The sequence below is a fragment of the Chionomys nivalis genome, chromosome X (assembly GCF_950005125.1).
Source record: "Chionomys nivalis chromosome X, mChiNiv1.1, whole genome shotgun sequence".
NCBI classification, from domain to species: Eukaryota; Metazoa; Chordata; class Mammalia; order Rodentia; family Cricetidae; genus Chionomys; species Chionomys nivalis.
The window spans coordinates 22506253-22794610 of NC_080112.1; the positions used below are offsets into that span (position 1 = coordinate 22506253).

At 40.5% G+C, this 288358-nt stretch overlaps 2 protein-coding genes and 2 pseudogenes across 3 annotated transcripts; 2 read left to right on the forward strand and 2 right to left on the reverse strand.

Moving 5' to 3' along the window:
* Positions 1 to 33279: 33279 nt before the first annotated feature.
* Positions 33280 to 34174, reverse strand: LOC130867660 (40S ribosomal protein S2-like; annotated as a pseudogene).
* A 21017-nt stretch (positions 34175 to 55191) lies between these two features.
* Klf8 (KLF transcription factor 8) lies at positions 55192 to 209130 on the forward strand. 2 transcript variants are annotated; one of them, XM_057760150.1, is made up of 6 exons: positions 55192 to 55433; positions 187465 to 187538; positions 198164 to 198725; positions 200692 to 200803; positions 202075 to 202214; positions 208594 to 209130. In XM_057760150.1, the coding sequence occupies exons 2-6, from the start codon at positions 187467 to 187469 to the stop codon at positions 208773 to 208775; spliced, it is 1068 nt and encodes a 355-aa protein (XP_057616133.1). In that variant the 5' UTR covers positions 55192 to 55433; positions 187465 to 187466; the 3' UTR covers positions 208776 to 209130. The 2 variants fall into 2 exon arrangements, with proteins under 2 accessions (XP_057616133.1, XP_057616134.1); XM_057760151.1 differs by lacking the exon at positions 55192 to 55433 and adding an exon at positions 179007 to 179031.
* Positions 116251 to 116815, reverse strand: LOC130867933 (transmembrane protein 126A-like; annotated as a pseudogene).
* Positions 209131 to 242935: 33805 nt separating the features above from the next.
* On the forward strand, positions 242936 to 243433 carry LOC130867944 (60S ribosomal protein L27a). Its single transcript, XM_057760167.1, has one exon. The coding sequence runs from the start codon at positions 242954 to 242956 to the stop codon at positions 243398 to 243400; it is 447 nt and encodes a 148-aa protein (XP_057616150.1). The 5' UTR covers positions 242936 to 242953; the 3' UTR covers positions 243401 to 243433.
* Positions 243434 to 288358: the final 44925 nt, after the last annotated feature.

Consider the following 288358-nt stretch of genomic DNA (forward strand, 5'->3'; position numbering starts at 1 on the left):
GTTCGGGACTGGAGAGATGGTTCAGTGGTTGAGAGCACTGACTGCTGTCTAGGGGATTGGGGTTCAATTCCCAGCAGCTCACCACTGTCTGTAATCTAGCTGCAAGTGATGGATTTGACACCCTCACACAGACATAGCCCAATGCAGATGAAATAAATAAACATTAAAAAACAACTCATCGGCTCCAAAGCCACAGAGAAACCCTGTCTCGAAAAACCAAAAAAAAAAAAAAAAAAAAAAAAAAACCAAAAAAAAAAACAACTACTCGATTCACCAAGATGGGCTTTGGTAGTACCTGTGCTTTATTCTGTCATGAGTTCCCTGTCCTGTCTGGAATGAGTAGGTGTAGGTGTTGCTTCTCCCCAGGAAAACCTTAGTTACACAACAGAAGCAGTGATGAATTACCCTTCAGATGGGTTTTGTTAGGAAAAATGATGGCATCAAGCAGCCATGTCTGCAGGGGAGGAGAGTGAGCGGGCTGTCAGGTCCAAAGATGAGTTTTATCAGGAGAGATAGCCACCAGGGATAGTGGATAGCGTGGTGACTTCCTAAATGAAAAGACCCTTTGGTTCCCAGGGGAGCTAACACATTACACGGTGCAGTGCTGTGTAATGTGATTTTAGTGGGGCCTTAGGCTGACCTCTCATTCCCAAAGAACAAAGGGCGTGTCCTGCTCTCATAGATTTTCTGTAGGGGGAGTTCCATACCACAATTCTAGTCTGTACCCTAGAAATCCAGAAGGTGCTGATAAAAGGAAAGTTAGAATTCAAGGTTCTTTGGAGTCTGAGAGAGAGGGAGACTAGCCTTGTGTGCAGCTGCAAAGGGGAGGGAGGGCACTCAGCTCCAGGAGAGCTGCAAGGTCACAGCAGACAGCTGGGGCCAAGGCCTGATTTCTGGGAGGGAGAGCGAATGGCTAGGTCTGTGGTTCTCAATCTTCCTAATGCTGTGACTCCTTAGTACAATCCCCCCTGTTATAATGACCCCAACTATAAAATTATGTTTGTTGCTACTTCATAACGGTAATTTTGCCACTATTAGGAATGTATTGGAAATATCTGTGTTTTCTGATTGTTTTAGGTGACTCTGAGAAAACAGAGGGTCGTGACAGGCAGGTAGAGAAGCACTGGGCTAGAGAGACTGTAATGTACCAATATTGTCTAGTGAAGATCGGGTAACTATGACAACTTTGAGCTGAAATCACATGGGTTGGCTCAAAACTGTGCATTTCCATTTACTGCTTCAGCTGGTTAGCTCGGAAAACATGTTAAAGGTCTCAGGGAGATAGTACTTGGAGCTGTCAGAACGCCGTAGCCTAATGTTTTCCTCAAATAGGCTTTGCTTTAGCAGAACACATTCTTCAGATGAAATCGTTTTGTGTACCAGGCTCTCACAAAATTCTTATCCATGTTTCCTCGGAGATATTCTTGTTCTAATGTGTGCAGCATGGGTCTCTGCATCTGCCCTAAGCTGCTATCTGGGTGTGGCTTTAGTGCTTGCTTTTTTCTCGCAGTCTTCTTGAAAAGTGTTGCCCTGTTGCACTGAGAAGAGGGTGTTGGCCTAGTTTGTCTTTTTTGTTGCTGACCAAAAGCACCTTGGGGAGGAAAGGGTTTAGGGATCTTAGAACTCGCAGTCCATCCTGGAGAGAGGTCAGGGCAAGAACCTGAGCAGAAACTGAAGCAGAGACCACAGAGGAACACCGCTCTGTTGGCTGGCTCCTCTGGCCTTTATCACATTTCTTTCTTATGCAACCCAGGGCCACCTTCCCAAGGAGGTCTCTGCCCACAGTGGGCTGGGCCTTCCCATACCAATCTTTAGTTAAGAAAATGCCTGGACAGGCGTGCCCATTGGCCAATATAATGGATGCGATTTCTCAGTTGAAGTTTTCTCTTCTCAGGTGACTCTAGTAGACAAAGGCTAAATAGCGCAGGTCTCAAACTTATCAGTACAGTGTCTAGGACCACTCCTTAGAAACAGTTGCCATCTCAACTCCCATCAGAGAGAAGCTCTGACACTAAAGCATAAGTCCCTCATCAGCAGATTACTAGGCCTCATTAGAAAGGGACTTTCTCTTTGAGTCCTTGAATTTTCCCGATTCCTTTAGCACACTGTCAATAATTTGAATTTTTCATCCCAGTAATGAATGGTATCATCACTGAAGTGGAAACATCATCAGGGGTTGCTGAACCTATGCCAGTAGTCTGAGGCTTTCCACTTCATTTCCTGTGGGCTCTGTGGTTATGTCATCTATTGTTCCCATGTGAAAGTGTCTGTGTCCTCTGAACTCCAGCAGCCTCATTGACTACATACAGTCCTTGAGTATAGCACCCAGGGCTCTCACACCTGCTCCTGCCTCATCCAGCCCCTTTAATGAAATGCTCTTGCTTTCCTGAACCCTAAACCAAATGTAATACGTACTGAATGCATGTGGCAGTAACTGTGTTCAGGATTGTACCAATTTTATTCCACTATTTAATATTTGGCGGTCTTCTGATCAAACGAGTCGTGTTTCATTGTTGTTTTCATTTGGCCTTCTCTGATCACCATGAAAGGAAGACTAGCTGTTCCTTTGTTTTGATTTTTTTTAATTGCCCATGTGTTAAGAACCCTTCACTCACTGACCCCTGGGGAATTTTAACGATAGTCTTTGTAAAAAAAGTAAACCTCAAAAGACTAACTTCGATGACCTTTTTACACAAACTCTGTTAAAATTTTATCTTTGAATTATAATTTTAAATATTTTAAATCCTTATATAACTAACATCTTTTCTTAACACATTTGTAAAAGGAATGACTTCTGCCTGTCTGGTGATACATGCATCTTGCCTGGATCATTCCATGCTTCTGTATTGTTCGTTGCTACTGATGTGTTTAGTATCGTCATTGTTTCTAGAGATGTGGCACAAATTCATAACTAAATAGATACTTTGAAGTTTGCAAAAGGTTATTTTCCCAGTCATTATCTTAAGTTTCTACTTGCCTCCTTAGTTTATTTCTAAGTATTATGGTATTGATACTATTGTAAACAAAATCATTATCTTAAATTATCTGAATTTTTTCATTGCCATGTAGAAATATAATTAGCTTCGCATTAATCTGTGTGCTGCAATTTACTAAAATTTTATTGAATCTTTAGGGTTTTCTACATGTGCAGTCATTTCCTTTCCCTGTTTGATGTCCCCTTTCTTGCCTAATTGCTCCAGCTAGAGCTCCTTGTCACAAGGCGTTGGACAGAAATGGTGAGGTAGGGCACCTCGTCACGCAGCATTGGTCTTCACTGCTGGAATCTTGGCCAGCCCTTGTTGTGTTTGGTATTTCCTCCCATTTCTGGTTTTCCTCAGGAATGTACATTAATGTTTTTCAATTGTTTTATCCTCTGTCATTTGAAAAAAAACACAGTCTTATGTTTCCCCCCTTTAGTCTATTAATATAACATGTCTCATAGATTGCTGTATGATGAGGAATTTATGTATACTGGGAATAACTCTCACTTGGTGTTTAATATTTCTGTCATACTGTTGAATTCCATTGGTTAGCACTGAATATTTCTATGTGTATGAGTGTTTTGCCTGTATGTATTTATATGTACCATGTGTGTACATGGTACCTGGAGGCCAGAGAGGGGTGTCAGATGGTTGTGAGCCACTGTGTGGGTGCTTGGAGCTGAACCCAGGTCGTCTGTAAGAATGAGCAGTGCTCTTAACCAATGAGCCGTCTCTCTAGGGCCAGCATTAATTTTTAAATATATTTTTATTGATTTTTATTGAGCTCTACATTTTTCTCTGCTCCCCTCTCTGCCTCTCCCCTCCCCTTCAACCCTCTCCCAAGATCCCCATGCTCCCAATTTACACAGGAGAGCCTGTCTTTTTCTATTTCCCATATAGATTATATCTATGTAAGTCTCTCTTAGTGTCCTCATTGTTTAGGTTCTCTAGGATTGTGATTTGTAAGTTGTTTTTTCTTCCTTCCTTTCTCCCTCCCTCCCTTCCTTCCTTTTTCCTTCCTTCCTTCCTTCCTTCCTTCCTTCCCTCCCTCCCTCCCTCCCTCCCTCCCTCCCTCCCTCCTTCCTTCCTTTCTTTCTTTCTTTTTTTGGGGTGGGGGTTCAAGACAGGGTTTCCCTGTGTAACAGTCCTAGCTGTCCAGGAACTAACTCTTGTAGACCAGGCTGGCCTCAAATTCACAAGGATTCACCTAGCTCTGCCTCCCGAGTGTTGGGAATAAAGGTGTGCGCCACCACCACCCAGCCAGTAGTCTGGGTTTCTTTGCTTTATGTTTAAAAACCACTTATGAGTGAGTCCATATGATAACTGTCTTTCTGGGTCTGGGTTACCTCACTCAAAATGATGTTTTCTAGCTCCATCCATTTGCCTGCAAATTTCAAGATGTCATTATTTTTTCTACTGTGTAGTACTCCATTGTGTAAATGTACCACATTTTCCTTACCCATTCTTTAGTCGAGGGGCATTTAGGTTGTTTCCAGATTCTGGTTATGACAAACAATGCTGCTATGAACATAGTTGAGCACATGTCCTTGTGGCATGATTAAGCATCCTTTGGATATATAACCAAAAGTGGTATTACTGGGTCTTGAGAAAGGTTGTTTACTAATTTTCTGAGAAATCACCACACTGATATCCAAAGGGCCCAACATTAATTTTTAAATGCTTGGTAGAATTCAGCAGTGGGGTCATCTAATTCTGGATTTTCCTTGGTGCAGATGTAACCTTTCATTATTTCATTATCATATGCTTATAAAACCTTTCATTGTTTTTCATTTAAAGATTTGATTGTTTGTTTGTTTATTTATTTATTTATTTATTTATTTATTTATTATTTTTGGCTTTTTGAGACAGGGTTTGTCTATGTAACAGCCCTGGCTGTCCTGGAACTTGCTCAGTAGACCAGGCTGGTCTTGCCTGCCTCTGCCTTCCAAGTGCTTTGATTACAGGCATGCACCACCACCACCCTTAAAATTTTATTTTTATTTTTAATTATGTGTGTACATGTATCTCTTTGGGAGTATGGGTGTGTGAGTGCAGTTGTGTGTGGAGACTAGAAGAGGCCATTGGTTCCCTGGAACTGGAATGCAGGCAGTTCTAAGCCACCCAACTAGGTAGGTCTCTGAAACAAGAGTACATGCTCTTAACTCCTGAAATATCTCTCCATTCTTACTAATTGAACCTTCTCTCTAATTCTAAGAGCATTCCATTTTTTTCCTTATTTTTATTTTGGCTCCCACAATCCTTCCTCCCTCTCTTCTACAGGATTCCCCGAGCTCTGCCTACTGTTTCGCTACAGTTCTTTGCATGTTTCCATCAATTGCTGGAGGAAGTCTCTCTGATGACAGTTGGGCTATGTCATGAGCCACCATTTTGTGGTGACGTTTGCTGCATTTCTAGCCATGGTAGGCAGGTTCATACTTTTCGGGGTAGGGGTGTGAGGATTAGAAATGGTAAATAGGAAGAACAGAGATAAGAAAGAAACAGACATGTAGAATAGTGTCGAGAGGGCCACTCAGCGAATCCTGAATGCTGGATTTCTGACTTCTGAGTTTGCCTGTGTTTATTTTCCATATGCTTTTATATCCCCATACAAAAGGGGGAAGAAGACAAAAGGCTGCTTTAACATGACACAGAGGACAACCAGAACAGTTACTTGTTTCGATGCTTGAGACATCAAGCCATTAATTCCTGAATAAAGCCATTTGATGTTTGGGCAGTGAAGACCCTCTATAACAAGTATCCTATAGGCAGCCACTCCCTAAATCAAACCTCCTATTTCAAAAGAAGGAGAAGAAGTATGCTTGTATTCTCTGACTTTTGGTCAGGGTGGAGTGAACTTACCTCTATGAGCCAAGTAACCACACCCTAGGCCAGGATATCTTGTTTTGTTGACACACCTGTTGTCAACAACTTTGGAAAAGCCAAAAATAAGCTCAAACTCTCTGACCTTCAGACAAGGTAGAAAAAGGCTAGCATAGGGATGCATCAGTCTATGAGTATAGCAAGATATCTTAGAAATCATTTCATTAGGCCAGGCGGTGGTGGCGCACGCCTTTAATCCCAGCACTTGGGAGGCAGAGGCAGGCGGATCTCTGTGAGTTCGAGACCAGCCTGGTCTACAGAGCTAGTTCCAGGACAGGCTCCAAAACCACAGAGAAACCCTGTCTCGAAAAACCAAAAAAAAAAAAAAAAAAAAAAAAGAAATCATTTCATTGACTTTGGCCTGCCTTCCTTCCTCCTTCCTTCCTTCCTTCCTTCCTTCCTTCCTTCCTTCCTTCCTTCCTTCCTTCCTTCCTCCTTCTCTTCTCCTTTTTCTGTCATTCGTGTTTGGTTCTACCCTAAGTCTCTGAGCCATCCAACTTTTGGTGCCTGGCATGGGCTCGCTGTCTGGGCTTGGGCCTCAGGTTGGACCAGTCATTGGTTGGTCATGTCCAAAAGCTCTGAGCCACCATTGTACTTACTAGCACATCTTGAAGGCAGGACAGGTGTGTGTTGAAGGTTTTGTGACTGAGTTGGTGTCGCAGTCCCACCACTGGAAGTCTTGCCTGATTACAGAGGATGGCCAGGGCAGACTCTGTATCCCCCATTGCTAGGAGGCCTCACTGAGGTCACTCTCACAGATTACAGGAATTTTCCACTTCAATAGGTTTCCAGTCACTGCCTTCCAAATGCCCGCCCCAAGTCTGCCCTCAAAATCTGTTCTATTTCCCCTTCCCAGGGAGATCCATGTGCCACCTCTAGAGCCCTCCTTGTTACTTAGCCTCTCTGGATCTGTGGATCAGACTGTGATTATTCTTTACTTATCAGTTAATATTCACTTACCAGTTCTACGTTATCACGTTTGTCTTTCTGGATCTGAGTTGCCTGAGGAAGACAACCCAGATCACTCTGATTTTTAATACAAGCATTTATGGGTCTAAACTACCATAGGACTGGATTTAGAGCTTGGAGAAGTGGCTTAGCAGCTTCATTTTCTAGCATACATATAGTATGTCACAACCATCTCTTATTCCAATTCCAGGGGATCTAACTTTCTCATCTGGTCTCTGTGGGTACCAGACACACACTAATACACGCAAAATACAAAAATAAATAAATCTTTAAGACATTGCTTTTAGAACTACATTTATCCCACAAATACTGGTATGTCATATTTTCATTTTAAAATTTCTCCATGATTTCCTTGAAGATTCATCATCACTTTACAGACTGTTGTTTGATCTGCATGTTTTTGTATATTCTCTATAGTTTTTCCTGTCACCAATTTCTAGTTTTCTTATATTGTAATCAGATACAATAAAAAGAATTTTACATTTTTATATTTGCTAAGACTTGCTTTGTATCCTAAAATATAGTTTATTCCTCATACTACTGAGATGATATTTTGCAGTATTGGGGTGAAATTTTCTGCAGATGTGTTAAGACTGTTTGATTTATAAGGTCATTTAACTTTGGTGTTTCTTTGTATTTTCAAATTAGCTGTGTTGCTCTGGATGTGACTTGATCTGCAGTAAAATTCAAGTTTTCTTTTTTATTGGTGGGAGAGTTACACATACACTTACATTCTAATCTCAAGATTGTATGATTCATTGGTTCAAAATTAAGATATTTTTTAAAAGATCATGTAACTCATAGAAAAAAAGCAAAGAACTATAAATATCTAGGTCTTATTCATTATTGTTTTCAAACAGAATTTTAATTTTGTTGTGTGACAGATTTTTCCTGGGGAGACACAACACATACCTATCTAATCACCCCAGATAGAGAGCCCATGACACCAAAGTATGGATATCATCAAAGTCCAACTTGGTGAACCAATGAGTTTCACTGAGGTTAGTTACAGGAATATGGGTAAGGGGTTACTTACAGGAGCTCAAATAATTCAAAGACAGCTGTATCCGCAAGGCCCACTCCAGCATGGTGACAGCTCCCAAAGTTGGGGGCCCCAGAGAACACTGCACAATCTACAGGCAGCTCCACAGGTTGGAAGGTGCCCTTTCCAGGTGTCCCAATGGGTTAAATCTTTCCAGGCAGCTGGGTTGGTTTCTGCTTCTCTCAGGCAGCTGGGCTTGCTGGAGAGTCTTCTGTGCAGCTTAGGTCCTCTCAGGGTCTTCTTTGCAGCTTGCCTTGTCTGAGAAGGACTCTCGGAAATCTTCATTGCTTACTCTGGGATGGAGGGGCCCAGTGGATTTGGTCAGTTTCAGGGACTTCCAGAAACTGTTTTGAGTTGCTTATATTCTGCTTTAAGGAGCTTCCTACAGGATGAAATGATCCAACCTTGGAGGAAACTGTTATACAACTCCTGTATAATCAAACTTCAGTAATGTTGAAAATTCACAAGAAAAGAGGGGAACCAAAGAAAAATGAAAAAAAAAAAAAACAGGTCTATGGAAAGAGCAGAAAAACAAAATAAGATGAGGTGACATTTATGAGGTCCTTTTTAATTTTTCTAGACACGGTTTCTCTGTGTAGCCCTTGTTGTCCTGGAACTCACTCTGTAGACCAGGGTGGTCCCAAACTCTCAGAGGTCTGCCTGCCTCTGCCTCCCAAGTTCTGAGATTAAAGGTGTGTGCCACCCCAGTCCATCTCTAATCTGTGAGGTCTTATGTGCATAAGCAACCAAGCACCAATTGGGCTCTGGTAAATTGGAAAATTTAGGGAGTCCTGGTGGAATCACTACTTGTTACTAGGAAAATCAGGGTGCCTTCTTGGGGTTCTTAGTGTTATTAATTAAAAAAAGTTTAAGGGTAGACTCAGTAGGGACAATTTCATTAGAGTTTAAAAGAAAAATCTCAGGGCAAGAAAGATGAAAATCTCAACAGATTCTTGGAGGAAGACAACGGTATGGACATTGGTATGGACATTGGTCATGGCAGATACGCAGCTACATGGTGGAGCTTTCTAGAAAAGAGTGGAGTCCAACATGTTAGAGGAAAGCATGCTCAGAATAAAAGAAAGGAGGGAAGAAATGGAAAAGTTACTGTCTTCTCAGGAATTTAGAGAGATGGGCTGACTGACACAAACTCTAAGACTGAAGCCCTGTAAGCTATTGTGCTGGGGGCTGCAACTCTGAATAGGAACAGTGCATTACTTCATGAAGGGCTAATTGATCCTCTTTTCTCCTTAGCATGACTTAAGTTGAATCTACTGTCTGGAGGGTTGGTCCCTTTGTCTGGTGACTGGCCAGTCCAACTGGATTAACATTCTCTGTCTCTGTCTATCTCTGTCTCTGTCTCTCTCTCTCTCTTTCAAGACAGGGTTTCTCTTGTAGCCCTGGCTGTCCTGGAATTCACTCTGTATCCCAGGCTGGCCTCGAATTCACAGAGATTCACCTGCTTCTCCCTCCTGAGCTCTAGGATTAAAAGCATATGCCACTCAAGGGAGGAGACAGTGATATGTCTCCACCCAGGTACATTCCAATTCTTCAGCTAGGAGGTGATACCTTTCTCTGAAGGGGCCTTCACTGCCGCAGTTATCCTTGGTAGCTGGTGAGGAGCTGCTGTCTTCTCCTGGACATAGGTGCCGGAAGATTGGTGGGGGGAGGTTGACCTGCTGCTGGGATCTGCTAGGGCTGGAAAATGGTGGAGACCGCCTGGGTGGCACTGGATGTGCAGAGTCTGGTAGAATTGTGACAGAAGAACCTGAAGCTACGATCTTTCAGGAACACCCAGAGTGAACAGCTCAAAAAGGCACCGGGCCTTGCTAACGTCTTGTCAAACAGTAATGGAAAAGTGAGTTGAACTTAGCCCAGGGAACAAAGCAATCAGAATCTTCCTAGGAAGAGAACACCCAATCACAAGACGCACAAGGATAGGTGGTTCTTCTAGAAGGCCCACAAGAATGTTCCCAAGTCCCCCTAATTATAAAATAAATTACTTGTACCTGGAGGGGAAAAATAAAGCATTAGATTATATTAAGTATAAAGAGTAATTTTGCGGTGGTGGCGCACGCCTTTAATCCCAGCACTCGGGAGGCAGAGACAGGCGGATCTTTGTGAGTTCGAGGCCAGCCTGGTATACAAGAGCTAGTTCCAGGACAGGCTCCGTAGCTACAGAGAAACCCTGTCTCGAAAAAGAACAAAAAAAAAAAAAATTCATCCAACCAGAATGGCTACCATCAAGAAAAAAAGCAGCGAATGCTACTTTTTGTGTGTATGAAAGTAAGTCAGTCCAGGCACTCTGAAAATCCATGTAAAAGTATCTCACAAAGCTACAAGTTCAACTACCATATAATACATCTATACTACTCCTGGGAATATAGACAAAGATACTACATAGACAACTGCATATTTGTGTTTACTGCTGGACTAGCCACAAGAGCTAAGACTCGGAACTAGCATATATAACGTGTGTGTGTGTGTGTGTGTGTGTGTGTGTGTGTGTGTGTGTGTGTGAATATTTGCCAGCACCGAGAAGGGGAAGGGAACACAAAGTCTCACATTAGTCAAAAAGTTATTTGCAATGGACACCTCTGTAGTGAAATTTCATTTGTATTTTAATAAATAAAGCTTGCCTGAAGATCAGAGAATTAAACAACCACCCTGGTCAGCCTTACAAACCACACAGTGGTTTGCTAGTTTGCCATAACAACCAGGCGTTAGTGGTATATGCCTTTCATCCCAGCCCTAGAGAGGAATCTATATGATGGGAGAAGAAGGCTCTCAGACACAGTCTCATTCTGAGGTTCCTGGAGGCTGGATCGCCATTTCAGAGTGAGGTAGAGGTAAGAGCCAGTAGCTGGTTGTTTTTCTTTTCTTACCTTCAGGTTGAACCCCAATATCTGTTTCTGTTTATTATTATTATTATTATTATTAATTGTGCTACACACCTCCTAGGAAAGAGTAATTCAGTGTTTCCCAAGGCAATGTCATTGGATATATCAACCACAGCCCAGGGCAGGCCCTGGGCCCAGGAGTAGTTGATCAACACAAAATGGATTACATGTTTTGTTATGTGTATTTGTGCATGCATGCACACATACAGAAGTACACCCTTTTTGCTTTGTTCTGCTTTGGTATTTTTTGTCTTAGTGATTTTTCTTCTTTCTTTCAGTTTGACTGTTTTGATGTTGGTTTTCTGTTATTTTTCCTGATGCTTTTTCTTGGGGAAGGCTGGGGGCAGAGGTACAGAAGGAGAGGTAAAGAAAGAGGGGAAAGAGTGAGAATGGAGTTGGGTTGGTAGGGAGGTCTTCAACGAGATCTCCAAGTGATAGTCTTCATTTATTATTACCAGCAGAGATTGGGAGCGGGGAGTAGATCAAAACAGTGTGGCAGTAAATTGTCTGGACACAAGTGTCACTCGATTAGGTACTGGTGTCATCGCTTTGCCTCTTTGACTTTTGTCTCCACATGCACTGCTCTTGTATGAGTGCTAACATCCATCTTCCAGCTAGAATATGATGTAGGGAATCATTCCCTCATCCGGATGCTCCTAATGAAGGTCCTCTATCATCATAATGAAAATTGTCTCCAAGTCCTTTTCCCTCTCCGTCTCGAAAGTCTCCATGTCTGGTTGTTACTGCTGTAAGTGCTACTTCCCTTGCTTTTCTGTGTGTTCCAGACTTCACTTCCTTGTTCAGCCTGACGTCTTTTATCCTCAGACTTCCAGATAAATGTTTAGAAGGCAATACAAATATCAAAAGGGACATACAGTATTTATTTTGCATAATACTGAAATGACAGCATTTCATTTTAGAGGTGTTTTTAAATTTCATAATGAAGTAATGGGTGAAATCAAAATTCAGCGCGTTTACAATTAAATTGCTTGTATTAAAGATGAAATACAATTATTTTAAGATCAATATTAATCATGCATTACTATTTACACAATTACTATAAAATTGAAAATGCAAAATATTATTTCAACATAATGAGCTTATGAAAAATTAATCAATGTTCAATAGTGGTGACAAGTCAAAAATGGAATAAACTTGGTATTTTATTTTATTTTTTTTTGGGGGGGGGTTTGAGACAGGGTTTCTCTGTGGTTTTGGAGCCTGTCCTGGAACTAGCTCCTATAGACCACGCTGGTCTCGAACTCACAGAGATCCGCCTACCTCTGCCTCCCAAGTGCTGGGATTAAAGGCGTGCGCCACCATTGCCCGGCTACACTTGGTATTTTAAATGGGTGAATGTTTTGATAAGTTTTATTTTAATGAAGTTATTTTTAATAAAGAAGATCTGAATGTGGAAAAATATATCATATTCATGACTGAGACAAGATAATATAACAACAATATTAATTATCTCGCAAATTATTTGTACATTTAATGAAATTTCCATTAAAATTCCTTGTAAATAATGGAAGGATGAAAAAGCAATAAATCAACCAAAACTCAGGAGAGTCAATAGAGGATATTTATAAGCAATTTGCCAAATTGTAGGCCCAGCTGGTTATGTTATGAAGAAATTTTCAGCTTTGCTCTACTCACAAATACACATAATTCAAGCTACATGGAGGGATGATGCGGTGTGACGGCAGAATAGGAAGTCCCTGCTTATATTCCCCCAGGGCAACAATCAATTCACAGATATGCGTGGCCTTTTCGAGAGTTTTGGAATTGAGGTAGGTATTTGTGATGTCTTTGTGGTACTATGGCATAGCAGAGGTCTTTTGCGAGGAGAGACCTAGCCCAGATGACAGGCTCATTAACCGTGGACTTAGCTCTCCCCATTGGGCCTGAGTTCTTTTATGAGAACTATCTGCCAAGCCACCTGGTAGAAGCTATGCTTATTTATGCCTTAGGTGACAGGCACATAAATCTCAGTCCTAGCTATAGGCCTTGAAATCACCTTGAATATTGACTCCAGTTCCTGTGATCTGAGATCTCCGAGTGTTGCTGCCAACACGATAGCCCAAGTGTTTCTCTGCAGATCCTAAAATGGCCTTGTATACTGGGTCCAAACCTATGGCCAGAGAAACATATATGAGAGAGAGGCTTGGGAATCCACAAGGAAAATAAAAGGATGCCCAAAAGGGGGAGGAACAAATGGGCAGTATAGCTCCCTGGTAGAGTGGAGGGAGACAACTGCTTCCAGCAGTTATGCCTGGTTGGCCAGCCCTCAAGGTACGCTCGCTCCCAGCTGACCACACTCAAACTCAGTCGGGGTCTTTGATAAGACAGTGACTCCTCTGCTGGGTGGGTCATCAGTAGAGAGAAAACCCATTTTGTTGTGTTATTTGACTCAGAGGCAACAGCCAGGTGTCATCTTGAGCTTAAATATCTATAAATATTATGTATTAGTATAGATAATATTATAAATATTATTATAGAATAAAACATTTGGTCAAATGTGGATATTAAAATGATGAGTAGCACTAAAATAACCTCTGGATCTGATGTCTAAAACAATCTGTACCAACTACCTAAAACATTGATGAAGAAGAACTAATTCTAACACACTCTACTAGGTCAGCATTATTCTGATATAAATATTCTGATATATTCTGATATAAAAGCTGTAAAAGGTACTGTCTTCCCACCCTGTGTGTATATGTGTGTGTGTGTGTGTGTGTGTGAGAGAGAGAGAGAGAGAGAGAGAGAGAGAGAGAGAGAGAGAGAGAGAGAGATGTTGAAGGCATTCTTTCCTCTACAATTTGGGCAAAAACAAAACAAAAAATCAGAGATGCCTGAACAGGAGACAAAAACTTTGCATTGGGTGACTGTGGGTACATTCATATTTCCATTTCTTGATACCCAGACATATGAAATCTAGTTTTGGTAGAAACAGCATCATATATCGACTCTATATGGGACCCTTGTAGTAACAAATCCACAAGCATAGAAACATTGTCACATGTGTTTATTTTTACAAAATGAGTCATTGATCAGATATATTATTATATGAATTCCATAATGGCATATAAGAATCTTTTAAATGACCCTTTTCGTCAAGATGGCGCCGAAAGCGAAGAAGGAAGCTCCTGCCCCTCCCAAAGCCGAAGCTAAAGCGAAGGCCTTGAAAGCCAAGAAGGCAGTGCTGAAAGGCGTCCACAGCCACAAAAAGAAGAAGATCCGCACATCGCCCACCTTTCGGCGGCCCAAGACCCTGCGGCTACGAAGGCAGCCTAAATACCCCCGGAAGAGCGCGCCCAGGAGGAACAAGCTTGACCACTATGCCATCATCAAATTCCCCCTGACCACCGAGTCAGCCATGAAGAAGATAGAAGACAACAACACGCTTGTGTTCATTGTGGATGTCAAGGCTAACAAGCACCAGATCAAACAGGCTGTGAAGAAACTCTATGACATCGATGTGGCCAAAGTCAACACCCTCATAAGGCCCGACGGAGAGAAGAAGGCATATGTTCGGTTGGCTCCTGATTATGATGCTCTGGATGTTGCCAACAAAATTGGAATCATCTAAACTGAGCCCAGCCGGCTAATTCTAAATATACACTTTTTCACCATAAAAAATGCTGCTTGGTCTTTTTTTTTTCACTTTCTGGTTGGGCTGCTGACATTGCTGTACTGTGGTATAAACTAAGGTATATGCTTATATGGGATGGGTGCCGGGAAGTGTTTTCCCAGCTCTGAGCAAAAAAATAAATCTATTTACTCCATTGGAAAAAAAAAAAGAATCTTTTAAATACATAAATGAGAATTCTGACATAAGTATTGTATTCTAGAAAGACAGCTGATTTGGGGAAAATATTTTATTTTTATCTATGAGTATGCATGTGATGTGTGCCTCTCTGTGTTTATGTTGATGTGAGTATAGGGGCCTGCACAGGCCAGAAGCATCAGATCCCCTGAACCTAGAATTACAGTTGGTTGTGAGCTGCTTGATGTGGGTGGTGAGAACTGAACTCAGGTCTTCTGGAAAAGCCCAAAGTGCCTTAAACTACTGAGTCATCTCTCCAACCCCAGAAAGACAAATTTCTTGAGTTATTTACAGCTTTAAAGACTGAGGGTTCTATTGTCTATAATGTTCCCTATTGTGCTCAGTAAAGATCTGCTAAGAGAGATTTCTGATAATATGATTGAATCTGAAATGCAAACATATTGTATTGTTTTCAGGACTCCGAGCATTCGGTTCCTTGTGTACAGTATATCTCACTTCATTTTCCTCAGAGCAGATGGATAGACTTAGCAGTTCTGAGAGACCAAGCTTATCTGTATTCGAGGCTCATTTCACATTGTCAAATGGGCCTTGCTGTTGCTACTGTCTGTGAATAAAGAAACAAAATTCCCCAAGCTTCAGCCCCTTGAAAAACTTTACTAAACAGGCCAGCATGGAAATTTGGAAGTCATGTCCTGATGTCTGAGAAAGAGAGAGAGAGATGGTCAAAAGTACAGAATTAATAGGCCTTATCAATTAAATGCATGCTCCTCTAACATGGAAGATGTCTGATTATTTTGGTCATTGATGTTGAATGCTAAGAAAAAACTTCCCACATGTTGTGGGAAGTCCTTCCTCAAGTCCTTTCTCTAGTGGCGTCTAAAGGTAAAGGAGCTGAACTACAGTAGATGGACTGGTATTTTCAGATTTAACATGTTTCAGAGTTCTATTCCAATCCCCATCGTATGTTATTCCAAACTCCCTTGACACAAACTGGCATCTATGACTAGTCTACCATAATAAGTATTAAATATGCAAGAGCCTGGAAAGCGGGGCCCCTGCTGCTGGGGCTGCAGTCTCTGCTGTGATCTCCTGGACCTGCTCTGCCTGCGCCCTACTTCCCTTTGTCCCTGGCTCATTGGGGCATCCAGGAGTTCCTGTGTAGGTGCCGAGAAGTTTCATCGGGACGGGTGAGTGTGTGCTATCCTGGGGCGCACTGTCCCGGTAGAGAGCACAAACGCCCCTCCCCCAGCTCCTGCTGCAAAGCTTTCTCTCCTACACACCCGCCCCCACCCCCACCCCCAAGCCTGCCTTGTCTGCAAGGTCCTTAGCTGTGGAACAGTTTCCTGCCCTTTCACTAAGGCTACCAGCCCAGACCAGTGAGTGCCTGACTAGAGGGCAGGCCTCAAGGTCCCCGCCAGGGGAAGCAGGCCCCTGCTGCTGGGGTTGCAGTCTCTGCTTGTGATCTCCTGGACCTGCTCTCCCTGCCCCCTATTTCCCTTGGTCCCTGGCTCATTGGGGCCACCAGGAATCCCTGCATAGGTGCTGAGAAGTCCCATCTGGATGGGTGAGTGTGTGCTATCCTGGGGCGCACTGTCCCGGTAGAGAGCACAAACGCCCCCCCCCCCCAGCTCCTGCTGCAAGGCTTTCTTTCCTACACACCCGCCCCCCACCCCCACCCCCAAGCCTGCCTTGTCTGCAAGGTCCTTTACTGTGGAACAGTTTCCTGCCCTTTCACTGAGGCTACCAACCCAGAGTAGTGAGGGCCTGACTAGAGGGCAGGCCTCAAGGTCCCCGCCAGGGAAAGCGGGCCCCCGCTGCTGGGGCTGCAGTCTCTGCTGTGATCTCCTGGACCTGCTCTGCCTGCGCCCTACTTCCCTTTGTCCCTGGCTCATTGGGGCATCCAGGAGTTCCTGTGTAGGTGCCGAGAAGTTTCATCGGGACGGGTGAGTGTGTGCTATCCTGGGGCAGACGGTCCCGGTAGAGAGCACAAACGCCCCTCCCCCAGCTCCTGCTGCAAGGCTTTCTCTCCTACACACCCGCCCCCACCCCCACCCCCAAGCCTGCCTTGTCTGCAAGGTCCTTAGCTGTGGAACAGTTTCCTGCCCTTTCACTAAGGCTACCAGCCCAGACCAGTGAGTGCCTGACTAGAGGGCAGGCCTCAAGGTCCCCGCCAGGGAAAGCGGGCCCCTGCTGCTGGGGCTGCAGTCTCTGCTGTGATCTCCTGGACCTGCTCTGCCTGCGCCCTACTTCCCTTAGTCCCTGGCTCATTGGGGCATCCAGGAGTTCCTGTGTAGGTGCCAGAAGTTTCATCGGGACGGGTGAGTGTGTACTATCCTGGGGCGGACGGTCCCGGTAGAGAGCACAAACGCCCCTACACTAAGGATACCCAACCAGAGCAGTGAGTGCCTGCCTAGCGGGCAGGCCTCAGCAACCCCCGAAAGGGAGCGCAGGCACCTCCAGCTTGTACTGCAGTGTCGCCTGTGTTCTACTTGACCCCGCCCGACCCCTTGCATTCGGCCTTCTTTACGCGGGTCATTGGAATACCACGCATCCATGTTTTGGTGTTGAGGAGTTCACCTGGAAGGGAACGGTTCCTGCCCCTACACTGAGGAGATACACCTAGAGAGTTAGTCACAGCAAAGACTGGTCCAAGACATCAGGCCTCTCCTGGCTCCATTTGAAGGAAAAGATGGGCAGGCGCCAATGCAAGAATTCCCCCAACAACTTGAAAGGCAACGTGACATCACCAGGATCCAGGAATCCCGAAATGAGAAGTCTAAACCCTAATACAGAAGAATTAGAAGAATTCGACTCAAAAGTGAATTTTATGAAAATAATAGAGGACCTTAAACAGGAGGTGAAAAACTGCCACAACCAATTAGAGATTACAAACAAAAAGGTAGAGGAAATGAATAAATCTCTCAAAGATACCCAAGAAAACCAAGAGAAACAAGAAAAAGTAATCAAACAGGTAAGGGAAACGGTTCAAGACTTGAAGAATGAAGTGGAAGTAATAAAGAAAACACAAACCGAGGGAAGGATGGAGATGGAAAATTTGAATAAACGAACAGGAACTACAGAGACAAGTACCACCAACAGATTACAAGAGATAGAAGAAAGAATCTCAGACACTGAAGATACCATAGAGAAAATAAACACTCTCATCAAAGAAAACAGCATAACCAACAAATTCTCATCACAAAACATTCAGGAAATCTGGGACACAATAAAAAGACCAAACCTAAGAATAATAGGGATAGAAGAAGGAGAAGATCTACAGCTCAATGGTCCAGAAAATATATTTAATAAAATTATAGAAGAAAACTTTCCCAACCTTAAGAAAGATATTCCTTTGAAGGTCCAAGAAGCATACAGAACACCAAATCGACTGGATCAAAAAAAAACATCTCCTCGTCATATAATAATCAAAACACAAAACATACAGAATAAAGAAAGAATATTAAGAGCTGCAAAGGAAAAAGGTCAAGTTACCTATAAAGGTAAACCTATCAGACTTACACCTGATTTCTCTATGGAAACCATGAAAGCCAGAAGGTCCTGGATAGATATACTGCAGAAACTACGAGACCATGGATGCAAGCCCAGACTTCTATACCCAGCCAAGCTTTCGTTCACTATAAATGGAGAAAACAAAATTTTCCAGGATAAAAACAAATTTAAACAATACGTAGCCACAAATCCAGCCCTTCAGAAAGTAATTGAAGGAAAATCACAAACCAAGGAGTCCAACAATGCCCACAATAACTCAGACATCTAATGACCCTTCACCAGCACAACTTGAAGAAGGGAAACACACAAACTCTACTACCAAAGGAAAGAAGGAAAGAAAGGAAAAATGACTGGAGTTAACAACCACTGGTCATTAATATCACTTAATATCAATGGACTCAACTCACCTATAAAGAGGCACAGGCTAAGAGATTGGATACGAAAACAGGATCCAACATTCTGCTGCTTACAAGAAACACACCTCAACCACAAAGACAGACATCTACTCAGAGTAAAGGGCTGGGAAAAGGTTTATCAAGCAAACGGACCTAAGAAACAAGCAGGTGTGGCCATACTAATTTCTAAGAAAGTTGACTTCAAACTAAAATCAATCAAAAGAGATGGAGATGGACATTTTTTACTCATAACAGGAACAATTCACCAGGATGAAGTCTCAATCCTGAATATCTATGCCCCTAATATAAAAGCACCCACTTATGTAAAAGAAACGTTACTAAAACTCAAGGCAGTCATCAAACCACACACACTAATAGTAGGAGATTTCAACACTCCTCTCTCACCAATGGACAGGTCAATCAGACAGAAACCTAACAGAGAAATAAGAGGATTAAGGGAGGTAATGAATCAAATGGACTTAACAGACATCTATAGAACATTCCACTCAAATAAGAAAGAATATACCTTCTTCTCTGCAGCTCATGGAACCTTCTCGAAAATAGACCACATACTCGGTAACAAAGCAAACTTACACAGTTACAAAAAAATATCGGTAACCACCTGTGTCTTATCAGATCACCATGGATTAAAGTTAGAATTCAACAACAATGCTATCCCCAGAAAGCCTATGAACTCATGGAAATTGGACAGTCAACTACTGAACCACACCTGGATCAAGGAAGAAATAAAGAAAGAAATTAAAGTCTTTCTTGAATTCAATGAAAACGAAGACTCATCATACTCAAACCTATGGGACACTATGAAAGCAGTGCTAAGAGGAAAGTTCATAGCATTAAGTGCCCACATAAAGAAAACGGAGAAAGCACACATTGGAGACCTAATAGCCCACCTTAAAGCTTTAGAAAGAAAAGAAGCAGACTCACCTAGGAGAAGTAGAAGACTGGAAATAATCAAATTGAGGGCTGAAATCAACAAAATAGAAACACAGAAAACAATCCAAAGAATCAATGAAACAAAAAGCTGGTTCTTGGAGAAAATCAATAAGATTGATAAACCCCTATCCAAACTAATCAAACGGCGGAGAGAGAATACGCAAATTAACAAAATCAGAAACGAAAAGGGAGACATAACCACAGACACAGACGAAATTCAGAGAATCATTAGATCTTACTACAAAAACCTGTATGCCACAAAATTGGAAAATGTAAAAGAAATGGACACTTTTTTAGATAAGTACCATATACCAAAGTTAAACCAGGACCAGGTGAACAATCTAAATAGACCCGTTAGTCGCGAAGAATTAGAAGTTGTTATAAAAAACCTTCCCACCAAAAAAAGCCCAGGTCCAGACGGCTTTAATGCAGAATTCTACCAGAACTTCCAAGAAGACCTAATACCTATACTCCTTAATGTATTTCACAATATTGAAACAGAGAAGTCATTGCCAAATTCCTTTTATGAAGCTGAAGTTACTCTGATACCAAAACCACACAAAGACACAACCAAGAAAGAGAACTACAGGCCAATCTCACTCATGAACATCGACGCAAAAATACTCAATAAAATACTGGCAAACCGAATCCAAGAACACATTAGAAAAATTATCCATTATGATCAAGTAGGCTTCATCCCAGAGATGCAGGGCTGGTTCAACATACGAAAATCTATCAATGTAATCCATCATATAAATAATCTGAAAGAAAAAAACCATATGATCATTTCATTAGATGCGGAAAAAGCATTTGACAAAATTCAACATCCCTTTATGATAAAGGTCTTAGAGAGATTAGGAATACAAGGGTCGTTCCTAAATATAATAAAAGCTATTTATAGCAAGCCGTCAGCTAACATCAAATTAAATGGAGAGAAACTCAAAGCTATTCCACTAAAATCAGGAACACGACAAGGTTGTCCACTCTCTCCATACCTCTTTAATATAGTGCTTGAAATTCTAGCAATAGCAATAAGACAACATAAGGGGATCAAAGGGATTCAAATCGGAAAGGAAGAAGTTAAACTTTCATTATTTGCAGACGATATGATAGTGTACATAAGCGACCCCAAAAACTCCAGCAAAGAACTCCTTCAGCTGATAAACACCTTTAGTAGCGTTGCAGGATACAAGATCAATTCCAAAAAATCAGTTGCCCTCCTATACACAAAGGATAAGGAAGCAGAGATGGAAATCAGAGAAGCATCACCCTTCACGATAGCCACAAATAGCATAAAATATCTTGGGGTAACCCTAACCAAGGAAGTAAAGGATCTATTTGACAAGAACTTTAAGTCAATGAAGAAAGAAATTGAGGAGGATACCAGAAAATGGAAGGATCTCCCTTGCTCTTGGATAGGGAGGATCAACATAGTAAAAATGGCAATTCTACCAAGGGCAATTTATAGATTCAATGCAATCCCCATTAAAATCCCATCAAAATTCTTCACAGATCTTGAGAGGACAATAATCAACTTTATATGGAGAAACAAAAAACCCAGGATAGCCAAAACAATCTTATATAATAAAGGATCGTCTGGAGGCATTACCATCCCTGACCTCAAACTCTATTACAGAGCCTCAGTATTGAAAACAGCTTGGTATTGGCATAAAAACAGAGAAGTCGATCAATGGAACCGAGTAGAAGACCCTGATTTTAACCCACAAACTTATGAACACCTAATTTTTGATAAAGGAGCTAAAAGTATTCAATGGAAAAAAGAGAGCATCTTCAACAAATGGTGCTGGCAGAACTGGTTGTCAACGTGTAGAAGAATGAAAATAGATCCATATCTATCACCATGCACAAAACTCAAGTCCAAATGGATTAAAGACCTCAATATTAGTCTGAACACACTGAACCTGATAGAAGAAAAAGTTGGAAGTACTCTACAACATATGGGTACAGGAGATCACTTCCTACGTTTATCCCCAGCAGCACAGACATTAAGGGCAACATTGAATAAATGGGACCTCCTGAAACTGAGTAGCTTCTGTAAAGCAAAGGACACTGTCACTAAGACAAAAAGGCAACCCACTGACTGGGAGAAGATCTTCACCAACCCTGCAACAGACAAAGGTCTGATCACCAAAATATATAAAGAACTCAAGAAACTAAACTTTAAAATGCTAATGAACCCAATAAAAAAATGGGGCACTGATCTGAACAGAGAATTCTCAACAGAAGAAATTCAAATGGCCAAAAGACACCTAAGGTCATGCTCAACCTCCTTAGCGATAAGGGAAATGCAAATTAAAACAACTTTGAGATACCATCTTACACCTGTCAGAATGGCTAAAATCAAAAACACCAATGATAGCCTTTGCTGGAGAGGTTGTGGAGAAAGAGGCACACTCATTCATTGCTGGTGGGAATGCAAACTTGTGCAACCACTTTGGAAATCAGTGTGGCGATTTCTCAGGAAATTTGGGATCAACCTACCCCAAGATCCAGTAATACCACTATTGGGAATATACCCAAGAGATGCCACATCAAATGACAAAAGTATCTGTTCAACTATGTTCATAGCAGCATTGTTTGTAATAGCCAAAACCTGGAAACAACCTAGATGCCCTTCAATGGAGGAATGGATGAAGAAAGTGTGGAATATATACATATTAGAGTACTACTCAGCAGTAAAAAACAATGACTTCTCGAAGTTTGCGTGCAAATGGATGGAAATAGAAAACACTATCCTGAGTGAGGTATCCCAGACCCAAAAAGAGGAACATGGGATGTACTCACTCATAATCGGTTTCTAGCCATAAGTAAAAGACATTAAGCATATAATGTGTGATCCTATAGAAGTTAAATAAGAAAGTGAACCCAAAGAAAATCATATAGTCATCCGCATGGAGAGGGGGAAGTAGACAAGATTGCAGGGCAAAAACTGGGAACTTGCGGGTGAGGTGGCATGGGGCAAAGGGGAAATGGGATGAGAAATATGAGAAGGGGAGGATGGGAGGAGCTCGGGGGATTGGGATGGTTGGGATATAGGAAGGATGGATACGGGAGCAGCGAAGTATATATCCTATCTAAGGGAGCCATCTTAGGGTTGGCAAGAGACTTGACTCTAGAGGGGTTCGCAGGTGTCCAGGAATATGTCCCCAGCTGGTACCTTGGGCAACTAAGGAGAGGGAACCTGAAATGACCCTATCCTATACTGATGAATATCTTGCATATCACCTTAGAACCTTCATCTGGCGATGGATCAAGGTAGAGACAGAGTCTCAATTTGGAGCAACGGTCTGAGCTCTTAAGGTCCAAATGAGGAGCAGAAGGAGGGAGAACAAGAGCAAAAAATCAGGACCACGAGGGATGCACCCACCCACTGTGACAGTGGAACTGATTTATTAGGAGCCCACCAAGGCCAGCTGGTCTGGGACTGAATAAGCATGGGTTGATTCCGGACTCTCTGAGCATGGCGGTCAACGAAGACTGATGAGAAGCCAAGGACAATGGCACTAGGTTTCAATCCTAATACATGAACTGGCTTTGTGGGAGCTTAGCCTGTTTAGAAGCTCACCTTCCTGGACGTAGATAGAAGACCTTCGTCTTCCCGCAGGGCAGAGAATTTGGACTGCTCTTCAGTATCGAGAGGGAGGGGGAATGGTGTGGGGGGAGGAGAAGAGGAGTGGGGATAGGGGGAGGGGAGTGGGGGGAGGGGGCAATATTTGGGAGGAGGGGAGGGAAATGGGAAACGGGGAGCAGGTGGAAATTTTAATTAAAAAAGAATAAAAAATTAAAAAAAAAAAAAAAAAAAAAAAAAAAAAAAAAAAAAATATGCAAGAGCCTGGGTGACTGAACATTTCCACAATGTGTCGTCCAGGCTGGCCTCGAACTCACAAAGAGCTGCCTGCCTCTGCCTCCCGAGTGCTGGGATTACAGGAGTGTACCACTACTTGACTCCTTTTTTTACGTTCTATTAACTATCATATTTCATCCTTTCACCAGGTTTCCCATAAAATAGGAATTATATACATTAATAAATAATAAAATTTGGGTTATATACAAGTTTATTTGAGAAAATATCAAAATGTATCTTTCCTGAATGTGTACTCAATCATATAATAATGATGATGATGTAATATTTTGTGGTCTGTGATGTCCATATATATACATATACACACACACACACACACATATATATATATGTGATATATATATGATATTTGGTGGTCTTTGATGTCCATATATATATTTGTGGGAAGCAGAGGAATCTCTGAGAAATTGTGTAAGGGGTGACTGAAATCCTGAGCAAATGTGTATCATTGCCGTGAACACAGTCTTATCCAGGACCCAAAGCCTTAGAGCCATGGAGATGATAAAGCCCTCCCCGGGTCATGCTCAGAGAAATGGCAGTCTTTTTCTTTAGAGTAGGAATATTGACAGTGTGTACAGAAATCATCAATGGCAGCATGCTTCTCCAAGATGTTTGCAACCTGAGGCTGTTCCCCTACAAAGACCTCCTCGCAGAGAAGCTAACCCCTCCTCCTTCTGCTACACACAATAAATACCTTGTGCTTCTCAGTTGTGTAATAGTGCCCTCCATCAGAGTGACCAATCTCAGATTTTCTGTATGTGTATCTGACATTTATGAGTTGTATGTTGTATCTTCTTCCCCAAGTTGCCCCAGTCAGTCCTCGAATCATGCTTACTGGATACAAATAATAATGAATAATTGCCCAGAAATAAAACTGCCCTTATATGGTACAGCTTTTCTTGGGCTTCTTGACACCAGGGATGATGCATCTGTAATTGCAGGATTACACTGGATCTCAGCATGGGCATTTCAGCCAGCTGCTACTGACTTACAGGGAGTGGGAAGGCATGGTTACCATTACTAAGTTTTGCCATGATTTGCTGAGATGCCAAAGGTCATTAAGGTGTCTTGAGGCCATATGCCCTGCTCAATATGCCTGTGAATTTATGGGCTGATACATCTTGAGCCAAAATGTGGGTTCCTTTGTTTAACCCAAACCATACTGTCCTTCATCAGATGCTACACCATGGATTTAACCCTTTGTGGGGGTTGGGTAAATTCAGGGAGGTACAACCACTCTCATAAATACTCCAAGTAGGCTGGGCGATGGTGGTGCACGCCTTTAATCCCAGCACTCGGGAGGCAGAGGCAGGCAGATCTCTGTGAGTTCGAGACCAGCCTGGTCTACAGAGCTAGTTCCAGGACAGGCTCCAAAACCACAGAGAAACCCTGTCTCGAAAAACCAAAATAAATAAATACTCCAAGTATAAAAGGCTGGAATTAGTGTATTCCATGGCTGACAGTTTTAGGGAACATCCCTGGTCAATGTTACAAGACACACTCCCCATGGAAATTTCCCTCCCAGACTGGCATGGTGACCATTGCTGCTTGACGAAGTTCTACCATTTTGACATTGCAGACCATACTTCTCTGATGAAGGAAGGTCATTTGTCAATAAACAAACTGCCTTGGCCCATTTGATAGTCCATCTCTTAGGTGGGTGGAGTAGACAGAATAGAATGCTGGGAGAAAGAGGAAGTGAGTTCAGACGCGATGCCGCTCTTCCCCAGGGCAGACGTGATGAAGCTCTGACCCAGGATGGATGTAGGCTAGAATCTTCCTGGTAAGCGCACCTCAAGGTGCTACACATATTAATAGAAATGGGCCAGGCAGTGTTTAAAAGAATACAGTTTGTGTATTGTTATTTCAGGGCATAAGCTAGCCAGGCGGCCGGGAGCTGGGTGGCAGGAATGCAGCCCGCAGCTCCTTCAACACTTCTCCAGCATATTTTAACTTTCATTTTTAATGATTCTCAATATTAATGTCTTTCCTCTTGGAAAATTTTGTGTGGACTTCGGTAAAAGATAAAAATATGTACAATGCACTCGGGAGGCAGAGGCAGGCGGATCTCTGTGAGTTCAAGACCAGCCTGGTCTATAGAACTAGTTCCAGGACAGGCTCCAAAAAAAAAAAAAAAAAAAAAAAAACACAGAGAAACCCTGTCTCGAAAAACCAAAAAAAAAATATATATATATATGTACAATGATAGCCTCTCTAAGCAAAATAATTCTTTGGGAGAAAATCCCCGCCACCATGGAACTGGGAATTCCATTATGCCCTCCTAATTACACCAAACCCAGGAAAGTTAGATAGAGATTTATTAGACCCACCAAGGATGATTCCCAAGGATGAAATGCCTACAATTCATATCCAGAGCCTGAGGCCATCAAGAGCAATTGTTCAGTTAATAAATGTAGAGAAATCAGAATGGTGCAATGTGATGATATTTTGTTCATAATCTAACAAATAAAGCTTGCCTGGAGATCAGAGTGCAGAGCTAAACTACTAGTTAGTCATAGAGACCAGGCAGTGGTGGCACACACCTTTAATCCAGCACTTGGGAGACAGAGGCAGGCAGATCTCTGTGAGTTAGGGGCTGCTTTAGGCCTTGAGATTGAAGCGTCTAAAAGAAACAGCTCACACAAAGGTGACCCCAGCATTTAGGATCCCATGCCTTTAATCCCAGCACTAGGGAGGTGGAGACAGGAGTGATATGGCTGGTCAGAGAGAGGAATATAAGGTGGGAGACAAGCACTCAGATGCAATCTGAGGTTTTGTAGGCCAGCATTCAGTCTGAGGATTCGAAGAGACAGGATCACCCCTTTGATCTGAGCATTGGTAGAGGCAAGAACTCTCCAGTGATTGGCTGCTCTGCTTCTCTGATCTTTCAGCATTAACCCCTATATCTGACTCTGGGTTTTAAATATTAAGACCAATTAGAATTCATGTTACAGTACAGTAAAATGAAAAAAGAGACCTTCCCTTTTGAAAGCATGTACTAAGGAGAACAAGCCCATATAGTAAGACTAATAAACTGTAGTATTGTGTCTGCTTTCCAGAAATCCTCAGGCATTTGGATAAGGATTTCCATTCCCTTGGGATCTTGAGGAAAGTTCATGCTTGAGAAGAGAAAGCAGTCCTTCTTATCTCTAGCAAAAGGAACTTGTGGCCCTTCCAGTAACCACTGCCTGTTGTCAAGGTCAATACTAGAGTCCTCAACAGCTGGTCTCATGCCACACCTCAGCTCATTTGCCCCTTGTCTCCCGTTTAATCCTATGTACAACTATAGAATATAAAAGGCATAGTCTTTTTTTTTAAATTAAAGGCTGCTGGCATCCATCCAGATTCACCCTCGGATCGTGTCTGTCTCCTCCTTCTCCTCTCCCTCACTGACTCCACACATCCTCTTTGGGACCTGAAATCATACACACACGCACACGCGCGCACATGCACACACACACACTGAAGCAGGTCTCTAGCCCCAGATCATTTGGCTATTAGAGAAATTGGTCAGGGTGGATTGAAGGAAAAACTTAACTGCTACCACTGCTTTGGTGGAGATATAATTACAAGCCGGACACATAGAACAGTCCAGTTATCCTTAGAACTTCCCAACCTTCATCATAGAAAAGAAACTGAGTAAATGTAGGCTGCTACCGGATTTAAGAGGTACAAATAAAGTCACACAGGCAATGGGGCCCCTGCAGCCAGGACTGTTGTCACTTACTGTTAGTCCATCTTGTTTTCATGTAAATTATAGTTGACTTAAAGAGTAGCTTTCCACCATTCCACCACATCCTGGGATTGTAAAAATGTTCCTTTTACCTGTCTCTTGCCTAGCATTTCCAATGGAATATTTTTTCTTAAGGTCTGAAAAGCAACCCTACTATGCATCAGGAATTTGTTGCTGCAGCTATCAAGCCCATATACAGTACAATCCCTAAGGCTTATAGTATCTGTTATATGGATGATATTCTACTAAGCCACCCTGACTGAAAGTCATCCATTTTTGTCTCTCTCCAGTGCTCTTTGGTTGCTTTGGCAGGTAGATGTTCTTCATGTCTCCTCATCTGGGAAAGTCAAATCTGTGAATGTTTCTGTAGATATGTAGTCTCCTTTTGTTTATGCCTCTGTTCACACAAAGGAGGCTGCAAAACATATGACCGCTCACTGCCCTGCTGCATTTGTCTTCAGTGCCTCAAGCCTATAGCCCTTCCACCTTTGAAAACCTTTGTGACCAACAGAAAATGGCTCCCAATATGCGCATTCCTTACAACCCACAAGGAGAGGCTAATGTAGAAAGATCCTCTTATGGCTCAAACAATCATTAGAAAAAATAAAGGAGGGGGTAGAATTCTCTACCGTCCTAATTTTCAAAACTAAGTTTTATGTACACTAAAATTTTAAATCATTCAGAAGATGATCTGGCAGCCAAGGAGTCCCACTGGTCCCCAAGAAACGGAAATAAAACCTATGTGCAATGGCAAGATGCTGTTGTGAGGAAATGGTTTGGCCTGTCACCTGAGCTAATGCAGGAGTGGGCCTCGGCTGGTGCCACGAGTTTGAGGGTACTCCTCTGAGCGCTTGGCCTCCATTCAATTCATCAGGGTAGGCTGCAGCCTTGCAATGTGGACAGGATTTAATATATCACAAGGATCATTACCAACACATATGTATGACAACAGCTCCTTCTAATTGAGAGCAGATATATTTGGGAATCAGCTGGGTGTTTGAATTCACAATAATGATAGCGTGGATGTGGCCCAATTATGTCAGCACATCCTAGCAATATAAAAGGCCTATGATCAAACTGTTCCTCTTGCTATTATTGTAAAAATGATCCTTGATGAGCTTCAAGGCTTCATTCCCTTTAACTTGTTAAAGCATTCCTTTTGTTTTTGCTGTGCACAACAGCTGTTCTAGCCTTTCTTAGCATCTTTACAGTGTGGTGTTGAACATTGTAGTGAACTGCCCTGGACTAATCATGAAGATTGATCCTAAATATCTAAAAAGTAAGAACCAGGGAGATGTGGTGAATTCAGAAATCCCTTAGTATTGAATATGTGTTTTTAATGTGAACACTAGCATATCAAGGACCTAGTACCTCGCTTGGACCCACGGAAATAACAAAGCCCTCCCAGGTTACCATCAGGGAAATGGCAAAGCCTTTCCGTGTCCATGTGCAAGTACCAGTGTTGACTGTGTGCAGAAAGCATCAAACAGCAGCTTCCTCCTTCCAGTTGTTTACAGCCTGGGCCTGCTCTCCTACGGAGACCTCCCACTGAGAGTTGTAACCCCTCCTCATTCTGCTGTGCGTAATGACTTACCAGCTTGTTTGGTAGGGGCTGTTTTATCAGAGCCAGCAGAATCCAGCTGATTCCAGCTTCTCTCTCTCTCTCTCTCTCTCTCTCTCTCTCTCTCTCTCTCTCTCTCTCTCTCTCTCTGTATCTGTTGTTTCTTCTTCATTGTCTGCCATTTCTTCCTTCCCTCGTAGCCCCAGGCAGGTTTCTAGGACCCAGTTGCACAGGATCCAGCATATATTCATGTGTTTATTTCTTGCAGCCACTCTCTGAAATAGGCATCATTATTGCATATTCGTGTGTGTGTCTGTGTGTGTTTGTGTGCGCACGCGCACACACATAGATATTTTTCACTGAGAGATGGTACTCAGAAAAAAAAAGGTTTTGTTCACTGTCATCACCACGTCCCACGGACAGGAAGGAACACTTGTTAGGGTCATGAGAAGAAAGAACACGTGCTTGGAACAAAGAAAATAAAACAGAGGCATGAAATAAATGTCTCTTCTATGACTCTTTTAGAAAAACAGAGATTTCTTGTGCTTGAAATATAAAACAAATGGGAGCCCTAGGAAGATAGGGTTGAAGTCTTGGTGCCCCTCATCCTTTATGAAAGGATCAAGTATCTAGGGGTAAAAAGAAGAGCCAGATTTCAAAACTATTGGAAGGGAGTTCAGGAAAACTCAGATCAAACACTGGCTTGAAATCCTTGCAACCTGAGTTGGATATTTCTTTTTTCATTTTGTTTTGGTGACAAGGTTTCTTTGGTGCCTGTTCTGGGACTAGCTCTTGTAGACCAGGCTGTCCTCAAACTCACAGAGATCTACCTGCTTCTGCCTCCCGAGTGCTGGAATTAAAGTTGTGTGCCACCACCATGTGGCTGAGTTGAATATCCTAAAGTCACATAAAAGTAGGAAAGAACCAATTACACCATGGAATACACACACACAGACAGACAGATACACACACACCAATTACACCACAGCATACACACACACACACACACACACACCAATACATTACAGAATAACATACACATTATTATTGTTAATTACTGGAGGTGAAGTCAAATGACTTACTTTCTCACTAATCATATGTGAGTACACAGCTTTAGGCAACTGAGTAAACAGAAGGCCCACATAGATTTGAAGCCCAGAAGAAAGCCTGAAGTCAAGGAAATAAAGGTATGACAATAAGCACACAGACCAATGGCTAAGTGAACCCGTGGCTTGAGTGAGATCTCCACAGGCAAAAGTGTTAAAGAAACATCATGCTAAAAGACAGATGGAGAGGTTATCAGCCAAGTCTGCCACACAGGACGTTTTTATGTGTGTTGTTTGGAGCAAGTTTTTAACCTTTCTGAGTCCGTTTCCATATGTTTAAAGTAGACACAACAGGATTGCCCCCTTTATTCAAAAGATGAAGGCTAATGCTAACGCATGACTGAAGCCTAACTTCCTTGTGAGAATTCCTGTTAAACAGTTTTTTTGCTTCAGTGCTACTGCCTCTCTTCGCAGTCTTGGCTCCGAGGAGTTTCAGAGCATAGATTATGCTGCTGCTGTATACACTTCTTCACAGCTTTTATTTGCTAATCTTTTCTGTAGTAATTATAATACCAAAAAGTACCATGAAGATTGTTCCCAGAAGTCAGAAGTCACAAGGTGCACACGTCACAGGACACTGACAGAGTACAAAGGAATCCATGTTTATCAGCCTAACTGGACTCACTACGTGCAATAGTTTGCTTTTCCTTTAAACCCTGATTTTGAGATTAAGTTTGTGGGATTTTTAATTTTCTTTTAACTCTTTTCTTTTTGTTTTTTTGTTTGTTTGTTTTTGTTTTTGTTTTTTTGAGACAAGGTTTCTCTGTGCAACAGCCCTGGCTGTACTGCAATTCACTCTGTAGACCAGCCTGACCTCAAACTCTGCCTGCCTCTGCCTCCCAAGTGCTGGGATTAAAGGTGCACCACCATTACCCAGTTGGTGATGGAGTTTTTAGCTTTCAATCGCGGCAGAATTTACTACTTACAATTTCATGCCTAACAATTTCTATCTGAATTTATCGCAAAATTTGCATATAGTAAGCTTTGCTATTGTATTGTGGCAACTTCATCACAAGAAATTGTCAATGAAGATTTTGGAGAGGAATCTAAGAAGTATTGCCTGAGTTAACATTGACCACATGGTAAACGTTCACAAATGGTATTTCACTTCCTCCTCGCGTCTCAAGCATTGCAGACACTGTAGATGTTTGAACAGAAGGACAGTTTGCAAAGTTATAATGTGTAAAAATATCTAACAATGTCTATAAATTCTCATTTGAATTACATAAATTTCTACCCCACTTTTTCTTTAATTAAGAACAGTATCTCTACATTCTTCAATCTATATTCCCATCTAGTGGCCCACAGAGGCAACTGCCTGCAATTGAATTTCCTTTTGATTTTATCTTTTTCTAAAACCTGGAAAAAAACAAGAAAGATATTATGCCCTAGTTAAAATCACAGATAGCCTCACTGACCCAGAGGTGTCTATTACGAAACCTTGGACAAGTTTCTACTCATTTTCCATAGACTTTTTACGTCAGAGAACTGAACTCAGCAAATATAGACTGTTTTAACTGAGTTTTGCTTTAGTATTATATTTGAAGTCATTCTTCATGTCATTAGCCACTTTGCACACATAATATTAAAGACTATACAATATTCCAACATTTGTTAGATTGACTGTTCTTAAAACTTCAGCAAAACATTGCATCATTGTGCTTTGTATCTCTTTGTCCATATTTTTCCTATTCCTTAAATTTGAATTCTAGTCTAAAAATAACTATCAAAATGTGTTTGCTTAAAAAAAGAACAGGCCGGTTGTGCTTGTGGTGCACACTGAAAAGCTTTCTTGGGGGTGGAGTCTGGACTGAGGCAACTCCCAAGGGAGGGGACTTGGTGTGGAACTTCCACCCAAACACAAACCTTTAATCCCAGCACTCGGGAGGCAGAGGCAGGCAGATCTCTGAGTTTGAGGCCAGCCTGGTCTACAGAGTGAGTTCTAGGACAGGGCTCCAAAGTGAACCTCTGTCTCAAAAAACCAAGAAATAAATAAAAGAAAAGAATCTTGTCAGCCGGGTGGTGGTGGCACACGCCTTTAATCCCAGCACTCGGGAGGCAGAGGCAGGCGGATCTCTGTGAGTTCGAGGCCAGCCTGGTCTACAAGAGCTACTTCCAGGACAGGAACCAGAAGCTATGGAGAAACCCTGTCTCGAAAAATCCACAAAAAAAAAAAAAGAAAGAATCTTGTCTCTATGTCGATGATCTCAAGAGTGAATTGGGAATAAAGGATAAAAAGGAAGGACTATGTATGGTGGTGATCCCCATAAGAAGATCACAGTCTGTCTAACGAAAGACGGAAAGAAAGCGTGATCGTTCAGTAGGTAAGGGCACTGGCTGCCAAGCCTGACCACCGGAGTTCAATCCTTGGAGCCCACATGGTAGGAGAGATCTGATTCCTGCAAATTGTGCTCTAACTTCCAAACAAGCACTATAGCATGTGCATGAACACACACACATGCACACAGCCACACAAGAGAAACAAAAATAATTACAAATTTCAAGTTAATTAATGAGTTAACTAACTCACAATGGGTAGGAACTGCTGATTCCTGGATATAAAAAAAAAGAGCTATCATGTCAAAGAAAAGATGGTAGTAAGAGCCCCACAGCCCCAGCTCAACTCTGGTCTGGGGAAACCACGTGTGTCTTCTGGATCCTGGGAGGGTCCTTATTACAGAGGGAGAACATTTTCTTGACCCTAGGTGCTTTTGGAGTCCCCTGAATTAAAATTCTGAACTCAGGACTTGGTGGGAATTTCTGTGTTATATCTTGAGTCAGTCCTGCTTCTTTTAGCCAACCATTTTCTCTGTTGAAACATGAGTGTCTTTCTACACATTACCTTCATGTTTTAGAACGGAAAAGCCCGCTATCCTCAGCTCTCTCATCCAATACTGAGCTGCTCCTAGGATGCCACTGTCAGCCACTAACAAGCTTACATCTCCAGGATGAAAATAACAATCAAGATTGGTCTTACGTTGCAATCTCAGTAATCATAAATAACTGAAGATGCAAACAGAAGTTGATGGTTAATGTAAAATAGGTACTTGGGTGTGTATTTGCAAATCCTTTCTCTTTTAGAAGGCTAAATAATACAAAGACTACGTGACTTCTGTACCCAGTCATGACAAGCTAGCTCAAACGAGGCCTGAGTCTCAGTAGTTGACCCGAAGGCAATATCTGGTTCCGAGAAAGACACAAACTGAGACCACCCAGGTACCACCCTGGAACAGACCATCCAAAGGAAATTCCTAACGTTCCAACCATTGTAGATAGGATTACCTGCCAGCACACACCCATTGTTTTTCCACCAGGACACCCCTAGACAAATGTCAGCCAGCCACAGGTCCTGAACCTTAGAAATCCCTTACCCCAACCTCTGTTATTATGAAAACCCCACCCTAACTGAGCTGGACTCTCCTGATCACTCCAATAGTTGGACACACAGAGAGTCTGAGTTTGAACTTGAATAAGAATAAAGGCTCTTTGCTTTTACACCACTTGGTCTCCTAGTTGGTTGTTATTTTTTTTTTTTTAACAAACAATTCACTTTTATTTTCCTTGTATAAAAACCCTTATGTGGTGGCCACAGCTGGAGCCTGGGTCCTCTGAACAGAGACTCTGGTGTGGGTTTTCCCAAGATGGTCAGTGAATTCCTGATGAGGAGACTTGGTGAACACAGTCTCTTTCCAGAGGTCGGGGGTCAGGTAGCTGTAGGTCTTAGAGATGGCATCAAAGGTGGCCTTGGCAAAGTTGCCCAGGGTGGCAGTGCAGCCCCTGGCTGATGTGTAGCAGTCATCAATGCCAGCCATCAGCAGCAGCTTCTTGGGCACAGGAGCGGAGGCTATGCCAGTGCCTCTGGGGGCAGGGATGAGACGCACCAGCACAGAACCACAGCTGCCTGTCACTTTGCAAGGAACAGTGTGGGGCTTGCCAATCTTGTTCCCCCAGTAGCCTCTCCGCACAGGGACAATGGAAAGCTTGACCAAGATGATGGCCCCTCGGATGGCAGTGGCTACCTCCTTGGAGCACTTGACACCGAGATGTATGACACCGAGACCTAGGTGACCATTGTAGTCCCCAAAAGCGACGAAAGCCTTGAACCTGGTCCGCTGGCCTGCCCTAGTCTGCTTCTGCACAGGCATGATCTTCAGAACCTCATCCTTTAGGGAAGCTCCCAGGAAAAAGTCAATAATCTCAGACTCCTTAATGGGCAGGGAGAACAGGTAGATCTCCTCTAGGGACTTGATTTTCATGTCCTTAACCAGGCGGCCCAGCTTGGTAACGGGAATCCTCTCCTTGTCTTCAGCTTTACCTCCGCGAGCCCCGAGGCCTCATCCTTGGCCACTGCCTCCACCAAGGCTGCGGCCCCTCAGACCGCTGCCGAATCCTCCCTGGAAGCCACCACGACCTCCTAATCCTGGGCCCCGGTCCTCCGGGCCCTCTCGCTGCACCGGCTTCATCCGCCATTTGGTGTTTTCCAGAAGAAAAAGAAGCTCCTAGTTGGTTTTTTAGGGGACTCTGTGGTCTTGACATAATAGCTTCCAGGTTTTTAAAAAATATTTTTTTAGAATTGGTGAGATGGATTGGTGGGTATTTGCCACCAAACCTTAAACCCCGAATTTGATCCCTGTGACCCACGTAGCAGAAGGAGAGAACCGACTCCAGAAAGTTGTCCAGTCGTTTCTTAAAAATATTTTTTAAAGGCCTTCAAATTTGGGTCCTTATGATAGTGCAGTACTAGAGTGCACTTTGTTTCCACTTAAAGTAAGAGAGATGATAAAATGTTATAGACATCGAAATCTTCACTGAACAAGAACAAAGATCCAGATTGGCAGTTCAGCCTTGAATATGATATGCTTTTAAGTGCTGGTTTCTGTTTTCAGACAGAGTCTGTGTATAGCACCCTATCCTCAAACTCGTGATCCTCCTACCTTAGCCTCCCTACATGTAGGAGTCTAGGTGTGTACCATCATATCCAGTCTGCATTTCCTGAGTTCAGATCCCCAAAACCCCTGGACATGTTGGGTGAATGTGACAGGCAGCAGGTTTTTTGGGGGCACAAAAGACAAAGCAGAGCCCTGGAGCAATCTGGCCATTCCAAGTGGCCGGTGTGAGCAAGCTCTTGATTCAAATGAGATAAGGAGGGAGAGCCTGGATGGTGACCTTGGGCCTCTGCATGCGCATGCGCACAAGTATGAGAAAAAAAGGCACAAAGAAGATACGATGACTCCACCGTCCATCTCCAACTCTGGGTGAAAAACAATGGAGACGCTTTCCATCAAGTTTTTTCTCCTAAGAAAAAGAAAAGAGTAAAATCTTTCCTTAGGACTATGTGATCAGAACCACTGGAAACGCGTTAGATGAAATCAAGAAGGTGTAGCATTAGAGCATGTCTTCGTTTTCCAAAATAACTGCCCAGGACCATGGGTACTCTAATCCCTGGGAAATAGGACAAATTGCCCACAATTTGAAAGTGATAGTCATGACATCAAACAGAAAATTTTGAAGGTTCTAATGTTTACTTAGATTGGTCAGCCAATTTGAACTGTAATAGAGAGATCCGTAGTGAATACTAATCATAACTGAAAACACAATTAAGAAGCCGTGCTGAAGTTACAGATTTCTCTGACCATCTGCTGATACCACGGACCAAAAATATGTTTGGAAACGCAGCTATAATAATTTGAATCCATTAAAAAAATTTCAGAATGGTGCAACTTGAGCTGTGATTTTCAAACAGATCATTTGTGGGAAGAATTAGGTATGGAAAACTGAATGAAAAATTGTCATGCCTAGGCATGAAATGACTTGGAAGAAGTGTTGTTTAGAGGTTTCTCAGCAATAGGTGGGAGTACACAGCTGAGGCGATGGCTTTGTCTAAGATTTAGAATGGGAAAAGGAGAAGGGCCTTATAGTCATATGAAGATACGTTGGACTGATTCACCAAAAACTGCAGAAATTGTAACCCAGAGACACGAGGTGCTAGAGCATACATACAAGCAGTAGAAGCAAGGTATTAAAGATATTAATTGAAGCCCATGTATAGATTGCTGCTATGGAATATTGGTTTAAGGTGTGTTCCATTTGTTTATGCTGTGGAACATTTGTTTAATGATGCAAAGATGTGCTGCGTCTTTTATGATGCATTTGTTTAACTCTGTGAAGCTGTGTTACTTTGCCTGTCTAAAACACCTGATGCTCTAATACAGCGCTGAAAGGTCAATAGTGAGACAGAAGAAAGGATAGGTGAGACTGGCAGGCTGAGAGAATAAATAGGAGGAGCAAGAGAACAAGGGAGGGGGACACTAGGGGCCAGCCACCCCTCCCCCCAGCTACCCAGCCACACAAACACACAGCCACCGAGTAAAAGTAAGATAATTGGGTGGTGGTGGCGCACGCCTCTGACTTGGGAGGCAGAGGCAGGCAGATCTCTGTGAGTTCGAGACCAGCCTGGTCTACAAGAGCTAGTTCCAGGACAAGCTCTAAAACTACAGAGAAACCCTGTCTCGAAAAAAAAAAAAAAAAGAGTAAGATATACAGAAGAAAAGGAAAAAGTCCAAAGGCAAAAGGTAGATGGAATTATTTAAGTTAAGAAAAGCTGGCTAGAAATAAGCCAAGTTAAGGCCACGCATTCATAAGAAAGAATAAGCAGCCAGGCGGTGGTGGCGCACGCCTTTAATCCCAGCACTCGGGAGGCAGAGGAGGCGGATCTCTGGGAGTTCGAGGCCAGCCTGGTCTACAAGAGCTAGTTCCAGGACAGGAACCAAAAACTACAGAGAAACCCTGTCTCGAAAAACCAAAAAAAAAAAAAAAAAAAAAAAAGCTTCCATGTGTGGTTTATTTGGGAGCTGGGTGGTGGGTCCCCAAAACAAAACCAAAAAACCACCACCAACAACTATAGATTGCCTCTGAGAAAATTATTATTTTTAATTTAGTTTAATTTAATGTGTGTGGGTGTTTTGCCTGTATATGTATGTGCACCATATACATGCAGCGTTGAAAAAGGACATCAGATCCCCTGGAACTTGAGTCCTAGATGGTTGTGGCTACCATATGGGTTCTGGGAATCGAACCCAGGTCCTCTGGAATTGCAGCTAGTACTCTTAACCAGGGAGTAATTTCTCTAGAACTGTCAACCAATTACTATATTTTCTTTTTGAGACAAAGTTTCTCTATGTAGTCCTGGCATTCGGTTTTTAGACCAGGCTGTCCTCAAACTCAGAGATCCACCTACTTTTCCTCCCAACTGCTGGGATTAAAGGCATGTGCCACCATGTCCTCTCTTTGACCAATTATTTTAATTGGTATTTCTGTTAAAGTTGGCCAGGTACCGTAGAGACTCGGCTTAGTGACTCTAAATTTCCTAGATTCTTACTCTTGGCACCCAACTCTTTTTTTTTTTTTTTTTTTTTATTTTTCAAGACAGGGTTTCTCCGTAGTTTTTGATTCCTGTCCTGGAACTAGCTCTTGTAGACCAGGCTGGTCTCGAACTCACAGAGATCCGCCTGCCTCTGCCTCCCGAGTGCTGGGATTAAAGGCGTGCGCCACCACCGCCCGGCCGGCACCCAACTCTTACACGCTCATGAGCTCGCCCAGAAAATGCAGGAGCTTTATCCACACACTTTCACAAGTCTCATTCTAGCAAGGATCTTGTCATTGTAGTTCTGATTTGAAAACATATCTACATCCTAGCTATATTAAAATCCCAAGTATATTCTAAAACAAGAGGGAGACAGGATTTATCAAATATCTTAAGCTCTTTGGCTGGTTTTGGAAGCACCGAAACAGAACACTTAGAGATCTGAAAGGTCTCCTGAAGGAGGTAGCTGTTTAATGAAGCTTTGCCATTAACAGCTAAACTAAGTTTAGCTAACTCTGTTCTCTTTAGGTATTTGCAGGGATAGCTTTTTAATTCATTCACATTCGATGTGTGTGTGTGTGTGTGTGTGTGTGTGTGTGTCCTTACTGACAGCTATAATTTGGAAATCACATGCCTCACACAGGGAAATGTACTGGAACTGGGTCTACAACCAGTGTCACTCTTTTTGGAGGTTCAGAAACTTCTGACAAAGGAGCCTGGCTAGAGTAGTTGCTCACTAAGGTCATTCTTGTATCACTATCTTCTAAATGGTTATCGCTCTTCCTCTCCTTCTCTGTCTTCCCCATTCTTCCTCAGATTCTCCTCTCCCTTCCTCATCTTCCTCCTCCTCCTCCCCTCCTTCCATCTGCCAAGCCCTCCTTTTTCTTTTTGCTCTCCCTCTCTCTTTCCCTTCCTCCTCCTGCCATACACTCACTCCCTTCTCTTCACCCTTCTCCTCCCACCCCCCACCATTACTCTCTCTCTCTCTCTCTCTCTCTTCCTCCCTCCCTCCCTCCCTCCCTCTCTCTCTCTCTCTCTCTCTCTCTCTCTCTGTGTGTGTGTGTGTGTGTGTGTGTGTGTGTGTGGCCCAGCAATCATGGGCTTAGCAGGCTCCTCTACTACTTATGTCTACCTCTAGTATATTCTAGTATAGTCTGCCTCACCACAGGCTCAAAGGCAATAAATCCAGCCAATCTTTTTCTTTCCTGAGGCAGCTTTCTCTGTGTAACCCTGGATATCCTGAAACTCACTCTGTAGACTATTCTGGCTATGGACTCACAGAGATCCACCTGCCACTGCCTCCTGAGTGCTGAGATTAAAGGTGTGTGCCACCATCACTTGGCAAATCCAGCCAATCTGAAGTGAAATAAACCCTCCCTCATTTCAGGTGTTTCTTGGGCATTTGTCACAGGCATTGGTCATGTCTTTTTTTTTTTTTTTTTGGTTTTTCGAGACAGGGTTTCTCTGTGGCTTTGGAGCCTGTCCTGGAACTAGCTCCTGTAGACCAGGCTGGTCTCGAACTCCCAGAGATCCGCCTGCCTCTGCCTCCTGAGTGCTGGGATTAAAGGCGTGTGCCACCATCGCCCGGCCATTGGTCATGTCTTAATAGTATTTGTTAACCTATCATCCAACCCCAAAGCTAGGACATTGCTAATAATCTACTTCTGCTTAGCTTTTCCCATCTCTCCCAGAAATGGCCTGATGTTTTATGCATTTGCTGTTTTGTTCTGTGTGTGTGAAAACACTGTCTTGTTTCATTCTGTTGGTTTTTACTCTGTTCACAACTGCTCAGCCATGTCTTCTGGGACTTCCTTTGTGTCTTGGTTACTTTTCCTGTTACTCTGATAAATCTGACAAAGGCAACCTAAGGGAGAAAGGGTTTATCTCAGCTCCCAGTTTGAGGGTACAGCTCACTGTGGCAGGGAGGTCAAGGCAGCAGGAACTTAAGGCAGCTGCTCACATGGCATCCATGATCAGGAACAGAATGTGATGAATGCATGTATTAAGTTCACCTTCTCCTTTTCATACAGTCAAGCATACAGCCCCCAAATGGTGCCTTTCATACTGGGTGGCTCTTTCCACTTCAGTTAACCTGATCAAGACAATCCCTCACAGGTGGGCCGGGAGGCTTATCTCCCTGGTGACGGTGGAGCTCCTCAAGCTGACAGTTAAGATTCACTTCCACACTGTATTTACTTGGCATGAGGTTATTAGCAACTGTGCACTGTGCTGCATGAAGAAGTCGTTCATCTTCTTTTGAATAGTTAATAGAAACCAACCAAGGAAAGAGTGACTATGTGAGTATTTCAAGTGAGGAAGAGAGTAACCTAAGTGGTCACTAGTGTTGGGTAGACAAGGGTAGAAAGATGTTAGATATTGTTTACCAATAGCCATTTTGGTGCCCCTGTAGCACATTAGGGAAAATACAATCCAGAAAAAAATGTATGGTACATTATCATTAGAAATGATCATTAGAAAAGAGGATCTTGGGATTGGAAAAAATGGCTCAGTGGTTTACAGCCCTTGTTGTTCTTGCAGAGGACTGGGGTTCAAGTCCAAGCACCCATATGATAGCACCCAACCATCTGTAACTCCAGTTCCAAATCCCTCTTCTGACTTCCAGTGCAAGCTTTGGATGTACATACAGACAGACAGACATAATACTCAAATAAATAAAGGAAAATAAATTAGTCTAAAAAGTTTTTTTTTTTTAAGAAAAGAGGGTCTGTTGTGGAATGTCATTTTAACTATGTGAAGGTGTGTAGCATTTGTTTCCTCCGCCTTTGTTACCAGTGCAAAGATGTGTTGCATTGTTTTCTGCCGCGTTTATTTAGTTATGCAAAGATGTGTCGTGTTTGTTTCACCTTGCTTGCCTAAGGTACTTGACTGGTCTAGTAAAAAGCTGAATGGCCACTAGCTAGGCAGGAGAGGGATAGGTGGGGATGGTGGACAGAGAATAAATAGGAGGAGAAAGTCAGTCAGGAGACAACGAGAAAAAGAAGAGAATGAGGGAGAAAGAAAGGGACACCCAGGGCAAGAAGTCAGGCAGCCATCAGGTAGCCAGACACGAGAAGCAGTAAAAGTAAGATATACAGAAGGAAAAGAAGGAAAAAGCCTCAGGGCAAAAGATAAAGAGAAACAGGTTAATTTAAAAGAGCTAGCCAGAAACAAGCCTGAGCTAGGCCGAGCATTCATAACTAATGTCTCTGTATCATGATTTGGGAGCTGGTTGGTAGTTCAAAAGTCTGGTACAAGATTCCCAAAGTTTCCCACCACATAGAAATAGTAAGTGTTTGAAGAGGTAGGAATTCTGCGTTGTCTTGATCTGATGTTATACACGTGTATTGAGTTATTCCACTGTAGCCCATAAATTTCTGCAAATAATCATGGGTCAATTAAGAGAAGAAAGAAGTAGAGCATGTGTGATCTATAGCAAGGGAGGCCAGTGACCCTGAGGCCTGAGGGAAAAGCAATAGAGGATGACTTTAGACCATCCCCTAAAGGCCAAATCACCCAGGGTCATGGAGGCCATGGTAAAGATCCAGGCTTCTGTCCTAAGTGTGATGAGAGAAATTAGGCAGGATAATGACACAATCTGGTCTTTAATTTAAAAAGTCAATTTGACTACATATGGCAAATACATTGAGAAGAAAAGGTGCTAAGAATTCATTCCTGAAGTCATTTCTATTCTCATCCCCACTAGAAAAGACAAGGAAACTAAGACTCAGTGATTTTTGGGTGACTTGCCTAGGAATGCATACAGAACAGAAAGGATTTATGTTAAAATATTATACTTCATGTACTAGTTACAATTCTCTAAAGGAACAGTACCGATAGAAATTGATTTACTAAACTGGCTGACAGGATGTGGTCTAGGTAGTTCAACAAAGGCTGTCTTACAGAGGAAATGCCCTCAGCAGTTGTTCAGTCCGAGGCTGGAGGTCTCAGCTGTTCTTTTTTTTTTTTTTTTTTACTTATTTATTTATTTTTATTCTTTTTTAATTAAAATTTCCACCTGCTCCCCATTTCCCATTTCCCTCCCCTCCTCCCAAATATTGCCCTCCCCCCACTTCCCTCCCTCTATCCCCACTCCTCTTCTCCTCCCCCCACTCCATTCCCCCTCCCTCTCGATACTGAAGAGCAGTCCAAATTCCCTGCCCTGCGGGAAGACCAAGGTCCTTCTATCTACGTCCAGAAAGGTGAGCGTCCAAACAGGCTAAGCTCCCACAAAGCCAGTTCATGTATTAGGATCGAAACCTAGTGCCATTGTCCTTGGCTTCTCATCAGTCTTCATTGACCGCCATGCTCAGAGAGTCCGGAATCAACCCATGCTTATTCAGTCCCAGACCAGCTGGCCTTGGTGGGCTCCCAATAAATCAGTTCCACTGTCACAGTGGGTGGGTGCATCCCTCGTGGTCCTGATTTTTTGCTCATGTTCTCCCTCCTTCTGCTCCTCATTTGGACCTTAAGAGCTCAGACCGTTGCTCCAAATTGAGACTCTGTCTCTACCTCGATCCATCGCCAGATGAAGGTTCTAAGGTGATATGCAAGATATTCATCAGTATAGGATAGGGTCATTTCAGGTTCCCTCTCCTTAGTTGCCCAAGGTACCAGCTGGGGACATATTCCTGGACACCTGTGAACCCCTCAAGAGTCAAGTCTCTTGGCAACCCTAAGATGGCTCCCTTAGATAGGATATATACTTCGCTGCTCCCGTATCCATCCTTCCTATATCCCAACCATCCCAATCCTCCGAGCTCCTCCCATCCTCCCCTTCTCATATTTCTCATCCCATTTCCCCTTTGCCCCATGCCACCTCACCCGCAAGCTCCCAGTTTTTGCCCTGGAATCTTGTCTACTTCCCCCTCTCCATGCGGATGACTATATGATTTTCTTTGGGTTCACTTTCTTATTTAGCTTCTATAGGATCACACATTATATGCTTAATGTCTTTTATTTTATGGCTAGAAACCGATTATGAGTGAGTACATCCCATGTTCCTCTTTTTGAGTCTGGGATACCTCACTCAGGATAGTGTTTTCTATTTCCATCCATTTGCACGCAAAATTCGAGAAGTCATTGTTTTTTACTGCTGAGTAGTACTCTAATATGTATATATTCCACACTTTCTTCATCCATTCCTCCATTGAAGGGCATCTAGGTTGTTTCCAGGTTTTGGCTATTACAAACAATGCTGCTATGAACATAGTTGAACAGATACTTTTGTCATTTGATGTGGCATCTCTTGGGTATATTCCCAATAGTGGTATTACTGGATCTTGGGGTAGGTTGATCCCAAATTTCCTGAGAAATCGCCACACTGATTTCCAAAGTGGTTGCACAAGTTTGCATTCCCACCAGCAATGAATGAGTGTGCCTCTTTCTCCACAACCTCTCCAGCAAAGGCTATCATTGGTGTTCTTGATTTTAGCCATTCTGACAGGTGTAAGATGGTATCTCAAAGTTGTTTTAATTTGCATTTCCCTTATCGCTAAGGAGGTTGAGCATGACCTTAGGTGTCTTTTGGCCATTTGAATTTCTTCTGTTGAGAATTCTCTGTTCAGATCAGTGCCCCATTTTTTTATTGGGTTCATTAGCATTTTAAAGTTTAGTTTCTTGAGTTCTTTATATATTTTGGTGATCAGACCTTTGTCTGTTGCAGGGTTGGTGAAGATCTTCTCCCAGTCAGTGGGTTGCCTTTTTGTCTTAGTGACAGTGTCCTTTGCTTTACAGAAGCTACTCAGTTTCAGGAGGTCCCATTTATTCAATGTTGCCCTTAATGTCTGTGCTGCTGGGGATAAATGTAGGAAGTGATCTCCTGTACCCATATGTTGTAGAGTACTTCCAACTTTTTCTTCTATCAGGTTCAGTGTGTTCAGACTAATATTGAGGTCTTTAATCCATTTGGACTTGAGTTTTGTGCATGGTGATAGATATGGATCTATTTTCATTCTTCTACACGTGGACAACCAGTTCTGCCAGCACCATTTGTTGAAGATGCTCTCTTTTTTCCATTGAATACTTTTAGCTCCTTTATCAAAAATTAGGTGTTCATAAGTTTGTGGGTTAAAATCAGGGTCTTCTACTCGGTTCCATTGGTCGACTTCTCTGTTTTTATGCCAATACCAAACTGTTTTCAATACTGAGGCTCTGTAATAGAGTTTGAGGTCAGGGATGGTAATGCCTCCAGACGATCCTTTATTATATAAGATTGTTTTAGCTATCCTGGGTTTTTTGTTTCTCCATATAAAGTTGATTATTGTCCTCTCAAGATCTGTGAAGAATTTTGATGGGATTTTAATGGGGATTGCATTGAATCTATAAATTGCCCTTGGTAGAATTGCCATTTTTACTATGTTGATCCTCCCTATCCAAGAGCAAGGGAGATCCTTCCATTTTCTGGTATCCTCCTCAATTTCTTTCTTCATTGACTTAAAGTTCTTGTCAAATAGATCCTTTACTTCCTTGGTTAGGGTTACCCCAAGATATTTTATGCTATTTGTGGCTATCGTGAAGGGTGATGCTTCTCTGATTTCCATCTCTGCTTCCTTATCCTTTGTGTATAGGAGGGCAACTGATTTTTTGGAATTGATCTTGTATCCTGCAACGCTACTAAAGGTGATTATCAGCTGAAGGAGTTCTTTGCTGGAGTTTTTGGGGTCGCTTATGTACACTATCATATCGTCTGCAAATAATGAAAGTTTAACTTCTTCCTTTCCGATTTGAATCCCTTTGATCCCCTTATGTTGTCTTATTGCTATTGCTAGAATTTCAAGCACTATATTAAAGAGGTATGGAGAGAGTGGACAACCTTGTCGTGTTCCTGATTTTAGTGGAATAGCTTTGAGTTTCTCTCCATTTAATTTGATGTTAGCTGACGGCTTGCTATAAATAGCTTTTATTATAGTTAGGAACGACCCTTGTATTCCTAATCTCTCTAAGACCTTTATCATAAAGGGATGTTGAATTTTGTCAAATGCTTTTTCAGCATCTAATGAAATGATCATATGGTTTTTTTCTTTCAGTTTATTTATATGATGGATTACATTGATAGATTTTCGTATGTTGAACCAGCCCTGCATCTCTGGGATGAAGCCTACTTGATCATAATGAATAATTTTTCTGATGTGTTCTTGGATTCGGTTTGCCGGTATTTTATTGAGTATTTTTGCGTCGATGTTCATGAGTGAGATTGGCCTGTAGTTCTCTTTCTTGGTTGTGTCTTTGTGTGGTTTTGGTATCAGAGTAACTTCAGCTTCATAAAAGGAATTTGGCAATGACTTCTCTGTTTCAATATTGTGAAATACATTAAGGAGTATAGGTATTAGGTCTTCTTGGAAGTTCTGGTAGAATTCTGCATTGAAGCCATCTGGACCTGGGCTTTTTTTGGTGGGGAGGTTTTTTATAACAACTTCTAATTCTTCGCGACTAACAGGTCTATTTAGATTGTTCACCTGGTCCTGGTTTAACTTTGATATATGGTACTTATCTAAAAAAGTGTCCATTTCTATAACATTTTCCAATTTTGTGGCATACAGATTTTTGTAGTAAGATCTAATGATTCTCTGAATTTCCTCTGAGTCTGTGGTTATGTCTCCCTTTTCGTTTCTGATTTTGTTAATTTGTGTATTCTCTCTCCGCCGTTTGATTAGTTTGGATAGGGGTTTATCAATCTTATTGATTTTCTCCATGAACCAGCTTTTTGTTTCATTGATTCTTTGGATTGTTTTCTGTGTTTCTATTTTGTTGATTTCAGCCCTCAATTTGATTATTTCCAGTCTTCTACTTCTCCTAGGTGAGTCTGCTTCTTTTTTTTTCTAAAGCTTTCAGGTGGGCTATTAAGTCTCCAATGTGTGCTTTCTCCGTTTTCTTTAAGTGGGCACTTAATGCTATGAATTTTCCTCTTAGCACTGCTTTCATAGTGTCCCATAGGTTTGAGTATGTTGAGTCTTCGTTTTCATTGAATTCAAGAAAGACTTTAATTTCTTTCTTTATTTCTTCCTTGATCCAGGTGAGGTTCAGTAGTTGACTGTCCAGTTTCCATGAGTTCATAGGCTTTCTGGGGATAGCATTGTTGTTGAATTCTAACTTTAATCCATGGTGATCTGATAAGACACAGGTGGTTACTGATATTTTTTTGTAACTGTGTAAGTTTGCTTTGTTACCGAGTATGTGGTCTATTTTCGAGAAGGTTCCATGAGCTGCAGAGAAGAAGGTATATTCTTTCCTATTTGGGTGGAGTGTTCTATAGATGTCTGTTAAGTCCATTTGATTCATTACCTCCCTTAATCCTCTTATTTCTCTGTTAGGTTTCTGTTTGATTGACCTGTCCATTGGTGAGAGAGGAGTGTTGAAATCTCCTACTATTAGTGTGTGTGGTTTGATGACTGCCTTGAGTTTTAGTAACGTTTCTTTTACATAAGTGGGTGCTTTTATATTAGGGGCATATATATTCAGGATTGAGATTTCATCCTGGTGAATTGTTCCTGTTATGAGTAAAAAATGTCCATCTCCATCTCTTTTGATTGATTTTAGTTTGAAGTCAACTTTCTTAGAAATTAGTATGGCCACACCTGCTTGTTTCTTAGGTCCGTTTGCTTGATAAACCTTTTCCCAGCCCTTTACTCTGAGTAGATGTCTGTCTTTGTGGTTGAGGTGTGTTTCTTGTAAGCAGCAGAATGTTGGATCCTGTTTTCGTATCCAATCTCTTAGCCTGTGCCTCTTTATAGGTGAGTTGAGTCCATTGATATTAAGTGATATTAATGACCAGTGGTTGTTAACTCCGGTCATTTTTCCTTTCTTTCTTTCTTTCCTTTGGTAGTAGAGTTTGTGTGTTTCCCTTCTTCAAGTTGTGCTGGTGAAGGGTCTTTAGATGTCTGAGTTATTGTGGGCATTGTTGGACTCCTTGGTTTGTGATTTTCCTTCAATTACTTTCTGAAGGGCTGGATTTGTGGCTACGTATTGTTTAAATTTGTTTTTATCCTGGAAAACTTTGTTTTCTCCATTTATAGTGAACGAAAGCTTGGCTGGGTATAGTAGTCTGGGCTTGCATCCATGGTCTCGTAGTTTCTGCAGTATATCTATCCAGGACCTTCTGGCTTTCATGGTTTCCATAGAGAAATCAGGTGTAAGTCTGATAGGTTTACCTTTATAGGTAACTTGACCTTTTTCCTTTGCAGCTCTTAATATTCTTTCTTTATTCTGTATGTTTTGTGTTTTGATTATTATATGACGAGGAGATGTTTTTTTTTGATCCAGTCGATTTGGTGTTCTGTATGCTTCTTGGACCTTCAAAGGAATATCTTTCTTAAGGTTGGGAAAGTTTTCTTCTATAATTTTATTAAATATATTTTCTGGACCATTGAGCTGTACTTCTTCTCCTTCTTCTATCCCTATTATTCTTAGGTTTGGTCTTTTTATTGTGTCCCAGATTTCCTGAATGTTTTGTGATGAGAATTTGTTGGTTATGCTGTTTTCTTTGATGAGAGTGTTTATTTTCTCTATGGTATCTTCAGTGTCTGAGATTCTTTCTTCTATCTCTTGTAATCTGTTGGTGGTACTTGTCTCTGTAGTTCCTGTTCGTTTATTCAAATTTTCCATCTCCATCCTTCCCTCGGTTTGTGTTTTCTTTATTACTTCCACTTCGTTCTTCAAGTCTTGAACCGTTTCCCTTACCTGTTTGATTACTTTTTCTTGTTTCTCTTGGTTTTCTTGGGTATCTTTGAGATATTTATTCATTTCCTCTACCTTTTTGTTTGTAATCTCTAATTGGTTGTGGCAGTTTTTCACCTCCTGTTTAAGGTCCTCTATTATTTTCATAAAATTCACTTTTGAGTCGAATTCTTCTAATTCTTCTGTATTAGGGTTTAGACTTCTCATTTCGGGATTCCTGGATCCTGGTGATGTCACGTTGCCTTTCAAGTTGTTGGGGGAATTCTTGCATTGGCGCCTGCCCATCTTTTCCTTCAAATGGAGCCAGGAGAGGCCTGATGTCTTGGACCAGTCCTTGCTGTGACTAACTCTCTAGGTGTATCTCCTCAGTGTAGGGGCAGGAACCGTTCCCTTCCAGGTGAACTCCCGTCCCGATGAAACTTCTCGGCACCTACACAGGAACTCCTGGATGCCCCAATGAGCCAGGGACTAAGGGAAGTAGGGCGCAGGCAGAGCAGGTCCAGCAGATCACAGCAGAGACTGCAGCCCCAGCAGCAGGGGCCCGCTTTCCCTGGCGGGGACCTTGAGGCCTGCCCTCTGGTCAGGGATTCACTGCTCTGGGTTGGTAGCCTTAGTGAAATGGCAGGAAACTGTTCCACAGCTAAGGACCTTGCAGACAAGGCAGGTTTGGGGGTGGGGGTGGGGGCGGGTGTCGGTCTCAGCTGTTCTAATCTGGCCCTGAAGGTCTGGAGGATTCTTTGAGAGCTGCTAGTCCACAGTTTATGTTGAAATACTGAGGAAGTCGGTTTGAAAATCAGTGAAGGAATGTCACAGCAACAAGATAGATGGGTTTGCCAGCAAGATTGAGAACAAGCAGGCAAAAACCAGTTTCCTTCTTCAGTGCCCTTTATATCTGGGCTGTCACCACTTCTGTTGTGTACCAGATTTAAGGTCTGTCTTCCTACTTCAAATAATCTAGTTCAGAAAACTGCACACAGAAGTGCCTCGAATATTTGGTTTTACTTCATGCTAGATTCATTAAAATTGGCAACCAAGATTAGCCATCACAAGTTCATCCGTTGTCAATTTGACACATGACTTTCATCTATTCATATCATGTTTAATTTCTAAATGAGAACAATAACCATGCCATAATTCCATCAAACATGATATAATTATCCCACCTAAAACTATAGATACATTATATAATTTAGAATAGATGCCGTAGTCCCTTGAGGAATGCTTGATATTTTATTGTCTCGTAACTTAAATACAATAATACAGGTTTATACCAATTAAACACTGGTATTATCTTAATCAATGATACATTGTATGATAAAGATATAAAGGAAAGAGAACTCAAATATAGGCTTTCATATATAAATGTGTAAAACTTGTTCTGAACACACTAGAACAGAAATTGGTACCAAGATTATGTAGTATTGCTCTGAAACCTGACCATGTTGTTTTGGGGAGGATTATGTTGAAATTTGGGACTTTGTGTGTAAAAAGTCATTGAGTGATCAGAGTTTAGTAGACTGTTCCGTGGAAGCTTGAAAGATTAAAATGATGAGAGCAATATAGACAACCGGAGGTCTGCATTTAAAGCTTTAAGAAAGCAAATCGATGTGACATTTTGAATTACAAATCTTTGGTTCTGATCAGTTGGGGCTTAAGAATAACTGTGATTAACAAAAAAAAAAAAAACCCAAAAACCATTTTGCTTTACTGTGACAATTGATGCTAGTTAGCTGGGGCCAAAACCAACCAACCAACCAAACAAGCAAGCAAACAACCCCACCTATAATTAACACGAGATCAGCATTATTGAGGTGAAATCTTCTGGAAAGTGTTTCCTCAAGGTTAATATACAAAGTATTTTCCAGCCAGGCGATGATGGCACACACCTTTAATCCCAGCACTCAGGAGGCAGAGGCAGGCGGATCTCTGTGAGTTCGAGACCAGCCTGGTCTACAGAGCTAGTTCCAGGACAGGCTCCAAAACCACAGAGAAACCCTGTCTCAAAAAACCAAAAAAAAAAAAAAAAAAACCAAAAAACAATGGGTCAGCCTTTATAAAAATTTTTTATTTTATGTGCATTGTTGTTTTGCCATGCGTATCAGGTCCCTGGAACTGGAGTTACAGACAGTTATAAACTGCCATGTAGGTGCTGGGAACTGAACCTAGGTCCTCTAGAAGAGCAGTTGGTGCTCTTAACACCTGAGCTATCTCTTCAGCCCAGAAATCTAATTTTTATACAGAGATTAACTTTTACATAGAATTTTCCAATGCTGGTAATCTTTTCGATTTGACACATACACATGTACATTTGTGAACATTGTTGCACATATATACTGTAGGCTAAATAAAATATATCTGTTGACATTTAACCTGTGAATTGTGGGTTTGTGAGCTCCATTTTGGAGCACTTTTAACTCTTGCTACCAGACTGCCAGAAGTCTCTCCACCATCCTTACTAACATGCCTGCTTTGATTTTCCCAAAGAATACAATGTTGGAGCCAGGCAGTAATGGTACACACCTTTAATCCCAGCACTTGGGAGCAGAGGCAGGTGAATCTCTGAGCCTGGTCTACAGAGAGAGTTCCAGGACAGCCAGTGCTACACAGAGAGACCCTGTCTTGAAAAATGAAAGCTAGAAACCCCTCTCCCCCCCAAAAAAAAAACCAAAGCAAGCAAGCAAAAACAATGCTGGCTGTTTTTATTTATTTTTTGATATCAAGAACTATCAGAGGTTCCTATTTTTCTATAAGAGCTACTTCTTAGCTAAGGTGTCTATCTTCTTAGCCACTTTAGGGTATATGTAGAGAAGCTTGATAACATTATTTCCTCCATACTTCAGTGTTACATAGGTAGCCAATGATATTACAGGGTATGGAGATTTTCTTTCTTTCTTTCTTTTTTTATTTTTTATTCTATTTTTTTAAAATTTATTTATTTATTTATTAAAGATTTCTGCCTCCTCCCCGTCCACCACCTCCCATTTCCCTCCCCCTCCCCCAATCAAGTCCCCCTCCATCGTCAGCCCGAGGAGCAATCAGGGTTCCCTGCCCTGTGGGAGGTCCAAGGACCCCCCACCTCCATCCAGGTCTATTAAGGTAAGCATCCAAACTGCCTAGGCTCCCACCAAGCCAGTACGTGCAGTAGGATCAAAAACCCATTGCCATTGTTCTTGAGTTCTCAGTAGTCCTCATTGTCCGCTATGTTCAGCGAGTCCGGTTTTATCCCATGCTTTTTCAGACCCAGGCCAGCTGGCCTTGGTGAGATCCCGATAGAACATCCCCATTGTCTCAGTGTGTGGGTGCACCCCTCGCGGTCCTGAGTTTCTTGCTCGTGCTCTCTCTCCTTCTGCTCCTGATTTGGACCTTGAGATTTCAGTCCGGTGCTCCAATGTGGGTCTCTGTCTCTGTCTCCTTTCATCGCCTGATGAAGGTTAATATTCAGGAGGATGCCTATATGTTTTTTTTGGGGTTCACCTTCTTATTTAGCTTCTCGAGGATCACGAATTATATGCTCAATGTCCTTTATTTATGGCTAGAAACCAAATATGAGTGAGTACATCCCATGTTCCTCTTTTTGGGTCTGGCTTACCTCACTCAAATCAAAACAACTTTAAGATACCATCTTACACCTGTCAGAATGGCTAAAATAAAAAAACACCAATGATAGCCTTTGCTGGAGAGGTTGTGGAGAAAGGGGTACACTCATCCATTGCTGGTGGGAATGCAAACTTGTGCAACCACTTTGGAAAGCAGTGTGGCGGTTTCTCAGGAAATTCGGGATCAACCTGCCTCTGGACCCAGCAATACCACTCTTGGGAATATACCCAAGAGATGCCTTATCATACAACAAAAGTATATGCTCAACTATGTTCATAGCAGCATTGTTTGTAATAGCCAGAACCTGGAAGCAACCTAGATGCCCTTCAATGGAAGAATGGATGAAGAAAGTATGGAATATATACATATTAGAGTACTGCTCAGCAGTAACAAACAATGACTTCTTGAATCTTTCTTTCTTTCTTTCTTTCTTTCTTTCTTTCTTTCTTTCTTTCTTTCTTTCTTTTCTTTCTCTCTCTCTTTCTTTCTCTCTCCCTTCCTTCCATCCATTTATTCATTCATTCACATTGTTTTTTTCCAGACAGGGTCTCTCTGTGTAACAGTCCTGGCTCTCCTAGAACTAACTCTTGTAGACCAGGCTGGTCTTGAACTCACAGAGATTCACCTGCCTCTGCCTCTTGAGTTGTGGAATTAAAAACGTGCGCCACCACTGCCAGACTGAGGATTTTCTTACAAGTCCACTCTTTTCTGAATGAAAGGATGAAATAAATGAGGACAATTACTCCTAAAGTAGGAAGAAGATTTTTAGTGTAGATATAAGGGAGAAAGCAGAGAGAGGAAAGGGTATACAGGCTGAATGTGCCTGCCAGACTAAAGTCTCGTCAGCTTGAGACGAGAGAGGGAGAAGGAGAGCAAAGGAGGAGCAACCTACCCAAAAGCTAGTAATCAGGCTAGGGAAAGGGAAGACCAGCTCCTGGGAATGGGAGGTTTAGGATAGAGGGTGGGGTGAGAAGTTCTGGGAGGAGCCATAGGTACTGAGGGGATTCTGGGAGAGCTGGGAGGAGCCACAGGTATTGAGACTGCTGTGAGAGCTGGGAGGAGCCACAGCTGACAGACCTGGTCCCAGTTGACTTTGTTATGTTAATAGATGTCTCTTTTAGCCATTTGTCCTGGGTTTCTGAGATGTAAAGCTTTCCACTGTAGCACAGCTGTCTTCTGCATCAATCAAGGCATATTTTGGTTTGTTTGCTGCACGACTAAATGAGATACTACATATATTCCGTTCAACACGCCAAAGCTCTGTACTGCAGAATGTTTGAATATAAACAAGACACAGACCAAACTCATAAGGAAGCTTGTGCGGTCTAGTAAAACAGCATCTAAATATCTGTAGTCTAAAACAAATTGGAAAGTATTGGAAGATCAGAAAAATCAGGACCTGGTTTAGTTTGGGGCTAGGAAATTGGCAAGAGAGAGAACTTCATTTTTTCATTCATTCATTCACTCATACCTCTATGATGAATTTATTAAGCGCCCTTATTTTGGACAGTTATATCACAAGTTTCTAAGAGCAAACTACAAGCTAATTCAGAGCATCCATTACCAGAAGTCTGGAAACTGAGCCTGGTAACACCTGTAAACAAAACAATACTGAGTTTAGAACCTATGATGGGTAAGCAACTGAGAATGTCTTGATAATGGCTCAAGACAGCTCTTTAAAAAAGAATTCTTATTCTCTTAAGACTTTTTGTCTTGAGACTAAATAGCTTTCTGTCCTTCTACTGATGAAGGAAGGTGGGGGTCTTTGATGACCTGCATCAAGGTCAGAGGTTATAAAATTACTCACACGGTCCTTGCATTTACATACCTAATGCCCTTCATTTGCCTTGCCTACATCTCTGACCAGTTAACTCCAGCAAATCAGCTTGCCTGTTTTTCTAATATCGTGGTACATTACAGGTTTCCTTAAGAACTATATGGGAAATTATTTGTCTTCAGAGCCCTCTGACTGACATTTAAATTCCAGCTTTACCATTTCTTTGGGTTGGAGTTTTGGACAAATAATTCTACCTCCCAATGCTTCTGTTTTCTCATCTGAAAATGAGGATAATAATAACAATAATAGCCAACTCACTGTGATGTTATATAATTAAATAAGGTAATATACACTAGTGGGCGTGAACGAATATAATCTCACTATAAAGCAGAGAAGATTCTATTAATTTAGATGGTCTTAAGTCTCCAAAAAACTATGCTCCCTGGAACTATTAAGAAATCAGCTACCAACTGCAAATCCTAAAGACAACCCAAAATCACACTGCTAGTAGACCACAGCTTCTACCAGTTAACCTCAATGTTAGCCCTATGGTAAAGTATCTAGGCAGATTTATTTATTTATTTATTTATTTATTTATTTATTTATTTATTTATTTTGGTTTTTCGAGACAGGGTTTCTCTGTCGTTTTGGAGCCTGTCCTGGAACTAGCTCTTGTAGACAAGGCTGGTCTCGAACTCACAGAGATCCTCCTGCCTCTGCCTCCCAAGTGCTGGGATTAAAGGCGTGCGCCACCACCGCCCGGCCTAGGCAGATATTTTAAGAGATAATAAAGGCAAGTTGTTTATAAAAGGCATCTATGTCTTTGATACCGTCTTTTTGGCATGTTTAAAAATAGATACTAGTCTGGGCAGTGGTGGCACATGACTTCAATCCCAGTTCTCGGGAGGCAGAGGCAGGTGGATCTCTGAGTTCGAGGCTAGCCTGGTCTACAGAGTGAGCTTCAGGGCAGGAGGGAGGGCTACACCGAGACCCTGTCTTGAAAAACAATAACAGTAAAACAAAACCAAAACCAAATAATAATAAAATAAAAATAGACATTACTCAATATAGACAAAAATAAATAATTGAATAAAATAAAAATAGATATTACCCAATATATCTCTGAAAATACTGCTCATAATATTTTTTAAATTTGTTTTTCCTATTTTATGTTCATTGGTGTTTTGCTTCCATGTACATCTGTGTGAGGGTGTCAGAAGCCCTGGAACTGGAGTCACAGACAATTGTGAGCTGCCATGTGGGTACTAGGAATTGAACCTGGGACCTCTGGAAGGGCAGACAGTGCTCTCAACTGCTGAGCCATCTCTCCAGCCCCAATATTTTCAAACATATATTTATTGGTTTCCCACTATACGGCAGCCAATTCATACACACACACACACACACACACACACACACATATATATAAAATAGATATATATTTTAGATATATAATTTTATAAAATACAAGTATATATATTTGGTTTTTCTTTTTTCAGACTTTTCTTTTTTGAGACAGGGTTTCTCCGTGGCTGTTCTGGAAATCATTTTGTAGAACAGGCTGGCCTTGAACTCACAGAGATCCACCTGCTTCTGTTTCTAGAGTGCTGGGATTAAAGGTGTGTACCATTGCTGCGACCTGGCACTCTTTATTTGTTTGTTTGTTTGTTTGTTTGTTTGAGACAGGATTTTCCTGTGTAGCTTTGGCACCTGTCCTTGAACTCCTCTGTAGAGCAGGCTGGTCTGGAACTCACAGAGATCATCCTGCCTCTGCCTCCCAAGTGCTGGGATTAAAGGTGTGCGCTAGCACTGCCAGGTTCCTGGCCATATTTAACAAATGGAGACAAAAGGATGTTCTGAAGAATTGAAAGTGACCCAGGAGGGGAAAATGGTCAAAGTTGGCTCTAAGATTTTCTTTTTTTTTTCGGTCTTGAAACCAGGTGTTAGCATGAACTAAAAAGGACACTAGCAACAAACATTTTTTTTTTTTAGTTTTTCAAGACAGAGTCCTGGCACTAGCTCTGTAGACCAGGTCGGCCTCAAACTCACAAAGATCACCCCCCCCTCCCCGTCTCTGCCTCCTGCGTGCTGGAATTGGCGTCTGTCACCACTGCCTCTCAACAAATATAATTTCTGATGGGTCGCTGTAGAGCTCCAATTTCCGCCCATGGGATAGGTCCTGTGCAATGCTCTCCTGACTTTTGAGTCCTGTTTGTGGAGTGGGGTGGTGGTACTGGTTTTTTTTTTTTTTAAAGTTTTTCGAGACAGGGTTTCTCTGTGGCTTTGGAGCCTGTCCTGGAACTAGCTCTGTAGACCAGGCTGGTCTCAAACTCACAGAGATCCACCTGCCTCTGCCTCCCAAGTGCTGGGATTAAAGGCGTGCGCCACCACCGCCCGGCCTGGAGTGGTGGTACTGGAAGGCCTTTTATGGCTTGGTAAAGGTATCACACAGATTTCTGGGTATCACTACAGCTTCTTTTTCCATTCTAGTCAGAAATTTGGAGTCACATGGATGGAAGGTGATGACAGTATCCCCCACCCCCTCCACCGCCGCCCCTGCACCAGGCATAACTTGGAGAAGCCCCAAAGGCCAGGAGAGCTATTAAGCCCCTTCATTTAGAAAGTGCACAAGAGTGGGCGGTGCCAAGGAGGGCGTAACAGGAACTTTCTGGAGTTCTGGCTGGCTAAGGAAGAGCTTTTACCAGAAGCAAAGTTAAGTGACCCGGCCTGGTGTGGTGGGGCTGAGCCTGGCTTGGCCGGAAGGAGTTTGGGTGGGGTAGAGTGGGCCAGCTTCTGGACAGAGGTGAGGAGGGGAGGCTTCCACTAGGAGCTAACCCCAGCTTCATAAACCCAACAAAAAGGTCTGGGGCATTGTTAAAAAGGCCCCAGGATTCTGTCCGCCCATCTAAGAGGGAGGAAAACCCCAGTTGTGTGATGCAGCTTTAAAGGGGCTGGTGATTGACAGAATGTGTAGCAGTGGATGGGGTGGAGCCGCTGGGTGGGGTCTGGGACAGGCAGCTGGGAGAAACCAAAAGGGAGAAACAAGCAAACCATTGCCCCAGATATCGCTAAGGCTGGGCAAGGGACGCTCCTGCGAATGAGGGGAAAGGAGGGTTTTCCATCTTACCACCACTCACACCACTGGCTAACTCCCTCACACCCTTCTGTCTTGTCTTAAGATCAGTACTACGGAGTGTGCCGGCATCTCCCTAAGTCTCCCTGGGCTTGGCTCGCGGGGCGAGGCGGCGAGGACCCGCGCGCGCTCTGGCCCTGGAAGGGGCTGGCAAGAGAGGATGCCTTCGGAGGCGCAGAACCCCAAAGTAAGTCCCTTTCATTTTGCGCGGCCAGCACCTCGCCTTCGGCTGCCCTCGCACGGTTTCGGCGGGGCGGGGACGTGGCTGCATTTCTTCGGGTGGCTCACTCCCGGAGGAAAGAAGGGTGGGGCAGGGTGGAGTAGGGTGGAGGAGACGGGTGGAGGGTGGTGCTCTCGCGCCCAGAGAGGCCACGCGGCCAGCCCGTGCGCACTGAAGCGTGTTGTGTGTTTACAGCCTGGGTTTCCACTCCTGGTGTTACAGCTTCCCTGCCACCCTTCTAGCATTCTTTCTTTTTGCCACACTCCAGCATCCCTATCAGGTTGCTTGAAACCTCAAGCTGCGAGCTGGGAGGGCTCCATCTTGCCTGGCTTCTTAAAGGGGCAGTGCACAATTTTACCTAAGGGACGTCTCTACTTGGACTGGAAATTCAGTTTCAAGAAGAATATCTGTGTCTTACCTTGTTTTAACACTACCTGTTTATTGGAAGGAATTTATGTGCAGAGAGCGGCACCTCCCTCCCCCAGCTTCCCCTTCAAACTTGGTTGTAATATCCAGTGGAATTTTAGGAGGTGCAGTGTGGGCATTGATGCCAATATGCACATTAGTTAACCACAGAGTCAACTGGCTCTGCAGTTTTAGCTGAAGGGAAACATTTCCATTTCTTAAGAGATAACACTGCAGTTTAGATGACTTGAACAAATTAATTCATTCTACAAATATATATTTAATGCCAACTTTATTGCCTGTGGCTGATTATGCTGCTGGACAATGTGTATAAAATCTCAAGGCCCTGCAAATGCTGTCAGTGACTCCTTTATTAGCTGATTGCTGGCCAAGACCTCGTCCCAGGATATGGAGAGGAATGTTGAATTTGATTCCAACATTTGCCAAGCATCTCTAACATACACATTCCTAGTTCATATGTATTTTCTTCCTATCGATGCTGGGACTCCATATACTCAAACCAAAGGAACTGGGAGCACAGGCTGGGTAACAGGATAGCTAGTCAAAATGGCTTGCAAAGTGGGTGTGTTGGTACATGCCAGTCGTGTCCACACACGGGAGGCAGAGGCAGGTGGATCTCTAGGAGGTCAGGGTCAGTCTGGCCTACATAGTAAGATCCAGGCCCCCAGAGCTACAGAATGAGACACTGTCTTAACAAAAACAAAAAACAAAACAAGCTTTGGAAGAGAACAGGGCAGATCTTGTATTTTCACGTTGGTGTCTTATCCACTACCTTATGTTGGGAAGGAGAGCCTCACTACCTCCCTCCCATTAGCTAAAAAGAGTTGGTATAACAAAAATTCAGTAGAAATGGCTTTTATGGACCAGGGACATCTTTTACATGTGTTTCTCTTTTGTTTCTGCTTAGCAAGGGTGGCAGGATTGAGGATGGAACTTAATGATGTCTCCACACACAGTCCACCAGTTAGCTGTCTCTAGTTTAAATGCACAGAGTCGCTTTCTTCTGTAATACGCTGGGTTTCATTGTGTCTCTACGACCAGTTCTCATCAAGGGAAGGTGTCTGTTCTAGGTTCCCCAGCAGCATTTTAAAGCGAATAACAATCCTCTATCCTGTGTCTCCTCGCCTCTATCCTGTGTCTCGTCTGTAGATCTTCTAAATTTCAAACAGTCATATTCCAAACAGCCCATATTATTGAGTTGGCTGGATTCAGATTAAAAAAAAAAAGACAAAAAAAAAAAAAAAACAGAAAACCCACGACTCAACGTTTTTCCTGTGGCCTCCTGAAAACAAAGGAAAACACCTTCAAAAGAACCACTCCTGGTTGGTTTTGACAGCGGGAGTGTAGTCTTGTCATTGAGTCAAAAGCCACTTGTGCATACCATACCTCCCCTTGAATGGAGGGAGGGGAAGGAACTGTGTGTTGATTCTGCAGCCACTATTCCGCCTTTGGTATTTATGTCATTTATTAGGGGCTGTTGTATTTCTGTTTTAACATTTGCTTGTCCCTTGTTTCACATTTGTTGGATTTTCTTTGTGGGGAATTTCTAATTGTATATTTGGGAACTAGGAAACACTTAGCTGTCATATTGTTGCTGAAATATGCTTAATGCCTTTCTAGGACAATGGAAACTTTATGAACCTACTAAGAAGTACTCAAGGAAAGCAGTAGAAATTTTCTCCAAGGGTTTTAAGTGGCTTTTGTATTATTTGGCGTCGTTCTGCTTCCTTGAATTTTCATCTATGACAAGGAAAAGGGGCTTCATGAGAGATAACTGTAAAAAACCAAATAAAAACAAAAACAAAAGAGAGTATCTCTCTCTTTGTCTCTGTCCACCTTCTGTCTCTTTCTCCCCCTTCCCCTCCCTCTGCCTCTGCTTCACCTCCCTCTGCTTTTGTAATTCCGTAGCACTAGTTCCAACCCTCAAATTGCCTTTTGGAATGCCTAGACTTTCCTATACTAGAAAAGTTTGGACAGCTTTGCTTAAATCCTGTTTTGGTTCTTATTCAGCCCACAAAAGTAAAAGCTGCAAAAGAAAAAAATTTCAACACAAAATTGTATTGTATCATGATAGTCATTTATTCATTTAGTTATTTCATGTATTATTTCAATTTTTAATGAATTCATTCATTAATTCATTTATCCTTGTGGAGATGCTCTTGGAAGACAGCAAAGATTTGTGTTGGGTAAAGATCTAAATTAGAAGGAATAAAGTATGGCATGCTGGGGAGAGCTACTTAATCCAGAATAGTCACGGGAAGCCTCTTTGATACAATACAGAACAGTATATATCCTGTAATCAGGGAGGTAGCTATGAGGATATTTGAGAAGGGTGTTTTATGTGGTGTGTTCCAGGACTAGCAGGAAACCCATTATTGCTAGCCATGATAGCAAATACCTGGTATCCCAACTTTTGAAGCTGAAGGACAGCCTTTGCTAGCTTGAGGTACAAGCAAGGCTGTCTGAGAAAGAAAGGAAGGGAGGAAGAGAGAGGGGGCTAGCATCATTGGAGATAGGACATGAGGTCAGTGAGACAGAGGAAGGCAGATGCTGCAGAATAGGACGTAAAGACTTTGGCTTTTTTCTGAAGGAGTTAGGATGCATTTTCTCTGTTCTTTAATATTGTAATTATCTTTTTTGTTTTAAGTTGAAACAGAATTGTATCACTTCCCTCCTTTTCCTCCCTCTAACCATTCCCACAAATTGATAGCACAGGGTGGTGCTGGTGCAAGCCTTTTATCCCAGGCAGAGACAGGTTGATCTCTGTGAGTTTGAGGCCAGCCTGGTTCCAAAGCTATAGAGAAATCCTGTCTCGAAAAACCAACGAGAGAGAGAGAGAGAGAGAGAGAGAGAGAGAGAGAGAGAGAGAGAGAGAGAGCGCTGAGCTGTTTGGCTGCAATGCTCATTGTAAAAATTCTTAGTAGAAGCCAGGTGGTGGTGGTGGTGGTGGTGGTGGCAAACGCCCTTAATCCCAGCACTCGGGAGGCAGAGGTAGGCGGATCTCTGTGAGTTTGAGGCCAGCCTGGTCTACAGAGTTAGTTCCAGCACAGGCTCCAGAGCTACAGAGAAACCCTGTCTCGAAAAACCAAAAAAAAAAAAAAAACAAAAAAAACAAAAAAAAAAACTTAGTAGAAATTTTTTGCTGAATTGTTCTTACAAACTAGTACTTAATTTTCACGGTGGCCTTTATTAGCATAATTATCTGAGGATGGTTTCAACGTGAAAATAAAAATGGCTCCAGTGCATTTTAACAAAAATATCACCATACATTTATTAGCACTAGGGAAATTCTTAACTTTAATTACAAAAGTGTCACAGATTTTATAATGCTATTTATCATGGAAATGTGAAATATTTGCTTGGAAATCTTTTTAAACGTTCAGTACTGCAAACATTATTTCTTCTTTTTCTTTCTTTCTTTCTTTTTTTGGCTTTTCTAGACAGGATTTCTTTGGGTACCTGTCCTGGAACTTGCTCTGTAGACCAGGCTGGCCTCGAACTCAGAGATCCTCCTGCCTCTGCCTCCCAAGTGCTGGCATCAAAGGCGTGTGCCACCACCACTGGGCCACATTAGTTCTTTTCAGTTAGTTGTTCAATGTGCTTTTCCTCAAGTCCTCTAAGAAGACATTCCATGTTTATTTTTTTTATTTTTTATTTTTTGGTTTTTCGAGACAGGGTTTCTCTGTGGTTTTGGAGCCTGTCCTGGAACTAGCTTTTTGTAGACCAGGCTGGTCTCGAACTCACAGAGATCCGCCTGCCTCTGCCTCCCCAGTGCTGGGATTAAAGGCGTGCACTACCACCGCCCGGCTACGTTCCATGTTTAGATGTCTCACTAGCCTGGGGAACTCGGAAAGACAGAATGAGAAGGGAGTTAAAGGAGAGAGAAAAAGGACCAGAGTTCATAGTGGAAACTCCAACAAGACAGTTTTCAGTGTCTCCATTTTACAGTTTGAAAATTCCATAGTTTTTAGGCCTTGAAAATCCCCCTTCTTATTACAGTTCCTCCTTAGGAGTGAAGCAGGTATGTATGTTGGATGTATACATGGAGAACTACTTGCCCCCCCCCATAATTCTCAGTTTGGCCACATAGTAGACTCAACTTCATGAAAATTTGGATATCTTTGCTTATCTGTATAGATTTGGATTAGGTACCTGGGGAGTAACCTGAAAGAAGGTAGTTTAAAAATCAGTCTTCAGGTGATTTACACACACACACACACACACACACACACACACACACACACACACACACTCCCCAATCACCCAGAGATCAGAGATGTGCCAACCACTCTGAACAAAACCTTCCCATAAGCAGTGGGCATGGACAACTGTTATTTAAGCTGGACATGGTATAGTCCATGTCTTTAATAGCTGCGGTTGAGGTAGAAGCAGGTGGAAGAGACAGGTGGATCTCAGAGGTGGAGGTCAGCCTGTTTTACAGAGAGAGTTCCAGGACAGCCAGGGCTGTGTAGAGAGAGACCATGTCTCAGAAAACAAAACAAAACAAAACAAATAAACAAACCATGTCAAATTTCAGGACTTGACTTAGATGATCTGGTTCAGAAACTCTTATGGGTGGGACCCAGTAATATGGATTTTAACAAGCCTCCAGGTGGCTCATTGCTTTAGAATTTAGAGGATCTCAAACATTTGTTACAGGTCCAACACACCTGAGGATATAATCGACTTCATTCAGTAACTGAAGATTTCTATGCTTGTAGGTGATAGGCAAGAAAGATGTGCTTGCTCCCACCCTGAGTCAGGGCTGCATTCCCACGCCATCACCCCACTGATTGTATTGCATGCATCATGTGCCCACCTCTTTTTTTATTTTTAACTGAAACCTTTGTTTATTGTGCATTGCTTTATTTAATCTTCACAGTAACTTTGTAAGACAGATACTGTTATCATCTCTATTTCACAGATGAAGAAACTGGGGCTCAGGAGAGTCGTTACTAAAGATCATATAGACTAGTTAGTGAAGGATAGATTGGAGTGATATTTTGTTTGTTTTAACAAATTAAGCTTGGCTGAAGATCAGAGGACACAGCTAAGCCACTAGAAGCCAGGCAGTGGTGGCTCACACCTTTCATCCCACGCCTTTAGTCCCAGCACTAGGGAGGTGGAGACAGGAAGGGTTCTGCCTGGGCGTAGATGACTGTAAGGCAGGGGGAGACTAGAGCTCAGTGTAGTGGGAGGATTCAGTCTGACGGCTCAGTCTGGGGATAGGATCGCCCCTTCAGTCTGAGCATTGGTAGAGGTAAAAGGTCTCCCTAGCGGCTATTGCTTCTCCTATCTCTCTCAGCTTTCACCCGCTAATATCTGACTCCGGGATTCTGTCAAGAACGATTGAAATTCTAGCTACCTAGGATCTAGTTGTATCCTAGGAGATTTTGTTCTGTCAGCTGATGTCCTCCTGTCCTGACTTCCTCACTTTTTCTTCTTTTGTCCTTCCGCCTATCCTGCCATGCCTATACAGTATACTACCTTACTCCAGACTCTCTCTTAAGCGCTTCCTTTAGATGCGTCAGTTCATACCCTGGTCAAAACAGTCTCTTGAAGTAGGTGCTGTTGTTTTCCTACCTTATAATTGGAGCACAGGAAAACCAAGCAATTTGCCCAAGCTTCCGGAGCTTGTAAGTGGCAGAAAGACATCTGGTGTGCAGTGTGCAAAGTGTGCACGCTGACCATTCGTCATACTGCCTTATCGGCAGTAGTTTGAGTGAAAAATGTGGCCAGTGGGCTTTGGTCTTTAGACACTTGGTCCCCAGTTGGTAGCACTCTTTGGGGAGATTGTGGAACCTTTGGAAGATGGAACCTTGTTAGAGGAAGTAAATCACTGGGAACAGGCGTTGAGTGTTTCTAGTCTCACCCTTACTTCCTGTTCGCCCTCTCTGCTTAGTGCTGTGGTTCAAGATGTGTGCTTTGAACTTGCTACTCCAGCCACCATGGCTGCCACTTGCTGCCATGGTTCCTCACCATGATGGCCTCTTAGCCTTCTGGAGCCATAATCCTAAACAAACCCATTCTTCCAAAAGTTGCTTTGGTCATGTTGTTTTGTCCCAAGCAACAGGAAAGCTATGAATACACCTTTCTAGCCACACTTTCTTTCTGGGTCTCAAGCAATCTTTCCTCGATAGCATGCAAATTAACACCCACTTTGTCTTCACTTTTTATTTAAATCCTTTCTGAAGCTGTGGTCATCAAAGTTACCACAGGCTCTCTCCTCCCTAGTGGTAAGTCTTTAAGCCTTCAAACTATGGCCTTCAGGGTTGCAGGCTGTCCTTTCTTCAGAGCCTCCCCTTGCTTGTCTGTTGTGTCAGTGTTATTTCTTAGATTTCCACTTGCCTCTTACTGCTCTCTGCACTCTCTTCTCTCGCTACTCTGGAATCCTTCAGTATTTCTGCCGCTGCTTGTATGATGACGTCTGTCTGCATGCCAAGTCTCCATTTTCAAACGGAATGTTTCTCCCGAGCCTAGACTACGCATCTGTTAACTGGACGGGCATTCCAGCATCTCACATGTGGTGTGTCTAACACCCTTTATGTATTGTCAAACCTTCCATTTCTTTTTTTGTCCTTTGGGTAGCAGTGACCTAACAGACTCAGTTACCTTTCTTTTCCTCCCTTTGCAATTATGCCATTCATGCTTTTTCATTGTCTCTAACCTGGCGTATTAAAACAGCTCTTTTGCTGTTGTTTTCCTTGCCTGTAATATCTGTGTTCCCTGTTGAGTTGTATGCTCCAAAATGTGTTGGGGCACTAATTTTTTCAGTGCCTTAGAATGTGAGTGTATTTGAAGATTGTTGTTTTGTGTTTGGTTTCTGAGAGAGGGTTTCTCTGCGTAACTGCTCTGGCTGTCCTGAAACTTGTTTTGTAGACTAGGCTGGCCTTGAATTCACAGAGATCCACCTGCCCCTGTCTCCCAGATTCTGCAATTAAAGGTGTGTACCACTGTCATCACCACCTGGTGAGACATTTTTTTTAAAATGGTTTTTGAGACAGGGTCTTTCTGTGTAACATCTCTGGCTGCCCTGGAATTTGCACTGTAGACCAGGCTGGCATCTGCCCACTTGGATGGGAGATTTTTTTTTAAGAGAGGCAATAAAGTAAGAATGAGGTCAATGGTACTGATTTAATTACTGGAAACATAAGATGAGAAATTTAGACACAAAACTCACACATTGGTGCTAAGTGAAAAGCTAGACAGCGAAGACAGCTATCTGCAAGACAAGTGGGAGGTCTATACCTAATCCCTCCCTCGGAGCCCTCAGAAGAAACCTCCCCCTGCTGCTTTAACTTCAGATTGCTTGTCCGGAGAACTGCAGGACAGTGTGTTTCTACTGTTAAATTAGTGTGTGATGCTTTCTTATGGTAGTCTTGATAAACTAATATCGAGTCCAGTCTGTTGTATAACTTAGACCTTTTCTGAGACTTTAACCCTTTCTTGTCCAATGTTGAGAATCTTTCAGAGATGCCCTGTCATAGGATTAAATTCATGCCTCTTCATAAGACACTTCTGTCTACAACCTGCTATGCAGCTAGCAGATTTTCCCCCACCATAGGACTCCTGTTAAACTTATTAATATTTCTTGGATATGCCATGTTTTTTCCCCCCACAAATTCTGTCTTTAGTCTGTGCTATTCCCTTTCTCTCCAGTGTCTTTCATGGGCTAGGAGTGTACCTCTGTGGTGGAGTGCTAACCCAGCATGTTCCCGTTCCAGCACTGCAAACATTCCATTAATGTTTTCTACTTCAGCCCACCCTTGCATCTCAGTTTTCTCTTTCCGGCAAACTCCTAGGTGTATCATGCTCTCCAATTCAAGTTCTATGAAGTCTAGCTGTTGTTAAAAGTATGTGTAGGACTTGGGTAGTCAGGGTGATGGGAAAGGGATATTCCAATCAGGAACAACACAACCATGGAAACAAAGGCAGAAATATAATAAATATAATGTGGGTTGAAGGAGATTGAAGCAAAGGCAGCCGCTGGAGAAGACAGAATGCTCAGGCTATATAGCATTCACTCTTTCAGATCCTACATATGAGTGCACTCGTGTAGTAGTACTTGGTATGCTGGGCTTAGTTCACTTAGTGTAATGTCCTTTAGCTTTTGCATGTTGTGGTGTATGGCAGCATTTCATTCTTTATAATGACTAGATAATTCCATTTTGGTGTGCTTATTTTTTCTTTTTCTTTTGGTTTTTGGAGACAGGGTTTCTGTCTATAGCCCTGGCTATCCTGGAGCTCGCTCTGTAGACTAGGCTGGTCTTGAACTCACAGAGATCCGCCTGCCTCTGCCTCCTGAGTGCTGGGATTAAAGGTGTGCACCACCACCACCTGACAATGCAGTCTCATTCTTGTCTTTTTCTTTCTCTTCTCATGCTTCTGGGTACCTGTTCAAAATTACTTGCTTGTTCCAATGTCTGGAAGTGTTTTTTTCCTAATAGGTTCAGTTTTAGGTCTTACATTTAACTATGTAATCAGTTTGGAGTTGATTTCTGTAACTGGTGATTGGGACTGCATCTTAATTCCTCTGCATGTAGATAATCAATTTTCCTAGCACCGTTTATAGAAAGACAGTCATTTCTTCAGGTCATTCTCTTAGAATGTCTGCTAGAAATCAATTGTCTGCAACTGGATGGACTTACTTGTTCGCTCTCTATTTTGTTCCATTGGTATCTATCTGTTTCTATACCATTTCTAACAGCTGGTCTTATTCATGCCTTTATGCAGACAATATAGCTTTATAGTATATTTTGAAGACAGGCAGATGGTGCCTATGTTGTTCTTATTCTATAAGGTAGCTTTGAGTATTTAGGGCTTTTTGTTTATATATATTATGATTTTTTCTAGCTACGAGAAGGATGTTATTGACATCATAACAGGGTGTGCATTGAATGTGTGCCTTGCTTTAGGTAGTGTGCATATTTTAATGTTGTTTCTTCATTTTTTGTTTTTTCAAGAGTTTCCCTGTGTGTAGTAGCCCTGGCTATACTGCATCTTGGCTCTGTAGACCAGGATGGTCTCAGATCAAACTCAGAGATCTGCCTGACTCTTTGTCCTGAGTGCTGGGATTAAAAAGGTGTATTCTACCTCCGCCTGGCAATTTTTGTTGTTGTTTTTCAGACAGATGAAAGATTTGAAAAGTGAGAAAATAGATAGAAAACTTCTTGATAGGTCACAGTTCAAAGATCTGCACACCGATATCAGGGTGCACATGTCCATGTTTTTGAAGAATGTGTTCTCAAAATTAGAATTCATTGTCAGTACATAAGAGAGTTCACATAGCCGGGCGGTGGTGGCGCACGCCTTTAATCCCAGCACTCGGGAGGCAGAGGCAGGCGGATCTCTGTGAGTTCGAGACCAGCCTGGTCTACAAGAGCTAGTTCCAGGACAGGCTCCAAAGCCACAGAGAAACCCTGTCTCGAAAAACCAAAAAAAAAAAAAAAGAGAGAGAGAGAGTTCACATAAACCTAATTTTGAAAGTCACCAGAACCCTGAGCAGATGCTTCAACCTTAAATATTTAATTTATTAATTAAAGTTAATATCTTTGACTATAATTAAAGTTAAGATTTGTTGTTGTTTAAGACAGGGTCTCATTAGGTACCTCTGGCTGTCCTTGATCTACTATGTAGATCAAGCTGGCCTCAAACTCACCAAGATCCTTATGCCCCTGTCTCCTAAGTACTGATGACTAGGTCTTAAGAATGGACTGAGTTTAAGAAATGAGAAGTTGTGGAGTGGTGGGATCCCCGTCTCTGCCTCTTGGCCCATCATGGTATAAATTGCTCCGTTTTACCTTACCAGTCCTACCATGATGGACAGACACCCAAAACCATGACCAAGATAAATCTGTCCCTCTAATACTGGGCATGGGGGTAGGCACTGTCATTTAAACTAACTCAAGTAAACTAATATTTATTTAATCCCATTTAGGAAAAAGTGAGATTGTATGGAAAGAAATGGGAGATTGGTGGGACTCCAATGTCTGTTCTCTCTGTGTGTATCTGTTGTTATCCCCACTTTTAGAAAGCAATAACCCCTAGTGGGCAAGAGATAACTTCTTTGTGTGCTGAGTTCATGTTACAGTTGTTATGGTTCAGTTACTTGAAAAGACTTTGGATGTCATCATTCTGTTTCCAAACTCACAGGACTCTGATATGCCTAGCTTTGATCAGTTCTGGGTTGCTAGATGGGTTCTTAGGACCATGTAACATGACCAGGGCTAACAGTGAGGTGTTTCCAGGGGATAATTTGCCTAGTCTCTGCTATTCTATTATAGCAATAGAAAGCAGATGAATATAAGTACCTAGCATAGAACATTCAGTCAATAAATGTTACACACATGGATTTTCTACCGTTTCTCCTGCTCTTTCCTATTAAAACCTACTTGGATTGGGCCTCCTATAAGTACATGCTTTCTCACTCAAGCTCACCCCAAATTCTGAGACATTTTTATATCTGTCACACCCTGTTCAGCCTACTTACAAGTTTGACACCCTAGTTTGCTGATGAACCATATGTATTCCTTCATCTATCCTTTACTTCCCTGAGACATGCTCAAACCTTAGTGCACATAAATTCCTTGCAGTTCTGTTTGTAATGCAAATTGAGCCTGGAGATTGGGACTGGAGCCTAGGAAGCTCTCTCCTTTCTAACTGCTTGACTGGCCTGAATGGATTGCACAGTGTATAGTAAAGAGAAAAGTTAAAATTTCATCAAATCTGTTTTCTTTACAGTAGAAGTGATTGCTATTTAAATATGTTAAATGACTTTCTCAAGGTCACAGAGCTAGTCAGTGACAGAGTCCAGACTTCAGTCCTAGTAACTGCTGTTTATTATGCTGTGTTTTCTAGTCTTTGCTTAAAATCAATTCTCCAAGCAATGCCTTGATTTTGAATTTCTTTTTCTATCTCATCTTAGCCTGTGAAAGTACAGTAGAGGAGTTTTATTGTGTCTTCATTGAATACAATTTTGTTTTGTTGAATTATTACTTTATTTACTGTTGTGTTCTTGTAAATAGATTAAGTCAATTTCATTGAACACGTGTGATGATTACTTTATGAAACCTTTAAGTAACTTAGAAGGCTGCTTATTACACTAGTCATACAGTTTTATTGGTCAAAAAGGAGAAGTGAGGCTGATTCGAATATCTGAAGATAAGATTCATAGTTGCTGATGAGGGAGAGGTAAAAATCTTTAAAATGTGCTTTTACTTCTGGTCTGAAAGCATGCCTACCCTATTCGAATGAGTCTGAGGTCCTCATGTCTCAGTGCATGGAGGGTCAATGGACAACTTACTTATTAGATGAAGTGGAAAACCCCCAGATTTCCGCAGCTATCTTTCAAACTATTGCTTGCCAGATCCCTCCGCCCAGAATACCTACAAGTTGATGAACTTAGGATAATTTGATAGCCCAGGGATCTCACATTTGAGAACCTGCAAAACCCTCTTGGGTATCATTGGAATCTGCCACTTGAGTTATTCGTCTTCAGCTGTGTTGCAATGTGTGTGACCATGTTTATAATGCCTGGTGGTACCTTTAACAAACTGCAAGCTTTTTCTTGTTTGTAAAAATGCATTTGGTGCAGTTGTGTTAAATTTGTCCTTTTTGACTCACTCAGGGGATTTAAAATATAATATTCATAATTGGGTAGGTTTATGCTTGGGAAGCTAATTTTGTATTTCAGCCTCCTGCTAGTGAGAAATAGTACATTCATAGGGAGGAAAATATTCAAGCAAAGCAGCCTCTTGGTGAGTACTCAAGGGTCAGGGCGGCACAAGCTTCTGAATGCCCAGCATTGTTTCATTTTCCCCCTCTGTGTAAATGTTATTTTGTTGAATCAACGTAATACAAACCTGTGAAACGCCATTTTCCCGTGTTATGAATAAGTAAATATAGAATCAGTGAAGTTAAATATCTTCCTCTAGGTCACATAAATTGTACTTTAAGTGATAGATCATGTCACTTTTACTCATCAAAGTTAGTAAAATGACAGATTCAAAGTCACAGGCTTTTTTTTTCTTTTTTCTTTTTTCTTTTTTCTTTTTTCTTTTTTTTCGAGACAGGGTTTCTCTGTGGCTTTGGAGCCTGCCCCGGAACTAGCTCTTGCAGACCAGGCTGGTCTCGAACTCACAGAGATCCACCTGCCTCTGCCTCCCGAGTGCTGGGATTAAAGGCGTGCGCCACCATCGCCTGGCAGTCACAGGCTTTTTAAAAAGTATTTGCTGGTTTCCCATGATTTACCCATTTCCTTCTCACTGCCTTACAGAGAGTGAAAAATTAGATCATAGACCTATCAGGGGCCTCTGGACTCCTATAGTAATAGACTCAGTTATGTAGAAATATCTTAGTCATGTCTGACCTCAATGCCTACAATGTAAGAGGATTCCAGAAAATACATATTTATGTATGTTGTAGGCACAGATAAACATACTCATTCAGAAATTGCTATCCTGATATACACAGACTTATAACGATACATTGCAGGGGCTGGAGAGATGACTCAGAGGTTAAGAGCATTGCCTGCTCTTCCAAAGGTCCTGAGTTCAATTCCCAGCAACCACATGGTGGCTCACAACCATCTGTAATGAGGTCTGGTGCCCTCTTCTGGCCTACAGGCATATACACAGATAGAATATTGTATACATAACAAATAAATAAATAAATATTTTAAAAAAGATACATTGCATAGGGGATGGAGAGATGACTCAGTGGTTAAAAAGCACTGACCGTTCTTCCAGAGGACCCAGGTTCAATTCCCAGCACCCACATGGCAGCTCACAACTGTCTGAAGATCCAGTTGCAGGGGATCTGACACCTTCACACCAATGCACATAAAATAAAGTTCAATAAACCATAAAAATATTTTAAAAAGATACATTGCATAAATCAATATACTTGGTTTTCTGATGCTGTAGAAAATCATACCATAAATAGTGTCTTATTTTTATTTTTCAAGACATGGTTTCTCTGTAGCTTTGGAGCCTGTCCTGGTACTCTCTCTCTCTGTAGACCAGACTGGCCTCAAACTCACAGAGATCCACTACCTCCCTAGTGCTGGGATTAAAGGTATGAGGCAGTATTGTCTAGTTTTTTTTTAATGTGTATTGGTGTTCTGCCATGGGTGGTAGGTCCCCTAGAACTGGAATTGCAGATAGTTGTGAGCTGCTGTATGGGTGCTGGGAATTGAACTAGGGTCCTCTGGAATGACAGTCAGCGCTCTTAACCACAGAGAAATCCCTCCAGCCCCCACAAATAGTATCTTATACCGAATTCATACTGCTTCTAAACTTGGCCTCCTAACTTTCTGATGTGATTCATTCTTTCAGTCTCCTGTACTTCAGCTGTTAGTACAGTTCAAATTTTCTGTGCATAAATGACCTGTTTCTCTGATTACAGTACAGTTAGAACCAGAAGAATATTTCTATGACCACAGAGTGGGTGACTTAAAACACAGAAATTCATTCTCATAGTTCCATAGGATAAGAGCCTGGCATCAACATGCTGGCAAGGCTAGGGTCCCACACAGACCTCTACACTAAGATCCTTTCTTGGCTTTTCCAGCTTCTTCTAGCCCCATGGATTCCCTGGCTTTTGACAGCACAACTGATTTCTCTGTCCTTTATTTGTGTGTATGTTTCTCTCTCATCTCATGATGGCTTCTTGTAAGAGCATACTAAACCAAGGTCTCCCTTAATCACCTCATCTTGATTTTATTCACAAAGACTTAAATTATTTTCAAGTAACGTCTCATTGGCAAGAACTGACCACAACATAGCAAAAACTTATTTTGAGGGGTACAATTCAACCTGTAAGAACATATCCTCTGACTTGCCAGGACTCATGCCCTTCGTATGGGAAAAGACTTTCAACCGATCCCAGTATTCTCTAAGGTCCTAACCCAGTCGAGCACCAGTCTAAGTCAAAAACGTCAACTAGACAAAATCAATACAAAAGTCCCAAGTTTCATCTGTCATTTATTTAAATAAGATACGGTTGATAGGTTGATTGAGAGGTCCCTCCAGGGGCAGAATTCTTTTCCATCTGCTGACTTGTAGAACCTGGAAAAAAAATTAAGAAGTCAGGACAGGGACAAAACAGGCATTGTCATTCCAAAATCCTTCAAACTAAAAGAATGAAAGGAATCATGGGGTCGAAGCAGGTCAAGGAACATTGTAGAAAAGGTCAAGCCTGAGAATGATCCTGTGGTGTGATTCTCTGTCCCCTTGGCCTGGAAGCTTTGCCCTCCCAGCCAAAGGGGCAGTGACCCTGCCGTCCCTGCTGACGGAAGTGATAGGTTTGGCCCAGGCCTCTGCAGCCACACCCTGGCCCTTCAACTCCCTCTTTCATTCCTGCTCTTCTCTGTTCCTTTAAATCAAGACAAATAATGCTTCTGCTGGCATGGGGTTCTCACAAACCTGTTGAATATCTAATCCACAGGGTTAGAGTTTCAAGATGTCTTTTGGGAGAACACAATTCAATGCAAAACAATTAGATCTATATAATGATATATAATATCCATGTACAGTGTAGAGATGAGTTGGGGTCAGTGAATACTTCTAGTCTAACTAGTTGTTTCTTGTTCACACTAAAACATTTCTACCTTGAGATTTTTCTATTTCTCTGCCTAACACATCTACCGTCACTCCTGATACCCTTAGTCTCTTTTGCCTGTTTTGTTTTTACCCATCTGAAGACTGTCTTATTAGTATGTATTTGTGATATATATATATATGTGTGTGTGTGTGTGTGTGTGTGTGTATTATATATTCATAGTTATTTACACTGAAGAGTATCCAGCTGTTATATAGTTATTTTGTTTATTGTTTGCTTCTCACCACTGACTACCACTTCATGAGGGCTATACCTTTTGTTTGTTAGTGTTCAATGTTGTTTTCTCCAGAACTTGAAATGACACATAGTCCATTGTTAGAATTCAATATCTATTCATGCAAAGAATGCACAGAGGAAGATGGTTTTTATGGCGCATTGATTTGATGGTGGGTATTTTCACCCCACTTCTTTTTATTTATTTATTTATTTATTTATTTATTTATTTATTTATTTATTTTTATTTTGTGTCTGTTTGCTTGCATGTATGTATGCATATCTAGTGCATGCCTGGAAACTAGAAAAGGGTGCTAGAGCCCTTGGCACTAGAGTTACAAATGGTGCTGAGCTATCATGTGGGTGCTGAGAACTGAAGCCTGGTCCTCTGCTAGAGCCGGAGGGGTTCTTTTTAAAAAATTATTTATTTTTATTTCACGTGCATTCATGTTTTTGCCTGCATGTATGTCTGTATGAGGGTGTTGGATCCGCTGGAACCAAAGTTACAGACAATTGTGAGCTGCCATGTGGGTGCTGGGAATTGAACCCGGGTTCTCTAGAAGAGCAACTGGTGTGGTTAACCACTGAGCCATCTCCCCAGCCCCTGGAAGCAAGGGCTCTTAGTCACAGAACTGTGCTTGAGAGATTTTATAACTGCCAAATAAACAAGGGAGGATCAAGTGAAAGCATGTGTAAAAATCAGGTCCGTCCCTTTGTCTCTTAGGACAAAGTGACAGCAACTTCTATTATGTCAGTGACTGGTGGTTCCATCTGATTAAAGGTTGTAATGTAGAGTTTCACATTAAGAAACTATGGGCCTTTTCCTCAAGGAGCAAAGAATTTGGTGCAGAAAGAAGGAAGCATTTTGCTTGTTTTTTAAAGGGGCGTGGATAGTGGCCTGAAAACAGCGAGGGGATAGTAAATATAAGGGTGTGAGTGTAAAGCAAGAAAAGTAATGGCATACTGTATCACCACTATAAATACCCCACAATGGACTATACTGTCTTAATCAACAGCAATAGCAGCAGCTCTTGGACCATCTGTTGCATTTACTACATGCCAGGCACTGTGCCAGGCCCTAGGGGTAAGGATGAATATGGCTTAATATGTCCCCTGAAGATATTTATGGTCCACTTGAGTTGGGGAGGCCCACAAGGAAGTAGTTACAACCAGGAAATTCAGAATGCCCAACTTGAAGGGAACAGACAGGTTTAAGGGAAATGACCAGGGTAATGGCGGTCAGAAAAAAATGTTTCAACGACATGGAAAGGCTTGAGTTAAAACTTTGAAGATGAAATTTGTCAAGGAAGCAAGCAGGAGGACGATTTTGTGAGAACGAGGAGTGATCTGAACTCAACCTGCCTGGCTCTGAGTTCTGTGGGGGCGAAACATGCCTATCTGTTTTTACCACATTCTTGGTGCCTAATGCATGTTTGGCCACATAAGAGAGTGCTGCTAGTATTTGTGGCCACACGGTGACACCTCTGCATTTCTATTTGGATGGAGCACACAGTCTCTGTAAGTGAGCAGTGAGAAATGAGGGGGCGGTTGTAGGAAATCTTTTGTTTAAAGTTCCCTTACTGGTGATTCCCCATTAAGGGTGCTCCTTTCACAAGAGAAAGGGAGAGGGCACCCAGAAGCCCAGTGAAGACTGTCTTTGTAAAGGCAGTAGCGTCTGTGCTCTGCCTGTGCCTCCCACCCTTCTCTTTACCCAGACACCCAGTTTCTCTCTTACCATTTGCTCTCTCATGTGTTCAGTTACACATTTTCTAGAAATTGATCATTCCCTTTGTATGTGGAGGTTAAAAGTTGGAATCAGAGTCAGGGTTTTATATCCTATATTCCACCTTTTAAAGGTACCCCCTTCCACACACGCCTTTGATCTCAGCACTCAAGAGGCAGAGGCAGGTGGATTTCTGTTGAGTTTGGGGCCAGCCTGATCTACAGAAAAAGTTCTAGGATAACCAGGGCTACATTGAGAGACCCTTGCCTTGAAAAAATAAACAAACAAACAAAAACCAAAAACCCCACAAAACAAAAGAAATTAATAAAGAAAAATAAGGTAAACTTTTCTACTATTAGTGTAGCTAAGATGTTTACCCAAAATTGGACTTGAATAAAAAGAGCATTTTCCCAAGTTGCAGGTATCTCTTTTTTCATTTTATTGTACTATTATTGATATAGAAGTTGTATTGCTATACCATAGAAGAAAGTATTGTTTGAAAAAAGAACATTTTAATAACTTTAGGAACATACTATACTTTAGGATTAAGAGGCCATTTGATCTTTTATTATTTGATAGCCAAAGAGGCTAGATCTTACCCAAATTGGAGTTGTGGCTCACTTACAGCTCCCCAAGCTGGTTCAAATCCTCAGATGTACAAATGAACAAGCATTAAAAAGAATATGAATTCTAGGGAGAATGAAAGCTGATGTACCGAGAGGAGTTAGAGTTTTAAGAAGTTCTCCTGTGGATAGGAATTATAAACTGATGTACTGAGCATACACCACAACAGACTGGATGAACATGAAGATTATGAAGATTATAGGCTTTGGGCTTTAGCCAATTCCCCATGAACTCTGTAGTGATAACAATACTATTATCTAAAGTACAGTGTCATTTGAATTTTCCCAAGTTGTTACCTAATGGCCTGCTTTCTGTCCAATCCAGAAATACACACTGCATTCAGTTTTCATTTTGTCACTTAATTTGTGATTGTCTGATGTTATCTCCTGGTCACATTGAGATTTGGATTGTGGGGGCAGAATAAAACAGAGCTGTTAGACCTTATCTTTGTGTCATTTCAGAGAGCACGTGATTGATATACATGTGATGTCACTGGTGCTCTTAACCTGGATCACTTGGTGGTGTGCCAGGTGTCTACACTGTAAAAACACCATTTTTCTCTTTTTCTTCAGAATAAATCCAGCTTACTACTCTTGGTTTTTCATGGCAGGATTTCCCTGTGTAGCCCTGATTGTCCTGGGACTCTCTGTGTAGACCAGGCTGACCTCAGACTCAGAGATCCGCCTGCCTCTGCCTCCTGAGTGCTGGGATTAAAGGCATGCGCCGCCACCACCTGGCTAGCTCACCACTCTTAAATCTGGTCCACAGAATAGCTGCAACATCATCTGGGATCTTGCTAGAAATATATACTCGCAGGCTCACCACAGACCTACAAAATCAGAATCTGAAAGTTGACAAGATCCCAAGTGTTCTTTATATACATTAATATTTGAGCCTTATCTAGAGGAATAATCAAACATGTGTACAAAGAGACCTGATAAAAATGTATTTCCAGAGAAACCCTGTCTCGAAAAACCAAAAAAAAAAATGTATTTCCAGCTTCAGTTTAACAGGGAAAGAAAATAGAAACCATCTAAATAACAGGAGAAAATCTAATTCTGATATTTTCTGATATTTTGATAGCATGTAAGGCATACTAAACAATGAACTAGAGTCACATGGATAAATTAATTCATACATAGGCATACACACACCCACACCCACGTGCATGTATGCAAGTATGAAAAATTACTCCGGGGAGTAAAGGAAATGAGATGGTTATGTGATTGGCTGACTTTAACGACATATATAGTGCTTTATTTTTCCAAAAGAGGAGCTGAAGTAAACATTATCTGTGGGTTATAATTTGCCGAAGTTTTAAGGCACTAACATGGATTTTTATTACTTTAATTTTTGTACATTTTCAAGTGGCTTACATATTATTGAATGCAAAACAGGTAAGTATACAGAGGCAACCAGACAAAAGTGCCCTTGTTTTCATAGAACTTTTTGGTAAGAGGCATACATGGATCCATCTCTCTTTTGTCTTACAATTCAAATTATAAATGTTCTTGCATTGTCCTCTTTTCTTGAAAGTGGCAGTGGCTGTGTGTATCTGCCACAGTGATCAACAGTCCTTTAGACATGTTAGGTGCTCAGTACTTGCTGAGCTGAATTAGCTCAAACAGTTTAAGTTTACAGTATAAAGTATACTTATCAAAGTATAGTGACAGTTGGTATCATGTGGCAACAGTGCCAGTGACCTTTTATCTCACTGCTTGTAATTTTTTAATTGATTGATTGATTTAGTGTGTGTGTGTCACAGTATAACTTGTGGGAGTTGATTTCCTCCTCCCATCATATAGGAGTTTCTGGGCGTTGGTTGCAGGTTGTCAGGCTTGGCAGCAAGCGCCTTTACCCACGGAGCCATCTCACTGGTCCTCTCTTCCTTATTTTCGGAGGTTCATCATATAGTCTATGGTGATAGTTCACGATTATGTCATAGATATGAATTAGGAATTCCCAAAGTTCCTAGGAAGTGGAACAAAATGACAATAACCATTGCCAAGTCAATTAAAGCAATATCTTTTGGCTTATGTGTAAAAGACTATGGCAGGTTTATGGGGACATGTAAATCTCTGAAGGAAAGTAAAAGGTAAATTATAACGACAACCTTTTTGTTTTTTTATTTTCTGGCTTAAAAAGGAAACTTCGAGAAGTTCCAGGTCTAGGTCTCTAATGAAAGTGGCGTGTGATGTTCTTTAGAAACACCTGGAGAGTGGTTTAAAGTGGTGAGGGCTGTATCCCAACTGTCGCTGTTCTCATGTGATTGGTCTAGGCTGCTATGTGGGAACTGTGGTCGTTTTAAGCCACTCTAGTGATTTAGCTCTGTAGCTGAGGTTGAAAGTCATGGCTACAGAGTCATGTTTCCTTGAGGAGCTCAAGTAGATTATTAAGTTATAGTCAGTCCTTCTGATGTAGTAAAATAATAGTCATTCTGTTCATTTCTGTCAAGGACATGCAAGCCTTTTTACTAGAGTGTAAAGCACTCTTAAATAACAAAATTACTGCCATAACTCAAAGAAATTCACTTGTGTATGAAATATTGACAGTGATTATATTAATTTTATATTGTTGCTTTAACAAGTTACCACAAAACTAGTGATTTAGACCAGCACAAATTTATTTTATTACTGTTCTCAAAGTCAGAAGGCTTAAAATGAAGGTGTTCACAGGACTACCCTTTCTGGAAACTCCAGGGCAAACGTTGCTTGCATTTTCTAGCTTCTCAAGGCTATTCGTGTTCTTCAGCTCAACGGCTGCAGTCATCTTCCATCCCCCCCTCGGATTCCTGCCTTCCTCATAAGTAGTATCCTTTGATTACATTGGGCCCAGTGCACTAATCTTATATACTACCCCAATTTCAGATTCCTACCACATCTATAAAGTTCCTTTGGCTGTGTATAATAATATATATGTTCCAGGCATTAGATGTGGGATCATTTAAGAATTCTCATATGGGGCTGGAGAGATGGCTCAGAGGTTAAGAGCACTGGCTGCTCTTCCAAAGGTCCTGAGTTCAATTCCCGGCAACCACATGGTGGCTCACAACCATCTGTAATGGGTGTGGTGCCCTCTTCTGACCTGCAGGCATACACGCAGACAGAATATTGTATACATAATAAATAAATAAATATTTTTAAAAAAAGAATTCTCATTTGGCCTCTTACAAGGACTAACAATGGTAGTACTTCTACTATTATAGCTACTGTTTCTTCATGTCTTCTAAACCACAGCACAAACACTTAATGTCTTTAGAGAGAAGTTGCAGGACCGGCCTGTGATGACTGTTAACATGAACTCTGTTTAAACTTAGAAGACAGCTGCAGTTATTATCTATACAGTGACTTGTTCAAAATCACATATCAACTGAGTGGTGAAGCTAGATCTCAAGCCCAGATGGATTTGAGTTTAGTGTTCTGACCACAGTGTGTCACTGCTTTCCCTGGTGCCCGACTTCAAGAGCTTAGCCTTTCATACAGTAAGTATGACAGTTGTTTGAGCGCACCAAGTGTCAGATACAGTGAATAAGACAAGGTAGTTGGTCTCAGTTGGTCCATATTCTTAAGGAGGATACCCGCGTGTAATTACAAAACACAGTGCTAAGTGACTCAAGGCAAACCAAAGCGACTGAGAGTATACAAAATGACAGGTGTGGGTGCACCATTGAGCTGTTTATTATATACAGAGTGGTCAGAGAATGGCGTATATTATTTGCCAGAAGACCAGTCATGAGTGCCATATTCCTGAAGGCTGAACTCCTGATATTTTTTCATGTCTAGAATCTTGAAAATCACCGTCATGAAAGATTAAAATCCTGAAAGTTGAAATGTTGAAACCAGAAACCCCTCAAAATGATAATGCACATGAAAAACAAAAAGCTGTGAGAAGGCATAGAGACAAATTCTGGGGCACTAGCCATGCACTATGATAATAAAAACGGGGTTATTTGGGTGTTTTGGCATTCACTGTAGCTTCTTTTCTTCATAGAGCTCTGATCCTTGGGGGAGGGCCATGCTGTTGGGACAGATGGACTGTGAAACATTCTCTGAGACCTTAATTTGAGGCCAATATGCCCTCAATTATTTTGCAAAATAGAAACTGAAAGAACATCTTCTAATTCTTTTTATGAAGCCACTATTACCCCAATACCAAAACCACACAATGATTCAACAGCAACTGCAATGAAAATTATGAGTGTAAATGCACAAATTATCAATAAAATAGTTCCACACCAAACTCAAGAACACATTAAAAAGATCATCCATCATGATGATCACTTGGCTTCTTCATCCCAGAGATGCAGGGATGTTCAGTGTATGTAAATCAATAAACATGATCCACCCATAAAGAGAGGCCCTGGCTCCCCTAGAACTGGAGTTATAGGTGGTTGGGAACTTCCTCCCATGTGTGCTGCGAAGCAAACTTGGGTCCTCTGCAATCGCTATGAGTGCTCTTAAGCACTGAGCATCTCTCCAATTCCTCAACATTTATTTTTATTGATGAATTCTTGTGTTAGGTACTTGACTTCTTGTTGTGACAAATACCCCCACAGAAGCACCTCAAAGAGGGAAGGGGTTCTTTGGCTCAAGGTTCCAGAGTACAGTCCATCATGGTGGACAAGTCATAGGAGCAGGGGGGTGAGGGACAGAGAGATGAATGCTATGCCCAGTTTGCTTTTCCCCCTTTTCTGGGATGTCGAACCCCAGCCTGTGGAATGGTGTCACTCACATTTAGTGTAGCCCCCAGCTCAGCTAATCAATCTAGAAAATCCCTCACAGATTTGCTCAAAGGTTTGTTTCCATGTTGATTACAAATCACATCATGTTGACAACTAAAATGAACCGTACCAATAATTGTATGTATTTATGAGATACATAGAACGTTTGGTCTTGATATACATGCATATTATAGAAAGCTTCAAGTGGGATAGCAGAACCATTACTTCAGTAATTTGCTGTTTTTGTGGTGAGATGCTGAAAACTTATTTTTGCAATTTTCAGTATCGAATGCCTTCCTTTTCCCGATCCTTCCATGTGTCCCCTAGTGTCTGCTGAGCATTTTCCTACTCCCCTTCTTTCTTTTTTGAAAAAGCGTTGCTTTTAATTATGTATGTGAGTATATGCTCATGAGTGCAGAAGAAGGTGTCAGATTCTCTGAAGCGGAACAGGCAGTTGAGAGCTGCCTAATGCGGTCCTGGGGATTAAACTGTGGTTGTCTAGTTGAGTAATAGGTGTTCTTAATCATTAACCCTACTACTCTATTTCTATGAGTTCTACTTTTTTCTTTTTTTAAATTTATTTTTTAAAAAATTATCTTTTCTTATTTTACATGCCAAATCCAGTTCCCACTCCTTCTCCTCCTCTCCCTCCCTCCACCTTTTCCTCCCATCCTACCCCCACCCAATCCACTCCTCAGAGAGGGTAAGGCTTTCCATTGGGAGTAAACAAAGTCTAGCAGATTACTTTGAGGCAGGACCAAGGCCCTGCCCACTATATCTAGTCTGAGCAAGGTATCCATCCAGAGAGAATAGTTTCAGAAAGCCAGTACAAGCAGTAGGGATAAATCCTGGTCTCACTCTCAGTGACCCCATGAGTTCTACTTTTTTTGAGACTCTGAATAAAAGTAAGGTCATTTGACATTTATTTTTCTGTACTTGGCTTAAATCACTTAATGTAATTTCCTCTAATTCTTATACATGTTGTGCAAATGAAAGATGTTCCTTATTTCTAAAAGCTACATAGTATTCTATCATATATATATATATATAGTTATTTATTCATCCATTGGTAGATACCAATGCATATAAAATATATCAATTATTGCCAATGATGTTAAAATGATCATTGGAATATACCTCTATCTATCTACCTATCTATCTATCTGATATAATAGCTTAAACTCCTTTATGTATATACCACCAAGAAGTAGGATTGCTGGATCATATTGCAATTATAAGGAACTTATAATGATTATTATAAGGGACGTGTCTACATTTTACAAAATGTAAGTGTAAGATTCTATTTTTACAACATCCTAACCAACACTTATCTTTCTACATGTCTTCAGCTATGTGGATAGGTCTATGTGTGTGTGTTGTCCAAATGTCAACTTTGTGTGTCAATTCTAGTGTTATCTACATTTTTAGTGAAACAGGATCTCTCACTTGGTCTGGAACTCACCAGGTAGGCCACCAAGCCCCAAGAGTCCATTTGTCTCCACCTTCCTTGTGCTAGGATTAAAAGCACCATGTCTAGCTTTTCAAATTTTATAATAACAGTTATTCCAATAGTTATGATAGGTTAACTTGTTGTGATTCTATTTTGCATTTCTCTGCTATTTAGAGATGGTAACATTATTTTTTTCATATAAAAGTTGGTCATTGCTGTCTTTCTTTAAGCAACGTCTGTTCAGATCTTTTGCCAATTTGAAAATCATGTTATTCAATGTGCAACAATCAAGAAACTACAGAATGCTTAGCCACAAGTGGAACACCTGTATCAACTCCCTTACCGAGGCCAAGGGACCATCATGGAAAAGGGGACAGAAAGGTTGTTAAGAGCCATAGGTGAGGGAGGAACAGAGTGAAACAGTATCACCACACTCTTGAACTCTTGACCGCTGTGGCTACCTGGACAAGACCTGCACAGAATCCATCAAGTCACTGGTCCAGCATGGGGTGGAGGAGCTTCATGAGTTCTTCCTCCAGCTGAGGAGCTTTGGACGGTCTGTGCCTTCTGGGATTGGGAGAGTAGTTTCCTTTAAGGCTGTGTCTCTTGGTAGGTGGGCCATGCTCCAGTGGATGGCCATATACCCAGAAGTTTCTGGACAGCACAAATTGGAATTGATGGGTTAGTAAGTTAAAAAAAGAGAGAGAGAGAACATGAAGTTTTTAAGGGTAAGGAAGTATGGAGAGATCTGGAGAAGTTAAGGGAATGAGTTGGCGGTGTATATGATAAAACATGTTTATGAAATTCTCAAAGATATTTATTTATATAAGATAGATATTTATTAAAAATAAAAATTATGTTACTCGTTCACTTGTTCTTGAGAAGTTTGAGTATTTTGTATATTAGCCCTTTATTAAATGTTTGATCTCTTCATTCAGTTAATTATTTCCTTTGCTGTGGGTAAACATTTTAACTTGATATAATCTCATTTTTTCTGTTTTTGGTTTTGCTTGTATTTTTGGAGTCATATCTAAGAGATCATTAGTCAAAAAATAGTTATGGAATTTTTCTCTAAGTTTTCTTCTAGCAGCCTTATTATTTCCATTTTTAGATATAAATTTAGTCATTCATTGTCATAGTTAGGGTTTCTATTGCTGCAACAAAACACCATAAACAAAAAAGTAAGCTGGGGAGGAAAGGGTCAGGTCTATTTGGTTTACACTTCAACATTGCCGTTCATCAGTGAAGGAAGGGCAGGACAGGAACTCAAACAGGGCAAGAATCTGGAGGCAGGAACTGATGATGCAGAGGCCATGGAGGGGAGCTGTTTACTGGCTTGCTTCCCCTGTCTTGCTCAGCCAGCTTTCTTATAGAACCCAAGATTACCAGTCCAGGGATGGCAGCACCCACCATAGTCTGGGCCCTCCTCCATTGGTCACTAATTGAGAAAATGCCTTCCAGCTGGATCTCATGAAGGCATTTCCTCAACTGAGGCTCCTTCCTCTGATGACTCTATCTTGCGTCAACTTGTCACACAGAACCAGTCAGTACATTCATTTCAGTTTATATTTCATATGTTGTGTAAAAAGGTCCAGTTTTATTCTTCTGTATGAAGATATCCAGTTTTTTCAGCACGATTTACTGATTGAAATTATTATTTCTTCACACTGTATTCATAGTGTCTGTCAAAAATCGAGTTGATTTTAAAATTTGCTTATTAAAATTTGTTTTGTTTTTATATTTTTCATTGATTAATGTGTCTATACTTAGGGGAACATCATGGTGATGTTAGGATCAAAATAATTAACCTATACATTTAAAATCTAGTTTTATAACTATATTGAGTCATACAACACATTATTGTAGATTATCATTAATTCATCCTAAGTTTAAGGTTAACAATGCGTCTGTCGACCAGTCTCTACTTTTTGTTCTCCTTGGTGTCTAATCATATTCTGCTTTTGATTTCTATTATATTACTGTTTTTCATTTTCATGTAAAAATGAAATTGCATAATAATATCTTCCCTATTTATCCATGTTGTGACAAATCGCCAGATTTCATGCTGAACAGTATTTTACAAACACACGCGCACACACACACACACACACACACACACACTCACATTCTCTCCATCCATTCATCTGTTGATTGATAGACTGATATTTTGATTAATTCATTCCATGTCCTCATTACTGTGACTAATGCCACAGTTAACATAGGCATGCATGGGTCTTACTGCAATATTGGTGTTACTTCCTTTCTGTGTTTATCCAGTAGTGACATTCCTATATGGTACAGTATATCTTTCCTTTAGTCTTAAAACTTTCAATTCTAATAATGGCACACAATGAGCATTTACTACATGTCAGTAATTATGTTTGGCATAAACTCATTTAATTTCTAAAAGTCCTCCAATGCATAGCCTCTTACTCTTCTAACTTAACATAATAGAACATTAAGGTTTTCAAACAACCAACCTCAATATATCCAGTTACCTTACAGGAATTGCCAAATTCTAGAGGCCACTGTAAGAGCTGAATGAACTCCTGTGCCAATGTTAGATTTATGGAGATTCAAGGAAGCAATAGTTGCATATGGCAAGCGTTCGTGGTCAGTTTATAATAGAATTATCTTTAAAGACTGGATGCCTGGTTCACAATTACAATAGATCACCTGGTTCTGAGAAGAGGCTAAGACTATTGAACAATGGAGTAAAGTTAGAGGTATGGAAAGAAAGAAGAAAATGAAGGCATGGAGATGTGATGTACTTTTTCAGCATCATACGGGCAAGAAGATATACACACATAGGATTAGGAACACAGCATTATTTTTGCATTAGTTAAGAAATGATGTAGTTGATGGAAATTAGACTCTTAGCCTTTCTACTTTTAAAGGAAAAATATCACCCACTTTTCCCCTTAATGATGCTAGGTACTGAACCTATATATGCTGTCCCAGTGAGCCATACCCCTAGCATCTTATACTTCACTTCTGATGTAATTATGAGAGGGAAAGGCCAGGCAGGATCTTCTTTTATTTCTCATGAATAGAAATGGAGCATGGGTAGAGAGATTTCAGTATCTGCTATGGAATAGGCTTCGTCAAGGCATATTTTATGCACAGTGTTACATTAACGTGGGAGTACAGAGTCATAATAGCCAAGAAATGGGAGAAACCTAAATGAACATTATAGCTGTTGAATGGATTAAGATATTTACACCATTGAATGCTAGTCAGCCCTAAAAGGAATGAAACTGCCATTTGTGCCAACTTGGATAGTAATTATGCAAAGTGAAATTTTACACACACACACACACACACACACACACACAGATTGTATGATCTTAAATATGTAGAATTTTAAAAAAAGGTTGTTATCAGAGAATCCAAAGGCAGAACGTGGGTTCCCAGGGGCCCACAAGAGTGCAGGGGTGAGGATAGCTGATCAATGAATACTAAGTTACAGACACAGGAACAAGGTTTCTGTGCTCTTGTGTAGTAGGATTACTGTTGATAACAGAAATGAGCTGTATATTTCAAAAGGCTAGAAGAGAATATTTTGAAGATTTTTACTATAAAGAAATGTTTGAGGAGATAGCTAAGTTTAACTTGATTTTAGTATTATACAGTGTATTACAATATTCCATATTATCTTCAGTGATATACATAGCTTTATGTATCCTCAAACACTTTTTAGGAGTTGGGAGAGATGTCTTAGGGGTTAAGAGCACTTAACTGGTCTTTTTGTTTTGTTTTGTTCTTTAGAAAGCCCACATTTTGTTCCCAGTTCGCATATCATAGCTTACAACCACCTGCATCTCTAGTTCCAGGGGTTTCAATGTCTTCTTTGGGCCTCTTGAGTGTTCCTGCACACACATGGTACATAAATTCATACAGGCACACACACATAGACATCAGAATAAATAAATCTCAAAAAGCCCAAGACATTCTAGAATCGAAAAGGCATGTTAGTTTACAGGCGGTGATGTAATTGTGCTTGGCCTCCTGCCTTTGTCCCTTACAAGAAGCTAAGTGACAGACGTTGAGGTGGCTTAGTGGAAGAGTGAGCCCTTGTTGCTGCGTCCAACAAGAAGCCTCATATTTAGGAGCAGTAGTATCTGTGGGAAGAAAACCCTCAGGTCGTTCTAATGTCCGTTTGGCATCAGAAAGGAATGGGTTAGGGGTGTTTCTGTGCAAAATTGTTCCTTTAGCCCAAATTTAATATTTTCCATATCCTGGTTAAGTATGTTTCCCACATGCCTGGAGATATTCTTCAATTAATTGAAATACTTCGATGGACTAGAAAAAAAACACATAATCTGACTAAAATGACTCTGAATATGTCTAGAAATATTGTGCAACAGCAGAAAAGTCACTTATTACTGTACTAGAGAGGACTTATGCATTGAATTGAGTGTAGCGTAGATAAGAGTCCTGTCGTCTGTACAATCTATGATTAAGTGCAATGAGAAAAAAGCCAGATGGTTTCAGGTTTCCGTAGCTGAAAACCATTTGTGTATTGGTCATTTCTTCTGATGAATAGTGACGATATCTTCATTTGTAAGTGATTTCATACATGAACATAAAATCTGAATAAATACTTTCCAAAGGGTATTCTTCTGAGTAATACCCTCACCACACACACAGGCACACACACACCTGCACGTGTGTGCACACACATACACCCCCACATACCCCCACACACCATGTGTGTCAGCTGATGAAATAACTGCTGAGAGACTGCAGTGATCAAGTCACGCTTGGTCTCTGCATCAGTGGCTCTTACCGTCTAGTAGAGGGAGACAGACAATAAAGACGGTAAATATACAACTATTGCATGAACAGCTTAACGTAAAATGTGAAGTGTGTTCCAAAGGAAATTAGCCGGGTGTAGTGAAATGGGCTGAGGAAAGGTAGGCTGTGTTAAAGTAGAGTCGCATCTTCAGTGAAATAACATTTGAGTTGAAATCTGAATGATAAAAGCAACCCTGCAAAAGTGCAAGTTGAGAGGGGAGGTAACAGGCAAGGCAGAGAGGCAAGAATGAGTTACATGGGAGAGGATGAGAAAGGGGCAGAGACGATGAGAAAGACAGGAATGTAGGGCTATAGAATTTGTATTGAGATATTTAATTTCTAATATATGTCTCAGATCTTAAGTATTTCTTTTGTTTTATTCTCATCTTAACCTTTCAGAGTTTTTTTCCATATGTAAATATCACACATAATTTTGAATATGCCTATGATCTTTTATTATGTTAGGACAAATGCAATTTGCATTTGAATGTGACTGTATAGTATAATTTAATAAAACTATATATGACACATTTAAATTTCATTAACCTTTTGTCACAAATCATTTTTTATTGAGCTGGAGTTCACATACAAAACTTTGTTTTGTAGTATACAACATTTAGTTTGATATACTTATATATTTTAGGAAATGATTACCAAAATCAAGTTACTTAAAATATTTGTCATTTGAGGTTTAGAGAGATGGCTCACTGGTTAAGACCACATATAGCTTTTGTAGAGGATCCAAATTCAGTTCCTAGTTCTCATGTTGGATAGCTCACAATTTTCTCCAACTTCTTCTCCAAGGGATCCCACACCATTTTCTAGCCACTTCAGGTACCACATGCACATGTGTACAGCCACACTCAGACACACATACGTACATATAATTAAAAATAAATCCTAGTAAAGACTGAAAAATATCCACCATCATAATACAGCTACCATATTTTTGTGGCGAGTTTAGGTAAGCTTATTATTTGCATATTTAAATTAAATTATACATTATGGTATAATCAACGGAATGTATTATAGTATAATTAACAAAGTAGCACCGGGCGATGGTGGCGCACGCCTTTAATCCCAGCACTCGGGAGGCAGAGGCAGGCGGATCTCTGTGAGTTCGAGACCAGGCTGGTCTACAGAGCTAGTTCCAGGACAGGCTCCAAAGCCACAGAGAAACCCTGTCTCGAAAAACCAAAAAAAAAAAAAAAAAGTAGCAATACTGTATGTTGGATCTTCAGAATTTTTAGTTCTTCATAACTGAAACTGCTCTCTGGGCAGCATCTTGTTTTTCCAAGCCTCCAGCATCTTGCATCCACCATTCTAGTCTTCATTGTCCACACAAAAACATAGCTGTTACCTCAGTCAGAGTGGCCCCAGATGCCATGACCAGCAAGCGCATTAACAGTTGAGTGAAGTTTTTATAATAACAACAAAGAAAGTCACAAATCAAGGTTTCTCTTATTTTAATTAAAGATAGATGGGAACATCCAGTAGACAGGTTCTGGTGGAGCGAGCCTCTGCTCTAGGCCTCAGATTTTATCTGATTGCTTTATTAACCTTGGGCTTGATGAAAGCTAAGTGTCCGTTTTTACATTTCAAAAAGGATTTGACTAATAGTCAGAGAGTATTGGGTCAAACACAGAAGTAGACAATAAATGGCTATTAAGGGGCTAAAGATAGCGCAAGATAATTTGGCTCCAGACCTGAAACATTAACCTCTCCATAGTCACAGAAGTTCTAATCAACTGGTCTTGTAAAATTTTTCACTTGGGACTGGCTTTTCCCCCTGGGAACTTCAGTTCATACTGCTTTTGTGTGTTGAACTTTATAGATGCTACAAGTGAGATCATGCAGTATCTGTACCTTGTCTTTTCACTTAGTATAATGTCTGCTAGGTTCATCCATGTGGCAAATTCCAGGATTGTCTTCCTTTTTAAAAGTAGATAACATTCCATGTTGTTTGAAGCTGTGTTTGTCCACCTACCATATCTTCTTTTTGATTGTTGATTGATACTTGGATCCATTCCATGTCCCAGCTACCAAGAGACACAGGAGTGTAGGTAGTGCCTCGGCATCCTCAGCTCGGTTGCTGGGGTTGTCCGACCAGAAGTGGAATGGATTGCTCTATGATAGTTCCATTTTTAGGGGTTTTGATATTCTTTTTGTTTTTGAGAAAGGGTTTCTCTGTGTAGCCCTGGCTGTCCTGGCACTCACTCTGTAGCCCAGGCTGGCATTGAACTCAGAGATCCACCTGGGTCTCACTCCTGAGTGCTAGGACTAAAGGCCTATGTTACCCCTACCCAGCCATTTTTAAATTTTTGAGAAAGCTCCAACCTGTGTCTTATAAGGGCTATGCCAATTAAAATTTATATCAGCACTGAATACTTTTCTTTCCTCCCCTGCATCCTTGCAAAAACAAACCTTCCATTTTTAAGTTACTAGCCATTCTAAAAAGGGCGAGGTTCTGGGTATGTTGACTTATGCTTGCAATTCTAGCACTCAGAAATCAGAGGCAGGAGGAATGCTGCAAGTTCAAAGCCGGCAAATTAGTTCTCTTAGGAAGGCTAGCCAGGTCTACAGAACAAGACCTTACCTCATAAACCTAAATAAACTAATAAAGAATAGTGTGAGGTTATATCTCATTGTAGTTTTGAATTATATTGACTAGTGATTACTGATGTTGAATGTATTTTTCTTGTACCCGTAAGTCATTTATATGTTTTCTTCTGAAAAATGTTCAAGTCATTTGGCCCATTTTTAACTTGGTTATTTTTTTCTTCTTTGTTTGTATTCCTTTGGATAGTTACTCCTCAGCAGAAATATGACTTATAATTTCTTCCACCTTGTAAGTATTTATTCACAATCATGATTGTTTCCTTGTTTTTACAAGAGGATTTTTTGAAACATTGACATTTTTCCATGTTTGCTTATGTTACATGTGCTTTGGTGGTCAGGTCCAAAACACAATTGTCCTTAGTTCTTTTCTGTGCTTTCTTTCCAGTGATTTCCATTGCACACTGTATGCCAAAGTCTTAATTAGATTGTGAGTAAATTTTTACATATAATGTGAGGTAAGGGTATTGTTTTATTCTTGCTCATGATATCAGTTTTTCCAATGTAATTTATTAAAGAAGCTTTTCTTTTCCTATTGGGTGTCCTTGGCACCTTTATTGGTGATAAATTGATCATAAATGTGTAGATTAATTTCTTGGTTCTCTTTTCATTCATTTATTTCATTGGTCTGCATATTTTTGTATCAGTGCCATTCTTTTATATTTATTATTGTTATCATTATTGTTTTGTAGTAGAACTTAAATCCAATAGTGTAATGTACTCAGCATTGTGCTTTTATCCAAAGATTATTTTTGCTATAGGACTAGCACATAGGTCTGTGCAAATAAAGAAGGGAGTTTGGGCATGAGAGAGATTTTGAAGTTTATAGAACAGGATTTGATAATTAATTAATAGACATGGGAAATGAGAGAAAGAGGCGAGCTAAAAGGATTCCCATTGTTTTTTTTTTTAAATTTATTTATTTATTAAAGATTTCTGGGGGCTGGAGAGATGGCTCAGTGGTTAAGAGCATTGCCTGCTCTTCCAAAGGTCCTGAGTTCAATTCCCAGCAGCCACATGGTGGCTCACAACCATCTGTAATGAGGTCTGGTGCCCTCTTCTGGCCTGAAGGCATACACAAAGACAGAATATTGTGTACATAATAAATAAATAAATAAATAAATAAATAAATAAATAAATAAATAAAACTTTTTTATAAAAAGATTTCTGCCTCCTCCCTGCCACCGCCTCCCAATTCCCTCCCCCTCCCTTGTCAGCCCTAAGAGCAGTCAGGGTTCCCTGCCCTGTGGGAAGTCCAAGGACCTCCCACCTCCTTCCAGGTCTAGTAAGTTGAGCATCCAAACTGCCTAGGCTCCCACAAAGCCAGTACGTGCAGTAGGATCAAAACCCAGTGCCATTGTTCTTGACTTCTCAGCAGTCCTCTTGTCCGCTATGTTCAGTGAGTCCAGTTTTATCCCATGCTTATTCAGACCCAGTCCAGCTGGCCTTGGTGAGTTCCCGATAGATCATCCCCATTGTCTCAGTATGTGGGTGCAAGGATTCCCATTGTTTTGACCATCCTTATAGGTTGCAATTCACTAAACTGGGGACACAAAGAAAAAGAGCAAGATGCATAGCACTTCATTGAAAATACGATCAGTCTAGGAAAAGTAGATGCCACTAGAAAGGATTACTCAGTGCTTAGGGAAACCCAAAGCAGAAAAGCTCTAGTGGATAAATTATTGTGTCATCGAATTACATAACTGCAGGCCAGGAGGGAAGCAAGTGAGGTTTTAGAATGATTGGTTTGCCTATAAAGCAGGGATGTATAGAGTAAATATGCAAAGGAGGTCCGTAGAGGAGGTCATATGGATGGCTTAGTAGACGGAATCATTTTCAAGAATAGGAAGGATCTAGCGTGAATTGAGTGTCTGTTACTAGCTAGGTGCCCCATGTGTTGCCTCATTGATCGTTGGGAAAGATAGCAACTTCTCAGAGCTTCAGGTAACCTCTCAGGTAAAATTGACATAATCACATATCCAGAGTACAGGAAGGGGGCATTTGAAAAGGATAGGGAAAATGCTAAGTTCAGATCGAGTTAAATTAAATTTGAGGATCGTGCTTACACACACACACACACACACACACAAACACATGCAGTAAGATCCGCTCTGATTGGTCACTGTCTCTTACTCTCTCCCGTCACTGTTGAGTCATCACAGTGGTGGTTGTTGTGGAAAAGGACAAAGCATTATGGGATACTGCATTTTGGTTCAGGCTTAATGATAACGGGGTTGAGAGTTTTGGTTGAATCAGTTTTTCATAAAGAGCTATGTCTAATTCCTAATTTTGAGGCTTTTCAAAGAAAATTTGATGGTTTTGGTCTCTTGGTTAGCTTTCGGATGGCTGTAGTGATGATTAGTCATGTTGAGGTAGGCCTTCAATTTTGTTCCATTAGTCTACATGTCTGTTTTTGTGCTAGCACTGTACTGTTTTTATTACTATGACTCTTTAATTTATCTTTAAATCTAGGATGGTAATCCCATTATCATTGCAGTAATTACCATTATTCTTTTTGCTCAGGGTTGTTTTGGCTATTCAGGGTCTTTTTTGGTTCCGTATGAATTTTTTTGGACTTTTCTCCCTATTTCTGTTGAAAAACATTGTCAGTATTTTGATTGGGATTGCACTGAATTCGTACATTGCTTTTAGCAGAATGGTAATTTTCTCAATGCTAGTTCTACCAATTCATGACCATGGTTTATGTGTGTGTGTGGTGGGGGGTGAGTCTTCCCATTTTCTAATCTCTTTCTTGAGAAATTTGAAGGGTTTTTTTTGTTTGGTTTTTTGAGACAGGGTTTCTCTGTAGCTTTGAAGCCTGTCCTGGAACTAGCTCTTGTAGACCAGGCTGGCCTCAAACTCACAAAGATTCACCTGCCTTCTGAGTGCTGGGATTAAAGGTGTGTGCCACCACCGCCTGGCTAGTAGTGCTCTTCCATGGTTTCTACCTTGTCTTCTGCCTTGACTTCCTTTGATAATGGACTGTGATGTGGAAGTTGGAAGTGTAAGATGAAATAAATCTTCCTAAGTTTCTTTTGGTCATTGTGTTTCATCATAGCGATAGAAACCCCAGACTAAGCCAGGGGTCCACATTCTGCTTTGAGTGCACAGTTCATAATAACCTAATGACCTTTTCCTGTTTATTATCTCTGGATATTTTTGACACTCCCAAGTAGTCTTGAATTAGGAACAAATCTTTTAACACATAAACCTTTGGGGGCACCTCAGTTCAAATTATTATAGAACGCAATGTCACATTTGATTTTAACTTAGCGCCATACTTTAATGGCCCTGTAGCTTCTTTGCCTGTAATTAGTGACTATGGGCAGAATGTATTATGTTGCACAGCCATAGAACTACTGACTTTCTGGGACATGCAGATGCAGAGACACTGTTGTGACTCAGAATTGGGTAGGATATACAGAAGGTATTGTAAGCCTTCTGTGTGACCATTCCCGCTGTAGGAATGGTAACACTCTTCCACCAATGGTCATTTCCTTAGTCACATGGCTAGAATAAGCCCTGATGTTTTCCAGTTCCTCTGGCTCTTGTAAGTGCTGTAGCTGTGGTAAGACTAAAACATCTGCCCTCAGACCAACTGGTAGCATAGTCGCACACAGTAATTGGGACTGCGGTGTTAGAATCCCAGCTCTTGACATCAAGGCCTTTGCATTTTTACATATGTGTGCCCACTTACCAGCCTTCCTTTCTTTTTTTAATGTTGTAAGTGTGAAAATTCAATGTTTAAAAAAATTGACACACACACACACACACACACACACACACACACACACACACACACACACATATATATATATATATATATATATATATATATATATATATATATATATATATGTGGTGTTCTGCCTGCATGCCAAGAAGGGGACACCAGATCTCATTGTAGATGGTTGTGAGCCACTATGTGGTTGCTGGGAATTGATCTCAGGACCTGTGGAAAAGCAGCCAGTGCTCTTAACCTCTGAGCCATCTCTCCAGCCCCTCAAGTTTTACTTGTCTTTTTGAGTAAATATAATCACATTGTTCAGTTAATAAAGAGCACAGAATAGCCAAGCCCTTTTAAAAACCCATCTAATCGCTCTGTTATCTTCTTGCACATAGGCAATCAGTTGTTTTCTACATACTTTAGAGGCATCTGGATTGTACATATTATACAAGTGGTAATCTAATATACACATGCTCCTGTATACTGCCTTGTCTTAACAACATAACTTTGAAATGCACAGAAACAGCATCCCCCCCATCGATCTCTCTATCCCTTTGTCCCCTCCCCCCAGTCTGTTGGCCTTCAACTCCCCCCTTTATTGAATATGGATTCTTTTCTGACATAATAGATCCTGATTATGGTTTCCCCTCCCTCTTTTCCTCCCAGTTCCTCCCTACTTTCCCTTTCCTCCAGATCCATTCCCTTTAAGTCTCTGGAAAAGAACAGGCTTTTAAGAGATAACAACCAAATATGACAAAATAAATGTACCAAGGTGACACAAAATCAAAGTTGTCATGGCAACCCAGCAGGAGAAGAATTGTCCCAAGTGCAGGCAGAAAAGTCAGAGATCCACTCATTTACACATTTGAGAATCCTGTTTGACTAAACTGGAAACCATGATATATTCGCGGAGGACCTGTCCATGCTGCTGCAGTCTCTGTGAGTTCATATGAGCTTTGATCATGCTGATTTAGAGGGTCTTCTTCCCTTGGTGTCCTCCTTCCCCTCTGCTTCTTTTCCTCTTTCCCACTTCCTCTTCCAAGGGGTTCCCTGAGCTCTGAGGGAAGGGATTGATGGAGATAGCCCATTTAGGGCTGAGGGTTCTATGTTAAGGTCTCTCATGCTCTGCACAATGTCTGGCTGTGGGTCTCTATATTTGTTCCCATCTGCTGCAGGAGGAAGCTGCTCTGATGAGGGCTGAACAAGGCACTGATCTATTAGTATAGCAGAACATCATTAGGAGTCATTTTGTCACTACTTTTTTTATTTTTTAAGACCACTAGTCTTTGGGTTCACTCTGGGTCTCTGGGATATCTAGTCTCAGGTTCTTGGTCACCTAGTCCGTGTTGGGTATGGGGTCCATCACAAGGAGTAGGTCTTTAGTCACATCAGTTATTGCTTGGTTACTCCCAGTGCTTTGTGCCACCACTACCCTAGCATATCTTGCAGGCAGGACACCATTGTAGATAGAGGGTTTGTGACTGGCTTGGTGTTTATGGTTGTCCTCCGGAAGCAGGCAGAATACCTTCCTGGAACGAAGACACCTAAAAGTAGGGGTGAAGGCTCTGTATAGGCATTGATTAGTCATCTCCATGTTCACTGAGTTGCGTAGGTATTATCTTTAGCAGTAGGGCCTGACTGTATGTTTGTGGGAAGCAGCCTATAGTTTTGGCAACAGTTTGGGTTGTTTGGGGATTCCCAAGGGACCCTTTTGGCTAACAACTCAATTAAATGTAACTTAATTCAGAAACTGAAAGCTTCCTTTGGTGAAAAGAGCTGGCCAGTTGGGACTTTGTCTTCCCCGTTATTTGGTAATGTCAATCTGTATCATGAATGTATATATTTTAAGAAATTTCTACTGTATTAGGTTTCCATACTACTCCTCAAATGTCCCTTAAGTTTAGCTGCTTCTCCCCGTATTCCTTTCCTCAATTCCCTCCTTCCCCACTTGATCCTGCCATTCCAGCCCCCTCTATGCATTCACAACCCTCTATTTGCCCTTCCTAAGAAGTCTGTTCCCTCCAATTCCTTATAACTATGCTCTGTGGTTGTCCGGACTAAAACTTGGTTATCATTGGCTTCACACCTAATATTCTCATAAAAGCAAATACATGCCATATTTGTCTTCCTGGATACCTAACTCAGGATGATTTTTTTAGTTCCATCCATTTGCCTGTTAATTTCATGTTGTCATTTTTAACAGCTCATTAATACTCCATTGTGTAAATGAACCACATTTTCTTCATTTTTCTGTTGAGAAACATCTAGGTTGCTTCCAATTTCTGACTTCAGTTGTCTTATTGCTCTAGCTAAGACTTCAAGTACTATTGAATATATATATAGAGAATGAACAACCTTGCCTTGTTCCTGATTTTTGGCAGATTGCTTTGAGTTTCTCTATATTGCCTAGAGGCTTACTGTAAACTGCCTTTATTATGTTTAGTTATGCTCCCTGGTATCCCTTATCTTCGGAGACTTTTATCATGAAAGGGTGTTGGATTTTGTGAAAGGCCTTTTCAGCTTCTAATGAGATAATCGTGCCTTTTTTCTTTCAGTTTGTTTATATGTTGAATTTCATTTACATATGTTGAACCATCCCTACACGTCTGGGTGAAGCCTACTTGATCATTATGGATGATCTTTTGATGTGTTCTTGGATTGGGTTTGCAAGTATTTTACTGAATATTTTCACATCTGTGTTCTTAAGGGAAGTTGGTCTATAGTTCTCTTTCTTGCTTGGGTCTTTATGTTGTTTGGGTATCAGGGTGACTGTGGTCTCATAAAATGAACAGTTTTCCCAGTGTTCCTATTCTGTGGAACATTTTGAGGAGTATTGACATTAACAGTTTTTTATGGTAGAACTCTGTGCTAAAACTGTCTAGCCCTGGGCTTGTTGGCTTTGTTGTTGTTGTTGTTTTTTGGGTTTTGTTTTGTTTTGTTTTTGAGTTGGGAAACTCTTAATGACTTGACTGCTTCTATTTCACTGGGGGTTACCAGTCTGTTTAAATTGCTTATCTGATCTGAAGTTAGCCTACTTGTTTCCCTGGTCTGAGTGGCCTGTGAATTCCCAGGGGGTGCCTGCTAGAGTTGGGGGCTGGGACAAAGCAATGGGTGTGGGGAAGGAAATTTGGAGGAGATGATCTGTGCGATACACTGGAGGTGGGGGCAGGGAGAAGGGAGGCTGCAGCAGAGCTGGGGAGGAGACGGGGAGATTAGATCTGGAGGAGCTCAGGGAGAGGTGAAGATCTGCAGTCCTCCTTCCTGCTTCCCTGGCTTGGGTGGCCTGTGTGTTTGGAGTTGTGTGTTCTCGAGATGGTGCCTGGGATAAAGGAATGAGTTGGGGAAGGGAGGTAAGAAGGGGAAGATGGGTGGAATCCACTGGAGATGGGGGATGGGAGGCCTCAGCAGAGCTTGGGGTGAGACAGGGGGATGGGTCTGGAGGAGCCAAGGGAGAGGTGAAGATCTGCAGCCAGGCTTCCTGTTTCCCTCAGAGTGGCCTGTTGGAGTTAGGGGGCTGGAACTGGGAGAAAACAAGAGTCGGGGAGGGCAGTCAGGAGTGGAGGACCTGTAGGGTCCGCTGGAGATGGGGAAAGGGGTGAGAGGAAGGCGCCGTAGGTCTCCTGCCGAGCTAGGGATGAGACTGGAGATTGGACTTGAGCAGAGGGAGAGGTGACAATCTGCAGCCAGCCCTGTTTCCCTGACCGGAGTGCCTATGGGTTCCCAGGGAGTCAGCTGTCTTCTTTAAATCTTAATAAATTGGTGCAATTATGATAGTGTCAAATTTGTATATCATGTAACTTGTGCATATACTTCCTATTACCCTCTTAATTCTTAATCATCTTTCTATTTTTGAGTCAAATGTCACTTCTTAATGAAACTGCTTCATATACCCAGAGTTTTCTCTGTGGTCAAGATGCATTGCTTTTTGTACTTCATATTTCTAGTACAGATAATATTGAAAACAATCAATTTGTGTTGTTTTAATAACTAACATCTTTGCTAGACTATGCTCCACAAGAACAAGGATCGCTTATAATTCCAGAAAATAAAAAATTATTATTTAAAGAATAAGTTTTTTTTTTTGTTGTTTTGTTTTTTGTTTTTCGAGACAGGGTTTCTCTGTGGTTTTGGAGCCTGTCCTGGAACTAGCTCTTGTAGACCAGGCTGGCCTCGAACTCACAGAGATCCGCCTGCCTCTGCCTCCCGAGTGCTGGGATTAAAGGCGTGCGCCACCACCGCCCGGCAAGAATAAGTTTTTATACATAGCTTTTACTCCAGTAATATTGGTTGGTTAATTGAGTAGGACTCCTGAAGCATCTGAGTTTTTTTTCCATTTTAATATGTGTGTACATGCATGTGTGTGCATACATTCATGTGTTCATCCATTGTCATTTTCTAGACTCACCTTCACTTGATCTTCCACCGTATTCACCGAGGCAGGCTCTCTTAATCAAACCGAGTTCTTGTTGATGTCTCTAGTCTTCATTGCTTGTTTAGGGGGATCCCCTCTCTCCACTTTCCAAGGCTGGAATTATAGGAAGACCACCATGCCCGCCTGGCTACTACATTGGTTCTGGGACTCCATACTCCAGGCTCTAAGCTTTGGTGGGCAAGCTCTTAACCTCTTGGCCATTTCCACAGCTCCGCACCTGAGTTTTGGTAAGAAATAGGAGCTTCGATCCTTGCCTAGTGGGGCCAAGGAGAAGGCACTAAGAGGTAGAATGCTTGCTACACCATCATGAGTACCTAGGTTTGGATCCCCTGCACCCACATACATATTCTATAATCCCCAAACTGGAGAGACAGAGACAGAAACAGAAGGATATCTGGAGCTTTCTGGCCAGCCAGGCTAGTCAAATCACTGAGCTCAGGTTCACTGAGATCCTGTCAGAAATAAACTTGGGAAATAATTTGGTATACACACATATGCACGTACCCACCCCCCCCCCCGCAACACACACAGGTGTACACATATGCACAAAGAAGCAAGAAACGCTTAATGAATGGATGTCAATACGTAATGGATATGTTAATGCTCTAAAGTGCTCTTTTATTCCTATAAACTACATCTTAGACCCCAATAACCTCAATTATATTTTTCACTATAGCTTTGAAGAATCCATAAGATGATTGGTCTAATTAATGAAATTTTCTTTTTTGATACCTAATTGTTATTCCTATATAATTACTCTGTGATTGGATTCGTGTATTTGTCTCTTTGTCTTAGGACAAAGGGAGTGATAACTAAAGCCCTTGATATGAAAGGAAATGGAGATTCTCTGTGTTTCACAAGTGGATTAGTACCCTGGAATAAAGCAGCTAAAGTGGAGTGTGATTCAAAATGAGACTGAAAGGGTCAAATTAATGGAGACAGAAACCCTTCTTTGTTGTTAGCCTTCCCAAACCAGTCAATAAGTGTTCCCCTCCTTTCTCTCTTCCCTGACACACTGAGAAGCAGAACCATTGAAAACGGAGTAGGTGGCATTCCAGGAACACTGGAAGCTTTTTAGAAAGTGGCATGTGCTTCAACATAAAAGCAAGGATCTTCTGTTTTGCGAGAGAACAAGAACATACATGAACAGCAGTCTATGACTGTATGACATGCACAGACACGCACATGTGGTATGTGGTATTGTTCCCATTACAAAGCATGAGACAGAGTGATAAAGGACCTTATTTCTTGATTAGATATTGATGCTTTGCATTTTTAGCTAGTTTAAAGGTGTACTCCTTTTTATTCCTCTTCCCAGTGACTATCTTTAAAACTCTGTTAAAACAGCCAATTTATACAATTTCTTTCTGTCATTGCCTTATCATAAGCGTCATCCCCCTTATAATCTGTCTTTCCTTTTATTTCTCCTTATCCCTTCTAGGCTTAAAATAATTCTCTGTGACAGAAGGACAAAAAAATTCCTAGAGTGGAAGGTGGGGAACAACCTTTCCCAGGTTGTTAAGTAGTTTATGCAGTTGGCTTTGTGTAGTTTTTCTACTCATGCTTTGTTCATCTTGTTCTGAATGTCACCAACACGTGTCCTTTCTCTTACTCTTATTAGTTTTGGATTTCTTGGTGGACTGCTTGCTTATCCATTTCACTCCTTTGCACCATGGACAGAGAGGTAGTACATTTCTTTTAATAGTGACAAGGAAAGGAAAACATCTGGATTAAAAATAAAGGAGAAATGAGGTAATTTATAGAAAAAATATGTTTCCTTCTGAGAATCATCATTAAAGTGACTCATTATGTCTGCACATCAAATCGATGCACAGTAAATGCTCAATAAATGCTGTATATTATTACATGGATAGTGATTCTGATTATACAAATGACAGTCCTATTAAAAAATGTAGGTCCAACTCATACTGAGTAATTTGCGGAGAGTTTAATATTGTAACTACTTATAAAGTTCCAAGTAGGGGATAGGGAAATCATCACATGGACATTGTCCTGGCTGGTTTTGTGTCAACTTGACACAAGCTAGAGAGAAAGGAGCCTCAGTCGAGGAAATGCCTCCATAAGATCCAGCTTAAGACATTTTCTCAATTAGTGACCAATGGGGGAGGGCCCAGTCCATGGTGGGTGGTGCCATCCCTGGGCTGGTGGTCCTGGGTTCTATAAGAAAGCAGGCTGAGCAAGCCAGGGGAATTAAGCCAGTAAGCAGCTCCCCTCCATGGCCTCTGCATCAGCTCCTGCCTCCAGGATCCTGATCTGTTACACTTTCTGTTCTCACTTCCTTCAGTGACGAACAGCAGTGTGGAATGTGAGCCAAATGAACTCTGTCCTCACCAACTTGCTTTTTGGTCATGGTGATTCGTCACAGCAATATAAACCCTAACTAAGGCAGATATTATCATTTCCTAAGCATAATTAATACCAAGTGATCTTATTATTCTTGTAGTACATGCATATAGAATGATGCCTAGAAAGCTGAGAATTAATACCTAGATCTATTAGTGTCCACCGGATAGAGTTATGATCTTTGAACAAATGTAACAGTCACCCTACAGTAATCTTTCAGGTTTTTCTGTTTGTTTTTGTTTTTCGAGATAAGGCTTCTCTATGTAACATAGAGAAGTCCTAGCTGTCATAGAACCAATTCTGTAGACCAGGCTGGCCTTGAACTCACAAAGATCGACCTACTTCTGCCCCCCAAGTGCTGGGATTACAGGCGTGCGCCGCCACCACCACCCAGTAATCTTTTAGGTTTTGTACTTGGAGAATAAATACTTCACCCCTCCTCCTTCAGGACTCCTGATGGTATTTCTGATTGGCTAAACACCAACAAAGGCTACAGAAGGGGAGTCTATTCATGATACATATGCTAGCCTCCAGGATCACAACCCAGAGTGGAGAGAGTTCATATGGTCAGGAGGACAAAATGGAAGATGTTGACAGTCAAGACTATGTATTGAAAACAATTTGTGGAGTATTTGCAGTTTGAACAAATCACCTGTGGCTTCCCCTAAAGATTTCTTTGGGATCTCTACAAATAAATCCATTCACTACATTGATGACATTTGTATCACTGTGACATACCTAACACAAAAAGCATAAGAGAAGAAAAGTTGAATTTGGTTCATGGTTTCAGAGGGTACAGATCATGGGAACGGACGCTTGGTGGCAAGAACAGTTCAGTTCATGGTCACTGGAGTGTGATAGCAAACAGGCCAGGATCAGAAATATCATTGGGCTCTAACTCTTCAAAGCAACTACTGGTGCCCTACTTTGAGCAGCAAGGCCCTTCCTAGAGTTTCTGCAGAGTCGTCCTACATCACCTGCAGGCAGGGAACAAGTGTTCAGACATAATCCTTAAGGGAACGTTTCAGATCCAAACTTTAGCATCTACTTTGTTTCAGGGTTAATTTAATGCTTTACAGAAGCTGCTCTGATGAAGACGTCCCTCTGTTTTTATCCCGCATAGACTTGTCTTTCTTTCTGCAATTCCGAGGTACTCATGGTTAGCTCCATTATAAAGAAAGTACTTTAACTCACTGCTGTGAAGGTTCAAGGGCATCGCTGGCATATGTGTGTCTGTGATGAAAACTCCACAGAAAATGGAGTCACAATGACAGTAATGTATGCACGTGGAGCGAGAAGCATCACACGGTAAGACAGGAAGCCAGAGTGAGGAGGAGGAACCAGGCCTTTTTTCCTCTTTAAATCACTGTTGAGAACTATTTCAGGTCCATAAGAGCTACTTTAATTTTAAGAGTGGTGTCTCCACTGACCTAATCAACTTTCACTAGGCCCTACATAATAAAGGTCCTACCACCTCTTAACATTGCTGTGCTGGGAATCAAGCTTTAAAGACACCTTTATGCCATATGTAAACCACAGAAATTCTAAAGAACAGACTATTGTCCGTTTCTGTTCACTTGTTTGTTTTCTCAGACAAGATCTTATTCTAGCTTCCAGGGTGGCCCAGAATTCACTGTGTAGCCCACATTGGCCTAAACTTGGGACAAACTTTCTTCCCCAGCTTTCTAAGTCCTGGAATGACAGGCACGAGTGACCAGAAAGTAGTTCTGGACATACTAACAGTTGGATAATAGAAAGCATTTTAAGGAGAAAAGTACAGGCAAAGAAATAGATGGTGAGCCGGGAGGTGGTGGCGCACGCCTTTAATCCCAGCACTTGGGAGGCAGAGGCAGGCGGATCTCTGGGAGTTCGAGGCCAGCCTGGTCTACAAGAGCTAGTTCCGGGACGGGCACCAAAGCTACAGAGAAACCCTGTCTCGAAAAACCAAAAAAAAAAAAAAAAAAAAAAGAAAGAAATAGATGGTGAATGCGTAATTATTTAGGAAACATTGATTTGCCAGATAAGGCTTTTTCCAGACTGACGTCTCTGCTGCACAAGGTGAAGCCGTCAGATGGTGTATGTGTTAGTTACTTTTGTCCTTTCTGTGGCCAAACTCTTGACAAGAAGTGGTCCAAGGAGAGAAGCATGTACAGCATCATGGCAGGGATGGCATGGCTACAGGAGGCAGGCTGATAACACTGCATAAGCAACCAGGAAGCAAATATTGAAGAGTAGAGCCTGACTGTTACACCCCAACCCTCACCCCTACCGTGCCATGGTGACTCACTTCCTTCAGCAAGGTATCACCTCCAAAAGGCTCTCCAGCCTTCCTAAATAGTACCGCTGCAAGCGCATGGAGGGCGTTTCCCAGTCAGCCTGTATCCGTGGTCCATTTTATACCTTTCCATGCCTATGTATGGATTCTTCAGCTATAGATCATATAGTTGAGGATGCATAATGTTAAGGTATAAAAATATGTTGCAGTGCTAATAATCTTCATGTTGTTCCTACACACATTGTGGCTTCTGGACTGTAGCCATATTAATATATAAACATCTCAGTCATTCCTCTGTATACAGCAGTTCAGCTATCCTATATTTTATTTATTTTCCTGTCATAGATTTTAGTTTCCAAATTTACTGTTGCAGATAAGCCACTTAAGATTTCAAAATGTGCACTAATCAATTTGAAAAATACGAATTCAAACAAAAGTGAGATATCATCTCACACCTATTAAAATAGCTTTTAGGAACATTAAAATAGATACCAAATGTTGGAAAAGATTAACATTTGCTTTAAACTTGAGAATGAGCTTTCTATTCTGGAAAATACAACAGTGCCTAGTCTAGAAATCCATTCACTCCTCCAGTCTCAGTCGGAGACTTGACTGAAAGAAATAACAGCAGGACGCATAAGAATACATTTTCATTTTTTGTTATTACTTTCCTACAACACAGAAGCAGATGGAGCTAGTCGTGAGACCCACCAAGCTCACAGACATTCAGGCTGTGTCATTTAGGGCTAGTCGTGAGAGCCACCAAGCTCACAGACATTCAGGCTGTGTCATTTAGGGCTAGTCGTGAGACCCACCAAACTTACAGGCTGTGACGTTGGTGTTACTTGCTGTGAAGATGGTATAATGAAGGTAAAATTAGATTTTGAAGTATAATGGCAGTAAGTTCAGAATACAGCCTCCTTCCTTGCCCTGTTTGGAGCTACCGGCCAGCAATGAAAACATTCATTTTGCTTTGGAGAAAGGAAAGGACACAGTAAACATTTTGGACAAAAAGAAGGATGTGTGTGTGTCTGGTATAAGGGAGGAGAATAGGGACACGTAGTGTAGGGTGCATCAATGGGTCTGGGAGTGACATGAGCCAGAGTGTTGGGCTGTAGTCATGATTGCTCTCAAATGAAAAATGAGCAAGTTGCTTCCCAGTGGATTATGGGTAATGTTGAGAATGAAAATGCTGGTGGTGTACATTTGCTAGTGAAGGGTTGAATTCTTATAGGCATTAGTGAATATATTAGTGTCATAATTGTTGGGGTTTCTGTAGATACTGGATCTTTATAGCCTCACCATATAAGGCATGCTGACCTCAAAATTGTCAGCCTCTTGCCTCAGAGGCATACTGAGATGACAGGTGGGCACCACTGTAATCAGCATTGCTGGCTGTGACAACCTTAAGTGGAATGACGGTTCACCCTAAAGTTAGATATTGATCCTTTCTTTAGTTCTCTCGTCAGCTCACAGTAAAAGAAAGAGGATTAATTGTGTGTGTGTGTGTGTGTGTGTGTGTGTGTGTGTATGACTGTGGGTGCTGGGAATCAAACACGATCCTTCGGGAGAATAGCCAGTGCTCTTAACCTCTGAGCCATCTCTGAGGCCACAGAAAGATTCTTTTTCTTTTAACAACTAACAAAAGTAACTGAAAATAGTGTTCATTTTGAGTGAAAGGATAGAATTCTATTTGCGTTTTTGCTTTACCTCTTTCCTTACTATTAGCAGTCTCTCCTAAATTTTTGAACTCTTTATTTGTTTTTCTTAATTTTAATTTCCGTGTTCTTAACTGCAAGTAGAAATATGCTGCTTAAAGAGAGAAAAGCAACCCGTCTTTGACATAGCTCTTGGTTGCTATGATGCGAAAGGCTTTGAGTTCACTCTTGGGAATATGAGTGTGTGTGTGTTGGATGAAAAGCTGTATTAGAGTTCTGTAGCAGTAGAATAGTTATATATGTGTGTATATATGTATATAATGCATAGTGTACATTATGTGTAGTATATATTATATATTAAACAGCGCTAACTGTACGTCTTAGAAGCTCCGTGGAAGGCTGTCAGAGATAGTACACAGTGGATGGCTGTGCTCCTGCAGCAGCAGAAGATGCGTTCATGAAGAGGAACTGTCAGAAAGGCAGCAAGTTTCCCCTCAACCTTGGCATTGAGATGTGATTTCAACTTCAGGATGGCTCTTCTCCACACAGGAAGCCTTCCCTGATGTCTTCACAGTTTCTTAGGTTAATCCTAAATCCTCTTAAATTGACAGTAAAGACCAACAATCACAAATGGAAAATACAACAAATAATTACAGGTGAATTTGGATAGTCACTCCAAATTTAATGGTTTGATATTCAGAGAACTTGTATTGTCTAAATCTCTAGGAAGAAAAATATATTTGGGGTATCAAGTGCTTCATTTCATTGAATATATATTTTTTGTGCCTTAGGTCTGTTGTTCTTCCATCGCCAGGATGAGTAAATCTGATCTTTTAATGGTGTTCTTCCGAGTTCCTATGTTCTGTTCACATTTGTTTTGTCTTTGTCAGTGTCTGAATGTCCTAATTCATATATTTTTCCTACATTTCTGATAACTTCTCTTGCTTGATCCATTGTATTGGTAAGACTCCCTACTGAGTTTTTAAAATTAGACTTACTGAGTTTTGCATTTTTAAATTTTAAATTATATTGTTTTAGTATTTTATTGGTATGGAATCCTGCTTTATAACCCGTATTGATTTTCTAGAGTCAGTTTTTACTTTGTATTTGCTTTGAGTTTTTAGTTTATTTGTATCCCTTTGATTTAGCAAACATTCCCAATCATTCTTGGCAATTCTTTGAGACGTCATTGGTTTCACTGTTTTTGGAAGTTGTTAATGTCGAATTGGTATTTTCAGGAGTGTGTGTCACACAACCTCAATTTTTTTTATTTATTATGCTAGTTCATAGGGATTTACACATATGTGGGTTTTCTTTGCTTGGAGTTTTAGATTAGTTTTAATTTTCATTTGAATTATTTACAGTATTTGAGTGGTGTGGGGTTATGGTAGAGTTGAAGTGTTCAGTAGTTTGTCATTCAATCCATATTCAAGGTATATTACTTGTATATTACTCCCAGAGTAGAATTAATTTAAGAAAAGCACTACTACTGACTAGGCTCACTGCAAATACAGTGCTTCTTTTAACTTCTCTAGCTGTGAGAGTGGGAATAATTAAGGATAGAATTTTTTTTTAAAGATTTATTTATTTATTGTGTATACAACATTCCTTCCATGTATGCTTACATGCCAGAAGAGGGCACCAGATCTCATTATAGATGGCTGTGAGCCACCACGTGGTTGCTGGGAATTGAACTCAGGACCTCTGGAAGAGCAGTCAGTGCTCTTAACCTCTGAGCCATCTCTCCAGCCCCTTAAGGATAGAATATTATACTAGAATAGAAATGACTGAAAGAAAGAGTGAAGGGCCAGCAGGATGGTCCAGTGCATGAAGTGCTTGATGACCTGAGCTTAATCCCCGTAACACACATAAAGGTGGAAGGCGAGAACTGACACAGAAAGATGTCCTCTGACCTCCACGTGTGTACTATGGCATGCGCATCCTCCCGGTGTATCACCTGCACACACATAATAGTAGCATCATCAACAACAATAACAACAACAATTATATAGTAAATAATAATAGTTATTATTACTTAAAGTGCTCAGAGGCTAAGAGAAGTAGACATGGTAAGGATAAGAGTTAATATTTTAACAGCTATGAAAAAAAACTAAGGTAAGAAAAGTATCAGGTGGGAGGGGAAAATTGGGGTACTGTTAAGGCTCATAGGTTTTAGGGATTATTGAAGCTATGGAATATTATAGTTAAGAAGTAAAGAGAAGAGGAGGGTAGGTGTGGAGGTGTGAATGCAAATGAGCCCAATAGGCTCATAGGGAGTGGCACTAATAGGCATGGCTTTGTTAAAGGAAGTCTGTCACTTGGAGTGGGTTTTGGGATTTCGGAAGCCCCAGCCAGGTCCAGTGGCACTCTTTTCTTGCGCTTACAGAGATGTAGATGTAGCCAGATGTAGAACTGTTGGCTCCTTCTCCAGCACCGTGTTTGCCTGCATGCCACCATGACTATAATGGACTAAACCTCTGAATTTGTATGCCAGCCCCTAAGAGATGTTTTCCTTTATAAGAGTGGCTGTGGCCATGGTGTCTCTTCACAGCAATAGAAACACTAAAGCAGGCCGGGCGGTGGTGGCGCACGCCTTTAATCCCAGCACTCGGGAGGCAGAGGCAGGCGGATCTCTTTGAGTTCGAGACCAGCCTGGTCTACAGAGCTAGTTCCAGGACAGGCTTCAAAGCCACAGAGAAACCCTGTCTCGAAAAACCAAAAAAAAAAAAAAAAAAAAAAAAAAAAGAAACACTAAAGCAGTAGGGAAGAGAGGAGGAGGAAAAGAAGGAGGAACGAGAGGGAAAGAAAGTGAGCAGAGTAGCATGGTAGACACTGCACAGTAGGCTGGCTTGAGAAATACAGAGCACATGCAGCCCAGTGATGGGCAGACTAAAGCAAGCCCACTATAAGATATTTATGGAAGAATGAAAGTAAAACATTAAACTGTTTTAAGAGATAAAATATTAACAGAAAAGCTAAGACAAAGTATAATAAAATACATTTAAAGTACAATGATCGCATTAGTAGATATGGTTTGGTGGAATATGTTCAAATTTTCTCCTTCCCTGTGGTGTTTCTTTCATGCAGCAAATTGCACTGATGAAGAAGGTACAGTTTGTAATTGCAGTTCAAACCTGTAAGGTCAGATTCGGGTTATTTATTGCCCCAGTGGAGTTAAGATGGTTAGCGTTTGGATTGTGTTTTTGGCACAGCTGTACTAGGTTGAGCAGTGTAGTTCTCAGGTCCCTTGTTGATGCTCTGTCCGGACCTGTGTTGTGTTAGGGAGGGGAGCATGAAGACCCTCGCTAACCTCAGTGGCATTAGCAACAAGTCTGCATAGGTCTTGCAGTATCTCACTTTGACCACAGCTTCTACAGCCAGGATGGATTTCTGTGCTTTCTTCCCATGGAAGTGTATAGGGTCCTTGGTTTCACATATAGTTTGGATCTGTAGCAACTCTGGCTTCCCTTGGTCTTCTATGGTGCCTTTGTGTGTGATGGGGCTTGTGACCTTTAGCCACTGATCTCAGGCAAGCCCCTTGCTGTGCTTCAAAATTATCAGCTCCCAGGCTTTACTGTTAGTTATGTGTTCATTCTTTGCTCATTCAACTAACTGTTCTTGAAGGACCAGTGTGTTTAAGGAGCAGCACTTCCCTGGGTCTTCTCTGACCTCAGTGGAGCCATGTGATGTGGATTCGCAGCTGCCCATGCCCACTTTCCTATGGATTTAGAGAAAAATTGATCATGTAGCATATGCCTGCTCCACTACAGTTTCACTGTCATTTACATCTTACATTGATTGCTGTGTAGTATTTGTTGCAAGTACTGAACCAACCAATACAGTGATAGCAGTATTGATGTAGCATTATTAACTCTACCACTTTCATGAACCTGTAAGTATTGATAGACACATAGGAGTATTAACCATTCTAGCACCTTCCAGAATAGATCCATACCCTAAAAACGTTTGTTGTCCCTGTTTATTTTCTCTCATTCTTCAACCCATGCTAACATTAATCATTTTACTGTCTTTTATGAAATTGAACCATTTTTATAGGGCAAGTTGTGTTGCCTATCAGAAAGTCCATGTAATATTTAGGATGTGTGTGAATGTCTGTGTTGTATATACATTCCAAGATGAATACAAGGTAGAGATATGAGGAAAATAGAGAAAGGAGTGTATGTCGTGTATGTACATATCAAATTTACAACTTTTAGGAATCTGTCGATCTGAATTTAGGAAGAATTCTTTTTCAGCCATGCATATACTAAGAATTGTAGGCATGACTGTTTGCCTGGACTGACTTAGAAAAGTAGCATAACATTTGCCCTCGATACATTTTTTTCACTTTTCCGCTTTCGTTATTCTTAGGATGGCCTGGAGTTTTGAGGCAGCAGGGAAAGAGGTCAGTGGTAGACTGAGGGAGTAGGGCGTAGAAATGGCCCAAGGATAATGGATGTAGGTTCTAGGTTATCTGTATAATTGCTTGGTATTCACAAGCAGGCAAAACAGGCTGAGTTTTGCCAATAAGATAGTAGCTTAGGGGTCTTCATGGAATAGAAGCCTAGGAGGCCTACAGCTGCTCCTGGTATGTACGGGGTTTCAAGATATGCAGAAGGAGCCTTCTAAGACTGGGGGGCTGCCACAGCCTGCAGTTTCCTCTTACCTCAAATCATCTTCTACCTTTACCACTCCAGTCATAGCCTTTGACCCTGGATGGTTTCTCAACTGAGACAATGATCTCTTCTGGAACCAAGGATGTTTTTAGCAGCCCTGGGCAATCCTGAGCTTCCAATGCATTTTCCCTTTCCTCCTTTTTTAATGTCAAATCAAAATGGAATTTCCTGTCTGGCGCCAGCTGGTCCCTTGCGCCCCCAGGTGCTAAGGGAGGTTCTGATGAATAGTGTCATAGGGCTAGTCCTACAGGTCTCTTTCAATATGTCCAAGACACCTGGGCATCCGGGTGGGAGAGCTCTTCCCACATCTGCCAGGGCAGGTGTGCGATGTATGTGTGAAAGCCACCTGAGACTTCTCCATGAAGATAATGTGCTTGCTGCCCATGGGCCTGGTCAGTTTCTAATCTCTCTGCTGGAGGAATTTTGCCATAGTGTGGTCAGTTCCCTGGTGTTACCAGCTCCAGTGGCTGGGGGGAGGTCACTGAGTTCTGTAGAGTATACCACAGTCTGGGGGGATCGGGATATGGGCTATGCGGTTATTCAGCAAGAGAAGCCCTAAACTGGTTATTTTCTTAGTATCCATCATGGTCTTTATGTCACTCAGGAAAGTCATGTGCTTTAATATGTCCATGGCCAGTACCATATCAGTGGATGTCCACCTTGTGTAGGCTCTGCTGCTCTCAAAGCCTCTGCTTCTGGTTCTTGCTGAGGTTATGGATGACAATCACAGTTCTCTTTTTGCAGCAAGTTGAAGCCCATGGTCAGCAGGTGATTCTGCAGCACTGATTTGTCATAGGTAGGATCTTGCTCTTTATATTTTTCATCTTTATTTTAATCATATGTGTGGGTATTTTGCTACATGTGTGTCTGTGCCACTGCTGAGCCATCTCTCCAGTCTCTTAGTGTTTTAAAGAAATAACTTCTCATTGAACTTCAGTGATTTGAACAGGGACTCTAACCACCTTTGTTCTAACAGGCTTTGTTTGCTATGTGTTTTGGTCATTTCTGGAAACTGATCTTGCTTTGATTCTGTCTGTATCTTACAGAATAAAAAGAAATAACTTGTCAGCATCATAAGCATTAATAATATACAGTTGTGCATGGCAGTTAATCTTGTAACTGCAATGGAAAACTTAGTGCCAAATGTTGTAAATGTAACTATGGCTTACCAGCTGAAGTTCCCTGTGTCTGTCTCAGGCAGTGGATCCATGGCTTCTCCTCACTCCACCTTCCTCCTCCCATGCTATAGGCCAAGCCAGTTTTCTTTATTCATTAAACAATAAAATCAACACATAGACAGAAGGACTTCCCACACCATACAGCATGCTAAGGATTTTGGTCTTTTTGAAGCATTTGCTATATCATTGTGGGGCATGGGTAGAATAGGAGAAAGACAGAGACAGAGAGAAAACAGTAATAGTAATGGGGTATTCATGGTTGATTTCCAAAGTGAAAAGTAGGGCCTAAACTATGGTAGTCGACACCAATGGAAGATACAAATGAGGCAAGTTGGTATCAACAAGGTTGAGTAGTTGGTCAGCTTGGGGCAAGGAGGAAGTGAAAGTGACTCCTAAGTTTTTGCCTTGGACAATGGAATAGAATGGTACAAGTTACCAAATGAAGAACAATTCTAGCATATGGTTATAGTACCTGACTGCAACATTTTGTTCCAAAGTATATATGATATAGTGTACTGGAATGTTAACCTATGTTAATGTTATGGCCTATGTTAATAAATATATGAATTAGTATTTCACTTTCTTAAATACATTTATTTTATTCCAGAAATAAAAAAAAAAAAACTTTCGCCGGGCGGTGGTGGCGCACGCCTTTAATCCCAGCACTCGGGAGGCAGAGGCAGGCGGATCTCTGTGAGTTCAAGACCAGCCTGGTCTACAGAGCTAGTTCCAGGACAGGAACCAAAACCACAGAGAAACCCTGTCTCGAAAAACCAAAAAAAAAAAACAAAACAAAACAAAAAAACTTTCTCTGCCTCATATCTCTTACCTGTAGACATAACTGTACCCCCATCAACATTGTTTCCTTTGTCCCAAATCCTTCCTTTCTGGAGTCAGAATATGTAGGTTAGTCTGATTTGCCAATATTTCATTTTAGTAAAGAGAAAGTGTGAATACAGAAACATGTACAGCTGTAGTGAGTCTCCTAAACTGAACATGCGCCTATAAACCACATCAGACAAAGCAGAAAATGACTGGCCTGCCAAAAGTTTCCACTACCCGTGGTTAGCTTTTGTATCCCACAGAAAACCACTACGCGGATTTCTTGCATCATTTATTAGCACTGTCAATATATATATATATATATATATATATATATATATATATATAATCTAAATGAAACCATGTGCTATATACTTATTTATGTTTAGCTTATTTCTCTCAAGGTTTTGTGATTCATTGATGCTGTTGCATGTACCAGTGGTTTGCTTCTTTTACATTGGTATATAATATTGCATTGTATTTATTTTTATATTAGCATAAATTTCCATTGTATATCTATACCATAATTTAGTTATTATTACACATTTGTGCAGTCTTGAGTTTTGCTGTATGAGTTTATATTTTAATAGGTAGTTTTCTGTTGCATGCATACTTATTTCTCATGGGTATATATAAAAGAATTGAGTTATGCTACAGGTTACGCACATATATAGTCAATACTCCCACATACATCTCTCGTGTGACTTTACTGATATGGGAAAACTATTTCTCTATTTTCCCTGTGTGAAAAACTATTTCTCCATTTACATTTTTTGTTAGTTAAATGACAGAGATTGCAGAATTGAGTTACATCTTCATAAATACAGAGTTTTGAGACATTGTTTAATAACTGAGTAGGTACGGTAGTTATCTTCCAATGAAAGTGTGGAATCCAGCATCATATGTGCACCTGAACTTATGATCTCCCCACCTTGGCACAGAGTTTGACCAAGTGAATACCTTGTATATATTCAGGATAATCCTCAAAATATACTTTTGTGGCCTTATTCAGGACAATAAAAATTGGGGTATTGAGGTCCCAAAGATCTTTGCAGAGAAACATGGACTCAAACAATGGATCCTAGTAAAACTTCAAAGCAGTAGTAGTCATTAGAATAAATGTAAAGAGCAAAACCTCACATGTGATTATATAAATATTAAATATAAAATTTAAGAATGTTGGAACTTGATTGTTATCAATGAAAATGTTGGAACAAGGATCTGTATAAAATGTCACTCATATATAAAAAATTAAGAATACAGGACAAAAATCATAATAGATGTTTTTAGTATACTAGGAATTAGCCTGAGGCTTGCAAAAATCCATGAAGCATTTTTTAAAATTAAACTAATTAATGGATTTTACATCTCTAGTATATTTCTCCCTCCTTGCTCTTCTTGTATTCCCCCACCCCTGCCTCACCTCTGCCTCCCAATCCATTCCTCCTCTGTTTCTGTTCAGAAAAGGGCAGGCCTCCCATGGAGATCAACAAAACATGGCATATCAAGTTGCAGTAAGACTAAGCACCTCGCCTTGTATTAAGACTGGACAAGGCAAACCAGTATAAGGAATAGGTTCCCAAAAGCCAGCCTTTCCTCCCACTGCTAAGAGTCCCACAAGTAGACCAAGCAATACAACTGTCTCACAAATGTAGAGGGCCAAGGTCGGTCTCATGCGGACTTGTGGAGCATTTATTTAAGAAAAAAAAAAACTTTTGGTAAGAGCTGTGAGTTTATAATTATAATTCATCTCATTCCCATTTCTCTTCTCCAGCTGCATTCAGTGAAAGCAGAAATTTGGCACCCACTAGCAAGGGAAGAATAGGGCTGTCAGTTCTCTAAAGTTCCATTCCCAGAAAACTGTCATTATTTAACTTTTGTGGCAGCCTTTTGGAATGCCTCATGTGCAAATGTGTCTTCTATTGGTTCTGACTGAGATCTTCTCCGTGTCCAATACTCTACACCCAGGGAAATTTGTCTGAAGAGTCAGTGTACAGCCAAAGTGATATATTCAGTATTCAATTAAAGAATAGGTTAACAAAAGTACTTAAGATAATTTGGGGAAAGTGATGTCTACAGGAATATTGGTGAACATGCAATACATGCAGTATACTTATACAACAAAAGATGAGGGAGGGAATTGGAATTTATAGGAGCAAAATTTCTGTAAATTACCAAATATATTTAAAAATCAGTAGAAGAAACAAAGGAATTAAGATGATATGTTGCAAGGTATTTAAGAGACATGAAGTCAAAACAGAACAAAAAGACATACAGTATTAGAAATGCGTGATCCCCTCTGAAAAGGATTTTTATAAAAATCAACATCCCCTTATGATGAAAGTCACAAAGAGACTAAGAATAGAAAGAATATAATTGAACACAACAAAGCCTATGTATTATTGACTTTCCTATATAGTAATAACAGACACACGAAGAAAGAAATCAGAAAAATCAGCTTACTTATAATTGCCTAAAGTGTATATATAAAGCAAAAAATAATAGCCCTTGATCAGAAGTGAAAGACCTCTATAATGGAACATATAAAACATTAAAGAAAGAAATTGAAGCTGGGTGGTTGGTGGCGCACGCCTTTAATCCCAGCACTCGGGAGGCAGAGGAAGGCGGATCTCTGTGAGTTCGAGACCAGCCTGGTCTACAAGAGCTAGTTCCAGGACAGGCTCCAAAACCACAGAGAAACCCTGTCTCGAAAAACCAAAAAAAAAAAAAAAAAAAAAAAAAAGAAAGAAAAAAGAAAGAAAGAAAGAAATTGAAGAAGACACTAGAACAGTCATTCTCAACCTTCCTAATTCTGTGACTTTTTAATACAGTTCTTTATGTTGTGGTGACTCCTAGACATAAAATTAATTACTACATCATAACTATAAGTTTGCTACTGTTGTTAATATAAATATCAAATATGTAAGATATCCAGTATGCCATTCCAAAGGGATCATGACCTTCTAGTGTAAGTTGAGAAACACTGCATTGGAAGATGAAAAAATATATGAGCAGTAATAATACTGTGAAAATGGCTATCCTACCAATGGTACCAACAGGTTCAGAGCAATCCCCTTCGAAATTTCAATGCTAGTTTTCATATAAATAAACAAAACAATCTTAAAATTCATATGGAAACCAAAGGGATCCTTGACAATAAATAAATTAATCATAGTGCTTGAACTATCATGGCACCTTGTTTCAAGTTATACTAGAAGATGAGATAATAAAAAGAGCATGCGTTGCCACAAACCAGACTTGTCAGTTAATGGACTAGAATAGAGACCTCAATTTAAACTCATGCCACTGTAGCCACCTGTTTGGAAACTCTGAATTATTCTTTCAAAGTTTTATAGGTATATAATTACTTTCACTATCCTCTTATCCCCTCCCCCTCCCACAGAATCCCTTCTTTCTGACAAGTGCCCCTGCTTTTTTTCCGCGTGTTTTTTTTTGTTGCCCACTGCATTTAATTAGGGTTCCTTGCATGAGCAAGAGCAACTTCTAGGGGCTGTACCAGTGAGCTGCATAACAGCTAATTACCTATAGGTCCTCAGGAAGAACTCAGGCCTAATGAACCCTTCATTCATGATTTCTTATATCTATTTGACACATTTTTAAAATACATATTATTATGATCTCCAGGTATTATGCAGTATAATATCTTACTAATATTTTAATAATTCTTATTTAATCATATATGTCATTTTCTTTTATTTTTGTTACATATACGTAAGTGATTAAGTATATAAATGCAACCTGCTGAGTATGTTTAGTGTTGCTTGAATATGTATGTTTTTAGGTCTGACTACTTGGGATTGGATGACCATTTAGGGTGCGCAACTCTGGAGAAGACTAATCCTCCCTTTCTGAGAAGTCTTTTGTTTTTTGAGACAGAGTTTCTCTGTGTAACAGCTTTGGCTGTTCTGGAACCCGCTTTGTAGACCAGGATGGCCTCGAACTCACAGTGGTCAGCCCACCTCTGCATCCCAATTGCTTGAAAGGAGTGTGCCACTACCTCCTGGCTATGAGTAACTCTTCATCTGGGGATAAAGGAACTATGCAATTTCCCCCATTCACATTGGCATGTCAATTGATGTTGTGTTGGTCAGGCCTGTCTTAAGCAGGCATGCTGTTGTGATTTCCTGGGTATAGATTCTCTGTCATATCTAGAAAGCACAATCTTGCAGCAGATTTCTTGATCCTCTGGCTTTTACTCTCTTTCTGCACCCTCCTCCGAAATGAGTTATACTGGTTTAGGAAAGCGACATTAGTAGACTCTTCTCCGAGATCTATGCCCTCAATAGCCATGAGTGGTTGGCTAGTTTTCTAGTACCAGATGTTCCTCTCCTTGCACCATAGAGTGGGCCCTTAAGTCCAATCAGATAGCTTTTGGTAACTGCCAAGATATGAGTGCCACTTTTGCACCCTTTAGGGATATCTTTCTGTGCTGATCATTGTTGTGATTTGTAGCTTACTTAGGTTACAGTGGCGCAGGACTATTGATTACTTTCTTCTGTTGGCAGCTTGTATTAGTTAGTCCTCAGAGAGACTATTACTGGGCCAGAGCCACCTAGATTGCTCCATGTCCTGTGGCCAAAGTGTGAGATTTCTTCAGCAATAGGGACTTATCTTCAACTTCTGGGAGTCAACCAATGGCAATACTGTATTTTGTTGTGGGAGTCTCCTGAATTCCCTTGACCAGCAGCTTGAAGGAAGTTTCCTATGCCTGGCTGTAGGATTTTATATTGCCACCCAAAGTGGTGTAACTGCATTTAAAGTCAGCCAAAATCTCTGTCTCTGTGTGTTTGTATTAAATGTAATTATAGGTGAATATAATATGATTTCTTAAAGCATTTACAAACGTCCTTGTCATTATTATCTCTTATCTCTCCTGTATTAATGTTCCACCATTTCCCCAATTAAAATTTCCCTTCCTATCTTCCCATATCCTCCAGGATATCACTTGTATCCTGTGATTCCCCTCTCTAGCCTGCCCCCACAGTCTCCTTTTACTTTCCTAGGTTATGCAGGTACACTAGTATCTAAACCCTCATCTGAAGATTCGGAACTAGGAACCATAGATGTGAGAAAATGTGCTGTTTGTCTTTCTCAGTCTGGGTTACCTCATTCAATATATTATTTTCTAGTTCTGTACATTTACCTGAAAATTTCATGATTTTATTTCTCTTCACTGCTGAATAGCCCTCTTTTATGTATAAGTACCACCTTTTCATTATCTGTTCATTCAGTTGAAGGACATTAGATTGTTTTCATTTCCTAGCTATTCCTTTTTGCTGGTGTATAGAATTTTACTGATTTTTTTTTTAAAAAGTTGATTTTGTATCCACTCCTTTGCTTAAATTGTCGATTATTTCTAGTTGTTTTCTGGTGGAAATGTTGGAATCTCTTATGTATAACAGTGTACTGTTTGCAAATAGGGATAATTTGATTTCCTTTTTTCCATGTTTGTACCTCAAGTTTGCTTCTCCTGCCTTGGTGCTGCTGCTCGTGCTCTAAGCACTATATTGAAAAGGAGTGGGGCCGGGTGTTGGTGGCGCACGCCTTTAATCCCAGCACTCGGGAGGCAGAGGCAGGCGAATCTCTGGGAGTTCGAGACCAGCCTGGTCTACAAGAGCTAGTTCCAGGACAGGCTCCAAAGCCACAGAGAAACCCTGTCTCGAAAAACCAAAAAAAAAAAAAAAAAAGGAGTGTGGATGGTGGACCACATCGTCCCATTCCTGATCTTAATGGAATTGCTTCAAACTTTCCTCCATTAGGATGATATTGGCTGCGGGTTTATCATATATAGTCTTTATAATGTTGAAGTATGTTTCCTCCGGTCCTAGTCTCTAGGACTTTTTTTTTTTTAATCATGAAAGCATGTTGAATTTTAATCAAAGATTTTTTTTTTCCAGAAAACTTTTGGGAGCTGATCATGTGATTTTTATGTTTAAGTCCATTTACATGTTTTATTAGATTTATTGGCTTACATACATTGAATCACCCCTGCATCTCTAGTATAAAACCAATATGTTTGTGACAGATGATCTTTCTTATATATGTATTTGGTTTGCAAATTTTTTTTGATTTTTGCATCTTCTTATTCATCAGGGTATTGGCCTGTAATTTTCTATTTGTTGTGTCTTCCTGGTTTTCATAGTAAAGCAATAGTGGCTTCTTAGAAGGAGTTCAGAAGTGCTCCTTCTGTTCCGGTTCTTAAAATTAATTGTCTGGAGAGGTGGCTCAGCTGTTAAAGGCTAGGCTCACAGCCAAAAAAATAAAAGTAATTTAAGAAGCACTGATTGTAAATCTTCATTGAAAGTCTGGTAGGATTCTGCCGTGGACCCATCTAGGACTGGCCTTGCAATCAAGTGGGTTGTTTTTTTTTTCCTCGTTTGATCCTATTATTTGTTCTGTGTCTCTTTAGGTTGTTGAGTTCTCATTTCACTTTGGATGAATCTAGAAAACTTTCCCTTTCCTTTAGATTTTCCACCTTAATGGAATACAGTTTTTCAAGTGTTCCCTTATAACATTCTGGATTGCTGTAGTATCTGTGATGGCTATTTTCGGTTTTCAACTTGACTACATCTGGAAAGAACTAAAACCCCCAAATGAAGGGCACACCGGTGAGGGACTTTTGCTTAATTTGAAGTAGGAAGATCCACTTCTAGTTCAGCTCTTTGATGTAGGAAGACACACCTTTAATTCAGATCTTTTGAAGCTGGGAAGGTCTGCCTTATCTGGACCACACCTTCTGCTGGAAGCCCTTATAAAGGCCTTGGAAGAAGGAAGCTTTCTGCTCTTTGTCTGCTTGGTCTATACTGAAAGCAGGTCACTTTCTTTACTGACATTGAAGCCTACCTCTTAGGGATTCCAGCATAGACTGAAGACCAGCAGAGACGTCCAGCCTCGTGGATTGAACAATTACAGGATTCTAGGACCTTCTGTTCATAGGTAACCACTGTTGGATTAGCTGAAAGTCATTCTGATTCTGATAAATTCCACCATATATATATATATATATATATATATTCATTCTATAAGTTCTGTTACTCTAGAGAACCCTGACTAATACAGTGTATGATTCTGTTTCTTTTGTTTAGTTGGGGCAAAGTTTTGCCAATTCTGTTTATTTCTGCAAAAAACCTGCTCTTCGACTTTTTTATTGTATTCTTTATTTTTCATTAGTTTCTGCTCTGGTGTTTATTATTTCTTGCCAGCTACTGGACTTGGGTTTGGTTTGTTCTCATTTTCCAAATTCTTGAGTTGTTCTATTAAGTCATTTATTTGTGTGTTCTGATTTTTTAAATTTAGGAGCGTAGAGAAATAAATTTTACCTATAAGACCACTTTTATTTTGTCCCAGAGGTTTTGGTATGCCATTTTTTTTGTTTTTATTACTAGTTTTAATAAGTCTTAACTTTCTCACTTGATTGATTCATTGACTCATGTGCTATTGTTTAATGTGCTTGAATTAGTGTACTTTCCAGGTATTCTTTTGCTGGTTCTTAAATTTTTTTTCCTGGGCGTTCCTGGGCAGTGGCTGTGCACGCCCTTAATCCCAGCACGGGCTGAGGCAGGCAGATCTCTGTGAGTTCAAGGTCAGACTGGTCTACAGAGCTAGTTAGTTCCTGGACAGCCAGGGCTGTTACACAGAGAAACCTTGTCTCTAAACAACAAAATATAGCAATGTTAGTGACTTTTTATTTTCTTGTCAGTGATTTTGTGTGTGTGTGTGTACATATGTATTGAATATGCCAGCAATATTTTGTGCTATGCATCAAAGTGATCATTAAAAATAATTCATCTGTTGCCAACTAACATCATCTCATTTATCACCAGTGAAGTACGTGTCAGACTTTGTCAATACTTAGGACACAGCAAATTTTTTTATTCCCTGATTAATTATGTAGAAATCATTTATTGTGTCTACTTTGTCTTAAATACTGTTAGCACTAGGCATATAGTACCCAGAAATCATCTCCCTTGTGGAGATTGAATAATTGGAATGAAGGGAAAAAGACCACGTTTATAATAATAATTTTCCTATATGATTAGACACTATGACACACACACACACACACACACACATACACACACAGCATCAAGGTGACAGTGGAGAGCGATCCCTTAGCTGTAGTGCCATACAAAACTGAGATGAGGCTATTGTAAGAAAGAGTAGCTGCTAGGAAGGCCCTGAAGTAGAGATGAAAGAGAACATGTGACAAAGACCCAAAATACACAAGTACCTGGAGCCTCCTAAATGAAGAAACATATTAAAGAAGGATTTAACTTTGAGGAGGTAGTAGGTTAGACAGTATTAGGCTTTTATTATTTTTTCCACAGTATTACACATTTTTATAGATGTTTTATGGATACATTTTTCCTTTTTATTATTAATTTATTTATTTTTTAATATAAGAGAAAGATTATTTTATTTTTGTTGTAATATTTGCTTCAAGTCAATGAATTTCTGAGCCAGGTTCAGGTAGCCGAAGGGCCTTTATGAGGAATTTATATTGTCTACACCCAAAGTATGCTGCAAAAACAGTCTGAAGTACAATGGGAAATACCATCTTTCTACAGACAGGCTTAGAAACTGTAATCCAGCCATTTAAGATGTTTCCTTTCTGTAGTCATACCTGGCAGCCAGGCCTCCCTTCACAGGTATAGCCAAAAGGATAGGGTATAACCACCCATACCAAAACCGACTAGTGCACCCTGGGTCACGGCCCAGGTCTCACAGTTCAAGTCACCTGTACTCAAAGGTAAACTTACAAAACTTGCAGAAGACAGACTCGCTGTCATAAATGGCATCAAGGCCATTGGTAAGCTAGAAGCTTGTGTCACATGCAGGATGCGCAGAAGAAGACCGTTTGCTATTAGGCTACTGAAAGTAGCATTAAGTCCGATATATGTGGATCCATGTTCAAGCAGATACCTTTCTGATTCTGGAAGTTGTTTAATTTTTCTGGATATGATATGAAATATTAGGTCTTCTTTGATAGTTTGTTTCTGATCTTCCATCTTGGACCCCTCCTGGCACTTTTATGCCCTCCTCCCAGCCACTGGTGCTTGCCCAGGGTTTCCTGGGCCTGGGTTCACCATAACCGTCCCTGGGGTTGCCTGGGCTTTGTCTTTGGCTGACACGTGACCCCTCCTTTTTATTTTTAAAACAATCTTATTTTACATACCAATCCCAGTTCCCTCCCCTTCCCAACCTCCCAGTCTTCCCACTTTTTCCCCACCCCACCCCACCCCTCAGAGAGGGTGGGGCCTCCCATGGGAAATCAACAAAATAGGGCGTGTCATGTGAGGTAGGACCAAGGTTCTCGTCTGTCTCAAGGCTAAGCAAGGTATCCTTGCATAGGCAATGAGCACAGGCAATGAGCTCCAAAAAGCCAGTTCATGCATCAGGGATAAATCTTGATCCCACTGCCAGTGGCCCCACAAACTGGTTATAGACTTATTTTAGTTGGAAGTGCTGGATGGTAATGACCAACGGGTAGTATAAGCTGTTATAATTCTTCTTGTCTTTTCTTCATTTCATGTATGTATCGTGTGTGTGTGTGTGCGCGCGCGCCTGGAATTTTTGGTGGACCACTCTGCCCACCTGGCATTTACATGGGTTCTGGAGTTCCAAACTCTAGTCTCCCTGCTGCATGGCAAGTACTTTAAAACCTAATTCACTTCCCCAGCCATTAATGGGATTTTTAAAGATCTGTCTGTTCCACAAAGAATGCAATGCAGTGGAACTGACAGATGAATTGAGGGAAGAGATGAAGGTAGCTTAGCATAAGCTAATAACCCTGGAGACAGAATTCTTTATATATGTACCAGGCATGCGAGATAGAGTTGTCACCATCTCATGACTAGTCAAATAAGGATAGGATCAGAGGGAAGGGAAAAGAAGAACTTAATGACTCCACAAGCTTAGATTTCAAGTTTTGCATAGTGGCTTCAGAGATGGCTCAGTGGTTAAGAGCAACTGTTGCTCTTGAAGAGCCCTAGTTTTCATTCCCAGCAGTTGCAGGGCGTCTCGTAACTATAACTCCAGTTTCAGGAAATCTGATGCCCTCTTTTGACCTCCGTTAGCACAGGGCACTTAGGCACATGCACTCACGCAGGCAAAACACTAGTACACATAAAATAGATGAATCTTTCTGAAGGAAAATAAGAGCAATGGAAGAGGGAAGGTGGTGGAGACTGGGATGAATGAAGGGAGGGGATGCTGAGGTTGAAATGTATGAGAGGAGAATAAAAAAGTAAACAAAAAGTTTTTATTTATCCAGGCAGTGGTGACACTCAGAGTGATTGATATCCAGGACAGGTAGGGCTACACAGAGAAATCCTGTTTTGAAAAACTAAAAAAGAAAGCCTAAATCAAAATTTATATAAATATGTATTTTCTGTATGTGACTTTTTTTTTGTTTGTTTGTTTTTTGAGACAGGGTTTCTCTGTGGTTTTGGAGTCTGTCCTGGAACTAGCTCTTGTAGACCAGGCTGGTCTCGAACTCACAGAGATCCGCCTGCCTCTGCCTCCCGAGTGCTGGGATTAAAGGCGTGCGCCACCACCGCCCGGCTGTATGTGACTTTTTATATAAATATGTTTTATATAAATATGTTTTATATAAATATGTATTTTCTGTATATGACTGTTTTATATAAATATGTTTTATATAAATATGTATTTTCTGTATATGACTGTTTTTATAGGCAAGAAAACTAGACAGAGCATTGCCAGCGGGAGGGGTGCACAGCTTTCATCCCAGCAGTAGGGGTGCACAGCTTTCATCCCAGCAGTAGGGGTGCACAGCTTTCATCCCAGCACTCGGAAGGCAGAGGCAGGCAGATCGAGGCCAGCCGGAACCACACAGAGAAAACCTGTCTTGAAAAACAAAAACAAAAAAACAAACAAAACTAGAAAGAGAATCATGGGAGGGGAGGAAGAGGTGAAAATAGGGTAACGGAGTACGGTACTAGGAAAGAAGGAGGTGCTAAGTGGAGAAAGGAAACCATCTGGAGACATGTGGGGAGCACGGGGGTTGGGAGAGCGATAGGGAAGAAGAATTAATGAGAACAACATGTGCATGAAGATGACAGTAAATTCCAGCTTTGCATGCTAACCTAAACAGTAACTGGCTGCATAGTTTTAATCTGTGTATATAACAAAATGATAATGTTAATTATTAAAAGCCGCGAGAGAGCACTGCCAGGTTATTTCTAAAGGTAAACTTATCAGAATCACATCAGACTACTCAGAAGAAAGCCTAAGGGCCAAGAAAGCATGGGGTGCATTTCAAGCCTGAGTGCATAGAACTGCTAATCATGATTACTCTGTCCAGCAGATACTATCCTTGAAAATAAATAGAGAAGCAAGACTCTCCAAGATAAGCGCAAACTAGAGCAATTTATGGGCATTAAAGCAGCATTTCAAAAGATAACTGAAAAAAAATCTTATAAACAAAAGAAGAAGAAAGAAATTTGCAACCATGGAAATAACAGTGCTCAGTAAAACATTTGCAAACTGAATTCAACAATCTATTAAAAATCATATACCACAATTGACATAATTTCACTCCAGGTTTGCAAGGATTGTTTAAAATGGATATCAGTAAACATAGTCTATCACATAACTATGAACTTGTATATATATAATTTTGATAGATGCGGAAGATTAACTTGAGAATTCATGAAGTATCTCTTCATGATAAAAGGCCTGAAATAATTAAGAAAAGAATGGTCATACCCAATATAATAAAGGCTATATATCCCAAACCCATTCTGATGAACTGGGAACATTTCTTCAGAATCATGAATAAAGTGTGTTTTTCCTCAGTGTGGTGCTTGACATCTTAGCTAGAGCAATGAGGCAAGGAAAATGAAAGAAAGAGCATCTAAGTGAAAAACGAAGAATCTAAATGACATGATCTTCACTTAAAACGCCCCAAGGAATACCCAGGAAATCTATTAGATTTCTTAAATACATTCAACAAAATAGTGAATTTGCAGTCAAATCTCTGCCACTGAGCTATACCCCTGCACCTCAACAAAACAGTGAATTTGATTGGGTTGTGTGTCTTCTTGATGTTTAGTTTCTTGAATTCTTCTTGTTTGTTTTTGTTTGAGACAGGCTGTAGCTGACTGTCCTGGAACTCTCTCTGTAGGCCAGGCTGGCCTCAGACTCACAAAAATCTACCTATCTCTGCCTCCAGAGTACTGGGATTAAAGTTCCTTGAGTTCTTTGTATGCTCTAGATATTAATTCATTGTTGCATCTGATGTGCAGAAGCCTTTTGATTTTATGAGATGCCATTTGTTCATTTTCGGCATTATTTCCTGAGTGATCTGATCCTATTCATGAAGTCCTTAACTGCCCCTATCTCTTGAAGTGTACTGTCCTCCTCCAGCAGTTTCAGAGTTTAGGGTCTTATTTAAATTTCCTTAATCCACTTTGCATTGATATTTTGTAGGGGATGAGCGATAAGTATTGAATGTCATTCTTCCTCATGCAGATACCCACTTTCCCCAACAGTACTTGTTGAAGATGGTATATTTTCTCCAACATGTATTTTGGCATCCTCGTCAAAAAGCTGGCGGCAGTAGTTGCCTGTCCTTTTATCTGGGTCCCTTATGCTGTTTTCTTTTTTTTTTTTTTTTTTTTTTTTGGTTTTTCGAGACAGGGTTTCTCTGTAGCTTTGGAGCCTGTCCTGGAACTAGCTCTGTAGACCAGGCTGGTCTCAAACTCACAGAGATCCGCCTGCCTCTGCCTCCCAAGTGCTGGGATTAAAGGCGAGCGCCACCACCGCCCGGCTCCTTATGCTGTTTTCTTGCCCTGCACCTGTACCAGCACCATGCTGCCTTTATTAAAATGGGTCTACAGTACAGTGAAATCGGGGACGTTATCTCCGGCATGTGCTTACTCTTCAGGACTGTTTGCGCTATCTGAAGTCTTTTGTGGTGCCGCAGGAATTTTATGTTTTCCCCCTCCGTTTCTGTGAAGAATTCCACTGAGTTTTTATTGGAGTTGTGTTAAATCTATAGATTTTGTTTGATAGGCTGTCCATTTTCACAATTTTGGCTTTTATAATCCGTGAATACGGGAGGCCTTTACATTTTGTGGTGTATTCTTTAATTTCTTTCGTCAGTCTTTTCAAGTTTTCATGGTAGAAGTTTTTCACTTTCTTGGTTGGGTTTGCTCTCTGGTATTTTGTTTACACTATTGTAACTATTGTACACTATTGTATTGCTTTCCTGATTTTTTTCTCAGTATGTTTGTTATTGGTATATAGGAAGGATACTGGGTTTTATGGCAAGTTCACATCCTGCCACTTCTCCTAAAGCATTTATCAGATCTTAGCGTTTTCTGGTGGAGTCTTTACTGGCTCTTGTATATAAGGTTATGTCATTTACAATGAGGGACACTTGGACTCCTTCCTTTCCTAGTTGGAGTCCTTTAATTTACTTGTATTGTCTTACTGCTCTAGTTAAGGCTTAAAGTGCTATATTAAATAAAGGTGCAGAAGGTGGAACTCTTTCCTTGCCCTCCATATTAGTGGGAATGCTTTGAGTTTTCCCATTTAGTATAATCTTAACTATAGGTTTGTTGCATATACCATTTGTTATGTTGAAATAACATTTCTCCTATTCTGGATTTCTTCAAGACTATTAGCATGAAGGAATATTGGATTTGGTCAAAATTATTTCTGTGTGTCCACTGGGATGATTATTGTGATTTCTGTTGTTGAGTTCCTTTGTATGATTTATAACACTTATTGATCATGTCTGTTTCACCATTCCTTCCTCTCTGGAGTTAACCTAACTTTAGCATGGTAAATGGTGTTCTCGTTTTTGGTTTGCAAGTATCTTTCTTTTATTAAAAATTTCCGACTCCTCCCCACCTCCCATTTTCCTCTCCCTCCCCCCACTCCCCATCCCTCCCTCCCCTCCCCCTCCCTCTCCAGTCCAAAGAACAGTCAGGGTTCCCTGCCCTGTGGGAAGTCCAAGTACCTCCCCCCCTCCATCCAGGTCCTGGAAGGTGTGCGTCTAAACAGACTAGGCTCCCTCAAAGCCAGTTCATGCAGTAGGATCAAAACCCGGTACCACTACAAGAGCTAATTCCAGGACAGCATCCAAAGCTACAGAGAACCCCTGTCTCGAAAAAAGAAAAAAAAACCCAGTACCATTGTTCTTGGCTTCTCAGTCAGCCCTCATTGTCCCCCACATTCAGACAGTCCGGTGGCTGATCTAATGGGAGCTCACCAAGGCCAGCTCGACTGGAACTGAAAAAGTATTTTTTTTTTTTTTGAGAATTTTCACATGAATGTTTACTTGAGAAATTGGTCTGTAATTTTCATCCCCCCCCACTCTGTGTTGTGTTGTGTTTTTACCAGGTTTTGGTTAAAAAAAATTGGTACTGTTCCGTTCTTTTTCGTTTTCTGGAATACTATGAAAAGCATTGGTGTTAGTTCTTTGAACATCTGATAAAGTTCTCTACTGAATTCATTTGGGACTGGACTTTATTGGTTAAGAAGATTTTTTTTCTTTTTTTAAAAACCAATTTTGTCACAGAAGATTCTTTTTTATTATTTATTTATGTATATTTTATGTGCTTTGGTGTTTTGCCTGCGTGTATATCTGTGAGGGGGTGTTAAATTCTCTGGAACTGGAGGTACAGACAGTTGTGAGCTGCCATGTGGGTGTTGGGAATTGAACCCCTGTCCTTTGGAAGAGCAACCAGTACTCTTAACCACTGAGCCATCTCTCCAGCCCTGGTTGGGAAGATTTTTAATTAATATTTATGTCTTACAGCTTCCTACAGAGCTGTTTACATTTTTATCTTATCTTGATTTGATTTTGGTACGTCAAATGTATTAACAAATATTTTCATTTGTTTTAGATTTTCCATTTTAGTAGAATATACATTTTTTTTTACCTAAGACCTAACATCTTCTGGATCTTAATGGTATCTGTTTTAATGACTCCATTTTTATCTCTAATTTTGATCTTTCCTCTTTTTTGATTTTAATCTTGCTTCTCTTTTGAAAGAATCAGTTGTTTGATTCTTTATATCAGTTTTTTTCATTTCATTAATTTCTTTCCTGATCTTGAATTACTTTCCATCTATTGATTTGTAGTTTGCTTGTTTTTTTTCTAGGGCACAAGGTGTATCATTACATTATTTATTTGAGATCTAGTTGAGTTTTAAAAATATTTTTCTATTTTTGTGTGCATTGGTGTTTTAACTGCTTGGTTGTCAGTGTGAGGGTGTTGGATATCCTGGAACTGGACTTACAGACAGTTGTGAGCTATCATGTGGGTGCTGGGAATTGAACCCATGTCCTCTGGGAGAGGAGCTTGTGCTTTTAACTGCTGAGCCATCTCTCCAGCCCCAAAATCTGATTCCTTTTTTTAAGGTTAATGATTATGTAATATTTAAACAAGTTCACTTATAAACATACCCCATGCACCCACAGGGAGAAATTAGGCTCTGTAGACACAGCAGCATAACAGAAGCACAGAGAAGATTGCTTTATGTAGGCACTTGCCTCTACTTTCATCGTGTTCCTCGCATTTTAGTGTGTTGTGTTTTCATTTTCATCTGATTCTAAGAATTTCTGTTCCACTTGTGACTTCTTCTAGGACCAGTTCATTATTTCCTAGTGTGCTCTTTAATTGCCACATGTTTATGTATGTTCAAGAGTTTTTCTTGCTGTTGATTTTATAGTTGTGTTATGTTATGGTCAGCTAGAATACAACAAAATATTTCAATCTTCCTGTGTATTTGTTGACACTTGTTTGGTGCCCTAATATACGATCCATTTTACAATAATTTCCACTGACTGCTGAGAAAATAAGTATGTATTCCGTGCTGTTTAGATGGAATGTTCTTTAGATGTCTGTTAGGTCAGTGTGACCCGTGAAATAATTAATCTATTTCTCATTTAGTTTTTGTTGGAAAGACTTGTCAGCTGATAAGAATGGGGTATTTAAGCTTCTCGTTACTTTTGTGCTAGCGCTAATCTGTGACTTTACATTTAATTTTTTTATGAAATTGAGTGCATCTATGTATACACCATATAGTCTTAGATTGTATTATACTCTGGACTATCCCCTTAATCACTGTTAAGTGACTATCTTTTCTCACTAGTTTTGTTCGGATGTGTGTTTTCTCAGATATTATTAGGTCTAGCGACATCTGCTTGTTTCCTGGTTCCTTTGTCCTGGAATACCTTAGCCCATCCTTTTATGCTATGGCAGTGACAATCTTTTGTGATGAGCTGCATGTTTTAGGGGACAGCAAATAGATGGTTTCTGTGTCATTTGGTTGAAAAATTCAGACCATTAATATTCACAATTATCATAAAAAACTTTGTGCTGATTCCTGGTTTTGTTTTGTTGGTTCTGCAGGGTTTTCTTCCCTCTTCCTTTCCTGCTTAACTATTATTCTGCCATGGTTTATTCTTTCCTGTGGCCTCACTGATGGAATTGTTTTTTTTTTTCTCCTGTCCAAAGAATTCCTTCCGTTATCTTCTGTAAAGCTGGGTTTGTAGTCATAAATTCCTTTAGTCTATTTTTATCATGCCCAAGTTTTTATTTTTCCTTCAATTGTGACAGTTTGCTGGTTTTTTGAGTATAGTAGCCTGTGCTGGCAGTTATCTTTCCGAACTTGAAGCACAACATTCTAAGCTATTCTGGCTTATAAAGTTTTAATGAATTATCTGCTATTAATCTGATTGTCCTACCTTTGTATGTGAGTTCTTTTTCTCTCTTACTACTTTCAGTATACTTTATATATTTAATGCTTTAATTACGCTTTGATGAGTGGAGGCTCTTTCCCGATCTTGTCTGTTTGGTGTCCTAAACGTTTTCTTTATCTGGATTGGCATCTCTTGTCCTGTCTTTAGGATATTGTCAGTTCTGATTGTTTTCTTTTTGTTGCTAATTTTTTTCTTTGACATTTTTATTAATTCTTTGAGAATTTTGTACAATGTAATTTCATCGTTTTCATTCCCCTTCCTCCCCAACTCCTTCCAGATTCATGCCCATTCTCAAAACACTTGACTTTTTAATCATCTTTTAAAAACAAACTATCAAGTTCATTTTGTGTTGTCCATATGGTCTTGAATGTGTGGCCTTCCCCTGAAGTGTGATCTACTCACCAGAGGCCAAGTGCTTGAAGAAAACTGACTTTCCTCCTAGACTGTTAACTGACAAAAGATCCTCAGTGAGGGGTGAGATTTCATGCTCACCCCCTCACCGTGCTGGAATTTTGTCTGGCTTGAGCTTTCATAGCTCTTGTGTATGCCATCACAACCACCATGAGTTCATATGTGCAATTGCTTGGTTGTGTCCAAAGAAACACTGCTTGCTTGTAGTCGTTCACCATCTCTGGCTCTTATTTTTTTTTCTGCCTCACTTTCTGAAATGGTCTCTGTGGCTTAGGAGGAGGGACTATAATATGGTTGTCCCATTTGGGCTAAGGATTCTGCAGTCTCTTATTCTCTGCACCTTGACTCATTGTGACTCTCTGTTAGTCAGCATCTGCTGTAAGAAGACACTTCTCTGATTATGTTGAAAAATGCATTTATCTATGGATATAATAATGTTAAATCATTAAGAGTTGATTTAATACTGTATCCATTTAGCAGAATAATGGTACTAATTTCTCCCCCTATAACCTATGACCTATCAAACTATAGGTTCTTGGTCCTGTTAACAGTACCAAGTATGGGTCTCTTCTTTCTGAGTGGGATTTAAACCCAATCAATAAGTAGTTGGTTACATCCATGATGTTTATGACACTATTGCACCAGTGAACATGTCTTTCCAGACCAGAAAATATTGTTGCTCACAGGATTCACAGCTGGGTAAGACTGGTTATTACCTTTCAACTCTGATAACATTTGTAGCACCTTTCAGCATTGTGAAAGTTAGCCAGTAGAGAAGAAGCTTCTATTTGACTGCAAGTTTGACTTTTTTCTGTTCTATGATTTAAGTATGAGGTGTCTTCAGTAATCAGGTCTTACTGTTTCATTCTGGAGTGTAACCAATAGCATTAACAATAGCCTGTAACATTTAAGGATCCATGGAAGCTCTCTGGGCAATGACTCTAAAAGAAGGAACCTATCTTGGTAGTGAGGGTTTTCTTTATTTGCCTATTGTATCTAGTGGGGGGATTGCCACCCTGTTATAGTGTAACTTCATTTTAATTCTTTTGTTTTTGTTTTTGTTTTTTTTTTTCGAGACAGGGTTTCTCTGTGGTTTTGGAGCCTGTCCTGGAACTAGCTCTTGTAGACCAGGCTGGTCTCGAACTCACAGAGATCCGCCTGCCTCTGCCTCCCGAGTGCTGGGATTAAAGGCGTGCGCCACCACCACCCGGCCATTTTAATTCTTTTAAAGGAAGGTTCTGACTTTTTCAGAATATCTTTAGATAGAATTTAACTATCCCTCCCTTATTTACTTCTCTATCCTCTTCTCCTATCAACCACCCTATTTTATCTTTCCTATTCCCTTATTCTCTTGATGGCCACCTGTGTTTGTTGCTCATATGCTTAGGATTATGATAGCCTGTTGGTGGAGTTTTCCTTTGCTGTATGGATGTGGAGAAAGGTGAAGACTTATTCAATGCTGGTTTGGGTGAAAACTGTTAGAACCACTATAAAAATCAATATGGAGGTTCTTCTAAAATCTAGAAATAAAGCTACCATGTAATCCAGCTCTACTACTCTTGGAAATATACCCAAAGGACCTTGCACCTTACAGTAGAGATACATCCTCATTTCATATTCATTGCTGCTCTGTTAATAATAGTCAGGAAATAGAAGCAGCCTAGCTTTTCATTAACTGAAAAATAGATATAATAAAAATGTGTTGTATTTTCACAATGGAATATTATACTCAGCTGTTAAGAAAAAAACAGAGTTGTGAAATGCACAGTTTAATGGATGGAAATGGAAAAAAAAATAACCCTGAGTAAGGTAACTGAGACCCAGAAAGACAAATGTCACATGTTTTCTCTCATTTATGGATTAGCTTTGATATGTGTGTTTCATTTGGAATACCTGGGAGGCTAGAAAGTCGGTAAGGAGGTGTGGGGATGGATAACTTTCAAGGGAGAGGATCTCGATAGAAGTCAGTGGTATAAAGAATTAAGGGGGGGGATAATGGAGTTGGGATGAGAGGCAAGTATAAGAGGGTATGGGGATATGAGTGTGTGTGTGTGTGTTAAATCTTTTTAAAAGAAGGTCATATAGAAGTCTACTACTGTAGAAGCTTCCTAAAGACAAAAGGGATGTTTTTCCCCTATGTAAAATTTAGGGTTAACATGACAGAGAAATAAAAAATAAAATGACAGAATATTAGGGAAAAGAAACAATTAAAAAGGAAATGTAGATGTCAGGTACCAAAATGTGCTGAAGGGACTACTATCATTAAAGTATGCTCTGTGCATGTATGGAAATGTCATACTGAATCCTGCCTTAGTCACTCTTCTGTTGCTGAGAATAGACACCGTGATCAAGGCAACTTTTAGAAGAAAGCATTTAACGGAAGGGCTTGCTTACAGTTTCAGAGGATTAGTTTGTGGTTATCAGGATGGGATGTGTGATGGTGGCCAGGCAGGCATGATGCAGGCAGCAGTAGCTGACAGATTACATCCTGATCAGCAGGCAGGAGCCAGAATAGAGAGCAAGACTCGGCCTAGAATGGGCTTTGGAAACTTAAAAGCCCACTCTCAATGACAAGGCCACACCTACTTCAACAGTACCTTCTAATCCCTCCTAAACACTCCACCAAACGGGAACCAAACATTCAAGTATATATGGGGTCCATCTTATTCAGACCATCACAAACTCTTTACAAGTAATGTATCTTGTGAAAAAAATTAAAGGTTCCATATTTATCCCTTCTATACCCTGAGTGATGTTCCAGTAGTTCTCACCTCACAAAATGATGAAACACATTGAGTACATATGAGTTTGTATATGAGCCATCTAGATAGCTCAGCAGTAACACGTGGTAGTGCACAGCATGAAGATACTTTGGCAGTCTGAACCAAAGTATTTGGTCAATGTGATCTTGGCTGTGTACCTAAGCACATACATGTAGTGAGTGATAGAAGGCAGAGATGGATTTTTCAGTATTGAGAAAGTGAGGAATTCCGAGAGGAAGACTAGTTCTTTTGTCAAACTGGACCTGTGAGAGGAAGAAAAAATGATCTGAGAACTAATGAATGAAAAGTAACTATCTTCATATCTCCTCAGTTAAAAGCTGATTCTGATCATCTCCTCTTTAATGAATTTGCTTTTTTCCCCTCATAATCAATATCATACCCAGAGGTTCAGAAACTGCAAGTTATATTCAGGTCACCGGGTGGCTTATGACTGTAATCCTAAGCTAATTGGGAAGTTAAAGCAGAAAGATTGCAATTTGATGGCTATCTGGAATTACAGAGTGAGTTCCAGGCTATCCTCGGCAACACAGTGAGACCCTGTCTCAAAATAAAAGCGTGTTAGATACATAGCTCAGTGATAAGAGTACTTAACTAGCATTCTCAAACTACTAGATTCAGTCTTCAATATTGCCAGGGGAAAGAAGTTTCCAGTTACTGAAAACCCTTGTTTTAGAATAAAAGTTAAGAGCCAGGTACGTTGACCTTTGTTAAGGATCATTGGTTAAGAGCCTGGATGGCTACTTTTCTAGAGAACCTGTGTCTGATTCCCAGACCCACATGGTGGCTAACAGCCATCTTTAACTGTAGTTCCAGGGGACTGGAGGTCCTGTTTGGCCGTGCATGGGCCTGGTGCATATATACAGACCAGACACGCACATAAAAAATAAAAACAAAATTTGAAAGTTTTCATGTAGCATGTTTAAGGCTTTATGGTTGGTTTAAATGTCAACTTGTCACAAATTGCAATCAACTAAAGTAGAAGTGCCTTCATTGCCTTGATTGATGTGGGAAGATCCATCTGGACATTAGACATCACCTACAGATACTGCAGTTAAAAATGCTTATACAGAAGGCAAATCATTTCTGCCTATTGTTTGCTTGGATTTCTCCATTGCTAGTAAGTTAATTTGATCTGTTGCTGCTGCTGCTGATTCCTTGATGGATAGCAGAACAAGCGTTTCCAAGCTTTTGTTGACTAGGGTCCAATGGCTCTGTAGGAATCTTGGCTTCTGTGCAATTAGGACTGCCAAGGCACCCAGGATTGAGCAGCTACCAGTTATCCTCCCTGACAAGTGAGAGACAGCAGACACATACCTACGTACAGAGTGGGGAGGGAGAGGAGAGGAGGAGGTAGTTCATCAGTGCAATATGGACTTTTATCCTTCAACTTTGAAGTATCATAGTGTTATAAAAAATCTGCATATATTTTTGGTGTACAATATGATGTTCTGATGTGTTTATCTCTATATAATTAGCTCTTTATTAAACCAGTGAGAGCAACACACCTTCACAGTGTACACAAAATTACTTTATTTTCAGCTTCCCTTCTTCTTAAGAGAGAGCATATTCCAGGGTCATTATAGGCAATGTGAGAAGCATCTCTGTGTCTTGTTGCTTGTATGAAAGCCTGAGAAGAGAAAATAGTTGCCCAGTTTATGTGGTCTTTACCCAGTCTTTCCATTTACAATATTACTGTATACATTTCTGTAGTCACCTAGGTGTTGTATGATATATATTACTAGCTCCAGAAAAATACCTTTGGTCATCCCTCCCTGTTTCTACCCACTATGTACACCTAATTGCCTATCCCATTTTGTTAAAGTCAGACAAAAAGAGTCTACTCCACTTCTATTCCTTGGGCACCGTGAGGCTGGAAAGGCATGTTTCCAAGTGAGGGTTAGTGTTTGGCCTTTCTCGTCTTTGCTCAAGGACTCCTGCTGAGTTCTGAGTAGTGTGAGTGTAACCTGCGCCAGACTGAAGGAAAGCACTCCATTTAACCTCTCACATGTAAGGTTTCTTTCTCAAGTCTGTGAAGGGGACATTCAAGAAGGGAAAAGGTACAGGAGGAAAGGAAGAAAAGAGACTAGAAGGGGAGAAGGATGAAGTTAGACAACAGGAAGTGAAGTGTAACAGGCTTTCATTTGTGCCACCAACCAGCTCCCAAATCACGACAAGGAGACTTATTATTAGTTACGGATGTTCAGCTTTATCTTATGCTTGTCCCATTCACTTTTATAATTTAATTTAACCTGTTTCTCTTCATCTACATTTTTCCTCGGGGCCTTTTATTTTTCTTTCTTACTGTGTGTCCTACTCCATGTCTGGCTGGCTGGTGGCTGCCAGCCTGGCTGGCCCTAAGTGTCTTCCTCTCTTTCTCCCGTGTTCTCTTTCCTTCTCTTCTCTCTCATGCCTAGACTCCTCCTCCTACTTATTCTGTCTTCCTGAAAGCCCCGTCTATCTCTCTACTACCTAGCTATTGGCCATTCAGCTTTTTATTAGACCAATCAGGTGCTTCAGGCAAGCAAAGCAAGACATGTTTACATTGTTTAACAGATGCGCCATAAACAAATATAGCACATCTTTACATTGTTTAACAGATGCGCCATAAACAAATATAATACATCTTTACATTGTTAAAAAACACAGCATAAGCAAATGTGACGCAACTTTACATAGTTAAAGTAATATTCCACAGCAGTGAAGTTAAAAAAGTGTAGAAACAAAAGGAAGAACAAATGTCTCTGAGTTGGGGAAAGACTGCCTTGTTTGTGCTATCTGCCATTTGTGGATTGCCGAATCGTTCAGTTTTCATGGGGCTGTAGTTCTTTGTCTGCCTTGAACATTTGATTCTCCCAGAATCTGCTTTTCCCAAAGACAGAGCAGTAGAATGGTGGTGGAACCTGTCATGTTTCTGCCTTACTTAGCTTTCTAGAGTCAGTCTAGTAGGAGGTTTATTCGAAAAGAGCCACATGCCCTATGTTGGCCATATTTCAGACTTAGCTAGAGAGCTGCTGTTTTAGTCAGGGTCTGATAGCTTTTAATAGCACTTTAGCACCTACATAATTTCGAGGTACATTTAGTTGACATCAAAAAGCAGATAATACTTAGTAAATGTGTTCTCAAATAGATGGGCCATCATCTGAAGAAAATAACCTATGTAATACCTTGAAAAATCATTTCTAATTGTGTGGGAACTAGGAACAATTTTGCAGATTGTTTTTTTTTATCTTGTTTTTACAGTGTCTACTCTAGCCCAGGCTTGCCTCAGACTCATTCTGTAGCCAAGGCTGGCCCTGAATTCCTGGTCCCTTCTTCTACTTCTGAAGTGCTGAGGTTAGTCATATATTACCACAACTCTCTCAACTTAGAATAAATATCTTGATGTGTGCTTATTTTTCAATTTGGTACATAGTCAATACTCAATAGATAGTTAAATCTTGAGTAAAATTTGATGGTTTTATTACTCTTAAGATTGTTATTGATTGACTATTTTCTGTATCCTGTCAGCTAAAATATTGATAAATGTCACAAAGGTTCATGGCCACCTGGGAGGACGTTAATAATATTGGTTATGTACTGTACTCTGTGATATGAGCTATGGGATAAATGAGGAAAAAAAGTCAGTTACTGTTGGTTGATCTTCTGAAACTGTAGGAATCACATACAAAAAAAGACAATGAAATGTGAAAAGGTTATTCTTGGAAGTAAATATACTAAATTGAGAAAGTTGGAGACTGAAAAGTTGAAATCTGGGTTCCTAATCTGGCTCTACTATTATCAGCTGAATACTTTGGGGCAAGTGAATTAATCATAGTGAATGAGATTTATGATGTACTGTTGAATTCAATTTGCTAGTATTTTGTTGAAAATTGTAACATCTATGTTCAGTGTGATTATTGTTGTATAGCTTTTCTTTTGTTGTTGTGTCTTTATCTGGCTTTAGTATGAAGATAATTCTAGCCTGAAATCAACTTTAAATGGAGCAAACATCTGAATATATGACTTGAAAATGCAAAAGAAACCTTTGAGAATGTTTTATGATATTTGTGTAGGCAATGTTGGTTTTTGTTTGTTTGTTTGTTTTTTACATAACCTCAAGTATAGAGAACAAAAGTTAGAATAGACAAATGAGATATACCAAGCTCAGGGTGAAAAACCCTTCTGCTCAGCAAAGGCAATAATTGAAAGAAGCCTATTAATATATTTGGCATTTATACATATGGCTAAATATTAATGTTATCAGAATATAGAAAGGTCTCAGAAAAGCTAGTAAGGACAAAACACCTAATACTCCGAGAGAGAATGGAACAATTGGGCTAGAGAGATGGCTCAGTTACTAAGTGCTTTGCCTGCTATCTCAGCGGACCCAGGTTCAGTTCCCAGCATCCACATGGTGGTTCACAGCAATCTATAACTCCAGCTCTATGAGATATGATGCCCTCTTCTGTCCTCTGTGGGTACCAGCCATGCACATAGTACATTTAGTAGACATCAAAAAGCAGATAATACTTAGTAAATGTGGTCTCAAATGGAAGGGTCATCATCCAAAGAAAGTAACCTATGGAAAACCTTGAAAATCATTTCTGATTGGGAACTAGGAGAAATATTTTTGCAGATTTTTTTTTGTATTTTTTTTTTTTTTTTTGGTTTTTCGAGACAGGGTTTCTCTGTGGTTTTGGAGCCTGTCCTGGAACTAGCTCTTGTAGACCAGGCTGGTCTCGAACTCACAGAGATTCACCTGCCTCTGCCTCCCGAGTGCTGGGATTAAAGGCGTGCGCCACCACCGCCCGGCTGTATTTTATTTTTATAGTGTTTTACAGACATCCATTCAGGGCAAACACCCATACACACAAAGTATATTTTACTGTAAAGAGAAGCTTTATGTGGTGGTAGCTACACATATCTATGGGCAGATGACTAAGATTTAGAATGTTGTAAGGAATTATGGTGGCCTAGCGAAGTTGTGGTAAATGGTCAAATTGTTTGAATAAGTCTTTCTTGAAAAAAGAGATACAGTGGCCATGAGGCATGTAGAAACATGTCACGACAACGTAATTAGTGACCGGGAAATTGAAAATCAAACAATAATGAGATTTAAAAAATAACAAATTCTGGCCGGGCGGTGGTGGCGCACGCCTTTAATCCCAGCACTTGGGAGGCAGAGGTAGGCGGATCTCTGTGAGTTCGAGACCAGCCTGGTCTACAAGAGCTAGTTCCAGGACAGGCTCCAAAGCCACAGAGAAACCCTATCTCGAAAAACCAAAAAAAAAAAAAACAAAAAAACAAATTCTGGTGAGACTATGGAAGAAAGAACTTTGATGCAGTGTTGATGGGAATGTAAATGAATATAGCCATTAGGAAGGTCAGTATGGTAGTGCCTCAAAAAAAAATAAGTATATGAAATGATCAAAGTAGCCCACTTCTGAGTATACTAAGGAATTGAAATCAACTTAACAAAGAGATAATTCAATAGCAATGTCTGTTATAGGCACTATTTAGAATAGCTAGGATGGGGAATTAGGCTTTGTATCTATCAACAGAAAGATAAAGAGTATGAGTGTGTATGTGTGTGTGTGTGTGTGTGATTGAGTGTCTGTGTCTGTCTGTCTAATGGCTTTTATTCATTCTTAAAGAAAAATGAAATTATGCTATTTACACCAAAATGTATGCAATTACATGACATCATGTCAAATAAGCCAAAGAATGACAAGTTGTGCATGTTTTCACTCACATGTTCAAGTTTTTTTTTTTTAAAGTCAGCCTGAATATAGAGTACAGATTACCAGAGATTAGAGAGGCCAAGTGTGAGTCAAGAGAGACTGAATCTGGTCAGCGAATACATTTTGGACCATTGCACTGGGCCCCATTAACATGGATGATTAGTACATGCTAGTAAGAATAAAATACTATTTAAAAATAAAATTTGAAAGTAATTTTTCAGTTCCTCATTTCATTTGCTTTTCTGTACTTTCCTCGCTTCTTTCCTCTTCTTCCGCTGGTGGTTATCATACCCTATTGTTCACATCTTCCTGCATTCTCATCTCCCAACCTCAAAGCTACATACACTGGATAAGCGAAGAAGTCTAAGGGAATCAAGAAGCTGTATAGGAGTGTACCTGCTCTGCTGACATCTCAGTGTCCTGAGAGTACATGGTATCTGGAATAAGAGTTCTCCATTTTGCTTTCTGTTAATATGTTCTTTTTATATTTCTTAAACTTTATTGCCAACTACATTTGGCAGAGAGCTAGTGCAATCCAATCCCTTCAATTTACAAAAAGAGTCACAAAATCATATCTAGTCGTGACCTAAAATTGATGGTAGCTAGAAACAACCTCTGACTTCTTTAATGTCATAATTCCTCTATCACACGAAATCAAGGGATTTGGGAAGAAGCCAGTAGTAAGTCTATAAGAAGACATTTAACTTAGTTGAATGGTAGGACATATCCTTACTCCCAGCTGAGGCAGGAGAATTCACACTGAGTTTGAAGCTAGCCTAAGCTATATAATGACACTGAGGCTAACCTGAGCTACGGTGTGAGACCTTATCTCAAAAACAAATGGGCCAGCAAGATGGCTTAGCAGATGAAGGCACTTGCTACCTAGGGTGATTGCCCCAAGTTCAATCCCTGAGACTGATTGGTGGAAGGAAAGAGATGACTCCCCACCTCAACACAATGTAATAAAAAAAGCAAACAAAAAACATTGGCTTAATGAAGGGAATGACAAAGAGGCTTGTTAGAAATAGAGTAGGGATGAGATCTCACTCGTGTTTTCCAAAGGTAAGAATTGCCACCATTTGTTCATTGAGATGTCTAATATGCCTATGCTATCTTTGTATACATTAGGAGAGTAAATATTTGCTGAATAACTTGGTTGAGGCTCTACAACTTAAGCCCTCTCTTAACCACTAGACTGTACTTGCTTTCTACCTGAAGAATAGAAATTATTCATCTGTTTTACGTCATATAATACATAGTGCTTTCCACTCCTGCCTTCATAAACCGTAAACCATTGTTATGTCTACAGGAACAGGTCAAAGAGTGTTCGTCATCACTGCCAAAGTATTTCCCTGGAGCAATCATAGCACGTATTGACCCCTGCAGGCTCAGTTGAACCAGACAGTGGAGTCATTCTGGGTGACGAAAGGTGACATGATGAGGGTTTCTGCATTTTTTTCAGAGTCTTGGCTATTACTGAGCTCAGAGAAAATGATTCTCTTGTTTGATGCAACGGCAACGTTTTGGTGGCTACTAATTCTCACTGGCCCTTTCTGAGTCCGAGAACTCTGTTCATAAAGATCAAAAGTCCTAAGGAGGTTCAAGTGTGTTGTTCATTCATAAGTGGAAATGCACTGCAGCATCTCTTCAGAAGCTTCTTTTTATCCATAGTGGGTTTTAGATTAGCAGTCAAGTGAGCAGACTTAAATGAGATGGTTGCTAAAAGACCCGCAGTGTCCCAGTCAGCTAGGCATCTGACCAGCTCTTTGTTCACGCCTTCATTACATGTGTATGGAAGAATATGATAGTAACTTTTTAAACCTACAATTGTAAGAAGTATAAAGTATAAGAGGCAATGCATTTTACATTAGAAAGTGAGATGCAGCAACATTTTGTTCGTTCACACATCCCTGTGTGTTCATATTCATGTGTAATCAGGGGTGATGATTCATTGATGTCAAGACATTACCCAGAAGAAGAAGGTATCTTCATTTTAAGTATTTTAAATAGTGCTGAAGAGTTGAATCCAGGGCCTTGTGAGTGCTTTGTAAGTACTCTACCATTGAGCTTTATCTACAGAGCATATTTTAAATCTTAATAGATAGGCTAGGTCAAGTAACATATGCTTCAACTGCACATATACCTGTTTCTTCACACTCTGGTCAATATAAATAGTATAAGAAAAATGCTGATTTCAGGCCTGAAAACATCTCATTAGAATTACATTTGCATTTACTGATAATACATTGAATTCTTTTATTTTTATATTTTTGAGATTATAATTACAACACTTCTCCCTTGCCTTTTCTACTCCCAAACTCTACCATAAAACACTTTCTGCTTGCCTTCTAATTCATGATGTATTTTTTGCTACTTGTTAATGCACATATATACACACATGCACACACACACAAGTATATAACCTGGTCAGTCTGTATACTCTTATCTGTATGTATGTTTTCAGGACTGACCATTTGGCACTGGACAGTGTGCTCTTCACTGGGAATGACCACATCTCCCGATCCCAGATCTCTTCCTCAGTTCCTTATAATTCTTTGTGTAAGATTGGGGTCTCATGGGCTTTTCCCCATATTTCCTTCTGTTGTTTTATTTGTCTTGTTAAGATTTCAAGCACTGGGGCTGGAGAGATGGCTCAGCGGTTAAGAGCATTGCCTGCTCTTCCAAAGTCCTGAGTTCAATTCCCGGCAACCACATGGTGGCTCACAACCATCTATCTGTAATGAGGTCTGGTCCCCTCTTCTGTCCTGCAGACATATACACAGACAGAATATTGTATGCATAATAAATAAATAAATATTTTAAAAAAAGATTTCAAGCACTTTATGGACTAGGCGTAGTGAAAGTGGATACAACCTTCCTTCATTCCTAATTTTGAAGAAAATGGTTTCTGTTGCTGTCATTCAATAGAGTATTGGGTATGAGTTCATCATGTAGAGTACTGTTATGTCAAGGTATAATTTTTCTTTGTTTTTTAATTCAGGATCTTAAAGTCCTGACTAGGAACCCACTCTGTAGACCAGGCTGTCCTGGGGGTGCACAGAGATCTATCTACCTGCCTCTGCCTCCCAAGTGCTGGAATTAAAAGCATGTGCCACCAAACCTGACATACTTTAGTTTTTCTATTTTTAGCTTCTTCAGTTTTTTTTTAATCAAAAAGAAGTGTTGACTTTTCAGCATGTATTAAACTTACCATGTGTTCATTGTTCTTGATTTATGTACTGTATTTTTTATTGATTTGCATATGTTGAACATCTGTGCATTACAATGAATGAGTAAATCATTTCAATTTGATTCTCCTAAATATCTCTGTAATATGTTATACATTAGTTTGTGAGTATTATGGTGAGGGTTCTAAGATCTGTATTAATTTATGAATTTATGTAGTTATAAAATTGTGATCATTTTATTTTTTTTAACCCAGTTTTGGTATCAGGGTGATCCTGGCTTTGTTGAATGACTTTGGAACCTTTCTTTCTCTTAGTAATTTATGGGGTAGTTTTGGAGAGCATCAATATTAGCTCTTCTTTAAAACCTGCTCTGTTTCAGCAGTGAATCTATCTTTCCCTTTTGTGAGGCTGTTGTTTATCTCATTGCTCAGTTTTTCTTTATCCTCTTGTTTTATCTTTGATAGGCCATATAATGTAGAAATTTACCTGTATCTTCTGGGTTTTCCAACTATTAAGCATTATTTAAAAATACTACCTAATTAACTACAGAATCTCAAGAATATTTATTGTAATATTTCTTTTAAAACATTTTACTTTATTAACTTGGGTCTTCTCTTTCTTCCATTAATTTGGCTAAGGGTTTGTTGATCGCATTTATCTTTTTCAGTTAACTTTGTTTCTTTGACCATTTATGGTGTTCTTTTGTTTTCTATTTCAATTTCAGCTCTTATCTTTAAAGTTGCTAGTTTGCCTTGTCATGCCTTATAAGATGGGATGCCTACCCTCGGGTTACTTGTTTTAGAACCGGGATGCCCACCCTCGGGTTACTAGTTTGAGAATGGAATGCACACCATTGGGTTACTTGTTTGAGAACTCTGCAACTTTTTCTGGTAACGCATCCTTAGTTACAAAATTCCTTCTTAGGAATACTTTTGCTGTATCAAAAAATATTCCATTTAATGGTGTTTTCATTTTACTCAATACTAGAAGGTTTTCAATCTCCCACTTGATTCAGTAACATACTGCTCACTCAAAAGCACAATATTAATTTTCCATGGTTATGTATTTTCTATAGTTTCTCTTGATGTTGAATTTTAGTTTTATTCCATTGTGATAGGATAGGATACCAGTTTAGATATTTCTATTTTTAAGTCTTGTTTAATGGCCTAAACTGTGATCTGCATTGACGAAAGTTCCACTGGAATATTCTATAGTCGTCTTTTTAATCCACTTAAATATGCTGTAATTCAATTCTGATTATTTTGTTTACTTTTGTTTTGATTATCTATTTATTAGATGGGTTAATTGAGATTTCTCAGTCATTGTATCTTTACAAATCAATCTGTTTATATCCAGTAGTGTAAATTGTAGGAAATTGGGCACATGGAAGTTTGATGTATTTATATATTTGCAATAGTTATATTCTTGATGTATTATTCTCTTTATTAATATGTACCGAACTTCATTATCTTTTCTGACTAATTTTGGCTTGTATCTGTTTTGTTAGATATGAATATAGCTAGTCCATCTTGCTTCCATTTTTATCCCGTATATCTTTGCCAGTGAGGTATTGTCTTAGTTAGGTTTCTGTTGCTTTTATAAAGGCCATGATATGATCACAAGTAACTTAAAGAGGAAAGGATTTTTCAATTTACGTGTCCCCAATACAGTCTACCATGAAGGGTAGTCAGGACAGGAACTTGGAGGCAGGAACCAAATCAGAAACCATTGAAGAGTTTCTGGCTTGTGCCTCCTTGCTTTCTCATCATGCTTTCTATACCACAGGACCACCAGCCCAGAGGTGGCACTGACCACTGTGGGATGGACCCTCCCACATCAATCATTGCTCAAGAAAATGTTCAACAGATGTGCCTACAGGTCATTTACTCATTTGGGGTTCTCTCTTCCCAGATGACTTTACTTGTGTTTGTAGTAGAGAATGCATGCTTGGATCTGTTTTTAAAATTCAAACATCTAGTGTTTTTGTCTGTTAACTGGAGAGCTAAGATATTTATGTTTAGAGTTATTACTGAAAGAAATATGCTGTTTTCTACACTTTTGATTTTTTTCCTTGTTGATTTTATTTGTTCTTTTGATCTTTTTAATTATGAGCCTTTGTCTCTGCTATTTTATTGAAAATGTTTGTGTAAAAGTCAGTCACCGATAACCTCCAAGCAATATAGCAAATGATGTCTTAGTCATTCCATTTGTCTGAAATCATTTCCCGTATGTGGTGTCCAAGACTTTATCATTGTCTTGTTTTTTCCTTTTAACCTCTGCTCTCGTCTGTCAGTCTACTTTGCTAAACCACTCAGATGTTATTTACCTTTAAACTTTGGAGTCCTACAAGGCTCAATCTTTATATCCTTTCTACGTACAATTGCTTTTAATGTAATCCAATTCTGTGACTTCACACGACTGTACATGCCAGTGATTCTTCAGTTTTATACCAGCTAAAGTCATGCCCATAAAAAATAATAATCCACAGTTCCTCTCCCATCCATCCCCCACAAACAGGCTTTCTCTGTGTAGCCCTCGCTGTCCTGGTACTCATTTTGTAGACCATGCTGGCATCGAACTCACAGAGATGACCCTGCCTCAGCCTCCCAAATAAAAGCATGTGCCACCACCACTAGGCCAAAAGCACAATTCTTATGTCTACCACCTACTTGATTCTTGTTTGCCTTGCCTTATCACCAGCCCTGTAAAACCTGTAGTCTTTCTTGTTTCTTCATTTGTTTGTCTAGGTAGGGTTTCTCTGTGTAGTTCTGGCTGTCCTGGAACTTTCTGTAGACCAGGCTGGCCTCAAACTCACTGAGATCCACCTGTCTCTGCCTCCCAAGAGTTGGGAGTAAAGGCCACCACTGCCAGACAATAACCCAATAACCTGTAATCTTATCCATTTATCATGACAGTCCCATCCTTTTATTTGCAGAGGACAAAACCCTCAAGTCTTTTCTTTCTTTCATTGTCTTAGCAGTTGAAGAAAAACTGTTTATTGGGGGTGAGGAAGCACAGGCATGCTGCAGACACACACACAAAATTACCCTCTGCAAAACGGAGGGAGGATTTGGGAAGCTGAAGAATCCGGTCTTTTCTTGAGGCCTGTTTTTTTTTTTTTTTTTTTTTTTTAAGTCTCTGAAGAGTTTTCCTTTCCTAATTTAGGGTTGGTCAGTTTGAAGAAAGATGGAAAGGTAGATAGGCTCACAAGTGTTGTGTAACATGTCCCGATCCAGACGCAAACGGAACTTGTTGAGTCAGTCCATCAGCACAGGGCCTGCTGGTGGGAAACAGAAGCCCACTAGCACTTTGTTTTAGCGGCCAGGCTTTTGTCGCAAATCAGGAGGATGAGGAAGAAGCTCACTATCTTTGCTATCTTGGAAATTCCCCTCCATTATTCCTAGTCATGGCCCCTCACCCTATCTGTCTGTCGACCAACCCCTCGCACAGGTCACCCTGACTGCTCTCAGGGAGTTTGGGTTGCTAACTGCTCTTAATTGCTTCCTGCTCACCAGCATAGATGGGGGTGGGCAATCGGTTTACAGAGACGGCTTGACCTCATGGGCCATGATAAAACTTCACCAGTGGTGATGATCCAGAACATAAGATAGCCAAGGTGGTGGTGGTGTACGTCTTTGAAGCTTGCTGTCCCAAGGGAGGTAGCATCTGTAACATATAGAAAATGCCACTCTTACTAAGAGTGTTGTTAGAAAAATAGCTGGGGCAGTTCTGCCCTTATTTGAGGAAGAGAACAGGCAAGGCAACCATCCAAAGAATCCTTGACAGACTTTGTCATAGGTATCAAGGAGACTGATGATTTCTTTGCTAAAATTGTAAGGTTTAAGGTGTATCCTGTGGAAGAGGCCATTTGTTTGATTCAAGAGTTCAAGGAGCCGGGCGGTGGTGGCGCACGCCTTTAATCCCAGCACTCGGGAGGCAGAAGCAGGCGGATCTCTGTGAGTTCGAGACCAGCCTGGTCTACAAGAGCTAGTTCCAGGACAGGCTCCAAAACCACAGAGAAACCCTGTCTCGAACCCCCCCCCAAAAAAAAAATAAAAATAAAATAAAAAAGAGTTCAAGGAGTATTTCATCAGCCCTAAGTTCAGAAGTCACCCGTGAGTTTATTCTTCTGTAACCATGGGAAACATTGAGAGACAAGGTTAATGTGGAAAGTTCCTCAACATCATGGTTAACATAAGTTTTGTTTAAGAAGGTGAAGCAACCTGGACGGTGGTGGCGCACGCCTTTAATCCCAGCACTCGGGAGGCAGAGGCAGGCGGATCTCTGTGAGTTTGAGACCAGCCTGGTCTACAGAGCTAGTTCCAGGATAGGCTCGAAAGCTACACAGAGAAACCCTCTCTCTAAGAACCAAAAAAAAAAAAAAAAAATCATCTTGATCATTTCAACCCTGGTCATACTTTTCTGATGGGCGAGGAAGTATAGGTGGCCAGAATGAATCACTTTTTTTTTATGTGCATTGGTGTTGGCTCCCCTGTAACTGGAGTTACGTGAGCTGCCATGTGGCTACTAGGAAATAAACCCGAGTCCTCTGAAAGAACCCTTAACTGCTGAGCCATCTCTCCAGGCCCCACTTTTTTTTTTCTGCCAGTGCCAATTGAAGATCTGGTCCTCAGGGATCATTTGTGCTTGGGAGGAGCCTCTCTGACTCCTCTAATCTCTCTGTTGTCAGTTAATCCATCTGTGTGAGGCCTTGCCTGACTGGTCTTTCATTTGGATGTGTGGAGGAATTTTTCTCCTGAGTTGACTCTCTTCTTTACAGACAGGATGCTGATTAGCGGCCACTCAGTGATATCTCCTCTGAGCAAGGAAACAGGTAACTTCCCACAGTTATAGGACACTTTGAGACATGCCCCATAGTTCTGTGGGACACAGTTGATCTTGAAGGCCTGGGGAGGGGAGCAATCTCCCCTTCAATGTGCCTGACCACATTGTCATAGGCTTCCAAGTATGGTTATTGAACACGCGGAGGGTCAGTTGCACCACTTTCTGTAATGTTCAGGTGAAGCTTGAACAGAAATTAAAAATGTTAAAAATAAACTTTGATTAGATTTGCATAAGGTAATCCATCGTGTAGGGGTTTTGTTTGTTTGTTTGTTTTCTAGCAATATCTGGATGATCTAGTGGGTAAAAGAAAAGTTGGACATAGGGAACTTTAGAGGACATTTCCTCCTATTTATAGAAGAGCTTTAGCTATTGGATGATATTAGAATTTAGTGTTACCACGGAGGGCCACTTTCATTGTTCCCAGGAGAGTATTTAAGCCATGCTTGGGTCAAGAAAAAGACTAAGGCCCTCTTTCTAAGTACCTCAGGGTCTAACCTGCTCCAGTTGTCTAGGAGGCAAGTCTGTGGGGGAACTTGAAGGACTCTTGGAGGATTTTGTCCCCATCTGTAAAGTGGAAACAAGATTGGGAGAGACTGATGGAGGGTCACTTAAGCCTCTCAACCCAGCATCCAGAGAGAGAGGAGAGGGACCGGCCAGATTCTGACACCCCAGGACCACTTCCCAGTGTTCTTCTTACCCAGGACTGCAGTTCTGCTCCCTGCCGATTTTCACTGACAACCCAGATATCATTGTTAGATTATTTTAGTTTTCCCCGAACCTCATTGGAGGTCAGATCAAGATCAAGGTTAGAAAGCCCTGTCCTGTGAGAGGCACACAACACACTAGTTCCTTCCAAGCCTCGTCCTTGGGACAGATCAAGGTTAGGGTGCCAGGACTTCTGAGAGAGAGAGATTGAGGTTCCCCCCCCCCCAAGATTTAAATAGTGACCTGTTTTCTGTGATGTAGATTTACATACCTTTAACTCCTGCAGAGGAACCCCAGAGCATTTCAAATAGTTGCCTGAACAATAGAAAAGGGATTATTTGCTCTGCCATAGGGTCTTCCAGACCTCATGTCCATTTTCTTTCTTTAAAGCTGTAAATCCATATTATTATTGTTATTATTATTAATAACTTAACCCAGATAGGAAGCAAGCATGATAAGTGATTTTCTTTTTATTTAAAGAGTATCATCTAAATTAGAAGAGGCTTCTCACAATCCACTATATGTAAATTGTGTTTAAGTCCCTATAATCTGGAGGAGAATAAACAGAAAACAACAGAATAGCAACAAAACTAAAAATTCAGAAGGTTACTGTGTTCACTTGTTTCTTTTCTTAACCTGTTATTTAACTGAAAAGCTCACATTTAAAATAAAACAACACTGAACATTAAAATAAAACAAACCATCTTGGAGGCCTGGTGTTGCCTCTTTAGTCTAATTTAAAAGAGAGAGAGAGAGAGGTGATGGTAAAGAGAGAGGGAGCTCAGTAGGACTGTCTTGGAAGTTTTTTTTTTGTGGGTTTTTTTTTTTTTTTTTTGGTTTTTCAAGACAAGGTTTCTCTGTAGCTTTGCAGCCTGTCCTGGATTTAGCTCTTGTAGACCAGGCTGGCCTCGAACTCACAGAGATCCGCCTGCCTCTGCCTCCCGTGTGCTGGGATTAAAGGTGTGCGTCACCACCACCCAACTCTGTCATGGAAGTTTTATGGGTGCCCATGTTTGGTCTATGGTAGATTGTCACATTAGCTAAGATTGTGGTGAAGTTGCATGGCATTTGTCTTTTTAGAAACAGAACATTAGCAAAGATGGCAACCAAGTCACATGGCTGCTTCCATCTTGATGTTGTCAGCAAAGCCACGTAGTTGTTTTCTGCTCAAGATGAGCCCAGGTCCCTGATAAGGTGAGCTCATAATCTTTCACAGGGGTGGGATCCACGCATCTCACAGATTAAATGTGGACTTTTACACCCTTTTCTTTAGAAAGACCCTTTAGTTAGGTGAGGGTGGATGTAGGAGGAGAAGATAGTCCTATGGACTCAGCAAGTAGGCCCTCAAAAGCAAAAACAGAGGAAGGAATTCCACAGTCTCAGCTCAGGGTAGCTACCATCAGTGGGAGAGCTCTCAGCTAGCTTCTAGAAGGGAGAGGGAAGACATTTAACCACCATCTAATTTCAGTTAGAAACAGTAGTGGGTTTCTCTCTCTCTCAGTGTTGGAGAAGAGAAAAGTAAGGGTAGGAGACACAGGCACTTTGCAAAATCCAAAGGTCTGTTTGTCTCCAGGTTAAGCGGAACCTTCCAAATCTCTCTCCAAATCTCTCCCTCAGGCAGCCAGATGGCCCTGAGCAGAGTGAGACTGCATTGCTCTGGAGCCAGGGTTTAGGTTAGCAGGGTAGTGTTAGTGTCTGTTCACAGGTCCCTCCCTAGTCGCCAGTTTAACAGACTTCCTAGGGCACACAGACATAGAGTTAGAAGGTCGAAGGGGACCTTCCTGGTTAAAGAAAAGAAAATCACCAGTCTCTATCCGGGCTGGGGGAAGGGTGCTACAGGTAATGGGACAGATACAGCTTCCTGTCCTTTCAAGGCTTGGTCTTTCTTCCTCACCTTGAAGAAGTCCTGAGATGAGGTCCCCAAAGTTATACAGACCAAGGGCCTTGGTTGAGTTTGTTTTCCCTGCCTTTTAAAGAATTAACAAACAAAACAAAGCAAAACAAGAAGAGTCTCAAGCGAGGATCTGGAGCACTGAAAACGGGCACAGGTAGAGTCAGCAGTTTGAAGAAAGGCATTTAATTGAGGGCGAGAAAGCATACACATACCGCAGACACAGGGAAAAAGACCTTCTGCAGAGCACAGGGGCACCTCAAGAAGGGGAGAAAAACCCCAAGTCTTTTCTAGAAGTTTCTCTGATGCTCTGTCTGTTATCAGAAAGCAGATCAAGGGCATCTCCTTCAGAATGCGACCCTCATTCCCTTTGTTGCTGTTTCCCTGGGTTAATGGAATAAGGGACTTGAAAGGCCTCCCTGGTCGCCTTTAAAACACTGATCAAATGATGTTGCTTTTCTCCTTGAAACATCTTTCAGTAGATTTCTACTTCATACATCTCAATTAAAGCTACGTCTCTATGCCCGCTAAGGTTTTGGAAGCTCTGACTCCCTGACCTCAGTTAGTGCTGTTCTTCCATCTCTGCGTTCTTTGTACTTTAGCCACATTTTGTTCTTCCTGTTTATCCTGGAAAACTTTAGACATACTTTCCCCTCAAGCATTACCTGTTCCATGTCCTTAAAAAGGTTCCTGCAACTCTTTATGTGGGTTGCCCCATTCTTTCCTTCAAATGTTTGATCAAATGCAAATTCCCTTAAATGGCGCTTTCTTCATTGCAGTGATTTCCTGTTTTAAGAAGTTTTTCTGGTGAAGTTTTGGGGTTTCTTATCTATCCTAGCATATTATCTGTAGATAGTGATAACTTGATTTCACCTTTTCTTGTTTGTATCCCTTTAATTTCTCTCTTCAGCACTATATTGAAATGAGTGGAGATGGTGGAACAGGCCTGACTCATTTAATAGGATTGCTTCCAGTTTCTCCACACTTAGAGAGAGGAGTTTTTTTTTTATTTATTTTTCCATTCAAAAATTTACACTTCCCCCCTCCTCACATTCCCCTCCTGCTCCCCCACTCACCCTCCTTCCTCCCCCTGCCTCCTTAAGAGAGGGCAGGGAAACCCTGTCCTGTGGGAAGTCTACCCCCCCCCATCCAGGCCTAGGAAGCTGTGCATCCAAATAGACCAGGGTCCCAAAAAGCCAGTACATGCAGTAGAAACAAGTCCCAGTGCCTTCATCAATGGCTCCTCAGTCAACCCCCATTGTCAGCCACATTCAGAGTCTGGTTTGATCACATGCTCATTCAGTCCTGGTCCAGCTGGATTTGGTGAACTCCCATTAGAAGAGGCACACTGTCTCAGTGGGTGGACCAACCCCTCGCGGTCCAGATTTCCCTGCTCATCTTCTCCCTCCTTCTGCTCTTCAACTGGACCTTGGGGGCTCAGTCCGTTGCTCTGATGAGGGACTTTGTTTCTATCTCCATCTGTCGCTGGATGAAGACCCTATGGTGTTATTCAAGATAATCATCAGTGTGATAGTGAGGCAAGGCCAGTTCAGACACCCTCTGCTCTGCTGCCCAAGGACCTAGCTGGGGACATCCCCGTGCACACCTGGGATCCCCTCTAGAGCCAGGTCTCTTGCCAGCCCTAAAATGGCTCCCTTAATGTAGATATCTTCTTCCCTGCTCCTATATCCGCCCTTCCTCCATCTCCACCCTCCCACTCCCCCAAGTACACTCCAGTCTTTCCCTTTTCCCTTCAAGAGAGGAGTTTTCTAACATAATTTTGTATAGGTTTTTTTTTTCTCAAAATAGTCCCTTATAATATTCGGAAAATCAGATGAGCAGCATCTGGAGACCCTTGGGCCAACTAACCAAAGGAAAGAAAGAGGGGACCCAAATTAACGAACAGGAACAAACAGGAAAACATTACAGCAGACATCAAAGAATTCAGAATACAAAGGCATTTTGAATCTCTTGCATGGGACCTGGATTCAGTTCCTAGCACCTACATCCATAACTCCACTTCCAGTGGATCTGCTGCCTTCTTCTGACTTCCATGTGAGTCCAGCACACATGTGGTATACATGTGCACATACAGGCAAAACAGTCATATGCATAAAATAGTCTTAAAAGCCTGCATATGAAAAAATCCATACCAACATCATACCTAAAGGGAAAAAACTGACATTTCTGCTAAAATCAGAAGCAAAAGTTCCATTTTCACTTTTATGCTAGTATAGTACTTGAAATTTTTGGCAAATCATCAAATTATTCCTGATGTAGATAACTTACAAAACCCTATGTCTCAATACAAAGACTCAAAGCGCTCAGAATTGGGGCCTGAAAAAATGGTGAAGAGCACTGGTTGCACCCATGTGGTGGCTTACAGCTGTCTGTAACTCCAGTTCTGGGGTTCTGACACCCTCTAAAAGATACTGTATGCACACGGTGCACATACACAGATAAAACACAAAACACACAACATAATAAAAGTTTTTACAAACTTTTTAAAAACCTCTTAGAACTAATAAATTCATGAGAAGTTTCTGTATACATAACTAATATACAAAATTGAACTACATGACAAAGAAATAAAAAACAATTTATATATATATATATAAATATATATATAAAATACTTTGAAATAAACAGCTAAGGAGATAAGAAGACCTCTATACTGACAATTATAAACTATTGAGGAAAGACAAAGAAGAGACTAGAAAACAGAAAGACTTTGCATGTTGTGAGTCCACAGGAGTAACATGTATTTTTGAAGCCTGTCCTGGAACTAGCTTTGTAGACCAGGCTGACCTCAAACCCACTGAGATCTGCCTGCCTCTGCCTCCCAAGTGCTGGGATTAAAGGCGTGCACCACCACTGCCCAGCTGAATTAACATTGTTAAAATGATTATACTATCAAAAGTGATTCAATAATGTACTACCAATTAAAACGCTTGGCATTTTTAATAGTGCTGTAAGGATATCCTAAAGTGCACATGGATCCCCAAATACCCTCATAGCCAACCTAACCACCAGCAAAAAATGATGATGATGGAGACAATACAATATATGATTTCAGAATACATTTTAAAGACATACTATCAAAGGAAGTATGGTATTAGTCTAAAAATAGATTAATAGATGAATGGAATAGAATAGAGGACCTAAAAAAAGACCCACACATTTACATCAGCCGATTTTTGATAAAGGTGCCAAAACATACATTTCAGAAAGATAGCTTCTACAACATATGGTTCTGATAAAGCTGGCTATTTGCATGTACAACTCAAAATGGATCAAAGACATTAATCTAAAATGCAAACTACTGAAACAAGTAGAGATAAACATAGCAGCAATACTTCAAGATATTGACACAGGCTACACTTTGCTGAACAAGAGTCTATTGGCTGAAGAAATGAGAACAAGTATTGGCAAGTGGTGCTTCTGTACAGGAAAAGAAACAGCGGAGCAAAATTATAGTCTACAGCGTGAGAGGAAAATCTTATAAACTATTCATCTGCTAGAAGAATAATGATAAAATGCATAAGGAACCCAGAATGTTAACCAAAGAATAAATAATTGAATCAATATCCAGGTAAATGAACTGAACAGGAATTTTTAGTACTAATGGCCAATAACTACATGAGAAAATGTTGAAACTTGTTAGCCATTAGGGGACTGCAAATCAAAACTATGTTAATATTCCATTTCCTTAGTAGGTGTGGGTATGATGAAATAAGAAAACTGTAGCAAGAAAAAAAGTCAGAGATGGTGCTGAAAATGCAGGGGCAGAGGGCTGTAGGCCTTACATGATCTTGGTGGTAATTTAGATTAATGTAGCCCCTATAGAGAACACTGTGAAGACCCTTAAAAGTCTAAAACTAGAATGTCCATAAGATTCAGCTCTTACAAATAACATTTAGAGTAACAGAAGTCAGCTGGCTTGCTGATCATGGTCATTGTCCCACTGTTAAAAATCACCCCCAGCCGCGCGGTGGTGGCGCACACCTTTAATCCCAGCACTTGGGAGACAGAGGCAGGCGGATCTCTGTGAGTTCGAGACCAGCCTGGTCTACTAGAGCTAGTTCCAGGACAGGCTCCAAAAACCACAGAGAAACCCTGTTTCGAAAAATCAAAAAAAAAAAAAAAAAATCACCCCCAAAGAAGAATGACTGTTTCCGTACCCCAGTAGCTATCAACTGCCAGTACCTCTTTGGCTAGGAGTGTGGCCCCTTGTGAGTCCCTCCCCTCTCTATGGTGGAATTTTAGCTGGTGTGATCTTGTATAGGTCCTGGGCAGGTAACCAGAGCTGCTGTGGTTTCCTAAACAACAGTCTTGTTCAGAAGACAGCATCTCATAGCACCCTCCCCAACCCCATCCTCTGGCACTTACATTCCTTTTTTTCTAGATTACTTACATCCTTTCTGCCTCCTCTTTGTGATGATTCCCAAGACAGGGCAGTGAGAGAAGGGAGTTGATCAAGATGTCCTACTTAACACAGAGCGCTCACACTCACTCTTCGCATAGTTTTGATCAGTTTTTGTCTCTGCCTTGACCCAGGTCTGTGGGTATAAATAAATGGCCCCATACCCATGAACACATAGGAAGCACTAACTGGGCTTAGTGGGTTATTTAAAAGAGAGGAGGAGCCGGGCGTGGTGGCGCACGCCTTTAATCCCAGCACTCGGGAGGCAGAGGCAGGCGGATCTCTGTGAGTTCGAGACCAGCCTGGTCTACAGAGCTAGTTCCAGGACAGGCTCCAAAGCCACAGAGAAACCCTGTCTCGAAAAACCAAAAAAATAAATAAATAAATAAATAAATAAATAAATAAATAAATAAGAGGAGGATGGGAAGTTAGTAGGTATGTTTTGTTTTTTTTTTTAAAATCTGGAAGAATACAACATAAGATCTCTTCTCAAATAATGAGATGAGATTTAGATGGAGAGAAGAAAGGTAGGTTGGGTAGAGGAGGAAGTGGGGGAGGAATAACTAACACTAAGAATGGTTGAAATGGCCATATGGAAACCTTCTCAGGACTTTAGGTGGAATATCCTACACAGGAAATAATGCTCCTCCCACAAGCTATAGGTTGCCAAACAAAAGATCCCAGCTCCTGGTGTGGGGCATGTCCCCTTGAGCAGTTAGGACAGCCCAAGAGACCCCCAAAATAATAAAAAAAACTGTTGCCATTGTTCCTGGTTGCCCACCAGAACTTAATGGTAAGACCCCATTGCTGAACATACCACACATTTTAGTCACAGGAGTTGGAGAAATCAAACATACTTACCTGGAAGCTTCTACTTGCTGTCTAGTTTTCATAGTACTGGAAGGTACTTGTCAGAGTACCAGAGGGTAAGTGTCTGTATACTGCCTAGCCGTAAGTGGGATTGCATTTGGACAGGACTGCTGCACTCATGAACTCACAGCAACTGTGGTTATCACACAAGACCTATGGAAGATCAAGCCAGTCGACAATCGGCATGGATTGGGCTCCAAGCCCCACCCCTAGAGCTGTTGACGGGTGATGGCTTCTGAGAGAGAAATTGTCCATTTTCATTAAACGTTTGGCCCCTTAAGGTCGACCATGCTCCAGTGGATAACCCTACACCCGTGAGATCATGGAGAGCACAAATTGCTTTTAGTAGAGTATTAAAAAAATGAGGACACATAGTTGGATGGGTACTAAGGAGGTAGATTTGGGAGGAGTGGGGGAGAGAAGTTAATATGATCAAAGTATAATATATGAAATTCTCAAAGAATTAATGAAAACTTTTTTAAAAAGAGCATGAAGTTGTAAGGGCACAGGTGGAAAGATGTGGGTGGAGTTGGTGGAGTGGGGTAGGAGGTGACTGCAAGACAAATACATTGTATGCATGTGTAAAATTCACAAAGAATAAACCAAAAATATACTTTTTAAGGAAAGGATCTATGACCAGCAAATTTTAAGTATACAGTATGGTATTGTGTAGGCAGTATGTTATATTAGCTATCCAGAACTTATCTGGCAATATCAGAAATGCTTTATTTTTCATCTAATACTTAAAGAGCTGTACACCTCTTTGAGTAATATATAAGGCTTGATACATTTATGTGTTGCATGATGTTTAAATCCGGCTAATCATGTTTATTTCAAAGACATGTTTTTTTTCAGGGTGTAAACTTTCAAAATTCTCTTTTCTGGCCTTTGAAAAGTTCAGTTTATCCTCGTTATCTCCTCACTGAAGCTTTTTGCTTCTCTCCATCTTTTAATTGATTATCCAGGGTCAGCTTTCTTCTGTTCCTGAACACTAGCCTCCTTAGTTCTTGTACCTGCCATTCTCCACTTCATGAGTGAGCCCAAGTGTTGCTTCCATTTCTGTGCTCGACACTTCTCAGCAGTATAGCCACTTCCACCCATCTTACTACAAGTTCCAAATTCCACCCTTTTCTAAAACCATATTGTGTATGTGGACCACAGTTTCTTAGTCCATTCTTCAGTTGTCCCCATTAGGCTATTTCCATTTCTTGGCTGTTCTGTACAGTGTAGTAAAGAACAAGGAGTGTAGACCCACTAGTTTCATTTCCTTTCTGTATATTGCCATATTTTAATTTTGGGAGAAATACCAATACTGTTTTCTTTTTATTTATTTATTTATTTATTTTTATTTTCGAGACAGGGTTTCTCTGTAGCTCTTTGGTTCCTGTCCTGGAACTAGCTCTGTAGACCAGGCTGGCCTCAAACTCACAGAGATCCGCCTGCCTCTGCCTCCCGAGTGCTGGGATTAAAGGCGTGCGCCACCACCGCCCGGCACCAATACTGTTTTCTATAATGGCTGCACTAATTTATATTTCCACCCACAACATGTTCCCTTGCACCCACATCCTCATCAACATTTGTTATATTTAGTCTTTTGTGTACTTGTTTTTGTGTGTGTGCATATGTGCACGTGTGTACTGTGTTCATGAATGTGAACACCAGAGTTCACTGCCAGATGTCTTTCTTGATTGCCCCCTACTTTAACTTTTGAGACAAAACCTCTCACTGAACCTGAAGTTGATTGATTTAGCTAGGCTGGTTGGCCAAAGAGCTGCAGAGATAATTAATTAGTTAATTGTGTGTGTCTGTGTGTCACAACATGCATGTGGAAGTTAGAGGACCTTTGTGGAACTCAGTGGGTGCTAAGGATTGAATTGGGGTCTTTGTACCATCTCACCTTCTGGCCTCTCATGGCTTTGAATTGTGATTACCTAAGGGTGGAGTATGTTGACCATTTTTTTTTATTCTATTTTGTAGTTAATTGTACTGAGTGTTTGCTGTCATGGTGTAGACTTCCTTTCAATCAGTCTACTCTGTCCCATTGGTCTGTGTGTGTGGTCTTAATGTCAGCACTTTTGATTAATACAGCTTCGAGGTATAAAAGTCAGGTAGCATAGTACCTCCTCCTCTGTTCATCTTCGTCAAAATAGCTTTGTCTGAAGATATTTGGAGGTTCAATATGCATTTTAGAATGTCTTTTAGCTTTTTGAAATATGCTAATTAGAATTTTGATGGGAATTGCATTGAATGTTTATCAATATTGTTTCTTCCAGTCAATTACAACAGAATATCTTGCAATGTCTTGGAGAGCTATTTAATCTTTCATCAATATTTTATAATTTCGTTACAGAGTTTTTTGATCTCTTCAATTAAAATTATTCCTAGCTAGTATATTATTTTAGTTATTGATTTGTTTTATGGAATTTCCTTTTATAGTATAAAATACTACTGCTATTTGTATATTAAATTCCCATTCTCGGCCGGGCGGTGGTGGCGCAGGCCTTTAATCCCAGCACTTGGGAGACAGAGGCAGGCGGATCTCTGTGAGTTCGAGACCAGCCTGGTCTACAAGAGCTAGTTCCAGGACAGGAACCAAAACCACAGAGAAACCCTGTCTCGAAAAACCAAATAAATAAATAAATAAATAAATAAATAAATAAATAAATAAATTCCCATTCTCCACTTCTGTGTTATTTTAAGACATTTTATTCATTATTATTGTTGTTGGGGTGCCTCACTTGCTATGATATATGTGTGGAGTTCAGAGGACAGCTTTGTAGAGTTGATTCTCCCCTTGGATCCTAGAGGATCATACTCTTGATTGCTGAGTTTGTGTGAAAATGGGGCTTTATCTAGTATCTGGCTCTCTCTCTCTCACTAATTCTAATAGGTTAGTAGTGTTTTCTTGATCTGTAAGATCCCATCATATATAAACACTGGCAGGTTTCCTTCTTTTCTAACCTGACATCCTTTATTTCTCTCTCTTCCCTACTCATTCTACCTAGAGTGCCTAACGCCATGGTGGATAAAGTGGTAAAAGCATATGCACTTGTCTTGCTTGGTTCAGATGTATCAGAAAGTTTTCCTCCGCTCCTCACTCAACAAATGTTAGGCCTTCCTAACAGTGGCCTTTATTATGCTCAGCCGTGTTTGCATTCTGATCATGAAGGGATGCTGAGCTTCATCAAATGCTTTTTTCTGTTTGAATTGAGGTGACTGTGTTTTTTTAATCCTTCCGTTTGTTGATAATGATGCATCACATATATTTACTCGTGTATATTCTACCACCATCCCATTCCTGTGATCACAGGGAATAATCATTTTGTGTGTTGATTTCATTTACAAGTATTTTGTTGAAGATTTGTTTTTTTTTGTTGAAGATTTGAGTGTTCATGTTCATCAAGAATAACTTATGAAATTTGCATATCACTGCATTGCTTAACCCTCATCGGAGAACCTTCTTCTTGCAGTAGATGGGAATTAACACAGAGACCCACAACTAGATGACCTGAAGAGAGTGAGAGACTTTGGAACACTCAGCCCTAAGTGGATGTCTGTATGACACCACACTCTTCTCTAGATTCAAAGTTCTGTGTGGACGAGGAGGTGGAACTATTGCCACAGGTGCTAGAGAACTCTGGGAAACACTGTCTTTCAGACACAGCAGGACCGATGCACATCTGAGCTCACAGAGCCTGTTAAGAGCATGCCCAAGATGTGCACAAATTCAAGCCAGACAAAATCCCAGTATAGACAAGAGGAAGTGAGCACAAAGTCCTGCTCCTAACCAAGAAACTATTTCTGATTACTACCTGTTGAGAGAGAGAAAATTGGTTTTCTCCACTGGAGTGATAATTGAATATATCAACCACACTCCAGGACAGACCTCATGCTCAGTAGCAGTTAACCAACACAAAGCAGACTGCATGTTTTTTGTTTTTTTTTTTTTTTTTTTTTGTGTGTGTGTGTGTGCTTTTGTCTTTCTTGTTTTGCTTTGGTGTTTGCTGTCTTCTTAGTTTTTTTTTTGTTGTTGTTGTTGTTTTTTGTTTTTTTTTCTAGACAGGGTTTCTCTGTGGCTTTGGAGCCTGTCCTGGAACTAGCTCTTGTAGACCAGGCTGGTCTCGAACTCACAGAGATCCGTCTGCCTCTGCCTCCCAAGTGCTGGGATTAAAGGCGTGCGCCACCACCGCCCGGCAGTTTTGTTTTGTTTTAAGTGAGAGAGAGAATGTGAAGCTTGGTGGGTAGGGAGCTGTGGAAGATCTGGGAGGACTTGGAAGAAGAGAAAGAATATGATCAAATATATCATATGAAAATATTTTTAAATATCCCACAGTACTCAGGAGGCAGAGGCACGTAGATCTCTGAGTTTGAGGCCAGCCAGCCTGGTGTTCAGAGGAATGTCCAGGTCTATACAGAGAAACCCTATCTCAGAAAAAAGGAAATAATAAAAATGTGAAAAAGAAGATTATAATATTTCTTATATTCGTATCTGATTTTGGTAGAAAGCTAGTATTAACCTTGTAGAATATGTTTGAACAAATTCTTTTATTTAAGGGGAATCTCTTTAAGGAAAATTTATATTATTTCATCTATAAATGTTTGCTAAAACTTACTAATGTCACTCTCTGGTTTTGAGCTTCTCTGAAATGGGAACCTTTTTACTACTGATTAACTTTTATTACCTGCCACTAGCTTGTTTATGTTTTTTAGTTTCCCCTAATGTAGTTTTGGTAATGTTTATGTTTTTGTGATATTTTTCCATTTCTAAGTTACCAAAATTTGGACATATAGTAGTTCATAATAATTTCTAATAAGACTTTCTGCAACCCTTATTCTTTGTTGCATTCTCTTACTTTGAGTCTTTCCTCCAGTTTAAGGGTTGTCAAACTTTTTTTTAAATAATTTATTTTTATTTGCTTTGGTGTTTTGCCTGTGTATATGTCTGTATAAAAGTGTCACAGACAGTTGTGAGTTGCCATGTGGGTGCTGGAACTGAACCTGGCTCCTGTGGAAGAATAGCCAGTGCTCTTAGCTGCTGAGTCATCTCTCCAGCCCTGCTAAATTTTATTTTGTTTTGTTTTTCCTTAAGCAGTTCTTTGTTTCTTTGGTCTAAAAACAGACATGGGTTTGATTATTTTAACTATCTTTTCTTTCAAAAACCTGCTCTTTTAAAAATTCTGTCTCCATTGGTTTTTCAAAAGAAAGTTATTTTCCACATACTTGTATACTTTTTAAATCTTTTCATGTTATTCATTTTTAGGTTTGCTATTATGTGATCTGAAAAATGGTTGGTATGATATCAATTTTTAAAAATACTTGTTGGTACATGTTTTGTGTGCTAGCACATGATCTATCACAGAGCATGTTTCATGTGCTGATGAGGCAAATATGGATTTCCTAGTGGTGGAATGAACTATGTCTTGGGCTAGTCTGTATGGCATAGAGATCATACTCTTCTTGCCTCAGCCTTCCAAGTGCTCAGATTACAGGTATTTATCACTGTTTCTTGCTTTGGGATTTTCCTTAGATGTTTACTATCTCCATTTAGTGAAGGGGAAATTTAATTTTTAGAGGTTGTATTTTTTATTATTACCATGGGGGGGTTTAAGGAGGAGTGCATCATGGCATTTATATGGAGGTCAGAGGAGAACTTTGTGTTTTTTTCTCCCACGTTGTGGGTCCTGGGGTTTGAACTCGGGTTGCCAGGCTGGCTTGTCAAATTCCTTTACCTGATGAATGATCTCACCAACTCCAAGTGTGTAATTTAACTCTTGTTTCTTCATTGATTTTCTGTCTAAATGCTTTTCCATTGATGAGCATGGGTGTTAAAGTCCTGAGCTACTTTATATTACACTCTGTCTTCATTTAGCTTTATTGATACTTGTTTTATACTGTTATTTGTTTGTATACTTTGATATTATATATTATTCATAGCTATTGTTTGCTCCTTCTGAATTGACATCTCTATTATTAGGTTGGTTTCTCTTCTGACTGCATTTGATTTCTAATGCCATTTTAGTCCCTCAGTAGTTGGCTACTCCTAATCTCTCTTGGTTTCCATTCACACTGACTATCTCATCCCATTCTTTTTTTCTGAATCTTTTTGTGTTCTTAGATGCAAAGTGAATGAAGTGGATTCTTTTCTTTTCTTTTTTTGTAAAGCCAAAGAAGACTTTGTTAAGAAAAGGTTTGTTGTTTTGTATTTTTCTTTTTGAAACAAGGTCTCAGTATGTAGCTCTGGTTAGCCAAGAACTCACTGTGTAGAACAGGAGGGTCTTGAACTCACAGAGCTCCATCTGCCTCTGCCTCCTAATTGCTAGGAAGAAAGGCATGTGTCTCATGCCCAACAAGAAAAGTTTTTAATATAAGCTGAAATATAAGCTGAGAAGGAGACGTGGAGGGAGTGTGACTTAAGGAAACAATGAGGTTTTTTCAGAGACTGTGTGGACTTGGCAAAGTTGCACTTAACTGTCTTGATACTAGCTGTATACACAGTTTTCGTAGGTTTTGGAGTTACATCACTCAAATTACATAGAAAATTAAGTGAAAACATTTTGGTATTTCCATATATACCTGAAGATCTTTTCTTTGGTAAATAACATGATTTATGAGCTATAATATACAAGCCAAATGACAGGTCAGATTAAAATATAGATTAAAATGGATTTAAAGTATTATGATAGGTCACAGAGAGATCAGGACATGGTTTGACTATAAATAAGATTCATTATTCTATTTTTGGGATTTTCTTGATTCTCAGCCAACAGGGTTGAAGGAATTCTTTTCTCTGGCCATGTCCCCTTGATTTTTTCTGTCATTCTGTTTTGCCCCCAGTTTCTCCCTCTAAGACTTTGCCTAACATTAAGACTTGATAATGATCAAAGTCCCATTATTCAAGTTTCTTACTTCTGAAAATGGATAGAGACAGGACCTGCCTATCCACAGTTTTAAAGTCTTTGTCTTATCTGAGGGAGATAGATGAGTTGGAGTTTGGAGCTCTGAGGATCACTGTTCAACAGAAAAAGTGAATTTCTTTTCAGTAGGTTTTTTTTATGTGTGTGTGGAGACAGAGTTTTCTCTGTAGCTTTGGCGTCTGTTGTGGAACTCACTCTGTAGACCAGGCTGGCCTTGAACTCACAGAGATCTGCCTGCAAGGCCCAGCTTTCTTTTGAGTAGTTTTTAACTTGTTTCAGTTACAATGTCTTTTATTTGGAGCTCTGATCTATTTCCTTTGCAGGCAACCATTGCCTTGATTCAACAATTATGAAACCTGTCTTCCAGTTTTTGTATTGCCTTTCTCCTCTTATACTCTTCCTTAGTGATTAAGTGAATTACCCTACAATGTGATTTGAATCTTTGTTATTTTTTTTTTATTCTAAGTTTTTACCCTGTAGTTACTAGGAGGTTCAGAAGCATCTTTCATTATAAAAAGTTAATTTCCTTCAGTCTTGTTCTAGTAGTTTGCATATATTCTTGTTCCTGTGTGTCTGTGGGGAGTGTCATGTCTGTGGGGAGTCCTATGTTTGTGGGAGAATGCTGTGTCTGTGGGGGAGTCCTGTGGGGAGTGCCGTGTCTCTGGGGAGTCCTGGGTCTGTGGGGATGTACTGTGTCTGTGGGGAGTGCCATGTGTGGGGGGAGTCCTGTGTCAGTGGGGGAGTGTCGTGTCTGTGGGGAGTCCTGGGTCGTGAGGAATACTTTCTGAAGGATCTTGTTCACATCCCACCTTGCTCCATATTATCTAATTCGTACAGCATATACCATGTATGAAACTTTCTTGTTGGATAGATTCTTGAGAGGAAGTTTTTATTGATGTTTCTTACCTAGCTCTGCTAGACTACGTGTCTAAAACTGATAATTTATACCTGACTGTCTCCACCATGTCAGCCCCCAAATACTGACATGGAAACTTATTATAAATTAGAAAAGCTCAGCTGATAGCTTAGGCTTGTTTTTAACTAACTCTAATAACTTAACCCATTTTTATTAATTTATGTGCTGCCATGTGACTATTTGCTTCTTACTTAATTACTTAATCTCCAACATGTCATACTTCCTCCATGTCTCCTCACAGATCCGCCTTTTTCTTCCCAGTGTTCTCTCTCCACCAAAAAATCCTGCCTAGCTATTGGCCGTTTAGCTTTTTATTAAACCAATCACAGTGACATATCTTCATACAGTGTAAAGGAATATTCCACAACAATCATGGCCGTCAGATATGTGTTGCACATTTGGGGAATATAACTCATTGAAAAGTTTATACTCATTTATGTTTTGTCTTGGTTGCACACTTAAGGACAAGGGACCATATCTTGGAAGTGATTTCATATGTGCTATGCATTTTATACCGGATCTCCCCTTGAATTTCTGTGATATGTGTTAAGAATCCATTGTTTATATTTTTATTATCAGATCCTAAATTAGAAGGTAATTGTTGCAGTTCCATATAATCAAAATTGTACCATCCAGTACTCTGCCATGCTGTTCTCATTTTCTCCTTTAAAAGGCTCAAGACCCATGAGTTGAAGTGGATGATTTTGTGGATAAGGATTTACTATGACCTGCAGTAGACAACTGGCACTTGCTTCTGAAATTTTAGTGATGTTTCTGAAAAGATGAAAATATGCCCTTGGGTAAGAAAATAACAATGGAAATATAAACATATTGTTTTCAGCAGAATGTTGGAAAAAGGAGATAGTACAAGGAGTAACAAGAAATGAGTTCCACACTGAAGAAGGGTTAAGTGATTGATAGTACCAAGATTCTAGGCCCCTGGTGACATGTGAGGTCACTTGTTGCAGATCAATACAGTGCAGATATGATTGGAAGAATCCCAGCAACTCATTGATTCAGAGATGAGACTGCCGAGCAGCCATTCCAGTAGTGGACATAGTGAGAGGCAGAAGGAAACTCCGTCATATACCAAAGCAGAAAGAAAAATCTGTGCCGTGGCTATATCTGCGCTAGTGGCAAGTGTAGAAGAACTTGGCGGTTGAAGGAAGCTAATTTAGAACTCTAGGTATCTGGTGTGCTAGGCACTTTGCTACTACTGCAGGTTAGTGAGTGGTTTGGTCAGAGTGGTTGGCGTCTATAGCTATCTAAGGCACACTAAGTTGTAAGGAAAAAGTTACTGTTGTAATTTAAAAATGTTTGGTGACAAAACTCTTCAGTAATTGGCTGTTTGCAAAACGCAAGGCTACAGTATATCTATAAAGTCAGAGTCTCCTCTTAGTCCTTCTTCCTTGTTATAAGTGCATCCCCAGTCTATCTGAAGAACGTATGTGAAGATCAAGAGAACCCACTAGTTTAGTGATAGAGAAGTTAAAACGTACAGCATAAAAATTGACCTCGCATGTTTAGCACATAATTATAATTGCTGTTTTGCTTCTTAGGAACCAGTCCTAGGAAAGTTGAAAGTAAAAGGTTTCTTTATTTGTACTATAAATGTTAGGTTAGCCTGTTCCAGTTGGTCGCTCTGGGAAAAGGGTTTGAAAATCTGATTATGCTTTCACCCCAAGACAGTAGAAATGTGGGATTATCAAATGAAGGTCACACTCTACTAAGAAGCAGACAGAGCAGTAGCCACCAAGGAACAAAATACCTAAGCAACACAGATAGTAGCAAATATTAGCACCTAGAATTACAATCTTCCCCAACCCAGATGCCTAGATGCCAGCATAAAAGCCACAATTAATAACAGCCAGGGCAATATGTCTCCACTAGAGCCCAGTCCTACCGCAGCAGGCCCTGAGTATTGCAACATAGCTGAAGCCCAAGAAAGACCTTAAAACAGCCTTTATGCACGTGATAGAGAGTCTTAACGAAGAAATAAATAAATCCCTCAAAGAAATCTATGAAAATGTTAGCAAACAGTGCAAGGAAATGGATAAAACAATTCAAGACCCAAAAGTGTAAATAGAATAAAAAAAACTGAGGGAAATCTGGAAAGGAAAAGCTTAGGAACTTAAACAGGAACTACAGAGGCAAGTTTCACCAACAGAATTTTGAAGATAGAGAGAATCTCAGGTGTTGAAGATATAATAGAAGAAATGAATATAATCAAAGAAAATGTTAAATCTAAACAATTTCTGACACAAAACATCCAGGAAATCTTGAACACCATGAAAAGACTAAATCTAATAATAGGAATAGAGGAAGGAGAAGAAACCCAGGTCAAGGGCACAGAAAAGATTTTCAAAAAAATCTAGAAGAAAATTTCCCTAACCTAAAGGAAAAATAACTATCAAAGTATGAGAAGCTTATAGAACACCAAGTAGAGTGGTGTTCTAAAAGAAAGTCCCCTTGGCACATAATAATCAAAACTTTAAATATACAGAACAAAGAAAGAATGTTAAAAGTTGCAAGGGAAAAGATTAAGTAACATATAAAGGCAGGCCTGTCAGAATTACTCCTGATCTTTCAGGGGAGACTCTAAAAGCTAGAAGGGCCTGAGCAGATGTGCTACAGACTCTAAGAGACAACAGATGCCAGTCCACACTACTATACCCAGCAAAACTTTCAGTCACTGTAGCGAGAGAAAAAACAAGATATTCCATTATAAAGTTTAAACAATATCTATCTACAAATCCAGCCCTACAGAAGGTGCCAGAAGGAAAACTCCAACTTAAGTAGGTTAACTACACCCAGGAAAACACAGGGAATAAATAATCTCAAACAAGCAAAACCGAAAGGGAAGTGTGCATGCACATACACATGCATACCACTGCCACCACCAACAAAATAACAGGAATCAGAAATCATTGGTCACATTCACCAAGAAAAAGACACAGATTTATGAATGGGATGTGAAAAATGATGATCCATCCTTCTGTTGCATCCAAGAAGTACACTTTAACATTACCTCAGGGTAAAAAAAAAAATGGAAAGAGAAGATATTTGAAGCAAAAAGACCTAAGAAGCAGCTGGTGTAGCCATCTTAATATTTGACAAAATAGACTTCAAACCAAAACTAATCAGAAGAGTTAGAGAAGGACACCACCTACTCATCAGAGGAAATATCCACCAAGATTGTGATGCAATTCTTAACATCTATGCCCAAACACAAGGGCACCTAAATGTGTAAAAGAAACACTACTACAATTTAAGCCACATATTGACCTTCACACTGGTAGTGGGAGACAGCATGCATAGGACTTGCATGGGTCTGTACCAGGTCCCTTGTATGTATGTTCTGGTTTTCAGTTTAGTGTTTTTATGGGATTCCTGAGTGTGTAAACCAGTGGATTTCTGTTTCTTGTGCCTTCTGTTCAGCTCTTTTCCTTCTGTTGGTTTGTTTTATCCAATTTCAATGTGTTAAGATTTTGTTTTATTTTATTATTATCCCTTAGAAGCCTGTTTGTTTTATAATGAGAGACAAGACAGAGTGGATCCATATGGGAGGAGAGGTGGCAAGGAACTGGGTAGAGTGGACGGGGACAGAATCTGTAACCGTGATTTATTATGTGAGAAAAAAAAAAACCTTTGTTCAATAAAAGGTTAAAAAGTAAGCAGGCCACGATGAAGAAGCCAGTGAACAGTGTTCTTTCAGGTTCTCCTTTAGTTCTTGTGTCCAGGTTTCTGCCCGGCCTTCCCTTCACCATGGAGTATGACTGCAATTGCCCCTGCACCCCTAAAAGAACAATTACCATCTTAGTTCTTAAAATATAGTACGGAGATAGAATACTAAAAACACTATAGTACCGACACAAAAACAGACATGTAGACAAGTGGAACAAAATTAAAGACCCAAACATGGGTACACCTAACTTTAGCCACTGAATATTTGACCAAGTAAATAGCCTGGTGAAGAGAAAGCATCTTCAACAAATGCTTCTGGGAGAAATGAGTATCCATGTGCAAAAGAATAAAAGTAGACCTGTATCTATCACTTTGCACAAAAACAAATACAAAATTGATCAAAGATCTAAACTTAAAATTGTAAACACTCTAGAAGAAAATATAGGTAGTCCTCTATGTGACATATAGATAAAGGATAGAACTTTCTCAATAGGACTGCATTCACCCAAGTATTAAGGCCAATGCTTGATAGGTGGTACTTCATAAAACCGAAAAGCTTCTGCATGGCTAAAGAGTCAATCAAGTACAGAGGAAACCCACAGAATGGGAGTGAATCTTTGTAAGTTATACATCTGACAGAGTACTAATATCCAGACTATATAAAGAATTCAAAAAACAAATTGTCAAAAACAAACAAACAAACAAACAAACCCAAATGACCTATTCAAAAAAATGGGCCTGAGACCTGAATGGTGAGCTCTGAAAAGAAGGAAAAACGGACTAAGAGTGTTTCAAAAAGTGTTTATGGTCTTTAGATGTTATGGTCTGAATAGAAATGGCCCCCATAACCTCAAATCTTTGAATGCCTAGTCATTAAGGTGAGAGATTAAGAGGTGTGGCCTTGTTAGAGGAAGCTTATCCAAGGGGAAGTGGGTGGTCTTTAGGGTTTCAGAAGCCCAAGCTAGTCCCGGTGGGTGGCTCTCTTTCTTCCTGCTGCCTGCAGATCCAGATGTAGAACTCCCAACTTCTCCAGCACCACGATGTCTGCTTGTATGCTGCCGTGTGTCCCACCATGACCATGGACTAAACCTCACAGACTAAGCAAGTCCCAATTAAGTCCTTCCTTTTTATGAGTTGCTGTGATCATGCTGTCTCTTCACAGCAACAGAACAGTGACTAAGACACTAGCTATTAAGGAAATGAAAATTGAAATACCTCTGAGATTTCATCTTGTTCCAGTCACAAAGGCAAAGATCAGCAGCGGAAAAAGCAGACAGTACATGCTGGAGGGAATGTGGAGAAAGGGGAACCTTCCTTTACTGTTGGTAGGATTGCGGTCTGTCTGTCCGCTCTGGAAATCAGCATAGAGCATTACCAAAAAGAGATATCCTACCCCTTGGCAATGCCCAAAAGGGTTGACATCATCCTCCACAGACACTTGCTGAAAAGTTCCCGTACCCCAATAAACCTCTCTGCTGACACAATAATCCGAATCAAACCACATCAAACTAAATTAGAAAAAGCCTAGGTTTAATGGATACAAAAGCTCCTGGATGGTTTTCCAGCCCCTCAGAAGAGGAGATGGGAAAGGAAGACCGATTTGTTCTGGGGTGGGGGGATTTAAATAACCTTTGGGAGTGGTTTTGAGTATCTCTGGGGAGGGGTCATTCTTTGGGGGGCTTTGTCAGGGGTGGAATCTGGACTGAGGATCAATTCCCCAGGGAGGGGGCTTGGGATGGAACTTGCACCTGAACGTTCCAAACTCTTTGAATATGGATGCCACTGCTGAGGTGAAGCTTCTATCCAAACACTTGTTCAACCATGTTTATTCCTGTAGCTAGGGAATGGAAATAATCTCTATGTCCTCCAACAGACAAATAGACAATGATAATGTGGTACATATTCACTATGAAATACCATTCAGCTGTAATAAAAGATGAAATCATGAACTTTGCAGGTAAAAAGATTGTATTGAAGGGAATAACCCAGACCCAGAAAGACAAACATCACACCCTATCATATGAGGGTCCTAGTTCCAAATCTTCAGATGTGTGGACATATGCTGGAATAATTGCTGAAATCAGGAAAAGAAAAAGAGATGTTGCTGGAGTGGGGACTTTGGGGGGAGCAATAGAGAGGGGAAGAGCAAGATCCAAGTGATTTAATGATGGAAATGAACAAAAGAGGAAGGAGGGTCTAATTAGGGAGAATAGAGAGAAATACAGAAGGAAGGAGGAGGGTTAAAAACCAGAAAGGATGTCTGAAGAAGTCATATGGAATCATACTACCTAAAAATTACACATGCACATAAACATACCATACAGTTCTAACTATATACTTTAAATGAAATTTTCTCATCTGGTTTGACAGTGTTCCCCCAAGAGCCAAAAACCATTTAACATAAACCTCAACAGCAGACTCTCTTTTCAGGGTCGTTCAAGAGACTCCCCAAACATTTTGTGCTATTGCCATTTTCCTTGCTTGACCCATAGAGGTGGAAGGTAAGCCCCTATTGCTGAAAACACCATCTACTTAAGACAGAGTCCAGAAGCCTCTAAACTGGAGCAGACCCAAAAGGCCTGTTCCTGAGGACTAGTTTTTGTGATACCAGAAGGTGCCAGTCAGTGTTCTAAAGGAAGGAAGCAACTAACAGCCCTACCGAACTATAACACCTATGAGTCACATCATAGCCCTAAGGGTGCAGTAGTGGTATTCATACCAGTGGCGGGCACTAACAAAAGGGAAATTGTGCCTGCTGCAAGTGAAGTCATGGATCTTGGAGGAGAACCTACAACTGCCACTTTACAAAGCCAGTACAATCCCTAGCTGAATTACATTCTAAGGATTTGTCCTTTTATCCTGTCTTCGTTCCTTTTCTACTGCCATGCTAAGACACCATGGCCTAGGCAACTTACAGAAGAAAACATTTAGTGGGGCCTTACAGTTTCAGAGGGTCAGTCTATGAGACTTAAGAGCATAGCAGTAGGCAGACAGGCATGGCATTGGAACAGTAACTGAAAGCCTACATTTGATACACAAGCATAAGACAGAGAGAGCTAGCTGGGCATGGTGTGGGCTTCTGAAACTTCAAAGCCCATCCCCAGGGGCCCACCTCCTTTAGGCCCCACTTTCATTCCTTCGCAAATTCTAGGGACTAAGCATTCAAATAGAAGGGGCTAAGGAGCCATTCTCATTCAAACTATCACATTCCAGTCTCTGACCCTCATAGGCTTGTGGCCATATCATAATGCAAAATACATTTAGAACAACTTCAAAGGCTCCCATAGTCTTTTACTGGCTCAACACTTAAAAAAAAAATCCAAAGTCAAAGTCTCTAAGCAATCTCTTATTGTAACCTCCTATAAAATAAAAAAGCAAATTGTGTACCTTCAACTTACAATGGCACCAGATCTACATTACCATTCCAAAAGGGGGGGAATGGGAGTATAGTGAGGAAATACTGGACCAAAGCATAACTAAAACCCAGCAGGGCAAACTCCAAATCCTGTAACTCTTATGTCTACTACCAAAGGACTTGGATGGTTCTTCCCTTCAACTTTTGCTGACTGCTACACGCTTCTTTCTTGGGGCTGCTTCCATTCTGCATATGCTGCACTCCTTTGTATATATCCCAGGTCTCTGGCATCTCCAGCATCTCGGGTTCTCAACACCATCCAGGCTTTACTCCTGTAATGGCCTTACCTGACCTCAGGATTGCCAGGGAGGCTTTCCTGAATCTTAGAGGAAGATTCCAAAATGTCTATATTCTCATAGCCTTCATGACTCTAAGCCAAAATCAGGTGGCTCATGCTGCAAATTCTGCTGCCTGCTTGGGCTGGACTCTGGCCACCTCTTTGAACTGCATTTGCACAACCTTTGATTCCTTGCTTGGTTGGAACAGATAATTCCTCGGGCCTTTTGTTTTCCTAGATTGCGGGATTAGCTGGGTGGGGTCTCACCCTGAGAGCACCACTCCCTTTCTTCCATTTCTCTATCTATTTCAGCACAAATCATGGCTTCAGCATTAAATTTCCTAGTGTTCTTTTTCTCCTCAAACTGCACGTTTTTTAAATTTCTTTTTAGAAACCTGCACAAGGATGCAAGCTCTCAGTTACTGTTCCAGGGCTCATATATTTGATGGCTTAGTCCCCACTTGGTAGAACTATTTGGGAAGGATTAGGAAGTATGCCCTTGTTGGAGGAGATGTGCCCTGGTGGGTGAGCTTTTGAGGTTTCAAAACTCCATGCCATTTCCAGTTAGCTTTCTGCCCCTTGCTTGAGGATCAGCTGTAAGTCCTCAGCTACTGCCCAGTACCACGCCTACTGCCTGCTGCCATGATCCCAGCCATGATGTTATGGACTCTAAGCTGTGCTCGGAAACTGTAAGTCCCCATAAATTCTTCCTTCTATGAGTTGCTTTGGTCATGGTGTCTGCTTAGCAATAGAAAAATAAATCAAGATATCACTCAGATAAGTGTAGTCTTAACCCCTCAGTCAAAGAAACTTCTCTTTATAATTGATGAGGACCATTACAGAAAACTACAACCAATCAAAATGCAGAGGTGTGGCGCTGCGTCCCAAATGAACCAACTGCAGTTCAACTGTGATACCTAAGCCTCAGGGATTATTGCAGAAGATGGGGCAGAATGATTTTTTTAAGTAAATTATATCTTTATTCAGTTCCAACTTCATTATACAAAAAATAATCCAATATGTAGGAAGAGAGAGTAATTCAGACACGAAATAAATTGACAGCTTGTGTGCCACTTTCTTTTTTATTATTTTATTTTATTACTTTTAAAAAATACCAGTTCAAATTCCCACTCCCTCTCCTCCTCCCACCCCCTCTACTTCCTCCCACCCCCCACCAATCCTAAGAGAGGGCAAGGCAAGGAGGGGGCACAATGATTTTAAGAGAGAGGAACAGGGTGCTTGCTGTGAGATTGCGTCTCTTCCAAATGTCAAGAAGTTATGCCCATAAAGTCTCACCAGCATGACTATTTAAACATGAACTGAACAAGGGCAACAGCAGTAGACATGTTAAAGTGGATAAGTAAAAGTCCATGAGGTGCCAAGCCAACAGGCAATGCTGAGGGTGGAAGAAATGGTCTTCCCCAGAGAAGAGCACAAAAATTGGATATCTAATACCAGTTGCCAGCCCTGAAAACATACATATGAGTACATTATACAGATTGAGTAGGTTGTACTTATACATTTAGGAACACACACACACACACATGTACATATATGTATATTACAACAATTAATGAAAAATTAGACCATGCAATTAAAACGGAGCAAGAAGGGGTATATAGGAAGACTCAGAGAAAGGAAAGGGAAAGGAGAAAGGATGTTATTATATTATAATCGCAAAAGATAAAAAAAAAAAAACAAACAACTTTTTTGTTTGTTTTGGTTTCCGAGACAGGGTTTCTCTGTGTAGCCTTGGCTGTCCTGGAACTTGCTCATGTATCACTAGGTCTTACTGTAAAATATGCATCTCAGTGAAGTAGCAGGAAGCAAATGGAGCATATGGTATATAGTGTGCTAATATGGTAGTCATTACTTTTAGCTGCTTCCGTGGAGGGAATGTTTTAGAGTTAATAATGGAAATATTTTTTTTGCTATGAATAGCAGCAAAACGTGGCTGCTGTGTGTATGGTGACTGTTTCTGAGTCTCATAGAGCAGTAAGTAGTCCAGTAGCAGAATGCAGATTCCCGTGGCTCCACAGTACTTCATGTGGGCTCTTGGACAGAAACACCAGCATCTCCTGGAAACTTGTGAGACATGAGAAGTTTGGGGTTCCTTGCAGTAATCCACTATATCTGAGTGAGGCTGGATCTTAGCAAGGCATTCAGATGAGTGTCTGTGCTGAAGTGTGATGTCCGTAATCTGCTGGAGGCTTAAGATGTGTCACAAAATCTTAGTTTTGCATGAGAAATTTATTATTATTATTATTTTTTTTTTTTTTTTTGGTTTTTCGAGACAGGGTTTCTCTGTGGTTTTGGAGCCTGTCCTGGAACTAGCTCTTGTAGACCAGGCTGGTCTCGAACTCACAGAGATCCGCCTGCCTCTGCCTCCCGAGTGCTGGGATTAAAGGCGTGCGCCACCACCGCCCGGCCTGAGAAACTTATTCTTCACAAAGATGCTGTTTACATAGCTTTTTATTTTACCTAATTTGTTCATATTTTATGCACAAATCATTATAATTCAGTCATTTTTTTTAAAAAGTAAAATAATCAATTTTATTCTTTTTTAGAAAAATAAAATATTAAAGCAAAACATCACATTAAAGTTGTACAAGGCAAACCAGTAGGAGGAAAAATGTCCAAGACAAGGCACAGGAATCAGAGACTCATTTGTTTATATAATCAAGAGTCCCATAAAAGTATGAAACTGAGCCAGGCAGTGGTGGCGCACACCTTCAATCCCGGCACTGGGGAGGCAGAGACAGGCAGATCTCTATAGCCAGCCTGGTCTACAGCGTGAGTTCCAGGACAGCCAGGGCTACGCAGAGAAACCCTGTCTTGAAAAACCGGAAAAAAAATTACTAAACTGAAAGCTATAATATACATACAGAGGACCTGGTGCAGACCTGCCTTGACCCTGCGCCTGCTCTCTCAGTCTCTCTGAGTTCATATGAGCTTTGCTGGGCTGATTTAGAGGGCCTTCTTCTCCTGGTGTCCTCCATCCCCTCTGCCTTTTGCACTCTTTTCACAGCCTCCTCTTCCAAAGGTACCTGAGCTCCGAGGAAAGGGATTTGATGAAGATATCTCATTTAGAGATGTGTGTTCCAAGGTCGTGCTCTCTTTCTCTAATGTTGGGCTGTGGGTTTCTGTATTTGTTCCCATTTGCTAAAAAAGAAACTTCTCTGATGGTGACTGAGCAAGGCACTGATCTAAGAGTATAGCAAAATATCATTAGGAGTCATTTTAGTGATACTCTTTTAGAGCAGTAGTGTTTGGTTTACCCTAGGTCCCTGGGCTATCTAGTCTCTGGTTTTAGTTACCCAAGCAGCGTCAGGTATGGGTTCCATCTCATGGAGTGAGCCTTAAGTCAAAACAGACGTTGGTTGGTTACTCCCATAGGCTTTATTATTTGTAACCCTTATATTTTAAGTTTTAGGAATTATTTTTATTATTTTAAGTGTGTGTGTGTATCTGTCTGTCTGTGTGTGTCTATGTCTGTCTGTGAATACAAGCACCCATAGAGGTGAGAGGTGTCAGATCTCTGTGAGCTGGAGTTACAGACAGTTACTTGTGGATTCTGGAAGCCAAACTCAGTCCCTCTGCAAGAGCTGTATGTGCTCTTAAGCACAGAGCTGTCTCTGTACTAGGTTACAGTTCAGACAGTTAGCCAAATAAGGAATCTGATCTTTTGGTTTCCTTTTTTAATGTGCTCATTTGTATCTTTGGCAAAAAAATAATGTAAGTTAAATTATATCTTCTTATTCTACATAATAAGCAATATTGAATTGTTTTGTGCAGAAAAGCACATGCTTTTCTGGCATGCTGAAATGGGAGCAGCAACACTGCATGGAATCACAGGGATTAGTTTGTAAGAAATTTCTCTACTCAAAAAGTTGTGTAGTAAATGCCTTCTGAATTGCCATGAAAAAGTACCTCTTGCTTTGTTTTTATTTGTTCGCTAATAGAGGAATCACCCCTATTCTATCATTTCAGCACAAAACAATTAAGAACAGATATAGGCTTGTAAAAAGAATTGTCATTAAAAAATTTATATAAATTTAAAAGTTTCTTATCTGGCTAGACAGTGGTGGTACATGCCTTTAATCCCAGCTCTTGGAACACAGAGGCAGGCTCTTGTGGACCAGGCTGGCCTTGAACTCACAGAGATCTGCTTGCCTTTGCCTCTGGAGTGCTGCTATTAAAGGCGCGTGCCACAACCACTCAACCTCTTGAGTTATTTCTTCCCCAGGTTCTTTCCTGGTTTTCATTTTGGGAAAAGAAGCTTCTACAACCTACCTGATTCCCACCAAAATATCATGCAGATATCATCAGGAAACTGTAGAACAGAGAAGTTAAAAATAAATGTGGGGCATAATGGCATATGTACTGGGAACAATAGTGAGTTAGAGCTTAGACTGGGTCTCACAAAGAGACCCTTTCTCAAAACAAAATAGATGAACATGACATTTAAAGAAATCAATGATTCAGTGATCCAGTCAGTGAAATTAACAAATATTTATTGAGCAATTACTTTCTTTCAAGAACTAAATTACATCCTTGAGTAAAGCTGACCTAGATTCTGCTTCTTTCAATGAGGTCTGATAGGAGAAGCAGGAATCACACAAACACACAGAATACCCAACTAGAAACTGGGATTACTGCTGCAGAGGAAATGATCTGCTAAACATGGAAGTGTGGGAGAACATTCTGCCAAGATTTGTGCACTTTGGCTCACAAAACAGTGTCTTTATTAGGTGGCAAATGCTTGTTGAAGCAAAGCATCAGGGAGAAAACCGTAGAAAGAGAAAACCATATTTAGTGGCATTGTTTTGTCTTGAGACAGACACTTTTGAGAAATTTCTGACTTGGAACAGCCAATTATAGCTGCAGTTCAGGAGGGCAAATGTTGTTAGGAAAACCAATTAGGAGAGATTAAAATTTGTTTTACATCTGTTTATTGTGTGTATGTACAGGTGGAAACATAAAACATAAAATTCACCACAATCTGTGCTGCCCACAGGCTAATCTATGTCCAACCCATATTTTCCAAATATAAAAATAATTCATGATTATTATAGAAAATATTTTAGATATTATGAAGTTTTCAGATAATTCTACAGGCCATTCTTTTTTAGTGCTAAATATATTTTTGTAACAAAAATGTGTGTATAGGCAAATTTAAATTACACTATATATTTTCTTTGTGTCTTACTTTTCAACCCAATACTACACAATATCCTAATTTCCTTTCCCTCCCTCCCTCCCTCCCTCCCTCCCTCCCTCCCTCCCTCCCTCCCTCCCTCCCTTCCTTTCTCCTTCCCTTCCTTTCTCCCTCCCTTCCTCCCATTCCTTTTTTTCTTTTCTTTTTTTTTTGCAGTTTAGGACTTGGCTTCCAAAGCTTAAGCAAACCTATTCCCACTGAAGTATATTCCTATTCGTGTTTCTGTTTTGAGATGAGAACTTGCTCTGTATCCCAGAGTGGACTCCAGTTTATGATTTTCTTGCCTCAACCTCTCGAGTATATGATATTATGGGCAGGTGCCACTTTGCATAGCTTAAAGCATAAATTCTGATGTCTGTATATTATCATTCTTTATGCTGCTAAATGATATCACATAGTGACTATTTTACAGTGGGAGTTTATGTCTCCTTGTTCTGGTACATAGAAGATCAAGGATCTTGCAGATCACTGTCTTATAAGAGCTGTTTTTTGCTTCTAAGATGATACTTTGTTGCTGGCCCTCCAGAAGGTATGAGCATTGTCTTTACATGGCAGAAGGAATGAAAGTGGGGAAGGGGATAAAGTCTGTCCCTTAAGCCATTTTATAGCTTTCTCAAGGGTCCTTTCTCTTAATAACATCACCTTGGGAATCAAGGTTTCAAGATATGAGTTTTGGAGAGAGGACATATCAAATCTGGCTAGCAGTATATTTGTTATGTGGGCGTTTTGTAATTTAGCTCCCTAATATCTTATTGTTGAACACTCAGTCTCTCCTATTACATCTAAGTATGGAGTGATGGTCTTCCTTTGCCCTTCTTTCTGTTTTTCTCTTAACAGACTTACTATTGCACTTAATTACCTGGTGAACTAATATGCTAAAGCACCTTGGTTTCTGTGAGATGGCATCACTGGCTGGGCAGTCTATAATTTGTTGTATAGCAAAGAGTGTGGAAATGATGTTACAGAAATGGATTGAGGCATTAGGAATGAGAAAGGAAAGAATAGGAGGCATTTGGATGATCATGGATAGCAAAAAATAGTCTTATCTGTATTTCTCCAGAGTTGAGTCTCAGGAGTAATAAAGTATAATTGAGTTCAACACAAATTCACGTTTTGAGTCCCTTATCCTTATCCAAGTGCTTGGGAACAGATATGTTTTAGTTTTCCACTTTTTCCTCAGATTGTGGAAGATTTATATATTTATATAATAATTTATCTTGGGTATGGGCCTCATGGTTAAATATGAAATTTGTTTTTGTTTCAGTTTATGGGAATAGCGTGAAGGTAATTTTATATAATATTTTGTGAGAATGTATTTTCTACATTTGTATCATTTACGGTGTGAGTATGTGCATGCACTTGTGTACACATGTGGAAGTGAGAGAACACACTGCAAGAGTCAGTTTTGACTTTTCACCATGTTATGCGAGTTCTGGGTATCAAACTCAGTGCATCTGGTTCTTCAGCCAGCACATCTCACCAGCCCCTAGTGGAACTGCACTTTAAGTATAATTCTCTGAGGACAGGTGAGGACCATTTCCACCTTTGCTGTCTAAGCACTCCAAATGCTTCAGAATCCAGAGCATTTTAGATTTCTGGGTTAGGGATTCTCAGTCTGTAAAATGTGCTAGCACTCACTCTGTACCAAGTACTGTATTGTCACCTTATGTCCTCAGTGTCACCTTCAGCAACTTTCCCTTAATCCTCATCTTAAGAAATAAGGAAACCAAGACCCAGGCAGCTTATGTAAGTTGTCCAGTGCCTCACAGCTAAGTGATGAATTAGGGGCAGCGTTAATGAAATGGTGGCAGTATTAATATACAGATCTCTGTCTCTAATTCTTAATTATTATACTGTACCAACTTTCACTGGGCATTTGCCACAGTACAGGTACTATCCTCAGAAATGAAAACATGATGTTACTGAACTATGGTGATCAAACTCCTGACATCAAGGAGCTAGCAGTCAAATGAGTAAATTGCACATAAAAAAAAGAAATTTCATAAAATGCCACAAGCCCTATGGGAGACATATGTCACGATGCTGTAAAAGCCAAAAGAAAGCATTGTAATATCAAGTGGACTAGTTCAAGAAGTAGGGGCAGGTGGCTTTTCCCCTAGGTTCAGTGTTAAAATGCCATGCTCTATTGTCAGTTCTGCCATGGCTGCAGGAGAAACAGGCAAGTTTGATTTTTATTTGTAGAATGAGGTGTTAACACACTCCTCTAAATCAAGGTGTCCAACAAATGAACTGTTGGATTGGGATAATTAGATTCACACTGGCTTGCTGAAGATCAATTATGTTTGAGTTACTTTCATGATTTAGAACATATCTGTAGCATTGCTTACTTCTTACTTAAATGAACTGACTTCAATAAAAATAAATTTTTACAAAAATAGCATGACTGAAAATGGAAAGCCAGTTTTATTTTCTGTAAATAGAAGGTAACCATAAAATAAATATACAGTATGGGAAAATATTTATCTGTGTGCCATCCAAAATGATCCTTCCTAGAACTATTGGCACGCATGGCACATGTTGAAAACACTTACTGAAATAACATCTTTAGGCCTTTTCCACACCAACATTCTGTAACTGGGGTGAGTAACTCTTGCAAGGATTTGTGTCTCCCACATTTTATTTTCAGCATATTCGTGTATATTTACTCCACTTGGCCACATAGTCCTGACCATTGCAATTATGTGTTTCTACCATGTAAATAGGTGTATCCCCATGGCATACTAATTAGACTCTCATCCCTGATCAGACCATTTATCTCATCTTAGGAAGTGAATTGCTACTGCTAATCTGCCTGACATACTCATTGAAATTCATCACTGTACTGACTGGAGAGGGTAATGCCCTGTCATTGTCACTCCCTGTCAAACTGCTTTAACTGTGTTTGTGGTATTGATTTGAGGATAAAAACTAGTACAATACAAGGCTGTTTGGTGAAAGGAAGAATGAAGGATATAAAGCATATGGCTTCAGTACTTTTAGTAGGTGTGTTAAAAAAGATATTAAGAAAGAACCATAAGCAGAACCCCTATTCAGATTTTCTGTGTCACTTTCTGAGTGACGCAATACACTGTTCTGGTCCCCAGGGTAAGGATCCATTCCTTACTTGTTTGGGGGACCGTGGGAGCTAGACCATACTCTTCTACAGGGACATGATAACTGCTTATTGTGCCTCTGGGGACCTAGCACTTCTGGATCAGCCTAGTGATAAAGAAATTTCTGTCCTATTTATACATTTCCTTAGATAATCTCATATGTTTATTTGTGTAATCTGAAAGCAAGAATTCAAGTCTTATACTGACTCAGGAATAGACATTCTAGGGACAAGACTATTACCCCTTTCCTTAGGTGAGGCGCAGACTCCCAGTTTTTCTGGTTTGACTTGGTTGCTGACTCTGAAGGCTCTTCCTTCCTCCAGTTTATGGGTGTGGTAACTTCTGTAGTCTGAGTGGTGTAAAAATTCATGGGAGCCCAACATCTTGTCCTAACACATACACCACCACCACCACCACCATCACCACCACCACCACCGTCACCACCACCATCAACACCAGCACTACCACAATTAATCAAGCTTTTTATTCATAAAGTTAGTGGCCTAAGGCACAATTAAATTTATAGGAGTTGTAGGCCTGCTAGAACTTGCCTGGGTTGATTTCAAATTCTGGCCATATGCTCCTGGCCCATTGGATGTTCCTAAGGTGAATTTAGTTGTGCCTCTGGGTGTATTAGAGCAAGCACTTTGGTTGCTATTTTTGTAAATTAGTGTATTTACGTGTATAAGGAGAGGAAATACAAAGAATATGGGTCACTGCTTCAACCTCTGTGGCCAAAAAAGAGATTCAAAGTTCAGAGGTTCCATTGTTAAGAGTAACACTAGTTAACCTTTGAGAGCTTCCTTTGTGCAGAGCACTGTGCTTTGCAGGCGGTAATCTCATCGGGCTGAGGTGGGTTTTTCAGGGACTGATTGCTGATAGAACTCTGGAGACTTTCAGGAAAAACAGTTTGATTCCTTCCATTCTGGGAAAGAAGCCCCAAAGCTTAAATTCACTAGTCACTGCAAAGCCTCCTCTGTGTCTTATTTAATCTTTTTGACAGTTCTGTGAAGCCAGTGCTAACAGTATCTCTGTAAAAGAAATCGCTGTAGAAACTGGTGTTTAGAGACGTGAAAGCTTTTGCTCACCTTTGCACAGCTTACAGACCAAGTTTTTTTCCCCCAGGTCCTCTCTTCTCATCTAAATAGACATCCTTCTTCCTACTGTCCTTATCCTTTGCTGCCAGTAACCTTCATGATGTCCTCTGAGCCATGGGAGGAACTCAACACTGCTTCTCCACTAGCAGGGAGGCTAAAGGTCTGCGACCAGCTAATCTTGCAGGGAGATTATACCCCCTGGGGAATTGCAGAGCAAAAAAAAAAAAGTGGGTGAGGAGGGCGACTCTGTTCCCACTAGGTCTGAGCTACGCACTGGTTTTGGCAATATTCTTGCTGTCCCAGGAACAATAATATCATAAGAGGCTGATTTTTTTTTTTTGCTTATGTACTACTTCCTCCTTGTCCCCCAGGCTTCTCTACTCTGCTGACCCTCTAAGTCCCCTCCCTGGTCTCCACCCTTCCTCATCATCCTCTTCTGCCCTTTTTTTTTCTGCCCCACCTTCTCCTTAGCCCCAGCTCTTCAAGTATTTTAAATTGTTGTTGTTGTTCTGCTGGGAGCAGGGAGGGTGGAGACCTCATCCTGAGGCTTTTCCTTCTCTTCTCCCTCTAGCCCTTATTCTGGGCTCCACCCTGGTAGTTTGTTGGCTTGCATTCTGGAAGAAGAGGAGAGTCAGGAGAGTGAAAAGGAAGAAGGGCAGCAAAGAGCAGCATCTTGTGAGACCTGGGTGTCTGCAGGCTTTTCTGCCATCTTTCATTAAGTTCAGTATATAATTTAACTCTCACCTTCCCCCTCTGATGTAGAGGAGCATTTAGGCAGCTTTTTCAAGTACTCAGTCTCCCTTATGCTTTGGGTGGAATGGAACAAGTTGAAGATACTTGTTGCTATTTGCTTTATTTCTTTTCTTTTCTTTTTCTTTTTTTTTTTTTTTTTTGGTTTTTCGAGACAGGGTTTCTCTGTGGCTTTGGAGCCTGTCCTGGAACTAGCTCTGTAGACCAGGCTGGTCTCGAACTCACAGAGATCCGCCTGCCTCTGCCTCCCGAGTGCTGGGATTAAAGGCGTGCACCACCATCGCCCGGCTAAGGGGAGCCTGAGGTGCTTCCTATAAGGAAGAAACACTGCATCTTTTTCGTGTCTTCTCTGTCACAACTTTCCATCTGACATAAGTGGCATGCTGATTATTGATATGACAAGTGGCAAAGGACAAGGTTGGGTGTGGCTCAGTGAGAAGTGCTTACCAAACATACACAGTGTACTGGGTTCAGTCCACATTATGGAAAAACAAAAGAACAGAGACAAAGAATACCAAGAAAAACTCCATCTTTACAATGAACTGTGGTGCTGGGGTACATAGTTCCTTCAAGCAAGACAGATATCATATCTAAAAACTTCAAAGGAAAAATGTGAACCAAAACACTGGGTGTTTTGAAGTCAAGGGCTCCTACACTGGAGTTCCTGGGAAAGAATGGGAGGTTTTATTTCTCCTTCTAATGTTCAACGTGCTTCTTATTATGGCATAGGTACTCAGCGTGTTTCATTGACTAAATGGATGGAGGAATGGATGGGAAAGAATCTTGAGTTTATTTACCTAAGGCTTAATAATTTACCTTTTTCCCAAAAACAGAATTTGGCAATCTGATACAATGTTTTCTATACAAACAACAGGTGAGGCAGACAAAAAACAAGAGTCTGAAATAAAATCAGATAACCAGAAACACTTTTAGCAAGAGGATAGATTGTTTTACTATCTTCAAATGGACACAACTTCTTGAGGAGCCTGCATAGATTAAATAAAGAATTCATGATTACCAAAGAGTATACCTAGCATAAATAAAGAATTCTAGTGGTGGTTGACGTTGGAATGTATTACAGAAGTCTGCCTGTCTTTATTTTTCACATCACAAAAATATACTAGTCTTTGGTAAAAAACAGTTTTACATCCTTGAATCTAAAACCGTCTGACATTACTGAGGATAGTCTTGGACTAATGAAAAATATTTTTTTTAGCAATACTCCCCAGATTTTATACATTAAGAACATACGAATTCAAGGGATAAAATGACCCTTTTAAAAAAGAATACGTAGAGTTGTACATTGTATTGCATGGCTTTCACTTAGCAAGTCTTACCTTGTAAGCAGGGTAGGGCTGTGGGCAGCAGTGGAAATACAGTGTATGGGGAGAGGCATTTATAAAAGCTCCTACTACAGGGACATTCTTTCACGTAGCAAGTACATATATGTGCTGTTTAATCCTTGTTCCTTGGTTTCTACACAGGAAGGTGATAGTTATAGCAAAGAGTTCAGCATAGCTACTGCTTGATAACTATTATTGATAATAATACCCACCATGTACATTACAGACAGAGTAACATCTGATGCCTAACTTCCAGGACATTATGGTGCAGTAATAAGTAGAGGCCGTTATAACAAACCTAGAAGTGCAGCAGGAAATGGTCAGTTCTTCCTGAGCGAATTAAAGAAGGAGAGGGGATGACCTTTAGTCAGTCCTTTTAAAAACGTAGGACAGAGTTTAAAGGGCCACTTCAGATAGAGAAGGTAAGGTGTTTCATGCCCCCAAGATTGGAAAAAGCCTGGGATTATCAGAGATTTCGCATCTGGGTAAGATCTAGTAGAACAGCAAAACCGCTGCTGCTGAAGATAAAGGCAGCCTCTGGATCGTCACAGCAAGTAAAAGGATTCCGAGGTGTTGCCTTGAATATTCAGGTGGTCGCTGAACTACCAGTGGGAGAAGAGATTGTTTGAGGAGCAAAGGAAAACGAGATGTTAAAAACACATCTGAACAGAAGAGCAGTTAAGCAAATGGACCTACCTGCTGGGCACATACTGAGCTGTGACCCCCAGTTTCCTTATTCTTTTTCATAAGAAGCTGGGTGTGACAGTGCATGCCTGTAAACTCAGAACTAATGAAGCTGAGGCAGGAGACTGGTGAGTTTGAGGTCAGCCTAGGCTATAACATTAACCTGAGCTCCATCGTAAGACTACCTGTCTCAAACAAATAACACCAAAAATGAGCTGGGGATACAGCTGAGTGGTAGAGTGCTTGCTTAGAATACACCAGGCCCCGAATTCAATCCCCAGTACTCCCTGACGGGGCATAAAAATATAGTGCTACCTACTTTCCAGGGTTGTTACCAGGAATAAAGGAAAATGGATGACTATAATGGTACCTGGCCCAGTGAACTGCCCATATGAGGTGCTGAAAACATGGAACCTATTATTATTCCTTTTGCTTGGCTGCTCCTTCCCTTCTTCTCCTTTGTCCCTTCTCTCTCTCTTTTCCTTCCCCTTTGAAAGAACTGTGCTAGGGAAGAGACACTGGAAGGAGGCTGTGGTTATCTGTGACTTCCTGAGTTTCCATTAAAATGAGCTAGAGAAGGACTTTAAGGCAAGGGCAAGAAATGCTGGAAATGTGGCTTCTAGTCTATGGATTCAGTTCTTCAGGGATGTTAGCCAATGCTTGGGGGAGAGGCGGTCTCAGGGGGTTGAGAACTCTATTCTTAGAGAGCTGGTAGCTGGGAGACTCAGAAAGCCTCTCTGAACTCTCCCTGCCAGGGCCACAGGGTGTTAGGAATTCATGTTCAACTCATTTCCCCCACCTTCTCCTTCACTCTCACCTTCTCTTATCTATTGCTAGAAAATGTACTCAGCTCCAATCTCCTTTCCTCTTAAGCGTCCTCCCTAAAAAGACACTGTGACCCCTCTTGTCCTTGCTAGTGTCATGCGTTGCCATGGAGAACTGGGAGGGTAAAAATCCTCTTACAGTTACCATCTTTCTGACACTCCCTATTCCGCATCCTTTTCTTCCTGGAGATCCCTTACTCCTAGTCACCACACCCTTCTCATCCACCCCTAGAGAGCTTAAATCCTGGTGGATAGGTGAGCATGTAGGGTGTCCGAAAACCCCTGTCAGTGACTGAGTATTCACTGAAACTGATTTCAGTTGTACCTGCTGCTGCAGGAGGCCAACAGACACGGCCGCCAGGGGCGAGGCCAGCTCCTAGCTCCTAGGTCTCGCCCCACCCCCTCTCCTGTCCCTCCGCCTTCTCTGCCCCACCCATCTCCACCCCCTCCTACTCCACTCCCCTCTTGCGGCCACTTGTCCCTTTTAAGGAACTCCACCCTAGGTGGAGTCCTCATGGTAGTCACACCTCTCTTCTGGGCCTAGTCTGCCAGAGAAAGAGCTAAACACTCCACCTACTCAGGTTGCCCGGCGAGCGCGCCAAGCTCTGACCCCACGGGCGTGGTGTACCAGTGGGGCGGCCAGGTACCACCGAGAAGTCTCTCTGGCGCGGTCCAGCGGGAGTGCCTCCCACTCGCGTGGGAGCCCCTGCCCTGGGCCGGTGTTTTCCTATATGTTTCGACCAATCGCCGGCGCCTTTTCCTCCTTTCTTTTTAGGAAGGCGCCGGGTGTGCAGCGCTAACCGCTGCGTGGGGAGGGGAGTCCTCTGGCGCTGTCTGCTTGTGGGTCTTCACTGACTCCTTCTCCGTCTCAACTTTGCGTTCAAGTCGTGATCTGAGGTTTGGGTGCTTGGTCGGGACCCCGCCCCAGCTCTCTCGGGGAGGGCGTGAGGAGTTCTGAGGTGGGTGGAGAATGGGCTTGGCCGGAACTGAATCGGTTGAGGTAAAAGGGGAACGCAGGAGCTTTAGCGCTGGCCACTTCGCCCCGGAGAAGCCGCTGTATTTTTAGCACAGGGAAGGCTGCAGTGGGAGGATTCTTTTTAGGAAGTCTGCTCTGCCGCCCCGATTCGGGGCTTGGATGCTTGAAAGCTTTGTTTCCCTTGTTCTGAGGGTGGCCCAGCTGGGTCTGAATCGACTCCCTCCCTTTTTCGTTTCCCCCATCCTTTCCCAGCCCGGAGAAAACAGAGAGGTGGGGGACCAAGGAAGAGGAGGCTAAAGCGCGTTGCCAGGCGCGCTGTCAGACATGGGCGGGTGCGAGGGTAACAGCTGTCTTGAGATCAGCTCAGGAGTAAGAGTCTCCGGGAGGACTGCATGAGCTCCGGACACTTCAGGAGTCCTCAGCTAGAGACAAGGGCGGTAAGTGACTCGGGAAAGAACCCACTCTCCTGTCCTCAGTCTAGGTTCTAACTCACCCCCTCCCGCCGCCGCCGATGCCGCCGCCGATGCCGCCGCCGCCGCCGCCAACCACACACACCCACTTGGCTTTGGATTTTAGCAGTGAAGTGGGATGGGGGGCGTGTGAGCGGAAGGGGTAAGAACATTATGTGGAATCAAATTAAACTCAAGGGGAAATGATTTCCCTTAAGGATTGTGAAGAGAGACTAAGAGGAGGGGGTACTTCGGGGGGGCTTGTGGAAGAATTGAAAGGGAACAAGAATGGATAGGTTTGTCTAGTTCAGTCTGTCCTGTCTCGGTGCTCAATTCTCCTTAAGTGGTTTGTTTTAACCCCATACATCTAAAGTCTCAGCAAGAGAGAAGAGGATTTGGAAGACCGGTGATCCTACTTACGTCACCCCTCCCTTCCCCCAAGCTGTAGCAGGTAGAGATGCTTCTCAAAAGCTGGAGGAGGGGCAGCGAAGAGTTAAGTTGGGAGCCTGGTCTCTTGGTACTAATGGCAAGACCCCTTCAAGGAGCCTCTGAGGAGGAGCTGGTTAGGGTGTGCCAGCTCTTTTTCGGGGGGCTGAGCCTGGTTGCAGTAGGAAGCCAAAGCATAACCCAGTCTAGGCTCCTTAAGATGTGGCCGAGAGGTTAGTTCCTGTAGGTGGATGATCAGCCAGCATTGCTGTGATTACTGGAGCGAAAGGATTTGCTTAGCTACAAGGTGAAGCTTTTTTGTACTCTTTTGGCCTTAAGAATTTTGAAGAAACTAAATCACATCCTAACAGGTGGCCAAGAGAACAATACCTTATTTTCTCTAATATTACTGTCACTGCAAAAAAAAATATATAAAGTACTTATATGCCACTTAGTGTAATAGTGACAGAGTAAAGAGAAAAGAGAGAATAATATCTAAATTTGGATTGTAAGCTGAAGATTGTTGGTTTGGGGTAATAAAAAGATCTACTTTGAAAGCCTACTACCACCACTAACTGGTTGTATGACCACGAACCTTGCTTTTCTCCTCTGTAGGATGCATATTAGAAATTCTCACTCAGGAGATATACATGACACATGCTGCCACTACTTGCTCTGATTTCCACTTTCCTTTCCTATTCTTTGTGGTTTTCCCGCTGGAGTACTGCTAGCCGAATTATTACTTTGCCGTCCTTAAAACACATTTCAGACGAAGGAAACGAAGACCTGTGCAGTTTGAGTAGTTTGCAGAAAGACAGGCTGGAATATATGTCTTATTTATGATTTAACATTGTTCCCACTGGATTTTATCAGCTGCAAGAGAAAAGGCTACTAATCTGCCTATCTTCTGATTCTTTGGTCAGTTTAACCGATATGATGTAACCAACAGGACCTTTGGACAGCAAACCAGTGATTCAGAAATGATTTCATCCTCTTGTTCAAAGTTTGGGGGTAACCCTTATAAGAGAGACATTAATCCTTGCGAACTGCTGGTGAGACAGACTAGGCACAGCGTGCTTCCAGGTTAGTTTAGAGGGCAATTAGGCAGAAATACAGAATGGTAGAATTCTACCTTCCGAAGTGTAAGTGACATGTTCAGTCTGTTCTCCAGACCCGTTGGACTTCATGGCATCAGAATGCTGGAGAACCCTCTTGCTTTCGGATCTCAGAGGAAAGAAAATTGGTGGGAAAAATGGTGGCCACAACTACCCTTATTTTTCTGGTATATGCATTTCAGAGATGAGGCTCTTAGTGGGTCTGCTATTTGTTTTTGGTTTTTTTTATTGTCAAGGTACCAAGACTAGATATTATTAGTCTTTCCAGAATGTTCTGTTTCCATGTGAGGAGGTAGAGACTGGCCACTCACGCTATTGTACTCTGGCAGGGGCTTATTAATGTTTGATACATTTAAATGTTTTATTTATTTTCTTATTTATATTTTTCTTATTTTTATTTATGTGCTTTTTTATGTGTCTAAATGAGTAAATTGCTGCTTGTGTGAAGGAACCAGAATTACTGGTGATGGTGAGCTGCCCAGCATGGTTGTGGGAAACCAAACCTGGGTCCTCTGGAAGAGCAGGAAGCACTCTTCAGATGGAGCGGTCCCTCCAGCCCAGGACATTTGTGTTTATCTTAGGTTTGAGACACTTCTACTTTATGAGCTCACTTAAATTGTTAAGTGAAGGAAAAAGAGTTTGGGGATATGTAATTCATTTACAAATTGACATACTGGATGTTGGGAACTGGAGAAAAATGGTATTTTGTTTGTTTGTTTCTTAGTATTTGGGGACATTGAAACCAGTATCTGGTATACCATTGGAATTCTTTTTTTTTTTTTCAAAAGCAACAGGGTCTTACTTTGTAACCAGACTGGCCTGGCTCGCAATCCTCCTGCCTCAACCTCCTGAGTGCTGGGATGAAAGGTGTGCACCACCACCGCTCCACCGCTCGGCGTACTGATAATTTTTTTTTTTTTTTTGTTTTTCGAGACAGGGTTTCTCTGTGGTTTTGGAGCCTGTCCTGGAACTAGCTCCTGTAGACCAGGCTGGTCTCGAACTCACAGAGATCTGCCTGCCTCTGCCTCCCAAGTGCTGGGATTAAAGGCATGGGCCACTACCGCCCGGCACTGAGAAATTTTTAAAGCTCATTTTGTTTTAAAGCTCTGCTACATTTTGGTTCTTTGTATTCAGAACTAAGTCCCCTGTCCTGTTGAGACCAAGAGCTGCTCCGTGACACTCACTGTGCCTTCATGGTGCTTACCCAATCACCTTTTCCTTGGAAACATTTGGTACATAGTTTGTAGATTACCATCTAAAGTCTTACTCTTTTTTTTAGTTTTGTGAGACAAGGTTTCTCTGTACAACAGTCCTGGCTGTCCTGGAGTTGACTCTACAGACCAGACTGGCCTCGCAGAGATCCTCTGCTTCTGCCTTGTGCTAGGATTAAAAGCAGTCACCACCGCCAGCACCGCCAGCACCGCCTCGGGGAGCCTAAGGTCTTACTGCCATAATTTTTTGTAAGTGAAGGGAAAACTGATTGGTATGATTGACCTAAATGATCATCCAGTGTGGTTACAATTTAACTGCTAAGTAGAGTCTGAATAGATGGCTGTTGGCTCTTCAACTGAGGACAGTGTGAGACCACGTTTGGTTTTCTTTCTGACTTACGGACTCTTTTTATTTCTTTAGATTTTCTAAGTAGAAGTCGGGTTTCTGTTCTTTTTATTTACCCCAATTCAACTTTATCATCTAGTCTCTTGTTTCTAAAATGATATGGTCCTTTTTAGTTGTAAGTAATGTATTTAAGTGACTGGTCTCACCAACTTTGCTGTTTTAATGTTTGTTTGCTTTAATGTTGTTAATGTTGTGTGTCTGAAGGGGACAAATATAAATTATTGAGCAGGAAGTTACTTATAAATATCCAAAACATACTAGATATATTAATACGCTAAAAGATGTTATCTGTATATTTAGGTTCTTTTAAGTGTAACGTGGATTTTGGTTTTTGTTTGTTTGTGGTGCTGGGAATTGAATTTAAGGATCATGCATATGTGAGTGTTCTGCCACTGAACTGCGGTCCCTAGTCTGTGAGAGTTTGAAGGTTCAATAATGTAATGCTAGATAATGTTAAGATACTTCAAACCTGCTAGATGGTCGCGCTTGTGCACTCCTTTAATCCCTGCTCTCGGGAGGCAGGCCGATCTCATAGTTTGAGGCCAGCGTGTTCTACAGAGTGAGTTCCAGGACAGTCAGTGCTACACAGAGAAACCCTGTCTTGAAAAACCAGCGCCCCCCGCCGGCACTCCCAAAAGCAACTTATTTCAAACCACTAAAATGTTGGTATTTTGTTGTAACCACCACCTTCTAAAACAGGGCCTATTTTCACCTCCAGAGTTAGCCGCTGCTCATTCAGGACTTTCCCTTTCCCTGTTCTACAACTTGCCATTAACATAACCTTGGTGAAGTTATTTAAACTATGCTTTTGAATGTTCTCCTGTGAATTGGAGATCACTGTAGAGACTACTTGTGGTTGAATGGCAGTGAGGAACATATTGCTCACAGTGAAATGCTTTGAAAATTCATTTTGTCAAAATGCTTTAAGAATTTCTGAAAGAATAAAGTATAAACAGTGAGAAAATGTAGTTGTTGTGCTTCTCATATCTTTTGCACAAAATAGAAGCTTTTTCTTCTTTCTTAGTTTCCTTATCTACCTAGTTGGCTAACTGTTTTGTTGCCTGTCTTTGTTTCCTAACATCTTTTTTGTTATCCTAAAAATTGCCACAACCTTAATTTAGACCAAAGGCTTAATATATCCAATTACAGCTCATACAAATGTTCTGTTTTCTCTAAAATTTTCTCTAAAATTGTTTTAAATTCTCATTTAACAGATTATGTATTTTTTCTTAACAGATGTATTTTAAATAGGTAACATTTCATATGGTTCAAGACCCATATAGGTTTATAAAAATGCCTCGTTGTTCTGTGTGGCTGTAGAGTTTTTACTCTATGAGTAAGCCATGATTTATTTAACCACTCTTGTATTGATCATCATTTAGGATATTTCCAGATGTCTGTAGTGATTCTTTAATAAGAAGGAAAACTCAGTAAGTAGTATATAGAGTGCTGTTATAACAAAATACCACTAACTGGGTGCTTTAAACAACAGAAATTCTGTTTTTCTAGTTCTAGAGGCTAGGATCAAGAGATCCAGGTTTCGTGAGGGCTGCTTTTCCTAACTCCCAGATGGCTGCATTCTTTGCTGTGTACTCAACCAACGTCTTTCTTTGTTTAAGTGAAGAGACAGCGCTCTCCTGTGTTTCTTCTTAAGGGATTAATCTTCTGTGATTAGAGCACTACCTGTATGACCTCATTTACTTTTAATTATTTCCATAAAGGCCATATCTCTAATAGCTCAGGAGTGAGGGCTTTCACACATGAATCGGGCGGGGGGGGGGCATGAAGGCACTTTGCCTAATTTCATACTCTTAAAAATTGGCTGATTGCCAACATTTTGAAGTTGGATTTCATTTAAAATCTAGATTCCATTTTCTCTTAAGTAATTAGATGATAGAATAAGGTAAGATTTTATATATTTCAGAGCATTGAGTCTTTGCTGCTGTGGCCTTTTATTCTTTTTCTCAATTGATACTTAAGTGCTGTGTGCCACTTGTGATTGCTGCATATTTTGTCTTATGGTTAGTCCCACAATTAGTGGGTACCTTTACTCTCTTTGTCAACAACAGACCTTATTGTGGCGGGATGAAAGGACCTCCATTCTTGTTTTCTATTTACGAGACTATTCCAAAGTCCACGGTTGTCATATTTTTTTTTTCATTTAAAAAATTTTGTTCTTTGAGAATTTTATACATGTATATAATGAAATATGAACATATCCACCTCTCGTTTCCCTCTTTCCAATTTTCCTCCGAATGCCATCTCAACTTCATTTTCTCCTCCTCTTTTTTTTTTTTTTGTTTAAACCACTAAGTCTACTCAGTGCTCCTGATATGTGCATGGATGTGGAGCCATCTACTGGATGGAGCGTATGCTACCTACTAGTGGCCACACCCCCAAAGAATGTTTCTCTGACTCAGCAACAATAGCATCTTAGTTAGAGGCCGAGCCTTGTGGACTTCTCCATTCCTGCTGAACTTTTGTAGGTCTTGTGTAGGTAACCATAGCTGCTGTGAGTTCATGAGTGTAATAGCCATGTCATCTCTAGAAGAAAACATTCAAGTATTTTTAGGTAGAAAAAGAGCTTTTGTATTGAGCTGGTTTCAAATCCCAGCGCAGTCATTTCCATCTTACATGGCTTTAGCATTGCTTAATCGCTTTGATCCTTTATTTCCTTTTGTGTGTATGGCGTTAACAGTAGTGTCACTTTTATTGTTGTATAAGAGAAAATGGGCTTAAAAATCATCATCTGAGGTACCTAGTCCAACCACCACAGTGGATACTCAGAAGCAACCCCTTTCCAGCACTGCCCTGACTCTCTGTTTTCTTACAAGACATATAATAAAGTGATGTGCAAAATATATATGTGCTACGGTCCTTTATTTTTCTAGTAATAAAAATATAGGTGATACTTTAAAAAATGGAATCTCAAAATTCTAAAACATGCTCCCCCCCCCTTTATTTTTCTGTGTAAACCAGGCTAGTCTCAAACTCAGAGATCCACCTGCCCCTGGCTTCCTGAGTACTAGAATTAAAGGTGTGTACCATCACTGCCTAGCTCTCTTGTACATTTATTTACTTAAGAAAACCTACAATAATCTATGTGCTAGTGCTGTTATTATCATAAGGAACTCAGAATTCTTGCCCAATTTGTTGTTGATGCAAAATTTGTTATTACAAAATTTTGAGCTGGTGGTGTTTATAATCCAAGTACTTCAGAAACCAAGGCGGGGGAGGGGGTTGTTCTGAGTTCCAGGCTAGCATGGATTACAACATAGAGAGACCCCCGTCTCAATGAAAAGAAAGGAAAAGAAGAAGGCAAATGCAGTAGGGAGAGGGTGGCTTGCATATTTGGAGCCAAGATATAACAACATAAAAAGTAAACATTGAACTTAAAATCAATTATTTCATCTATTGATTATCAGGAAATTAGGAAATCATTTCTAGTTGAAAAGCAGTAATAATATGCAAGGAACCTCCTTGGGAAATATAAAAGAAACTTCTGAGCCACTATCAAAATTTAGACAATTTTGACAGTTGAAACTGTTGTCTCCAATTTCATTTGAAAATTCAGAGGCTATACTAGGCATAATACTACCAATTTGGACTCTAGGTGAGTCAAGCATATGGGCACAAAGCAAATGCAGCAGAGATATTGATCTGAGCCTATGAATCACATTTTCTGACTTGAAAAAGGTGTTTTTCTCTCTAAACCGTGATTTGTCCGTCTAGAACTACAGGATTTCACATTATCGTTTGCAGAGCCTTAATGCTTCAATAGAGCCTCCCAGGGTTAGATCAGTGGGGGAAGTGTATACTAAGGAATAAGAACAATTAGGACCAGAGCTTGGAAAACTTTGACTTCTAACAGAATTGAAGCTCTTGCCACACACCCTTGGATGTAGTCTAAGGACCAAGGACATTGTCTGAAACTATAATAGATGCTCAACAAATTTCTGAAGGCTTATCATAGTGCTGACAGAAAAAAAGGAGCAAGGGGTCAGGTCTGGTATTTTAGGGTTGTAATCCCAGTTTTCACCAGGGTAAGGCAGGAGCATTTGCTTTTTGAGCCACTCAGTGAGTTCCAGGCCATCTTAGGCTACAGTGTAAAACCCTGCCTTACTCTCACAGAAAGAAAAAGGGAGTAAAGAATGGAGGGAGGGAAGGGCTTTTTAGTAAAAACAAGAGTTGGGAAATGTAGGAAAGCGTGAACTAAAGCTGCAGAGGCTGCATATGAAACACACACGAGTGATAACAGTAACGTGAAGGGAGAGGTGCTGGGAGGACTAGCTAAGTGGTTTCCAGTTCCTAACTTGAGAAAGAGGTGTGGAGGTAGGTAGAAGAAGGGTTATGTCAGATAATGCTCTTGTAACCCAAAGGGGGCACTCGTAACTAGAAGCATTTGATTGGCTGCTGCCAGGAAAGCCTGGACAAGTGTTGCAGAATTATTTCCTTTGCATTCATAGCATCCTTGGCTAGTTGTTATTTCTAGCTAGGACTAATTGCAAGGCATCTATTGTCTGGTCTCCTTTGTTTGGTTCCTATGGGTTAAGATAGGACAGGGTGGAGGAGGCACAAGTATGATCTGAAATTGACTGGCTAATTTGTAGGTAAGCTGTAGATTTTGCTTTGTTTCCTTGGTCTCTATTTTCCTCTCTGGTGAAACTGAACTGTAGATAAAGCAAACAAAAGCTGTTCCAGAGGAAAATGTAGGTGCTTTTTATAAGATGACTGATGGTTCAAGGTATTGAAATGAAGCTATTAACACCATCTCTTCATAAGAGGGACAGCTATGTATAGTATAGAGGAAGATGAAAACTGCTTTTAGCTATTCTTGGCTTACAGATTTAAAATGCATAGACAAAAATGGTTTGTTGGTTTGTCTTTGTACGTATATTACTCAGATAAATACCCATATAGTAGTTAAAAGTCCTTAGTGAAAACAAAGACAGGACCAGGAGTGGAAATATTTTGGAACTATAGAAGTATGCTGATAATCACCGAAACAGGACAGGTTGGAGAGGTTTGTAGAAATAGGTTTACTTACATGAAGGAAGGGAAGTACTTATAGTATGTAGGCAGCCAGTGTCTTTTCCTTGAGTAGATTAACTTAGAATGTTCTAATAACTTTTTAGCATAAGTTTCGTCTGAAAAACTGTTTGTAGAGGATGGATGGGTGAAACCAAGTGTACATGTCACACTCTATGCATATAATGGGGTCAGCATTGTTCTGAAAGCTGTTTTCCCCTTGTATCTTTTCTAGATATGGATCACCTCATGAACAGCTTGGAGGTCCAACTTAATTCAGAAAGCGGTTCAATGCAGGCATTCAGACAGGTGAGTTTTGGGAGTTGAATATCTCTTAAGCTTTGCAGAATTGAAGCCCCATTTTTAAATGACATGTATGGAAAATGAGAAGGGATAAAAGAAGGTAGCTTTTTCCAGAATTAATTGAATGTCTGGGTGTAGATTTTTGTGTGGCCTCAAAGAAACAGCTTTGTATTGTCCCTGTATTCTTTGGTGAAGAACAATGATAATTTATTTAGCACTATCCCAGATTTCAGATACGGTGAAAATTGTGTGCTTTCTTTCATTTAATTTCTTCAGTAGCCAAGTTGAACAGAGTATATGAGGGTTTTCGAAGGAAGCATCCTGTTGACTCCCCTGTTAACTGTTTCCCTCGAGCACCCTGGCTAATACTTTTGCTGTGTGTGTGTGTGTGTGTAGAAAAAAGGATAGAAGCATGCATACACACACACACATATATGGATATTATATATAGATATAAATTTAAAAAAAATGGCTCCTGTGATTATAGAGGTATTGCAAGTCCAAAACCCAATGGACTGGATCAGCAGACTACAGAGTTAGAAAAAGCTGCAGTTTGAGTCTCCAAACACTGTTGGCAGAATTCTTGTACCAAACGTGGTGGTACAAGTCTGTAATCCCTCTACTCAGAAGGTTGAACCAGAAAGAGTATGAGTTCTAGCCCAAGGAGATCCTGTCCAAAAAGAAAAAAAAAGCAATTCTTTCTTTCACTGTGAAAATCAATGTCAGTGTCCTGGTTTGCTTCTGTTGTTATGATAAACACCATGACCGAAAAAGCAGCCTGAGGAGGACAGGCTTTATTTCTTATAGTTCATAATCAAGGAAATCAAGGCACAAATTTAAAGGTAGGAATCTAGAGGTGGGAACTGAAGCAGAGACCACTGAGAAACAGGGCTTGCTTCCCCTCTCCTGCTTTGCTTGTAACCCAGGACTCATTTGTCCAGTGATGGCTCCTCCCAAGCCAAACATTAAGAAATTACCCCACTAAGAGGCCAATCTGATTGAGAAAATTTCTCAGTTGAAAATTCATCTTTCTATGTATGTCTATGACACTTAGTCTTTGTTTTATTTTTTTAAAGATTTACTATGTATACAGTGTTCTGCCTGCGCACCAGCAGAGGGCACCAGATTTCATTATAGATGTTTGTGAATTACCATATGGTTGCTGGGAATTGAACTCAGGACCTCTGGAAGAGCAGCCAGTACTCTTAACCTCTGAGCCATCTCTCCAGCCCAGTCATTGATTTATTTAGAGCTTTAATAATTTATTAAAGCCTCTTCACTTTATGGAAGTGGTTTATTTCAAGTCCAGTGATTTCAATATTTGTCCTACTGGGGAAAAAAGAGGCTAGTTGTGGTATTCCACATCTTTAATCCTCTATTCAGGAGCTCGAGGTAATCAGATCTCTGAGTTCAAGGCCAGCCTGATCTACATATCAAGTTTCAGGCCAACAGTGATTATTTAGTGAGACTCTGTCTCCAACCAAACAAACAGAAACATGTAGAAAACTGTTTAACTAACCATCTGACACTGCTATCCAACTAAGTTTTCATATAATATTAACAATCACTGGTCTTGATGTTTGCATTTTACAGCAAAGAAAACTGGTCTTGAATGATGTGAAGAAGTTTTTCTTTTTTTTTCTTTTTTTTTTTTTTTGAGATAGGGTTTTATTATTCCATAGGCCTGACTGGACTGGAACTTGTTGTGTAACTCTGGGCATCCTCAAACTCATAGCAATCCTCTTGTCAGGCTCTTCAGTTCTGGGCTTTCAGGCATGGTATGGTGCCTAGATGTTCAGGGTTGAGTTGTAAGACTGCATACGTGAGCCCCAAATACAATCAGAATTACCTTGAAAAATCTGTTAAAATTGCATGGAAATTGAATATCCAAATCTCTCTATATAATATTCATCTGATTCTTTCCATCTTCTTAACATGTCCATAGTGATGGGTTGCTAGTCCTTATTTAGTCCCAGGTGAAATCTCTGGGTTACATTTAGGAGTCATATATGCCATATATACGCTGTGTGTGTGTGTGTGTGTGTGTACATACATATATCATTTTCTTGAGGTCAGTCCTCAATATATAGGTCTTGTTGGCCTGGTACTCAGTATATAAACCAGGCTAGCCTTGAACTCAGGTAATCCTCCTGCTTCCTTCTTGTCAAGTTTTAGAAATGGAGGTGTGTATCATCAGGGCCAGCTAATGAGTCCTATTTTTAAGCAGTGAATGATTGGTCCATGGCGTATAATTGGATTTAAGTTACGTATGCCTTTGGATGAGACTCCTCTGTAGTGTTTTAATGATGTTAAATTGAATTGAATATCTTGTTTATCTTTGTAAGTGCTGCCATTTAGAAACTATCAGTACATCAAAAACTTCCTAATTGTGCAAAACATTGCTGGAGCTTGGTCATCGTGGTACTAAGAGAAAGCTGTCTGACTCAGGACACACCTGCTGCTCTTCATTTTCTGGATTTCTATATATTCATACAATGCAGAGCGGCACTTGACTGTCATACATCTTTTGTTTCTAGTTATTGGTTACTTTCTAGAAGTGGAGTCTCTTGGTTGAAACTTGTGAGTGCCTTGTTATAACCTACATGTCTCTTTTCATGTATGTCCTTTGACTGTTAGCATTTTACAACTTTTTTACAGTCTTTCTTACACACATACACACACACGTGCTCTCTCTCTCTCTCTCTCTCTCTCTCTCTCTCTCTCTCTCTCTCTCTCTCTCTCTCAACCTGCATCAAGACACTTTGTCCATCAATAGCTGGAAATAATCACACTCTCCTGTTAAACTTCATCAGAACTGCCACACCCCCCAAATGAACAGTTTTTCTATATCTAGTGGAGATATATATGTATTTCTGAGAGGTTTCCAGTGACATATTTTCTTAATTTTTTTTTTTTTGTCCACCAGGACTGTGCCTAAATGAGTCTGTCTAATCCTCATCACATTTAGGAGCCCAAATTTCAATTCTATCTCTTCTGTAAAATTTCCCCTGACAATCGAATGCCCATGGATCTCTAGTGCACTCGTAGTCCCAGAATGCTAATTGATTTCTAGCAGTTATTCACATCGTTCCATTCACTTCTTGTCCTATATTGTCAGCTGTAGTATGGAAGTATCTCACATCTTACTGTTGATGATTTTCATTTCTTGCTTCCCCTTTCTCTCTTTTTAAGATTTATTTTTTTAGTGGCATGTAAATGTGTGTCTCGATGTGGCCGTGTGCATATGGATGCAGGAGCTCTGGAGGCCAGGGGCATCGGATTCTCTTGGAGCCTGAGTGACAGGTGGTCGTGGGCTGCTCACTGTGTATAAACAAACCTATTCTCTCAGAATCCTAGAAGCATAAGTCTGGCACTGCCCTGGACTATCAAATTGTCATATCAGTTGTCATAGTGACAACAGTTTCTTACCTTTTCACACACCTGGAAGATACAGGCGTTCCTTGGCTTGTGGCCCTATCACTCTGGTATCTGTCTACCTTTGTGTTCACATCACCTTATTTTGTGGCCCCCTAGGTAATCCAGAGTGGTTGCTTTAAGATCCATAATTCTATCTGTAATTATTCCTTTCCCAAATAGGTGATGTTCATTGATTCTGGGCACTAGGATGTGGATAAATATTTTTTGGTGACCATCTATCAACTTGGTATAAAATGTTACAACAAGCATCTAGTTGTTAAAGTAATTTTGATGATATATCATTAAAAGCCATCATACATTAAAAAGAAATTATTTCCTCTCTTTTTTCTCTTTTTTAAATTTCAAATGAGGTACTAATATTTCTATGCTGTGTAATAAGCAAATACCTAGAACTCATATATACACAAATACTCACGTATATGTGGACATGCACATCCTGTGGTTTTATCTCTTTGTTTTTTGGGATGGTCTCTTGTCATGTATTCTAGGCTGACCTGAAACTGAACATCCTCCAGCCTCAGTCCCCTGAGTTCTGAGATTTCAGGTGTTTGCATTTTTGATCTTGGTCCCCCCCTTTGTTATATAATGTGTTAATTACCACATTCATTAGGTTGTATAAAGAGAAATTGTCCAGTAGCGCCTTATTTCCTCATGCTACTGTGATGGTGAAGACAGAAGATTCAACATTCCTCTAGGTTTAGATTAAATTTAGCGTTTTAATAATATTCATCTCCATCCATTTTTCTCTAATACTGAAACACATCATGGCGTTATTGGAGAAGGACTGGAATTTCAGAGGGTTAAACTGGCTTTTCGACCAAACTAATGAATGTGCATAATATATGTGTACGCACACACAAGTGCACCCAGGCATGAAAATGATTAGTCGAAACCCAGAGCAAAGCTAGAAGAGACCTGTGTACAAAAACAGCTTTTATCTTTCTCTTGGGGAGGAGCCTGGGTTTTATCTTGTTACCATGACAACACTCCTTCCTCTCCTTTCTACTTACTGCGCTGCCTGCAGTATTTTGTTCTTTCATTTTCTTTCTTGTCTTGCCTTCCTACTTTAAAGCTTCACATCAGAGCTATTTCAGATAAATGAGAAGTAACAGTTTGGTTTGCCTCACTTGATTTCCCCTGCTCTCCTGAAGTCAAGGCTGTCTTCATCAGATGTTTAAGAGCTTAAATATTTATAAAAGTGACCACTTTTTTTTCTGGATTTCTTTGTAGAATTGCGTTTCTCCATGATCTCTGGTAATTTGTCAATAATGAATGTAAGAAAAATGCCAAATCAAACATTCTTTTTTTAAAGCCCGATTAGGATACTAGGCATATGAGGGAGGACTGTGGGAAGTAAAACATCTTTAAAAGCCACTCCCAAGTTTTTGGACTTTTCCATGCACAGCCACCTTCATAGACTCTGAAGCCCTGGAAGGCTGTAGCTTCAAGCTTTGAAATAGCAGATTCAGAAAGTAGCCATTCTCTTTCTTTGAGGAGTGGTTAATTATTAACTGGAGAATACTCAAAACCTGAAACTGCCCCCACATTATTGAAGGAGGAAAAAGATGAGTTCAGGAGAAAAATCTCATGGCAGAGCTTTACATCAGTTTCCATATGAGCTCTCAAACCTGTAGTTATTCTGTTCATTGAAGAATAGAATATGGAGCCAATCCTTAGGCTACCACCAGAATGCTAGGCCTGTAACCTCATTTCTTACATTATTCTTCTTTAGAATCTGCAGGTATAACATGCTGTGTAGTGTGAGAAAAGAAAAGAATGCGGTACTACGTGTTTGTTTTTCCTTTTTTTTTTTTACCATAGTGGATTGTTTTATATGCAATGTAGGATAAATCATACCACACATCAGGATACTTAGCACTTTGATCATATTTAAAAGGTACACACAAATTGGTACACACAAACAAAAGCATTGTTTCTACTAGTAGATAAATATGGCCGTCTTTAAATCACAAATGTAATTGATGGCTGCTTCCAAGTGCAGTACATTTTCTTAAGGGGCTTACTTGTAGAAGCGTTGACACCCAGGAAATACTTGTTATAGGCGGGATTCATTTTGCTATAACAAGGAACACGTGAAATCAGTCTGTCCAGATGGAAAAATGTAATGATATTCATTAAGGAAGTTATTAAAGCACTAGGATCTAAATAACCACCTTCTAACATTTGTTTCAGAGCTATGTGATGACAGCAAGAGAGAGCAATGGTTGAAGCACCATTGCAGACAGTTTGAGTGAAAAATTGAGAATCCACGAAGCAGGCTTGGTCTACAGAAGCTCAACCCAGGATAGAGAGTTTGAATAGGGCCTGTGCCATTAGCTCTCATCAAAGCAAGAGGCATAGATGTGTTTGTACACTTTCTTTGTTCAGTTTCCATTTAGGGTGTTCTTGAATAATGTTTTCAGTAACCTGAGTAGCTGCAGATCAAGTACTAGCTTTGGGTTGTGCAAGGCCTTGTGCCGATAGTGGTATCGCGGGCAGCACTCTTTGTCCTAGAAATGGCCTTGGCAAAAGAGGAAATTTACAAATAGTCTCCACTTTATATGTAGGACTCAGAGGTTTGACTTCCTTAGAATTCTAGGCCTAAAGCATGGACCCTAGAAAACACATTAAAAATTGTAACTAAGTACTTCTTTGTTGTGTCTATCTATATATCAGCATCAATGATCTTATTAGAGAAAATAGTGTATATAGGGCTGAGGAGATGCCTCAGTGGTTAACAGTGTATGCAGCTCTTGCAGAGGATATGAGTTCAGTTGTCAGCGTCCATATTAGGCTGCTCACATCCACATGTAACTCCAGGTCCAGGGAATTCAGTTTCTTTGTGCATCTTCATATCCTTTCTTCCATCACTTCATAAACATCTCAAGCAAACTGTAACTCACGTGTGGATTAACCCCCTTTGTGAAAGGGGCTCAGAAAAATCCCATTAGCAGGATCAGGTGTGGCGTCAGGTGGAGACCAGATTGATGACGTTATCAAGATCTGCTTCACTGGGGCTAAGGAGATGGATCGGTGGTTAAGAGCACTTGGTGCCCATGCAGAGGACCTGGGGTTCAGTTCCTAGCACCTGATTGCCACAGAAACCTAGCTGCAAGGTGCACATATTCACATGTGTGCACATACACATACATACATAATTAAAGATAAAAATAAATCTTTAAAAAGAAAAAAGAGAAAATATTGCATCTAATAACTTTTATCGTAGCTCTTTTCTCAGTATCATCAGAAGCCATTGTAAAAAAAAAATTGTGGGGCTGGAGAGATGGCTCAGTGGTTAAGAGCATTGCCTGCTCTTCCAAAGGTCCTGAGTTCAATTCCCAGCAACCATGTGGTGGCTCACAACCATCTGTAATGGGGTCTGGTGCCCTCTTCTGGCCTGCAGACATACACACATACAGAATATTGTATACATAATAAATAAATAAATATTTAAAAAATTTTGGAAATAGGTGACCTTCCTGCTTTGCTTAAAGAATCTTTTTGTAAAGATTTATGTATGTATGTATGTATGTATGTATGTATGTATGTATGTATGTATGTAATATTCTGTCTGCATGCATGCCTACAGGCCAGAAGAGGGCACCATATCTCATTACAAATGGTTGTGAGCCACCATGTGGTTGCTGGGAATTGAACTCTCGACTTCTGGAAGAGCAGCCAGCGCTCTTAACTGCTGAGCCATCTCTCCAGCCTTACGGATTCTTTTGATTGTACTTTTGATACCACTGAATGAAGCTACTCTGGCAGAGACAAGTAGGAATGTAGAAAAACATGGTTGCTTAAATTGATTTGGGAGATCCAGAGATCAGTAAAGATGTTTATTAAAATGGTTCTTTTTACAAAATTTGTTTTTATGTATATATGTGTGTATGCCTGTTTGTGTATATACATGTGCCCACAGTGCCAGAAGCGGGACACTGGATCCCTTGGAACTGGAATTATACAGACAGTTGTGAGCCACCATGTGGGTGCTGGGAACTGAACCCCAGGTCCTCTGCATGAGTACCAAGTGCTCTTAACCACTGGTCCATCTCCTTAGCCCCAGTGAAGCAGATCTTGATAACGTCTCCACCTGACGCCACACCTGCTCCTGCCAATGGGATTTTTCTGAGCCCCTTTTACAAAGGGGGTTAATCCACACGTGAGTTACAGATTGCTTGAGATGCTTATGAAGTGATGGAAGAAAGGCATGAAAATGCATACTGTAAAAAAAAAAAAAAGATTAGCACAAGGCCCAAGTTTAGTTGGGGGCTTCCAAGTCAAGAAAACAATGTCTCAACAAATAGAAGAGAAACGCAGATGGAAGTCTGGCTAAGTTCTGACGATTGAGTATAGATTCTTTTTCTGTGCCCACACTCATTCCCTTAATACTTTTGAGGGGTGGTCCGTAAGTGAAGTCACAGCAAGGGGACGCTACCTCTCCATATTTCTCCCTTTCAGAATTCAGCTCCTTATTTTCTCTCATCAAGTTTTAAAAAATAGTTACTACTGTAGTACCGTTATCATACCTTATAATTATAATTAACAATGCTCATTAATACCGCGTGTATTCAGTTAGCAGTCAAGTTTCTCCAGGTTTCCTTTCTTTAAATGCTCTCCGGTCATTGGGCAGAAATTTCAATTTAATAGCTTTGCTCATGTCACTCTACTCTTCTGTTACCCAGCCTTTTCTCGAATCCCCTTTTCCCTTCTTTCCAAATCAAACTGTGGACTAGCTCAGTAAGCATTTTGAACATCTCTAATAGTTTAAAACTTCCATAACTCAAATGTGTTTTCAGAAAGTAGAGACGTGCTCTGATTATTGGCTGACGTGGCACTGTCATCTCTAAGGCCATTGTCATGATTTATATTGCTTGGCTGTTGTTTACACAGTACCCAACATCCTTGACATCTGATTTGATCAAGTTTTTAGAGATATTATAATTAGATTGGGACTTTTCTGTTTATATTGCATGTTCAGTGACCATTTATTAGTATTTTTGATTGTATTTTAACTAATAAATTAAAAACAAAGTTCATACACTTTAATGTAGTGCCGTGTCATGTTTGGATATCTGTATACATTGAATAATGTGCAGCTTATGCTAAACACAGCCATTTCCTCAGACATTTATCGTTTTATAATAAAAATTGTCAAACTCGTTTCTGTTTTTAAGTTTTTATTTTTACGAATGTGAGCCTGCATGAGTACATGTGCGTGTAGTGTTTTTAGAGGCAGAAGAGGATGTGGGGTCCCCCTGAAACTGAAATCACAGGTGGCCTGTGAGCTACCATGTGGGTGCTGGGAACTGAAACTCCGTCCTCTGCAAGAGCAGTAAGCATGTTTAATCGCTGAGCTGTCTCTCTAGCCCAGCATCATATGTAGCCACCCAGGAGGCTATGGGATAAGATTCCAGGGTTCTTTGCTTATTAAACCATAGCTTGGTTCCTATTGATCATTCTTTGCCCATCTTCCGTCCATTGTCCCTAAGCTCTGGTAGTCAATTTTTCTGTTCCCAATTTGTGCAAATTGAGTTTATTTAAAGATTCCGCACATGAATAGGATCATGTGATACTTGTGTTTCTGTGCCTCCATTGTTTCCCTTAAAATAAAGATCTCCAGTTCCATCCATGTTGAACTGATAACAGGATCTTTTTCCTTTCGAGGATGAATACTATTCTATTGAGTGTATTTATCATGTTTTCTTTATCCTCTTATCAATTACTAGACAGAGTTCATCCATGTCTTAGCTATTGTAAAAACAGCTGCAGTGACCATGGGCGTGCAAATGTCTTTGTCTGGGTTTCTGCATTTCTGTCTCTCTATACTCTATCTCTGTGTGTCTGCGTGCATGTATGTGTGTGCATGTATGTATGCATGTAGGCCAAGTCACTGTGTATCCCAGACTGGCCTCAGACTCACAGTCCTCAACTCACCTCAGACTCTCCTGCCTCAACTTCCCAATTGATGGGATTATAGATAGATGTGCATTTAATTTTTAATTACTCCACATTTTAGAACTTACAAAATTTAACGTTCTATGTAAATTCAACTAATTACCCTGTATCATATTCCCTGTGCCTATTATCTACTAACACTCCATTGCTAATAGAAGTGCTCTTCTTACCTCTTTTCTCTCCTTGGGAAAGCCTATTAATTCTCTGACTCACCTAAAATGTCACCTTCTCCTTAAAGCCTTCCCTGTCTAGATAGAACAGATTACCACCCCCCCCCAAGCAAATCTTTTCCGTGTTGGAAGTGGAACCTAAGACTTTGATTTTGCTAGGCAAATGATGTACCACTGTGCTACATCTACTTCCTCGTTTCTCTGAAGCATCTTGTTTATATGTCACATTACTTATTTCAGTATGACTTGCAAGGTACTCATTCTAACATTCTAGTTAGTATATACTTAGCTGTGCCTTATTCATAAATAAGTTAAGAATAGCATTGCTGTGTCTTACTCATAACTGTTGTCACTGGGCTTAGAACATTGCCTTTGCAGGACAATTGTGTAAATGGTTTCTGCTCTTTTTTTCAAGAGCTATTTTTTAAATGAACATCCTTCTTTTGGATTTTTTGAGTTAAAATTGAATTTCATTTTAGCTCTATGATTGTGAATTTTTTTTTTTTTTTTGAGACAGGGTTTCTCTGTGTAACAGCCCTGGCTGTCCTGGAATTAGCTATTGTAGACCAGGCTGGCCCTGAACTCACAGAGATCCGCCTGCCTCTGCCTCCCAAATGCTGGGATTAAATGCGTTTGCCACCACTGCTCGGCCATGAAAATTTAATTAAAAGATTTTTATCAATTGTACGATACAGTAGTGTCAATACTTTTTGTTTTCTTTTTTTTTTTTGGTTTTTCGAGACAGGGTTTCTCTGTAGCTTTGGAGTCTGTCCTGGAACTCCCTTTGTAGACCAGGCTGGCCTTGAACTCACAGAGATCCGCCTGCCTCTGCATCCCGAGTGCTGGGATTAAAGGTGTGCGCCACCACTGCCCGGCGTAGTGTCAATACTTAACACTGGTGCATAGTACCATTTTCTTTCCTTTTATTCTGTACTGTATTGCAGTCTCATTTCTTTCAATATGATGTATCTTTTCCATGAGTGTAGAGATTTCTTTCTTTCATTGTTCCTGTGTCTCTTTAGAATACTAACAGTGGCTGTCTCACCTCATATTCGTTTATTTTAGGTCACTGGCCCTGTTCAGATCAGAGATCCCCCTGTGACAGCACACAGAAGTAATATGACTTCTTCCCCACTCCTGGATGCCAGCCCAATGGAGCACCCAGCCCTGTTTAATGATATCAAGATTGAGCCTCCAGAAGAGCTCCTGGCTAGTGATTTCAGCCTGCCCCAGGTGGAACCAGTTGACCTCTCCTTTCACAAGCCGAAGGCTCCTCTCCAGCCTGCTAGCATGCTGCAAGCTCCAATACGGCCTCCCAAGCCACCATCTGCAGCCCAGGCCATGGCGGTACCCACTTCATCTGACACAGGCACTTCAGCGGCCATTCCTACCGTTCTCACTCCAGGCTCTATCCTGGCGTCCTCTCAGGGGACGGCGGGCCAGCCGATTTTACATGTGATTCACACCATCCCCTCAGTCAGTTTGCCAAATAAGATGGGTGGACTAAAAACAATCCCACTGGTGGTGCAGTCTTTGCCTATGGTCTATACCAGTCTGCCTGCAGACGGGAGTCCTGCAGCTATTACTGTCCCACTCATTGGAGGGGACGGCAAAAATGCTGGGTCAGGTGAGTTCAGGGTTTACAGCTTCTTATAGTCAGAGAACTTGCTTTCTCAGTCATTCTGTTTTGTCTCTTTTCACCTCTTCCAATTGGAAGGGACAGTTTCAAAGGAGATTTTTTTTTAAATTATCATTTTTTAAAAAGTGGTTCTAAAATAATTTCTATATAATGCTTAAGAATGTATAATGGGGTGGCGCACGCCTTTAATCCCAGCACTTGGGAGGCAGAGGCAGGCGGATCTCTGTGAGTTCGAGACCAGCCTGGTCTACAAGAGCTAGTTCCAGGACAGGCTCCAAAACCACAGAGAAACCCTGTCTTGAAAAACAAAAAAACAAAAAAACAACAAAAAAAAGAATGTATAATGGGCCATGTGTATTGGCACATATCTATAATCTCAGCACTTGAGAGGCTGGGGTAGGAAAGTCCCAGACTAACCTTGGACTGCAAGCTCCAGGCCACACTGTGGCAAGGAACTTGTGACAAGGAGACCTTGTCACAAAAGAATCTATAATTGATCTCCATTAGATAGAACATGTTTCTCAAACAAGGATGCATATTCTTGAGTGAAATATTACGTGTCTTCCTAGAATCTTTATGTGTTTTTATTTGATAGTAAATAATTTAAAGCACTATATTTAAAAATAGTGCTATTTTAAAAGGAAATGCAAAATTTGAACTCTGAGTTAAATTACAAACTAAATAAAAAAATGCACTCAGTAAGACCTTGTTCATCCTGGGCCTTCCCAGATTACTGCGCTATTTGCTTTCTGTGCCATTAGGAACGCTTTGTTAGAAAACTCACTATTCCTCCCAGTGCCGTAACTTAGCCGAGCTCAGTGGTGTCTCACCACACCGTCCCTGTTCTCTATAGAAAAGTCTCGACAATATAGCCACGTTTCCTGGGAAGCCCTTTATTTGACGTCTATGACCTTCCTTTTAAGATTTTATTGCTTTGAAAATTTTATTTGATTTCAAGAGTATGAGGCCATTTTTCCTACATGAAGACTTTATGATGTGACTCTGCACCTCTCCAGGGACACCCAGCACAGGGCTCCCTAGTACTTAACTGCAGATCATTTGTTGAACAAATAAGATTGAAAATTTGCTTGGAAGAGTTTCATATGCTGTCATCTATCTATTTATTTATGCTTTGGGGGTACTTCTAGTACTCTTCTATTGAACTATACCCCTAGCCTTCTTTTTGATTAAAAAACAAAACAAAAACAAAACAAACCTTTTTTTTGAGATAAGAGTTTCATGAATTTACTCAGACTGGTTTAACACATATTACCCAAGCAGTTGTTGAACTGTGATTCTTCTACATCAGCTTATTGAGTAGCTGGGGTTACAGGTCTGTGTCACCAGGACTATCTTATTTAACTTTTGAAGTGAGCTCAGCATTCAGAACATATAAATTAAACCCCGTCTTTCATTGTCCTCAACAACAGTTCCTTTTCCAGAATTATGTTGATTTTGTTCACAATCAGAAACGATAAAAGAAAATCCGTTGCTTCTAACTTGGTCTGAAATATTTGCCATCACCATGTGTGTAATATTACAATCAGCTTTGAGTGTTGTAATTTGGGATAATCCTAGGAATTCTCTCAAGACAGTCAGGGAACTCTCCAGAGACTTCAGTGTCTTCAAAATACATGGAACCCATCTTTCCTGCAGACCCTTTCCCAGGAGCTGGAAGTAGAGGGATGGCTACATCATACTTAGATCGTGTCCTGGAGAAATTCACATTCTGGTGATGGGAGAACAGTCATTGCTACCCTTCCTTCAAAGACCCCTCTGACCTTTCTTATGTTGAAAAATTGTTTAGTAGTTACTGCCTTCCTCCTTTCTTTTTTTCCAACATTTTTCTATCTTCTACTTCTTAATGTGGGAATCCTGAAAATAATTGTCGAGGTGAAAATAACTGTAGTGGTGCACACATCCTGGTCTACAGTACTCCCTTTCTTTTTTTTAGTCAAAGTCGACCCCACCTCCATGTCTCCCCTGGAGTTTCCAAGTGATAGTGACGAGAGTGCGATCGAGAGCGGATCTTCAGCCTTACATAGTCTGCAGGGATTGCAGCAAGAGTAAGTACTTAAAGTGTGCACGCGTGTGTATGTGTGCGCATGCGTGCACACATGCATGCGTGTATAGAGTTAGAATTAACAGAACACAGCAGTAAAAGATTGAAGAAAACAAAGTATAAGCTAACTGCTTTCCCCAGGAACTATATAAGTGTATGTACTTTTGTAGCATTTTTCTCTAATAGCCTGGCTTTCTAATCTTGAAAAGAATTGGAAGCAATTAGCTTGCATTAAGCCACCATGATTTTTTTTAATTTTTTGTTTTAAATGTTTTATTCATTTTACTTACCAACCACAGTTCTCCCTCTTTTCCCTCCTCCTGCTACCCCCCCCACCTTTCCCACAACCCACCCACCATTCACTCCTCAGACAGGGTAAGGCCTCCCATGTGGAGTTAGCAGAGCCTGGCACATTAAGTTGAGACAGGACCAAGCCCCTCCCCACTGCATCAAGACTGAGCAAGGCATCATCCCACCATAGGGAATGGGCTCCAGAAAGCCAGCTCATGCACCAGAGAGATAGATCCTGGTCCCACTGCCAGGGGCCCCTCAAACAGACCAAGCTACATTACTGTCACCCCCATGTAGAGGGTCTAGTTTGGTCCTATGCAGCCTCCCCCACTGTTGGTCTAGAGTGTGTGAATTTCCACAAGCTCAGGTCAGCTGTCTGTAGATTTTCCCCTTCATGATCTTGACCTCCCTTGCTCATGTAATCTCTCCTCCCTCTCTTACACTGGACTCCAGGAACTTGGCTTGGTGCTTGGTTGTGGATCTCTGCATCTGCTTCCATCAGTTACTGGATGAAGGCTCTATGATGACAATTAAGGTTGTCATCAATCTGATTACAGGGAAAGGCCAGCTCAGGCACCTTGTCCGCTATTGCTAGGACTCTTAGCTGGGGTCATCCTTGAGGATTTCTGGGAATTTCCCTAGCACCAGTTTCTCCCTAACCCCATAATGGCTTCCTCTATCAAGCTATCTCTTTCATGAGCAAACATGTTATATGAAAAATACATTTTGTTAAGCATGATAATGGCACATGTTGAAGTGAAATGTTCACACCGTTTGACATCGTAGCTACTCAAAGAAAAATTACCACCTCCAGTGCTTTCTCAGTGAGTTGCATTTCCTAAGCAGACTGGCCTATTTGAAAGAATTGCTTACATTCTTCCAGCTATTTCTTCTCTTAGGGAGCTAGCATTGAATTTGCATAAATGATAAAATGGTCTGAAATCCCACTACTGCAATTAGTTTAATCTTTCTTCCTTTACTTAGACCAGCAACGATGGTCCAAATGCAAGGAGAAGACTCTCTCGACTTAAAGAGAAGACGGATTCACCAGTGTGACTTTGCTGGATGCAGCAAAGTGTACACCAAAAGCTCGCACCTGAAAGCTCACCGCAGAATCCATACAGGTCTGTCGCTCACTCCGCCCCCACACTGTCCCAGCTCCAGCACACACCTGCATACATAGAGGAGGCTAGAGGGAGAGAGAAAAACTACAAGGAAGAGAAGATCACTTATGGGTTTTCATCCTATTCTTCTTTTTTTTTTTTTTTTTTTGGGTTTTTTGAGACAGGGTTTCTCTGTAGCTTTGGAGCCTGTCCTGGAACTAGCTCTTGTAGACCAGGCTGGTCTCGAACTCACAGAGATCCACCTGCCTCTGCCTCCCGAGTGCTGGGATTAAAGGCGTGTGCCACCACCGCCCGGCCCTTCATCCTATTCTTCTTATCCTAACACCAAGAACAGTCCAGCAAAACAGAAAGCCTGGTACCGTCCAAATGAATGTGCTGCTGTGCCTAGTTTTACAGTGCCATGTAGTCAATAGGTCCAAGGCATCATGCATGGTCTAAGCACTCTACTAACTTAGCTACATCACCAGTCCCTTCGAGCTTTTGTTTTGTTTTCTTTTGTTGTTCACTTTTTTTTTTTTTTTTGACATGGGATATCATGTAGCCACCCCTGGCCTCAAACTTGCTATGTAGCTGAGACTGACCTTGAATTTCTAATACTTTTGCCTTCATCTCCCAAGTGCTGGGATTATAAGCATCCAATACCAAACCCATCATATTCTTGAGTTTTGCTTAAGCATTCTCCATGCTGTACCATCAGTATACCAGGAATTTTTTTCTCCATATTCTTCTTACCATAGTGTGCTATATTTGTTTATTTATTATGCTAGCTATTCTGACTAGGCTAGGGTAGCATATGGGTTCTTTTGATGTGTCTGCGATGGCTGAAAACCAAGCATATTTTCATGTATTTACTGGAACATTTGTACTTCTTTTCAGTAGTGAGTGTCCACATGATTTTCCCATTTAGTGAGTGAATTACTCATTTGCTATTATATTGACTTCTTTGCGTATTTTGAATATTCATCCTCTCTCATGCGTAACTAGCAGAGATTTTTCTCTCACGTTATTGGTTGTGTCTTTTGCTGATTATTTCTTTATTCTGCAGATGCATTTTAATTTTTCACCCCATCTTGAGTTTATTTCCTGAGCTCTTAGAGACATTGAAGTATTTTACATATTTTCCTCTAAGTTTCAAAATTATGGTTCTAACATTAGTTTCTATGCCATTGTGAGTTTAGTTTTGTTTAGTGAGAAATAGGGATATATTTTCAATGCTTCCCATGTGGGTATCTAGTTTTCTTAACACCAGTTATTGTCAAAGATGATCTTCCCCAATATGTGTGCATTAGATACTTCTCATCATTGTAACTAAATATTTAAACAAGTCAACTTTTTTTTTCTTTTGGTTTTTCAAGACAGGGTTTCCCAGTAGCTATGTAGCCTGTCCTAGAACTCATTCTGTAGACCAGACTGGCCTCAAACTCACAGAGTTCCATGTGTCTCTGCCTCCCAAGTGCTGGAATTAGAGGTGTGCACCACCTCTACCTGGCTGAGCAAATCAACTTTAAAGAGAAAATTATATTTTTGTTTCTAGTTTTAGTGTGTGGCCACCTGCCTCTGTTGCTTCCGGTGAAGCAGAACATTGTGGAGAAAACATGTCAGGGAAGAGAGTGGCTCACCACATGGTGGTGTACAAGAGACGCAGATGAACAAAGAAGGGCCAAGAACAAGATATGCTTTCTGAGTATATATATCTTCATGCTCCCATCCTCTATGCTGGCGCTGTCTTGTGTTTTCCATCACTTGTGAATAATGTAAAGTTTTAAGAGCATCAATGGATTAAGCATTGATTATAACCCTCATAATCCAGTCACTTCTAGCATTACCAACTAGGGACAAGTCATCAACACATAGCCCCACATAACCTCTTGGGGTTATTTTGTACCAAAACATAATTTTTTTTTCTTTTGTCAAGAATTTGATGACTGTAGACATGTGGGTTTATTTCTAGGTTCTTTATTCTATTCCATTGGTTTATGTGTCTGATTTTTTTTTACCAGCACTGTTTTATTTTTGTTGTTGTTACTATTGCTCTGTAGTATATTTTGTAATACCTTCAGCATTAATATCATAAACATTTTGTTTAAGATTGCTTTGGCTATTTAGGTCTTTTGTACATCCATATCAATTTCAAGTGAGCCAGGAAGTGATAGCACACACCTTTAATCCCAGCACTCAGGAGGCAGAGAATTCGAGGCCAGCCTGGTCTACAGAGTGAGTTTCAGGACAGCAGAACTATTACACAGAGAAATCCTGTCTTAAAAAACAAAAAGAAAGGAAGGAAGAAAGGAAGGGAGGGAGGGAGGGAAGGAGGGAGGGAGGGAGGGAGGGAGGGAGGAAGGAAGGAAGGAAGGAAGGAAGGAAGGAAGGAAGGAAGGGAAAATAAAATTAAAAGACTGCAGTGCACATACATTTTCAACATCATTTTATTATATATCTTGTAAGAACCAGAGTCATGGCAGTGCTGGAAAGGGGTTTAGGAAGCCATTCAGGTTCATCGCTTACAGCATAGAGCTAATGAAGTGACGATAAAGGGACGCAGAGCAGTCATAACGGTATCTACTCAGTATCGGGTTCTGCTTTTATTTTTGCTTCCTTTTGAGTATCACCTGTATTCTTATCACTAGAAAAATAAAACTCAGGTTGTCAGGCTTGGCAGCAAGCACCTTTACCAAATGAAGAAGACCATCTCAGTTCTCTCTCTCTCTCTCTCTCTTTCTCTCTCTCTCTCTCTCATTTTGTTTTATTGCTGTGCATAAAATTTCAAGCACTGTATTTAAAGGGAGTATGGATTATAGACATCTTTGCCTTGTTTTTTATTGTACAAGAAATGCTTCCGGTTTGTCCTCATTCTATATTATGCTGGCTATCGACTTGCTGATAGTCTTTATCATGTTGGGGTGTGATCCTCCTATTCTTAATTTCCTCAAGGCTTATATTATGACTATATGTTGAACTGTATCAGAGTCCTGTCCTGCATTTATGGAGATTATCATGGCATATTTATCTTTGATCCTATCTATGTACTATGTTACATTTATTGATTTGTGTATGTTGATCCATCCTGGCACACCAGAATTTAATCAAGTTAACCATGGCTTATTATTTTTGATATGCTGTTTAATTGAGTTGAAAATAATTTATTGATGATTTTTGTGTCTGTGTTCATCAAGGCTGTTGTCCTGTACCTTGTTTGCTTTCTTTTTTTTTTTAATGTGTCCTCATCAAGTTTTGATGTCTAGATGACACTGAACAAAAGCTTCTTTAACCATAATAAAAGGCAAAGATCTTGAAATAGAAAGAGGGACTTCGTCCTGAACTATTTTGAATCTGAGTGTTCTAGCAGTGAGCTCAGATTGCCACACGGTGGCACTACCTTAACACGTTAGTTATTATTCATCTGGGTCTAGTGAAAATAGGAGCTCCTAGGAGAAATCCTTGAGCAGTTACAATAAAGTCTATACATAGCAAAACTGTTGTGGAGTGTGGAGATAGGCTACTACTATGTTGAATAAAAGTAAAAAAAACTCATTTGCACTTCCTACATTCTCTGATATCCTGTTGTTCTTTCTAGATGTTAATAGTCTTGCATAACCTACCAGTTTCTTCTTTTGTTCGGTGAAAGAGATAGACAGGGTAGCACTGCCTAGCCTAGAACTCACTATATAGACCAGGCTGGCTTTGAACTCAGAGGTCTCCCTGTGGAGTCTTGTGGGTCTGAGATAAAAGGTGTGTACCACTACACCCAGATTGTCTTTAGTCTTTAATGCTTTCGGCTGTGTGCCATTCTTCTTAGAGGCTAATGCAGCAGTTTCTGAATACTGAAATGATCAGGAACTAACATCTTTAATCAACCAAATAGTTTCCTGGTAATGCTCCAAACCTGTGAGATGGACCAGATTTAATTCTGTCGCCCATTATCTACTAAGTAATTAGTGAACACTCAAGAGGGTTAGTAGGCGGCAAGCAGTAAGTTAAAAGAGAAGATGCAAATCTGATTGCCACCAGACTTTAAAACAGCACAAAGCAAATGCCTCAGAAATTTTATAATGCGGAAAAGAGGGATAGAAGAGCAAAGACTGTTAGAATCCTAATACATTCTGTGTCTGCATTATTTATTGTCTTTTATTATAAAATAATACTCATTCTAGTAGATGAGAAACAGAGAAGCATATAAAGGGAAAAAAACAAATATTACTATGATTTGTGATCTGCGTTTATCCACAGTTAATGTGTATTTGTTCACATAGCATACTTCCTTTAATTAAAATAAAGTTTTGGCTGGGTGGTAATGATGCACACCTTTAATCCCAGCACTCAGGGGGCAGAGGCAGGAGGATCTCTCTGAGTTTGAGACCAGCCTGTTCTATAGTATGAATTCCAGGATAGCCAGGGCTACACAGAGAAACCGTATTTTGAAAAAAAATTAGATTTATTTATGTTTATTGTATGTGTATGGCTGTTTCCCTTGTATATATGTATGCCTGTGTACCATGTGTGTGCCTGGTGCCACAAAGGCTAGAAAGAGGCATCAGATCCCCTGGACCTGGAGTTACTGATGGTAGTGAGTTACCATATGGGTGCAGAGAATTGAGCCTAGATCCTTTGTAAGAGCAACCAGTGCTCAGAACCACTGAGCCATCTCTCCAGCCCCAACTAATTAACTTTTGCAATACCTTCTCACTTAGGAACACAGACTAGCCTCAAATTCTTGGACCTCCTACCTCACTTTCTTTAGGACTAGGATTGCAGGTGTTCACTACCAGTCCTGGCTTATTTTTTTTTTTGTTGTTGTTATAATATATATGATGTCTATCATATATGTTATATATGTCTACATCATGATTTAAAGTATTCAAACAGTGCAAAAAGTTGTAAAAAAAAAAAAAAGGTCTCCTACCATCCTTCATCTTCACTTTTCGCATTGTTGATACTTTTCCTATAATTTCTGTTTCAATGTGTCGATGTTTCCTTTATCCTGAGTGTATAAGTGTGTGGTATATGACCCATGCATATAATGGGATTGTGCTTTGGTAGTTCTTCCTGTACTACTTTTTTTTTCCATTTTTTTCCCTCTCCTGGTCATACATGTCCCACATATAATCCAGTTTTAACCTTAAGATTCGGAGCATGGAGCTTGATAGCTCTCCCCATTCCTCTCCATGGAGGAGTTTATGACCGGACAGAGGAGCCAGCAAGCTTCATCTGAGTGCTCTTTCCATTGAATCATGTGCTCTTGTTATCGATGGATTTATTTCAGATCAGCCATTAGGAAGGATCCGATGAAAGACTATAGCTAGACTCGAGTAGTCGAGTAGAAAGTGGCAGCCACCTGGATTTGTGTTACAGCTTGCATGTCAGATTCCGCCTACAGGCTCCTGTGTTTGAAAACTTGGCCCCCAGCTGCTTGTGTGTGCTATTTGGGGGAGGTTGTGGAATTTTGGCAGTTGGGGCTTGGCTGTAGAAAGTGAATCTCTGGGAGGTAGGCTTACAGCCCAGCCCGACTTTCCTCTTTCTGCTTCCTGATCTGCAGAGATGTGAGTACACACTGAACTGAGCACCTGACATGATGGAGCCTCCTGCAACCATGTCTACTTTGCCTTAATGAACTGCATGCCTGCAAACCATGACCCAGAATAAGTCCTTTCTTCCTTAGCTTGCTTCTTGCCAGGCATTTGGTCACAGCTAGGGGAATACAGTTTGTACTAGCAATCTAATTTTTTTTTCTTCTTTTTGAGAGAGTACCTCACTATATATCCTTGCATAGCCTGGAACTCACTATGTAGACTAGCCTGGCCTCAAATGTGTAATGTTGTTCCTCCTGCCTCTTCCTCTTGAGTGCTAGGAGTGCCGGCAGGCTTTCCTATGTCTAGCCTCCACTGCCTACCTTTTAAAATGTTTTGAACAACCTTGTGAGATATTTCTGCTTCTGTTTAGATTTGAGAAAATGCACTTGGCCAGGGCAAAGTTACTGTTTACTATCGGTTAGTGTGGTAGAAGCAGGATTCAAAGACTGTTTCTCTCCACTTTACTGTTTCAACCTAAGTTTAGACCTTCTGCAAACAGCACTGTGTAGTTGAGTAGATTTTTAAGTATCCTCGCTACAAAAGACAGTGTGTGAAATAATGCATATGCTAATGAGCTAGATTTAACCAGTCCACAGTATGTGCGTATTTTGAAACTTGTAGAAGACAAGCAATATGATGTTTATTTATTAAGCTAACTAATTAAAAAGGTGAATGAGAGTACCCCTTTACAGTGATTGTCTGTCTTACTTTTGGACTCGAGCTTTGATATAAATATAAACTATGCATTCTGCTGTGTTTCTGCTAGCAAGTCATTTGCTGATTACCTTAATTTTGCCGTATTCCCCCTGCAGGAGAGAAGCCTTACAAATGCACCTGGGACGGCTGCTCCTGGAAGTTTGCTCGCTCGGATGAGCTCACTCGCCATTTCCGTAAGCACACGGGCATCAAGCCGTTCAGGTGCACAGACTGCAACCGCAGTTTTTCTCGATCTGACCACTTGTCCCTACACCGCCGGCGCCATGACACCATGTGAATATCCCTGGCCACAACAGACGTGCTGCACTGGTCTCCTGAGTGTGTGCTGAGGTCGAGACTATGTTTGCCTCTTTGACTACAACTTGCCCCTGTGATTGGGGTTAGAACAGCCTACTGAGCCGGGTTGATGAGACTGGAGAAACAGTTAGCTGGTCTCCATGTGGCTCTTCATATTCCGCTTTCACCTCTCCACTGTCCAGACTTCAGTTTTGTCAACCTCTTCCTGGGTTGAATTCTAGTGCGGCGCCCATGGTTGCCCTCCCTGATCCCTCATACTATGTTATAGACATTTTTCCTACAATAACAAACAAAACAGGAATCAAACTCAAGGCTGTGAACAAATATCCGCTGCTCCCCCCTTTTCTCTTGTTTTATAAAACTTATCCGTATATATATATCTATGTAGATATATATATATATATATAGATATATATATATACGGATAAGTTTACAGTATATATATATCTATATATATCTATATATACTGTAACCAGTACTTAAAGTCACTTAGTGATGTCCTAAAATGAGGGTTTTTTTTTCAAAGTCATAGGTACAAGGGGCATAACGGTGTTGATTGATCATATTTACAGAGAATTGAGTCTGAAATACAGAGTCTCATTCTAACCCCAAAGGTTTTGTAGATCCAGTTTTACTTGTTCTTACCAGTTTGGTTTACCAGCCCTCCTTTTTGAAGTCCATCAACGAAATGAAGGGATTTTTTTCGACCTCCTCTTCCTCCTCATGCTCCTTTATAATTATTATAAAAGGTTTTATGGCACAATTACATTCTTTTTAGATTAAGTTTGGACAAATATTCAAAGCACAGAAAGACAGATCAATAGGGAGAAGGATCCTAGGAAAGGGTGTTGGGCTGTGACAGGAAAAAGCAAACCTGGGAGGACCCTGTGAGCAATTATTTGGATAAGGTGTTAGCACTGCTGTTAATCCCAAACCTCATTCAAAGGGCAGCCTGTTGCAAAGGTGCTCTCGATGGGTTACATTGTACTGTTGATTCTTTTGTTTACATGAAGCAACCATTCATCTGATTACCCGAGAGAAATTGCACACTGAGCATGTTATACAGAGGTGAGGGGTTGCACTAAAGGAATTTTGTTTACTTCGTGCCATTTTTTTTGGCTCTCCTTCTTCTGTTTTTAGTGAGATAGAAAAGATTGTTTTTCCGACACTGACATATGAACTGCTATCAATCCCCAAGCCATTTTATTTTAGGCGTAACAGCAGGATGCATAATATACATTTGGTTGCCCAATCAGACTGTTCCTAATATTCTCTGGGGCAGAAAACCCTCTGTTCCTGGCCCTGGACCTCAGATCTACCTCCATGTGGCATATCCCGTCTCCTGGCAAACAGGGGAGGGGCTCTGTGTCAGTAGAATTGGACGCAGCCTCTTGCCTAAAGGTTGTCTTCGTACTAAACCTTTTCTCTTGGCAGATATTTGAAAGTTCTAGCGTGAACACTTTAGGTTACTACCTCCTGTGGCTGTCCTTTCTATCTAAATCCTAGAACTCTACCATCTAGAAGGGGTCCTGTCTACTTCTATCCAGATGAGGCAAATACGGGTTCAATTCTTTCTCCAGATAGTTCCTTGAGGCCTTACAGACCTGTACACTCCTCCCAGGGATCACACTAGTAAACCAAATTAAAGAAAAAAAATTATGTGATTGGTTGCAATATTTGTCCAATTTTATATGTTATCCTCAAAATTCATCTATAGTCGAGGACAAAGTAGGTAGAATGTGCTTATGGCCATTGCCAGTTAATGCCATGCACACAGTGGTTCTAGTCTCATATTTTGATAGTTCTGTTTTTTTTTTTTTTAATTTACCTTGTTGTTTCCAGGCCATAAATTCTCCATAAGTTAAGGCCTACTTGTGTTTTTCAAGATAACATGTAGGTTTTCCTATTATCATTATCTTCATATAGGATTTTTCCTGACTTGGGGTATGCAAGTTCCAAGCTGTATGTATACTAATTACTAAAGCACTAATAAATATCTAGGGTCAGTCTATTAATGGGAACCACATTGTATGACAGATTGATAAATGTATATTACTACCATGCATGGGCTTAAGCTTATAATTGAGTAGTTGGTACAATATTATAGAACAGAGTCCGAAGGGTTACCTTACCTTTTTCCCACTTTAGATCCTAAGATTTGTTTTCCAGAGTTCAGAATTGGCACGTGCCCTTTAGACTTCAGGATATTGAGACATATAGTTACAATATTAACATTGAGACATATATTTACAAATGAGTACTATCAAATTATAGTACTCATAAGGGTGATCAAATTAGGATCCTAAACGTTGATGTTCCTAGCATCTCTGAGCCTTTATTCAAATATATTTCTGCAGAGAGATAATAGACTGTGCAAACGCTTGGTTCGTTGTCTTTAGTCAAGAAACAATTTGAACCCTGTTCTTGTTGCCCTTTTTTCGAAAAATGGTAAAATCTTTCTAGTTAAAAACATATTCTTTAAAAATGTGTCATAATTAAGAAATTTTCACAGAGTAAAGAGATTCAAACACAGTACAGTGTAGAGTTCCTGCACCAAAAGCACATGCACATTTGCTAGATGGTGGAGCAGAAAGAAAATGAAATGCATCTCTCTTGGTTAACATCTGAGCTTCAACTAAGTTTAACGGGCTTACAACAGCAAAGCACTGTTAGTATGACATTTGCCTACATTGAGATACGGAAATCTCAATGGGATGATAATATTCAGGAATATATTACAGTGGAATTCCTCCTGTAGACATTTTGGCAGCTGAACATAACTATTGATAATTGCCATTGTAAAATATAGAAAATATAAATTGGTTTGATGAATTGGTGGGGTTCCTTATGTGCAGAACACAAATGTTTATAAAAAGAATTTCTTTTTAAATAAATTTTCCATGTTGGAACTCTTAGGTTTTCATAAAAAAAAATGTGAAGGTAGAGCAGAGTTCCTGTTCACTGCACATTACACATTAGTATGGTACACTTGTTACAGTTAGTGCTGTATTCAGACGCCCTTAGTTTTCATCTGCTGTCCTTTTCCTGTTTTAGTATCTCCTTCAGAATACTGCATTGTATTAATCGTCACAGCTCCTTTGGTTGTGACAGCGTCTCAGATGTCCTTGCCCTCAAGGACCTTGGAAGCATGTTCTTCAGTTGGAATTTATTTGCTATTTTTCTCATGAAAAGACTAGGTTAGTGGATTTGGGCCTGAACAAGCACACAAGTGAGTTACTATTTTCCTAACATCGTATTTCTGTAGCTTATAATCTTCATGTTATCTTTAGTCACATGGCTGGGATAGTATATGTGAAATTTCTCACATAGACCCCTTTTCCTATTATGCTACATTGTTTGGAAGGAAGTTACTATGTGCAGCCCACACATGTGGAAATGGTGAGTTATGAACCATGTTCTTGAGAGCAATGCATAAATTCTTTGGAATTCTTCTGCATGGGAGCTTTACCTCCTTCCCATTTATTTATTTTCATAATTATTTATGCCAACATGGACTCATTGATATTTATTTTATAGTTTATTTTATAGTCCAATGCTACTTGTATTTTGTTGCCCAAATTGTAGCTTTGACTGTTAGGAGCTCAATTAATTAATTAGTTAATTTTTTGCCTACCCCATTATTTGTTTTTCAGCATGTGCTTGAGGTTTAATGTCGTAAGATGTTCCAGGTTCATCTTGCTTTTGTTTTGTAGAGGGCACTTTCATAATCAGGCATTTCTTCAATGAGTTCTAATTCCTTTTACTGAAGAATTGTATCAGAAACCAAGGTCTGTGCACTATATGTGTTTGCTATGTTGGGGATATTATTTCTTCAAGGCTTTTCAGCCAATAGAAATATATGCATATATATTACACTATATATATGCACGTGTCTATAAACATTTCCATATGTGATCTTCTTTATTATTTGTATATGAATTCATACCATTGGCTACAATCCTTAGTTATCTGCATAGCCTTCCATGCTAACAGTGAGAACCATAGATCCACCTTCTGTAATTTATTAATTGTTGAAGTCTAGTTTATATACATATGAATGGAGACTTAAGTGTTATTCCTTATACCCATGAGAAAAATCAACCAACTAGAACCCGGTGCTTATGTACATGGTAGTAACATTTTTAGAACTTCACAACTCCTTGAACCAGAATGGTCTACAAGATTCTTGAGTTAAAGTTATCTGTATTCTCAATTCTATTCTAGCCCCTAAATGCTTTCTCATACATGAAGCAAAAACCATTGGTGATTGACCTAGCCTTGAATAAGTCAAGGAAGCTTGTTGATCTTCCATTGTGTGTGAGTGGGAAAGCAACTGCATGGGCCCAGTTTAAAGAAACACTTAGCACTGTCTTTTTCTTACTAAAATGGATCTCTGACAACTGGGTGGTCCCCTGATTTGCCTCTCTTCTGTATTTTCCCAAGTCTTTAGGCAAGTCACATCACCTCTCTGTGCCTCTGTTAACCCATCTAAAAATGGGGATCCACATATCTACCTCACAGGAGTGTTGTGAGGCTTCTTATTAATAGATGTTTAAAAATATGATGCGTAATCTCTAAATGAGCAAGAAAGTATTATAATCATTACTATGATGCTAATTAGAGTACCCTATATTTACCCCATGGAAAGGAGAATAGCCCTCATCAGTAAACAGAGAAATTTAAATCAATAAGAAAGATCAGTGAAAAGTGGCCACTGGAAGTAATATTGTTTGTTCTGTTACCCTCACTTTCCTTACATCCTGTAACTATGGGATTGTCAACTGTTTCCAGACTTGAAGCATATTAGGACCTAAAATAATAAGAGGCAAAATACATAGTTTTGAAATTATATTTTTCTCCCTTTCTTACTCTGGTTGGACTGCATTACATATAACTTTGTCAGAAGCACAAAGACAATTTCTTAAAGCTTTTCAGTCTTTGGTCAGTTCCGTTTCATCAGTTCAGATTTCTCTTTCTGCGTGTACTGTACATTGAACAGTAAAGCTAGGAGGGGAGTGGGGTGGGACGGTTGGGTTGGGAGTGGACGGAAGAGAATGGAAATTATGTAGGTGGTTTTCAAACACTGGGGAATACTTTCCATTTCTTTTTTCTGGTGGTGGGTTGGGGACAAGGGAAGAGATAACTATTTTGTTAACAAATTCTCCTTCCCTTCCAGTAGATGTTTCCTAGGGTCAGTACAAATAGCCGTGTTGGATGTTACTTTTATAACTATGTTGTATACAGTGCTGTTTTCATTGTGGTCCTGAATCAAAAGGGAAGACAGTCCCTAGTGATGTTCAACCCTGCTTTTGACAGGAGGTCACAGCAGGAGAGCAGTACCAGAAACTGACTTTGTGGTGGGGAAAGGAGCCTGCAGTGAAGGGATTTATTGGAGTTTTGTCATTATTTAAAGAAATTATAAAACAGTATATTATGCATTAGTCTCTATAACTCTTCTGTTTGTGCCTCCTTATCTTAGTGCTTTAGAGCAGCACCTATTTTCATTCTATTTTATACTTGTTTCTGTTCAGAGGTATGGTGTTGAGCACTCTCTCATATCCAAGTCTGTTGTGTACCTGAAGATTCTCGAGAATTGTCTCAGTAAGCATGGCCACCCAGAGGTTACTCTGTTGTAGCTCAGTGGGCACCTCCTACTGCAGCTTCCAGGCAGGGTGTGTGCTTGAATACTAAGCAACCTTGTTCTGTCTGATTACTGTACTTTTTTAATAATAAAAATATTTTAAACCAGAAACCATGGGTTTGGTGTTCAGTTTATCTTCTCATTGTATTTCTTCAACGTGGAGCAAGTAGCTTATTTTCTTTTTTGAAACTCTGCCTAAAAAAGTGTGACGGAGGGTACTATATATAGTATTGTGCAGCAACAAAGGAAGTCAGACAGTCTCAAACAATGGTTTTCTCTGTTTAAGTACATGAAGCCCTCCTAGTTCTTGCTGTGTTATATTCAGACATACACATGAATAAGACTTGATGGAGACTGTGTGCTGTTTTTGTATTTCCTATATAGAATCCCCCAAGAGTTCTGAGGGTACGGAATCAAATGCCTAGGTTGGGGAGAAGTAAATAGGGAAAGGAGGGTATTAGGACAGTTTTAAAGTCCAAAGACATCTGAACAAATTGCTAGTCCTGAGCAGACTCATAGGAAGGAGTCTCATCTGAAACTTATGTATTGCAGAGAAGCATTAGAAGAAAAGTAGAAGTGGGGAGGGGAGATTCTGTGAAGGAGATGGAGGCCAGAAGTTGAAGGGACAAATTAAAAGTGGCTCTTCCCAAGGCTGTTGGGATGATGGATCCTAAAAAAGAACAAACAACAAGTTTACAGATTTCCCCTCAGTGTTTATTTATTTTGTGAGAAGCAAAAAATATTTTGAAAGTGTCGTTAAAAAGAGCTTGGGGCTGGAGAGTGGTTAAGAGCATTGCCTGCTCTTCCAAAGGTCCTGAGTTCAATTCCCAGCAACCACATGGTGGCTCACAACCATCTGTAATGGGGTCTGGTGCCCTCTTCTGGCCTGCTGGCATACAGACAGAATATTGTATACATAAATAAATAAATAAATAAATAAATAAATGTTAAAAAATAAATAAAATAAAAGAGAGAGGGTTGTTTGATTAAAAAAAAAAGAAGAACTTTACAAGCCGGGTGGTGGTGGCGCACACCTTTAATCTCAGCACTCAGGAGGCAGAGGCAGGCAGATCTCTGTGAGTTCAAGGCCAGTCTAGTCTACAAAGTGAGTTCAGGACAGCCAGGGCTACACAGAGAAACCCCTGTCTTGAAAACAAAAAAGAAAGGAAGGAAGAAGGAAAGAAAGAAAGTTGGGTGGTCATTAAGGAAGCAGGACTTGTGAGCTTTGAGTCCCTCCCCCTCCTCATCACAAGTACCTGTGGTGACCAGAGTGTACAATTATATTGTGCCTGGGGGGCTTAACACACATAACAAAAGATTATCAGATAATTTTCTTATATGCTAGTCCATCCTGTGTATATAATGTCTTTTTGTCGCTAGTAGTCACACAGCCCATTTCTGAGCCTCCAGCAGCTCCCACCAATACAAGCATTACTTTCCCCGCCTTCAGAACACTGATTCAGAGTTATTGAACGTGTGCTCCAGAAATAGAAACTTCCAAGGCCTATGATGACTATTTCCACTTTCCCAGTTCCTGTGTTTAGATTGATTGTCATTACATTCAGGAGTGGATTAGAGGTGACTTCATCTCTGCCTCCTGTGCTGCCACATACATCAGCAGCTACAGGAACCATCTTGTTTATAACCCACCATCTCCCTGGTACTTCCAAGCTGTAAAGAGAAGTCCTTTCCATTTTTCAACCTCTTTTTTTTTTTTTTTTTTTTTTTTGTAAGTGCCCTTTGTTACTGGCTGCCTTGTAGGAAATGGCCAATTTATGTGTCTAGGAGAAACGTTTTCCATCTACATAAGTAATCAGAACTTTGGGAAAGAGTGAATGAACTTCGTATCTGTAGCTGAAGGAATAGAGCCAACCCATGTACATATTCAGTCCTTAGACTGAAAAGAATACAGGCATTGCTCAGACCTTCCCAAGTCACCATGTACACTTGCCACATTTTTTCCCTTCCAAAGAAGTAGCCTCTATCCTGTTTCTATGCTCATCATATAATTCCTCTCATTTTTAAAGTTTTTTGTTTTTTGAATTTATAATACAATCACATCATCTTCCCCCTTCCCTTTCGTCCTTCCAAAGCCTCCCATATATTCCTCCTTGCTCGCTTTCGAATTCATGGCCTCATTTTTGTTAACTATTGTTACAAACATACATATTCCTAAATACATAAATACAGTCTGCTCAGTCCATATAATGTTGCATGTACATGTTTTCAGGGCTGACCATTTGGTATTGGATAGCTGATAGTGTACTGGTCCCCAACAAAGACTGTTTCTCCTGCTTCCAGCCCTTCTCAGTTGCCTGTAACTCTTTTTTTCTGGGGTGGACGTAGCCCATCCTCTACATTAGCATGCTTTTCCCTTGTTCAACTCTTGTTCAGACTTTATGGGTGTGGTTTCTGACATTTCCAGAAGATACAGTCTCAGCAAATGTCCTGGTGTCCAGTGCTTACAGTCCCCTCCCTCTCCCTCCTCCATGTTCCCTGAGCCTTAGGTGCAGGAGTTGTATTATAGACATGTCTGTTGGGACTGGCCTTTGCAAGTCTACATTTGGATTGATTGTACATTGCAGGAAACTGTCTGTTGCAAAGAGACATGTCCATGATGAGGGGTGAGGCTTGCATTTATCAGTGAGAATAAGGATAAATATTTAGAATATACTTAGGGAATATGATGGTTTAGTAAAGAGACAATTGTGGGTTCTTCTCCAAGGTCCAAGACACTTCCCAAGACACTTGGGTAGCTTTCCAGGATCAGGCACAATTTCCTATTTTTGAGTGGGGTTTGATCCAGTTAAAGAGCTGTTAGGTATCGCCAAAGTATGAGTGCCACTACTGAACCTTAGTGTTATGGTGCAATGCTGGCACTGTGGTTCATAGGCATCCTAGCTGGGTAGAACTGTTGTTGCTTCCCTCCTTTGGAAACTCTCATGGCTCCTTTTCTGGTGACCGCTAGTCTTCCAGGAAGAGGCTTTCAGCTCAGTTCCAGCTCAGGGACTCTGACCGACTAACAATAGTCATAGCATTCCTCTCTTTTGAAGAATGTCCTTGTCATCAATGAATGCAAATGCAACTATTTTCCTTTTCTTGTTTTTGAACCACACATATGTGCTTTTGTGCCTGAATTCCTTTACTTAGAATTTTGTTTGTGCGATCCAACCATGATCTGTGAGCTATTGCTGTGAGATATTTCATCATACACATATGATGGAATAAGTACTTATCTACTCCAAATATACTCTATACTATCCCCTTTGGGGTAGGGAGTTCCCCTAACACTGTTTCAAGTTTAAATGTAAAAATACTTAGAGAAGGAGCTGGAGAGATGGCTCAGAGGTTAAGAGCATTGTCTGATCTTTTTTTGTTTTGTTTTGTTTTTTTGTTTGTTTGTTTTCGAGACAGGGTTTCTCTGTGGTTTTGGAGCCTGTCTTGGAATTAGCTCTTGTAGACCAGGCTGGTCTCGAACTCACAGAGATCCACCTGCCTCTGCCTCCGGAGTGCTGGGATTAAAGGCGTGCGCCACCACCTGCCTGATCTTCCAAAGGTCCTGAGTTCAATTCTCAGCAACCACATGGTGGCTCACAACCATCTGTAATGAGGTCTGGTGCCCTCTTCTGGCCTGCAGACCTACACACAGACAGAACTTTGTATGCATAATAAATAAATAAATAAATAAATAAATAAATATTTAAAAAAATACTTAGAGAAACAACTTTGATGAACGTTCTCTTAATGGCTTTTGATGTCCATTTGTAAGAAGTTCTATCTAGGGAAGGGAATCCTGGTACATAGAATATTTGTTTATTTTTAAATATTTTTTTAAATTTTATTTTTATATGCATTGGTGTTTTGCATGCATGTCTTTGTGAGTGTGTTAGATCCTCACAAAGTTACAGACAGTTGTGAGCTGCCATGTGGGTGCTGGGAATTGAACCTAGGTCCCTTGGAAAAACAGCCAGTACTCTTAACCACTGAGCCATCTCTCCAGCCCAGACATTTGCTTTTTTTAAGCTTAGCTTAGCAGTATAAAATATTTTTCAATGCAATTGCATCAATTTAGATTTCTACTTATAATATGTGAGGTTTTAAATCACAACTCTGATAATATGTTACACTTTACTTTTGGTTTTTTAAGGATCAAATCCAGGGTACTATTGCTGGGAAAGAAGACCATAAGGACTAGTTTATGTAGAGAGATAACATGGTACTAATATGGATATGTGATATGAGTCAGCTATAACACAGCAGACACTGGACATCTCGGGGGGGGGGCTGTGAGTCACTACCAATTGGCTGATTCTGAATGTCCATGGACTCCCAAAGTAAACACCTATATAATCTGTCGGCTGAGTTCCACTTTTTGTGATCCTGTATAAGTATGTCCCTGAGGTCAGACATAAGAGACTGTGCCTTTGCCCACCTGCCTGTGTTTCTTTACAGGCCTGTGCACTTAGCTTCATGTTGCCCGGGTGCCAGTCTGCTCACATGTATACAGCCTGTGTGTACCTGGGTGCCTGCTGGTGCTTGACTAATGAATATATCTTACCACCGTACTCCTCAAATCCTCAGATTCTCCTCAGCCTCCTGACTTCTCATGACACTCCTCCTTTCCTGGCATTTAAGCATGTGCCTCACAACAGTAGGATTAGAAGTCATTTTCCTTCTTTCTTCCTTTGTTTTTCTTTTTTTTTTTCTTTTTTCTTTTTTTTTTTTTTTTGGTTTATCAAGACAGGCTTTCCCTGTGTAATAGCCTTAGCTGTCCTGGAACTAGGAACTAGCTCTGTAGACCAGGCCTCGAACTCACAAGATCCTTCTTGCCTCTGCCTCCCAAGTGCTGGGATTAAAGGCATAAGCACCACTACCTGTTTTTTTTCTTTTAAACTGATAAACTTGTCCTTAAGTTTTCTTCAAACTGTGCTTAGTTATTTTTTTTTATTCATGAGACTAAGAGCCTACCAAAGGGATCCTGTGTTCCTGGTAAAAATACATGCTAGGGATGATCTAATACCTAGCAAAATGAATTTCTTGAATTTCTGTTTTGGCCAACTTCATGATATGAAAATATGCCAGTGACTTCCATTACCATTTACTTGATTCTCATTGAGATTTTTGTCACAGTTACCTTTTGATGTCTTCTATTAAAATATCTGTTAAAGATTGCTCCCAGATACCTGCTTCCAAGATAGAAGTACTTAGTCTCAAATTACTGGGGATGTTAGGAGATCCATGTGATACCATCTGTATTGGCTGGATATATAATGCACAACCTAGAATCACCTGAGAAGAGAGTCTTTTTTTTTATTATTCTTTTTTAATTAAAATTTCCACCTGCTCCCCGTATCCCATTTCCCTCCCCTCCTCCCAAATATTGCCCCCTCCCCCCACTCCCCTCCCCCTATCCCCACTCCTCTTCTCCTCCCCCCACACCATTCCCCCTCCCTCTCGATACTGAAGAGCAGTCCAAATTCTCTGCCCTGCGGGAAGACGAAGGTCTTCTATCTACGTCGAGAAGAGAGTCTTAATTGAAGAGTTGTCAAGATCAGGTTGGTCTGTGGGCATGTCTGTGGGGGGGATTGTCTTGATTGTCAAATGACCCAGCCCACTACAGACAGCACCCTTCCCTGGCTGGGTCCTGAAGTATGTAAGAATGAGGAAAACCAGCAAGTAGACACATTCCTTTCCCCTGACCTTGACTGCAGACGTGCTATAATTTGCTGCTTCAGTTTCTGCCTTGACTTCCCATGGAAGTCTATAACCTGGAGCTGTGATGTGAATAAACTCTTGCCTCTCCTGTGCTGTTTTGCTCAGAGGATTTGTCACAGCAACAGAACTGAAACTAGAACAGTTCATCTCAGTGGATTCCTCTCCAAAGCATGCCTACTCAAAGGCACATGCCCTTTTTACAGTTAGCTTAGACCCAGCTTGTATCCAGTGGCTAATGCATGCAGCTGTTAAAACTGGCACCCTTTCCCCATTCGGGAACAAAACTTGCTTTTGGATTTGTCTGAATCTTTTTGCTGTGATTATATTGAAGTTCTACATTGCCTTCTATGCTGCTTTCTCAACTTCCCTCTGGATTTTCATCCTCACAACATATCCCAATATATTATATATATACATATATTTTTAATAACTGCACTTACATTTTTTCAAATTTAGATACAGATTCCACCTAAAACTAATTTTTACATATGATGAGATGTAGGGATTATTTATCATTATTCTACATGGATAAACATTTCGCCTTAACATGGTTTGTTGAAACCTTTATCATTTTCCCACTGAAAATGTCACGAAGCTCCATTTCTGTTCTGTTGATGCATGCGGTAGTATTCATAATAGCTGTATAATAAAGGTTAGTACCTAGTGAGAAAACTCTCATCATATGTTTTTATTCTTTTTTTTTTTTTTTTTTTTTTTTTGGTTTTTTGAGACAGGGTTTCTCTGTGGCTTTGGAGCCTGTCCTGGAACTAGCTCTGTAGACCAGGATGGTCTTGAACTCACGGAGATCCGCCTGCCTCTGCCTCCTGAGTGCTGGGATTAAAGGCATGTGCCACCACCGCCCAGCTATGTTTTTATTCTTTAAGTTATTGGTTTGGTGATTTACATTTTCGGTTCCTAGTATCAAGCTGGTTTTCCTTTGTAGGATGAAGTCACCTTGACTGCAGTTTGTAATAAACACTGTTATACATCCTGTAGTTTTCCGCTTCGGTCCTCATTGATTTTTTTTCTTTTTGTTTATTATTCTTTTCTTTGTTAAAGATTCTTTGTACGGTGTGATGAACACAGTTAGCAGTAGTGTATTATGCATTCCAAAACTGCTACGAATAAATTCCAAATGTTCTCTTCGTAAAAATTATTTGAGGTGGGGCTGGAGAGAGGACTCAGTGGTTAAGAGCACTGTCTGTTCTTCCAGAGGACCCAGTTCAATTCTCAGCACCCACATGGCAGCTCACAACTGTAATTTCCAGGGGACTCAACACTCATGGCAAAACATCAATGCACAATAGATAGATGATAGATGATAGATAGATAGATAGATAGATAGATAGATAGATAGATAGATAGATAGATGATAGATAGAGATAGATAGATTTGAGGTGCATATGTTAAACTTTAATTATTCTAAGTTACATTTGTAAATCATAATATGATTTTGTACCTTATACAAAGTCTTACTCTATTGTACAGGCTAGGCTCTAGTTTCCAATCCTCTATCTCAATATCTCTATTACTAGGATTGCATGGGTGCATCACCATGCCTGCCCCCACCTTCCCCACCCTCACTCCCTCTCTGCCTGTCTCTCTTCCTCTCTCTTTTCTATGTGTGCAAAATTATTGCCTCACTGTGTAACACTGGCTGACCTCCAATACTATCCTCATATGTATTGTGGTTACAGTCATGTACCACCACACCCAGCTTTTTGTAAATTCAAACATATTCATACATATTTATGGAGTATATTATGGTAATCCAATACATGTACACAATGTACAAATCAGGTCAAGGATTAGGGAGACTGTTCTACACACAGACACGCATACACACACAAACACACACACACACATACTAATACAACACATACATACCCCAACACCCCCTCACACAAAATTAAGTACTCAGATCAAGACAATAAGAATTTTGATCCTATTCTCTTTCGATGTATACCTTGCTCAGCCTAGATGTAATAAGGAGGGCCTTAGACCTTCCACAAAGCAAAGAGCCTTACCCACTCTTATGATTAGAGGGAGGTGGGGTAGGAGGGTACGTGGAGGGAATGGGAGGAGGGGAAGGAATGGGAATTTGGATTGATATTTTTTAAAAACTCTAATAAATTAAAAAAACAAAAAAACAAAGAATTTTTATCTCAAACAATGCCAATTTTGTGCACTCTTTCTAGACATCTGAGATACATTGTATATTTTATTCTATAGTTACCCTACTTGTTAGAGAAGTATTTCCTCCACTCCAACTATGCTTTAGTACCCCAACCTGAACTTCTTTCCACACACTCTGCCTTCCTAGTCTTAAGTAACCACTAGTCCAGTGAGGCGGGCAGATCTTCCTTCCTGCTTGCAGCCTGAGTTTCTCCCTTTTCCATCTCTCTCCCAAAGAGGCAGCTTCTGTCTTTCCTTTCTCCCCACTTCTCCTTTCCCCCACTCTCTTTATCTTTCTCTCTCTTTGCCTCTCTCTGCTCTTCCCCCCTCTCCCCTTCTCCCTTTTTCTCTTCTCTTCCATAACCCACTAAATAAATATCCACTTTCTCTGCTTGGCATGCCTATCTATCTTGGTCTCTCACAACAATGTGGCTCCCTGCCTAGGCTCCTTGCCTAGGACCTGCTGGCCCTCATGGCCCATGGGTTACCTGGGGGCTCCCTGCCTGGGACTCACTGCCTTTGTGGCCTGCCATGGTCTCGTGCCCACTGCCCACCTGCTGCCACTTGAGGACCTGCAGCGTTTTATTTTTACCATTACATTGGTGCCTTGTGACTTGGCCAGGCTCTCTATGTTCCCTCTCACCCACCTGGTCTCTGCAACCAGGATTCTTTACAATAGCTCTGCATTCTATTTGCCTGAATGCTGACCTCTACACATACCAGCAGCTTTGGTGGTGAGTTTTCCCATTCCAGCCCCCAACCACAGCCTTCATGGCTAGGTTGAGCCCTTCACTGACATTCATCTCTGGTTGCTTTCCAAAGCTAAAATTGTGACTGGACAGATCAGGGTTGGTCCTCCTGTACTAGCACTGCACACACTGTGCCATGCATTCGATTTGGGGGGCCCAGGGTCCCTCAGATTTTCTTTCTCCCTTTCTTTTCTTTTGGACCACTCATAAGTGGTCCCCTCCATGAGAGAAAACTTGGAGCAGCCTCTAGTCTCTTTGGATTTCAAGTCGCCTGGACCTGAACCAGTCAGGCTTTAACACCCCACTTATATAGAGAGGATGCTCTTCTATAGGCCCTGTGGTGTTTTTCATGGGTTTTCACATTTTCAGCTATGGTATAAACCCTCAAACTATGCCCTGCTGGTGTCCTGCCAACTCTGCTTTTCCTCAAACTGTCCCTACCACTGCTGCTGACAAGATTGGTCAGATCCATGAGACAGCTGTTTTCAGTTTCAGTCTTTGCTCCCCGCCGTGGCTTTGTGGCATGGTGGCTCGGCAACAGGGAATATCACGCCTCTAGGTAAAACTCCAACAGCTCAAAAAATGTGGCTTTTCCATACAACATGTGACTGCTGCCATTTTGACTGAGGTCAGGTGACCTTACTGCCATCTAAACTGATGGCCAGGTGAGGTGACCAATTCCTGCCATCTTTTTTTTTTTTTTTTTTTTTTTTTTTTTTTTTTTTTGCTTTTTCGAGACAGGGTTTCTCTGTGGTTTTGGAGCCTGTCCTGGAACTAGCTCTTGTAGACCAGGCTGGTCTCGAACTCACAGAGATCTGCCTGCCTCTGTCTCCCAAGTGCTGGGATTAAAGGCGTGTGCCACCACCGCCCGGCAATTCCTGCCATCTTTAATAAGATATACCCTACCTGGTCCCCCGGTTTACTTATGCTTTTGTCTTTAAATTCCTCTTGCTAACTCTGTTACATGTGTGTTTTGTTTAGTGGCATGCCTTTGTTAGGGCCCACCAAGAGCATCCACTTTGCCCAATTCCTGTTCACTCTGTGTGTGTGTGCACACATGTAACTTAAATATACCTATGTTTACTGTTAAATGTTATAATTGTCTGCCCATTATATCTTGTTCCAGACTAAGAAAGCAATAAGTTTCATGTTTTAAATTGGTATGTACTTTTAAGCCTCTTATAAAAATACTCTATATGTAATCCAACCCTGATTTAAAATATATTAGGCTGTTCTTCCTATTGGCAATTCTGCCGTTAACCTCCTATTGTAAGCATTTTTTTCTTCTTTCTGTCTTTTTACTCATTATTATTATTATTATATTATTATTATACAGTGTTCTGTCTGTGTGTATGCTTTCAGGCCAGAAGAGGGCACCAGACCTCGTTACAGATGGTTGTGAGCCACCATGTGGTTGCTGGGAATTGAACTCAGGACCTTTGGAAGAGCAAGCAATGCTCTTAACCACTGAGCCATCTCTCCAGCCCCCTTTCTGTCTTTTTATGAGTGTAAATCTTACCGGTTAAGTTGAGAGCCAGTACAGTCAATCTCAGACCCAGCTCTCCAGACAAATTCTATACTGTAGCTATACCTCATAAACAGCACCCAACTGCTCAGAGACCTGGGGAATATGGTATTTAAATATTTAATTATTCAAAAAACTTTTCATAACAAAAAGAGGCAGGTTGGCTTCTAGCAGCAGCACTCTATTTCCTCCAAAGAAGACAGAAGACAAATGGGCACACAACAACAACTATCCTCAATTCATTTCAACTGCCAAGTGCTGACCACTGGGCAAAACTGCCTTTCATCTAAACTGAAAATTTCCAGACATGGACCGAATCACTGGAATTGACAGCCTAGCTGCTCAGGTCAAGGTAGGCTTGTCTTCCTACAGATTTCTTAGCCCACAGGATATTCTGGAGCCTGGCAGACCCTGTGCTAAACAGCAAAAGGCAAATGTGACCTTCAGCGACCATGGAGGACCCTGAAGAGTAGCTCTGGGTGCCAAGCAAGGACGTTCTCTGTCGTTTTTAAATCAGTAACTCAAGTAAAATTTTGTCCTTCTCCAAGATCTCTGATGCATTTTGACAGCTGAGAAGTTTTGTCAACTTAAAAGGACAACCTCACCAAACAAATTCCAGCAAAATACAAATACAAATTATTAAGGTGTGTACCTGCAAGTTATAAAAGTGTGAGGACAAATACAAGCTATCAAATTTCTCTCTCATGCTGCCTTTCATAGTCATAAAGATACTTTTCATTATGCAAAAATACCTGTCACAGTCATTCTGATATAAATATGCTGCTTTTTAAAAACTTATGTTTTCACAAACCCAAAGAATTCTTGTGAGTTCCAGGGAGCTGAATTGAAGGATCCACCTTAAACAGGTCAGATACATCCCTCTCAATTCCCTGGTCCTAATTTTTTTTTCCTAAACTTAACTTTGTCCTCTGTTCTGCCATTACCTTAAACAGGTATAAGGGACACCAGACATTTCCATACCACCAACACTGGACAGGAGCAAAGAGACCAGCTACCCCAGGATGTGACCAGCACCCAGATTTCTCAGGTTCTTACCCCCCCAAGACAACACCCACAAATAAGCAGGAAGCAGTCTTGAGAATCTGCCATCCCAATTCCTTTAACCTGTTGTGCCTAACCTCCTGCCTTTTTATTATATAGAAGAGATGGGACTATAATGGTCTGTCCTGTCCCTTTAAGAGACAAGCCCCACCCACTCCCTTCTCTGTTCACTGAGGCAAGCAGATCTTCCTTCCTGCTTGCAGCCCAAGTCTCTTCCTTTTCTGTCTCTCTCCCAAAGAGGCAGCTTCTGCCTCTCTCCCTTCTCCCCACTTCTCCTCTCCCCCATTTCTCTTTCTCTCTCTTTTTCTGCTCTTCCCTTTTCTCCCCTTCTCCTCCTTCCTTTTCCCTTCCATAACCCACTAAATAAATACCCACTTTGTCTGCATGGCATGCCCATCTGTCTGTCTCTCACCAACTGTGGTTGCAGTTCCTCGTGGGACTGGCTGCTTTATCTCTTGCCTCTCACCCTCCACGCAGCTCCCGGCCTGGCACTTTCTGCCTCTTGTGGCACACAGGCCCCTTGGGGAACTGTGCTATTTTACTTTTATCACAACATTTATAACAAGTTTTACCCATGCTACTCAAAAGAACAGAATTGTATTCTTTGTAATCTGGATTTATGAAGGATATGTGGAAAAATTCTCTAGTTTGGATATTGAACATTGTGCTGCATTACAAGTGGGAATGCATATGTCTTTGGTACTTCATCTCCTTTTTGCCCAGCTGTGGAATTACTGGATTTTATGGTATTTCTACTTACAGCTTTATGAAGAATCTCCATACTAGTTTTTCAGTTTGTTTGTATGATTTTCTGTTTGGGGGTTTTGTTTGGAGAATTCTAATTGGTCTTAATAATAAAAACCCAGAGTCAGAATTGGAGTAAATGCTGAAAGATCAGAGAAGCAAAGCAGCCAGCCATTAGTTCTTACCTCTACAAAATCCTCAGACCAAATGGGCTATTCTGTCTCTACAAGTCCTCAGACTAAATGCCTCCAGCTCCTGTATCTTCCTGCCTTATTCCTCTTTCCACCCAGTTATAGCCCTTCTTGTGTCCACCTCCCTAGTGTTGGGATAAACGCATGTGACTCCCAAGTACTGGGATTAAAGGTGTGAGCCACTGTGACCTGGCTCTGTTTTTTTTTTTTTTTTTTTTTTTGAGACTGGATCAATCTAGTGTAGACCAGGTTGACCTCCACAGAGATCTTACTGCCTCTGTCTGCTGAGTGCTGGGATTAAAGGTATGCACCACCACTGCCTGGCCTCTAGGGCTAACTAGTGGCTAGCTCTGCACTCTGATCCTCATGCAAGCCTTATTTGTTACAGCACAAACAAAATATCGCCACAGGGTTTTGTTGTTTCTTTGTATTACAGCCCTGACTCCCGGAACTTGCTCTGTAGACCAGACTGGCCTCAAACTCAGATCCTCCTGCCTCTGCCTTCAGAGTGCTGAGAGTAAAGGCCTGTGACGCCACCATCCTGCTCATACTTTTTTCCATAAAGCCTAGATTTCAATCAGTATATAAAAGGTCCCTTTTCTCTGCCTGCTTGCCGGCATTTGTTAATTTTTATATTTTAACCATAATCATTTAACTGAAGTGATAATGATGTCTCTTTATATTTTCAATTTTGTTTGTAATTACCTGATGTTTAGGAGACTGAACATTCTTAAATATACTTTTTATCCATCTGAATATCTTCTTTTGAGAAGTATTTCATGTTTAATTGGATTGTTTGTGTTGTTCATGTTAACCTTTTGTGTTCCTTATTAAATTCTAGGTATCAATCCCTGACCTAATGAATAATCATAACTGTATCTTTTATTGTATGCTCTATCTTAAAAAAACTAGACAGTTCTTTATTGTCATTTAAGTCACTTAAAATGAGACTTTTATCAAGAACACCTCTCCAGCACAATGTTCCCTCTTTGTCTTTACCTTTATTTCATGAGTTTTTGTTGTTGTTGTTTTTAATCTAAAAAATTTGTATTCAGTATATTTTGACCATAGTTTTCCTCTACCAACTCCTCCTCAATCATCCCTGCTCAACTTTATGTTGTCATTTTCTTCCTCCCTCTCCCCTCCCCACAAAAGTAAAACAATTAGAAAACAGAGGTCAAGACAAACAATAAGACAAGAGTGAGACTCAAGGATCTATGTGGATGAGGACAGAAGGATTGTTAGAGCCGGAGGTGGCGGATGACTCCAAGGAAACAGTGTCTTCCAGACTCACAAGGTTGATACACGTAGGAACCACAGAGACTGACAGCATGCATAGGGTTGGCACAAGTTCAAAGCAGACAAAAATCCTAGCATGAAGAAGGGGAAGTGGACGCAACATCCTCTCCTGAACTAAGAAGCTTTTTGTAATTGTTGCCTTCTGGGAGAGGGAAAATCTGTTTTCTCCAGTGGTGTGCCACTAAATATTATCAACCATACTCCAGGACAGGACCCACACCAAGAAGTAGTTAGCCAAAGCAAGATGGACTTCATGTTTTGTTGTCACGTGCTTTTTGTTTTGTAGGTTATACGTGCTGATAATTGTGTTTGTGCTGTAACAACTAAAGTTTGCCTGTAGATCGGAGTGTGGAGCTAGCCACTCTAGTTAGCCAGAGAGGTCAGGCAGTGGTGGTGCACACCTTTAATTCCAGCACTTGGGATGCACAGACAGACAGATCTCTGTGAGTTCAAGGCCACCCTAGGCTACACAAGATTGAATCTGTTTAAAAGAGAAACAGAGTTTACACCTTTAATCCCATTACTAGGGAGGTAGAGATAGGAATGATATGGCTGGAGAGAGGAATATAAGGTGGAAGGAGACAGGAGCTCAAGGCATTCAATCCTAGAGACAGGATTGCCCATTAAGTCTGAGGATTTTATAGAGTTAAGAACAAGTGGCTGGCTGCTCTACTTCTCTGATCTTTCAGCATTTACCCCTATATCTGACTCAGGGTTTTTATTATTAAGACCAATTAGAAATTGCAGTGTGGTCATATCTTTTCTTTTTCTTTTTTGAAACAGAGTTTCTCTGTTGCTTTGGAGCCTGTCCTTTAACTTACTCTTTACATCAGGCTGGCCTTGAATTCACAGAGATCCGCTTGCCTCTGTCCCCTTCTCCCAAGTGCTAGGATTAAAGTTGTACACCACCACCACCTGGCTGTATGTTATATCTTATTTTCGGTGGTTGGTTACTTTTCTGGGAAGAAGCAGCTTCATTTTTATAATTCCATTTGTCTATTTCACTTCATTGCCCTGGGAGTCCTATCAAAAAATTGCCATTCATCACCAATATCTTCAAGTTTTTACCTTGTCTTTTCTTGCTTGAAATGGACATTCCTGTATGACTTGCTAGCCTAGAACTGCTGCATACCTTATACTGGCTTTAAGCACACAATCCACCTCCCTTACCAACTGATAACTGGTGTGTACCACATTGCATAACTCTATACTCTATTATATATGCACACACTTTTAAATTTAGGGTTTTCATATGAGAGAAAATATGCTCTATGAGTTGTCCTGAGTTTAGCTTTTTTTGTTTAACATGATTTCCACCTCCATTATTATCTGAACTACCATTTTGTTACTCTGCATAGTCAACTAAAGCCCCATTATGTGTATGTACCACAATTTCATTTCATTCGTTTGTTGATGGCGTTCCCGATTGCTTGCATTTCTCAGATATTTTAAATAGTATAGCAATAAACATGAATATATAATTATTTCTGTGGTTTGTTGGCTTGAAGTGCTTCAGGTATACACCAAATAGCATTATAGCTGGGCCATATGGTAGAAATACTTTTAGATTTTTAAAAATTAATTGGTTTTTAAAATTAATTTAATTTAAAATTAGTTGGTTTTGTTAATTAAATTTGTTCCTAGCCAGTTGTGCATATACACCATCAGGGCAGGTCAGTCTGGGTTGGATAAGAAAGCAGGTTTAGCGGCCATGGCGAGCGGTGTTTCTCCATGGTCTCTGTGTCAGTTCTTACCCAGAGTTCCTGCCCTGGCTTCCCTCAGTGATGGGCTGTGACTCATAAGCCAAAAAAAACTGATCTCTAAGCTGAAATATACCCTTTGTTCCCATAAATTTTTTTTTAAAGATTTATTTATTATGCATATAGTGTTCTGGCATGTATGCCTGCAGGCCAGAAGAGGGCACCAGATCTCATTACAGATGGCCGTGAGCCACCATGTAGTTGCCGGGAATTGAACTCAGGACCTTTGGAAGAGCAGTCAGTGCTCTTAACCTCTGAGCCGTCTCTCCAGGTCCCCCATAAATTGACTTTGGTCAGTGTTTTATCACAGCAAAAGAAGGCAGAATAGGCAGAAAAAGTTCCCAGCTCAAGCTTGCTTTCTCTAATCTTTGGTGGTTTTTTGTTTGTTTCTTTGTTTTTTCTTTCTTCATATCTTATAACCAAGGCATATGTCATCTTCTGTAGTATAACCTTATCATCTAGTTCTGGTGGGCAGCCAATAGGCCTGACAAAAACTTATATTATTTTGGGCTATTGGGTGCCTCCATGACCCGCCGCTGTGGAGTCTGTGGAGTATTTTATACGTGGGAGTAGGATCTATGTTTAATAACCCACTGCTTCTTATAGCAGGGTCATCCAGCCATTCAGGGTAGCACCTTTCAATCTGTCTGCCGTAGAGTCTATTTGGGTTACAAGACAGCAGTTTTAATATTGTTTCTTTATTCTCCCTTAATCAAAGTTAACCTCCCCCAAGCATTCTCATCTCCCCAGTCTGCCTCTGCCCACATCCCTTCCACTTACAGTATTCTCCCTCTTTATTTGCCTTTTACCTTTTATAGTTTATGTTCCCCACTCATTTAAGGCAATGCTCCACCATGCCTACCTCGCTTTTTTTGAGTTTTCAAGACCGGGTTTCTAAACTGTAGCTCTAGCTGTCCTGGAACTAGCTCTGTAGACCAGGCTGGCCTCGAACTCACTGAGATCCACCTGCCTCTGCCCTCAAGTGCTGGGATTAAAGGTGTGTGCCACCACTGACCAGTCATGTTCCCTTTGTTTCCTGGATTTTACACATACTTCTGGTTAAAGAAATGTAACTAAAGAATTGAAACTAAGATCCCCGTGTGAGAAAAAATATGTCACTTGTCTTTATGGATCCAGGTTTCAATTCCATCCATTTCCCAGGGTATTTCATTTTTCTGACAGCTGAAAAATTCTTTGTGTATATGTGCCGCATTTTCTTTTTTTTTAAGATTAACTTATTTATTATGTTGTTCTGCCTACATGTATGCTTGCACACCAGAAGAGGACAACAGATCTTACTACAGATGGTTGTGAGCTACCATGTGGGTGCTGGAGTTGAATTCAGGACCTTTGGAAGAACAACCAGTGCTTTTAACCTCTGAGCCATCTCTCCAGCCACCGTGTACCACATTTTTATTATCTATTCATCAGTTGATGTCCATCTAAGCTGGTTCCCTTTCCTAGCTATTGTGAGCAGGGCAGCAATGAACAAGATTATTCAAGTATCCCTATCATGCAGTATAGAGTTCTGTGAGTAGGGGGCTGGAGACATGGCTCAGAGGTTAAGAGCACTGACTGCTCATCCAGAGGTCCTGAGTTCAATTCCCAGCAACCACATGGTGGCTCACAGCCATCTGTAATGAGAACTGGTGTCCTCTTCTGGCCTGCAAGCATCCAGACAGAACACTGTATACATAATAAATAAAGAGTTCTGTGAGTATATGTTCAAGAGTGCTATAGTTAGGTCATGTAATAGTTTTATCTTTAGCTTTTTTAAATTTAATTTTATTTATTTATGTGTCTGAGTGTTTTGCCTGCATATATGCCTGTTTACCACCTGCATGCCTGGTGCCCATGGAAGCCAGAAGAGGGCATCAGATCCCTGAGGACTGTAGTTGTAGACAGATATGAGCCACTATGTGGGGCTTAAGAATCAAACTTGGATTCTCCGGAAAAGCAACCAGTTCTTTTGACCACCGAGCCATCTCTTTAACCCTCATTTTTATTTTTTTAAGGAAACTCGATACTGATCTCCAGTGTGGCTATATTAGTTTACATTCCTACCATTTTAAAATGGTATAAAAGAGTTTATCTTTTGCCACATCCATGGCAGCATTTATTGTTAGTGATATTTTGGTATTCATTTTAAACAACATTTTTATTAATTTTGAAAATATCTTACATGCAAATAATATATTTTGTTATCTACCTCCACACTCCTCTCTTTAACATCTCCTAATATTCAATTCCCTCCTCTCTACCCGCTTCCAACTTCATGCCTCTTGTTTTTTATAATCTCCTGAGTCCAAATTGTGCTGTTCATAAACTCATTGTCTGCATGGAGATATCCACTACAACATGGCCGACCACCAGGAGCCATAACCTGAAGGAAAACTGACTCTTCTCCCAGAAGCAATCAGCTATCCACAATGCCTCATGAGCTCCTACCCCCTCTTGCTTTAATAAAAAGAGACTTGGAAGCAGCCTTCCTCCCTCTTATATCCGACAGAAGAGTTTGAGAAGTACTGGTATTGCTTCTTTGAACTTACAGAATTCTGCAGTGACCCCATCTGGCCCTGAATAACTTTTGGTTGAAGCCTTTTTATAGCTGCTCCAATCTCTTCCTTGGTATAGATCTGTTTAAATTATTTATTTTATCTTGTTTTAGTTGCAGTAGGTCATATGCATTTAGAAACATATCCATTCCTTCTAGATTTTCCAATTTAGTAGAATAAAGGTGTTCAACATGACCCTATGATTTTCTGAATTTCATATACTGGACTATCTCCCTTTTCATCTTGAATTTTATTAATTGCTTAGGAGTTTATCAATCTTGTTTATATTTTCAAAGAACTGACTCTGTTACACTCACCATTTTTCAATTTCTATTTCATTAATTTTTGCTCTGATCTTAATTATTTCCCCGTCTAGTGGTTTGGTGGTATGGTTTGTTCTTTTTTTTTTTAAGGTGCATAATTAAGCTCTTTATTTGAGAGATCTTTCTTTTTTAAAATGTAAGCATTTAGGTGTATAAACTTATCTCTTAGGACTGCCTTCTTGTTCTCCACGGATGTTAGTATGTTGTGTGTTTTCATTGAATTCTTCAATCCACTTTACAAAAATTTTGCTGAGGGCTGGAGAGATGGCTCAGAGGTTAAGAGCACTGCCTGCTCTTCCAAAGGTCCTGAGTTCAATTCCCAGCAACCACATGGTGACTCTCAACCATCTATAATGAGGTCTGGTGCCCTCTTCTGGTCTGCAGGCATACACACAGACCGAATATTGTATACATAATAAATAAATAAAATATTTTAAAAAAAATTTTGCTGAAATTTTCTTTTTGCATCTGAGTTTACAGGGGCTGCAATATATGGTTTCATTTGTTGTTATGTCTTTATCTGGTGAGTCGTTTGATGGGCTAGAAAGGGTGTGATAACTTAGAGTAGAATCTCCGAGAAGAAAACTTGTTTCCGAAGAGAGACACAACAGCGTTAACTTTCTGACTGCAGTGTGAACTGCACTTTTCTCAAGACCACATCTGTGTGGAAGATTGTGAAAACTGATTAACTTGCTGGAACTTCATGAGTTGTGGGGAGGTGGCATGCTACAGACCAGGAGCCAGATCATCGTGGGCTACCTTTGGCCCACATAATGACCATCTAGTCCCAGTCCCTATATCTGATCTAAGTTTGTGGATGTTGGGTAAAACTTCTGGAATGCATTGTTAAACTTATCAGACCACTAGTTTCCACCAACCCTAAAGCCAAACGGATACAAGATTGCATCGGAAACCCACAGCAGAGACCTTTCTGTTCTGTTGTACCCCACATACCTGATGTTTCCCCCTGTGTTATTTGGTAAAAGCATTGATTTTTTTTTTTTTTTTTTTTTTACTTTGTTTGGTTCTGTGGCAGCAGAAATTCATGTAACTTCTTGTGGTGGATGCCATTCAGCACATTATAAATCTGCTCCCGGATTATTGTCGCAGTGGGTGTTGGATCCACTGGAGCTGGATCTTCAGAAACTTTTCTGAGGCTTATGAATTAGGACAGTGGAGGCGCTGGAATGAATTGAACAGGTAAACAGTGGCCCAAGCGTAAGAGTCAAATGATGGAGAAGGGCGTTCCAAGTAAATAGATCAGGGTGGGCTCACTGTTCTCTTATACATCAAAAAAATGGATGTCAAAACAAAACTTGTCAGAAAATGGGTCTGGAGAGATGACACAGAAGTAAAGAATGTTTACTGCTCTTTAGAGGACTGGAGTTCAGTTCCCAGGACGCACGCCAGGTGGCTCAGCTTACAACTCACCTGTAACTCCTGCTTCAGCAGATCCAATACCTTTTTCCGGTCTACATGGCATGTGCACTCGCATGCACATACTTACACGCAGACACATTCACACATAATTAAAAACTATTAATCTCTTTTTTAAGTTAGTTTTAAAAAGATGCAGGGGAAACAATCAAAGGAAAATAGAAATTGAATACTTATACGCTTTGAATATCAGGGCTCCCAGCTTCATAAAACAAACAATACTGGATGTAAAGATGCATGATAACCTCAGAAAATAAAAGTGGGTGTACTCTAGCCAGGCAGTGGTGGCACAACTTCTAACCCCAACACTCAGGAGGCAGAGATAGACAGATCTCTGTGAGTTTGAGGTCAGCCTGGTCTACAGAGTGAGTTCCAGGACAACTAGGGCTGTTATACAGAGAAACCCTGTCTTGAAACAAACAAAACAAAAAAAGGAAAAAGAAAATATAACAGAGGAACATTTGCGTTAAATACCTGTAGATGAAACAAACCTAAAAAGCATTAAACACTGCACAGTACAGTCATCTTAGCAGCCCCGGAACGTTCTCTAAAAGTAGATTACATAATGGAACACAAAGCAGGTTTTCACCAATAGAGGAAAATTCAAATATTATTTTGGTATTCTATCTGAATACAATGCATCAAATGAAATTGAGAACACAAGATATAACAGCCTATGGGACATGGTGCAAGCACACCAAAAAAAGAAGTTTATCCCTACACGTGCCTGCATTGAGAGGGGGTGGGGAGTAAGAGAAAGAGAGAGATCTCTGATAAAGACCCTAACAGTGAAACTTGCAGTCTTAGAAAAACAAGAACAAGAAAACCTAAAATCAGTTCATCGAAATAATTAAGATTAGGGCAAAAATTAATGAAATGAAAACAATAGAAAAAAATCAATGAACCAAAGAATTCATTCTTTGAAAAGATAAGTAAGTTTGACAACCCCCAGCCAAACTAGAAAAATGAAAGAGAGGGGACCCAAATTAATAAAATTAGAGATGAAAATGGTGACATTACAACAGAAACTAGTGAAATCAAAACCATTAGGACTTAAAGTCCTGTATTCCAATGCATTTTAAACCTAAGAAAGTTAATGAACTTTCAGTTGCAAAATTAAACATAGATGAGATAAACAATTGAAATTGATTCATAATAAGCAATGAGGCTGAATTAAAAATAAAACAGAACAACCACTTCAATTAGAAAGTGTCCACCCAATTGGAAATCCCATTAGATCTTTAAAGAATTGCAAACACCGATGTTTCTGAAACCATTTCAAAGTACCACGGAAGGAACATTACCAGATTCTTTTAACAAAGCCATTATTATGCTAATCGCAAAACCAGATAAAGCTGCAAAAAATAAAAAAGTAGGTCATAGATGTCTATCAACAGATGGATACATAATGTAAATATGATTCATATATACAATGGGATTGTATTCCTTCAAAAAGAAAACTGAAATTTGGAAAACATATTGTGCTAACACAGGCTCGGACAGACAAATATGATGCATATTTTCTTACATGTACATCTTAGCCTATGACTGTCAAATGTGCGGATCCCTGTTTGGAATAAATAAGGGGAAAGCGCAGGAAACCAGAAAAAAGGGCCCTGTTACTGAAAACAGGAAGAGACTCCAGGGAAGGAGGAGAAGGCAGTAGGACAAAGTGAAAGGGAGAGCAAAGAGAAGTGGGCAGGAGGATCATTCAAAATGAAAGCTCATTTTCAAAGCAAAATAAATGAAATAAAATGGCAGCTGGTGCCTCTGATGAACAGTGATGCAAAAATTTGCAATCAAATACTTGACAACTGAATTTAAGGCTACCTCAAAAATATCAAATCACATGGTCATCTAAATAGATACAGAAAAGGATTTTGACAAAATCCAACATTTTTTTTTTAATGATAAAAAGTCTTGGAGAAGCTAGGACACACAGACAGAAGGAACTATCTCAATTAAGGTTGTATGAGCTCCCTGTTAACTAAATGGGACAATTCAAAGCATCGACACTACAATAAAGAAGCGGATGAGGCTGTCCACTCCTTCTACTCCTGTTCAATACAGTGTGTGGAGTTTTACCTAGAACAATAACGCAAAAACGCGTGAAACAAAAAGCAAGCAACGCTTTATAGACACCATCAGGAAACTCCCGGAACTGACTGAAACCTTCAACAAAATGGCAGAATATAAAAATTATAAAACGTTAGCAGCTTTCTTATATACAAAGAACAAGCATACTGACAGGAAAATCAGGAAAATCGCTCCCATTCAGAATAACCTCAAAAAAGAAAAAAATCTTGAAGGAAACAAGTAAGTGAGAAAACCTTGGCCACACAGGTTAGTATAAGTTCTACAGAGTAAGTATGTGGGCACAGTTGAGATTGGAAATCTAACTTTTTATAGGAACAAAGCAGGAAATGTAGTCAGTGTTAGCTGTAACCACCATTTTGAAAAGTTCTGGCGGTTTTCCCCGAACCATAGTCATCAAGATTCCAGGACTGCAGTAACCTATTTCCCTAGATTCCTGCCACTACCCCCCTGCAGGCTCCCTGTAAGGGGCTGGCTGTGGAGATGTTATCAATCACCTGACATTCTTTCCCTCACCACTCACCCTTCTTTATCGCTCCTGACAAACAAAGGTCCATTTGGGGCTCTGAAGTAACTCTTCAACCTCGTTCTTTGCCCCTTTACCCTTTTCTCCCTTATCTCTCAGCTTGGAAGTGAATGACCGGCTCCAATTCTCACAGTGAGACCCCTCTGTAGGGTCCCCCCCCAAAGCCTGCAGTCTTCAAAATTAATTTTTTATTGAAAAGGTTTTCATACAGTTTGTTTTGATCATATTCTTTCTTCTCCTCAACTCTGCCCAAGCTCTTCTCTACCCACCCAACTTTTTCTTCCCTCCGTCCTTCCCTCCCTGCTTCCCTCCCTGCTCCAAAGTCCACCTCCTTAGTTTGTTCCCTTGTCTATCAGACTTTCCAGTCAGCAGAAATGAAGGAATTCCTTCAAAGCATATAACTGTCCTGGCAGAAATAAATTTACTCTAAAGTAGAGACTTATGTGCCCTTCCCTTTGCTTGTTGGACTACTGAAACATGGAAATCCAAGAAACTGGAATTTTCCCAAGAGTCTCCTGGGAGAAGGAAAGGCTTGGAAGCCCTGGGCTAGCCAAGGAGGCGTTTATCTGAACAGGAAACATTTCACACAGTGCTGATTTGGCGGGCCAGTTTTCTGAGGAATTGAAAGTGAGGCAGTGGTGATAGGTGGGTGGGCTAGCCCTCCACAGGAACTGCTCAGGTATGCGCTGGCACTCTATTTAAACTTCAACCTCATGTTAGCACCCTGAAGATAAATTTGGTATAGGGGAATCACTGGACCTTTTTGTTTTTCCAAAATGGCTCCATGAATGTCTCCTTTTTCCACTTCACAGTATCCCATGTGTCTTTAGTGGTGCTGTGGAACCTGCTTATTAGGCAGGGCTCTGGTCCTACCTAGGGCAACAAATAGTAAGGCTCATATGTTGTTGACTTCCCTTAAAGAGACAGCTACTACATAGATTGAGCATGCATTGGCCTTCAGAGACAACTATGATAAATCTCCCAGTTTTTAAGAATAAAATATCATTGGCTTTTTGGTCTTTGGGCTAGAATTATAGAAGATAGAATGAAATAAACGTGAATATGTGTGGACATGTGTATATACTCATTTTGTGGGGACTTGGGAGATTTTTAACTGTTTGGATTCAGAAATGTTAAATGTTCTTTAGGTCAGACAGAACACATTCAGTTCTGAAGCCATTGTGAAAACACAGTGGGAGATTTTTAACTGTGTTTAAACATGGGGGTCTGAAACCGAAAGAATGCTTAACAAGAGAGGCAGGCGAGAAAGAAAACTTGGTGTCAGGAAACACAAGCCACATGGTTCACAAGACAAGCTACATTTCTGTCGCAGTTTTCCTCAGGAGACTCCCACTTATGCAGCACTTTACATATGTGTGTTCATATGCATTTGCCATATAAAGACAAATTTTTATTTGTTTATTTTTAATACAACGTTACTGCAAATTCTTCCTATAGGAATCTGTTCTGTCTCGTTACTTGTTTTATAAGTGTTTAAGGCTTACAATTATGACCTCTTCGGTTTAAAGACAATGAAACACTGCTTAAATTTTTTTCTTGAGAGCTTCATGCATGTATACCATGAAATATGGTTATATTCCTCCACAGTTCCTCCTCTCAAGCTTCCCAACAGGTATTGCATGCATGTCTGCTTCCCAACATCATTTCTTCTTCCTTCTCCTCCTCTTCTTTCCTCCTCCTCCTCCTCCTCCTCCTCCTCCTCCTCCTCCTCCTCCTCCTCCTCCTCCTTTTCTTTCTTTTTTTTAATAATACATTAAGCACCGTAAGTGTTTCTTATAAATGCACAGGTATGGGGCCATTCACTGAAGTATGGAGCAACCTTATAGCATCTAAATCCCCAAAGAAGAGCTAGGGAGCTCTTCCCCATCAGTATGGGAGTTTTGCCTGACTTGATCTTACGCAAATAACCACAACTCCCATGAGCTCCTGCTTTCCCCAGGCACACCAGGTCCAGAAGACAGCATCTCCCCACACACCTTCCACTTCTGACTCTTCTGGTCATTCTTCTTCCAAGGCCTTCTCCAAGCTTTGGTGATGGGGGCTTGATTAATGCAACCATGTAGTCTCAGCATCAGTTGTGATTATCTACATTGACTGCTGTCTACTACAGAACAGGAGGTTCTCTGTCCAAGCTTGAGAACAGCCCCAGTCTATGGGATAAACATAAATATTTAGAAGGTAGTCTGACAACGTGACAATTTAGAAAAAAAAACAACAGCTGATCCCACCCTTTGGCCTCTGTATGACTTTCCTGGCCATAGGCCTTAAAACATACTCCCAGTATCTGGCGTGACATTTCTCTCCTGTGGAGCAGGCCTCCCATCCAGGGAGAAAGCAGTTGGACACCCTCTCTAGTCGTGCTACTATTTCCCCAGTGGGCACATGCCGCCTCACAGGTCAGAACTGTGGCATATAGTAAGACAGCGCACTGATGCCTTTCTCCCAGCAGCCTACATAGCATCTTAGTATCTACAATGAAGTCTTGAAACAGCACAGTTCTCAGTTTATTTGGGGTAAGAAATACTTCAAGCAAAATCCAATGGGAAAAGTTTCTCTACTTTGCTAAAGTTATTTTTATTCCTTCTTGTCCCAAAAAGTGTGTGAATCAACACTACTACAATGCTCCATGGGAAAAAGAAACCCCCCTGGAGGGCTCATTCTGCTGAGGCTGGAGCGTGCTAGGTGCAGAATTCTAGCCTTTTCCCCCGTCTCTTTTCTGTTTCAGGCTCAGAGATTATACTGTGTCTTTAAGTGAATGCAGACAGTTGGCATTTATCAACATGTAACTCTCTACTTTCTCTCTCTCTCTCTCTCTCTCTCTCTCTCTCTCTCTCTCTCTTTTGGTTTTTCGAGATAGGGTTTCTCTGTAGCTTTGGTGCCTGTCCTGGAACTAGCTCTTGAGACCAGGCTGGTCTCGAACTCACAGAGATCTGCCTGCCTCTACCTCCCAAGTGCTGGGATTAAAGGTGTGTGCCACCACCGCCCGGCTCTCTACTTTCTCTTATTTAATAAAAAGGAAAAGAGTATAAAAATGGGGTACAGAAGGTCAACAAAAGAATGGGTTTGAAATGTGTGGGTGGGTTAAATGGCCATTTTGAAAACATGGCTTCTCTTTTGGCATGTTTAATTGTGATGTTTAGTGGACATCCTTGCACTTTAAGATGGCACTTTTAAGCTAAAATTCTCTCCTAATGATGCATCCAAGTCCTGCTACTCTAGGAGAATGAAGAAGAACCAAGAAGATTTTATTTAGAATTGATATTCTCTAATTAATTTTTTTTTTTTTTTTGGTTTTTCGAGACAGGGTTTCTCTGTGGCTTTGGAGCCTGTCCTGGAACTAGCTCTGTAGACCAGGCTGGTCTCAAACTCACAGAGATCCGCCTGCCTCTGCCTCCCGAGTGCTGGGATTAAAGGCGTGCGCCACCATACTAGAAAGGGTAGAAAAGATGCTCAGTTTTAAACACTAAAAGTTACACCCACGGAGTCTCACCAGCATGACTGTTCAGACATTTATTGAACTAGGATGACACCAATGAATATGCCAAAATGGACAAGGGGAAAGCCCATGAAGCTTCAGTCATACATAAAGAACTGCAGGCAACTGAAGAATGCAGAGAGAGAGAGAGACAGAGAGACAGAGAGACAGAGACAGAGAGACAGAGAAAGACAGAGCGAGCGAGAGAGAGAATAATCTTTCCTAAGGAAGAGCATATCACTTGATTATCTGATACCAAATAGTCAGCCCTGAAAACATACAGGTTTTGGATATGGACTCAACAGGTTATATTTAATGTATATATGCATATATAAATATGCAGGAACTAATTAGTGGGAAATAGGTCATGAATTTGAATCAGAGTGAGGGTATGTGGGAGGGATTGGAGGGAGTGAGGGAAAGAGAAAATAAAAAAGGAAAACGTGCAAGTTGCTTTGTTACAGTGAGACTAAATGTGTACGCAAAGGATCTGATTCTTTTCTGTCAAAATAAATAATCATGACCTTCCCAGTTGGATTTGTATGATGCCATTATGCCAAGCGTTCCCTGTTTAACTTTGTAGTTTTTGGTATGCGTTTTGCAGGATGATCTCAGGGCTCTGCAGGTTGCGAAAAGGGTTTTGAATCATATCTTAATATTTCTGTAATTGAGTCACATGGATACAGTTTGTTACCATGGCCTTGTACCCTTGATTTTTAACTCATTTTGGCATATTTTTTAAACGGGTCCTTAGTTACCTGGATATTATGACGACAGTACCTATTTCTGCCATCCCTGATGGCACAGACCTGTTACTCAAATGCCGGCTGTATGTGGGACAGCTCTAGTTGTGTCTTCCTTGGCAGTGTGACCTGTCAGAGTAAGAAGTCGGTGAGGTGTCTCCTAAGTCCCAGGTATGGAGTTGGGTTGACGAAGAGCTCAGATGTGGCTCTGTGGAGCTGGGTGGATGAAGAGTTCTGTCTACTCAGTGCCACTGTGTGAAAATTTTTTCTTTCTCCTTTTAAATGGGACTTTTTCCCGAGATGATTAATGGATAGCCTGGTCAAGTTCAAAGCTTTTTGATATACAAAACATTATAAATGGAAGTACTCTATCAATAGGCAAAGTTTATACTGATGAAAATGTGCCTAGTACGATGAAAGAAGACAGAGACAGAGACCAACATTGGAGCACTGGACTGAAGTCTCACGATCCAAAGGAGGAGCAGAAGGAGAGTGAGCACGAGCAAGGAACTCAGGACGGCGAGGGGTGCACCCACACACTGAGGCAATGGGGATGTTCTATCGGGAACTCACCAAGGCCAGCTGGCCGGGGACTGAAAAAGCATGGGACAAAACCGGTCTCGCTGAACATAATGGACACTGAGGACTACTGAGAACTGAAGAACAATGGCAATGGGTTCTTGATCCTATTGCATGTAATGGCTTTGTGGGAGCCCAGGTAGTTTGGATGCTCACCTTAATAGACCTGGATGGAGGTGGGTGGTCCTTGGACCTCCCACAGGGCAGAGAAACCTGCTTGCTCTTTGGGCTGAGGAGGAAGGAAGAATTGATTGGGGGAGGGGGAGGGAATGGGAGGTGGTGGCGGGGAAGAGGCAGAAATCTTTAATAATTAAATTAATTAATTAATAAAAAAATCAGCAAGAAAAAAAAAAGAACTTTAAAAAAAAAATTGGAAACCATGTCTTTTCTAGGCAGTAACATAATCTTTCATTATTTAATTAGCTTAACATAGGGTTAAAGAATTAAAAACTCTGTTCTAGAATGTGTACTTGGTGTGTGTGTGCAAATGCATTCATGTGTTCACGTGAGTACATGCATGTAAGCTGATGCATATGACCTGTGTGCAAGTTCATGTGAAGGCCGGAGGTCACTTCAAGGGTAGTTTCTTCTGTTGTTTTCTGAGGCAGTGTCTCTCACTGACCTGGAGAGCTACTGAGTAGGGTAGCCTGGCTAGACAGTGAACCCCGCCCCCAGGAATCTTCCTGTCTCCGCCTTGTCTCCACCCCTTCAGTTAATGGATAACAATTTGCCATAAAGTAGAGTTGCCTGGGAAGAAGGAAGCTCAGTTGAAGCATTGCCTTGATCAGCTTGGTCTGTGATTGGTTCTTGATTGCTAATTGAGCCCACAGTGGGTTGTGCCTCCCTTGGCCAGTAGATCTGGAGGATGGAAGAGTGTGAGCTGAAGAGAAACCCTTTTTAGTTCCTGCTGGGGCTCCAGTCATGACCTCCCTCAGTGATGAACTGTGTTCTGTAAGGTTGAAGATGAAATAACCCTTTGGTCCCCACGTTGCTTTTGGTCAGGGTGTGATGTGGGATTCCCCTCTGTATACCATTGGTTAATAAAGAAGCTGCAAAAAAAAAAAAAAAAAAAAAAAAAAAAAAAAAAAAAAAAGAAAATGTGCCTAGTATATAATATATATAGTATATAATTTCTGCACAGAACTGTTTAGTAAATACATTACTGTATATATAAGAAAACTTACTCCAATGAAAGAACGTAAAGACTTTTTAAGAGGAAGAATTCCCATGAGGCAGTGAAGTGTACGAGATTGGCAGAGTGGGCTCCAGAGTGGAAGACAGCATATTCTCAGAGGGTGACCATGGACGGACAATGGCCAAAGCGTCCATTGTGCCCCTTACACTTTGCACATGCTTCATCTTATTTCTAAGTTCTCAGGTACAGGCACCTTTCTGAGGGTCATTTTCCTGTCTCAAGAGACAATGGTTTATCCTTATTCTTTACCAGAAAGTCTCCTGCTAGATAATAATTTTACAAGGTTTTGGAGTCCTGGAAGTAGAGTCAAAAAACTATCAGTTAGCCCTCTTTCCTTTCTGCCACCGCCATGCCATCCAGACTGAGGAAGACCCGGAAACTCCGGGGCCACGTGAGCCACGGCCATGGCCGCATCGGTAAACACCGCAAGCATCCAGGAGGACGCGGGAACGCTGGAGGCATGCATCATCACAGGATCAACTTCGACAAATATCATCCAGGTTACTTCGGGAAAGTTGGGATGAGGCATTACCACTTAAAGAGGAACCAGAGCTTCTGCCCGACTGTCAATCTGGATAAACTGTGGACGCTGGTCAGTGAGCAGACTCGGGTCAACGCTGCCAAGAACAAGACTGGAGTTGCTCCCATCATCGATGTCGTGCGATCGGGCTACTACAAAGTTCTGGGGAAGGGAAAGCTCCCTAAGCAGCCTGTCATTGTGAAAGCCAAATTTTTCAGCAGAAGAGCTGAAGAGAAGATAAAGGGTGTTGGAGGTGCCTGTGTTCTGGTGGCTTGAAGCCACTCAGGGAGGCCAATTAAATGCTAACACTTTAAAAAAAAAAAAAAAAAAAAAAAACTATCAGTTAGTGACCGTAGAGCAATCCATGATATCTTGACTCCTCCGGAGTCCAGAGATAAGAGTCAAATCCCAGTCTTCTGACCGGTAGTTGGAACCCCATAATTTTAGTGATTGTCTTTGGATGCTGTTGATTATGCAGGACGGTCCAGTTCTAATGCCCACTTATCCTGATAATACCTAATTAGCTACCAAGCAGCGTTAGATACTATCTTGAAGTTTATGAGGGATGTCATGCTTACCAATGCAAAACAAAGCACATCTACCAGCGCTTACCATTGAGGATTGGTTAACTAATGTCTACCACAGACAGAACTGGCAATTTGCTCAAGGAGGACAAGAAGTGTCCTAAAGCTGGACTCTAGATGATTCTATAGTAATAATGGCTGTGAGACAGAAAAACATCTTCTCTCAGGAACTCCTAGCTATGTTTGTTGTGCTCTGCTGAGGCCCGTTGAGATTCTCACAACAAAAACAGGCTTCACTTTACTGTGCTGAAAAACTTGCTAAGAAGAGCTACAATAAAGACAGTTTTATTTTTTGAGATCTCAAAAACGTATGCTAATAACTGTTGTTAATGTAATGTACTAAATACACTCTAAAGCTACAGCTGGACATTTCTTACAAACAAGGAAGAAAATGGCATTTTTAGAATCTCTAAATTACTAAAATGGGTTTTGACTTTCGACAAAGATCTTCAACTACAGTATTAATGGGATGTTTTGTGAATATATGTAAGAGTACATGGCCACCTTTAAACATTAACATTTTTGTTTGATGGGACAAAGTCATCCAGAAATGTACATAATTCACACCAATATGACTAAATAAGCTTACATAGAATAGCATGTAAATGATATATAATCCTGGAAAATGAAATCCCCGACACACCTGTTCTCAAAGTAAACAATAACTTGCCATGTAAAAGGATTTATAAACACTGTTTTCATGTGCTTTCCCCCAGCGGTCATCACAAATTCATCTAGGAAATCTAATTGCTTTTGGATGAAAGAATAATATGACTTTTCATATGTCTTTGAGAAGCACATAGTTAATGCTTAAAGTAAGAGCTGTAGGCAGAATACTCAGGATGAGAAGATGGGGTTCTTATCTCCCTTGATATTTACATTTCAAAGAGATGGTTCTGGAACACTTAATTAAAACATTCTTGGGCTACAAGGATGCCAAGAAAAAAATTTTTACGTGTACATCAAAGGGACAGATTTCCAAATGCTAGGTAAATATCTCAAAGAAATGCTCTAAGAAGGGAGGGAGCAATTTAATTTTTCATTTTGGAAGAAGAAAACTTCCTTTGTTTTTACAATAATCACTTCTAAATATTGAGAAAGTTATTGTGTGAAATAAAATAAACTTCTGATAAAGAGAATTAAAGGAAAAATGTAGAAGAGTTATAAGGAGACGAGTCAGGTCATCCATCTCTCCCCAAATTCATAATCTTCATCTTTGTGGGTGAATTAGGAATTAGGATGTCACCCAATCTGGTTTTGTAGGTTCCCTGCCCTGGAGGAGAATTGGTGCGTGAGAAAGGAAGAGGCTGGACTGGGTGAAGCATTCGAGTGAAGAGAGAACCAGGTATCTCATTCTGAAAACAGAAATGCTGATGTAAAGCAGAATATAAAGCAAAAGCCAAATTCAGAAAACACCCAATTAAATAACTCCTATAGGGAGACATGCTCACGGTTAGTCTCTGACCAAGTGAGACAAGTTATCTCCCGCATGGAGTAAGGGATGGGTCCAAGATGGATGTGAACTAATCATTTAGCCCAATAGTCAAAAAAGGAAGTGACTCCATTAATAGCCAACAGAGGAAGTTAAATGAGTTGGAAGACAGAGTGGATAAAGGTGACTACAATGTGTGACAGCTCCCCCGATTGGATGAGTAACACACGATTATCTCTCTGGCTGAGCTGAGGAAGCAAGCATTGGTTGTGTGGGTGCCTCATTGGGTTAGCTTGTGATCCACTCAAAGGATGAGAACTCATGATAAAGACCAGCATAGTGTCCGTCTAAACTGGGCCGCATGGTCATGTCCCTTGGGATTCTTCCTACTCGCAGTACTCTCGGGTTCCTTAATACATGTACATTCTCTCTGCTCCTTGTCCGTGTTTTCTTGTTCATCATGGGCATAAGCAAGAATCTCAGAAACAGCTGGCTCAGGGTGGCTTTGGTGACCATAATCATCTGGCATCCTAGTTTCCTGGTGAGCTCACCAAGAGCCAAGAGTAAGTCCATTGCTCTAGAAGAACTCATGTAATAAGGACTTCTAGCAATGAATTCTGGTGAAAGAAATTTAGTGTTAGCTAGTGTTGTGCCAGGATGGGGGAGCCTAGAGGAAGGGGTAAAAGTACTTACCATCCCAGCATTTACAATCCTATTGAATGGAAAGTTTTCATAAGGAATGTAGGCTGTGAACAGAAATCCAGTACGTGACTTATCAGAGAAAGATAATCACCTGCTCCCCTGGGGCATGGGGTCTTTACGTCAGTTAAGAGAAGCTATCTGGCCTTGCCTTCTGGTCCAGCTCAACAGATAAGAGGCAGGAAGTTCACCATCTGCTCAGAAAAACTTTTAATATTCTTTTTCTTCTTGAGAATGCCTATTTGGGGTGAGGTACCAGAATTCGTTAAGAGTTAAGGTTTAATTGGTTGTGTAAGACATCCTAAGTCACCAGGTCAGGCTCCAAACAGCTACTGTCTGACTGTAAAAGAGTAGAGAATTTTCTTTCTGTCTTTTTGTATCTACAAACAATTATGCATAAAAACAGTGTCTTCGTAATTTCTTAGTTTTACTTCCTTTTGAAATGACTGCCACAAATGACTCTATTTTGCCATTGGCTTTTAGAAAGAGTCTTTTCTATGTAACCGGAGCTGGCTTCAAACTCCTTCTGCTTCATTATTGGAACTATGGGTATCTATCACAGGAGTCACCTAAGAGCATCGGAAAACAGATGTTTACATCACAATTCATAACAGTAGCGAAATTACAGCTATGAAGTAGCAATGAGAATAATTTTATGTTTGGGGTTACCACAACATGAGGAACTGTATTAAAGGGTCACAGCATTAGGAAGGATGAGAGCCACTGTCCTATATGAAGTTCCCAGGGATTGAACTCAGGTGGTCAGGCTTATCCACTGAGCCATCTCACTGGACCCCCGGTACAATTCTTTGTCCTGGGAAAGAAGACCATGGAGACTTCAATGCATGCCCTTTCAACTCTGACTCAGGGCTGAAATAGTAGCATCTCAAAAAGAAATTATTTCGTGAGAGCTTGTTCTTCTGCAAAATGTCAACAGACAATAGTTACAGGCTTTTACAAGGAAAATAGAAAATATAACCAACGAGCACACACTTTTTAAAAATACTATTTTGAAAAGTAATTACTTGTTAGTCACTTTTCATGAACTTGATTGTGGGTGCTACAGAAAAGGATCAGGGCTGTGGATGACAAAGACTTAGAATCAGCAGGGTTAGAATTTTGCAGAGCTCAACAATGGATAAAGCAGAGTGAGCTATGCTTTCATTGTACATAGTTACTTAGGGGTAGTGATTATGAGTGATAGCATTATGTGTTGATTGACAGCCTATCCTAACTTGCTTCTTATTTTTGAAGAAATACATTTAAATTATTACTTCAATTAAAGAATGGCATAATTCTAGGTTATGTTCATACATAAATCCTCATTTAATGTTGTCTTCTAAGAATAAACAAAAAGTGGGGCTGTGAGATGGTCCGCTGGGCAAGGCCACTTGCTGCTAAACGTAACTACCTGGCTTCAATTCCAGAAAGCTCAGTGGTGAAAGACAGAACCTCCAAGTTTTCTCTTGACTTCCACATGCATGCCCCATCATTAAATAAACATAAAAATATTTTTAAAAAAGAACACTTAAAAACTATTTTAAAAACCAAAATGAAATGTTTTGGTTTGTAGGCACTCTCCTTAGGCTACCAATTATCTGTTACTTTTAAATCATTAGTAGGCACTACCTGGAGTGCATTGTGGTACAGGGTGCTTAATTATCTTTGCTTTAAGACGATTGCAATGGTGCAATTAAGGGTGTGTGGCACAGGCTTGAAAGAGGTTAGCACTACCCTAACAGTTGTAGTTAGGAAGACACCAGTGTGCCAAAGTGTTCTCCGAAGCTTTCTACTCTAGAAACTTCATTACTTGAGGAGCGCAAACAAACTAAACATGCAAAGAAGCCTGGAACAATGAACACGTAACTGCATAGAAGGTGTGTGTGTGTGTGTGTGTGTGTATTTAGCTTCTATTTTGAAACAACGTTTAAAATCCTAGGCTTGGTAAAATAATAAATCTACAGCATGGCCAAAAGCCTCAAACTTCAGACATCTCACAAATTTAAAGGACAGTGAAAATGCTCACAAACAGACTCATTTTCTGATATGTAAGTACATCTCATACATGCAATAGCAAGATGATTTAGTTAAACCATATACATTTATGTTGGGGTTTAAAGAGTTGGTGTGCTGGTTTGAATAAGAATGGGCTTTATAAGTTCATATATTTAAAAGCTTGGTCATCATGGACTAGAACTATTTGAAAAAGATTAAGAGGTGTGGCCTTGTTGGAGTAGGTGTGGTCTTACTAGGAGTGGGCATTTTCATCATGTTGCATCTGCCAGAGACTTATTTAGATGGCACTATATTATACATTTTATAAATTACTTTCTATTATAAACATAAATATTGACTTATGACAAGTACTCTGAATCTAACATTTTTTCTTTTTGAACACTGATGATTTTCTCTTGAGAATTTAATAATGTGCCAATATACCAAATTAAATATTAAATTATATACTCTTATAACATTATAACAAAATATTAACTAGAAACAAATTAATTTTGAAGGATGACCTTTCATTGTAATAGCAAAAGTAGTCCAGAATGTAACTATATTTCATATGCTAAAAACCTCAGAAACCATATAAAAAGTATCTCTAGTAAAGTGACAGTCGTAGGTTATCCTCCAAGGTTCATAATGTCTTTAGTCCTGGGTAGTTAGCTAACTTTTCGGTACCAGGCATGATTTCCATCTTGTTGACATGTCTTAAGTCCAGTTAGAGAGCCTTTGGTCATCACCAAGGTGCGTGTGCCCCTATTGCACTTTTAGGATTATCCTGCTACACTGTTTTTTTTTTTTTTTTTGTTTGTTTTTTGTGGTTAATAGGCATCACAGCTATGTAGGACTATTGGTCACTTCCCTCCTCCTCGTCCTTAGGGATGGGGCTTTCAGGTCAGTTCCAGCTCAGGGATATACAGGCCCCGTGTCTGAAGTGCTTCACCAATAAGGTCTTAACTTCCATCTCTGGGGAACAACCAAGGGAAATAGCAATAGCATGCGATTTGGGGGAAGTCTTTTGGGCAACCCTGAACAACAATTCAAAAGAGGGTTTCTCATTCCTAGTGTTTGGGGTTTTTTTTGTCAGCACAGTCTACATTCTAAATGATTGTCCTTATACCCACATGTAGTCCTCACCCCAAATCAGGAAAACTTCTCTTTGCAATAGACAGAGGTCATTAGAGAAAACCACAACCAATCAAATGCAAAATTGAGGACCCTATTTCCAAAGGACACATCTACAATAAAACAGTAATTATTATTATTAATTTTACAAAACAGAGTTTCTCTGTAGCTTTGGAGCCTGTCCTGGAACTCGCTCTGTAGACCAGGCTGGCCTCGAACTCACAGAGATCCACCTGCCTTTGCCTCTCGAGTACTGGGATTAAGGGCATGCACTATGCACCACCACAGTCCAGCTTTGGTTTGTTTTTTCAAGACAGGATTTCTCTGTGTAGCTCTGGCTGACTTGGGACTTGCTTTGTAGACCAGGCTGGCCTTGAACTCAGAATTCAGAGACTCACCTGCCTCTGCCTCCCAAGTGCTGGGACTAAAGGTGTGTGCCAACACTGCCCAAAAGCTACCACTGCCCAACAAAACAGTGATAGTTTTAATTGGCAACATGACGAAACCCAGAATAGCCTAGGGAGCATCTCAGTGAGAGATTGTCTACACTGGTTTGGACTCTTGGCTTGTTTGTGGGGCTTGCCTTGATTGCTTTAATTGCTGTGGAAAATGTGGGCAGCACGTTTTGGTAGTGGCCTAGACAAAAGGACATGCAAGAAGGAAAGCTTTCCTGTTTTCACTTGCTTATTCACCCTGTTGCTTCTGCTTTTGAGTCCTTCCCTGATAAGCAGCTTCTTAGCATTTCTAGTGTGAACTGAAGATCAGTGACTCTCCAGGAGTCCTCCAGGTCTTTGGCACCAAATTGAGACTGCTGGGTCATCCAACCCCATGGACTGAGAAACTACCCAGTTCTAGGCTGTGAGCCAGTCATTGTTGGACTACTCTGGCCATATCATATAAGACAATGTAATAAATCTTCCTTTTTAATTTGCTCATTCTGTCAGTTCTCCTCTTGGGAACCCAGAGTAATGTAAAAACTCAATTTCAAATAAAGAGCAAATGATTTAAGTATATGTGTGTTCTATACAATATGTTGGAAACGCTTAAACTGAAATGTATTTGTTGTTTCTCTGAAATCCAAATTTAACTGAATATTAGTTTATGTGGCTCATGACCATCTACTTCAAGGATGAACACAGAAAAGCTTTCATATCTCAAATCGATTCCACGTGTGACTAACCACACCCTTGGTGTCAAGGTGCTGCTTGCTTGATCTGGTTCTCAAGCCTAGCTCACTCCATTGTCCTCCCTACCACAACACCCACTCTCTACACTGCATACTACTCTGTGTGCTTAGAGTACAGTCACGCTGCTGGATCAAGTTTTGTCTGTGGGACAGCTTACTCCTGAAATCATTGTGCTGGAAACCCTGTATAGCCTCAAGAATGGGACTCCCAAAATAAATTTAAGACAATATCTGATACCCCAAAATGGCTCCTATATACAACACCTAGGGTGTTCAGGGAGAAATGATCTGAGAACTGTTTTCAAGTCAAGACTGGTTTTGGTTAGACATGTATGTGGGCTGCATGTTGGTGAAGGCTGAATGTTTCCCTTACTCCTCCCCTACCATCTATAGGGTATTTTTGTTACTATGTTGATGATTCATTTCTCTATGTCTTATATGGTTAGCCTCCCCACTTGATACTAGCCATTGTTTTCCTATGGTCTCTATTTCCCATGGCTCCTTATTACTTGGGTTCTTCTTTGTTCATGACAAAGTAAGTACTAGATGCCTCTTAATCTATCTTGTATCTCATGTGCTTGGATCATGATCCATAAACTAGTGTGTAGGCTTTAAATGCAGGGCTAGAGATAGTGGAATATCAGATTTATCCCCAGAGCAACTATAAACATGGTTAATTACCGATGGCATATGGTCTAGTCATAGGTGGCCAATTTCTCTCTTCAAATACTCCTTTTTCACTAATATGTCTGCCTTGCAATCTGTTTTTCTTTCAATTTGCCAGAAGTTGTCATTTTGGAAAGAGTGAGGATGTGAAAAAAGGGCTCTATTAAGTTACAAACGAGCCGAACTGCTCTCCGCTGCTCCATTGCTCCGTTGCCCTTCCTCAGCATGTTGCATAGGTCCAACAGCCAAATACATTCCTCTTAGAACATAGTGAGTGAGGAGGAGGAAGGAAGGAAAGTGGATGAAAGTATCCCTAGATCCAAGTGTCTGGGGGAAAAAAAACCGTTTTCCAAATTGGGGAACCAGGCCTTGTTGGGGCCTTTCTAAATCTGCAGTACTCCTTAAAATTTCATAAGGTAGGACAAGGAGGTAAAGAGAGCAGGAAGAAAAGATTCTTCAAATTTCAAAATGTTTCCTGTTGCTGTCTCTCCTAGTAAGATATCCTTTAGCCTAGAGTTGAAATCTTAATTGCAACACAACACCTGCTCTTTTCTGTGGTAGCAGCTGTTCTCAACACCATTATTGCATCAGTAAATCTAACACCTGCCTAGCAGGCTGATTTGGGGGATAGGCTCTCCTGCTCGTGGCTTCCCACCTGGCTGTTCTCACAGCTGCTGATCAAACCCTGGTTAAAGTCGAATGAAGCTCACATGGTGACTGTCTGAAGAAACAGTGTCACCATCAAATCTCATGAATTTGGGCCCTCTTATTAAGATTTTGAATAATCTGTCTTGGGGAAGGTGGCTGGCTGATTAAAGTACTTGCAGAGAAAGCAAGGGGGTCGGGATTTATACCACAAGAATCTATGTTAAGTGCTGGGCGGGGATGGCTGCCCTTCTAGAATTCTAGCCTCAGATGATGGGGCAGGGGATCTGCTGAGGAAAGTGGCTTGCGAGACTAACTAGATCACATGCTCTGGATTTGAGTAGGAGACCATGCCTCAATGATTAAGGCAGAAGAGTGAAGAATATTCCCAACGTCAACTTCAGGCCTCGTGCCCACATACATGCAAATGCCTGCATACACACATGGGTATATACTGCACATGCAGAGCAGACAAAAGGTGGAAAAGCGAACAGTCTAGCACAGGCCTGTGATTAACTTAGCTGCTGTACTGGGAGAAGCTAATGTATTACATTGCCGCAGGCATAGGTGGTTAACAAAATATGAGAAGGACACGGTTTTCAAGACATTAGAAGTATATAGAAATAACATTCAGATACTTACCAAGTTGTTTTCTCAGTCTCTTTAAAATATCAGCTACGTCTCTTGTTCAAACTACCTCCCCGCCCCCCGTTATAATTAGAGAGGTTGAACCATTTCAAGTAATCAAAATGCCTGTTTCTGTTCTCAAATCTTCTCCAGAGCTTTCCCTCTTGCCCATGAAAGCATCTTCTAGAAGGGTCCTCCATTCTGTGTGACCAGATCCTTTCACCCAGACTGATAGGGAAAGGAGTACTCACAAAGGTGAAGCAATTACTGAAATTGCCCTGATAAAATCCAGCACCGGGTAGACAGATGTCCAGACCCTTAAGAGGCTTAGGGAGGTATGCCAAAGGTTTGCCCAATAGCTCTTCATTACCAGCTGCAGACATATGGCCATGATGACTGTTAAGTACAGCTGAGCTCTGGAATCAATCTCCTGATTTGGATGATATGTATAATTGAAGAAGTGCCTTAAGACCCAAGGAACAGGCTTACTTTTATGAATTGTAATAAAGTGTTTACAGAGTCATTTATATTGCACTATTTTTGTATAAAAATCCATATGTTGGATGTTAGATTTAATTTAGTTAAATTATTAAAATACTATAGAGTAACATTTGTTTTCTGGTCTAATAACAGCACTGCGCACAACCTAGAGCAAAGCATTTGTTCTAGAAGTCAAAACCATTTTTTTTTAAGTTTCTTTAATACATTTTTTTTGTTTGTTTTTCGAGACAGGGTTTCTCTGTGTAGCTCTGGCTGTCCTGGAACTCGCTCTCCTGCTGCACTTTATCCTCAGTGGCGTCCATTTCCTGTCTTTTCCTTTCCTGAGAAAGCCCCAGCACTCTGGCCAAGTGATGAGAGGGTGCAGAAAGAAGTTCACAACGCTGTAATGACAATTAGAACGACTCTCCTTTTTTTGTGCCTAAAAATAGAAAAAAGGCGAAAAAGATAATAATTTACTTTTAATTAAAACACTTTATTTTACATACCAATCTCAGTTCCCTCTCCCTTTCCTCGTTCTATTCCCCCCACCTTTCCCCCACCCCCATCCACTCCTCAGAGAGGGTGAGACCTCCCATGTGTAGTCAACAAAGTCTGTCACATCACTTGAGGCACGACCAAGGCCCTCCCCCTGTATCTAGGCTGAGCAAGGTATCCCTCCACAGAGAATGGGCTCCGAAAAGCAATAGGGATAAATCCTGATCCCACTGCCAGTGTCCCCACAGACTGCCCAACTCATGTAACTGTCACCCACATTTAGACGGCCTAGTTAAGTCCTATGCAGCCTCCCCCCCTTGTCAGTTCAGAGTCAGTGAGCTCCCACTAGCTCGGGTCAGCTGTTTCTGTGGGCATCCCCATCATGGTCTTGACCCCTTTGCTCATATTATCGTTTCTCTCTTTCTTTGACTGGACTTCAGGAGCTCGGCCCAGTGCTTAGCTGTGGATCTCCGCATCTTATTCCATCAGTTGCGGGATGAAGGTTCTATGATGACAATTAAGGTAGTCACCAATCTGAGTACAGGGGAAGGCCAGCTCAGGCACCCTCTCTAATATTGCTTGGAGTCAGCAATACCACTCTTGGGCATAGACCCAAAGGATACACACCCATACTACAAGAACAGTTGCTCCACTATGTACATAGTAGCATTATTTGTAATAGCCAGAACAACCTAGATGCCCATCAACCAAAGAATGAATAAAGAAAACGTGGTACATTTATACAATGGAATACCACTCAACTGTTATAAACAATGACATATTGAAATTTGCAGGCAAATGGATGGAACTAGAAAAATCATCTTAAATGAGGTAACCAAGACCCAGAAAGATAAACACGGTATATACTCATTCATAAGTAGATATTAGACATAAAGCAAAGAATAACAAACCTGTACACAGTCCATAACCCCAGAGAAGCTAGGTAACAAGGAGGATCCTAAGAGAGATATACATGGATCCCCCTGGGAAGGGGAAACAGACAAGATCTCCTGAGTAAATTGAGAAGGAAGGGAGGGAAGAGAGGACAGGGAGTGGGGGAGAAGAACATGATGGAATGGGATGGTTAAGTTGGGGAAAGGACAGAGAGGGAGAACAAGAAAAGAGATATCTTGATAGAGGGAGCCATTATAGGGCTAACGAGAAAACTGGCACTAGGGAAATTCCCAGGAATCCACAAGGATGACCCCAGGTAAGATAGTAATTGATGCAAAAATCATTAAACCCTAAATAACCTCAAAGCATGTATAAACAGTTTTCCTTTCTTTTTCACTAAATTTTAAGTTTGCATACAAAGTAGTGAGATTTCTAATGGAGTTTTTGCTACTGTCCTGTCTGGGAGTTCTTTAGGAGTGTTTCAGTTCTGCTAAACTATTTGGCCTGTTGCACCATGTGTGTGACAGACCTTGAACAAGAGTGTCATGTCTGTGACGGGAAAGTTTCTGGGGCTCTTCTGAGCCATTTGGAGTTCTGTTGAACGATCTGTGACAGAAACAAGCGTGTTGAGCCTTGGTCATGGTGTCTCTTCAATGCAATAGAAAAGTAAGCAAGACATCCTCCATTCAAGTCTCTCTAGAGTTCCTCTTAGTTCTGCTGCAGCCTCCCTACCTTATTCCGTCCTCCCTGCCCACTCCTAGTCCCTAGGGATTTGGCCTTTTGGTGTGGACCCAGGGTCCCCTAGGTCTTTCCCAATGCCCATTCAGTCTTTGCTTCTAGTCCAGCTCCAGTCTGTGGTAACTCCCATCAACCTGCAGAAGCACTTTCTACCAGTTACCTGCAGTGGATCCAATCTGATAGCACCCAGGTAGGCAACCTTTATCTTCCTTCCTGTTTTCCAGTCCAGTCTCTTCAGATTTAGCCTTAATCTTGCTGCAGACTGCTGGCTTGAGGCCCTCCTTAGGCCATATCCATCAACTTGGGACAAGGGCTCTTGGTGTAGATCCAGGGCTCTTTTAGATCTTCCCTGTTGTCCTCTAAGCCTTTCATTATAACCCATATCCATTCCTTTGTGATTTCCCACTGACCTCCAAAACAACTCTCTAGCAGGGAACCCATAACCACCACAGTTGGCTTGGACTCAGAGACCCCACAACTACAGCAGTTGGCTAAGATCCAGAATAGGCAACAGCCTCAAACTCACAGAGATCCATCTGCTTCTGCCTCCGAGTGCTGGAATTAAAGGAATGCACCACAACCGCCTGGCAGAACACAATCATTTGTGTAAGTTAGCAACCTACAAAATGGGAAAAGAATCTTTACCGATTATACATCCAATAGATGGTTAGTATCTAGACTATATAAATAACTAAAAACACTGAACATCAAGAAAACAGATATCCCAATTAAAAACTGGTTTAGGTATAGAATCAAACAGAAAGTTCTCAAAAGGCAAAATAAAAATGACCAAGAAACACTCAAAATCATTCAACATTTATAGCTATCACCGAAATGGAAATCAAACCTACTATGAGACTTCACCTTACACCTGTCAGAATTTGGTCACTAACAAATGACAACAAATGCTGGCACAGTGACACTATGGGAACCAGTGTGGAGTTTCTCCGCGAAACTGAGAATCAGTCTATCTATCACAAGATCCAACTATACCTGTCTTGGGCATACCTAAAGACTATATCTTACTACAGAGATTCTTGCTCATCCATGTTCTTTGCTGCTTTACGCATAATACCCAGAAACTGGAAACAACTAATGAATGGATGATAAAAATGTGTTACATCTACAGAATTATTCATATGTTAAGAAAATGAAGTGGAATTCTCAGGCAAATGGATGGAGCTAAAAAAAAATCATTGTCATGTAGTCACTCATTAGTGGACTCTCGTCATAAACAGAGGACATTGAGTCTATAGTTCACAAGCCCAGAGAAGACAAATAACAAGGTGAACCCAAAGAAAAACATATATAGATCCTCCTGGAAATTGGAAGCAAACAAGATTGCCGGGCAAAAGTTGGGAGCATGGGGGTGGGGGTAGGGGTGGGAGTGGGGATGGGGGAAGGAGAGAGGGGAAGAGAGAAGGGAGAAGGGAAAGTCTGGGGAGAGCTTGTGGGAAAGGGAGGGTGGAGATGGGGAAAGGGTGGATATAGGAGCAGGGAAGAAGATATCTACATTAAGGGATCCATTTTAGGATTGGCAAGAGACTTGGCTCTAGAGGGGATCCCAAGTGTCCACGGGGATGTCCCCAGCTAGGTCCTTGGGCAGCAGAGGAGAGGGTGCTTGAACTGGCCTTGTCCCACTATCACATTGATGATTATCTTGAATATCACCATAGAATCTTCATCAGGCAACAGATGGAGATAGAGACAGAGACCCTCATCAGAGCAACGGACTGAGCTTCCAAGGTCCAGTTGAAGAGCAGAAGGAGGGAGAAGATGAACAAGGAAGTCAGGACCGTGAGGTCCACCCACTGAGACAATGTGCCTGATCTAATGGGAGCTCACCAAATCTAGCTGGACCAGGACTGAACAAGCATATGATCAAACAGGACTCTCTGAATGTGGCTGCCAATGGGGGCAAACTGAAAAGCCATCGACAATGGCACTGGAACCTGTTTATACTTCATGTACTGGCTTTTTGGGACCCTAGTCTATTTGGATGCATACCTTCCTAGGCCTGGATGGAGGAGGGAGGGCCTTGTACTTCCCACAAGGCAGGGAACCCTGCCCTCTCTTAAGGAGGGTGGGAGAGGGAGGACGGTGAGTGGAGGAGCAGGAGGGGAATGGGAGGAGGGGAGGAAGTATAAATTTTTGAATGGAAAAATAAAAAAAAAACAGGAAAAAAAAGAAAATTTAAGAATCCCAAGGATCATTTGGATGCTTATTGAATACACTTACAAATTAATCCCCTAATAAAGACAAATGGAATTAACTCCAATTTATTTGTATGCATACCACCTGTGCATATCTAGAGAAAATAATAAAATTAAATGATAAAAGTGAATATGAAAAAGAAAAAAGAAAAAAAATCATTGTGAGTGAGTGAGATAACTGTGACCCCGAAAGACAGCTATTGGATGCTTTATCTTATACGTGGGTGTTAGCTTTTAAGCTTTCATTATATGCGTTTTAATCTGAGTAATCCCAGAAGTTAAGTAACTACTAAGGGAACAGGTATGAAGAGGACATGTTCCAAGGAAGGAGAAATAGGGTCTAGTGCTAAAAAGATATAAAGGGGGCAAATGCGAGTGGGAGTATGAAATTCTTAAGAGTATTCATCATATGATGCTATATAATTCTGATGGGTACAGCATGGGACAAATGTTAGAAAGTTTGTGCATGTTTTTAGTTTTCAACTTTATTTTTAAGGAATATCCATGGTTACACTTATAGATACTGTTCATAACTTAAAGTATAGATTTATAAGATTTATAAAACTAGCCCTTACAAGAAAGGTTTTATGTGTTGACCATTAGTAAAGTACTATTTCTCAGAATTTTTGTTGTTTTGTATACGAATCAATTAGGCTTTCTTAGATTGTTGATTCAACGAAATCACAAAAGGAAAACTTTAAAAGACAAAAATGTAATGTTTTGTTCTTCCTATTAATTTTGTCAGGTTTATAACAGAGTTGGACTCATTTAAACTTCTGTTCAGGCTGAAGCCTTTACTGACTTCATCTCTCTGATTAAACATGGCTGCCACACATTGGGTTACATGTAGACCAGGTGATAAGTCTCTTTATAGCCTTTGCTGCCATTTTCAAAACTTAAAAAAAAAAGCTGATTCAAAATTTAAATTGATCTAAAGGATTTTTCTGAGGTCAAAACTTAATGTACCACTGTAAAACTAGTGCCTAATTCTTGTGTCTGGAGCAGTCAGCCTGTATTAAGCACATTATTTCTTTCTTTATTTTTTTATTGCTTTATAAATAATACGATTCAAAATTTCCACTTCCTCCCCTCCTCCCATTTCCTTCCCACTCCCCCACTCCCCCTCCCTTCTCCCCCTCCAGTCCTAAAAGAGGGCAGGGTAACCTGCCCTGTGGGAAGTCCAAGGCCCTCCCTCCTACATCCAGGCCTAGGAAGGTATGCATCCAAATAGACTAGGATCCCCAAAAGCCAGTACATGCAGTGGAGACAAATCCCAGTGCCATTATCATTGGCTTCTCAGTCTGCCCCAATTGTCAGCCACATTCAGAGGGTCCAGTTTGATTCTATGCTCATTCAGTCCCAGTCCAGCTGGATTTGGTGAACTCCCATTAGGTCAGGCACACTGTCAGTGGGTGGACCAACCCCTCATGGTCCTAACTTCCTTGTTCATCTTCTCCCTCCTTCTGCTCTTCAACTGGACCTTGGGAGCTCACTACAGTGCTCCGATGTGGGTCTCTGTCTCTATCTCCATCCGTCACTGGACGAAGGTTCTATGGTGATATTCAAGATAGTCATCAGTCTGACTATGGGACAAGGCCAGTTCAGGCACCCTCTCCTCCACTGCCCAGGGTCCTAGCTGGGGACATCCCTGTGGACACCTGGGAACCCCTTTACAGCCAAGCCTCTTGCCAACCCCAAAATGGCTCCCTTAATTAAGATATCTTCTTCCCTGCTCCCATATCTGTCCTTCCTCCATCTCAACCATCCCACTCCCCCAAGCTCTCCCCAACCCTGCCCTTCTCCCTTCTCTATCTCCCCTCTCCTCTTCTCTCCCACCCCCACATGCTCCCAACTTTTTCCTGGCGATCTTGTCTGCTTCCAATTTCCAGGAGGATCTATATATGTTTTTCTTTGGGTTCACCTTATTACATAGCTTGTCTAGGATCACAAACTATAGGCTCAATGTCCTTTGTTTATGGCTAGAATCCACTAATGAGTGAGTACATACCATATTCGTATTTTTGGGTCTGGGTTATCTCACTCAGGATAGTGTTTTCTATTTCCATCTATTTGCATGCAAAATTAAAGATGTCATTATTTTTTACTGCTGAGTAGTACTCTAATGTGTAGATGAAGCACATTATTTTGTTCTTAGGTACATTTACAAAAGAGAATAGGCTTTAAGGACCAGATTTTATATTTTGTTTAATTTTTTTTGCTAATCCTGACAGACTTTTGGCTACTTAGAAAAATGACTTTTAAAAATCCAAGGCTCATTTAAGTGCTGTTTATGTTAAGTCTTTTATGTAGCCACTTAAAGTAATGGTAATGTATCTGTAACTCTATGTATCTGTAACTAGGAATGTTTGGAACTGTGTGTATGTACTTTCTATATGATTCAAAAGTTTGCACAATTAAGGATATGCAAGTTTAATACATGCAAAATAACCAGTAAGTGCTGTTTTCTGTAATAGACATTTATGTCTGGGTCATGGCCTATAAAATGGTCAATGAGATATTTGTGATATTTCTCGTTATTTTTAATCAGTACCATTCTGATGAGAAATCTACCATTGGGATGCCATACTAGGTAAGCCTCTCGCCTATACCTATTGTCTCGATGAGCTATTTGACTATTGTACAAGAGATGCACCTGTACATCAGAAAATGTGTATTTGTAGTAACTACCATTGTTCCCTAATTTTTCAAGTTGTTTAAAATTTTTATGGCTAGTGCTTTACGCCTATTATCTTATCGAGGCAAAGCACTCTAATTTTGCTTCAAAAGTAGAAACTGAATTATATGTAAATCACTTGTGCGTAGTTCTCTGTATGAATGCTAATGTTGCTGGCTCTTTTATGTCATTTTTCTTGCATGTGTATGCGTTGTAAGATAGTAAATTATAAGAACACTCGACAAAGCTATTGTCTTCCAAACTAGGAATTTTAGTGATGGTGACCTTTTCCAGGTGTTTGATTTTCCATGTGTGCTTGATTGTACCACGACTCTTCTCTTTAAGCCAAGGAAATGGCAATGATAACAGAAGATAGAAATTATTCAAACGGACAGGGACAAGAACCTTGAAAACGAGCAGTTCTGATTCCTGTCTTTGGCTGAGAATGCCAGAAGCATTCCAGACAGAGACACTGCTTCATGTCCTGCTTTTGATTCTGTGCTGACCAGGGGCAGGCATGCTAGAAATGTTCTAGCTAGAGGTACTGGTGTGTGTCACAATCCCCCACCCAGCCACTTGGATAGAAAGATACATAGACATCTTAGAGAGGGGGGAGGCGACAAGTAGACTGGCCAGACAGCCCCTCTACCTCATCTCAGTTTCTGCCGTCAGTCCTGTGAAAATCCCCTAGATGAGCGTCTCCATGGCAACACATTTCTCGTGACTCACTCTTGCTAAACAGCTCTGTCTGCTTCCTGCGTCTTAAGCTGTCACCTATGAACCTATAATAAATTCCTTTCTGGAAATTCATCCTCTCTCAGGCCTGGAAGATTCATTCTTCAAATCGGCCAGACAGGAGCCTAGGGCTACTGACTCAGTGGGATTTTTGTGTGAGCTTCGGGCATTCTAACTCCTGTGTTAAGTCCATCTAAGGCTGGAAAGCCTCTGTCACACTCAAAGACCCAGTGTTATCCCTGCTGCAATGAGACATGCCATAATACTGTTCATTCCTAGAAGTGTGCCCTAATAATGAAACATTATTAGATATTTCTCACCTAAAGAATAAGAGAATATTTGATTTTCGAACCAACTTTAAAAAGTATTTGCTTTTGTTGCTTGTGTTTTTTGTAGAGCTTTAAAACTATGATCTGTTAACATTCTGAAGAAGAATACCTGACAAAAAGAACTGAGCAGCATTTTGGAAATGATAGGATATCATCCATAGACAGAATTAAAGTACAAGAGTTGCCAGGTGGCCTGACACAGGAGGCATTCCTTAAAATTGGTCATAAAGTTGTTCTATTTTGGTTTGGTTTGGTTTGGTTTTTCCAAGACAATTGTTTCTCTGTGTAGCCCTGGATACCCTGGAACTCACTCTGTAGACCAGGCTGGCCTCAAACACAGAGATTAACCTGCCTCTGCCTCCTAAGTGCTGGGATTAAAGGCGTGTACCACAACCACCTGGCTATAAAGGTTTTTTTAATATTTATGTTTCATTTTCATTTGTGTGTGTATGTGTGTGTGCGTGCATGAGAGAGAGAGAAGGAGAGAGACTGAGAGAGAGAGAGGGAGAGAGAGAGGAGAGAGAGATTGAGAGCGAGAAGAAGAGAGAGATTGAGAGAGGGAGAGAGGGAGAGATTGAGAGAGTGAGAAGGAGAGAGAGAGAGAGATAGAGGGGGGTTCAGGTGTCCACAGAGATCAGAAGAAGGTACTGAGTCTCGCGTGAGTTGCCTGATGTTGGTTCTGGGAACTAAACTTAGATCTTCTGGATGAATAGCAAGCACTGTAAACTTGGTAGCCATCTCTCCATCCCCAGTCATAGAGTATTTTACCGGCACTCCTTGACACTGCTTTCTGAACTGTAGGACCTGATCAGACCAACTGGGACAGGTCTCATCTTGGTGACAAGGGCCCATCAAGATCCAAGCACCAAATGGTTAATCAGTGGTTTGTTCAGAGATTATTACTGATAGACAAGAGGGGAAGTTGTCAGATCTGAAATCAAGTCAAGTTCGGTACGGAACAATTGTTTGAAAGTCTAGTTCCTGGGTGACTGAAGCCGGAAGGTTCTAAGTTTGAAGCTGCCTGGACTTAATAGCAAGACTTTGTCTCAAATCAGCTACACAACATTGCCATTTTTTAAGCAGTCTTTACAAAACTAACTACAGCTTCATAGAGGTTATAATAAAATGTCTCCAGTGTGGTTATCTAATGCTAACTGAATGAGATCTAACCTTGGTTCCTACTTGTGTTCTGTTTATGGTATTTGCTTCAGACACAAACATATTTCACCTCAGCATCGAAATATAAAAACAAAGCGTAGGGGAATTGTAATCATCCTGGCAGGGATGAAAGAGACACTTGTACCCTTCCTTTGACTATCGTACTGTTGAAACAATGAAGCTCACAAAACTGGCATTTGGTCAGGGTTTTCATTCTGGGAACAGGAAAAGTTGAACTCCTGGTGCCAGCCAGAGAGGACGCTGGTCTTCTGGAAAGACATTTCACTCGGTTCTGCAGGAGAGACTGCAACTGAGAAAATGGTGCCATTCCTTAGTTACAAACAAACACGTCTTCCTCTCAATGCGAGCTTAAAGTTCTTGTCAGGACTCAGAAGATGAACTCAAGATCACTGGATCTCTTCGTGTCTCTTCACAATATAGTAGGGTGAATAAGTCTCCAGCTTCTGCTTTCTCATGATTGCTTTGTCTCTTTAATTGACCCAATGAGGATGATTGGATGAGCCGGACTCGTTAAGACAGCCAAGGCCCAAGCTCTGACCCCAAGACCTCTGGAAACATTTTCATATATGTGTGTGTCATATTTGTCTTCTTCCCTCATTGCCCACGTATTCTGTTGCTTTCTCTGTACTCCACCCCACCCCTTTAAGATCTCTTCTTCCCATGGCCCCTTTCTTATTTCATATCACTCTTCTCTCTGTCTCTGTCTCTGTCTCTCTTTCTGTCTCTCTCGCACGCGCACACACACACACACACACACACGCATGCACACACACACAAGTAAACCCAGGTTCCACATACGAGAGAAACACAATGTTTGCCATTTTGGATCTGGCTTATGTCATTCGACATAATGCTTCCCCCATTTATTTTCTTAAAAACCACAATTTTATTTCACATGGACCCAAGACCAGCACTTCTCCAGGAAGGCTCCTCTGGGGCCTTCAGTGCAAGACTGGGAATGCCAAGACATCCAGCCCCATGTACTGAGAAACTACGAAGTTCTTGGCCTCTTTGGTATGAGATAACCATTGGACTACTCAGAAGGTATGATGTTAGCAAGTCTAATAAATCTCATATATATCTATATGAAATTATCAATCAACATAAATAAAATTTAAAACATTTGAACAATTGTATTGTTTCCATTCCTGGAGAACCCTAACTAATGCAGTAGCCTGGAACGTGGTCTAGTTTTGAAAAGTTTCTGTGAACTAATGAGAAGGAAGTTTCTTCAGTGACTTCTGGATGGAAAATAGCAGTAGATATTGTTTAGGTCCATTTCACCTATGGTCAAATCTTTTTTGATTTTTAGTTTTAGTGATTTATTCAAAGAAGATATTAAACTCTTGAAATCACTCACTATTTTTGTATCAGGATCTATCTACTTATCCTGTTTTAGAAATTGGAAATCCAGTCACTTATTGCATATATATATATACATATATAATATATTTTTATTTTTAAAATATTTACAGATTTTATTTCTTGATTAATAATTTCATATATGAGTACTGTATTTACATCATTTTCCCCTCTGTGTCTTCCTTTCTCTTATTTCCACGTCCCTCCAATTTCTTCTCAAATTCATGGCCTCTTTATTTTTTAGTTTTTAATTGTTTTATGTATGTAAACATGAGTTGATAAATTCCATATGCTGAAATTACTTATTATTGTTCGTATGTGTTTAAAGCTGGCCTCTTGTGATTGGCTAACCTATCCGGGGGCTCATCCCTGGAGAGGATCGATTATCCCTGTCTCAGCAACCACTGGTTTTCTATAGCTCTTCTCCTAGAGATGAAGCCTTATGAGAATTCCTACATCAGTGGCTGTTGTTATTTTCTTTCTTAAGTCTTGTTTAGGCAACCTTTACTTTTAGAGTTCCTGGCTACAATTTCCCCGTCATATATTGAAGACACCATCTGCAACAGATATCCCATCCTGATTCCTCTGGCTCTTGCAATCTTTCTTCCTTCTCTTCTGTGATGTTTTCTGAGCTTTAGGAGTATGTGTTGTGTTGTAAATGTATCAATTGGGCTTGAGAACTTCACAGTCAGTTTTTTTCTGCATTTTAACGAGTTCTGGCTTCCTGTAGTATTCTCTGAAGCAAAAAAAAAAAAAGACACTTCTTTGGTGAAGGGCAAGAGCTACAGTTTTGGCTGCATATAAGGATACGTATTTAGAATACAGTAGCAATAGTAGGCTTTCTTCTAGGGTTCATGGCCTCACCTGAGTCATGGGTAGTGAGCTAAGTTCACAGTACCAGACACGAATTGTTGTCAAGTAGGTATTAAGTCCAACTAGATAGTTGCTGATTTCCCCCAGGATGTAATTGTAACTATCACATCTTTTGGCTATCTTGTCATTTTGGTCAGTGTTGTTCACAGTTCTGATTGTTTTCCTCCCTTGGCAGCTGATATAGCTCCTTTTGGTACCCAGAGACCTAAAGGCGGCTTTCATATCAATACCAGCTTGATCCCAAGTCAACTATCTAGAGGGTATGGTGTCCTCATCAATAGGGTCTCACCTTCAATTACTGGGAGGTCATTAGGACAATGGCAATAATCTATATTGTTTGGGGTTGTCTTGTACGTCTCTGACCTGCAACTTGAAAGAAGGTTTCCCATGCCTGGTACTAGTTTTTTTAATTTTATTTTATTTTATTTTATTTTATTTTATTTTATTTTATTTTAATTAAGCAGCCTGTGTCTCTTGGGAGAATAATGTCACTCTGTATGGGGTAAATTAATTTATATTATCTATCTATCTATCTATCTATCTATCTATCTATCTATCTATCTATCTATCATCCATGTATGCGTGTGCGCACGTGCACACACACATATATGTAATTTTAAGTGAACATAAAATAATGTGGTTACCTATGGCATTTTGAAAGATCCTCGGTGTTATTTATGTCACCTCCTTTCCTCTTCTGTGTTGCCATGCCTTCTCTCTCTCCAGGTAAATCTCACCTCTCCATTTTCCCCATTTTCCCCCTCGTAACACCTTTGTCCTACTCTTCAGCTCTCGAGAGATCCTGTACCCCCACAATGGCCCCTTTTATTTTCCTTGTATCTGATCTTATTCCAGATTGCAACTTCTGATAATTTATTTGTTCTATATATGTAATGCGTTTTGTTTGATTGTTTATTTGTCTTACTATGATATGCTGTGGGGGGTTTCTTTCTGGTCTTTTCTATCTGGTGTTTTTTGTGCTTCTTTTATCTGTATGTGTATGTCTTTTTTTAATTTGGGAAATTTGTCTTCCATAATTTTATTGAAGATCTGGTCTATGGCATTGATTTAGGATTCTTCTTCATCTAGACCTACACTTGAAAAAATTGGTCTATCTATGCTATCAACAGTTCCTTGTGTGTTCCTTTAGTGTGTGTGTGTGTGTGTTTAAGGACATTGATACTCTATTCTTGTGTGGTCTAATATCTTCAGCCTGTCTTCTAGTCTTGATATGTTATCTTCTGCTTGATGTAATCTATTTGAAAAACTTTCCCCTGAATTGTCTAATAGTGGTATTTAGTTTATAAATTTCTATCTTTATTTTAGCTTGAGCACTCTTTAATATCGCTATTTGTTTATTGAATTCCATTTCTAAATCCTAAATAGATTGTACTCATTTTCTTCAGCTTCGTGTTTGTGTTTTCTTGGGCATCACTCAAGCATTTATTGCTATTCATATCAAGTTCTTTGGGCTGTTTCTTAGTGTCTTCTTTAAACTTCTTGAATTCTTTGATGAACTTAATAATCATTCTTTTAAATTCTATGTCCTTGGTTAATCTGGGTAATTATTATTGGAAAATATTTCTATAGTCCTGGTGGATTTGCCAGGGTAGGGAACATATGCTTTTTATCTTTCATGTGTCTTATGTTTTTACAATGAGATATGACTATGTGGACTCGTTTCGTTGGCTGTATATCTCATGTAGAAACAGCAGGTTGGGTTGGTTTTAGACCAAGCCACAGGTGTGAATGACACAGGCAAGCCTTTTCAGACTGGACCAGGGTACTGAGTGTGGGACCCAGGTTAATCTGAGGATGTGGCAGGCTAAGGTCTACCCACCTGTACTTCCCTCCAGGTCATTCTAGTTCCCCATCCAATCTTCCTCACACCTTCATGTCCTCTCCTTTTTAGTGCTACTAATAACCCCTGGAGTCCTATTAGTGCCACCTATATGGAGTTATCCACCAGGACTTAAGTAGTTTACCAATAGCTATGTCCTAAAGCAGAATGACTCTATGTCCCCCAGCCTAAACCAACTGCCAGTATCTCCACTAACAGGACTGGAACCTCTGGGCCCCATCTCCATCTGTACTGGAATTTTGACTATCTTCATCTTGGACAGATGCTGGAAAGGCACCTGCAGCTGCTGTAAATTGATGCATGCAACAGCTCCGTCAGCACTTCACAACACTTTCCCCCATTTGCCAGCGCTTACATTCTTTTTCTCCCCTTTCTGCAATGTTTCTTGAGCCTCGAATGGTGGGAAAATGACATAAATGACCCACCCAGAGCTTAGCATTTACTGTATACTCTGCACTCTGACCAGTTACAAGTCTCTGTATTAACCATTACCCACATCAAGCACCCAATCTGAGAGCAACCCAAATCTATAGCATAAATATTTAGAGAACAATTTGGCAGCATGGCCATTTAGCAAAACAACAAAAGTTGGTGTCCCTATAGGTCCTATTGTTACCCCAATTGTGGTCTTTTGACCAAGTTTACTGTACCAGGCATGAAGTTCCTGTGAGTCAAGTCTCTTAAGGGAAACTTGTTTATTACCCCACATCACGCCATTATTGCACTAGTGGCATATCTTTCCAGGCAGGTCAGTATCATAGGATGTAAGACCCAATACTAAGTAAGACCACTGCTGTCTTTTCTCTCCTCAGTGCCTGCACGGCACCTTCAGGCACTGTGTAAGCTGTGTATCAGGGAGAGAGCTTCCTGGTCAATTTGAGCTTGACTTCTCTATGTCCTGCATCCAAGGTGAGTGGTGTCTTGGGCAGCCGTGTCTTAGCAGCTAATTATGGTAGTCAACTAAGAGCACTGACAATAGCCTGTGTTGTTTTGGGTACCTCTGGGGACTCCCTGACCAACACCTCATAAGGACGTATCTCACGCCTAGCACAGAAAATTTCATTTCATAACCCATGTATTCTGGGAGCAGCATTGTTCACTCACACTCACACATACCAACTGCTCTGAAAAATATTATATTTTAAATTAGCTTGTAAATTAAGGATTTCCATAAGGCTTCTTCACGTATCTTTAGTTTTTATTAGCACATCCCTACTCTCTCCTTTCCTCAATGCCTCTATCCTTATTTACTTTAGCAATTATTATTAAAAATTATGCATATTTATTTTCATTATTATACTGTATGAATATGTGCCTGATTAATTTAAATGATATCGGGATCTCATGAATCCCAGAGATACAACTGCAATTTTATGTAAGTTAATTTATTTGATTTTACTTTAAATTTTTTTTTTGAAATAATAATTACATCAATGTCCTTCTTCCCTTTCCTTGCTCCAAACCCTCCTGTATATCCCTCCTTGCTCTTTTTCAGATTCATGCCCTTTTTTTTTCAATCCATATAATGTTACCTCTATCCCCATTTCAATCTTTAACCCCTCTCCTTCCATGTCACCTGTGTTCTGTTATCACCTCTGGTTGAACTGTTTCCTTGGCGGAGAATATTTTAGGTTTCTGTATAGCTTTCTCACGCAACCTTCATTTTGGTTAAGCTTTCTGCCAAAACCCCACTTTCCCATCTTCCACCCACCTTCATGCTTGAAGCTTTCTCTTCCCAGTATTCTCCTTCTCTGTTTCTTTTTATCTGTATTCGACTGTCACAGCCCCCTTAAGGTGTCCGTCCCCAGTGGTCTATTTCTAGTTTCATGGCTTCCATATATACTTCAGATTCAAAACGCAAAACGAAAGATTCAAAGCTAAGATCTACTTATTAGAGAGAACCTGAAGAATTTATCTTTCTTTGCCTGGGTGACCCCAGTATATTTTTTTTCCAGTTCCATCCATTTACCTGACTATTTCATGGTTTTGTTTTCCTTTACAGGTTAGTAATGTTCCATTCTGTAAATGTACCACATTTTCCTTATCTGTCCATCAGTTGATGGACAGCTTGGTGATCCAGTTTGCTGATTATTGAGTTGAGCTGCAGTGAATATTGATGGGCAAGTATCTCCACAGCAAGATATTACGTACTTTGGGTATATGTCCAGGAGTGGTGTAGCCGGGCCAAATGACAGTTCTATTTGGAGTGTTTTTGAGAGATCCCAAGCTGGATTTCCAATGCGGTTGCAGCCGTTCACACTCCCACAGACAGTGCATGGAAGCATTCCCCTTTCCTTACTTTCACAACAGCCTTTGTTGTCATTTATATCCCTACCCTGCTCATTCTAGCTAAAGTGGCGAGATGACCTCTTCAAGTAGTTTAATCTGTCTTTCTCGATAGTTAAGGGTTTGAACACCTTTCATGTGCTTTCTGGCCAGTTCTAGTTTGTTCGTTCTTTCTTCCTTCCTTCCTTCCTTCCTTCCTTCCTTCCTTCCTTCCTTCCTTCCTTCCTTCCTTCCTTCCTTCCAGAACTTCTTGTTCAATTCCATAGCCTTTAAAATTTTTACGTTTATTTTTTTTTTAAAAGACATTCTTTGTATGCTGTAGACAGCAATTTTCTATCAGACACATAGCTTACAAAGATTTCCTTCTAGTCTGTGGGCCTCCTCTTCACTCAATTGACAATTGCCATTGTCGTACAAAAGGCTTTTCATTTCGTCAGGTTCCATTTATCAACTGTTAGGCTTCCTTTGTGTGCTACAGCAATCATATTCGGAAAGTTCTTACCTATACCTGTATGTTGAAGCATATCCTCTCCTGCATTCTCTAGCAGTTTCAGGGTATCAGGTCATATGTTGAGGTCTTTGATGCATTTGGAGTTGGGTTTTGTGCTGGGTGAGCGATAAAAGCCCAGTTTTATTTTTCTTTAGATTGAAATCCAGGTTTCCCTGCATCATTTGTTGAAGATGCTGCCTTTTATACAATTTATATTTTTATACTTCTATGAAAAGTCAGATATCTATAATATTTTTTTATTTTTCCTGATCATAATATAATTAGATCATTTCCCCTTTCTCTTTCTTCCCGTGTAACCCCTCCCATTTACCCCCTTGCTCACTCTCCATTCAGGGTCTTCTACTTTTTAACTGTTGTTACATATATAACTATAATATATTCCTAAATACAGATATACAACTCGCTCAGTCTTTATAATGTTCCCTTTATATGTTTGATCTCAGGCCTGACCTTTTGGTGTTGGAGAACCAGGTGGGGGGTGCTTTTTCCTGAGGAAGTCCATGTCTCCTGCTCTCACTCTTTCTATAACACAGTTTTTGTTGTTTAAAGCTGTGTCCCTGCCAACGTTCTTCCTTCCATGCCCATTGGTGTCATTGTTGTTCAGGTCTTGCTTAGGCAGCCATGTTGGTGAGACTTCATATGTGACAGAGTCTTATCACAAACTTCCTGTTCCTCTGGCTCTTACAAGCTTTCTGTCCCCTCTACCTCCACATTCCCTGGGTCTTAGGTGCAGTAAGTGTATTGTAGATGGATCAGTTGGGACTGGACACAACATGATCTCTTGTTCTCTCCATTTTGACTGGGTGTGGTTTTCTATAATGATCTCTCTTTCAAACTTTCTTTGCTGAGGGGTTAGAACTACACTTATTTATGGGTATAAGTGTCTGCCTCATGAAGCTTGTATGGTGGCTTATGGTACCAAGAAAACTAGTCCTCCAGGAGGAGCCTTTTAGGTCAGCCCCACCTAGGATTCTTAGTGTCCTGTTTCCAAAGTGCATGATGTCTTCACAATAGAAACTTACCTTCAGTCTCTGTAAAGCAATAAAATACATCAGTAATAGTATATAATGTTTTGAGAGTCTCTTGGACAACCCGGATCAATAACTCAGAAGAAGCTTCTCATGACTCCTGTTGGGATTTTGCTAGCCTATGGCTCTTGGAGGGAATATTGCTAGTCCAGATAGAAACTTTTCATTTAAACTATGTACATATACACAGACTTATATGCAATTTTAGGTAGTTCGATAAAACTATAATTTATGATGCCCATGGAGGCCAGAAAAAGATGTTGTATCTTCTACAATGTACAGATGCTTTGTGAACTACCATGTTGGTACTGGAAATAAAACCCAGGTCCTATGAAAGAACACTTAGTAGCGTCTGCACTAATGCTCACTAACCAAGAGGCCACACATCCCTGACTGGTTCTCCGCAATATGGTAACATCAGCCTTTCTCTAAGTTCAAGGCTTTCACCCTGAGTTTTGTAAACCCTAGCTAGTTTACTCCTCCTCCTGGTCAGCTCTGCATTCTGTTGATGTGAGTTTTGGGACTCGTGGCCTGTACATTTCTGTTCCTCTTTGGCCTTCTCCTTGCACCCATGATTTCTACTGGCTTAAGTTCTGTTCTGGGTTTTTGTTTTGTTTTTTAAAGTGTGAAATGGTGCTTTATTCTGTTTTTTTTTTTTTTTTTATATTTGAAGACTGTCTTGGGTAGTGAACCCAGGGCCTTGTACATGCGAGAGAAGTGTTATACCACTGAGCTATATTACTGCCCCCACTAGGGGCTTTTGATGTAGGCACAGAGAGTACTATTTTCTTCTTCTTAGGACTGCCTTCATTGTGCTCCATATATTTTGGTGTGCTGTGTTTGCAATTTCATTCAATTCTAGGAATTTTAATTTCCTTTGTGAGTCATCCATCATTCAGTTATATGCTGTTCAATCTCTTTGAGTTTGTGTACTTCTTTAGTTTTCAAAATCTAGCTTTGTTTCATTGTAGTCAGATACAGTGCAAGCTGTTATTTTAATTTTCCTATCTTTGCTGAGCCTTGCTTTGTACCCTAACATATGATCTGTTTGGGATACGAATGTTCCATGAGTTGCTGAGAAGAATGCATGTTCTTTAGTGTTGGATGGAATGTTAGGGCTATTTGACTTATGATATCTTTACACTCCAGTTTTTCCATTTATTTTGTGAGGATGGCAAACCTATTGTTGAGATTAGGGTGTTGAAGTCACCCACTATTACTGAGTTGGGGTTAATCTATGATTTATACCAAGCGTTATTTGTGTTTTGAAATTGAGTGGATCTGTGCTAGTACTCTTAGTGGACTGCTCCCTTATTAGTATGAAGTGGCCTTCTTTAACTCATTTAACTAGTTACTATTTGCAGTCTTATTTGTCAGATATGAGAATACCCACACCTCCTTGTGTTACTGTTCCATTTTGCTTGGAATACCCTTTTCATTCATTTACCTTAAGGTAGTAGGTGTTATTGACAAGAAGGTGTACTTTTTGAGAAGTGCAAAGGATGGATATGATTTCTAAGCCACTCTGATAATCTGTGTCTTTTTATTATATGAATATACACTATGAATATTCAGTTATTTATTAAAGATGTATATTAATCATTGCTTCACTGATTTTTTTTTGTATTTTCTTAGACCCTTTTATGCTTAGCTGTCTTGGTGTTGCTTTTTTTCCCCATGTGGCCGCTTCTGTGACTAAAACATTCTTTCTAGCTTTTTCTATGGAAAATTAATTACTAACATAATATAATTATATATAGTAAAATTATATATATATCATATAACTATAATATGATTCCAGGAGTTTCTTTTTTAGATTTGTTTGTTTGTTTAGGTATATGGTATTCTGTCTGTTTGCATGCGTGCATTCCAGAAAGGGCATCAGATCTCATCATAGAGAGTTGCAAGCTGCCATGTGGTTGCTTGGAATTGAACTCAGAAACTCTGGAAGAAAGGTTAGTGCTCTTAACCTCTGAGCCATCTCTCCAGCCTGAGGAGTTTTTTTTCTGGTCCTGTCTGTTTGGTTTTGAGTAAGCCTCTTATAGCTGGATGAATGTCTCTTTAGATTTGGAATTTTTGTTGGATGATTCTTTTGAAAGTATTCTCTATGCCTTTGCCATGGCATTCTTCTATGGCCATAATACCTAGATTTGGGCTTTAAGTTCTGACATTACATTTACAACAAGATCATTATGTTGCTGAGGCTTTCCACTGATTTTCTTTTGTCTCTGTCTCTGTCTGTCTCTGTCTGTGTGTGTGAGTGTGTGTGTATGTGTGTTTGTGTGTGCACGTGCGTGTGTTTGACACATGGTTTCTCTGTGTAGTCCTAGCTGTCCTGGAACTCACTATATAGACCAGGCTGGCCTTGAACTCAGAGATCCGCGCACCTCTGCCTCCTGAGTGCTGAGATTAAAGGTGTGCGCCACCATCACCACCCAGCTCCACTGATATTTATAATTGACTCATTGTTCACTTCCAGCTTCATTCTGTTTGGCTTTTCTTCAGTTTTTTTTTTTTTTTTTTTTTTTTTTTTTCGAGACAGGATTTCTCCGGAGCTTTTTTTTGGTTCCTGTCCTGGAACTAGCTCTTGTAGACCAGGCTGGCCTCAAACTCACAGAGATCCGCCTGCCTCTGCCTCCCGAGTGCTGGGAGGCATGCGCCACCACTGCCCGGCACTCTTCAGTATTTTTTATCTCTTTGTTGGTCTCTGTTTTTCAGACCTGAATTGGCTTCCTTATTATTATTCATCTGTTTGGGTTTTTTTGAAGCACATTATGCTCACTTTGAGTCCTATGAACATATTTTATCAGTCTTTTGAATTCTTTGTTTAGAATTTTTATCTATATAATTCTCATTGCAGGACGTTATTGTCCGATTAGCCATTTTTAGAGGACACATGACTTAGATTTTGGTATTGTTTTTGTTTCTGCATTGTGACTCGTGCATATCGTGTCATTTTCTTGATATTTTTCTTTAGTTTGTTTTTTTCTTATTTGTATCCTGTTTTTTTTCTTTTACTGGGAGTATTTATAAAGGTCAGGAGAAGACTAAGTGATAATGGGGTTGAGATGTCACTTTCCTCTGTGCTGCTAGACAGGACCCCAATCTTTATCCTTAGTCTATGTCCCAACAGTCAGGCACTCTCCACAAAAATATTCACTATCCAGGGGCCAACACACTGTTAAAATAGAGTAAGAGTTGCCTATGCCATATTCATCCCTTAGTTACCAATGGTCTTAGAGGGTACGGTAGTGCTAACACTATTTTGTGGACTAAATAGTAGTTGTCATGTCTGAAAATGGGGAGGGACATGATGAGATAAGTGAGTGATTTTTATTTTATTGAATGAAAAATGAAGGCAAGAAGATTTTTGTAGGTATAAAGGTAAAGACAGCTATAAATGTCTTTTCTAGTGAGGTAGAAGAAACTGTATCTTAACAATTAATGTACAAAATTGCTGGTAGTTCTATGAAAGAATAACCAAATATGATAAGAAACAAAAAGTATTGAAACATGTGGGGGGGGGAGGGCGGAAAAGCCTAACACAAAATACCTTAAACCAAGAGTCCCCCATATAACCAAGTTTTATATACAGACAGGCAAGCTGATAACTACACCTATTCCCCCCATACACAGACACACACACACACACACACACACACACACACACACACACACACATTCTGTAACCTGAGTTAAAAGATATTGTTCCAAAGATCTTACATTAGTGGGGTTCCATGGTTCCTTGCAGTCCCAGTTGTCCTTTGCAGCTGTGCACTCAAGCCAAAGAGAAAGCTAGCATGCCCTTTGTGTGCTGGCCAAGCAGTACATTCCGAAGTTATATGCCTCCTGGCAGGTTGACCTTCTGCAGGTCTGTGCAACACTTCTCTGCACTTGGGGTAGCCTGGTGATACACTTCAGCCATTTAGCATTGCTCCTTGTGCTTAGGCACCATACCCTGAGTTACCATTGGCCAATTCCCTGCCTCTGTTACTGTGTGGTAACATGACCTGTGGTTGGGCATGCTACCCTGGGTGACGACAGGCTCATGTCCCACCTTCACCATCTCTTGGTGTCCCTTTGTTAATTTTTAGTGCTTTTATTGTATTTAGAATAAATTGAATTTTTATTGTTTTGATGCTTCTCTTTCACTGGGTCACACTAAGGCATCTTCTAGTTTGCCATATTACCTGGAAATCTCTTGCAAACCATTAAAATAGCAAGTGAAGGAAAGGAAATTGAAGAATGGAAGAGAAATCTACACTCATGACTACTACAGCATTCTTCACAATATCTAATATGGGAAACCAACCATGTCTATCAGTGGAAGAACAGACAAAAAATTAAATATCTAATTGTAAGAAGAAGGAAACCCTGTGCTTTTGACAAAAGTCATTAACTTGGAGAGCATTATGTTTAGTAACATAAACTAGGTATAGAAACACTAATGAAAATGTGCAATTATAGAGGAAAGTTGGAGAAGAAAATGTTATTGAGTACTCCTTATACACACACATGAATAGTTTATGTGTATATATGAATATTTATGTAGCCACATAATCTCTAAACTTCACAGCAGTTATTTGAAGTATGTAATATTAAATTGATTTTTACAGAGTTAAAAGTCTAATCAGGTTCTCAAAAGAAAATCAAGGTAAGGCTAGACCCTTATTAACCTAATTCCTCCTTTAGCTAGCTAAACAGCCAGACTATTGCTTTTGCCTCTTCCTTTTCTGACAGGAAAGCATCTTTTATATGGCCACACTACTTTAGTCACTGCATATGACCAAGTAGCTTGGCTTTGTTTAAAAGCTATTGAAAGGGATGATGTGAGCAGTCCTCTTCTAGTTGTAATAGGAGAGGAAAAACAAATTAACTCTCCCTTGGCTACAAAGTGAAATACAAATCCAATGTTCTCTTTCAGCCTTCCCTGGCAGATAATGGAATGAATTACACTGAGTGGTCCAGGTTGATGTTTTTCAGAGAAAATTTCAGTCCAATTTGAGTGTGCACCGCTCCCTCTTCATATGTCCATGTTTCTGCTAAGGTAAGTGCTCTTGTTGTATTTTTGAGGCAAATCAGAAGACCCATTTGATTCTGCTGCCTACTCTTTATGAAGTGCTCTGTTTTGTGTCTTGATGTTCTGAACCTGTGCTTCCCACGCAGCCCAGCTAGGCATCCTGGTCTTCCTGCCCTTCAGCTCCATCAAGTCACATCACTGAAGCTCCTTAATGTCTACTTAATAGCTCAGGCTTCAACATGCACTAAGAGCAAGCAGAACCTCAGGTGGAAGGTCTAAAGCAGGCAACCTCACAGTTCTGTGCCTTATAATCCACTCTGGAATGATAGAAATAAGAAAAATGCTTGGTACCGTCATTAGAGCACCGTGACAACTGTGCTCTTTATGAACGGAAACTGTATTGGACACATTCTGGTCTCGGACCCCTAAAGTCAATAACTTACCTTTATTTTTGCTTCTTATGACTAGAATCTGTCACCCAGGTTATGTTTCTAGTGGTGTGCTTTTCAATATAATGAAGGTGATTTATTCTATCTTAATTTTCTTCTGTGAAAAAATTTACCTTCATCTAGTCATCTATCACTTCTGTGTTCTTGCCACTGGAGTAATTGTCTGTTGTTTGTGATTATATTATTTTGACATGGTGCTCTGTCTAGTTATATTATCTTTATCCAGTTGTCTTTTCCTTTTTTAAAAATTTATAATAGTTTTTACTAATTCTTTGAAAATTTTGTACAGTGTATTTTGATCACATTCACCCCAACTCTCCTGCCTATTTCCTTTCAGATTCACTTCCATTTCCTTACCCCCCTCCCAGGTTTTTAAACTTTAAATTGTTGCTATTATTATTTTACTTCAATATGTAGGTTTGGTTATAGGTTTTCTCTGGTTTCTAAAAGTATTTTCTGAAATTAACTTATAATTTCATCATCACTTCCTTTCCCTTTCTTCTCTCAAGCTCCTCTCATGTACCACCCCCCAGTTTTTTCTCTCAAATTCATAGCCTTTTACTTGCTAATTATTGTTACACACACACATACACACACACACACACAAAACCTGCTCAATTCATATAATGTTACCTGTATGTATATGATTTCAAGGATGACCACTGGTATTGGGTAACCAACTGGGGACTCTTTCCTGGGGAAGACTTATTTTTCACCTTCTCCGCATTCTTTACTGCTTCTAGCACTTTGTCTAGGGTTGGGGCCTTGTGAGCTCTCTCCCTTTCACATAGTATGTTTTTTGGTATTGTCCTTGTTCAAGTCTCATTTAGGCCGCTGAGTCATTGAGACTTCATAGATGTAACTTCCCTGGCATTCCTAGGAGACAGCTTCACAGCCCGCATTCTGTCCCTCTGGCTGCTACAGTCTTCCTGCTCCTTCTTCCTTGATGCTCCCTGAACCTTGGCTGTTGAGCTGTAGATGGATCAATTTGAGCCAGAGACCACACAATCACTTATTGTCTGTGTTTTGATCAGTTATGGTTTTCGGTCTCTGTATGTTGCAAAGAGGAGTTTCTTTGTTGAAGGGTAGGAGCTACACTTGTCTGTGGACATAAGGATACGTATTTAAAATAAAGGTAGGAAATTATACCAGTGTTGTAAGTGGCAGTTGTATGTTCCCCTCCAAGATTTATGACCTCACTAGCTCTAGTAGTTGGCTAGGTTTTCAGTGCCAGGCCTGATTTCCTAACTGCTGAGTGGGACTTAAGTCTAATTAGACAGATATTGGGTACCGCCAAGATATGAGTACCACTCTTGCACCCTTGATGGAGGAAGGTCATTTGTCAATAAACAAACTGCGTTGGCCCATTTGATAGGCCATCCCTTAGGTGGGTGGAGTAGACAGAATAGAATGCTGGGAGGAAGAGGAAGTGAGCTCAGATGCAGGGCAGCTCCTCTGAGAGACAGACGCCATGCTCTCCTCTCCAGAGCAGACACGATGAAGCTCCGACCCAGGATGGACGTAGGCTAGAATCTTCCCGGTAAGCACACCTTGGGGTGCTACACACATGAATAGAAATGGGCCAAGCAATGTTTAAAAGAATACAGTTTGTGTGTCATTATTTTGGGGCATAAGCTAGCCAGGCGACCATGAGCTGGGGCAGCAAGAACACAGCCCACAGCTCCTACTACACACCCTTAGGGTGATATTACCATTCTGGTTATTGTTATAGTTCATAGGTGCCGTAAGTGACTGTTGGTTGCTTTTCTTCCTTGGAAGATTACATAGTATGTTCTGGTGCAGTAAAAGCTAGTCCTGCCAAAGGAGGCTTTCAAATCCAATCCAGCTCACATGCTCAGTGTTGTGTGTCTAAAGTGCATGGAACTTTCAGCAACAGGAACAAACATTCCACCCCTGGGAGGCAACTAAAGACAACAACAATGTACTGTAATGTTTTGGGAATCTCCTGGGCTCCTCTGACCAGTAATTCATAAGGGAACTTCTCATGCCTGGTGTTTGGGTTTTGTTAGATATTTTATGGACTGTGGGGACAGTACTGCCAGCTTAGGTTGTAAGTGTTAATTAAAGCTATGTGTGCACATGAGCTTACATATAATATATATTATGTGTAGTTTTAGGTAAATAAATAAAAATATTTTGAAATTAAAATGTAATTACATTGTTTCCCTCTTACCTTTCCTCTTCTCAACCCATCCCATGCCCCCTGATCCCTCTAAAATTCATATCCTCCTCTTCTTCCCTTGTTATTTTATATGTCCATACATGTGCATAAACATATAAATATAGAAACTGTTGAGTCCATGTAGTGCTGCTTGTGTGTATGTGATTTCAGGGCTGAACACTTGGTACTGGATAACCAATTGAGTGTTACTCCCAGCCCCAGTTTTGTGTCCTCCTTTGTGTTTAATAATCAATTGCAGCTTGTGATGCCCCTATGTTTTTAGATGTGGGGTTCTCTGCTGGAGCATGGTCAATCTGCTAGCAGCCACACCCTAAAATGACACTGACTTTCCTACCCCGTGAAGCCATCTGTCCATAGCTTCTTAATTACTCTAGGATCTTTACTGGCTTGGTGTTGTGCCGGAAGCCACTGTTTTGCTTCAGTCCTCCCTGACCTCTTTCTGGCTCTTACGATCTTTCTCTTCCTCCATGGTTCCTGTGCCTTGGGGCGGGTGTGATATAGATGTCTTTTCCATGGCTCAGTGCTCCGCTGACACTGATTCTCAGCAATTCTTTTCCGGTTGTTTTCTACTGAGCCCCTCTCTTCTAGTTTGGAGCTCTCTCTCTCTTTCTCTCTCTCTCTCTCTCTCTCTCTCTCTCTCTCTCTCTGTATAAAATTCTGTATAAAATGGTTTAGTACAGATGTCAATTATGGTTATATTTTTTGAAAAGAAGATTTCTTTCTTAATTTTCCAAATGTTTCTATATTTCCCATATGTTGGACAATGATCTTCACTAAATTTGTTGATACTTCATTTAAATATTTTATGAACAGAGACAAGAAAAACAAAACTTAATTCTGTCCCAAACTAATCAAATAGCTACCAGTTACAAGGCACCACGGCAGGGCTCTTTAGAGGAGCAGAATGGATAGGTGAACATATTACTATGAAAAGGGATGTAGTGAAGTGGCTTGCAGACTATGCTCTGGCTAGTCCCGTAATGACTGTACCTGATGGAAAGGCCAAGAATCCAGTAGTCATTCAGTCCATGAGACCGACTGTCTCAGTCTTCGTCAATCCACAGTGGATCCTTAAGAAGTCTGTTCTCGTGCCAGTGACGTATGGTCTCTGCAGCAGAATAGATGACCTTGCCACAGTAAGGACGATAATGACCTCCTCTCCTCCTCATTGTGTGTTTCCAGAGGAAGGAAGGGCAAGCAGGCTAAAAGTGAAAGCTTCCTTCTTCGCTCTTCTTTTATGTGGACTGTCACCAGAAGGTGCGACCCAGATTTAGGCTGTGCTTCCCTTTAAAATGATACAGATTTAAGGTATATCTTAATCCCCCCCTTCAGGTGATCTGAGCTCGAAAATTCCTCCACAGGTGTGCCCAGTTTGAGTTTTTGTTAATTTCAGATGTAGTCGAGTTGAAAACCAGAATAGCCATCGCAAATCCACCCCTTGTCAGTCTGACACGCAATCAATATCTCTTTATGTCATGATTAATTTTCAAATGAAAATAACAAAGAGGTCATAATTATATTTAATATGATATAACTATCCCAGATAGAAGTGAAAACACAACTATCCCACGTCCCACGTACAATTGCAAACACACTGTATATTTTAGAATAGGTGGTAATACCCCTTGAGGGACAATCTTTTAATGTCTCATAGCTTAAATATAATAACAACTGGTTTTATCTTAATTGGTGTTATATGATAAAGACAGAGGAAAGAAAACAAAAGTATCTACTTAATGTATGTGTGTACATTTACAAAACATGTTCTAAACAGAATACGACAGAAAGTCTTGTGTCAGCTATAATGCTCATGTCTGCAACTGGTCACGTGGCCTTCGTTGGTATTGATAGCTACCTCCTCTACTATGCATTCTGAATTTCCTCCACCCTCAGCAAGCTCCTCAGCAGCTCTTGGCTGTTTTCCTAGAGAAGTGAATCATAAATACATGATCAGGACTGATGGAGGCAATGAGGAAATAAAGGACAGAAGACAGGCATCTCCAGAAGCAGAATTGTTCTTTAATCAGAACAACTGAAGGGTCACATATACTCTATCTTTCTTCCTTCTGCCCTTCCTTATTTCTTTCTTCCTTCTTTCCTTTCTTCCTTTTTTCCCTTTCTTCCTTCTTTCTTTTTTCATTTTTTTTTTGTTTTGTTTTTTTCGAGACAGGGTTTCTCTGTAACTTTGGAGCCTGTCCCGGAACTAGCTCTGTAGAACAGGCTGGCCTCGAACTCACTGAGATCCACCTGCCTCTGCCTCTCGAGTGCTGGGATTAAATGTGTGTGCCACCATGGCCCAGCAACATAATATTTCTTACTTCCATTATGGGGAAGCAATTCAATTTCCCCTTGAAAATCTAGGTCAGTTACCCTTCCTAATACTGTTATTTCTTTCTTAGCCTGTTGGATTAAAGATATCAGAATCTCCAAGTGGGGGAAGTCTGAACTTCCAGTCCAATGGAATGGTTGTTGTATCTCCTGGTAGAAGCATTTCCCACTCTGGAACCCAGATTTATAGGTCGATAGAATTTAAGCTCATGGAAAGAGAAAGCAAAAAGTCTCCTAGTGGATTGCTAGTTACATTTCCATTTCTACCCCTTGATTCCTGAACTCAAGAATTAGGCTGTAGGAAAAACTATTATACACTGGATGCTGATTTAAAGTATATACCACCTTCTGGAGAATCCTTCCCCAGCCCTCCAGGGAACTTCACCTAACCAGTGCTGTACCAATGTCTTCAAAAGGCCATTCCACTGTTCTGTCAGGCCAACTGCTTCAGGATGGTGGGGAACATGGTAATACCAATGAATTCTATGATAATTGGCCCATTGTCACATTTATTTGGCCATGAAGTGAGTTTTTTGGTTAGAAGCAATACAGTGTGGAATACCATGATGGTGGGTAAAGCATTCTGTAAGTCCACAGATGGTGGTTTTGGCAGAAGCATCATGTGCAGGAAAGACAAATCCATTACCAGAATAAGTGTCTACTCCAGTAAGGACAAAGTATTGTCCTCTCCATGGAGGAAGTGGTCCAATATATACAACCTGCCACCAATCACTGGCTAGTCACCCCAGGGAATGGTGCCATATCAGGGGCTCAGCTTCACACCTCATCTCTGCCCTCTAAATGGCTGATTTCTGGAATGAAAACTTGCCGATTTTTCCTCCATGGCATTCCATCTGCAGAAGCACTTCTACAAAAGCTTTCTGCCAGCTTTCTGACGAAAGTTTCCTCCTGCGGATGACCACTTCATTACATTTGATGTTATGATTTCAATCTTTTCATTTGTTTAATGCCATTTAGTGAATCATTATCAGAAAAGGAATTAAGAGTTACTCACTCATCTTGAAATGAAATGCTTTTATTTCATTTCCTTAAAATATTGAATAAGGCTTGGGGACATGGCTCATCAGTTAAAGTGCTTGCCAGACCAGTAATAGAATCAGAATTAGGACCTCCAGAACCCATGACTTATCTAAAATAGCTTTGAAAGGTAGAGATGGGGACAAAATGATGAAGGGGACCAGCCATATCTGCAAGCTCTGAGTTTGATTAGAGTGATGCTTAGACAAATATGGTGGAAGAGAAACTGATAAAGATTCCCAACATCAAACTTGGGTTTTCACACACATGTGCGCATGAACACATGTACGTATACATGAAAACATTCTTCTTTCCGTGTGTGTGTGTGCACATACACATATAAACACATACACACAAATACACATGGAAAGAAAAAAACCTATTTCTTCTGCAGTGTAAATTAATTCAACATTTATTTATAGTGAATAAACCTGGGAGATCACTACATTCTACTCTTTGTAGACATTTCTGGTAAATTAATAGGGAATCCTAGAATATAAGTTGAAAGTTTTTTTAAAAAAGAAGGAAGAACTAGCCGGGCGGTGGTGGCGCACGCCTTTAATCCCAGCACTCTGGAGGCAGAGGCAGGCTGATCTCTGGGAGTTCGAGGCCAGCCTGGGCTACAAAGGGAGTTCCAGGACAGGCTCCAAAGCTACAGAGAAACCCTGTCTCAAAAAACAAAAACAAAAACAAAAAAAAAAGGAAGAACTAAAGTGTAGAAAAGTGACTTTGCTTTCAAAAGAAGTAACTTACAACTGGGCGGTTCTGACATTAGTGAGCATGAGTATCATTATCTTAAGACAGAGCAACTATTGACTTGGAAGTCTAGATTTGTTCCCTTTGAAGGATCAGTTACTGAACAAATGCATACTCAATACTCATGATGGGCTCATCTATGTTTCAAGGCTAGAATTCTGTTCACAGGGAGTTATGAAATGATGAAAAAAGAAATAATAAACATGTGAAAAGATTTATTTGCTAGGTATAAGGTGAAAAAAATTCAACTAGAGGAAACCAAATGCCAGTGGTTGTTTCAGGTAGTAGAGTCACCAGTAAGTGACTCTGAACCAGTGGTTCTCAACCTTCCTAACACTGCAACCCTTTAACACAGTTCCTCATGCTGTGATGATTCAACTATAGAATTATTTTTGTTGCTGTTTCATAACCATAATTTTGCTCCTGTGATGAATTGCAATGTAAACATGTGATATGGAGGGTATCTGATATGAGAGCCCTGTGAAAGGCTTGCTCAACAACCCCCCAAAGGGTCACGAAGCACAGATTGAGAACTGTTGTTCTAGGCACCCGAGTGATAGACCCCTGTGACAAAGACCTTTCTCTCCTTGATGCCACCTCACCTTACTGCGAAGTGAAGGAGGAAGCGAGTGCTGCCCTTCCAGTATACATAAAGAACTCAAAAGAACAGAGTCAGGAAACCAAGGTACCCAGTTAAAAACTGGAAGACCTAGACAAATATTCAAATGGATATGCAGGCAAACGATGAGTGGTGTACTGTCATTGGGAGTGGGAGAAGAAAATATTTCCAAATGAATACTACTGAATTGATAGTTTTAATTGGTTAAATAGTTTGTGATACATCCAAACACAAGCATGTTATACTTTGGTAAAATGAGTAATAAAGACCCATAAGAGAAGAAATAAAGAGATACCCAAGAAATAAGATACATAAGAAAAAAATGAAATACTATAGTATGTATGGTGTGATAATGGGAATGTGTTTTCTCTGATTTGTTGAAAGTCCATCAGGCTGTTCTTTATGCACCAGGCAGTGTTTTAGATGCCATGTTATATTGGTGAGCAAAGCAAAGTTGTTTTTCTCATGAGCATCTGGAAAGATTTATTTGCATGCATGTGGAAATTCCTAAAAAAAAATTTAAGAAATAGTGGTAATCTTTTGGAACTATAAACAGAGAATTACTGGGAATTTAGTAATTTCATTTCCATTATTTGCTATTTATATTGTGTAGGACAGACAAGAGTTTTCGCTTTTAAAATTGAAGGCTTTTATTATGAAATATTTATTATAACCGTAATACAAGAAACTCGGAATAAAACCCTGCAACTTTCACTGTTCCCTGTTACTTCAGTCATCAATTGAAAGTCTACCGTCTCTTATCATCTCTCTTCGAACATTAACATAAATAGGCTCTTATATCCAATTTCAGGGTAATCTTTATTCAGTATTAGTAAAAATGCTAAAATCATCACCATTTGATGACTGAATAATATATTAAGCTTAATAAGTTTTTTTGATTTGTCTTGGTTTTTTGTTTTTTGTAACAGTCCTGGCTGTCCTGGAACTCGCTCTGTAGACCAGGTTGACTCCAACTGCCTCTGTCTCCTGAATGCTGGGGTTAAAGGCTTGTGCCACCACCACTTAGCTACAAGCTTTAACTTATTTTTTATTTGCTTGTTTTTGAGACATAGTGTCATGTAGTCAAAGCTAACCTTGAACTTGCATTGTAGTGAATTATAATTTCTTGTTGCCCACTGATAGCCAGATAGGAGCACAAGTTTCTCTTTAGAGTATCTTCATTTTTCTTTTTTCTTGTAGTTTCATATACTATTTATTTATTAAGTTATTAATATGGACAGAATTATACAACATTCGTTCACTTATTCAACCCAGGAGAAAGACATTAAGGAGCTCATTCCTACAATAAGTGTAGCACAAGAGCTCACAATAGTTCCCTTATTTGAACATCACAGGGAATTGTCAGTTGGGTTTTTACTTACATTTAGTCAATCCTTTTTTAATTGAAAAGTGTGAAAACCAAAGTCCAATTTAGATAAAATAATTTATTTACTTTTATTTCATGTGCATTGGTGTGAAGGTGTCAGATCCTCTGGGACTGGAGTTACGGACAGTTGTGAGCTGCCATGTGGATGCTGGAATTTGAACCCGGATCCTCTGGAAGAGGAGCCAGTGCTCTTAACCTCTGGGCCCTCTCTCCAGTCCTAAGTATCTTCATTCTTACCAGGCAAGACAGTTGTACTTTTTTTTTTTCAGATAAACAGGAAGGGTGCTTCTAAGCTGGCTCCCGCATCCTTGCATCTGAACATTGTAGGCAGTCAGATGAATCAAACTGTCAAGTTTTTTAAGCTTGGCAGTTGCACATGTGATAGAATCCAATGTGAATCTCCCACTGATATCTTAACAGACATTGCTAGTAGGTGGTCCAAATGTGAATTATCTCTAATCAAGACAATTGCTTCCGGCACATCTTTCAGTCTCTTTTGCCTCATTAACAGCTAATCTTAGCCAGCACTACCCTGCTTGATGGAGCTTGCACAGGGCTTTCACTAGAAGTGCCTCCTCTGTGGACTACTCCTGGGTCATGGGAGGGAGTTAGGGTCGGGGAATTAGGATGGTGGTTGAGAAATGATCCTCTGTTCTCTAACTCGTGTTGTTCCCGGAGAGCTCTAGGTACATAGGGTCATGAAAGGAGTCACCAGATCAATGACAGGTGATTGCCCAAACTGGGGTGCGAGAGGAACTCATGTGCTTCTTAGAAGTCAGAAGGTGGTTTCAAACACATGTCTGGTGGGTATTTGAAACATTGGCTTATCAAGGGTGAGTGGATGGGACCTAAGTAGCTGGTTCTTTCTCCCTAAATCCTAGGAGACCCTTTTGCAGAAGTGGCCATCCACCAATCATCTGTGTCAGGACCTCAGGCCCCAGGTACAAAACGCACACACTGTTGGCCAGTTGTCCAGTGTTTGTGGCCAGTCCAGTTTTGGTGGCCATGTCAGTCTTTACAGTGGCACCAATACTGATGGTCTCTCCAGTGTTGGTGACTACAATGACATCAGCATTGGTGGCCGGTGGATGACTGCCAGAGAGAAAGTTTACATTTCAGGAGAAGCTCAAGGTGGTGGGCAGAGGCATACAGGTAAGATTTGCCAAGATGATTTTGTCTTTGGGGCATTGTGTCTGGGTCTGTAACATACCTAGACATACATTTTCTGCAAATCTGGCAGAGCTGCCATTCTCTGTCTTCATTTTCTTGGCTATGCTGAAACCTTTTTAGTTGTTACAGTTTCAGTACTCACCTGTTGCTGTTATTTCCTAAGGTATCAGAGTTCTGTTAAGGAAATCATTCCCTATGCCATAATTTATATCTTTTAACTTTGATGAGTATATCAAAAGTTTGAAAATTCTGTTAATCTTTTTTAAAGGATAACTCTTCACTTTGTTGATAGTTTTTAATTGTTGTATTTGTTTTCATTTCAATATTTTTGGCTCTGATCTTTGTTTTATCTTTTCTCCCACTAATTTTGACCAGGGTTTTTTTATTACATTTGTAAAATCTTGTGATATATTAGGGATTTATTTATTTGGTATCTTTCTGGTAATTTGGACTTTGTGTGTGTGTCTTTGCCTGCATATATGTATCTGCATCACAAATGTGCCTGATGTCTGCAATGGTCAGAGGAAGTTGGATCCTGTGGAACTTGTTCTGGTTGGTTATGAGTCATGTGGATTCTGGGAACTGAAGCCAGATCCTCTGCATGAGCAAGTGCTCTTAACCACTGAGTATCTTTCTACCCCATCTCTCCAGTGTTGTAAAGTAGGTGCTTCTACTCATCAACCTCCCTCTCAGAGCTGTTGTCACTTTATCTTACAGTTTATGAGACGTCATATTTTCCTTTTCATTTCACTCCAGTTTATTTTTATATTTCCCTTTCTTCCTTAATATAACACTGATCACGCAAAAGTGTATTGGATGTGTTCATATGTTTATATATTTGTGTTACATAATTGTTTAAAAACTATTGTTAAGTAATTATTAAACCAAAATATTCCTTATGGTCTAGAGAAGATTTTCTAGTTATAAACTTATGCTTTTCTATGGCACAATCAAGTTCCAAGTGAACCCTGAATAGGGTACAGAAATTTGTGAAACAATAATTTGTTTTTGTAAATGTTAAAAAATGTTCAAGCACATGTTAATGTAACAGAAATGAAACAAAGTTAAAGACGGACAGACTCACAGAATTTCTGATTGGGAAGTGAATAATTTTCAGAAGTGTCTGAAATAAAATTACAAATATAATAGTGAGATGAATGCTTTCATATATTGATAATGAGATATAATCAATATGATTCCTGGAAAATCACAGAGCGTTTCCCTATCAAGAGCATACACAGCTTTGGAAATAAATCTCATAACCAAGACTCCAGTATATAATAGGTATTATCTAGAATATTATCAGTAACATTTAAGAGATCGCTTTATAAGAAACATGGATAAGATTTATTTATTTTTATATTAACTTATATTAAAATTTTTTATATATCAACAATTTCATGCTGCAAAATAGTATTTTCAATACAAAGCAGTTCAAAGAGTAACTCTTCATTGAACTGTTAAACTTCATTATAAATTAAATTTTCTTAGGGTTCACCTTGTTACTTAGCTTCTTTAGGATTATCAACTATAGGCTTATATAGATCCACCTGGAAAGTCGAAATAGACAAGATCACCTGAGAAAATTGGGAGCATGGGGGTGGGGGAGAAGGAAGGATGGAAGAGAAAGAGGAGGGGAGAAGGGGAGGGGAAGGAGAACTTGAGAAAACAGGATTGTTGAGATAGGGAAAGACATGGAAAGATAGGGAAAGACAAGGAAAGAGATATCTTGACTGAGGGAGCCAATATGGGGCTAGCAAGAAACCTGAATCTAGAGAAATTCTCGGGAATCCACAAGGATGACCCCAGCTAAGACCCTAAGCAATAGAGGAGAGGGTGCCTGAACTGGCCTTGCCCTGTAGTCAGACTGATGAATATCTTAAATATCACTATAGAACCTTCATCCAACAACTGATGGAAGCAGAGGCGGAGACCTGCATCAGAGCACTGGACTGAGCTCTCTCTCAAAGTCCAATTGAAGAGTGGGAGGAATGAGAAAATGAGCAAAAAGGGCAAGACCATGATGGGTTCACCAACTGAAACAGTTTTCCTGAGCTGATGGGAGCTCACCAACTCCAGCCAGACTGGGAAGGAACAAGCATAGATCCAAACTAGTCCCTCTGAATGTGGGTGACAATTGCTTGGCTGGGACAGACTTTGGGGCCACTGGCAATGGCACTGGGATTTATCTCTACTGCATGTACTGGGAACCTAATTCTCTTTGGATGAATACCTTGCTCAACCTAGATGTAGTAGGGAGAGCCTTGGACCTTCCCCAAAGCAATGTGCCTTATCATCTCTGTGGAGTGGATGGGAGGGTGGTGTGGAGGAAGGTAGGGGAATGGGAGGAGGGGAAGGAGTGGGAACTGGGATTGGTATGTATAATGAAAAAAGATAGTTTGTTTTCTTTTTTTTTTAAAAAAAAAGAAAAATAAATTCAATTTTCTTTACAAAACATTGCATTTGACTGCTCTTAGGCTCTACTGCACTGGTATCCTCAATTATTTTTCTGATCTTCAAGTAGGGAGTCAACAGTGTCAGTGGGGAGCACAGAACTTAGAATGACAGTCACCAACCCTGCTAGAATATTCAGGAGCAGCTGGCAGACCTGTGACCATGGCAGTTACACCAGGGACTGCTTACTTTTGAAACCCTGAAATGAAGACTGTCAGAGACTTATAGAGGAGGAACTAAAAGGGCCTACCTGCTTTAAAACTACCGGTGCACTCCCAGTACTCAGGAGGCAGAGACAGGTGGATCTCTGTGAGTTCGAGGCCAGCCTGGTCTACAGAGCATGTTCCAGGACAGGCTCCAAAGCTACACAGAAACCCTGTTTCTAAAATTAATTAATTAATTAACGTCCAGGTTTTCCCTCCCTCTTCTCCTCCCAGTCCCTCTAATACCACCCACCCCCAACCCCTGACCCCACCCCCATTTCCAACCTCCTTTCAACTCCTCTGTTTCTGTTCAGGGAAGCGCAGGCCTCCCATGGATATCAACAAAACATGGCATATCAAGTTGCAGTAAGACTAAGCACCTCCCCAGGTATTAAGGCTGTGCAAGGTGACCCAGTATGAGGAGTAGGGTCCCAAAAGTAAGTAATAGTGTCAGAGACAGCCCCTGTTCCCACTGTTAGGAACTGGAAACAGCCCTGGAAACTAAATGCCCAATGCAAAATTATATAGGATTTAGTAGTAAAAGAAATCATAAACAACATGAAAATTGAGTGACAGACAGTTATGAAAATTAGAATAAAATGTTCACATTGAAAAAATTTAATATTAAGTTTCAGTGTAAAGTCTACTTCTAAGTAGAATTCCAAGTCCTTTCTCTTATTTAGTTTAATTGACATTTACTTTTCTAGACTGAAAGTTAATTTTCTTATCATAAAAATGCACTATTTGCAAAGGATTAAGCTATATTTTAAAAATTCTCTTCCAGTGCAATATTTAAAGATTTAGATAGTAGCATTCATATACCTACCAAATTTTGGAAAATTATTTCATGAATTTGAAATCAAGTATGTATAACAAAATAAATTTTAAAAGGTTCGCTCCAATATTTTCAACAAAATAACACACAAAGGATAATAATTTTGCGGGTTACTTTTTAATTTTACTGTTATTAAAGTCCTGTCA

Excerpts from the sequence above, each read along its gene's own strand:
- Klf8 (XM_057760150.1), top strand. The coding sequence starts at position 187,467 with ATGGATCACCTCATGAACAGCTTGGAGGTCCAACTTAATTCAGAAAGC. Across the intron at positions 187,539-198,163 it reads CAATGCAGGCATTCAGACAG|GTCACTGGCCCTGTTCAGAT; the intron begins GTGAGTTTTGGG and ends CGTTTATTTTAG. Across the intron at positions 200,804-202,074 it reads CTGCAGGGATTGCAGCAAGA|ACCAGCAACGATGGTCCAAA; the intron begins GTAAGTACTTAA and ends TCCTTTACTTAG.
- LOC130867944 (XM_057760167.1), top strand. The coding sequence starts at position 242,954 with ATGCCATCCAGACTGAGGAAGACCCGGAAACTCCGGGGCCACGTGAGC.